This window comes from Gallinula chloropus (genome assembly GCF_964237585.1).
Source record: "Gallinula chloropus genome assembly, chromosome: 24".
NCBI classification, from domain to species: Eukaryota; Metazoa; Chordata; class Aves; order Gruiformes; family Rallidae; genus Gallinula; species Gallinula chloropus.
In genome coordinates this window covers 1,603,351-1,890,488 of record NC_140109.1, presented here as the reverse complement: position 1 = coordinate 1,890,488, position 287,138 = coordinate 1,603,351, and the positions used below count along the sequence as shown (strand labels likewise).

General features: G+C 46.4%; 2 long non-coding RNA genes across 2 annotated transcripts; both read left to right on the top strand.

The window, feature by feature from the left end:
- The first annotated feature begins 74,452 nt into the window (after nt 1–74,452).
- LOC311200772 lies at nt 74,453–77,083 on the top strand. Its single transcript, XR_014617844.1, has 3 exons — nt 74,453–74,469; nt 74,919–75,025; nt 77,057–77,083. It is a non-coding gene; the product is annotated as an uncharacterized lncRNA (long non-coding RNA).
- Nucleotides 77,084–77,091: 8 nt separating this feature from the next.
- LOC311200771 lies at nt 77,092–87,433 on the top strand. Its single transcript, XR_014617843.1, has 3 exons — nt 77,092–77,208; nt 79,023–79,123; nt 87,235–87,433. It is a non-coding gene; the product is annotated as an uncharacterized lncRNA (long non-coding RNA).
- The last annotated feature ends 199,705 nt before the right edge of the window (nt 87,434–287,138 follow it).

Sequence of the window (287,138 nt, the reverse complement as noted above, 5' to 3'; positions counted from 1 at the left end):
TGGTCCACCCAGACCCTCAGCAGCTCCCCCCCCAAAACCTGCAGGTAGTTGAACAACCATCCTCCCCTCACCTCCCCAGTAAACGGGGGTGTCCTGCTGCTTACAAAGAAAACTGCCATCATTTTCCCTTCTCCCTGGCCCTGGGAAGCACTGAATCTGTGTGGGTGCAGCACCTTTCTCATGCACAGCCAGAAACACCATTCTTGGGCACAAAGCACGGGAGGAGATGTTTTTACGAGGCAGGGTGAGGCTGCTGTGTGCTGAAGGGATCCCACCATGCTGCCACACGCTGATAAAAGGATAATTTCATGTGATGTAATTCCCAACAATGTCTGTGCTCCAGCGAAGCTCCAGGCAAAATCAGTGTGGTCAGCTTGAGGTTGGGGTGGCTGAGGGAGAGCTCAGAGGAGGAGGGCATCCCAGAGCAGGAATGTTTTTACAAGTAAAGGAACAAAAAAAACCCCCAACCCCACTAAAGCTCCCTCTCCCCTGACAGTCTGCCGGCAGTGCCTGGGTTATGTGTGCAATCTCTGCATGAGCCAGTCGCTTGTCCTACAAAAATGATTTGTTAGACAAGTATAGCCAGAGCTGAGAGCAGGGGGAGGTGGAAGGAGTCGGGGTGGAGGGGGAACCTTGGAATGGATTCAGGAATGAGTGATGGGCTTGACTGCAAATTTTATCCGACTGCTACCTTATGGAGGAGGGAGGGAGGGGTGGGGGGGTTGAGAAGTGGAAGGGGGAGAAGTGAGAAAAGGCAAATGGAGAAAGGCTGGGCTGTCTGCTCCAGCATCGTGCTATTTTATTTTTCACTGCTAAATGCAAAATTGATTTTTTTTTTTGATGCATAAAAAGAAAAAAAAAAAAAGGAGCCTCTACCTCTCTCTTATAATTCCCAGACAAAGGAAGCTGAAGCAGACACCCCAGACAATGGATTGTCCTTTCTCCCTTAAGCATTTGCCTTTCTCAGCAGTTAAGGTTAAAAGAAAAGAGAAGGAAAAAAAAAAACCCAACCAAAAAACAACCCACCAGAAAAACCTCATTGAAGGAATGAATTAAAAAGATGACCCCGGAAAATGTGGCAGCCTTTTTATTTGATGAGGAATCAAGTTCACAGAGTGTGTCAGCAGAGGTGCTGCGGTTTGGTCCTTTATTTGTTTCCTGGCAATAAGAACATTCCTTTTCAGTCTGATACCATCCTCTCATCTCCCCCCTCCCGCTTTCTAGCCGTCTCTCCCTCTTCTTGCACCCTTTTTCCTTCCTCCCTTTTCTCCCCTCTCACCCCCTCGCCCTTTTTCTCCCTCTTTGCCTGCCAGTTCAGGCATTCTCACATACATTACCCCTTCCTTTCATCTCCGGAATGACCTGAAATGACCTTTTGCCTGGCACTAGACGTGACTTAACTGATAATAGCAGAGACTTGGGGCCTCAAGCGGTGGCTTGTCTGAGCATGGAGAGGGAAGGAGGGGGGATACACATCCACATCCCCCCCCTTTTTTTCCCTCCTCCATACGGGTTTCTCTTTGTAGCAGCATTTCCCGCAAGGTGGCAATTAATGACGCTTCGTGCTGCTTATCGCCGGGGAGATGAAACCCTCCCAAAGCTTCCCTTAGCCTGTCCACCCCAAAGCTGTTATGCAGGGTGGGGGGGCCGGGGATGGGGAGGGTGGGGAGAGAAATCTGCCCGCGAGTGGTTAGAAACTCCCCACCACGGTTCTCATGCCAGTGCCGACCAGCCCTCTGCATTGCGGCTTCTGCTCCGTCTTTGTGCTCCCGGTTCAGCCCAGTACTTGCTGGAACAGCACAAACGTCCTTCTGTCTCCCGAACCCCAGGCTTCTGGGTGCCTGATCTGGGCGAAAAAGGTTATTATTCTGCTCCTTAACGTCCCTCGGAGCCGTCAGGGTGCAGATAAGATTGCAGGCAGGCAGCCCCACTGGGGTTCTGATTTTATTTTTCAATTTTAACTATTTATTTGGATACTCGGTGAGGCTGGGCGAGTTACCACAGCAACCACGCCGAGTCTCCGACATGAAAGGGCTCTTATTGTGCCATGTGGTGCCTCAGAGATACAGAGAAAGGAGGAGGCGGGGAGGAGAATTCCTCTTTAAAGAAACAATAGCGAGACATTATGTGAACTTTTGGGGCTTTATTATAAAGTTGGAAGGGGGGGGGGAAGGGGCTACGACCGTCTGCGGTGAGAAAATGTGCTGACTTAACAGAACTTTGGGAAAGGAGGTGTAGATGTTTATAGAAATATTAATCAATCAACTCTTAAGTAGAACCTTTATATATATATACACACAGACATACACGTGTTTAGTGCTTTTCTCTGACAGATCATTTCACCAGTCGGGCTGTCGGGCTGCCCAAGCAGATCAGAGCTGGGGGTCAGAACCCAAGATGTGGTTTTTATTTAATTTTTATTTTTTTGAACTTTGTTCTGCCTTCTCTTTCAAGAGAAAGGAAAAGGGGTGGGTGTTAAAATGTCAAGGAAGGTGCCACAGTGTGGTCTGTTTTCCATTGTCCGAAATAATGGGGTGACTGGAACTCCAGACAATGGCAAAATGTGGATAATAGGGTTTTTCCCAAAGGATGCAGAGCAGACATACGTGAATGGCTGCATGTGGCAGCAGGTTAGGTGCAGGGGAGCTTCCCAGTCCCAATTTTCTGATCCCTTGACCAGCTCCAGTCTGGGACTGACCATGGTGCCACCTGAGTGTCCCTGTGTTGCAGAAGGGTTTGTCTGCTCCAGAACAGGGCTGGCCCCAGCCCTGTGCTTGGCTTTACCCTGCTAGTGCTGTGCTGGTATGGGGCAGCTCGAGGTGCCTCTGCCCCACAGCACGCTCAGGTGACCCTGTGTAAAACCAGGAGTGACTTGTGTACAAAATGTATCCCTAAATACTTAGGTGTTAATTTGATTTCTTGGGCCAAGGAGGAGTTTCCCTCAAAGAGCAGAGAGCCCTGTTCTGTTAGGTACAGCCATAGCTGGAACCAGCAGCTGCTCTGTAGAGCTTACCATTGCCACACCTGTCATTAAAGGAACCCTTCCCAGTTGTGCTGCGTGGGGAAAATGAATGTCAGGATCTGTAGTCTTCCACTGAAGAGTCCTTGTAGCCGTAGCCCCAGGTAGCAGGGTGGCAGCACTCTGCTTGGGTTAACATCCTCTCTCTTCTCTTCCTCAGATGGTTTGAGTGTGTATTGCAGAACTGGCACCTTGTCACCTACTGTAACAGAGATAATGCATTTCCTTTTTGAAGACCCATCTGCAAGTCAGTTCACATTTCCCTCCCACGTATTCGCTTCAGCTCCGGGCTTCATCAGTAGTTGGGCCAAGGGCAGGGATGTAGGAACAGGAGGGCAGGGATGGACCCACTAAAGGTGACATCTCAGCAGCTTCCTCTGCTGTTTCAGGGCACGAGGCTTGTTTTGCTTGGCACGGGTCGGCAGGGAAATGTCAGCCACAGGCACTGGGCAAACCCCTGAGCTCCATGCAGAACCTGTCTGTATGTCCCAGGCTTTGAGATAATTCAGCTGGAGTCATGGTACAGCCTGCCCTGGGTTTTCCGTGGTTTCCACGCTTCACTCATGGCAACTGAACAAAGTTCTCGGGGTTCCCCTGAAATTTTAGAGAAATATCCCCTTTTGACAATGGAAAAAATGGAGCTGGGGACTTCACAGAGAGTTAACGTTATCCTCCCAGTTCTCTGCCAGCCACGGGCTGTTTGTACAGTGCTTCCCATCCCCTTTGCCCTGCCAGATGCAGACTTCAGTGCATTAATCTGAGAAACGTTAGCGTCAGACATAAAGGTACAAAAATACAGGTGAGTGAATACTGTGGGAGTAAGCATCTCTTTCTGCAGTCCCTGACTGGAATGCTTAATCTTACGATCTTGTTACACCTCTGTATGCATGCTGTGTACTTACAGAACCTTCGGTGTCCTGGAACATTTCTGTAACCAGATGCTTTGTCCCCAGCAGCGCAGTGCTGGTAGTTTAGAAACTTGAACTTTGGAGTAATACTGTATAACTCCTTAGGATTGCTTTCCCTCTCTGGTACAAGTTCAAATGCTATTCTTAATTAATTACCTGGGTTTCCAGCTCTTCTTTTTAGAGGACCGCTGCTAAATTGAGTGAAGTGGATTAAATTACTGTTGCAGGTGAAGGACAAGGCAAATGATGGTTTATTGCCTGAAAAGCATGACTGCCTGAAGTGATGATGATTGTATATTCCTAAGGATGTTAAAGTGTCAGCTGTCTAAATGTCTCCGGTTGTGGTATCATAAAGATTTCTGGTTTCTTTCACGTATAGGATGTCTGGAAGTTAGGCTGAGATCTGTCAGGATAATATTGGCACAAAACCTTCCTCTTAATTCTCAAAGTGCACGTGAATGTGAGCTGAAGAGAAGCCGCTGGGTTAGAGCTCTAATCTCTTCATCAATAAGAAAAAACGATGCAGGGAAGAAGTGAAGTGTATTTGCCTTTGGTGGCTGGTCAGGTTAAAGGAACAATGGCATATTATGGGTTAGCAGCCAATGGAGTGATGCCTGTGGCTCAAGAGGCAGTGGCCTCTGCTGAGTGTGTTGGGTTCAAAGGCTTTTAATGGTGCAAGAAGGAGCCACAGTACAGGAACACCTGTGCTTGCAGTCTGTGGTGACAGCCCTGTGCAGGACAGGTCAGAGCCTGTGTCTCACCGCTGCCTGTTGCAGGGACACGGCGCAGCCTCTGACCAAGTGTGCAACCCTGTGCTGCTGGCACTTTGCTAAATATGCTGTTGGCATCTTTGTCTTCCCCGCTCTTCTAGTTGTGGTTAGAGTCATTTGGAAGGGACCCTTTAAATCAAGTCCAACCATCACCTCAACCTGCTAGCTGCTACTAAACCACGTCCCTCAGCATCACTTCTGACTTTTAAATGGCTCCAGGGCTGGAGACTCCACCACTTCCCTGGGCAGCCCGTTTCAAACCTTCTCTGGGAAGAAGTTCTCCCTATTAGGAAAGGCTAAAGGCCATACCTAGTCACCAAAGCCCCCAAGGCTAGTGTCATCTTCTGTTGGCACAGGTTCCTCTGAACACCTGAAGCCAGCCAAGAGGTGGCATTAAACAGAAAGGGGAATATGAGGCCACGTGAATAGGTCCGATAGTCTTTGCTCCAAAAACTTCCAGTCTGTTTCTAATTCTGCGTTTGCAGAGCATGTCTCTCAGGCCTGAGGCCATGGGAACAGCAGCAGCAGACAGTGAATCTCAGAAGTGGCTCTAAGACACAGACTGCTCTGTAAACTCCATTCTATTAAATACTGGCTTGTGCCACTCACCTGGTGACTCTTCAGGCACGGAGCTTTATAAACAGAGCTGTTCTCTAGTGGCAGAAGATAAAGGGAAAGGAGCAGAGTGTCCCAGCAAGCTGGCAAGAGCCCAGTACTTAGTACCCTGTCTACCCAAACCACGGCCCCTCTCTGGAGGCCACAGAAAACCTGGTGCTCGCTCCTCTGACAGGGCCAGGCACTCGCTCGACATGCTGAGACTTGGAAGCTCGTTTCGTATCAGACACCAAACAGTTGTTTCCTCTTTAATCAGTTGCTTAACTTCTGCATGTTAACACCACCGACAATAAGTGATTTAGATAAGTTTGGGTTATTAGGAAATCTTCTTAGAAGCTGTGGAGTACATCAGGCACGTGGAAATGGCTGTTAAAAGCATTCCTATTACTTAGTAATTTGAAAATAGAGAAACATAAAAAGGAAATGATGTCTGCAGCGAGCTGGATGGTGGTTGTGCATCTCGGGAGACACGAGCTGGAAACTGGAGCGTTACTTAAGAGTTTTGACCCCTGAAACTTGTGTCTCCTTCCAACTGGCAAGCGAACAGTGCTCACCATATAACAGCGCTGGGTCTGCCTTGCCAAGTTCTACAGCAGTGCTCCGTGTTGTATAGAGAAGGGAGAGAGGGAGCATCAGGCCCCTCTGCCTCATCCCCTCCCTGGTGTTCTGACTGTGTGCTGCACACAGGGCGCAGTGCAGAGTCTGTGGGACCGGCTGGCGTTGGAGATTGGCACTCCTGGGTTTATGGTCTCACCTGTTCCATTAATTTTGGTGTGTAACCTTGGGTGCATAACTGCACGCTCCCATTTGTGAGTGGAGTGGAAGCAGTTGGGCTGTCTTGAAGTGAAGGCTCCCAGCTGTCCATGTACTCCTCTACCCCACCCCTCCGGTACACGTGAAGTCCCTGCTGAACCACTGCAGTTAGCAGTGAGGTGCTGGAGGATGCTGGTGCTTGGCCATGCTGCAAGCAGTGACATTCCCACTCCTGGTGCTCCAGGGGCTGGCAGCCAGTCTGAGCATCTCCAGGAATCGGAGCGTTCAGTTGACACGTGCTTTAATTAAACAACCCCACCGGTGTGTAAGCCAGGGTACTTGGTAAGTCCTCCTTTCTTTCTCATGGATGCTAATTCTGAGGCACCCCAAGTGTTTTGGTGGGTCACTAGACTAGAAGAGAGTCTGCTACAGCATCCCCTCATACCGTGGAACAGGAATAGCACAGCACCATCCATTGATCTTGCTTTGTTGGGTTAAAATTGCATCTTAAGCAGTTGGGCTTTTTTCTTCTGATGTATAGGTTATATTCGTAGGCGAGTTTCATTAATGATTATAATTTAATTGCATAAATCTCTTGCATGCTGATAGGAGAATAGGCCCCCTGCGTAAGTGTCTGCAGCGCTCCGGAGTGCTTTTTCCTCTCCTGCTCTGAGTATTATGACTTGTTTCTCCAAATGTTGTTTTTATGTAATTATTTGTTTAAATGTCAAAAAAGCTACAAATCCCACAAACACTTACCACTAGGTGTAGCACTCAATGCCAGGAGTTTTAGTCCTGCTGACTTTTTTACAATGATGTATTTATGGCAGAAGTACATTTTAGAGTGGTTTCCAAGTAAACAGAAGACAGAATTCTGCTCGTGTGAAAGCTTTACTGAGCTGTGTATGTATTTACTGCGTTTACCTCTGTAACAAATGAAAGGCTTTCACTTCCCTAGCAGTTACTGAGGTAGTTACTTCAAGGTCTGTGGTGATGTGGAGAGATGCGAATTCACCTGGATGTGTTAAACTTCTAAATCACTGGGGAGGCTGACCAAAAGGAAAGGAACTACGTGCAGGAGTGTAGTGCAGGGTTAAAACAGGGGTGATAGCCACATAAAGAAACAACAGCATTCACAGGACGGGGTATTTTTTAAGTTCATGGGACACAAGAGAAACATTCCGTGGCACTCGCTGTGACCCTGCAAACTGCTTGAACAGGATAAGCTATGAGAAGGCACCAACAGCCAAAGAAAGGACAGGGGAGATATTAAGGAGAAGGGAGAGTGCTTGGAATAGATCAGCTATCAGGCCGTGGCCTGAAAAGGCTGGGAATGTGTATTTGATGGAGAAAAAAAGGCCAGCAGATGTTTTCAGGTGGCAGTCAGAAATCAGTTGGTGCAGGCTGAAGCTGTTTGTGAATTTCTGGATGAAAAAAATTTGGATACTGAAGTGTCAGTACATCCGCTATTGGTGTTTTCACAGTGCTGGTTTGTGAGGTTTTCCATGAGCTCTTTCAGATGAGGTGATAAAGAATCACACCCTTTCACAATCTTGTCAAATAAAATACTGTTACATTATACCAAAGTTCCTCAAATCAAGGTGGTCACACTGGAAATCCTCCATCTGGGACCACCTTGCTCATGGGGATGCTGTGAGGCACTCAAGAGCTACAAGACTGAGGGACTCCCTAAATCACAGATGCTCCTTGGGGGAAGTCAGTTAACATTGTTCCATGCCTTTGCAAAGTGCTTGGGGAACCCTTAGCGAAGCAATGACATCCCCAGAGGCAAGTTGCTATAGTCGTAGGCGTGAAGAATTCAGCAAAATCTCATTAAAAAAGAGAAATCAAACATTGATACAGTTCTGCTACTGTAAATCTCAACAATGAAGTGCGAAAATTAAACTGTCGCCTTTCCCCCCCCTCTCTGCTGCAGACTGTGAGGGGTTAAATCACAGCACTGCACAAAGAAACACAATCTAAAAGCCAGAGGTAAAGCTCAGCAGTTCTCTCTGTGCTGCAAAATTCGCTTTCTAACTGACTTTCCACTCCTCTCACCCCACTCCCAATTGCAGAGCGCTGTGCGTGCTGGCAATGAAGAGCTGTTTTGTTGGAGTGCCAAAGTTGAACTCACCAGCGACTTGAAGTGGAAAAAATGAAATGGGGCCATTTGTTTCATGGGGATGATGCGTATCCTGTGAGAAGCACTTGGGGCTGAAATTTAAGGCAGACTGTACTGGCTTTTAGCTGAGGGTGATGATTAAGGAGGTGGATATTATTGCCTTAGGTTTTTCTCAGTGTCTCAGCTCTGCTGTCGTGCATACAGGCAGTTGTCTTTTTTTTTTTTCTCTGAGATGTTTATGGACAAAATACAGAACTTGATTTTGCTGGTAGCTCCTGGGAAGCGCTAAGTCTGGAGGTTTGCATGTGGGAACTGGTAGACTGAGGTGGTAATTCTGGCTAGCCGCATAGTAGGATGTTCAATTTATGTTGGAAGAGCCCATCAGAGGAACGTAGCAATTGCCTTTCAAAGAAATCTTCCATCATTGCTGAAGCTGTATGATCAAGCAGACCAGAGAAGCAAACCCCTGACCTCATCTGGGGTCTGTAGGAGCTATGGTTAGATTTAGGGTCTGGCCTCATTCCCATGTCACTCCAACGTCTGAAGAGTCCTGCCTTTTGACCTGTCTGTTGCAATGCTCCTGGTTGTTAGCATCTGCCCTTAACTTTCTTCTATTGGGATGCTGATATTACCAGCACCATGTTCTCCTCACCTGAGACATCTTTACCTGATGGCTTTGCTGGGGTTAGGTACTAGCAAACTCTTCAAGCCTGCAGGGATCAATGCTGGCAAAGAGGCGTCCAGCTCTTTGAGGAAGGTATAACAGCTCCCAGCTATACCTGATCAGATGCAAAACACTGAGCAGTTTTGCTTTATATCAGAAATTGCTACCAACTGTTAGTAACTCTAAGCATCGTGTCTTATTGAAGCATTGACATTAGCGACGTGCCACAACTGGTGGAGCTCAACCCCTTCAGAAGCACTGCACTTCACCAGCATCTCTCTAACAGTATTCATCATACGTACCTATGCACACAAAACGTTTAGCCTTGAGACAGCTCTCTCCTGTGAGAGGGGGGAAATTAAATTTCCCCAGCTCAGTGCTGTTGCTTGTGCAGTTTGTCTTTTCTTCTCCTTCAATCAACTTTATTTTGCCTGGAATAGAAAGCTGTAGGTTGTAATAGGAAATGCTTGCTGTCGTTTATTATCCCACAATAAGACCCTGAAAAATCATAGTTAATATAATTTGTGAAATGGAGAGGTATTATGGGTCAGGAGGAAACAAGCAGTCTGGGTTCCTGAGGAAAGCAGAAAGAAGAGTCAGCAAGCGAATGTGAACTCCAGCTCCTAATGCCTGTGAGATGGGAGCTGATGGAGCGCTGACCGAGGTTGGATCAGCTCATGCTGGTCCCTCTGCCCTGAGCAGAGCTTCACCCATCCGCAGGAGGCTGAGCCCCACGCATGGTGGGGTCTTCTGGCAGGTCGTGTTCTGCTCTGTGGGGAGACCGTCCTCTGAAGGTGTCGCTACCCTGACCTTTAGATTGAACCCCCACTCCTTCAAAGTGTTTCTGCTGCAAAAAGGCTCACAGGCGGTTCATCTGGAGTTTCAAACACAGCAGCCAAGCCTACCTGAGCATGCTCACTTCGCTCCCTTCTTCCTTCCCTCTGATGTGTACCTGCTTTGCATATTTAGGGAAAGCTGAGTTTGAATCCCCTGGGATTTTGTGGCTGTGGCTGGACCTTTCCTGCATTACCTGTAGCCTTTTGTCAGTGCTGTCTCAGATCTATCACCTTTGTAATAATTACATCCAGTTCCTTTTGCTTTTTAATCAGAGATGTGAAGTGTCTTGCCCAAGGTTGCTGGAAGACCAGCAGGATGGTAGTGCAGACTTGAAATTGGGCTGAGCTCCTGTCCAAGCAAAGTGACTCCTTTGCACTGTTGAACTTTGTTGTGGTTTAACCCTTAATATGCCCAGATTACCTGCTACATTCTGGAAAACAGGCCAGCTACTCATATTTAGTATTTCCTCACCTGGAAATGCAATAATGCCTGTATTTTAGTACATCTCAAAGTTGGAAGAGGTGTTCAGACAGGCTGGGCAATCTCTGTATACAATCAGTCAGTTTCACTCAGTTTCTTCCCTTTGAGTTTGTCCAAAGTGTATCTTTAGCAGGACATGTAGTCATAACAGCCCAATACTTTACAAACAGTAGCAGTCATTGCTTAGCATCTTGCCCAAATTTGAGTGAATTTGTCCAATTAGGTTTTTATTCCCCCCTGTCCTGAGGAGGAGTGAGAGACCAGCTGGGTGGGCACCTGGCAGCTGACCAAGGTCAGCGTGCTATGACAGGCTCTAGAAGCCACCCCTGTGTTATACCCTGGATGCCCATAGCCTCTCTCCGAGCAGGGAAGCATCACATGGAAAGGACTGGATGTGTCTCCGGACACTCACAGGCACAACAGGCTTTTCTGCAGTTCCAATAGGAACTGGGCTCCCACGGGCCCAACTCCTGCTGAAAACCAATAGATTTGAGGTTTTGGAGTCACTCAAGCCCTTTTGAAAAGCTTCTCTATAGCCAAAAGCAAACTCTATGGTTAAGAGAACCAGAAACAGAGCCCTGCCCTTTATGGTCTTCCTTTTAATCTGTCCTTTCCCACTCAGAACTGGAGGGTGGCTGCATCTGAACACCATGAACAATGAAGATGAGAGTCAGCAGACAGCATCCCTTGGGAATTCTCTTCTCTCTCACTGTAATGCTGTCAGTGGCCTCAAGGAAGCATCGACAGGTAGGGCTGAGCTCGCTGCATAGCAGTGCTGGCACATGCAGCAGTGCCTGCTGCTTGCATATGGTGGAAAAATCATGATGCGTCTCCAATTCCTCCGGGCAAAGAAGATGCTGTAAATAGCATGGCCGAGTTTCAAGCTCTCACAGTACAGTGGGAAGCGATCCAGGCTTTTCTGGTGTCAGGAAGGAGAGCAGAAACGCGTTTTATGCGTCCTAGGGGGAAAAGCGAAGCAAAGCTGCCCCAGCTGGAGTTGTTAGCTCTGGGAGGGGCAGGCATTTGGCTCTCGTTAAAAGTGGCAACATCTGAAGTAACAATAGTTCCCTATTGGATCTCGGTGGATGTGCGTTGGTGGGCTCTGTCCTTCACCCTGGGAAGGACTGATGCCATGCCAAAGTCTGCCTCAGGTCTGTGCCTCCGGGCACAGCTTGCTGGTTAGACAGAATATGTGGGCAGCATCCCAAACCCCAAGTCGTTTCTCTGTCCGGAGCTTGCACAGTTCCCTATAGGCTTCTCACTTACCCAGGCTTTCCCCAGTCCTTGTCCTGACTCGTGGATGCCTGAAGGAGACTGTGTTCTCCTCTCCATTGCTGGCAGTCCATCTGGGAGTCACTTAGTAGCTAATAGGCACAGGGCAGTCTCTCTTTTACTGCTCCTTTGCAATTCTGCCCAACTCTTTCCTCTTTAAAGGCCCTATTTACAAAGCCTAAAGGGTGTTTAAACACCTCCTTTTCACTTACATTCGGTTTGGGCTGTTACCCGGTAGGTCATCCTGCAGTCTCAGCTGAAGAGTCACAGGTAGGGCTGATCCCAGTTTCCCTTAAAGAGCCCAGCACTCCTGTGTCAGGACAGAACAGATGTAGCTGAGCTCCTCTTGAGGCACAAGGCAGTGCTGCTTTGGCATGCAGTGGTCCATTCAGTTCTCAAATGATTCACAGGAGAGAAGAGTTTTGTGGACCTGAATGCCCCTCCTGATCCTTCTTTCAAGAAGAAAACTGGAAGTAAGGGTGTTTTCCATTTGGACCCGGGACTTGTCTGAAAGCTAGGCCAACGCTGTGCTAAATAAATCATCGTGCCAACCGCTTATGGGTAATTAGGCATGAAGGGAATCAGCAGTCTGCTCCCTGCATTGTGGCTCACAGACAGCAGATCTGCACTGTGCCTTTAGCTTCCAGGGCTTTGGTGCTGTGGTACTTGCCAGGAAAAGGGATCTTGCATGTACAGCAGCCTTGAGGTACATGGCAGCTCTGTCACTGGTGTTACAGGGAGGAGGCATGTGGGGACAGTGCATGGTTACAACTAGCTTCTCTGAAGCAGGTCGTGCAGCGGTTCTTGCGTGAGTGCCAGTGAGGACCAGAGCATGTGTTCACTGGGCAGACAGCTGTGGGGTTCACATGTTGCCATCTCTCCTCCCAGAGCCACGCCATGGTGATGAAGCACACGTGTACCCCTGCGGTGCTGCGCCCAGTGGTCTAGCTCCTACTTCCATGGGCTCCCAGGTGCCATGCTGGAGAATGTGTGTGCCCTGTCCATCCAGCTGGGCTGCAGGGGTGGTAATGAACAACTGAGGAAGGCAAGGATGTCTAAAATCAACAACTGTCTGCTCAGCAAACGTATATTTAAGCTTCTGGTTCACCAGTTCAGAGCTTTGGGGCAATCCCTTTTAGTCACTATCCACCTGTTTCCAATGCCTCAGGCTCAACAAACATCTCATGGATTCAGGTTTTGGCACAGCCAAGAAAAAGGTGTTGGAGAGGTGGTCCAAAGGTAAAATTCCAGTTTAGCTGCCTGCTAGGCAAGGCCCTTCCTAAGGACTTTCCTGACTAGAGGAAAGCTTTGGGATACGAAGTGGACAATGTACCAAAGGGAGTGGACTTTTTGTTAGTGTGTTTAATTGCCCCTAACATGGCTGCTTTTCCAGATCTGCAAGAAGCCTTCTCTGGGGATTTCCAAAATCCCTTCAAATCCAGTACGCTGGAAGTACAGCACGGCCTGCTTTTGTCAAGCAGTCTGGGGACTATTTCCTTTTATCATCTGGAATGAAGCCGGGGTATGTGGCCAGTTAAACTGTTGGGAAAAAAACCCCAGAGCCACTTGGTTGCAAGTAGGAGCAAAGGACCCACAGAGGTTCTCCAGGACCATGCAGCTGTGTGAATACAGTCCCAATGTGCACTATGAAAATCTACTGTCTAAACTGGGCGAGCATAAGGTTCTGAGCCATCTGGATTGGAGAGATTTAACCTCTGCCACGGTCTGTCCTGTCCAAATCGGGACCCACAGCCTTGTGAAGTCCAGACTTACTCAGGCAGTGAGGTCATGATCAAGTTCCAACCCATTTTAAAACACAGAGTGATATTCATTATCTTAGAGGTCTCAGAGTGATAATGGACCATCCAGCTGTAATTCTGATTAGCCAGCTCCTTACTGGCTTTTGCTATTTCATTACAGTTCTGTGAAGGCTGTGTGTGACAGGGCCAGCACAGACTTCATCACAAAAAGGCTGAATCTCTAGTCCTGTTGTGGAGGAAAGTTGAGATGTGAGAGTGTGTAACTTCGAGGACAAACTGGAAAGCAACCAAAAAGCTTGAAATCTAAGGTAAAGCTCCAAAACTAACACATGCAGTTCTGTAAGAACTGCTTCCCTTCAGCAGCCCTCGTGAATTTTGTGAGGAGGGGGGGTTCCTGCTGCACACTCAGGCACAGCAGTAACGTAAACCTCCAAGTGAAGTGCCAAAACCCGTCTGTCCTGTACAGGTCACTGAAGCAGACGCAGCTTTTGCCTGAAAGCATTTGTAATCTAAAACCCCCAGCACCGTTCCCACTGAAGGCAATGACAAAACTGAGTGCAAACTGAACAGGATTAGGCCCTAACTAAAGAAAAGGTGCCCCCCCTTCCCTTCCCCCCCCCCCCCCGCCCCTTTGTTGTTGTTGTTGTTGTTACCGGATACTCCTTACCTATGACAGACTCAAGGAACTTTTGTTTGGGAATCAGACAAGCTAATTTTGTCTGAAAAACTTCCTTACCCGGCGTTCCTGCCTCACTTGAAAGCAGGTTTGGGGAGACAAGATTTGAAAGAGAATTCCCATCTGTTATTGAGGCATTTAATCATTCCTTAAAAGCCAGTGCAGTTTTATTTTCTCCTGGGAGCGCCCAGCGTTAGCTGAGGCATAAAGCAAACTACACCAAGTGCAGAAAAACCCCAGCCCGGTGTCCTGTTTGACAAACTGACCTGCAGGTCACAACCTGAGTTTATTGATCTGTGGGGCCTTGTCTGGGTGCCGGGCATGTTTTCTGGACTTTGGTTTCAGCTGCATTCCTGACTTCTGAAAGAGTAGGGGGTGTGGATTTCTACTCGGAGTAACCACTGGGAAGGAAGTAATGTTCATTAAGTGTGCAGGCAGTGCAGGACTAAGCATGCTCAGTGAAAAAAGCTTTTCTCCCTTGCCTGTCAAGCCCCGTGTTTGAACTCATTCCAGAACGCCGGATTTACTTTTCAGGAAGAAACACTACCTGGCTGGACTGCATTTTTCTTTCCCCGCGCAGCCAGCGGAAGATGGGGAGCCCCGTTCCGCGCCGCTCCGCGGAGCGCTGCGGTGACGCAGCGTGCCTGCGCGGACCCCGCAGCCGAGGAGGGAGCCAAACTTTGCTACCTGGGAAATGAAGACTTCTTAGGTCAGTAAGAGGGGTGCAGGCGAGGCGACTTCTTGACTTCTAACTGATGCTTTTGTTTCCTGCTTCAACCCCCCCCCCCCCCCCCCCCCCCACTCCCCCAGCCCCCTGTCCCTTCTCCTCTTTAACGGAGCAGAAACTTTTGGGAAAGTTCAGCTGCTTTCTGAGTGTTCAGCCGCTCAGGGGTGAACACCTTTGGAGAAGGTTTTGGTGGGAGCTGAGCCCGGTTTTTGAAACCTCGAGTTGCTGGGAGCAGGGGGGGGTTTGTTTGCTTTACTTTTTCGTCCTCCCTGTTAGCGGCTCCTATAAATGCGGCGCTCTGCTTCCAGCGGGTGTGTGCTATAAAAGCTGTTCCCCCCTTCTCTCCCCGCCCTCTCCCTCCGAGCTGAAAAGGAGAGTCCTTCTCGAATAATAAACCCTGTATGTTATCAGGCAAATCTTGCAGCTCCTTCACGTGATCGTTTCCAGCCTGAGCATCGGTGTTTTTTGCCTTTTAGTATCTTTCTGGACAATGAATTGTAAAACTGTTAGTGAGGGGCGAGGGGGGGCGATTTGACTTGATGGGTAACAACAGGCTTTGCCCTAACAGACTATTGCGCTTTTAAATTTTAAGTGCTCCCTACTGTTTGGTCTTAAAAACATATTTAGAACTCGTGTCTCTGGAGGATTTGAAATATTTTCAATCTTAGAGAGGGGCAGGGGAGTAGATTTTCCTGAGACTTTGTGCTGCCTAATGGAGATTTTTCTGAACTTAGGCCAAATGGTCAAGAAACAGAATGACCACTGAATAAGAAGTGAAATGGACTCAAAGAGTTAGAAACTGCCTGTAGTTAATGATTGTTTGAAGTAGGTCAGAAACATTTGGGAGTCTCTGGTGTTCAATTTTGTCCTCTGATGGTCTTCAGAAGGGTTATGCTGCTTATCAAAAGTTGGCATTTAATTTTAGAAGTGAGAGGAGCATACGCAGCCCTCAGCACTCGGATTAATTTCATAAACTTGAAAGAACTGAAGAAATAACTGTGTGTGCAGAGGTGAAATCCTTGCGTGTAAAAGTTGTGATGTATTTCTTCTTTGGGAACTTTCAACTGGAAGTCAGTTTCCCATGCAGAGGATCTCCATGAGAATAAAGGGTAGCAGGTCAGTCGTGATGCACAGCCCTAGTTACGGGGTTAGACGTGCGCAGTGACTCTGCAAACTGTGGTAGGTTACGCTGCTGCTCACTGCTAGGAGCTGAAAACCCTGCAGCAAAACCCCTGAGCCTCAGCATCCCTCCTTTGTGAAGGGTGAGAGCGGAGCAAAAGTAGAAGCTCCTGGGTTATACTGTGTCTCTTGGCTGATTCCCAGTGGGATTACCTGCCCCGTGTGCATGGAGGCACAGGGAGCAGCTAGGCCAAGGGATCTGCAAGTGACCAAGGTTGAAGCTCTCTGATCCCCTGAGATCCAAGGAAGTTTATGATGAGAGAAGGCTGGGAAGAGTTCTTTGTGCTTTTCTCCTTTGATTTAGCGACCCGCAGGGGATGATGGAGGCAGGTGGGGCTGCACTGCACATGGACATGGGCTTGGTGTGGCCACAGCCTGGGCTCTCCCCCTTTGTGTGCAATACCTCCATTTCCTTAGCTGTGACATGGGGGTGTAGGGAGTGTTTGACTGGGAAGGTACTTTGCATGGAGGAAAAATGCTTTGTGCTTGCAGAGGAGCGGTAAACCCAGGCTGCCAAAGTGCACATCCAGGTTTGAGTCCTGTAATGCTAACTTTTGGAGTTTGGGTCTGTAGGTTTATCTTAGAGCCTGTTAGTGACAGTGGAAAGGCAGAATATTGTCCTTATCCAGCCACAAACAACATGTTCTCTCTCATGCTGTTGTCCAAGTTCAGGTATCCTGATCCAGCAGCTTTGCATGAGCCTGCTTCACGTGCAAAATATAATTAGGGGCAGGAAATGTTTTTGTACTATTTCATTTCCCCTCTTGGTGTTGAGATTTAGCAACTTGCAGGCTTGCAGGAGTTACAAGTGGAAAACAACTATTAGGCCATGGAGACCGAATATGAACAAGCCTACCTGTGATGTGTAATAGTGAAGTCTGCTAAATGAGTATCAGTCAGATATTGGCTAATAAAACATTTAACCTCTTGCCCATCTTTGTTTTCATCCTTCATTTCCCCAGGTAAGACCGCTGCTCTTCATTGGTTGAATTTAAATCCTTTATTTTGAAAAGAAGGGAGGGGAATTCCAGAATTCCCTGGAAGGGCCCAGGTTTTTCTGAGGTTTGATTTATCTCTGGAGTGGAACAAGCTGTTGCAAATGTAGCGTCATTTTCCATCTGTCTTTCCTTTGTGTGCTGAACCCTGGACTTTTTTGACCAACTTAAGTGGGGTGAAGCTTCCAATGCATCTCTCCTCTCGGAGTTCCTCTGGTGATCTTGCTCTTTGAAATGAAGGTGTATCTTCTGTAAACAGCCATAATCAGTAGGCAGAGGTGAAATTGGAATAGAGAAAGCAGGAGGGGTGGGAATGGGTTGTATCATATGGCCTGGAGAGGTAGGTTACGTGGGCTGTGAGTCTGTTCTTGTCTCAAGACACACAGAGCAGAAGTGTGGTGGGTCTGGGTTTCTGAATTAGTTAATTGGCAGCTTCCTCATTTCAGCAGTTACACAGGGACATCCCAGGAAGGCCTTCTTTGAAGATGGCGATTGCTCAGAGCACGTGGAGTATCGAGGATGTCAAGACCCATCTGAAACACCCTGGCTAAGTGACTCAGGAAAGACAGCCAGCTGGTGTCCGGCGCTGCTGTAGGCAAACAGACCCCGAATGGGTGTATCTCTAATGGCTCATTCTTGAGCTACAGATGCTAAATGTGATCTGCTCAGATAACGTACCCTTGTGATTTTTGGAACGTTCTCCAAAACTGGGCAGGACTTCCCGTACTGCTGAGCACAGTGAAGCATAAAACAAATAGGGGGTGGCTTATTTTAGAGAAAGCTGTGCTAGATGACACCGCATCTCTGTGGAGGAAGCGCAGAGTTTGCACTGCATGCCAGAAGGAGCAACTGTATTTGTCCATGGCTAGGGCAGAAGTGCCGGGCAAAGGCTGACAATGTTACTTCAGGCAGGATTTGAGAGCACTGCAGGCAGTAATGTGGATTAACACCCTGTGGTTTTGTCCTTAAGAAGAACGGAGGAACAGCAGGCCAAGTCATTGTGGGCTGCTGGGTCTAACGTTTGCTTTGAGTCAGGTGATCTTGGGAAGATCTTGAAAGTGCTTTTCTTTCCCCACTTTCCCTGTCCCTGAGAGCAGTGTGTGAAAGTAGGGAATGAGTGTTTTGTATTTTGTTTTTGAAAGGTGTTTAACCTTCTTGCCAGTGGAGTTTTCCCAGCTCCACTGCTCGGAAGGAACCACATCTCAGCATGTCCCCACAGTCCCCTCTTGCTGAGCTCTGTTCCTGAGCCACACAGAGAGAGAGAGCATCCATGCCCAGGATTCCTGCAGAGCCAGCTGAAGAGCTGGGGCTCTGCTCTGCTGAAGTAGTGCCCCCTCCTCTCCCCTCTCCCCACTGACCAAAGCGAACCAATTCCTTGCTTTCCCTGTGTGCTGCTGGGCTCAAGGAGCCATCCAAAGATGCAGAGGCCTTCAGAGCAGAAGCAGCAATATGTGGATGATTGCTGAGGAACACTTTCCATCAAGGTTTCACAGTGATTCTTCCTCAGTGGCAGAGTGATGCCACAGGTATTGCTGCATCCTTGTTGCAGGATTGAGACACAGGACAGCAACTGTAAGCAACAGAGGATCCTGTGTGGCAGCACTGGCACTAACGGTGCATTCCTCCCTTTGTTTTTACAGGTAACAGTGGACATGAAAACAGTTCTATTTACAGTGCTTTTCACAGACTCCCCAAATGTAAGTACAAACACATCTCAGAAGCTCTGTGTTTCACCCTGGGTGAAAGTGTGAGTCCAAGGACCAAAGAACAATACACCTGTTAATGCTGTGTGGGCTTCACAACCAGCAAACAAACAAGGGGCAAGAGGGAAGTTACATATTTGACATTCCCTTGCTGGCTTTGCGCAAAATCTGGGTTCATTTGGATTTAGATCCTGCTGTATGTGGGCCAGAGTTGTCTCTGGAGAAGTCTGGGAGGGACAGAAGAGGAGAAAAGCTTTTAGCTCTGTCTATCGAGAAAGCCCCCGGGTAGCAATTTCAGAAACTCCTGTGGGACTGAGCAGTCCAAGCTTTATTTTTGGAAGTATTGTGGGAGCTTAAATCAGACTTTAAGGCTTTTAGGAACCTGAAAAAGCAGGTGGGAACCCTGTGGGATCTGTGAAGTGTCTGAACAGGTTATGTGCCTCGCTCGGAGAGTTAATACTTAACTCACCGGAGGGGCCTTAGTAAAATACACCAGGCTTCTGCATGAATCTCCATCTATCCCTTATCCTTACAAATCTTACGTCACTTCATTTTGGAGGAACTGTGATTCATGAATACTGAAGGCTGAGTTAAAGGTACTCAGTGGATGTGAGTGATTTTTTGAATAGATCATCTGTTGCTTTAGACTAGCAAGTGCAAATAATGAATGCAACACATGGTATTAGTGTCTGTGGTGCCTCCTGGATGTGTTTCTGTGTTCACTGAAGTTCAGGGGATTTTTTTTTTTTTTGTCTCAGGCTCCAACTTCTGCCACTTGAGAGGTTGGAGGGATGCTGCAAAATTAAAGCTGAAGTTCAGTCTCTCTCAAAGTTTGTGGCCAGAACTCAGCATCCAGAGCTCCTTCCCGGGCAGAGAAGCAAACAAGCAGAATTTTCTGCATCGATATGCAAATTCCCCAAAGAAATGGGGGCCTTTCTGAATCGCCTCTGTGTTACTCTTGGGGTTCAGGTGGTTGGAAAAATGAGCTTTGTGTTCACAAGGCAGCAGGGACTAGGGTTTCTCCAAAGTGCCTTTGTTTGGGTATATGTAAAGCTATCAATGCGTCATTCTTTCTGCTTCAGCTGTTAGAGACTCCCATCTTCTCTATTGATTTTACCCAGAATGCTTGCTGCCCTTGAAGGTGTGACCTGTACCTCAGGCTAATTTATTTCTGTCATGGCTGCAGCATTTTTTAGAGGGCAGCGGGGGTAGGAGAGGGAACAATGAATTCAACATGGAATATAAATCCCAAGTCTGTAGCCTTCAGACATTCCAGGACGTACCCTGCTCCATTCTCCTGTTTGGCATTCTTGCACGGTCTTGGATTAAAAGGGGGGGGAAAAAAGGGGGAGGAAAAAAAAGAGAGGCCAGCATTTGTCTAACTAATCAGGTGAGCTGTCTGGGAATAATCCCTTTGGTCACACACACTGGCACGGCTATCAGCGTCTTGCTAGGCTTCTAAACCAGCTACAGTGACATCCTCGTTTGTAAGCCTGAACCAGAAGTCTCACCTTGATGGCCCCAGAAGTGTCTTGGGTCTGAGCACTGTTGCTTTAATCTGTTGAAATCTATGTTGTGGAATGTGAATGGACAAAGACTGGTTTTGTGCTGAAACTTGTTTGAGGCCATAGTGGGGGGGCTGTGGGGGATTTTTTTTCTTTTTTTAAATTGTATTTTGTGTTTTCACATATTCTTTCCAGCATTTTAGAGCCAGTGATGTGAAACTGAAATGATGTGTAAGCACAGCAGTTCAAACTGTACAAATACTGAGCTTAAGCACCCAGCCCCTTCTGTTATTCTCTTGAAACAAGTGGGCTTTGCTCCTGTGGCCAGTCCATGTAGCTGAAGCCTTTTCTCCAGCCCCACGCTGTCCTGTCAGTATCATAGGATTTCTCCAGGGAAAACATGTCGCTCCCACGTTCCCCTGCTGAGCATCATGTGGAGAACTCTGTTGGAAAATTTTGTTGGCCTGATAATGGTGTCCATGGAAGGACTGGGATAGATTGTGTGGTGTTTTACAGACCCCCCTCCTCCCACCTTACATTGGTTTTTGATCAGTAGCCACTTGGTCCTCTGAAACTGGGAGGCACGAAGTGGTGAACCCTGGATCTCTGAGGAGATGATGATGATGATGTTGAATTATTTCCTGGGTTGACTGTTTGGCCTCTGGATTTCAGACCAAAGTTTGGTGTTTGGGTTTGAGTTCATGGGATGGAGGAGACGCAGCTTTGAGGAGCTCTATCAAAACACAGGCTCCCCATAAAGCAAAGTTACTGCCTGCCCTGGAAATTTAGGGCTCGTGCTTCAGAACAGTTGACCCAGGAGTACCTAGCCCAGGGTTACTGCTGTGGGTCAGGGCAGTGGGGCCAGCTGGGAAGGTCAAGCTTCAGAGGAATGCAGAGTGCTCTGGAGTTGAAGCGTATGAGATTTCCAGGTGATTTGCTGGGAGCCGCTGCCACAGAAAGCACTAAATTAGCCCAGGATAACTGAGTTGAGTGAAACTTCAACCGGTCTGGCCTGAATTCAAAGTTTATGGTTAAATCTTGTTACTTGCCATGTGATTTGGGTTCCAAGTGGGTCCGTGTCACACAGCAGTAAAGAGTTGTTTTTCTTCCCCCCCAACACTTTCCGCAGGGAATCGCTGTGAAGCTTTTCTGTAGCACCTGTATCAATTCAGAGGAGAAATGTGAATGAAAAGGAAGTTTATGATCTGTGGAAGGGGTGCTGTGCCATAGGAAGTGGGATGGTCTGTTGGTATAAAGCGTATCTTTTTGTACCTCCGCTTTCTGCACTGTGGCAAGCCTCTGTGTGTATGTATATTTTGTATATGACCTCCGCCAATATATTGGTTATTACTCATGGAACAAAGCAGCCAGGGCTGGGTATTCAAGCATGCAGTCTCCTTGTATCTTGGCATCTTTGTGTTTATAGGTCTCACTCTTTTTACTTTGCCCCTAATGGCAATAAAGTAAAACAAGATCCGGTCTTTTCATAGCGTTGCCACTCTCCTAAAACAGAGGGAGGGAGGAAAAGAAAGGCCTTTGCAGCACAGAAAGGACCCTGTGCTCCTGTAAATGGTTTCTTGGGCCTCCAAGGAAAACCTGAAAGAGGGAGGGAGAAATACAAGTGCTTTACTGCAACAGGGTCGCAGCCACCTCCATGATTTAGCACAACGCCTTGGGGTCCGATTTATCTTTCACTAGGAACAGATGCAGAGACTAACTCAGGCTAGAACCCGCCTCATGGGGTTTTTTGGTAGCAAATCATTGGAGAAGAGTTGCCTAAAATGTTATTTCCCCAGTTTTTCCATGAGGATTACATTTTTAATCGAACCAGGAAGCTACTGGATGGTTAACAGCTTGGAAGGAAGTGAGATTTCAGTGTTTCTTCCACCCTTGTTTTACCACCATCAAAGTGCTTTTGAGCTTTGGGTTGGAGTCCCAGTGTGCAGCTTGGTCACTGCTGTGCTCCTGTCCCTCCATGAATCCCCTCTTGTCTTGGCAGAGGTCTTTGGTTTTTACTGCAGGAAGCAGCGTGGGATTGGATGGAGGTTTCTGCTGGGGACAAGTTTGGCCTTCTGAGTCTCAGTTCCACCTCAGTGTTGTTATGGTCTTTCATTTGTATTTCCTCTCCTTTGGTTGTAGTAGTTTTGTGAGGAATTCTTCTCCTTTGGTTTTAGAAAGTCCTCAGAGCCATCAGCACTGAAAACACATCTGAATCCAGTTCACGTTTCCTTTGTGTCTTGTGATCTTTCATCCTTCACTGTCTGTCCTGGAGAGGTATCTGTGTGCCCAGTTCAACCCCAGAGGCAGCTTCGTGTCAGCAATGGGAGACAGGAGTCCCAGGGCTAATAGCAGAAGCAGAGAGTGCTAGTGTATTGAAGAAATACTGCAGATAAGATGTGTAAGGTGTAGTTGGAGAGATTTTTAGGAGCGAAAAGCATTCCAGTACTGCAACCAAGGGGTTGGTATTCAATATCTTATAAACCAAGAACATCAGTCAAATTTTCCAGTGTACAAATGAAGGAAAAATACCTAAGCCTGGGTCTGAGAGATGCTTAGCAGAATAATTTTACATGTGAGAAGGGCTCTCATATGCTTCCCAGATGTAGGATCTGCATGTCTGTTCTGTTGGGCTGATCATGGTGTACACGTGTTTATAGCTCAGAGCAAAGGGAGTGTTGATTTCTTCCTGGAGTGGGGCAGGTATCACTGTGTGCAAGATAACGAAGCATCAGGGCTGCAGGACACACACACAGGTCCACCCTGGTGTTTTGGCTGTGGGTGAAACTTCTGGGTGTGAGCAGTGCATACGTGGGAATGTGTTGCTTGTGATGCTGGACAGTTAATGAGGGTTTTCATTTGCTGTATCCAGCCCTGCAGGTACGTGTGCTCGTAACCTGACTCACAGGAGTAGCTGGGTTGGATGGAACTTTGGGCTGGTGGGGGGTGTCCTTGCCCATGGCAGGGGGGGCACTGGGGGCGGGGGGGTGAGGTCTATTCCCACCCAAACCAGCCTGGGGCTCTGTGAAAGTGCACTAGGTAAAGTGTGCTGGACCCCTTTGTTGTCACTCTTGTTATGGTGGGAGTGATTTCATTTCAGCTGGATTGGCTTCCGAAGTAAATTCAGTGAAAACCTACTTAAAGCCACTTTGTGAAGTAAAAAAGACTACACAGGGATTTTAAATGGTGATCAACAAACTCACCTCCAAAATTAATATGGTTTAATTTTTTTGGAGTGCTCTGGTGTAGACAGAGCATCTGGCATGAAAACTTTACACGCTTGGTCTGAAGTTTGCCTTGGATTTTACCCCTCACTTCTTGTAGTATTGGGAGTCTTTGCTGTTAAGACTCAAGCCCAGGATAATGAGCTAATTTCTGCTTTCAGAAAATAAAAAAGGTGCCATTTGTTGCAGAGAATGCCCTTGAGGATATTCATCCCAGTGGTGTCAGTATCTGAATCTAAGTCATTTTAGATGAATTCTAAAGGTGTACTTTTGAAAGTTCAGGTTTGTAAATGCTGAAGATGATTCAGTACCCTGGAGGGAGTGATGGATATTGAGCTCCAGTCAGGGTTATAACTGGGCATCTCATCTGTGTAAAATGGAGCTCATGGCTCAGCACTGAGTTGTTCCACAGGCAGAGGGAAAGCAGCTTGGCTGAGCAATACCCAAGGGTACGGTGTGGTTCGGGTTTGGACCTGTCCAACTCCACCTGAAGCTCCCAAATGTGAGCACGCACAGGGAACCGAGTCCAGAGCGTTTGGAAGCTCAGGCTGGGGGTAGAAAACCCAGAGCATGTTACATGGCTTGGTGTGTAGAGCAACTCTGTTCCCTGCAGTACACAGGACAGAGAAGGCAGGTCAGCTCTAGCCCCTTCCCACTGACATGTACCATGAGCTTCAGGAGCGGCAGGGACCCCTCTGGCCTGAGCTGCCAGGCAGCATGCAGGAGATGGCTGTGAGTGCTCCTTGGCTGCAGTTAAATCCCTGGAACATGTGAGTCTGTGATGGGTATCGGAAGTTTTGCTATTTCATGGGTGTATTCAGAAAAAGGAGGCATCTGACAGAGCTGTGATGGGTGGAACCTATATAATTTTATATAGGTTGGGACCAAGAAAAACAGAGAAGTCTGCTGGGTTTCATTTTCACTCGTGTCTGGCTTTCTCTGGAAGCTTGAGGGGCAAGTAATTTAAGAGATCTGTGTGTCTCAGTTTCTTCACCTGTCAGCTGGGGGAATTACTTCACAGGGGGATTGGAAGTATCATTATAATGATACTTGCAATATTCTTTCATATGCGAGGCAGGAGAGTGGGAGCGTTAACGTGTACAAGAGAAAAAGAAAAAAGTAGGTTAGCTTGTCTGAGCTTGTCACGCTTCTACTGTGTCAGCAAACTCAGGGAGACAAGAGAAAGGAGAGAAAGAGAGATCAAAAGAATACATTAAATTAAAAAGTAAACAGAGAAAGTTAAACTTAGAGTGGCAAGTAAGGCGTTGCATAGGACCCATTCTGTGCTTGGCTGCATTAACCTTGCTTTGCCATTAGAATCACAGAATCATAGAATGGTCTGGGTTGGAAGGGACCCCAAGGATCATAGAGCTCCAGCCCCCCTGCCACAGGCAGGGCCACCAACCTCAGACCTGGAGCTACACAAGGTTGCCCAAGGCCCCATCCAACCTGGCTTTGAACACCCCCAGGGACAGGGCATCCACTACTTCTCTGGGCAGCCTGTTCCAGCCCCTCACCACTCTTTCTGTAAAAAAAACATCCCCCTAACATCTAATCTAAACCTTCCTTCCTTTAGTTTTAATCCATCCCCCCTTGTCCTGCCATTGTATATCCTTTTGAAAAGTTGAATCCCCTCCTGCTTATAAGCTCCCTTCAGGTACTGGAAGGCTGTAATGAGGTCCCCCCACAGCCTTCTCTTCTCCAGGCTGAACAAGCCCAGCTTCCTCAGCCTCTCTTCGTAGGGCAGGTGCTCCAGCCCTCTAATCATCTTCGTGGCTCCTCTGAACTCTCTCCAACAGTGGTATGCCAGGCTCTCATCACCAACACACCACTGAAAATCACAAGGCAATCCCAGTGTCTGCCTTGTGGTCTTCAGCTCCTGTCGGCTCTGGTGAGCTGGCCGAGCTGAGGCTACTTTGCGTGCGGACAGAAGCCTTCAGAGGAGAGTGTTGGGGTCTTTTTCTATGGTGATGAAGAAGGCTGGGATCCCTCTCCCTGGGCTGGCGTGGGCAGCTTGGATGAGAGCAGCAGTTTTGGGCAGCGCTTTCAGCATCTGCAGGGGTCTTTTTTTCCCCTCCCTCTTTGTTGCAGCAGGAGCCCAAAGTCTCTGTGTGGGATAGCTGCTTCCTCTGAGCTTTGTCAGCATGTTCACACCAGGTTGGGCTTCTGCTCCGCAGGGTGGTACCACTGCACATCGTGTTGCGGTGGCTGGAGAAGCGGTGCCGTCTCCTCTCGGACGACAGAGCCGGCAGATTGATTTGCTGCCTCCCCGTTTGTGTTGCTGCAATATGGATTCACTTTTGGAAGTGGGGACGCTTCGGAGATGCTGCTGTTCGGCATCTTCTTGACAAATGGGCAGCTGAAACATTCTCTCAGCTGTTAGGATGCAAGGAAGAGATGCTTTCTTTCCTTTCTTGGCCTTCTCTCTCCCTGTTTGTGCTGAAGGCATGCTCTCCCAGGTAGCTAAAGTCACCAGACATAGTTTTGAACCATGGGTATGTTCTCCTTTGTTTAATCCGTTCTGTCCGATCGTGGAATGGGCTGTGGGGGTTTTCATATGCAGATCTGCAACACAGCAGATTTTCCATATGAAGTAGACTGAGAAGAACAAAAAAGCACATGGGGGGAGTCTTGTGACAGTCAATATAAGAAAGGATAGAACTTTCACTTTTGCAGAAAATGGGCTGCTGAAAGAAGTCACACCAGCTGTGATCATCTTTAACTGTCTCCAGTCAGAAAAGATGAAGAATTATTTTTTAGCCTTGAAGAATGGAAATATCTTTTTCCATATCCTCTTCTCCCTGTTTCACTGTAGCAGATTCTGGATCCACTCAGCTAATTCACAGTAAGCGGAATTTGATGGAAACAAATTGCACCATACAGCTTATCCTAAAACTCTGCCTTTTGCACCTTCAGCAGCTCTGGGTAGCTTTTTGAAGGAAAAGTGCTCCATTTGCATCCTAAGCCTCCTCAGGCCGCGTTATCTGTGGTGAAGCTGGGCTACTGGGAGCCATGGGCCGTGCGGTATAATCTTATTTTTACACATGGTCAGACTGTTTCAGTGTGTGGCCTCTGAAATGCACCCTTCCTCTCTGAAAACCACAAGTAACCACGAGCTTCCGCTGAAGAGCTGGAGAACAGAAAGCTTTCAAACGGACTGAGGAGTAAATAAAAGTGTGGCAGGAATGTAGCAGAAACCTCTTGGAAAACAAAGGGGAAGGTGGCATCTGTCAGAGATCTTGTTAACCTAAGTGCCTATTCCCCAGCTGACTGAGCTATAAACCACCTATGCTGAGATAACACAACCCAAAAGCAGGGAAGTCAGCCACTTTTAACTGTGGAGGGCAGGATTTGGAGCACATACGCTACTCAGATGTTAGGAAGAGAGCATGGGAAGTGCTGTTTGCTCTGTGATCAGCAGCATCTTGCAGTGTGGAGGAGAGGAGGAGGACAGCAGAAGCATCAAGCTTCTGTACGGCACTTTGTGTGTCACCATCAGAAAAATCACGGTATGGAAAGCTAGGCAACCCTCTGTTATTATGTTCTAGGGCAAATTGAGCCCCCCAAATTGAGCCACACACAAATTGAGCAACAGCAAGGATGTCTGGGACACATTTTAGCAGATTGTGGTGTTGCAGATCAGTGTAAGGTCTGTCTGCAGAGAGACAGGGTGGTGAAGCAGGGGATCTGTCTCTTTCCAGCCTAGCTGTCTGCAAAAGGAGGTTATTTCACCCAGGACAACTTTCTGGAGAGCGTGGAGCTTCAGAGTCATCCAAGTGCCTGAGGACTTTGCATACTATTTCTCTTCAATTAGAACCACAGGACCTGATCAAGCTGACTGGGATCCCAGATACCAGTGGAACAAGGAAGACACCCTTAAAATATTTCACCAGGGGCCGTTAGCAAGTGTCAGAACTGGCTCTAATGAATGAAGAGAATGATGTGTGCTGATGTGCATCAGGAGCACCAAGAGATGATGAAAATTTATGTCTGTCCAGGTAGCTTGATACTTTTTGATAGGAAACTGACTTGCAGGCAGCTTTAATTGCTGCCCTGAGGTGAGGGTAAAGAAGATGAATGTGCAAGATTCTGTTTTATTTGTAGAGTAGAGTAACCCAGGCTAACTGAGGGGTTCCTCAGCAAAATCCTGTGTTGCCAGTTCAAGGGTTTCTAGCTGCTCTGACCACGAGGAAGGGGCAAAGCATGGATGGGGAGTGGGCAAAAGGGGTGATGTGAAGCTGTGTAACTCCTGCAGCCTTGATTTTTCTGCCCACTCTGCATCATAGACTTTTCCTTCTGATACTCCTGTAGGTTGTTTTTCCTGTAGTAATGTAACAGCTCTGTTCCAGCATACTGTGAGTGTGCTATCAAGCATTTCTTGGGAGCCATGAAGCACCAATCCAGCTGGGCTCTTCTTGTTGGGAGGCTGGCTGGCTTGCTGCTAGCTGGGTGCTGCTATTCCTGGTCACACTGTACAGACACACGTGTGATGTTGTATAACAGAGCTTGTGTTCGTCCCCTGTACTTTTGTCCCAGTCATCATAAATAACGGCTTTAGAAGGGGAACTTGAGAAGAAGGTTATCCTGAGGAAAGGGCTCTAGGGAGATAAAGGTGACATATCACTTGATACAAAACAGATGATTAATGGTGAGGTTTGTAACTCCTGCTTTGAAATGTTAGCTTTTAATGCAAATGTGAGCCCTATCAGAGAAGATAGTAATTTGGCTTTTAATTCAGAGCTGCGTATCGCTACTCAGTACTATCTGCTGCATAAAAGAAGATTGGAGTTACTGAGACACCCTCCCAGCGTCTTCATTTTATGAATGCATTCATTATGGTGTGCTGAGCTGGTTGATTGTTAGTGATGCCGTAAAATAGAGGCTATCACTGGTGTTTACAGACTTCTGCTTGTTTTCATGGTTCCCCGATTATGCTGTGTATCTGCTTACCCTTCGTGCCATCTTGTCAGACCATCGTCACTTGAACAGCCTGGTTCTTGTTCCTCTTCAAAGACTTTTTTTTCTCTTCCGTGCTTTTGTGCAAGCCAAATAGCAGCCACTTTCCATTTTACTAGTGGTACCTAAACTGTAAGGAAGGCTGGCCAGTAGCCAATTCATTTAAGTCTCTAGAATAATAGTTTGCTCTCTAATGAATAGTCTGGCTTTAAATCTCTCCATTCAATTGTGGTGGCACTCCTGAAGTTGACAGGTACTTATAAGACACTGTGGAAAGGTCATTTGTTGGGTGTTAGTTTCATTGATTTGTCCAGAGAACCTTCTAGTTGTTCCTCTCTACTCTTTGAAGGCAAAAAAGAGACCAAACCAACAACAATGCAAAAAAGGCCAGGGAGAAAATTAATTAATTTTCTCATATTTGCTTTGGAAGTCACAAATAACCCATCCTAGGTAAGCAGTTCCCTTCTTTTCCACCTGTAAGTCTGGGTCTGCCCAGTATTACTTGTGTTGGTGGCCCGACAGTGCAGCACCTGCATCGGGGGCTCTGTCAGGTTGGTTTTGCAGGCATAACTGGAAGGAGCCCCTGAGGGACTGTGATGTCAGTACCCTGAGAGAAAGGAGCAAAAAAGGAGGAATGGTGTGGTGGGGATGGGGAGAGATTTGGTGATGTGCCCAGCCTCACACAGTAAAGGAAGAAGACTCCTCGAGGGCTAAGACAGGGCAGTAACTGTAGGACTATCCTAATGCTGGTGCTTTTCCATGTATCTCAGAGACACACTTTGTATAGAAGCATGTTGCTTGATAGCACTGTCTCCATGGATTTGCTTGTGAGTGCATGATTGTGTATTTTTATGGCTCTGCTGAACATAGCAGACTTCAGTTTCACGGTTAGCATCATCTTATTCTGAATAGGGAAACTGAGGCACGGAGCAAGGAGAGGATTTGCAGTGGACATGGGATATGCACTGATCTTGGGCTGCAGTCTGGGTGCTCCCTGGCTTGCAGTGAGCTGGAGTAACACTAGATTTACTGCTTGCTTGAGCCTTCTTCCCCTGTACCAGTAAATCAAATGCTACCATTTTCTTTCTGGAGCTGGAACTTAATGAACTTAAAAACAATCTGAGGAAGGAGTCCTCAAGCACAAAAACCAGCTGTGTTACTGCCCTGTTCTATCTAAAAGTGTTTAGATGTTGTAGGGTGAAAGACAAGGCTAAGGGAAGACAGAATAGGAAGCTAGGGGATAGGAGTAGGGGTGTGCCTGGATCTGCAGGTGAGGCTGGGAAGCTTGAACCTGGGGAATAATGCAGGAGAAAGCCAGTGAAGCAAGGAGTGCCGTGGCCAGAGCGGCCCATGAAATGAGCAGGAACCTTTCCCACTGTAGATAAGAGGGGGGAGCGTGCCCGAGGTGAAGAGTTCTCAGCCCAGGGAAGTTATTAAGTGTCTGGATTCCTGGCGGCTGGCCTGAGGACATTGTTAAGAGAGGAATGAAGTCAAGCGTGGACCCCCACTATGACTTGGCTGAATGATATTTAATATTTAAGCCTTCTAAAGTGGAGAGAACTGTGTAGGAGCACCTTTTAAAGAGGAAGGAGCACAATCCCTATGTGCACTCTCTGAGATTTTTGTTCAGAAGGGTAAGGGCAGTTGCTTAGCCTGAAAGGAGGCTTTGGAGCACTGATGCCTTCCACTTGATGCTGAAGTCAACTCCTGATTTATTTTTAGTCCTCTCTCCTCTTTTTTACCCAATATGTATTAGCTTTGGTTTGGTTGCAGCAGGGGATGTCAGAGCAAGCAGCTCTCAGGTGGTGCTGCGTGAAGCCGACAGAAAACAAAAGAATACTTCTGGGGGTTTTATTTCATAGCAGTTTTACTTCCTAGAGGGCAAGGCATTCAGTGTTATCCCTGCTTGGTAGAGGGAAGTGAAGGACTGGAGAAAGGAAGTGGCTTGTCACCCAGCAGAACGACAGACGAAAACGGAACCAAGGTCTCCTCTTGATGGGGAGGGATGGGTCAGATGACAGCGTTTTCTCCAGGGCACAGCGTGGAAAGGCAATTTTAGAAATTGGTCGTTTCAGAAGTCAGGCTGTACCGGAAACTGAAGGTTATTTTGTAAGGAAACAAAGCCCTGGTCCAGAGATGACTGAACTCACTGGAATTCTTTCCATTGCTTTCCATGGGAGCGAACCTCTATTTAACAGTGGTTGGTAACAGGCAAGGTAACAGCCGATGGACTGCGTCCCATCCCAGTCCTCAGGCTCTGCAGTAAATACCACTCTTTGCTTAGAGCCTGGTAGGCAGTTGGATTTCCATACAGCAAATGGTCAACTGTTGGAAGGAAGAGGGAAGAAGGAATGGAGGTGAGGGTAAATGGCAGCAACAGGCAGCACAAAAGTGAAAGAAAAAAGTGGCGTGTATTCACTTCTCACCTGCTACAGATTATCCTGCAGCACAATGGCTGCAAAGCACAGCGAGGAGGAGGAGGAGTGGGACAGGCGGCGGTGCAGCCAGCATGCTGGGAACAAAAGGCTTTTCTGTCTCGAAAGGCTGTGCACCAAGGTGGAAGCTCCATGCTCAGGCTGCAGCTCTGTATTTCTCAGGGCTCTGGTCTCACCAGATGGACACGTATGGTGGAGGGGTTTGGAAAGGCTGGCTCACAGGTCTGGGAGATCTTCCTGCTCCCTAATGACACTCAGGCTGTGTCCTGCTCTTGCTGGTCAGCGTTTTGCTCGCAGGCTAACGTTACAGTTGTACCAGAACTCATTCCATATTGGCGTTTGATCCTGGGAGAACGGGAAAAATCTGGTCAATACGGTTCTCATTAGCCAAAAAAGCTGTAACATGCTGGAGTCATTAGTAGTTTGTTGATTGAGTTAACCGTGCAAGGCGGGCTGCAATTGATCATCTGGATTCTCATTAAATATGCTGCAGTCTAGGAGAGTTTGTTATGAAACTATTTGGAGGATGTGAGGAATCTTGGTTTCAGCCAAGAGCACCGGTTTCAAAATATCTTTTGGCGTAAAGCTGAAGCGTAATTAACATCAGAGACAGGCTGAGGTGTAACATAAAAATAACCGTTCAGGAAAGTGTTACTACACAGGGTCTTGTTTCAGCCTGACATGGGGAGGGAGACCAGGGCTGAAACTTGAATCCGAATCTAAACTTTTTTATGTGCTGTGAGGGAAGTGGCGAGGGTCTGCGGCTGGAGGGTTTGCAGTGGGAGCTGTCTGGTGGGTACGTGGAGGAAGGAAGCGTTGCTGTGCTTCATTTAAAGATAATGAGGTATAGCAAACCCTAACCAAAAGTCAAATCCACTTCGTCTTTGCGCCGTTCGTAAGATAGGCAATAAGTTAAAAAGATAGATGTAGAGAGAGGTGATATAATTTCACTTTCAAGAAATGGGCGAGCAGGAGTTGCTGAAGAGTGTTACCTTGAAAATATATCACGATCGCTTTAAACCTTGTCTGTGTCTTTCAGCTTTTGAAATGCGGAAGATCACATCTTGAGGGAATTTGTTAGAGCCTTTGAAGTATTTTTATGTTAGGCCCCTATGGCAGAAGATTGTACAGATCAAGAAAGTACCGAGTAGATTTATTCACAAAAAATGCATTTAAATTACCCGGCTATATGGGCACACATTCTTCATTTATAGCCTGGTGTCTGGTCTCTGAAATCCTCCCAAGAATTGAGGTCATAGAATCTGAAAATGAGCTTCTGTACACCATACTTCTGGCCTTTCAGATGTAATGTAGCCTCTACTGTGTGGTAAATTGGACAGAATTCAGAGAAGAGCAACAAAAACGATTAAGGGAGTAGAGGAACTGACTTACATGGAAAGATTAAAGGAGTTACAAATTTGTGGCTTGGTGAGGCAAAGACTACTGCGAGTCGTTGGAAGTTTCTGGAGGCAGGAATGCAGCTTCAAAATCCCCGGTCTTGTCTAAACCCGTTTTTGTTTGTGTGTTTGTTTTAAAGGAAAATCTTTAGAGCAATATCCTCATCTGGTGTAACTTAACCACAGTTCCAGTGAAAACAATGGAGCTGAGGGACCTTTGCCAAATTATACTGTCTAAAAATGTGGCCCTTGTGCTTTTTTAAACTGGCAACAGCAGGGGTGGAAGCGGCAGTTTGGGGAGGCAACTGGTGTTTTAACTCCTGCAAGTTAATTCCTGCTGTATTCAGAATATGGGGTGCTTAAATGCAGAAGACACTTGGACATCTTCCTTCCATAGCAGCTCTGCCTTTGCTGATGCCTGTTCTGGGGCAGGACTGCTAGTGAGTGGAGCCACTACTGGAAAGCTTAGTTTGTTTTTCCGAATATTGGCAAAAGGATGGGCTGAAAGGAGCTTTTGTTACCTTTCTCTTCACCTGCTCTTGCAAAAATATAGAGGGCTTTTAAGCCAGAGAGGTCTCGCATGGTCCCAGAAAATGGGAGCCATGGGAAGTATGGAGATGCTTGGGCTGTGGTCCATTGCTGAACGTATGTGACATGTCTGCTCCTCCTGTGGAAGGCTTGCACAGAGGAGGAAGAGGAGGAGTGGCATATAGCAGCTCGTGTTTTCCGCCTTAGCCCAAGTTCCATCCTCGCTGAGCTGATCAAGATGGTGACCACTCTGCAGACACAAGGAATGAATTGTTCCTGACAGTCCACAGGGATTGGATTACAGTGAGACCCAGCAATTAAAAACGTGGGCTGACTCCTAGGAAAATGAAGTGTGAAGCCCATTGTACTGTGAGATAGTCTCAGAAGGGAATTGATGGAGGCCTGTTGCTTGGGATATGGTGCTTCTCATAAGGATGGAGTGTTAATTGAAGCATTAAGGGCAAATTTTAACCGAGAAGTTGATCCCTGGCTCCCTTGCACGCTCCTTGTTCCAGCTGGGTAGGGAGTTACGTGTCCCAGGGCTGAAGTACGACATGGCTTCACTGTGCACATCCTTCCAAAGCTGCCGCGTTTGGGATGGCTTTTATGAGGCAGGTGAAGCTGCCAGGAGCAGGGAAAGGAGGTGGGGGCGGGCAGCTTCTGAGTGGAATTTGCTACAGATGCTGGTCTCCACTGTGTCATGTGTGGTCTTCACTGACGGACTGGAAGCGACTGAACCTCTAAGACAAAACTAGGCCTAATCTTTGGTGTTGCCAGTTGAGCTAAAGAAGCAGAAGCGCTTAGAAAGACCTGTGGAGATTGTGCTGCCCTCTTGTCTTCATCCTGATTTTTCTGGGTCTGGAGCAGGGCACAGTGACCTGGTGGATAGCTCATCGTCCCTGTGCTGTCCAGCTCAAAGGATGAGTAGGAAGACAAGAAGCAAACATCACCCTCCTGAAACAAGTGCTTGGAAAAGGGGGATTTTGAGCGTGTGAGTGAGACGAACAGTCAGACAGGAATACCGAATGTGGACCGGAGATGCCAGGGGAATTGTTGCCATAGAAACACAGCCACGGAGGCTCACATGGCTCTCCCATCTCAGACTTACAAATTCATATGATTATCTTAATGGTCAGCATAATGGATTGAAAAGAGGTAGGTGATTAGTAAAATTTGATCCGAGTTTGTTGCAGATGTAGGGAGCATTGTGCTGAAGTCTCTGTCTGATTGCGACTTAGAATGGCTCATATGCCGAGCGCGTATCTCTCTGATTTGCTGCAGTAAATCAGGATTAACTCCCGAGCAGTGAATGGCATCCTACTGGTGTCAAACAAAGGGAATTGGACCTAGTTTCTTTTAATTAACTTGAAGGAAGAAAGGTCTGCGTTTGTTTCTTGATGCATTGTTCTTCCACCTTTGTCGTCCCGTCCTTCTGCGTGGCTGCAGACATAATCTTTTGCATGTAAATCAATACCATTCAGAAATGCCTCAGGAAATACTGTTCTGAAATGTACTCAATGGAAGCACATGCCTTTCTCTGCCAGAATTTCTGAGGGGCCCTGGGAGTCTGTTTTCTTCATTTCTTCATGGAAATAGTTCTCCTCAGAAAAATCCAAGATGTTTAGGACTAATTTACCTTGCTCCAGCCCCTTCAAAGACACTGAGATCTGAAGGTGGTGGTTTTGCATTGTACTGGTGAGATTTTTGATTGCAATATGGATAATGCTGTGTTTAAGTGAGTGTCAGAAACATCAACAGAGGGCACGTAACTGTCAACTTTTATGAAATGAGGCTGTTCCAGGCTTTTATGGGTGGCATTTCTAGGTTCTGTGTGTCATCTGTCTTCCAGTGTCACGGTGATCCCAGCTGGGGTCTTTGCGTGGAACTTTGCCAGTCCAGTGTGTGGAGTGGGGGAGAAGAGCGAGAAGTGGAGACAATTTTGTGTGTGATTTTCAGTAGCTGATGTTTGTGAGCAACTGTCCCATTGATCCAAGACAGCAGTGGCCCTACAGCCAGAAAAATAGGTGGTGTTACCTTTCTGAGTGCATGTCAGGGGAAAGCAAAGAGAAAGCTGAAGTTATCTGGCTCCCGTCTTTCCTCCTGGTTTCCCCAAGTCTCAGAACTGTCAAAAAGCTGCTGAAGACCCTTGAAGCACTGAGACCAGCCCAGCTCGAGGCTGCTCTCCTGATCAGCGTCTATAATGCTCCCACAGCTCCGTGAGGAAAACATCCACAGTTTGGAAAGGGTCAGCCAGAAATGACATAACTGAAAGTATGAAAGGAAGTCAAAGAGCTGCAGGGTTCCACCCAGGAGAGAGCGAGAGGCAGCCGGGCCAGCCAGCGCCGAAACAAGCTGAACAGGAAGAGATGCCCAGAGAGAAGTGTTTTTCCTTTCAAACATCATGTCCATGGATTCTGTACTTGGCCCATGCTTCCAGTTGTCTTGTTTTGTAATGCCCTCCCTGAGACTGCTCTTCCAGTGCTCCTAAGTTGCATGCTGTTCTGGTAAATGGAGTAATGTTTGGTATTTTTCCAAAGGACCTGGTTTGTGGAGTGACAGCGAGTGTGTCGGTAGCATCGAGGGTTCCTAATCTCTGTTGGAACCTCTGAATTATGCTAAAATGACAATAGCAGCACCATTTCTAAAGGCAAGGGGAAGTGTTTCTGCATTTCTGGACATTCCTTGATGGCATTCCTTCATTTCTCCCATTCTCTGAGTTTCTTTTCCACACTGTGGTCTTCTGGGACTCTCCTTTGCTGAGAGCAGTGTAACATTTACAAGAGCATGTAAATTACTTGAACTTCCAAGTCCTATTTTAAACAAACAAACAAAAAAAGTGCCCAAGGGCCAGAATTTGCAAGGTATCTGGTTGGTAATGACAGGGGTGGGTTGAGAGTGAGATCAAAGCAAAGACTTGGTGTCTAATATCTCTGGGAATAAACAGGAATGCAGTGTTTCAGTGTTGCAGAAGATCCAGTGCGGTTCCTACTGCTACCTTTGGGATGGTAAATGCCTTTAAAGAGTTGGTGGCTCGTAAACCTATGTAAGCATCTCCAAGGCAGAGGTAGTCAGCTTGTGTACCTCAACATGGATGTCAAAACACCGTATGTCCAGAGCGCTGTGCTGGTTGTGCAGGTAGTGCTGTGGTGCAGGCACCTGGAGCTTCCCTGAGCCTGTGTTTGGCATGAGGATGCCCAGCAATCCTGCCTCCTGTACCATCATTGCTTGGGGACATGTTATAGGGCGGGGAGGGGAGTGTGTTCTACCTGTATGTGTGTGGGTTGGGATATGGTGGGAACCACTTAAATAGCCCAAAACAAGGAGAGAAAGGGTGCAGCCTCTGCCCAAACCCTGTCTCTGAGCAAACACCCACGCTGTCCTGAAAACTCTGGGTAAGGAGAAAGTTGTTAGTTTACTGATGGGATTTTTTTCTTTTCCCCCTCAATTAGTGAGGGCTGTAGGGAGACTTTTTGTTGCTCAGCTGCCTCTGCATACAAAATGTAATTGGTTGCCAGCTCACACTTCCCCGGCCCATTTCCAAAGCTATTTCATTTGATTGTGTTGGGTGATCTTTCTGAAATTATTCCTTGATTTTTATCTGAAATCCATTGATAATGGTTATTTAAGCTCTTTCTGTGCTATCTGGTTGTTTTAATTTCAGGGAGTACATTGAGGAGTTTAAGTATGTATTAGTTATCATATTGATGGATCAGCCAAGCAAGGAACGTTTGGAAATTCACATATTCCTTTTCATTGACCTACGATATTTGAGAGATAAGCCTCTCGCATGCCATTAGCAGTGTGAACACCTAGAAACATTTCTCAGTATGTTTCTGTTTTGTTTTGGAATAGTTTGAGTATGTACATGTAGATTTCTCCTTTAATCCATCCAAGAATATTAGTGGCTAGCTTAGTTTTCTGTTTGCCATTTATTTAGTGTTTCTCCTTTAAAGTATTACTGGTTTTGTTTGTGCCCAGTCAGGTACCCTGGTGAAAGGTGGTAAGATGTAGTGGACTGGAAAGTCATCTGAAAACCCCGAACTGTTGTGCCTTTGCTTCTAAATGGCAGATACATATGCTCTGCTGCTCCCAGAACTGGCTTTCTATGGTCAGATGTACTCTCAGCTTAGTGTCTGATGATCCTCTGACAGGGACTGTGCTGCTGTTGGTACCTGTGATGTGGGGTTTTTTCACCCCATCACCTCATCTTTCAGATGTAACTCTCTTAAAATCATTTGCAACAGGTTAAAGCTCAGTAACGTGGTGATGTGTGGCAGTGTGTGGTCCAAGGAGGTATCTTCAGTCTTCAACTTGGGTGCTCCAGATGTGGCATGGATAGAACTCCACTTAACACCCTTTCCAGGAGCCTTGAGATGCTTAATGTACTCAAGCGTGCAAATCACTTTGTGATCCTCGGGTAAGAAAATGAAATGCAGGAGCCCAGAGCTGTAGGACTGGTAAAAAGTCTCCTTACTTTTAAAATTTCCCAAGCCTGTCAGGTCTCTCTTGCACCTCTCTAGATTCCAGTAACTGCACGAGGAGTTAGATCCTGTCCTTAGGCAGAGAATTAATCTGGATTCTTCCAACAAAACGCATCTCTCAAGTGAAACTTTTGGCTATATTTTTCCCAGAAGATTCTTCTCTTTCAGTCCAGAATTTTATCAGCAATTCTTATGCTAACAGGGGTCAGGAGATGAGATGTTTCTCACGTTACACTTGAGGCTTCTCATGAATAATGGCCTGTATCACCTCTATTGTCTGTCCAAAATATAAGCAACCAGACATAAGGCCAGAGGAGAAATTTAAAGACTGCTGAATAAGCCAGCGGGACAGACCAAGAACTAAGATGGTCGGAGAGTGAAACAAATACAAGGTAGAGCAGATGGTTATTTGGGGAAATATCTGAGCAGATTAGCTACTAGGCAGCTAGAGAATGAGTCACTCTCTAGTTAAAAAGTACCCTGAAATCTTCAGAGCGAGATTAACAGAAGCACAGATGAAGATCACTGTAGCCAAAATAAATTAGAGGACGTTATTCCCCAGTGAATTTCCTTAAGTGTTAAGCAGAGCACATCAGGCTTTTCACAGAAATCTGAGGGGATTGTTATTCTTAAGACTATTGCTTGCTCCTGTGTGAGGGCAATCTGCCCATTTTGAAGCAGTTTTCCCCATCAGTGTTGTCCTTCTCTTCTTTCTCAGCTTAATTTCCTTGGGTTTTTTTTGGTTTGGATTTCACGTGTACATAGATATATATATAATTTATCTGTGCATTGTGTATGGAAAAAAGGTAACTGCAGTTTGAGGAGGGTGATAACCTCAAAATAAGGTGGCATTGGAAATTGCCACCGTGGATATTCTAGTTCTTGCCCCACCCCAGCCCTTCAGTCTTTTTGTTTTTCTTCAGTCAGACTGCAGCTGCCATCTGATTTGTATTTATATATGCTCTTTATAGATATTAATGCAATAACAGATTAAACCTAAAGTAACTGTTACTGCACAGAGAAATCTCAGGGTCTGATCTTGCAAACACTAATGCCTCTGAATAACTTTAATCTCGTGCATTGTATATTTGAATTTAATGGGGACTCTTACATGCCAAAGTTTCTCACATATGTGAATGTTTGCTGCATCTTCAGACTCTCCCCATATGTTGATGTCAATTTGTTTTTGCAACCTCAATACGGTTTAGAAACCTAAGTCCCTGATCATGGTTTGTATATGTTTATTCAGTTCTTCAGGCTTCATTTTACCAGATTTCCCATTGAAAAAAGGGCCAAAACCTCACTTCTTTTAGGGAAAACACCTACTTACATCCATCTAAACTTGGCTTGTGAGGGGTTCCTCAGGTATTTGCTTTGAGGTCTGAGTAAGCTCACAGGCAACATGGGTTACGGAGTGGGAGCAGTATCATCTCCTTCTGATGTGTGCTAAAAAGTCTTAAAAGGAACTGGATTGGAGGCCCTGGTAAATCAGACAGTGGCCCAGTAACCAGTTTTAGTGCTGGCATAAATAGCTGGATGTGCCCAAGAATATGAGGGGTGTGTGTCAAACTTCTGTCGTGTGGTTGGCCTCTGATCTCTGTGTAAGGGCTCAAGGTAACCTGAAGAGTTCAGCCTTGCTGTGTCTGTGCTGTAGGGGTGTCTTTGCTGTGTAGGGGCTTAGATGCCAAGAACTGTTTAGAGGTTATTGGCTTTATCAGATTTCCACTTGAATAGAAAGGTGTGATAAATCCACTTCAGACCAAATGTGGTTGGTCTCAGAATACTTGGGAGAGGGGGAACCGAAGAAACTTTTTCTCTTGAACTCTTCAGATAGAAAGGTATTTAAACTAATTCCCATCCTCCAGCGAGCCACAGCAGCATATAAACCATGTATTCTGCCTTCGAAGGCCTGAGTCACGCTCACAGTGTGGTGAGCCTGCTGTATTCTGCTGCAGAAGGCTGCTGAGTCGAAACACCAGTGCTTGGCTTTGAGTTGAATAATAATGGGAGTTCTGCAGGCTGGCGTAAGGGTGATAAAGCCTTCCATAAGGCAGCAACTGTGTCCATCAGGAAAGTTTTATTTCTGCAGGTTCAACAGTTTACGTGTGAGTAATGTGCTCTTGGAGGGGAGGTGACTTCCCTTTAAAACATGCAGCAGCTGACTTACCAGAACACTGATACGTCTGTGTTTGCAGTTAAGGCTCACTTAGCATTGGCATAAATCTGATAAGCATCTGATAGTACCTCAAATTCTCTTGCTCCTCACCTTTTGAGTAAGACTTATTCCTTAGCCCATGAAATGTAAATAGGACTTTTTTTCCTCCCTTTCCTGTATCCTGGAATTATTTCAGAGTAAGCTCCTTTTTGTAAGAGTCGTCTCCATTATCTGTCAAGACCAAACATACGTGTTCATGTGTGTATGTATGTTTCTGTGTGTATACATGTGTGTCCATGTGCAAGTGTAACAGAGACAGGAGAATAAAAAGAAGCTGAGAACCAATGTAACGGGTGCAAGGAAATGATTAAGCACTTGAAATTAGGAAGGGTTTTGCTCCGGAAGCATAAACAGCATTGTCCATAACCTCTTTCTCACAAGTTTCCACTTCTCAGGTAGTAGAGGAGTGCGTGGCACATAACAGTTTGCATGTCACAAGCTCGTGTGGGACAGCTGAGATACTGTCTGGGGCTTTTGGAATGTGTTATTTTCAAATGACAGGGGATATTCAAGAGTTTTGTCGATGTTGGGCTTTTGTCCCTGTAGGGAATGGCAGTGTTAGTCATACAAGGGCTAGGTGCTTCAGAGAGGATTGGTTAATTTTAAGTGTCTGAAGATTTGTGTGCTGTTCAGGCCTGTGCTGGTCAGTCAGGATCTCCTCCTAACCAGTGGAAGGAAGGGGGCACATCCCCAGAGTGACCAATGCCAGCTGTATTAGGTCCTGTGCTGGGAGGAAGTGAACTGCCTGTCAGAAGTCCTGCTCTTCCCATTCCTTGCAGAGGGGGAGTACATCAGGAGTTTTGGCTATGAGGTTTTTTTGTCAGAAGTTATACCATACAGTGTCAGCCCTAAACACGTAAGGCTGATATTCTAAAAGCTGTTCGGTTGCTGAAGGATGCAGATAAAGGTGCAGAGGGATTTTGTCTCATTTCCAGGGGACCCCACTTGCTGGGTGTTTCTGAAAATTTTTATGGGATCTGTAGGCACTTACTGAGCTCTTGAAGGAAAAAAAAGCATGCTTGTCCTCCTTTATAATTCAGTGGTGCTGACTTGTTTTTAGTGTTAATTAAATGACTGTGAAACATGCCTGATGAGGAGAAAAAGGAGCCAATTGCTTCTGTCTGTGTGAGGATGGACTATGGACCACCCCTCTCAGAGCCCGGTGGGACTGATGGGAGAGTTGGGTGGTGGTTGAAGGACTCCATACCTCTGTCCTAGGAAGCGTGGAATTGTCCCAATACACATCCCTTCCTGTTTTGGAAATCCCCACCCTTATCTGAGAGCTTAAACCACGTCTGGCTCCTTCCAGCTGCATAATCCCATATGTATCCACAGTATATTTGAGCTCCTAGATGATCTTTAAGGGTCCCTCACAACCCAAACCATTCTTTGATTCCCTGTGATCTCAGTTAACTTCAGGACTTCCTTTAATTTTCCTACCTTCCTTTTAATGACATGGTGTTGCCAGGTTGTTGCTTGTAAAGTGCAGGTACTGAAATGCACCTGCTTTTACTTTGATGCAAAGGGGTGATTGCATACCCATGGTTTGAAGGGGGATTTGGAGAAAGCTAAGGATAGGATTTCTAGATAAGGAGACGCCAGAGAGTTTTTATGGGTGGTGGCTGACTAGTGGCGTCCTTGTTGAATTGATTGTTTTAATGCTGAAATTTAACTGTAGTATTAATCGTGCTGGAGCACCAGGAGCATTGTAAAGGTGTCTTTTTAGCTACTGTTTCAGTAGAAAGAAGGAAATGGAATGACAACAGTTTAGACGTTGTGATGGGTGGGAAATGAACCCGGGACCTCGGGAGCTGAAGCTCCGTGTTCCTGTAGCCGAGTGTCTGGAAGTGCATCCCGCCCCATCAGACAAAGTCCAGCTCCCAGAGCCTAGAGTTGGTCATGACTTTGAACAGCCCAGGTGGGCTTGTCATTTGCCCATCTGTGTGGCAACGAGACAGGTAGCCGGCTGCTTCTGTTGGCAGGGGCTAGCAGAGGCTCCACAGCCTCTGTAGATGGATGCACTACTGCAAGGCCAGATGCTGCCGCTGCCCCAGCCGCAGAACAAGACAGACAGTTATGGAAGCCTCCTCTTTATCAACTTCATTTGCTGTGGTTGCTCCCAAAGCTTCAGAGAGAGATGAGGAGAAGCCGCCTGAGAATACCTACTGGAAGCTCATCCAAACCCATTTAAAACAAAAACAGAGACAAAAAAAGAGAAAATATCAGTGTGTAAGCCTGTCTGCAGCTAGAGCAGAGGGAAGCAGATGCGAGCAAGCCTGCCTGAGCCTTCTGAAGCTCTGTTAGCTCCTGGAAGGCAGCCAGTGCTGAAATAATGGCTCGAGGCGGCACCCCTTTCTCCCCTCTCCCTGACCTGCTGGCAGACAGGACATTTGTACGTTATTAAGCTGTGGAGCACACACTGTGCTTTGCACCCGGGCAGTGCAGGGCACTGCTCCGAGCCATAAATCTCCAGCCAGTGTGAGCATCTTGTATAGTGTCAGAAAGATCCTCCCCAGCTCCCACAACCTGCCTGGGCTTACAGACACCTCCCAGTGTGTAGATGCTCACATACACACGCAAACTAAGCAGGGCTTGTTGGTGATACGCCGTGTTCTGTACATCAGGAGAGGTGATCTGGTTGTACCTTGGAGGTCACTGAGGTGTGTGTGCTGCAACTGCACTGTGAAACCTGTGCTCCAGGCAGAGAGGTGCCAGGATCCTCAGGCACCATGTGCCCTGCAGAGAGAGACAGGGCGAGCTACAGAGGCACGTGATAGAAATATTTTGCATCTGGCTTCCCACTTGAAGTCTCCTTTCAGATTTGCAGGTTTCTCATCCTGGATTTCCTTTTTTCCTGCTTCTTCAGCCCTCGTGTTTTGTTTGTAAATGAACCGTCTTTGCTTCTGCCTGATTTATTTATTTATTGTTCTTTGTCTGCCAGTGAGTGGGCATCTCTCACTGTGCTTCACTTGCAGTTATTCTGCAAGTCAGCTCGTGGGCATTCCCTCATTCCACGTAGGGCCGTGGTGTTTTCGGTCCCGTCCTCAGCCTGCAGGCTGATGGACTGTGTCTGACTCCACGTGTGCCATGGATGGGTACATTCAGGTGCAGCATTTACAGGGCTTTTAGGGTTGGTTTTTTTTGGAATTACTGAAATTTGATCTTAAAAAAAAGAAGAAAAGACTGAGAGGCAAATCCAGAAAGGATCCCACAAAAATGGCCTCTGATACTTAGAAGGATCAGTGAAGGGAACCTTAAGAACCTCCCTTGTTTTCGGTCCTTCCATTTCTCACTCTCTCCTGCCGACACTTCTCTTCCCTTTCTGAAGGCCTCCACAGTACACAGTACACAACCTCACCGCTCCCAGAAGGTCTTTTTGCAGGTTCTGACCTGGCTTCATCTCCTATCACAGCTTCAGCTTCTTCAGCCAAAGCTGCCAAAAGAAGCATCAGGGCTGGAGACCAGAGGCTTCATCTGTTCTGGAGGAAGGAGTTAACGTACCTTGATAGGGGCAGTTCACATCCAGTGTGCCATCCAAGGCAGCACGAGGAGGGTTGTTTCTGTAGGCAAAACGTGTCTTTCATCACCTGTGACCCACCCTAGTCTCTTGGGAGGTCCCACTAATCACTCCTTCCTTCTAAAGCTGCTCGTTGGCAGCACGGTGGCAAAACCTTGTGGTCTGAGCTCTCACTTCCCCGCCCGACCCAGAAACGGGGGATTGGGTAGCTGTTTAGGAAACGTGTGGCTGTGGGGTGTTCAAGGAGGGGGTGTGCTGTGAGTCAAGCAGTTTAAGGCCAGAAAGAGAAGACAATTCCAAATTAAATCCTTGCAATAATCGCCATGGTCCGATTAACTGCAGTTTTCTCTTCCCTGGACTGTTCAGCTTCTCCAAACAACACCCGCAACGTTTGCAGCAAGGGAGTTGAAAATGTGCTTGGCAGCTCCGTTCTGCAAAGCCTCGGTGATTTTTGTCATCGATCCAGAATCTTACGCCAGTTCACTGATGTGAGGTCACTCTAATTTCGTCCCATGGTTGCTGGCAGACTTTTTTTGTCCCGGCTGCCCTCAACCCCTCCCTTGCCCAGCTCTCTCCCCCATCTCATTTTGTTGGAGGTTAATCACTGCGTGAGGTAACTCCATCCTTGGCATGTTCTGTGATCTGGAAATTTTGTTGCTAATTGCTGCCTTTGCACCGGAGAACGAGCCTGCAAGAGTCCTGCCCCGTACGCGACCGTGCTTCACCATGGCTCTGATTGCGCAGAGGACATTTCTCTCAGAGAGAGGTCTGGTGGGGGTTGGCCAGTCTGAGCCTGGGAGAAAAATGGACTCCTCTTTATCATCTAGAGTGTCTACCTAGAAAACACTTAGTGCTGCACGTAAGGGGAAATACCTGTCTGGAAGGGCGACTCTCCTGCTTTTAAACAAACAAGCTTGTGTGATTTTTGCTTTGAGCGCTGAGAACTTGGAGTGAGACAGGAACGTAGGACCGAGGCTCGTACGGAGCGGCTTAAACATCCCCCAAAATCTTGCTAGGAGGATGAAATTTTCTTTTCTTTTCCCTTTCTGGTCACGTTTTACCACTGGAGTTACTCAGCGAATTAATAGGTATAGAAATGCAAAGCTCTTTTCTTATTACACGCCATCGATCTGATTGCAGTGTCATTAATTGAAAGACTCGGGAAATGTGATGGATGGTTCAGTTCAGGATTCCACATTCGTTTTGGCATAGCCCTGCAGGAGAAAAGCTGCATGAAGCTGATTGAAGGGCTCTTTTTGTCTGACATGAATTATTCTTTCATTGTCAAACCTTGTAACAGCATTCAGACATAGGGAGATTTACAATGTGAAATCCTAAATGGGGTCTATTCTTAAAATAAAATTAGAAAAAAAAAAAGAGGAGGAAAAAAAAAGAGGGAGCTTTATCTTGCAATGTTGAAAATAGCTACGGTTTAAAAAAAAACCCACAACTGTTTCCACAAATTAAATCTCTTCTGCAAAACCCAAGGGGCTGATGTTTCTCACTTAATTTTAAATTATTCCAATGGTAAGGCCTTAAATGAAAAAAAAAGAACCCAACCAATTGCTCTAATCACATAACCGCTGTCAACATTTTTATTACATTCAAATATATTTGTTTGTATGAGAGGGTTTGTTTGTTCTTTCCACTGCTGTCATTTACCTAGCAGACCGATTTTTCCACTAATACCTGAATCCTGCTTGTCCCATGAAACGAGACGAGGTTTTGTTTTCCTTTGGGGAAAACAGAGGTGTGGACGTTGTTTAAACCTCTGGCTTTAAGGAAACCATCCTGCATTTTAGAAAATGTAAAAAAATATATCTGTGTTGTGTGCTGACAAGATTTCATCCCTTTCCAGCGTGCGTCTCAGGGCAGGTCTCACCGAATAGCTCCGTGGTTTCCATTTTTTCCCTGGTGATCCCGGGCAGCTCCCACTGATCTTTTATCTCTTTAAAAATTTGTGCCATGCTCCAAGAATTGCCCCACCACGTTCTGAGCCGTGGCAATTAAAGTGTGGCAGGAAGGCGCAGATCGGCTTCGCTCTGCGCGCCGCCGTATCATTTGCAAAGTTGATGAAGAGCTGTGAATGCAAAGCAGCCACCCAAATTGAGGGCTCATTTAAGAACAAAATACCGAAATAAGGCTATACGAGATGTGAATCAATGTCATGCCGATTACCAACGCCGGAGCTGGTAGAATGGCTAGATTACACAGGGCAGGCAGAGAGATGAAGAGGAGCGTTCAACGTTACATCTGATTAGTGGTGTCTGTTCATCTGTTGGGGTTTGTTTTTTGTTTGTTTGTTTGTTTTTAAAGAAGGCTGACTTATTTTATCAGAGTGGGGTGTGTTTGGAGGAGCAGCGTTCCCAGGACTCTAGCTAGGGAGCTGGAAGAACCACGCGTACAATAGGGTAGTAGAAACACCCGGCTCTCTGGTTTGCCACCTTCCTCCCTTGGCTGCCTCGCTGTCTGATGGACCCGCGTGCCCAAGTGGCGTTAGTAGATAGCTAGCCACAGGAACGATCGCACTCTTTGCTCTTCTGTTTAGCTACTTTTCAACCCCAGATAAGTATTGAGCGATTAGTTTCTGTTTGAACCTCCTAAACAAATGCCCCTTTTCACCTGAGATGTACTTTTGCAGGCAGCAGACCGGCCCCGATAAAAGAGATGAGTAATTCACATTAAAGTGGGAAACAGCCTTTTCAGACGCGAAGAAATAAAACGCGTTGATGGGAAATGTTGTTCTGGTCCCCCCGCCCCTCCCCCTGCCTATTCTGCATGTAATACCCTCGCGTACGGATATTTTAAGGTCTCATTGTTGAGCGTGGGGCGAGATTATTTTGTAGTTGGGGTTTTTCTCTCCCCCCCCCCACTTTCTTTTCTTTTCTTTTTGTCCTTAACGCTTTTGTCTGCCTGGTGAGACCTCTGGCAGAGGGACCGCCGAGCGTGGTGGCTTCTGCTGGCGGAGATGCAAAGCCGGCCGCTGCTCCCGGTGTTGTGCTGGTCCTCCGTGCCGTGTCTGGTCTTTCAGGGAGCAAAGAGCCTGCGATAAACTCTGCGCTTGGCATATTGGAAATCCTCCGTCTCCATAGCGCCTGCAATTCCCAGCAGCTAAGTTTTGAAATGAGACTGCACGGCGGGTCAGCACAACACCCAGTTAGTGCCGTTTCTTTTCAAGCCCGCTCCGGCTGGTGTTTTTACGCTGTACAGTCAGCTCTGGGACGCTTGCGCTCAGGGCTTCTCTGGGCAAAGACATTGTTTTACTGCAGCTTTTCTCTAATCTTGCTTCATTGTGAGCAGCTTCTGTGTTGCTGGCTGTAATCTTCTAGCCACTAGCCTGCTCCTAAAAGGTGAGGGAGCTGGGGAGTTATTTCTTTAAGGAGGTATTTCTGTTCTTTTAAATTTAAGATTTTTATATATATTTATTTTTGGGTTGGGTTTCTTTTTTAATTTATGCTGTCTAAAGCTAAATAAACCCGACAGTTTCTTGGAGCCCAAAATTGGGAAGGATGTTTTTCCGTTGGTGTCACTAATTACCCTCCCATGGAAGCTGATACAAGTAGAAAGAGAGCTAAGGACAGAGGGTTGTGCAGCGTGCATCCTTGCAGGACTCTGCGAGCATATTGTATCTGAGGAGAAAAGGCTTCCTTCTCAAGCAGCAAACTCCTGTCAAACTGCTTGATTTTGGGTCTGCCATGTGCTTTGAAACGTGGGGCTGTTAATTTTATTAAAATAAATCGCTCTTCGGAGCCGTGGTTGCTCTTATCAAATCTGTGTAAATAACATTGTCCACAGACTGTGTTGTCACCTTTGAAAAGCTCTCCGCTCGTGGATAGCAGCCTAGCTCGGGCTTTTCTTGTGGTGGAGTCAGGGTGGTGCTGGGTGTTGTTGGAGCTCATGCATTGTACTGGTTTTGATTTTTGTTCAGGGTGGTTTATTTCGGTTACTCTTTTCTAGTCCGTTTTCACTCTGATGTTTTTTAAAGGTAAGGCTCTTTTTTTTTTTTTTTGAGGTTATGAAGAAGGGGAGAGTAAAAGGTACCGTATCTTTCTTCTTAATTGCTTGGCTTAAGTCTAAAACATCTGCAAAAGCACCCTTAAAATGCTCTTAAAGATATCAGTCGCTTAATTAAAAAAAAAATAGTAACAGATTTAGCTTACCCTCTTTATGGACTTGACTTCAGGAAATCAGGCATCCTCTCTGTCTCCTCTGGAATAATCAGTTTCTTATCTAATATATATGAAATGACCAAGTACATCTACATCGTCTGCATTTCTAACTCGGGAACAATTGATCAAAAAACGGAAGCACTGCTACAGACCAGAGAATCTTTTAGTTTAAAGCCTTTAAGTCACCATCTATTTCCATCTAGTTAAGCTTAATTTCCTTTTATTGTGTTGCTCAAATGAAAATATACAATGCCACGTCTAATTGTGGCACCGTTCACATTAATAACCTGCAACTTTACATAACAATGAGCAAGAAGCATCGAAAAGGCAGAAACAGACGCAATTATTTGTTGCTAGCTAAGTTACTGTACGTGACCCAGGTGCTGTAGTACTATTTGCATGTGTTTCTCACCTTTGTTCACCCAGACACATGGGGATCTCAAGCTATTGCTGACTAATTGATAGTTGTAGTAACTGCTATAGGCTCCTTAGATTAGAAATGCATGCAGACGTGTGTCTTGATTCAAACATTAAGGAACACACACTCTCACTTACTTACATGGGCAGAAAGTCTTCATACTATTAGAGGTGTGTGATGGAGATAGCAGGACATAAAACAGAAGAGAGAGAGGCACAGAGAGAGAGAGAGAGACAGAGACAGAGAGATGGCATGCAGCATATATACCCCTACAAATAGTTCTAAAATGCGTTTGCAAATGCAGAAGTCTTCAGAACCATCCAACAGTTCAGCACACCCTTTTTATCTCTTCTCTGCGGGACGTCTCCATCCAGATTACTCGAAAAAAGCGGAAAAGGTGAGAGCTCTGCCATCTTAGCTCTGAATTCATCTGATTTCCTTTTTTTTTTTTTTTTTTTTTATCCCCCCCCTCTCCCTTGTATTCTTCATGCCATTGTCCATTCTTATGATGGCAGCCGCCCTTGCTCTTGAATGCAAGTGTCACAGCGGGAGCAAAAAGGGTTCAGGGCTGCATTGTCAAAGCCATGGTTGCCTATTGTTTCTTAGCCTTTCACTGCTCTGCTTTTCCGAGCCTCTTTCCCTATCAGTGGCCCCTGTCAAGGGGAGGAGTAGGGAGAAAATTGCAAGAGTTAGTCGTCCTTTTTATTGCACACTGTTATGATAAACAGCCCAGCAATACATCCCACAAAATTAGGAATTATAACGACGGGACGGGGGGAAAAAAATTCTTTGTAGGTTTGCGTTTGTCGCTGCCCTTATGTCAAAAGCTTGGTTTTCTTAGGAAAGACTTTTGTGTTGGTGTTTTGCCCAGCAAAAAATAGAGGCAGCTGCAAAGTGAACAGTGAGCTATTTAGCCACAAGGTAAAAATTTCCTGTTGCTATTTGGATACTGATGCTTTTCAATTTTAAGGGGGGGTGTGTGTGTGTGTGGTGTGTGGGGTGGGTGTGTTGGGGGGGGAAGGAAGCATGACTGCGAGCATTTCTCTAGCTGTCCGTTCATATTCATCCATCCATCCGTCTGTATTTTAATGTTTTAAAGCAAATGAAAATGATTTTTAAAAAGGCCAGGGAGGCTGTTTGCAACTTGGGGCTTATTCGAAAATAATCTCAGCGCAGGACGAGGTTTGTGTTTCAGATGAATGAATCTTGTGCTGGGAGACGAAGGGGGAATGAGTGTCCTGCTCGTGCCAGAAAGTGCTGGCTTGCCAGGTCATCTAAAAGCAAAACCTTGTCACAATTTCTTCCTTTCTTGGGGGCAAAAATGTACACAGGGCTTTACGTGACATTTAAGCGTGTGTTTGATTGTCTTGTGTGAACAGGCCACCTTTTCCCGTGCTCAGAACTTCAGGGTGGTTACACAGTCACGGCCTCAAAAGTTTGGGGGGTTTTTCTTTTTGTTTTACTGCATTTGATATCGAGTGGTTTAGAAAAAGAAATTATTTCTAAAATATGGCTGCCAAGAAGAGTACAAACATACTTATATATTCAAGTTGGGGATAAGTCGTTTCACCTCCAGTTGGGGTTTTTTTTTTGTTGTCTTAAAAATCTAACACAGCAAAAGAGAGGCAAATGCAGTTCGGTTTATGCTTTAAACTGGTTTTATAAATACGAGCGTCTTTTCAACCCCCACATTTACACTTCCTCTCCTAACTATGCAGTATATTTAGCAGGTTCGGGGGATTTCATTTTTAAAAGTCTATTATTACATTATTTTGGCTGAGCTACTACATTATCCCAAATGCCAAACACACCGCAGACCGTTCAGATATGTGCTGCTTGAGTCTGAATATCTAAGTCGTTGCAAATGTCTAGTGCTATTTTATCGTGTCTAATAATAACAGGCAGAGTGCTTTCACAGATGTAAATACGGTTTGGGTCTGAAAGAAGCTTGCAGAGGAACACTGCTTAAACCACGAGCGGCTCCGCTCCCCTTTTGGGTTGTGTGTAAGGATATCTCACTGCCCACTTCTCCTGGATGATGAATGCTTGTTGTGAATTTGGGGGAAGCTCTTTCACCTGAATCCGCTTTTAACTCAGAAAACTGAGATATAAGTGGTTTGATGTCCGTCCTACAGACAACTTGCTTTGCCTTTTATTCTCCGTATCAGTCTTTATATATATATATATGTGTGTGTGTGTATAGTCTCGCATTGCCAAGTTCTAGGTCAAGCATGTGTCTGGAATATCTTTAGAATTGAAACTTTTTGAAGAAATGATGAAAGAGCTCCGGCCTTGTTTTAAACCAGGCTCTGAATGCAGTCGAGGGCCACCCTGGGAGCACAATGTTTAATTTCCATTCGACATCTGCCTTATATTTGCTGTTGCAGAGCAGGGGCTGTGTGGAAGGAGCACTTAGGCTTGATAAAAGTTTGGTGTCCCTTTTGTCAGAGGTTGTCATTTCTGCTCTCTCAATCTGGACTGTCATTTTCTAAAAATCTTTTGTCACTGGAGCTGAGTGGAAAACCTGGAATGTGTAAGAGAGTGAAGAAATGGGGAGGAGGATTCAGATCTGTAGAGCAATTTCTGTCGCTTGACTCTCCGAGGCAGATGGTGTCTAATCCTGATTTTCCTTACTCCAGTGGAAATGCCGAGCTGTCCCAGGGAAGCCACCGCTGAATACTGATGCAGCAGCAGCATCAGGCCTGGCTCTTTGCTTTGCTTTTTTGAGACCTTGGGCTTATCTCACCGTGCTTTATGCATGCAAAGCTCTCCTTTTACGCTTCTGATGATAGATGCCCACTGAGTGACTGGATGCTGATGACAAACACGAGGGTGTAAACCCCAAGTTTCAGTCATTAGTCTGGACTCACCCTTGTAGAACCGGTATCAGTCTGGCTTTCCGAGATCTAGGAATAAATACTTGAATGACTTGATGTGTTTTCTTTAGGTATGTCTGGGCAGGGACATACTATCCTCTCTAGAGAACGGGGGTCGAATTTGACATGTCAAATTTCAGTGTCAGTGGGAAGTGGTGTGTGGGGGGAATGAGGTGTTAGGTCTACCTGGGAGGAGAAGTAAGTTTGTTCTGGGCAAAGGCAGCAATGTTTGGCCCCATGGATGTATTTTGCTGCAAAAGGGGTGATTCAGGGGGACTAACTGGAGAACTGCTACAGCTTTGGGACTGAGAGAACTCTTTGGGTAGAGAAGGGAAAACTCCTCTCTGTGTTTAATTTTTAAAATGAATTTTGCCTCCTTATTTATCAGGACAACCTGTATTCACGTAGTGTTGAAAGAAAAAGAAAAAACTTTTCCCCCTGTCCAGATCCCATTCTGTAACCTGAGGTTGAAGAGCTCTGGGTACAGTGTCAGCTCAGGACCCAGGCACCTGTTTGACTTTTTCCTGTGAGATATCAGTGAACCACAACCTTGACAGTCCTGCTTTACATAAGAATAAATCTCTGTTTCCCACCCTCCATCCTATAGGACTAACTTCATGACTTCAGTGGGAATTGCTCCTGAACAAGAAAGGGTCATCTGGATTCTGCTGAAGGCAAGAGCCAGGGCCAGAAGTCTCCAAGAAAGAGCCTCCATCCCTCACGGAAGTTCAGGCAAGTATTGTTTTTCCCATGGTTGGAGCTTTACTGGTGAGTCTTCAGAAGGACTCTCGCTTCTCACCCATGTGTATTTCATCAGTAAAGTTTTGTAATGAGTTGCTCTAACTCCAGTTTGTTGTTTCACACCCTGCTGCTGGCCCATGTGACATTAAACCCACTGTGTCCACGAGTGTGTATACAGTCCAAAATGCAGGAAGGAGCTACCCTTCATGGGCTGTGTCTGGGAAAGCTGGGCTGTTGGGTTATTAACCCCTTACTAATGCCAGATCTGTGCCCTGTGTCCCCCTGGGATGCACAAAGGTAGAGCAATACTGCCTTAAATCACTGATTAGGTAACTGGCTGTGTTTACTGGCCTTTTGAGTTTTACAAACCAACAGAAAGAACCAAGCCATTGCAGTGAACTTTGCATCCAGGTAGACTTTGGTGTCACAGGCAGCATCTTCCCCGGGAATTGTCACTGGTTTCCATATGCTTGTTTATAGAATTAGGTATTACTTAACAGGAGCAAAGCGATTTCAGCTTGGCAGGTAGAAAATAGGATGGTTACAACCCTGTTACAAGAGGGAGCATCTGAAATAAGAGGTGGAAGAACATGTTACCTTCCACTGGGAGAAGCCTGCTTGGAGGGACTCATTTAGCTGTGGGAAGCTGGGAGAGAAGTGTGGAGTGAAAGACTAGCCAGGCAATTATTTTACTAATGGGTAAGATTATGTTGGTTTCAGTAAATCAGTGCAAATCTGTAGTTAACTATGTCTGTTGGAAAGGTTCTGAATGCAGAGAGTGTAAGGGGACAGAGCCACATCTGATGAAGACCCCTCCAGTGTTCAGCATGAACTGGAGACCTGCCTCAGCTGCAGGATGCGAGGCAGATAGAAGTTCCTCTGTGAAACTCTCTCCTGCCTTCCCTGAGCTGGAGTTGGTTTTGTGCTGGCAGATTTTATTCTTCCTTATTTAAGACACATGACACAGTTTAACAAAAACACAACTTGGAAAGCCATTGTTATGTTAGTGCTACAGAAGACTTCCAGGTGACAATATTGGCAAGAAAGGAACTTTGTGATAATTGGTGCTTTCTTTCTAACTCAGGGCAATTGCTGTATTTTGGTACTGCACTGGAAGTGCCTCCTGTGCTCAGGTATCCATCTGAATTCAGATTTCAGAGCAGCATTTCAGCTTGGCAGGATATCACTTTGCCACAAGGTGATTTCCATAGGGAAATGATTTGTGGTGTAACCTCAGTTCTGTTTATATGCTTGGAATCTGGTCAGCTGCTTTCTCCAAACTCCTATTGGTGTTCATATGTTTTTGGGAACCAGGGTGGTCGGGGTGGAAGTGTCATGTGTGTGCTGAACATCCTGGGCATTGTTTTGTTTCTTTACATTGGCACTGAGTGTGATGAAGGCCTTAACCTGGGTGTGAGCTGCAGGTCTAAAAAGGGGAATACACAGGTTGCATTTCCACACACCTCTCATTCCTTTGGTTTCTCAACATTTCGGTCTGTGGTTTGAGAAGGCACTGGAGCCCAGTGGAAGGCTCTTGTTCCTTGCAAGTCCTGCTCTATTTTCTCACTTGCACCAGAAGGTGCAGTCGTTTCTCTACCATCTGGAGGCCTGTTCAAGCTTTTACCAAAGTAAAAATCAAGTTCTGTGCTGTTCAGTTTTCCTGTCCTTCACAGGTTTGTGTTGTCTCGTCCCGCTTCATCCTGTGTTACGTGGCAGAACAATAAGGGGATAAGATTAAGGGAGCATGTAATATGCTGTGGAGAGGGAAGGTATAACCAGCTGGGAGGGCGCTGAATGCAGGTGTGATCTGGCCTCGAGTGCCTGAGTGTGTCAGCATTAGGTGTAAGTGCAGAGAGTGCCATACACCAGTTGCAAGACATGTTCTTTCTACAGAAGTTACGTCAGACTCCGTTTCTGGGTATAACTCCTATTCTGCTGCTGATTACCTACCTTGGTACCCATCTCTGATTCCTAATCCTGCCTGTGCATAGAAAATCCTCCCAGTCTTTGCCAAGTCATCACTTTCTCAAAGAGCAAATCCCTCCTGAAACTTCACTGCTTTGGTTTCCACTACACAGGATTATTTATTTCTCTAATGTGTCTGTTTGTTAAGGCTGTAGGTAGATCAGCTGGACAGCAGGCACACATCTGACTGAACTGTGTGGTGTTTCCCCTGTAGCCGTGGGCCTTTCCCCCTCATTTATTAACTTTCTCATTTTGCTCATTTTGTTGTGAAATAAGCTGATGAACTGCTTGAGGTAGGACATGATGTCAAGTGATTTCATTTATGCTTGGTACATGTTCTGATTCCTGTGTAAATAACAGGTAAGCGGTTAAGAAGAATTAATTCAGGTGCAGGCTGCAGCTCAGAGAAATGCCAGGTTGGTGTTAGGATTCAGCAGCACATGGTGGGCAAGGGAGATCTGAACAGTGGGGGTGATTGCCAGCGGGGTGGGGTATGTCTTACTGAAAGCAACAGGGTGGATGAAGGGATTGGGTGAAGCCCTGAGTAACTTGTTTTGATCTCAGAGCTGACCTGTGTTGAGCAGGAGGTTGGACTGCAGACCTCCTGAGGTCCCTTCCACCCTGAATTACCCTGTGATTTGGTGGGTGTGGGTGGCCTGATGCTGGGAAACATCTGAGCCCATTAACTCAGGCCAGTGGAAGGAGCAGGTTTCTGAAATGTGGCCTGTTAAAGAGGCAGATGGATTTTGCCAGTGAGCACCTTTTCTACTGGCAGCTGGTTCCTGCTGGGTGTGATGTTAGGTGGATCCATTGGAAGCAGACTCATCCCTGGTATGAGGCAGTGCTCCAGGTCAATACCAGCTGATGGTCCCTGCGGGCATTGGGCCTGGGTAGGGGGCATCTGTCCAGCTGCCCCTGCTGAAGTGGGGTGAAATTGATGCAGGGGCCGGACCTTCATTAAGCTGCAGGTTGATGGACAGGATAGGTGGCCCCTATCTGATAAATACGCATTTTTAGATTTGCATATTTTGTCTTACATTGGGATATTTTTTTTGCTTTATAGTTACTGTGCATGTTCCCTCTTTGAATTATCAGGCACTGTGTTAATATCTGCTAGAACAAACAGTCTACTGAGCATTAAACATCTCAGAGAACCCATTACAGATCCTGTAGGACAAGATCCTACAGCTCATGGCTCCTCCTCTGGGAAGAAACTTGCCCAGCCTTTCTCTTGTGTTGCCTGTTTTAGCCATACCTACTAAATTTCCCATAGCAGGAGCTGCAGAAGAGGCCTCCTGCCTGTCCTTCAGTGGCTGGTGGAGCTGCTACTTGTTTTCTACACATGCCTGGGGTGGGGAAGAAGAGGGATCTTGCATTAGGACTGCGCCTGGCAGGTTGGTTTTGCTGTTGTATAAATGGCTTCAATGGTTGGCCTGTGGTTCTGGAACAAAGTGTTTGGATTTAGCTTTCTGGCTGTCCAGGTCTCATGTCTCTGACATAAAGATGAGCTTTAGGAAATAGGTCTAGATCATGGGATGTTTCTTCATTCTAATAGTTGCCCTTATGATCTAGTTACAGGCTTTCTTTATTCACCCCCCTCCCCCCCCCCCCCCCCCCCCCTTTTATGTCTGAAGAAACTGTGTGGAAGGAGAAATTAATCCAGTGTGTGGTTCAATTCATCAGTTCATAAAATCACGCTGTAAATGCTGAGCAAATGAATACGCACAGAAAGGTAACACATCTCCTGGCATGTAGCCTCTTCCTGCGTGCTGGTGAATGGGTGTTTGTGTTGGTGTTGCATATATCAGCCTGTTAGTTTCAGACATGAAGACAGAGTTTTGTTCCTGAGGATGCAGATCCCTGTTTTGGAAATCTCCGCCCAGGAGGCGGTAGAGAAATCTAGACCCTGGTAAATGATGGCTGGGGCCATCTGCTTCATCCTTGTTTAGAAAGTTGCCTTCAGAGGAGTAGATCAGACGAGGGCCTGGATGACAAACCTTCATTGTTCTGAGGTTTAAAATAAACTTGTTGCGGCTGCAGCTGACAGTGCCGGGTTCCCAGAACGCGTGTTCCCGTTCCGGAGCAGTGTGCTTCATCGACCAAGCTGTGATTAATTGCAGCAGGGCCGCTTGCAATTTGAAACAGACATCGAATGCTGGTCTTCCCCTTCATGTAGGGCCCATGTGAAGCGGTTGGAGGCTGCACAGCCTTGGTCTGTAACCCTGCAGATGCTTCCACACACACGTGGCTGTGCTCATGTGGACGGCCCTGTTGAAGTCATTGCAATTAGGTGCAAGTCAAGTTCCTTGAACACGTGTTTGTGTAACCCACTGGTATGTGCCTGATGCACATCCCGTGTTACTGGCAGCTTAATAAGTGCTGCTGACCTGTGTCTTGCCCTTTCACGCACTTAAGCGGGCACACAGAAGTGCTAGTTTGTCTGGCCTGTTGATCAGCCAGCCTCCCCAGGGACCAGATTTTCTGCCTCGTGAACTGGATCTGGCCCCTGAACTCACCAGCTGGCTATTCCACTCGGTGGGTATATCTGTAATGTGCAGAGAACAAGCTGCAGACGGGTTAGTTCAGATGCTCAGAGCAGGGCTCAGAGCAGGACCAGCCTGGCTGACGTGGAGGCTCATTATGCTGGGTTGATGTGGCATTATATGTTTTGGGTCCTGAGCATCCTGGGATGCTCATGGAGACTTAACCTAAAGTCCTTCAACTCTAGGTCAGGCTATAATTACTTGTGTGTTCCGTCTAACACTGTGGTCATCATAATCAGTGGAAGCTCAGCAGAGATGCCCCAGGCCAGTCTCTACTGCTCCAAGAAGGGTAGAGTCTGTTGGCCCATCAGTGTGTCCCTTGAGTGCCCAAATCTTGGAGGAACTGAGTCTGCCTGGGCTCCTAGACTTTGACCCCATGAGTCAGGCTGTGAAGAGTGGCAGGTTTAACTTTGGACATCCTGATTGCAGTCCCAGGATAGCCAGAAAAGGTACCAGTAACAAGCTACTGAGCTAAAAAGCCTCCCAGGCTGCACCTTTGCAGGTAAAAAACTTACCAACTATTAATATAATTTTGTTCCTGTGACATTAGAGACTGCCTAGAGAAGAGGTGACTTTAGTTGTCTCAGTGAGCTAATCCACTGTATAGATGGGCGCTGATTATGATGATTACTGGTTTTATTCTGAGAGAAAGAGTAAAGCTAATTCTCCTCTCTCGCTGCATTGTCTCTCATTGTAATGTTGTTTCGATTCAGAGGGATTCTCCACTGTAGGCTCCAAACCACGGATACTAGAGCGGCTACAAAGGACTGTGTGATACCATAGAAGGTGGATCACAGTGACACTCAGCAATCTTTACCAAATAAACCCCAACAACTTCCCTCTTAAGAGCTTTAGCTGAGCAAGGTTTAATTTAGTGGAAGCTGATTCAGCCGCCAGTAAGCTGGGAGGGGTCTTTCAGGGAGCTGCAATGGATTTTGGATCAAACTCTTCCTGATGTGTGGATTATCCTATGTCTGCTTGTTTACAGCAGGGTTTTCCTCCCTCTAAACAACAAGCTGCTTGTGGAGATCAGCCACCAAATGGTACAGTGGACAAAAGTGAGCTCCCTGTGATAATCTCATTAATTTAAAGCACACTGGGCTCTTCGGAGTGCTTCTCGGCAACCTGGTGCTGCATTTCACATCACTGTTGTTCAGGCGCCTGTTTCAGCTACACCAGGAAAGTCATTGTCAGGTCAACAGCATTCATTTCCTCTTGGGTTTTCCTAGAGAGTTGAGCCACATTTCCCGTTAGTCCTCAAGACCATTCACAGGAAGAGAAAGTGGAAAACCTCAGCCTGTTCCCTGAGTTAGTCTGGTCCAGACAGATGGTGGCTAATTCACTTAACACTTAACTGAAATGGTGATGGGCTTTCTTATTATTGCATTCAGTTTACAGAGTGATCTCAGTGCAGATAATCCTCTGTGCTGACTTGAGCAGGAGCCCCCAAGCACCACAAATGTCTTTCCTTCCTCTTTACAGTTTCTTCTAATGCTCTTCTGGTCTCCTCTGACTCCGTCAGAATTAGGAATCAGCCCCTTTGATTTATCTCCCTGTTTCAGAAGCACCGAAGGCAGATTAGAGCAGCCTGTTTTAAAAGTCAGGGAAGGAACCCAACAGCAGAATCTGCCCTTCGTCCACTTGCATCTCTCCTTTCTCTCTGATGAGCAGGTCAGCTGCAACCATAACGGAAGATACGGGCACAACAGAATATTTACATATAATTTATATTCTCATTATAGTTCTTATTAAAAAATAAAGGTTTTGACAAAAGGCCCTAAGTGATGGATAATAACACTATTTTGCAATTATTTGGTAGCTTTAAATAGGATAGAAGTGTGGTCATTACTCCTTGTCCATGATGTCAGTCTTGGTCTAGGACTTTGGCTCTTGCTGCCAAGGCTTGGAAGTGAAACAGCTGAGATCTGGGTGTGGGAGAGCTGCAGGGGCTTTTCTGTGCAACCAGAGGGGAATCCCTGAAAGCAGCAACTGGAAAAAGCACTTTAGGACCCTGCTCTGTTCTTAACAGTAGCATATGCTTCAGCTCTGAAGATGGAATTAGTTTGAGGCAGTTAATTCTTGTTGCTTTCAGAGTTTCTGGGTTTGGTTTGGAGACACCAGCTTGGGCTTGAAAGCGGCATTGCTGTTTCAGTGGAGAACTCTGATTTGCTACATCCCACCTCTTTCCAGTGCTTTTTAATCAGCCTTGGGGTCCCTCCGGGTCATCTGTTTCCCTATCCATGGTGCACTAGGCTGGCAGTAGGCTGGAATTTAGTCCAGCCTAAACTGCCTGGTGTATGTGGGCTTGAAACTCTTGTGGACACCAGCCACCAACTGCACAACAAACTTACACCAGATCCATTGACCACTGCAGAGCATCCCAGAGGGTCGCTTTGACTTTGTGCCAAGAACAGAAATACCAGGAGAGGTTTTAAGGTCAGAAGGTCACAAAGCTTCCCCTGTGCAGGGAGTCTGGAAGAAGGGAAGGATCCATGTGCCCCTGGCACTGCTCGCTTCCCATTTTGCCAGTCAGGGCTCAGGTACTTTCAGCTGCAGGAGGTGGAAGGAGCTGAGAAGTCCTGAAATAATATTTCCTTCTGGTTAAAAGGCAGAGAGAGGTTATTCATTCTGATGTGCACCCAAGTTGTGTCTATTTCCACGTATTTGCCATGGCTGTTCCCTTCTGTCCATACTGGCTTCATATGTACAGAGGTAATTTCTGTGGATGGGAAGATGTAGCAGCATCTGTGGGAATGAGCAGATCCCAGCTCCTGCCGAGTGATAGCAGCCTAACCATTTGTAGCCCTGACTCCTGCCACATGAAGTGCTCTTACCAGCACTCCTGTGCATCTCACCCTTATTATATAGCGTATTAGCGATGGTGGAATTGGGCCCACAATATTATGTCACAAAATAGAAAACACACGACCCTACCCCAGCTGTAATGGCATAATAGGATAAGTGTGAGGGAGAAACAGCAGGATATAATAGGTACTCAGCTGCTTCAGAGATGGGGCCTCTGTATTTACCTAGATAGAAGAAAGCTGGAAAACTAGGGCAACATAAGAACAGAGTGACAGTGTAAGTGCTCTGGGAGGTGGTTGTGGGTGAATTGAAAATGCAGCAATATGGGATGTTATATAATAAATAATAACAATAATATCTGTGCTTAGTCCTGTTCATCCTGAAATACTTCACCCAGCTGCTTCGCAGAGCTCGGAGTAGTGTTGGGGCCTCTTTGGTATCAGCTTTCCTAATTCCTTCTCCTCTCCTGCTGTGTAAAAGCCTCAGTGCCCTGTTTTGTGCTTTCTGATGTCTGGAGCGTAGGGAAGCATTCACCTGCCTTTCTGTACCTGCAAGTCCCGAATTTCAGTTGCTTGTGGGGTAGGGAAAGGTGTGTGACAACCAAGGCCACCCACGCTTTGCGATGCTCAAGAGCAGAACTGATGGGGAAATGGGAAGTCAAATGGGAGAGATCTCCATCCACTCTTCCTGCCTTGTCCTCTTGGCAGCAGTACCCCAGCACACGCCCGCTGTCTGCCACGGGAGGGTTTGTTTTTGCTGTGGGTTGCACAAGTCTGTTCCTCTGTACATCGTTGCTGTGGTGGTAGCAGGCCTCTGTGTTGAACTGGATGCCCTTTCAGGCCACAGCATGACCTTCTGGCACTTGTTAGCGTATTTAGGGTGTGTTTTCTGTGCCAGTTTTTGATGCACACTCACCTTTGCTCATGGCATTCTGGCTTATCTAAGTTACTGATTTTAGTCTAAACTTCTTTGCTGACTTAGGTCAAGATCCTCCTGCCTGATGAGCCATTTTTACTTGCATAAAACATGATGTTTTCTTCCTTGGAGGCACTTAGGAATGGGTTAAATAAACCATTAGGGTGATTAAGAGAGAGAGATGCCAGGGAAAGTGGGAATGTGCTGTTATTTTGTCACCCTTTGATTCAGATTACTTCTATTCTGTCACTTTCTTAGGTGTGGATTGCAGAGTAGTGGCTCCCTCTGCATTCCCCCCCTCCTCTGTTTCTTGGTTTGAACTGGTTGGAATTAATTCCTGTGTTCTGGACTGTGGGATTCCCTGCAGTGCTGTGCCATCTAACAGGAAATTCACAGCGTGGCTCCTGGAATTGCTGAGGTGGACTGAACTGTTGGTCGTGTGTGGAGAGATACACGCAGCAGTAGTGGAACAAGAGGTGTTGCAAGTAGAAAAAGACCCTTCTGAAGGGTCTTTGCAATCTTTCTTAACTGGAGTGAGTGGCTTTAGGAGGTGTCCTGGTTGTGGCCAGGCCAGAGTCCAGCTCCCCAAGCAACCAGCCCAGGTGAGTTGAGTCAGCCCAGGTGAGCTGAGTTACCCCTGGCTGGTTCCTCACCACCTGGCATCACTCTCCTATAAAAGGGGCAGGTTGGGGAGGGGTGCTCCTGGGTGCCTCCAGGGCAGTTGGAGTTTAGTTGGGGAATCAGATGCATCCTGCAGCACTCTGCAATTGTCCAGTTGGTAAGTTACTCTGTGTTATCACTGGGTGTGGGTGTGTCAGTAAACTGTCCTTATCCCACCCCACAGAGGCTCCATCCCTTTCTGCTCTGGAGTGAGTGAGCAGCGTGTGGTGCTCAGCTGCTGGTTGGGGCTGAACCACCACAGAAAGAAAATCTAGTTAAAAAAAAATAAATCTGAAAGTATGAAGCATAATAAATTTAAGAATTTTTAGGATGTTTCTAAGGGGATGTGTAATCTTTCCCCAGCTTTGTGAGATTTATTAAGAGAAAAAAATCAATGCTCATCTTTTTCAATATACAGAGGTGGAAGGATTGTGCTGAATTACAGGCAGGCAGACAAATTACTGAGCGAGGAGCTGAGCCTGCTGCCCTGAGGGATGTGGTCTGAGTGTGAATCCAAAGTAAGGAGGGAATGTTGGTGGTTGGTGTTGTGTCTTTGAGGAAAATAGCTGGGATATCTCCTGCTGGTTCAGCATGAGAGATTGAAATAATGGAGTTGTTTTGTGGAATGATGATGCAAAATCATTGGCCTGCCCAGCTTGTGGTGGAGAAAGAGAAGGACCTGTTGATCTCTTAGCTAGCAGGAGTGTGGTACTTCCTTGAGTTTGCTTGAGGTGAAGGATTTGTTAATAATTGGGTTAAACCATATAATAATAACTCTTCTCACACAAATGTAGGTTCTTGCCTGGCCTGTATTACTCCAATGTCAGGGCGAGTCCTATTTTGCCAATGCTTTCTTCTCAAAGCATCCCAAAGGCAGAATGCAGCAGTGCTGTCCTGTCTTATAAATGGGAAACTGAGGCACACAGGGACCAAGTGACCCAGCCTGACGTTCAACACAGCACGGGTGGCATTTTAGGGACTTGAACAGGGACCCTTCCAGATGTTAGGCTCCAGCACAGTTGTTTCTGCTTGCAGCATCTATGTTGTTGGCTGGTTATTGATGGATGGTTTGGCTAGGTGTGTATTTCCTGTGTGAGTACGCCTGAGCATGCACACACACAGTGTTTAGAGAATGGAATAGATTTGAATGGTGAGGGGGTGGTTGGGAAGCGGGGCTTGTTATCAAACAGCCTCTCTGCGTGGGCAATATCTGAGTGTTTCTAAAAATCCAGTGTCTCCCTGCTCCCCTCCCCTTTTAGGCCTCTCCAAAAAAAGGCAGATGACAAACACCCCTATTCAGACCTGCTGCATGCACCAGGCTCCACAAGGCATCTGTGGGACCCTCTGCCTGCGATGCCGACGTGTCACATGATGGGCTTCAATCAGGTTTCGGGCTGCAGCACACAGGGCCCGTTTTAACTGCATTTGCACTGATTTGCTTGGTGCTGAAGACACCGGGTTGTTTAGCATTATTGATTCCTCTTGACTTATTGGGTGCATTAGTTGCCGTTGACCCTGGCATCTTGCTGGAGCAGACTGGCGCGTCATGTGATACTGTCTGGCTTTGTCCTTCTTTCTGAGTCAATTCCTGTTTTACTCAGCAGATGTCTTTTGTTCCTGACAAAGATTGCTCATCCGATTGTTCAGGGAAGTGGGAAGGGGGGGGGGAGATTAGTGGGTGTGCCCCATCCAGCCTGGGGTCCCGGGTCCCAGCCCTCCCAGGGCCAGACCAGCCCCCCTGCTCTGTGTTGTGGCTGCTACAGACACCAGAAGGAGCCTGGTTTACTTTTCCTTTTTCTCTCTACCTCTCCCCAGGGGTTTGGCTGGATTATTTCAGAAGCTGACTTCTTTCTTCTGTGAAAGTAAGCCATGGAAAAGAGATTCTGGGGGGTTTTTTTGGTCAGGGTTTTTGGAAAGCACCTGGGTTCCACCTTAAAGAAATCAGCATGCTTCCCTCCTTGGTTTTGATTTGCATCGGTAGAGAATCTGGCCCCTGATGTCTAAGGAGGCTTCCCAGCCCCCCCCCCCACCCCCCCCCCCAGTTACTGCAGGGCAGGGAAGTGCGTTGCTTCCACCTGCTACAAGGCATGGGGAGAAAGTTACACAGTACCACAGGGATTTATGTGGCAGCCAACAGGATTTGGGTGCCTGATCCACTTCTCTCTGGTGCCAGCATCCCCTAAATTTGGCATTCTTGGTCTTGAATCAGAGCAGTCGCTGTTAGCCGAAGTGAGAGCCCTCTCTGTAAATGAAGGTTGAGTCTTGGGGTGCCTTTGGGGCACTGGTGTACCTAGCAGGTACATGGCTGTAAGTGGGAGCTTTGGGATGTTGGAAAAAGCAGGCATCTGGCTACTGCCCAGTGTCCTGGTATGTCTGAGCTCAGAGAATGGGCCTAGGGCTGGATGGACAGCAGAGAGGGAGTGAGAACTCATTCCAGCCAGCACTACAACCTGGAGAACAGCTCAGGAGACTGCAACCTGGGGCAGGAAAAGCTGATCGATTCCTCATTGTCTACTAGTGGCTTTGGAGTTGAGGGTCTTTCCTTCAATGCTGAGGCTCCTCTTTGGCACCAATGGCATGTTTTAAGGCCTTTGCTGCTTGTGGGTATGTGAGGTCCGGGCCAGCTCAGGGATTGGTTTCCCTCTCTGCTTCAGGTAGTACTGGTAAAGTTTCTGTTCGAGTCCTCCTGTGTGCTGGATTGCTTTTTCACTCTAAAAAAAATGAGGAAAAAGACCAAGAGCTCTGACTTCTGCACCAGCTCACTGCAGCCAGGCTCTTGTCTGTCAGCATTGAACTGCTTCATTGCAACTTTATACATGGAACCTGAATCAGGGCCATAAAAGCTGCTCACAGGCACGTTATTTTCCATTATTACTAATTTTTATTCCATTATTGACTTGTCTCAGGAACTAATTATTTATATATATTTTTAATTGGTGTGCTTTAATCTAACCCCACACTTTTCCCACTAAAACCCTGACAAATCCCTACACTAACACCTTACCTCGGTGACTGCAGATTTGTTCACGTGGCACAGGGATTCTTGGGAAGGACTTTGTTGGGTTTGCTTGGTTTTGGGGGTTTTTTTCCTTACTCTTTTTTATGTCCCCAGTGGGAAAGGGCAAGATTAAATTAATAAAAAAATGTGTTCAAGGGAAAACCGACTCTGGTGGTGCTCTTGCCTGTCGGTCAGTACTGTATGTGATCCCCCTCTTCTGGAAGTCTGTGGAATTGGCCAGGCAGGACGGCGTTGCAGAGACAATGGGAGTTTGGCAGATCTGGTTGTGGGGGTGCCCTTTTCCTTAGCCTGGTGACAGACCTTTTTTTGGGACGATGCAGCAGACTAATTTTGCTCCGTACCAGAATCACCCTGGGGTAACTCATGTTGATTCACACGCTGTGTAAGGGAGCTGACTTGGGTCCATGTGCAGCCGGATGCAGCTCAGCTATATTTGGTGTGGCTCTATTTTTAGTGTGTCTCACAGGACTGACAATGGGGGAGACCAGTTCTCCCCTCTCTGGCACCGACGGGAAGTCAAGGTGTGAGATGCTGCCATTGTGATCTGGCAGAGCTTTAAATCTCATTTGTCTGGAGAAGAAACAATGATGGGTGGAAGGCTGTTTGGAGCCAAGGCTTGGAGCATCCTCAGGAGGGTTGTGTGAGGCATGAGGAGACAACAGGCAAAAAAGCCCAATAATCACATCAGGTGCCTGATCTGTCTGGCTTGCTAAGAGCAAATCCACCACGGTACGTGGGGGAGAGGAGATGATGAGGCTTGAAATCTCTGGGCTGGAAGTGTGGCAGCGTTTTTCTGAGTGTAGGTACTGAGATTTTGTCTGGCTTGGAGCAGAGGTAGGGGTAAGCAGCCAACTTCATACCCATATCCAAGCTTTGTCTTCCAGAACCTGAATCTGATCATAAAGGTCCTTGAGCTACAGACACGTTCCTGATTGATTGTCTACTATCTGCCATCTTGCTCCGTCGTGTTCCTCTTCCTTGTTGCTCAGGAATCTCATTGGAGTTCATAACCCCATCCCAGACATTTTAAAGGAGGCAGAAGAATATCCAGGGGAAGGCACTGGATTACAGGCTGGGCTTAAACTGAGAGAGCTAAAAGGGAAGAGACATTGCATAACGTGCACACACACAGAGCTTAAGGAAGTAGCACTCTCTTACATCCTTTCCAGGGAGAGTGATGAGATGAACAGTCTCCACTCTTCTTTCTTCCCTCCTGGGCTGAGTTTACTCTGAGTCCTGATTGGCCATTGCAAAAGAAATCAGACATGGATGTTGAAGCCACTGTTGCATGTAAAATGAGCCAGAGGATCTTCCTGGAGCCCAGACTTCCCTGGATGTTCCCTGTTCCCTTGGGCCCTAGAAATCCTGACCCTGAAAAGGACCTGGATGGTTTCTTCTGGCTTTTTGTGTGTGCTCCTGTCTGCACACGGAAGTGTCAGGCAGAAGTTAGTGTCACGGTTGTGTCAACCAGGGGAGACATCTTTTCCTCACTGTAGCAGGAGAGGATTTTTCAGGGATATAAATGCCAAAGCATCCAGAACACTGCAAGGTGTTCTTCCCACGTGTGCAAGAGAAGGGTCCACTTGGCCTTGGGCAGGAGGAATTGGCTACGGGCTGCAGATTGGGAGATGGTTTGGACTCAAGAGTGTCTTGGTTTTGGTGCTTGTGGTGTCATTAGTGTGTTTTAGGTCACCTCACCTCACTGTTTCTCGTTCTCCCTTTCTTCCTGCCGTGTCTCACCATCTAAATATCGAAATCCATGTGGGATAATGGGCTCCCCGTGTCAAGCAGCACCCTGGGAAATGCCATAATGCCAGTGACACTCATGTCACCCTTGATGTTGAACCTGCTGGTCTTAAATCAGGTGCCCTCTTACCTTGAGGGGCAGCACAGTGGGAAGGGATGAGTCAAAAACTGTGGGGGTGGGGGGCTTGCAGGAGATGTCTGATTGAAACCCTGGGCTCTGCCATAATGGATCCATCTCCCTTTCTGCTAGAAAGTTTCCGCGGAGTAATAAATTCACTCTGGCTCTGCACTGAATGCAGAATTGATCAGACTGCAGGAGCCACAGGGAATCAATTCTCTGTGTGTGTGTGTGTGTGTGTGTGTGCTTGTGTCGGCGCGTGCGCCGTCGGCAGCGCAGGCTGTGTGTGTGCTGCAGACCCATTTGCTCCCTTCCTCTGCCTCCTCCCGCCCTGGCCTGCGGATGCCACAGAAAATGGATTATTATTTTTTTTTTTTATGAAATAAAAAAGGTGAACCGTGGCAGGAGGCAGCTCTGAGCCATCTGTCTTGTCAGGGCGCTTGTTGCACCCAGGATGGGTTATTTAGAATTACTCATTAATGAAGAGCCACAGAAATTGCAGCTGAAGATGGATCCTTCTGTGGGGGAGAGGGAGGTTTTCTTTTGTTTCCCCTACATAACCCACCAGTAAGCACAGGTTTTCTTTCCCCTCAAGAAAACTTGTCATGCACAGCACATCCAGTTTTCATTTCCTGCCCCCAAAGGGCCTGATCCTGCCAAGGTGCTGAATCATTCCTGAAGAAAGCCAAGCACCTGCAGCATCCCTGCGTACAGGGTGAATTGCAGCATCCTAGAGCCACCCAGATGCAATCAGACAAGTCCTTTAAACTTAGCCGATAGAATAATCTACAGAAACAAAGCAACAGATGCTGAGTCACTACCCAGCACTCAGTACTCCTCCTTCACTTGGAGAATTCTGCTGGAAATTGCTTGGCTTGGCTTGGCTTGGCTGGGGAAGCAGGAGAGGCTAGGAGGGTGTCCGAAAACCCGGGGGGTAGAGCTAAGGTGGTTTTGGCAACCTCCACAGCATCTGTGTGGTTTTCAGCACTAGTGTGCCCTGGAGCAGAGATACTTTTGTTTATTTTTCACTTATCTTTTTCATCTTAAAAGCTGCTCAGTTACTGGGTTTTGCTTTTCTTGTCTTTATATTTCGGTGCAGCGGGGTTCTTGGGTAAGCCACTCTGAAGGTAAAAAGAAATGGGGGATGCTTACACTACCCCCCTCCTTTGTGTTCACCTAGAAAAAGCCTCAGTCTTGTGGTAAAACCATCGAGCCCAGCCCCTCAGCCACGCTGCAGGGCTTTCCAAAGGGCGAGCTGCACCTTCCTCTGCTTATTCCAATACCGCCCTGCGCCCGGGAGCCTGTGTGTGTTTTGAGATCATGTCAGAGATTACAAAGCCCCAGAACCCTCTTCTGTCCCCGAAGAATCAATCAGCCTCAACTAATACTTTAATGACTCCTTTCCCTACCAAGGAAACAAATTCAGGCACACACACACACACACTGAGAAGAGCAGGAAAAAAAATATATGATTTTTTTTTTTTTTAAAGAAGCTGGGGCTGAGGAGGACCTCGTCTGGTCAATGAAAGAAAGAGACGGATGTCTGGTGCCATGGCAATGGAACAGGGATTACTTTGCACTGGAAAATAGGTTCCTTTTTTTTTCTTTCTTTCTTTTTTTTTCTTCTCTCTCTCTTTTTTTTTTATTCCAGTGTTTTTTCTCAGGCAGCTAAGAGTTGTCACCGAGTCTGAGAGGCCCATTTAGAGGAAAACGAGCCTCCTGAGTAGAATTGAATGCTTGCTTTTCACCGGCCCCTGCCTGAACAGCCTGCCCTGCGCTCTGGGCAAGGCAGGGTGCAAACACCCAATATTTGTGTAGAGCACCCTCCCGCTCCCAGGAGTGGGTGTATATGTGTAAATGTGTACATCTCTGTGTGAAATAAGGGTGCCCACATCCAGGCACGGGCTGGTGGGAATGTGCAGAGATAACACAGCCCTGTGAGTGTTTGAGTGCGAAAAATCCCTGGCACGGTCGGATGGATGGGGTGTGATTCCCCAGGTCGCTTGGTCGCTGCGGGTATAGTGCCTGATGTGGGGAGTATATAACACTTTTCCTTAGATTTTTGACAGGGATTAATGAATTAATCCTGTTTGGGGTGGGTCAGGACAGTGTTTTCCAATGGCAGGTATTTGTTGTGGAAAACACCACTTTCCGGGTACTTCTCTGGAGAAGCGCTTTGGTTCTGTGGTGCTTCCTCCCTGCCCCCAGCTGTACTTGTGTTTGGCTGGAAACAAGCTACAAAGTTTCGAGCTGAGGAAAATATTTTGGTCAAGGCAACTTTGTTTGGAAAATTCCCTCTTATTACTGTAAACATTTCGCGGAGAAATTGGCAAATGGCAGTGGCTGATGTGAGGCTTTTTTAAAGAGGTTTTTGTGGGGCTTTTGGGTTTTTTTGGTTTTTTTAAACCCATGTTTTGGGTTTCTGAAGGTTTTAGAGATCTTGGCTTTGTTCTTGTCACCTTCTTAGCTGAAGGGAAGGCTTGCTAGCAACGGTGTGCCCACCAAGAGGTGGAGGTGCTCTCTGACGTGTTTCTTCCCACCCTGCAGAACAGGTATAACCCAGGAGTGAATTCCTCTGGTGGCCTCAGTGCTTTGGGCCTTCCCAAACTCTGGACTTTGAGGGAACTGGGTTAATTTCTGCCATTTTAAGGACTAGGCAGCGTATTGACTTTGTGGTCACGACGGCTGAGTTATCAAGACCCACATGTCACTGGCGTGAACAGTGCCACGAGGTGCAAAATATTTACTCCCTGATGGTCTTCTGAGATGTTGCTTTTTAACAAAGTGAAATTGCCTTCACCTGTAAGCCAAAATACAGTTGTGAGCTATGTTAATCTCATTCTACATGTGCTGTGCTTTCTCCATAGCAGGGCTGCATTAGGGGCTTTGAAATCCTACTGACCACAATATTTTGCACTCTCTGTCCTTTCTGGGCTGAGTAGATGTTGTTATAAGTGGTTGGTGTAGCTCTTCTCTCCTGTCTGGAATGAAAAATAGCTTCTCTCTTCACTCTTCCCTCATTTTCTAAAAAGTAACTGAAAATAATTCCTTTTTATTTAATAGTTTTTTCTTTCTCTTGGGGGTAGGTGGCGAAATGTGCCAGGATTAAAAAGAAACCCCCAAAATGTGACCTTCCTTTTTCCCTGATTGCTAACTGTGAAACATAAAATCTCTGTCCAGGTAAAAAATTTGAGTTGTCATAGCAACAGCAGGATAGCTATTTATTTTTGGATTTCCATTTTCACTGATTTATTTAACACATTGGCAATCCATTTATAATGAAGAGGAATTCGAGAGGGGTTTTGTTTCTGGCTAGGTTTATTCTAAAGCAAGGTTGGGTTATTTTTCTTCCTAGAAAATAAGCAAAGATAAAAGAGGTAAATAAAAATGAAACCTGGTGGCTTTCAGGGGCTTTTCTCCTGGACAAATACAGGTGCCAAGTGGTGCATGGGAGAGTGAAAACACAACTTATTTGTTTTAAGGCGTCCAGGAGAACCTTAGTGTTACAAAATGGAACAAAGATTTAAGTCCAGAGCAGCTGTGAGGCACAAGAACCATAGACACTCCCCTCCTCAACCTGGCTTTGGTTCCCTGCATGCACTTGCTGCTGAGTAGAGGTCATCAGTGCCCTGGCAAGTGATTCCTGCTGCTCTGTCTCCGTGCAGACAGCAGGGAGTGATCCCAGGCCATGACCAAAAGCCCCCTTTTGCATTTTGGTTGCCCCCTCTCCAGCTACGCTCAGTGCACTTCCAGGCTCAGCCTCTCAGGATCTTGTTTGCTGGCTCTCCCCAGGGTTTATGTGCAAGTGGGGGCCTGGTCTGGGGCTTGGAAGGAGCAGCCTGGACTTTGGGGAGCCCAAAGATGCTCCATGCCTCAGCATGGGTTGGGTAAAGATGGCCTTGTCTCCTTTGGGGGTGTTGGTGTTACAGTGGGCTCTGCTGTGCTGGTCGTTTGCGAGTCTGAGTGAGGCCAGTTGCCCTTCAGAGGGGGGATGTGTCTGAAGGGCTTTGGGTTTGGTGGTTTCAGCCATCCATGGATGCAGTCAGCTTTGGATCTAAGCAGAGAGGCGCCCAAACCAGGCTTCAGTGTTTGGTGGCTTTTGAAAGCCTGGGAAAATTGGGGAGCTTGAGGGAGGTTTAGTGGAAGCGAGCAGTGAGATTGGAGCAGAATAACACAGCAACCCCAGCAGATCTCTGCCTGCAGAGAGTGTCTGAGTGTGCAGAGACGAAGCAGGTTTCTGCATGGGTTTTCTCACAGCCTGTCTATCTGCTCTGCAGATTGGTTCTTCTCTGGGATTTGTTTCCTGTGATGGCTTTGGGTGACTGAGATTGATGGCTTAAAAAGAACTCGTATTGATGACACGTTTGTAAGGCTCAATATAAATTGTCAGCCTGGCAGATACCAGGGAAGTCTTCAATCCTTTTCCTTCGTTACCTGTGGCCTGAACCTGGACTGTTTTCAAGACAGGTGTGCCAGGAGCTGACCAGACTGGGTGTTGCACTTTCAGTCCAAACCTTGGACCAGTCTCTTCAGGAGAAGGTGAGCTTTAGCTCAAGGACGATTCCTGGGTATATAGAGAGAAGAGTGCTGTCCACCAGTTGCTGGTGCTTCCCCAGTTTATCCCCGTGGAGGATGCTGCTTGCAAATTGTCTTAGGGGCTGAGAGTGGGGGAAGGGTGGGAAAACGCAAGAAATCAACTTCCAGACATAAATACAATATGGACAAGTCATAAACATTATTAAAGCAAGTCTGTCCCTGCAGGGCAGGTTTTTCTTCATAATGCTTTCCTGATAACGCTTCCGCAGAGCTGGGGAAGTGAATAGCAGGCTGATTATCCATGGACCGTGATCTACATCAGTGTAAAACTGTTTCCATTGTATGTGAGGAGAGAACTTTGCATATTTACTGGAAGGGAATACCCATCCTGCTTCTTGTTCTGTCTTCAGATTCACAGTGGGCCTGATCTAAAACACAGCTATGTCAATGGGGTTCTTTGTCTGGGCTCTTCTTACGTCCTGCATTACTGCTGCAAAACCTGCCCTGTTTGTCATCTTAAATATACGTGCCATAGATGGGACCAATGTTGGCACGGCACGTGGTCAAACCCCAGACTGGTTTGTACCTTTGGAGAGAGAGTAGATGGGTGGATAGGCAGCAAGGAGCTATTTCTGCAAAGGTTGAGTATAAGGGGAGACAAATGAAAGAACCTCACGCCTGGCTCTGTGACCTGCTAGCAGAATTGTCTCTTAATTGGTTTTTCCTCATGAAAACCCCAAAACCCTTGAGAGAAGTCCAGGTCCTTTTGCATACTGCTTTCTTGGAGCCAGACTCTGGTTGTCTAACTAGCTCATCTGTGGGACTGCTGATGTCGTTAGGATCTCCCACACGGCGTGGCACTGCTTGCTGGGAGAGTCCCACTCTGAGCTCTGGTCAGCACTTAGAAAGGACCAGACTTTGTGTAAGGATTTGTGTGGACGAGTATATCACATGAAAGGCCACTTACCATGGTACCATCAGAGTAGCAGAGACTTCTTAAACAGATGCACAAGGTGTGTTAGTTTCGCTGTTCGGTTATGACAGAATTTTTCCCAACACCTTAATTAACATTCACTCACCAAGTATTAAACCTTTTTTTTTTCTCCTGTTAAATGTAAAGATGTGCTAGGAGCTATATGTTCAGAAAGGTAATTGTACCATGTAATTCTGGTGCTTCAGCAATTTATACTGAAATATTGATGGATATGTTCCAACATTCTTTTTTTTTCCCTTCCACACAAGCATATTTTATGATCTTTTAAATATCTCACTCCTGAAAACTTTAGTATGGAGTACAAATCCTCTTATGTACTGGGAGTTTAATGCATCTGGATACTGCTAACCAAACAAAAGCATTTCAGACCAATTTCTATTTTCAGAAGGAAAAGTAAGTTGTTAACAGAAAGTATTGTAAGCAGGGGGGATGTGCAGTAGCAGAAGGGCATGACTGAGGAGTCCCAGAAAGTTAATGGCTCCACTTTAACATTAGAAATACAAAGTATCATTTCTCATTTTCATTAGCATGGCTAAGAATGAGGAACTTCTATTTTCAAATGGGAACGGAATGCTAAGTGACACTTTGCATAATCTCCTTAGGGGAGTCACTGTAGTCATCCTGCCTGTGCTGTGGTTCTAGGATTGACCAAGGAATCACATAATGAAGTAGAAATGCAGCGTGGTTGTACAGAGACACGAAGGAGCATCTTGGAGGAGGAAGCCTTGCCCAGCAGCAGTGGCTGGGACTAGCCTTAGCTCAGGTGGTTTGTACATTTGTTGTGAAAGTAAACCTTCAGTGCAGCAACTAGCCATTAATAAGTGGTGAGGAGAAAGCATTTGGCTGTGAGTATCTACAAACCACGCAGAAAGCTCTTGGGTTTGCTACAGGAGGAGACTCCTGGAAGACTCCAGAGTGCTAAGAGCTCTGCCTCAGGCCCTTGGATTAATTAACATGGAAAGGTTGAGGGGTTTAACCCTGCTGCTGGTTCCCAGACTGCAAACAAAAGGTAAATTGCAGAGGAAAACCTGGGAAATGTGGTCACCATCCCTTGAGTTTGCTACAGCGTCCTGCTTAGCTGTGTACTTTGAGTGCCGCTTCTGTTTGGGATGGTCTGGGTGTGTTGTTCAGCTGTAGCCTGTCCTGCCATCGTGGTTTTGTCCTACCCTTGCCTGGCTGGGTTCTCTTTCTCGCTCTCTCACACCATCTTTCTTGCACTGTATCTTCTCTTTCTGCATCCTGCCCCATCTGGTAAGGAACTGAGTAGGACTTGTGCAGGCGGCGATGCTGAGCCCAGCTCGCCCGCCCCAGCTCTGTCCCAGAAAGTCCCCTCTGCTGACAATGAGACACAGATCAGCCTTTCTTCCCACCCAGTGCTTGGTAAGGCCGCGAAGACGGATGCTTCCTGTGATAATGGTGCTGACATTTGCTCACCAGGGATTGGAGTGAGACCATCATTTCATGTCATATAGGTCTCCAGTAACAATCAGATGCTAATGAGTGCCAGGCCATTAGAGGCTTGGCGTGCACTCCAGCTAGTGTCCCAAACTCTGCGTCCTTAGCCCATTATCCATTGTATCTGCTAGGTATTGCTACAGTTTGCCCCGTCAGCAGAGATGTTGCACAACCCACTAGTGACCACCCAGGGCCATTCTGTTTAGGCTGGATGCCATCTTTTCTGGGCAAGTGTACAGATCGTGTCATGAACTGTGCCAGACACAGTTTGTGGTTCATTTTCTGCTATAAGCCTGGCTGAACAAAAAAGGAGAGAGATATATATACATTTTTCAAATATATATATATGTGTACCAGTAGTGTTCACATTAAATACAATCTGACACCCAGTAGATGGTCCTTGGGGATGATAATGAGGCACCCACTGCTATACAGCATGTTTTGGCAACCAGAAGCACTGGTGAATCCCATGCCTGTCTGTCTTCTGCAAGTCTTTGAGTTTTCTTTTTTGGCACATACATGCAGTGAAGCACAAGATGCAAATACTGCCAGAGCTTCTTGTAGAATAGATGACATTTATATTGTTATGCAGTTTGCTGATCTAAACATACCATAGCCTTGCCTTGATAGCCCAGGGCAAGTGCTAATCAGCTTGTTTCGTGGGCACCATGCCATCTGAAAGGGTGAACACAAATAGAGACAGTATGTGCATCATCTAGGAGTGTTGCAAGTACATGGTTCCCAGCTGAGAGAATCCAAATGTGTCTGTCTCCTGAGCTTGCATGTTGGCATGAAAAGATAAGTGACAGCGTTAAATATAATGTATTTGGAATAAAGCAAGGTTCCTTAACTGCTTCAAGCAAGTTTTCATTATATAGGTCACATCATCAACCGATATAAATTGGCATAGCTGCACGGAAAGCAGCAGAGTTCACCAGTTTTGATCTGCTGAGCACCCAGCCCCATGTGACTGTCCTCCATGAGAAGCTTTCCCTCTCATTTTGCCTTCTAGGGCACCATCAAAGGCTGTTTAGCCTCAGAGGTGATGTGTGAGATGAGGGATGTGTTGTCCCCAGAGCTCTGTCACTAACACATGATGCTGGGCAGTTTGACCTCAGTGTCTGAGAACAGGCTGAACAAAGCCTCTTTAAACAACTGGGGGGAAAAAAAAACCTTCTCTCAAGGGGAAAATTCTTATTGGGTGCAAGGGGGGGAACCCAAACCTGGGAGGGTGGTGCAGCGCTGAATCAGATGCACAGTGAGGCCCTGGGGTCTCCGTTCTTGGGGATTTTCAGAGCTCAGGTGGACGATTTTGAGGCTCCATGGGTTTGAGTAGAAGGATGGCTTAGGTGACTTCCATCAGTCTCCTTACAACCTCCATGTGAAATGCTATTTTTCCACAAATCTCTGTGACACTCATGAGTTTGCTTGAGATTAGTGGACAAATGAGGTGTGGCCCTTCTGTCCTTGTCCTTGCTTTCAGTAGTATCTGAAGTACCCTCAGTGCCACCTCCTGCCTGCATTTGGCTGTTTCATGCCCCATCCCTTCCCTCTTCCTGGGGCTTTCTCTGCAGCTGTTCCCCATTTGTTTGTTTGTTCCTCAGACTGGGTTTTTCTGGCTGTATTTTCAGGAGAACACGGGCTGGGGGTATTACATATCAACAGTCACATATGATGATTTGCTGTAAGGGGGAACTTGCATGGACGGGGGACTTGGGTTGTATGAGTGGATAGCTAATAGCTGGCTTGAATTCATTTTGGCAGTCTGGCCCTTATCCCAGCCTTTTTGAAAGATACTCATCGTTCAAAGAGAGGTTTTCATTCACTTGAGCACACACTTTATGTCTCACTGTGCACCGTAACCTTCCACACACTCGAGGAAAACAGTTTATAGAACTAATGGCTGAACTCTGCAGATACAACACTTCAGATGGGCTTTGTTAGATGAGAGTTTATATTAAAGAAGAAGAAATGTTCTGGAGGAAAAGTATTGTTTAGGGAATATTGATTTGCACGAATTAATGTTTTCACTTCAGTTGAGAGTTAAAAATGGATACTTAAGCTAAGCATAGCTGAAGTCCATCGGTTTGTTGGTTGGCTGGTTGGTTTTTTGAAGTCTTCAAACATCATTTGGCATTGGGTCAAACTGTGCCAAACATGATACAGCCCTCCTTGGTCTCAGGGATGGGAGGATGCGTTGGCGTTCTCATGGTTGCGTTCTTACTCACTTTAGACAATCCTTCCCAACCTTCTGTCTCAGCCTACTTATTGGTAAAATGAGGGATGGTGTTAATGATCCTACCTGACACAGTTATTGTAGAAATTGGGTGATGAATATTTGTATGATACAGTATTTGTGCAAGGGTGGTGTTCTACTAGTGCTTCAGGAGCAGCCATCTGTCACACACACACACACCTCTCAGATTTAAAGACCACAACAAACATTCTGGGCTTGAGAAGCTAAGTGACTTTTGCAGAACTCCAATTTTAGTTGTTGTTGCAATTTTTATTACTGGTTTCTCATTTTTAATTCAGAATATAACTGTAACTGGTGTCAGTTGTAGCTTTATTTGCCCCATAGTTTCAGGGTCTAGCACAAAGTGCCCAAATAAAAGGCTCAGCACCATTCAGAAGGTGTTAGTAATGAACTAGAGATAATGTTTGAGTTTAAATTAAACTTGTTTTCTTCCATGCAGCCGAGTGTTGGTGACAGATTGAGAGGGAAGGAATAAAGTACAGCATTGTGTTTTAAAGCAACCCAGTGGAACAAAAGGGTATGTATATTTATTTTCCATAATTCTCTTTAATTATCTTGTCATTTCTGTGTCATGCTTCCCTTGATTGTGTTGGAAGATCCAGGTATCTAAAGACGAGGAAAAGACTTAAGGGTGATGTTTGTGGGAGTCCAGTCTTATCTCATGGAAGCAGGAATGTGAATGTGGAGCTGTCTGTAGTCAGTGGGGCATCAGGAGAGTGGGTCAGGGCTCTGGCTCTTGATTAACTGGTACTGACAGGCATGTCCACTGCAGTCAGCTGGACTCTTAGACATTTACATGTGAGCTGAGATCCCTGAATTCTCCAGACCTAGACTTGCTCTCGTTTTAGGCATGTGTCAGACTTCCAGCATGTTAGCAGAGCTGGGCTCTCCAGCCCTCAGTGGCTCAGTAAAATGCAAAGATCCCGCCTAATTCCACTACTGAGCATGAATTTCCTTCTCTTTCAGGATTTACTGATGCTGGCAAAGTCCCTTCTGAGAAGCCCACAACTTCGGTCCTAGTTTGAGCCTGCCCCTTCCTGCTGGCAAACCGCCTAAGGAGGTGCTGCTCATAGGTGAGACACTTGCTCAGCATCCCAGCAACTGAGGGGATAAGCTTTTTGGTCTTTTGTCTTCAAAGAGCTTTACCAATTGTGCTGAGAGCTGATAATTCAGAGTTCAGGAGCTGTATTTGTACGGTAGTTGTGCAAAGGCTTTGTGAGGCCATGGTCTGTCACCCAAGTCCAGTGTGGATGTGGCTATCTCTCTTTCTCCTTCTTCCTCTCTTTCTCCTTTGCAAACTTTTATTCTTTGAATTACCCCCCACTGTATCTTGTGATTTTTCACAGCTAAAATCGATCTCACCTGCAAATTTAACTCTGTGAAGGCATCACTGTGTCTCTGAGTGAGTACGAGTTGGTTGATTGAAAGAGAGTAAAGAAGGGCAGGGTGGGCTCAGTGCTGGATAACTGCATGGATACCTGGAGGGGATTCAAAGAACTAATCAGAGGCAGACATAAAAATAAGTTATCTTCTGGAACGCAGAAGGTCGGGCAGAATGAAAAGCACACCTGAAAGCAGTGAGTCTGCTTTACATCAGCAAAGGCAGAGGGTCTCCCTGGGGATTAGTTTGGCCATTGTCAGTGTGTGGTGCTGCACATAACACGAGTTCCATAGCAACCAATTTTTAACTTGAAATTCCTGGGTGCAAGGGTGCACGTTAACTAGAGAATGGGCTTGGGTTTCACTGAGATCATTAAAAACCGGCTTTATTTGGTTTTCCACCCACCATCCCGCTCAGAAAATGGACTTATTTTTGAAGTCCTTAATTAAGGATGAAAAATCTAGTGTTAGGAAAATGCTGTCATTTTCTTCCTACCCCTCCAGCGAAAACCCACGTGTGATGTGCTGCACTGGGCTCTCAGGCTGTGGGATGGGTTGGCAGTGATAAGCATCTGCCAAACCTGCAGCACATGCCCAGGGACTTGTAGTCAGATGAGTCATACGTTGCACGGGCCAAATTTAATCCCAGAGAGAATGTTACAACACAGGAAGAAACCCCTGAAAATAACAGGAATTGGTACAGTATTTGGGCCGTAAACACAGGTTAGAACAGTCTGGATATTTGCTTTAATCCTCTCTGATTCTATTTTGAATTGCAATGTTCCTACTTGCTAAACCACTTTCCGTTTTCGCTCTGTTTTACCATGACATAAGGAGGAGGGATATTTTGGAAGCTGGAGAACTGCCACTTGCACCAGAATGGCACGCCACTAATTCTTGCAGCTTTTTTGAACTGAGCATCACCAATCTGAAAGCTCTGTCAGCCTCTTCTTCTAGGATTCCCCACAGAGATCCCCACCCTCCCACAAGGCAGGACGCGCCCCAGGTTACGGGATTGCTTGTTCCTTTCTCTGCAGGCTGTGCTGCCTCACCTGCCTCAGCATTGGGCACTTGGAGGTGATGAATGGAGTATTTGGAAGATGGGGTGGTTTGGCTTTATGAGCTCTTCCTCCCTCTGGACAGATTCAGTGGGGCCAAAAGTTGCCTGAAGAGCAGGACCATGAGCGCATCCTTTAGTGCAGGCAGGATGAGAAGCTGCTCCTCAACGTGCGTTGCTGTAGTTTAGCATCATTTCCAGCAAAGGCCAAGCAAAAGAAGTCCAGTGTGCCACAAGGCTGACCTTCACAAAGGGTTTGGCTTCGTGGCAGTGAGGTGGTCAGGGAACCATCCACGCGGCACGTGGGCTGGGTTGGGAGCGATGTGCTTCTGACAGTCCTGGCCAGGAACATGCATGACGATGGGCTTGTGGTGAAGCAGCCTGAATGACAGGTAGGAGTTGGAAATTAGGCTTGATTTTCTTTTTTCTTGTTTTAACTCTTTTTGCCCCCAGTATAATGAAGTATCATGAGAGTCTCTCCTTGCACCTTTGCTTGCTTACACTCTGCCGTATGTTTGGGTGCAGTTTAGCAGGCGTGACAGGTAGCCAGGCTGAGGGAGCATCTCAAAACATGTCCAGTGGCACAGTGAAGCCTCTTTTATTAGTGGGGTAAACAAGTCTCACTTGTCTACTTTTTTATTTTATTTTTTTCTCTTCCCTTGAGCAGAAATTTGGGAAAGTCATTTAATGTCACCTAGTGAGTTTTTGATGGAGGCTTGGAAGAAGAAGAAGAAAAAAAATACCCCTCCTGTGTCCGCTTGTTGCTTAAGCACACCACATTACCCACAGCTCGTCTCACCACTCCCAAAGACAGTTTGTGTAAGTCCTAAAATAATTTCATTCCACCGGCCCACAAATATTCCCATTTGGTCAGCCTTATATAGAGTAATTACTGTTTGACATGGCACCGCGGCTGGGTCAGGGCTTATTTTGGGTCAGGAGTTATAAAAAGCTGTTTGTAAAAAATAAAAAAACTCGGTGTTTGTCAATCTGTCGTTCTAAACAAATGAGTCTGGAAACCTGTGAGTTGGCTTACTCCTTTTTTTTTTTTTGCTTGTTTTGCCCTAAGCACTGGCCATCATGGGAGTGCTGGCGTTAGCGCCCCAGGCATCCCACCGCCATGGGAGCACTGGTGTTAGCACCAAAGGCATCCCACCTTCATGGGAGCGCTGGCATTGGGGCCAGAGGCATCCCATCCTGGTGTGGTTAGGCATGTCTGCTCTTTGGTGACCGAACTGTTGGGTAGGCAGGTGTTGCTGTGATGCCAAGTGAGTACGGTGGGGTGGCACATGCTTGGGAAGTGGGGTCAACGATTAACTAATGGAGATGTGTGTGTGGGGGGGGGATTTAATTTTCGTGAGCAGGTGATTGGTGTGGTGAGTGGGATGAAGTGCCTTGGCTCCGTGCTCTCCTCCAAATTGGTCTTTGTGCTTGGCATGCCTGCAGTGGAGCAGGCAGATTGTTCCCACTCAATCCCACTGCAATTTAAGATGTTTTCAGACTGTGCCAAGTTCAACATGGAAGTTCCTTCTAATTCTGATAGCTTTGATCCATACATATATATCCGTGTATTTTATGTCTGTGCTCTCATGGATAGATGTGTGTGTGCAGCTAGGGAAAAAATATGGCTGCATATCTACACATGTCATTTCTTATCTGATACTAAAATACAGGTGTGTCTGTGGGAAACTAGTTGTTCAGCTGTTTATTGTGCAAGAGGGCAGGAAGTTGAGTGTCTTCTGTCCACTTGTACAATTTCCCATGCTGGGTTGGTCGTTTCACCTCAAAAATTAGCATCCCAGTCTGTTTCACAGAAGACCCCAATATTTTTAGTAATCATAGGAAAGAATGTTCTCCACTGGGACAGAGCAAGAGGCTGTGCATCAGGACTTAGGGGTCGGTTGTCTTTTTCTGCTTATTTTACTGCCTGGGACAGTTGTTAGCTCTCTTCTGTGCCTCTGTTTAATAGCAAAATGGGACTAGTAACATTGAGTTACCTTGCACAGAACTATTTAAAGACAAAATTGAAGTTTGGAGCCCTTTGCATTGGACAAATAGAACAGTCATGTGAAGTATTCCTGTGGTTTGGCTTTATTAATGACACGAACTTCTTGAGAAATTGTATTAATGAAATTAAGCTGGGAAACAAACCAGAAGCAGAGAGACAGAAATGATGTCCCTGCATGGACAGTTGTACAACGTGCTAAGGAAGGATGGCTTACTGAAATGCATGTGGAAAGTAATTTCCTCTCTGTAACAAAAATGACAGGAAGGTTGACATCTCAGTACTTCTTAAGGCAAGACAAGTCTGAGAAGAAATACACTGGGAATCGTGAAAACTTTTCAAACTGGAAATCTGAAACTAACGTTGAATTTGGGAATTCAGAAATGGCTCTTGGGTTTCCTGGGTCCTTGTTCTCTACTAGCTCTGCCAGGCAGGTGGTGAGTGGCTGCCTGGAAGTCCCGAGGTCCAAGCCTTGGACCAGAAAAAGCCACATCATGATAAGCAGAATCAGGGTGGGAAAGCAGAGCTGGGAACAGAATTTTCTCCTCTACTCAGGCCTGGGTTGTCCTGCAGGTCAGCCATCCCTTAATTCCTTATATTCATGGGGTTTTTATTCCTGTTACCCCAGGTGTTGCCTGCGAAGCGTTGTTGAAGTGTGTGCCCATCCCCTGTGTGTTTCTGGCTGAGGACGGGTACAATGTGGTCACTGAGGACTGAACGTGCTGCCAGGTAAGGGAGCTCACCTTCCTCCCTCTGTGGTGGACCAGTCACAAGTGAATTTGCCACTGTGATGGTTGTGACAGTGCAGGTTATAATGCACCAGCTCTGCCACTGTGATGGGTATTTCCTATGTGTTCATGGTAAGAATCCAGTTATTTTTTCCCCACCTACAGCAAATCTAATAGGTCCAGATATAAGCTGTGTAGGCACTAGCAGTGAGGGGAAGCCAAGTCTGATCCCAGGCTAGCAGGGACCGAATCTTTTCCATTGTGGGTTGCTGCTTGAATTAGTCTGAAAGAGCTTTCATTTTATTTAAAAGGCTTTTATTGATCAAAAATACTTTGTTCATGGGCTCTATCTTCTTGAGTGGCTGAAGGAGGCTTAACTCATGATAGGAGTTCTTATTTGAGTTCATTTTATCATCTCAGCTGTTGCTAAATTTCATGCTTTTCTTCTCTCTAAAGGTAACTGGAAAAGAGGCACATGGTTTAGAGATAAAAAAATAAAACTAAATCCAAACAGAAAACTATGGGTTTCCTTCCAGTCCATTAATTTTCTTTCATGGAGCTCTGTACCAGTTTGAGTGCACAATTGGGAGGAATCAAAACACAGACATCTAGACTATTACGTAAGATGAAAAAGAGAAGAGATTTGTTATGAAGCTGGGTATAATGCATTTGTCCAGAGCCATGAACGATCTTGAGATCTCAGAACATTCTTCCTGTTCTGCTGCAGGATGAAGTGTAGATCATACGAACCTGAGAGAGATCCCAAAATACTTGAAGCTGTCCAAATAACTGTAGGCCTAGTTCAGAGTCCTTACTGAGTGAGGCTAAGCAGGGATTTCAACCTCTTCTCTTTTCTTTCCTGCTTTTAACTTGAAGTTCCTTCTTATATTGAAGAAGCCATGCCCATGGATTTCATACAGATGGATTTGTTCAGGTCAGGCACTTAGGACTTTTATTTAACTGACCCGATGTGTTGTGTCCAGCTGCCTGCACCCCTGAAGTAAACAAGTAGATTGGTCCTGGAAGTTTCCATAGAAAGTTTTCCTGTGTCTTGCCTCGTAATTGTATTGTTTTACAACAGCTGAAGTTACAGCTCTTCCCAACTCAACCTCCATACAACATAAAGGACAGAGGGTGAGTGCACTGTCCAGGCTACAGAGTATTTAGGGAACAGCGTGCATCCTCTGTCAGTGCATCCAGCCACAGTGGATGCCTTTGCCGGGTTCATTGACCTTCTGTAGTCACACACCCAGTCTGTTAGGAGGAGGTGAGAAACTGGACTGAGCTCCTGCTGCTGCCAGACACTTGCAGTCCCCAACAGAAAAGGAAACTCCAGTTTTTCTTCCGTTGGCCGGATGCTGACTCACCTGCGTGGTGAGGAAAATAGCCAAAGGGTTGCTGTTTCACCAGCGTCCCAACGTGCCTGGGGATATTTCATCAGCTGCTTGACTTGGGCACATTAAGCTGCAAAGCTTTAAGGCCTGAGGCCAGTTCAGTTGTCCATTGCCCCTGCCTTGGCCGTGTGCTCAGTGCCCTGGTATCCACAGCCAAGCCACCGATCAGTAAGCTCTATTTTGCAGTTGGTTTCAAAGCCAGTGGCAACATCTACGTGTTTTGAATCGGGGTTTCATTGATGCACGGGGTCAATTCAAGCCCATTTTGCTTGTAGTTGGAAACCTGTTCCAACTCAACTGCCTCTTCTCTGAACCTGCCTTGACCTGCTCTGCACTAGGACCGGGGAGCTGTCCCACTGCTGCTGCTGCCCAGTAATGTGGAAGGTGATAGGATGAGGGGGAACAGCCCCAAGCTGTGCCAGGGCGGGTTCTGATTAGACATTAGGAAGGAGTTCTGCTCTGAAAGGGTTATCGGGCACTGGAACAGGCTGCCCAGGGAGGGGATTGAGTCACTGACTCATCTACTCAGGTAGATGAGGTGCTCAGGGATGTGGTTTAGTATGGTTGGACTTGATGATCTCAAAGGTCTTTTCCAACCTAGCAATTCTGTGACTCTGTGAAGACAAAGGAACTGCTATTCCTAAATTTCTGAAGGCTGGCGGTGACGAAGCAGCACTCATTGGCCATCCTGGTTGAAGCCAGGGAAACATCCATGGAGTACGTTCATGCTCTCTGCCTGCCCTAGGCGGCTTCCTGGTGCCTTCAGAACTAGCAGCTTGCTTAAAGCTTGCTGGAGCAGGTATCACTGGTTGGTACTGCAGGGAAGATTTCTCCTCTGCTATACAGTTTTAACTTATTTTCTGAGCTGGCTGCATTGCTGAACAGCCAGGCTGGGGACACCAGCTCAGACAGGCTGCCAGGAGGAGGTTTGCTCTGTATATGTAGGCCAGTGCTCAGGCAGGATGCTGCTGGTCCTTGAACTGCACTGCATCGCCTGCAAGGTCTGGACCTGAGCTTCTCATCAGGTAGAGCCTGGCTTGAAGTCCAGGACTGGAGCGTGCAGCAGCTGCCTTTCACCACCAGCACACTGCTTTGCTATCAGCCTGCCATCTACGCTCCCCTCTGTGAGCGTGGCCAGCGTGGCTACCCCGTGCTTATCTGAGCACAGAGGCAAAAGCAGCCAGGGATGTAATGCAAATGTGGCACCGCACAGCCCTGTTCCTCCTCCAGAACTATTGATTACGTGTCTGATTTGCACTCCCCTGATAATAGGCCATAGGCAGAAACCAATAGGGCGAGGAGGAGGAAAACCTGTCATGATCATTCGATGCAGCTGAGGAGCCAATGAGAGGAGAAAGCCCGTGGATTGGGCTGGGAGAGAGCAAGGGTGGGGAACGGTCTTAGCAACAGCAGAAAACAACTCTTTCCCCCTCCCACCATGCACCCGTGCTAGAAAGTTCCTGATGATGATCCTTAATGTACTTGTCTCATGCCAAGTTTGTAGGTGATTTGTGTGACCTTGCCACATGCCTGGGTTTGCCTGTGATCCTTTGGGAAGGGTTGACTAAAACCGGTGAGCTCAAGGTAAAGGGAGCTGCTGCTGGATTCGTTTTTGTGCAAGCCCTGAGAACAAGAGCTTTGTGTTGTCCTTTTTTTGTGGTTGGTGTCTTCCTCTTGACACCTCTCCAAGTCTGTTGTTGAAAGAGTCAGTGTCTTGCCAGTTTGTTAGGACAGTGGGAGCTGAACACCTTCACTATATTCCCGTCTCTGCTGAAGAGTCCCAGTAGGAAGCTAAGTGAATCCCTATCTTTGAAAACCCAGGTCACATTGTCAGGTTGCTGGGCTTTCTGGTCTGGGACTTAGAAGACAAGCTTTCTCAGTTGAGCCCTCCCTGTGATCTGTGAGCTGAGAAAAGTCAGTTCAAGGCACCATACTGCTTCGCCTCATGTAATTTATCTGCCTTGCAGAGGGAAATGTTCTTTCTGTCTGTCTGCCTCTCTCATGGTCAATCTATCATTGGTTTAACCAACCGAAAGTGAGAACGGCAGTTAAATTTGTCCAAACCTTTTGAATGCTCCTTGGAACCAAACGTTGGCACTTTCAGCACTCCCTTGAAAGTGACCTTCCTCATCCTCCTCTCACCTGCTCCCTCCTCTGCTCATAAGCATTCACACGTTTATCTCACTATTTGCATGCTGATAATAGCCATAGATTTTTGTCAGTCCTGCATCTGTCGAGACGGCGGCGGGGACAATAATAGCAGCACCGTCGGGACCAATATATATTGGTCTTAGGAGTGTGTCCAATAATGTCTGGGTCAGGGAGCCTTTAACTGCAGTGTCAGGGAATTTAGTCAGCTGTCATCGCTTCTTAATTAAAAATAGCTGAGACTCACTTACATTCCATTGCTGTGTGTTAGCTCATTTGTCATCTTGTCCTCTGCTCTCCCACAACCCCCTTAAACACCTTCAATGGATAGAAATGCTTGCAGCAGGTAAGAAGATGGGAGCAGGGAGCGGATCACCCCTGCCACAAGCTGGCCTTTGGGTCAAGGTTTTGCAGGTGTTTAGCGGGATGTGGAGGGGACGAGGATACGTAACAGTGCAGGGTGACGTGCACCGGGTGTGTTTTCCATACAGAAAGCTATCCTCTGTGTGCTGGGGAATAAATCAAGCAGTAACCATCCTGGGGTTATAAGAAACTTCCCTTGTGGACAAGCTGACTTACAATTTTTCCATCTTGAGTTTCCAGCATCTTCCTCTGGTCCAGTGCTCTCGAAGACAGAATGTTTTCTCAGCACGGGCCAGTCAGACCTTTCCTATGTCCATAAGTGGTTGGATTCCTCACTGAGTGGAACTCAGTGGTGGCTGTGATTGCTATCACCTTCCGGCAGGTCTCACTAATTTATTGCTGATACTCCTGAGGGGACAGGGAGATGGGAGGTTACGCAGAGGTTCAGGAGCTGCAGAGGGAAATAAACAGCATGCTGTAATATCATTACTGAAAGAAAATGTGTCCCACTCCCCTTGCCAAAAAAGGGGGATTTATTGTGAATGTAGCTAATGCTTGGAGTCAAGGGACAGTTTTGGCATAGGGAGAACTTTTCTGGCTTCCTTTCTACGAGTAAATCAAAGGTGGAAGGGCATTAGACCGACTGACTTCCTGAAGTGGAAGTTGCATCCGGATTACCATATTTAATTGTCTGTGATTGACCTGTCTTCCATGAATTTTTCTCTAATCCATTTTTTAACCTGTTTATGTACTTCGCCTCTGCAGCGTTGGGTGGTGACGAGTCCCACCATTAAATCACATAGTGTATGAAAAAGTTCATCCAGGATGTCCTGTACAATGCTATCAATCTGTCCAGTGAGTAAATGGATGGCTGTTGCCAGGGCTTCAGTTCAGATTCCCTCAGCCAGATCGATGGTAATTCCCCTTGAGACCACATCCATCCCCTGCACTCGAGCAGGGAAGCAGCACCAGACCTCTTGTGCTTCACCACCCAGCTTGGGCTGCAGGGGACCAGTGCTGGCTTCCACATAGGGCAGCTATGAGCTACTCTGAAAGGGACAGGAAATCGGGAGCGACAGGTAAAAGCCCAGCTGAACAGCGGAACATAAAGCTCAGGACAGACCTTCGTGGTAGTAAGAGACATTTTCAGACTGCAGATTTTTTTAAAAAAAGCTAATTAAGCTCTGATGACTTCAGCTGTATTTTCAGCCTCTGATTAAGGCCATGATACTAATTAAACTCTTGAATTATTAAAAATGCAAATAGTCAGACCTGTGTGCCACAGCAGCCTTGCGTTTCCGTGCTCCAGGACAGCGGTGGGAATATGTGGCAGAGTCTCTTGTGGTGCCAAGTTTTTAGTTTCCATTTTTTTTTAAAAAAATAAATGGCTGTGCTCCACTTGGTGCAGAACTGAAGCCGTCAGCTGCTGGGGTAAATGTCGCAACTGCCTTGGAGCTAGACAAGGAAGTTTGATTAAACACAGCAAAGTTTTTGGAAGGAGCTCTGGGTCTCTTGACATCCCAACTGTGGCATTTTCACAGCATGGGCTGTTGGGATTGAAATACCATCTAGTCCTTAGAGAGCGAGTCTGCTTTCAGTAGCAAAATTCTTGGAACTGCATTTTAGCAGCCTACTTTGTTGTCACAGCCCAAGAGCATGATAAATTATTTAGACCTCTAGCTGTCCTCCCAGCTCCTCTCTCCCTGGCATCCCCTACAACGATACGTATGCCTTCGGTGAGACATGTGCACCAGGAGGTCTGACTGTGGCCTTTCCTTCAGTCCAGGTGTGTTTTGGTTGTGGTGCTACTAAACAGTTGGGGATCTGAAGGGCCTCTTGATCTCTTTGCTGTCAACATCTTAGCAGGCACCAGGCACCTCTTCTGCATAATAGCCAACCCTGTGTCCAAAATTCTTCTGAAGTGGGATTTTGTAATCCCAAATCAGACTTGCTGGTACATGGATAGCCCTGCAAAAGTGCAGTTAGCTGGTCTTTGAGGTAAGATGGAGCTCTGTAGGCTGGCAGTTGGGAAAGCAACTCTTGCCTCTCGCTGGCTCCCCAGTGCTGCCGTGTACTGAGGTCATGTGTGTAGTAGAAAAGATTTTGCACAGCTCCAGTGGCACCCTGAGTTCCACTTTTGCATCCCCATCTATATACCCTGGGTGGTCTTTGGGATGTGCAGCCCTTCTTGTGGTTGAGGCGGTGGCCTGTGGGACTCAAAGTGTCTGCACAATCCTGTAGCACTTCTGCCTTGCTGGGTTTGGCAGCGTTTGCAGCTGGTGCTGGCTGGGATATTACAGGGATATGGCAGTAGGCAGCCGAGTTATAACCTGCCCAGAGGGAGGTGTCTTCCTAGTGCCTGTTCAGTTCATAACAGAGACATAAATTTAAAAACAAAAAGGGTGCACAAGGTGCCATTCAAATGCAGCAAGTGTGTGTTACACTGAATAAACCACAGCCCTCGCTGGGGTGAAGCAGCAACAATTCACTGGAGTCACTTACCAGACAGAAGTAAGACCCAGTGCCTGCAGTTGAGTCCAGCCAATGGCAGGTGTGATGGTAAAGCTGAGCAGTTTTCCCCTTCCCCTCTTGCTTGTCCTTTCAGCATGTTGAAGGAAAGAAACAAGTGCTTGTTACTTTACCTATGACAACTGCTTTTTTTTTCCATCCTCCGGCTATAATGGGCTGCAGGTGTTCCCCAGCCAGCCCAAGCTAACAAGGACTGAAGCTCTGGCCACAGGCCAGAATTGCAGAACTGGGAGAGAAGAAAAGGAGGGGTGGGTGGGGAGGGGAGGGAAGGGGAAGGGAAAGAAAGCACAGGAGTCACTCCATGCTGGGATTTTGTACTGTTGTGTCTCCTGAGGCGAATACACCAGTCAGGAATCAAAGGTTTGAAAAGTCATTCAGCCCCCTCCAAATTAGAAGGCAAAGCATCTGCACGACAGGACGGAGCCCTCCGCAGAGGCTGTGGGCCAGGGCTGATCTCGGTGACACCAGGGTGAGCCTGGAGTATCTCCACCAGAGTTACAACCGGCTCACCCGGGATCTCGCCTTCTGGCCCAGCCCGTGTGTCTTCCTGCCAGGAAAACGTTTTGGACCCAGCCCTTGAATGTTGTATCACCATAGCGACGGGCTCCTCTGCTCCAGAGCTGATGAGGAATTGCTGTGGGGTTGTCCAATGTTAATTAATCCCTTTTAGGCAAAATTTGAGCTCAGTGGAAACTGCGAAGACAAGGCAGCCCATTCAGAGCCCCGCAGCCTCCCACCCTCCTTGGTTTTAGCAATATGTCTTGCCCTCCAGTCCCACATGCCACAGCAAACCCCTTCTGTTCCCTGCATGACAGAGCAGTGACGGGGAGGCAGTGGGGAAGGAAGATGTGCTGTATGAGAAGGGAAGATGTGCACACATCCTCACAGCTTTGCAGATCGTGCTGTCTGCAAAGCCTGGCTTGTGATGCTGGCTTCCCAAGGCGCTGCGTTTTTGGGTGTGAGCCAAAGAGCAGCCGGGATAACTGAGCACAAAGGAAGAGCTGGACCTGAGGGGCTGGCAGGCTTAGACCATTAGGCTTAGATTGCAGTAAGGGATTGTAGCTAATGGTGGGGGATCGACATCTCCAGAGGTACCGCTCTCACTGCGTGGGTGCCTTGGGGATGTCCCTCACCTGAGGTGCCTCAGGCAGGTCCCTGAAGGTAAGTGAGCTGTGTCAGGGCCTAAGGGCATGTCCGTGGGGAGAAAGAGATCCCAAGGCCAGTTCTGACTTCAGCTAGCTGTAGCACAGGGTCACAGAAATGTTTGGATCCAGAGAGCTCAACTGCTCCTGTGAAACCAACCTGAGCACATCATCTTCTGCAGCTCAGTGTTTCTGGGTCTGGATTAGTGTGCTCAGACACAGCTGGAGTGTCCCTGACGCCAGAGTGCAGACATAGCTCTGGGCTGCATCCCCAAAGATGCCAAAAGACACTACCAAACCCACCGAATGCTTTGGGGTCCTGATATCATAGTAATGGACACATCTGAAACAAATCTACATCACTGGATTTAATATGACAGATCCCAACCACAGATTTCTTATCCAGGATTTGGTTCAGGCCAAGTGTTTTGTGGTGTTTGTTTATCTATGATGTGTTTTTGGAAGCTTAGCAGGGGGGAAGTAAAAAAAAAAAAAAAAAAGCCATAACTGATGGATATTAATTATGCTCATTTCAGATCTCCTTTTGGCAGCTGGATGGGAAGGGAATGCCACCATGAAGGAAGGAAGGATTACTGAGGCGAGGTTCAAGGTGTATTTGGAGGGAATACGAGTGCTGTGCGTTACACGTACCATCCCCATGAGAGGTCAGTACCTTTCCCTCTGTGAGCAAGGTCTCTGGTAACTCAGACTCTAAGTACGGCTCTGAAGGTGGTACAAAGGACACAATTGGAATTCACTTGTGTTGGAAAGGAGCAGCACGGTCGTGAGGCTTAAATGATTAAGAAAAATTGTCCTAGATCACGTGTTTTGTAGTAAGCAAATGGCTGATGAAGGGAGGCTTCAGAAAGCGCTTTGTAATGTGAGGCAGACTGAGTCAGCTTTGAATCTTCTGCTTTTTTGGATGGCCTTTGGGGTTTTGTATTAACCCGACTAGGTGGTTTGCTTGGAAGAGTCTGAGTTCTGGCTCGTTGTTTGCAGCGTGCTGAGAACACTGTGACATCTCTGCAAATACAAATGGTAATAGTGGTAATGAACGGCGGCTTGTCAAAGTCTTTTATGGTGGCTTAGGAATCCATGAATCCTTTTGCTCTCAGATTTACCCCTTGAAATACCCTGTGCTTTGATTTATCTCTTTGGATGCCAGTAATGTGCAGCTAAGAGCTGGGACAGTTCCTAAGAAACTGAGTGCAATTTGCTTTCTTTGCAAGGGTTTCAGACAGGGCTGGATCTGCAGCTAGTGCAACCTTGTGGCTTGGGTAGCTCTGGGAGAAGTTATTCCCTTATGTGGCAGTCGGGATTTGATTTGCCTGCTTAGAGGTTTAAGCTCCTTGCAGTTCCCATAACCAGAACACGGTTTTAGGATGGCATCCTGGTGCTTTGATCACTCCTTTAGTTAACTTCAGTGTGGTTCACACATATTCTGCGCCTGAGGGGACCGGGTGCCAGTGTAAACCGTTCATGCTTCCCATTTTTGGCTTACTTTGGGACCGAAAACTTTTTAGATGGAGAGCAATTTATAGCTTAAGTGCACTGGGGTGGTTCTCATGCCCTCGTACTGTGTGTGCAAACCCCCTTAGCCCAAGAGCAATTCTTAGACAGATGGAACGTGTGGCAGGGCTGCCCGGGTCACTGTCCTGTGCTGCCCGGTGTGCCTTTGGGTGAGAGGAGAGAGATAAACGGGTGCAGAAGGCAGCTCAGGCTTCAGGCAGATTGCAAAGCATCCCTTGCTCCTGCTGATCATGGGGAGAGTCGAGGACGTAGCAGAAAGGGGACAGATTCAGGGCACCACCATGCAGGCTTTTAGATGCACTGCTGAGAAAGAAGCCAGATCTCTGTGTGGGGTGTCCTGGTTTGGGAGCTGTTCTGGGGATGGGGTGCAGAACCAGATGCTTACTGGGTAGCAGGGACGTTACTTCATTTTCTTTTCTTCTTAAGCTTATCTGAGGGGAGGAAACTGTAGACCTTATCTTGTTCTGACTGGAAAAACTGATTTCAAGTACATATGTTTGAAGCGAGCAGCAGCACGAGCCAGGCTGACTTGACTAAATAGGCGTACGAGGCCGCAAAATCTGACTGAGCCTAATTAGAAGCCAGGATGCCTCCCAGCACTTAAAGGTTTCTTTTAAGATCGTGATGAGCTGACAAAACACATTAGTGAGAGGTGGAATTGGTATGAGCCATGTTCAGTGTTTTACTGCCTGGTGGCAGCAGCAAGAGGCCCCACGTACAGATCAGCACCGTGCGTGCACAAGCCAAGTTTAGCACCAAGTCATTTGGACGAAGCTCTGGGAGTTGATGGGGTGGCCTGAATTGCCTTTGGAGAGGCTGCTGCTGTGCTGTGGAGCCCGGCAAGACTGTGCTCTTAAGGAGGGGTCTCAGTGAACTGCCTGCCCCTCATTGGGGTGAACACAAGCCAAGAAGTGGTGTCCACTCCTCATAGTGAGACAACACAGGGCCCGTGTAAACTGAAAAGGAGGGTGCTGGGTTCCTGTGCAGTGGTTCATAGCGAAGAGGCTTTGCGGTCCGCTGGCTGTTGAATGCTGCTGGGTGTAGTCTGCACGCAAGGGTGAGGATTTAAAGAGCTGAAGGAGGGAATGGAAGTAGTTTTCTGTGTTTCTTTCCAAGGGTTAATTCTGCTTTGAGGCATTGCTCTCATTCCCACTTGCCTGGATTCCTCTGCTCTCCGTCTTGCTCGTCGCATTGACGCAGGCAGCGCACTGCCCTGGTTTGTGGGGTCAAACTGTCAGCGCTGGAGCGTGGGGGCCGTGGAACGGCTGTGCCTGAGCATGGCCAGGCTGCCAGCAAGAAGCAGGGCTGAGTTACGCTGGCTGGCGATGGGACCCGTTGCTGGCTGCTGCCATCCTCCCCACTCTATGCCAGCAGGTGCTTCTTTGCCTGTCTGGGCACTGCCAAACATCCTCCCGCTGTTCTCCCGAGTCTTTTGTCTTCGGTGCTGCTGTTTTCAAGCACCCCCCCCCCTCGTCCCCTGCGCTCGGTGTCTGCTCAGACTCTCGGTCTCATTTGCTGTTGTCCTGGTGCCAGAGTTTTAGGTCCGAGGCGATGGAGCTGCCTCTGCGTGGGGAGGAGTGATGCTCGCTGGCTCCACCGTCTGGACCTGGCCCCGAGCACCGAGCTCCGCAGCCCCTAACAGGTCCCCTTGCTTTCTCTCCAAGAGCACGATTAGAGGTTTGAAACTGAGCAGGCAGCTGGTATACTCTCCCAGGGCAGCCTCTGTGTCTGCGCCTCCATTGTTTTTTGTCCGAATCGTATCTCATTCCTCTCCAAAAGTGTTTCAGTCTGTAAAACCAGACCAGGTGCCTTTGGCTGTACTCATTCCTGAAATACCAGCTATGAACAGAAGCGTTTCGGATTGGTCTTAGCAGGGGTACAAAATTAATTTCAAACTAGGATTTTTTTTTTTTTCTTTCTTTAACCCTCTTTCAGCATTTGAATCTCTCCTTAAGCTTTCCAGATAGAGAACTGACCTTGTTCAAACTAGTCCTTGGCCTTGTACCTGATTTACTGCATCCCCTTTTACTAGATGTTCAAAATTGCTTCATGCCATGTTGCAGCCTCTGAAACCTGACCTCTCTATAGGTTCTTTGCACCCTGACCTCTGGGGTTTTTTGCACACAGTAGAACTACCAGCAAGGCAGATGATAGGTTTTGCTGCAATGTGCTTTCCCATCCTGCTCAGTAATTTGTCAGAACAGCAGAAAAAGCAAAGGGAACCTTTACCAGCCAGAACTGGTGGAAGCGTTTAAAAGCTCCAGTGGCCTCTGAGCCTTGGGTTGGTTCTGCATCCCTGTTAACTGCCAAGCTAAGCGGTTTGTCCTCCAGACTGTCCTTCGTCTCCGCTGGCACCGGGGCCACGGAAGGGATCCCGATGCTGCCAAGGAGATGGGCCCTAGTTACAGAGTGGGGATCTGCCAACCTTCTGTGTCAGGGAGTTTGCAAACTTCCACAGCATGTCTGTTTTATTTCACATCATGGATTGCACTGAATAGTCCTTTTGTGTGCTCTGTCTCCCACCACTAAAACTGGCTCTGAAGACGCCAGAGATAAATATGACAGCTACTGTTATAGAGTATCCCCTGGATGCTACGGCCTGACCTGCACCCACCGTCTATCTTAACGATGTCAGAAATTATGTTTATGTTGCCACATCAACTTCATGTCTTATCGTGTGTAACCAGAGATGGGCCAGATGAACGTGGAAAGCTTTTCTGTCCCTCTGCGGTCAGGGTCAGCTGGAGGTCCACAGGTGGGAAGTGTTTGCCCCCACGAATGCTGTGATGTTCTGTGTATCATTCCAGGGGAAAACAACCCTGCTGGGAGTGACTGGAGAGCATCACAAAGGTAGGCTGAATAGCACGACTTCGCCTTACAGCAGGTTTTGCAGAGGCAGGCTCTGTCTGGGACATTACCTTCCACGCTGCCACAGAGCAGTGACGTGTTGGCAGCTCTCCGCACCATTCCTGAGCGTTGTCACATGGGCTTCGTTGAGCATCGTAGAAATTCTTGTGCTTCAATGGCAGGGGAGATGGTTCTGTGCATGAAACACTGGATAAAGGTGTGTTTGTGCTTGACAGTGTCAATAGCAAGGGACTAAGGCCATTCCTGTACCTGGCATAGTGTTTGTCATCACGTGCCTGGGAGCGCCCGGTCCTGGCAGCGTGCTGGAGGGATGTCCTATCCCTCTGAGCAGCAGGTCTTTGATGCCTGAACTGGGGTTTCCATTGGTCGATTGTATCTCCAACGAGTGGCTATTTTGGAACATTGACCCATTTCATCCATCTTTAAGCACAGGCACCAGAAAGCAGTGCTTATGCCTCTAGCACTCACAGTTCTGTTGCTGGTGTGTCACCAGTTCAAGGCATCACCCAGTCAGAGCCATCAGGAGCCCAGGGAGAGCTGGGCTGTCTCTGGACAGTGTTCGACTAGACTGCTTTTATCTCTCTAGCCTGTCTGTGGGAGTTGAATCTTTGTGCAGAGACTGCATTGCTTGGCATCTAATCTGCACAAGTTGACTCAGTCAGCCTCAGAAGGCAAGGGGGGGGAGGGAGATAAGTAGGAGGAAGAAAGGTGGGAGTGGAAAATAACATATTTGAGGGGACAGCAGGAAGCCTAGGCTCATTCGCATCTTGGGAATTGCTCAGGACATGACCAAGTGAGTGTTTCCTGATCCCTCTTTTTTTTTTTTCCCCTCTTTGGTTTTTTTTTTTTTTTTAATCCTGTGGGCCAGGAAGGAAGGATGCCTGGTGGGACATGACTAGGGGAATCCAAACATGGGTGATGCCCTCAGCAAGTCTCCCTAGAAATCCAGGTGTCGCAGGTGGGTGGTAACCTTGACCTGCCAAGATAGCTCAGTCACGAGGATTTTCTTTATATTCTTTTCTGAGGTACCTGGATTTCTGTTGAATATGACTTTCCCAGTCCCATCCCTGCTCTTGCCTTGAGACTTCTCTGCATTGAGGATATTTTAATTATCTGCTTGTTATTGTTTGCTTTTTCTGTGGGGGGGTGGTTCAAAACAGAGACGAGATGGGGTTCCGTGGTGAGGGAAGCAAAGTAGGAAAGATTATTGGAAGATAAAAACACAACTGGTTTTGGATAAAAGGGATGAGGGTTGTTTCAACCTGCAGGTTATTTGAGAAGAGAGGCCATCGTGGAGGTGGGGCTGTGAAGTAGGACAGGAAGGAGAGGTGTACAACTGCTGTGGCTTTTCAAGTACTCCAGGACACTCCGATCCGAAAGTTGCCATGTGGATGTCAGAGACTGCTATCTATTATTGTTATTAAAGTTGGGGGCCTGCTCATACTTTTGAAGATCAATAATCCCATGTTCTCTAAACAGGCAGAGCTGGGATCACAGGATGCTCATTGCGCGTTCCAGGTACTGCAGGGATTGATCGCCTCTTTTCTTTGTCTGCCCTAATTAAATCAATAACTGGCCTTGGTAGTCGCCTGTGTAGCAGGTGACAAGTTGAGCTGCCTGAGGTCACAGAAGAGGGCATCCCAGCAGCCTTTGAAAAAGAAAAGGATTTTGATCCAGAATAGTCATGATGTCCTAGTTTCTTAGTCCCTTGGGCCAGCTTGTTCCTAGAATGGGGCTCTGAAAGCAAATAGGAAAGAACAGAAGAGAATTGTCTTCTCTCAGGGATGATCTAAGGAAGCTGGTATTTCTGTTGTCTCCTGTCTTTCACTGTTTGCTCCAGTTGTCACCTGTTCTGATTCTTCTCTCACATTAGCAGTGCTGTGATGGTAAGGTGAGCAGATGATGTGTCGGCACAGCACTTTGGTGTGCTTGCTGGCTGTTCTGGGTGCTCAGGCACTGGTGGGAACCGTACTCTGTAGGCTGCTGTAGAAACCCAGAGCTTATTTATCAAGGTGAGATTGTTTCAAGTGGGTGAAAAGTAATTTTGGTTCAGATTCCTATGGGTGGTTGTTCAAAATCCAGATCAACTCTGAACGGGCCCTGCCATTACCAGGTTTTTCCAGCTTCCTGGGCTAAGGATGTGGGTACAGAACCCTGACCATCACAAACACGTGTCCTTCCTTCCCAGGGACTCCCTGAGGAGATTGGTCATTCCCAGAACCTCATGCCTTGTTCTAGCACCTGAGGATTATCAATACAAAATAAAGCAGCACTAGGAAGTTGGGATGTGGGGGTTTTTCCCCCTTTTCTTTCTTTTTTGCTCAGGGGTATAAAAACGGTATCTTTTAACCTGTCAGTATGCATTTACAACCCATCTGAGGATTGAAAGAGGCTGTCCAAAAAGAAACCCAAGAGTAATAAGAGTGTGTTAGTAGAGCCAGTAGGCATTGAATAGTCTCTGTGGTGGTAGAAAAGCCTTAGGCTTCAACTGATTGCTAATTATGTGGCTCTATTCCTTTTTTAAGAAAATAGCATGTGAGTTTGTGAAGGAGGTAAAGTGTGTTAATCTGCAGAGAGTTACCAGGTTTGGGGTTGGTGGATTTTTTTCTCATCCCCCCCCTTTTCCTTTTTTTCCCATGCCTCAATTTGGTGTTAGAGACCAGGCTCTGGTTTGAAAATGAATCTTCAGTTCCCAAGTTCTGCCATCCGTTTCTTAGAGCCACTGAGTAAAGGGCACAAGTTATTCCACCTTAAAAAAGAAAAGGAAAAAAGGAAAAAAAGGGGAAAAAAAAGCAAAACCCACGCTGTGCAGAGAGGGAGAGAGTTACAGAGAGTGGGCCCCCTGCTTTTTTCAGAGGGGGAATGTAAGCAGATCCTTGCTGAAACTGCTTCACTCAGCAGTTTTCAGCTTGTTTTAATTGGCCTGGCCTGAAAGAATTCTGAATGCTGTACCTGTGCCAAGGAAAATGCAAATGTTTCCCCGAGACGAGGCACTCGGAGCGCGTGTGCCCCAGCCCTGATAGCAGCAGCAGGGCACGGAGACACGGATGGGCTGGGAAGTGGCGAGGCCTCCATCTAGCTCAGCTTAGAAAACAAAGGGCTTTGGAAAACCAAGTGTGAGTTAAGGCAGACCAGGGCACAGCGAAGGGTACCTGCTGGGGCTCCTGCAGAGCCCGGAGCTTTCCAGCAGTGATGCCTGTTACCCTCTCGCCTGGCACCAGACTGTTGGGCCCTTCACTGATTTACAGGGGACTCTGATGGCTGGCTCTGTTTGTCCCTATTTGTTCTAGTTGTTATTTACTGTGGGAGGTTTGCTGTTGGAAGGGAGGCTGTTCCTTCAAGCACAGAGGTGCTGTCATCAAGCGTGGCCTTCCAGCCAGTGGCTGTGATGGCGTTAGGTACCACTGTGTTACTGGAGACCGCGGGCGAACTGAGGTGACAACTTTCTGAGGCTTTTTATTATGATGGGCTGGCTTCCAGGGTGGGAAAAACCTGAAACCAAACGGTTTCCATTTCACTTAAATTTGGTAGTTACCCCCACCGGGTGCATGGTCACTAAGTTCCGGTGTGTTTGTAGTAGCGTGGGGCTGGAACCTCCCTGGGTAGTCCCATACCTGCCTTTTCCCTTATCCCATTCTTAAGCCATTCATTCCCTTGAGATGCTGGCCCTACACACAGTTGTCTTCCCAGAACCTACTTCCTTGCGTGCGTGTCCATCTCCCTGAAGTAGCTACGTGAAAGTAGAAAAACCCCAACCAAACCACCACAACCAAAAACCCTGTGAAGATGTTGACTAAAGATATTCCCCACATGGGCCTGGGTACCAATGTTCCTCATACACTGAGATTCCCCAGGTGCTGGGCATCCCTCACTGTGACCGTTCCCAATGCAGGTAGCTCTGCAAGACGTGCATCACAAATTATTGCCACACAAGTGTCTGTTCTCAGGCATCCATAAAACACACCTCCTTGCAAAGGACATATACTGAAGTCCTGGAATGAATGAATAAGAAATATTGCCAGCCTCAGCTTATTTTTCTGCCTCATGTCGAATTACAGCCTGGTTGTGAAGTGGGGAAAGAACTAATTTTCAATAAATGGTTGATCGATTCTTTTTGGTCTTTGTAACTCCCCATACAGTAATGAATATGCATTCTTTGCATTTTCCAGATAAATATCCACCATCTTAGGGTATTTAAAATTAGATCTGTATACATTTACAGAGCAATGATTATTCTGAATTTCATCTGAGGCAATTAGAAGGCAACATGATGACATTTAAGGTGATATTTTTCTCCCCTATGTTAAATAATTATAAATAATAATAATGATTAAACAAATTATTCTGTTCCTCCCTGTCTGGATCAACCTTTAGGTTAATAATCTAAATCATTAAAATTCATCTGTCTCTCAAAGGATTGAGCAGTTAAAAAAAATTGGAGGAACCTTTCTGCATAAGGGTGATTGATAATTACCAAAGCAAAGATGTTTTGTGGGTAAAAATTGTGAAGGCTCAGCAGATTGATTGAGTCGTGTGCTGGTCAGGTTGAGGTGGTATTTTCAACAATTAAACTCAGCACAGTTTTATCAACGGACATCCTCTTTGTAGGACGATGCAGAGGTCAAGTCCAAGGCTGCTTCTCTATGGAGGGGCTCTCAGGAATTTGTGGTTCATGGCTGCAAACTCATTGTGTGACCTTAGGTCGCCGATGGCCAGTTTTTCAGATTATTGTTTAATTACAGTGGGAGTATATCTGTATTATTTTCTTTGTCATTAAACTGCCTCTGAGAGTGAGATTTCTCCTGACTTTGAGTTCAGTCATCTAAAATCCAGCTGTCTAGACCAAGCTGCCGCTCTGGGGAGTGACCGAGAGTGTGTATGTGCCTTGGGTTGGGCTGATTTCTGTCTAGCATCTCAGCCTGCAGGTTGGTTGTCTTACTTCCCAGAGGTGCCTGTATCACTTTATTTGTGATAGGAAGCGCCCAAACAATTAGATGAGAATTGAAACCAAACTTGTAGAGGGAAAGGTGCCTATGTCTCAAGCCGCCTCTGGGTAACCAGGGGCACTCTTCTCCATTGTGAAGTAATGTGGTAACAACTCTGAAATACCAGCAGCTTCTCTATTGACAAGAGCAATCTGCAATGACTACCTGAAAGGCATATGGGCTCTTTCGGACTTTACGCCTCTCTGGATAATTAGAGATTTGCCTGGCTGCAAAGAGCCAGGGAGGAATGGATTTCCAATGCAGGGAGGAAAGATAAGGCTTTCCCTGGGGGGTTTATTGGATTGTGAATTGCTCCACCTATTTGCAGAGTTTCTCAGAAGCAGTCTTGTGTTCATCCATCTTTCTCCCCCCCTCTCCCTCCAGGCTATTAAATCTCTTCCCACTCTGCTAAAACGAAGCCTTTATGTTGTCTTAATAAATTGCTTTTCTTGCTGAACGTGGCTGTGCTTTGCAGGGTAACGCCCCCTGCAAAGTGCCAGCACCAAATAGGTACCCTACATACAGAACACAGAGTGAGGAGACTCTTGAAAACGTGGGGGGTTATGGAACAACTTGATTTCACCGAGCTCAGTCTCTGGTTGTTGATAACACCCTCCTCTGTCTTTCTCATCTTTCTTTTTTTTTTTTTTTCCTTTTTTTCCCCTTATTTTTCCTCCCTAAGCACAATTTTTAATTCCCATCTTGTTTGGCTGCTGACATCTCCTCCCACTTCCCCTCCCTCCCAGGTCACTTTCTCTTCCCAGGTGTCCCTCTCTGAGTCCGAGTGCTGCAGTGCTGCTATTCCAGCCCAGATTTCAAACCCACCGAGGCGCCTCAGCCCAGCCCCAGCATCCAGCGGCTGCCTGCTGCAGACGGGCTGGCGTTCCCTGGAGAACAGCCTTGCTCAGGAAATGTAGTTATTTCCGGTCTGGCTGCAGCCAGGAAATGAGGAGGCAGCAGTGAAGATATTTTTTTTTTTCTTTAATTCAACAGGATTTTTTTTTTTCCCCTTACTTTGTAGCTCAGGCTGGTCCCTGCACTGAGGGGTTTATCAAAACCCCAGGCCCAGGGGCGCCCAGTCTGAACTGGACCTTGTTTTAGACCCAGGCTCAGCTTGAGGTTTGGGAATTGAAAGCAATGAAATGTGATTTCAAGATTTGAAGCCCAAAATTGTTAATGTAACTTCATAACTTGTCTCTGCTTCCCATTGCTGGTGTTCTCCTTTGCCTGGGAAAAGAGGGCTGAGGCTAACAGAGGCAAATCCAATTTTTGTTTGATTTTTGGTTCACTTGGTTAAAAAGATTCAGTGGTGATACTGATTTTTTTTTTCTTCAGCACATGAAAACATAATAGTAAAGCTGTAAGTGTAAAAGCCAAAAGCTACTTCTGGTGAGGAACAAATCAGGTTTGGAGCAGGTAGTTCTATGGAGTGTAAAGGTTTTTCCTAGCCTGATTCTTCCCATGCTGTTTCCTCCAGCATGGTTCCCTGGAAGCTTCTGTGAGTAGGATAAAATATGAGCTATGTTTGCTAGTGCGTTGTGCTTCGTTAGTGCTTCAGGACCCGAGTGACCAACCGTGGGCCAAAATCCTGCCATCACCTTATGGAGACAAACAAGGGCTGGCCCCTGCCCTGAGTCGGCATATTGCAGGAGTGCCCAAAGCAGCTGTTTCCCAACAGACAGGTACATGACAGCGGCTGTGTATGAACCCCAGAGGGGATGAGCATCCCTGTGTAGCCCCTGATGCCAGAGCCAGAGGCAGATGGGGCGCCTAGGGATAGCAATGTATGGTTTGAAAGGATCCAAGCTGGATCGGTGCCTGTGTGTGCTGGGGGTGGTACAGATGCTTGGGATTTTTACTGGATCCCTGGGAGTTTGCTTTAAATTGGACTTGCTTTCTGTAGGTAGGTCTGTGTTGAGGTTGGTGAAATGAGTTGGGTGTCCTCCTGGTGCAGGAGGTGAAGCCTGCAGACTGCAGGTCTGAGCAGACAAAAGGGAGAGAGAGAAGAGGGGGGAGTGACTTGCTTGTAGTCATCCAGAAGGAAAACATAAATCTTCTGACCTGCGATGCAGTGCTTGTTCCCTTAGCACCCAGTGCCTGGTGAGCGATGTCCCAGATCCTTACGCATGCGATACTCCCGCTGAGTCCAATTGTGGCTAAGGAAACACAAATATTGTTACTCGCGTGTGGAGAGTTGCTCATGTACTAATCAGATGAGGAACGGAGATATCCATCTCAGCCCCATTAACTTCATCACACAATTCATCACTGAAGTGGATAACTGGAGGCTCGATTAGGCACTTGTGATTTTGGCTAGTGCCTGCAGAATAGTGTCCCGTTGTATAATTTTGTTTGGTTTTGGTTTTATATAGTAAAGCACAAATAACATTTACTCATGAGACAGGCTAGGGACACACTGCCAGAAATAGAGGCTCCCGACAATTATACAGGATGTTGCTGTGGTGTTATCATATGATTCATCCACTATGAGTATGAACAATCGTTAACCTCAAGACACTCTCACTTTCACGCCCTCTGACACACATACCACTGAGGACAAATATCCTCAAGATGAGCAAAATGTTAGGACTGGGTTTTAACTTATAAAGGTCAGTTCATGTCAGGTTCGTGTGTTAAGCCTTAACTTTGCTGTCCAGGCCTCGAGCATGGGGATTATAAAGAGGATTTTCTCTAAGCAATGTGACGTGCACGCTTAGGAAATCCTTCTTGGAGACTGACTGACCATCGTAATGGCTGTGGATAGAGGCTATTGAAGTGGTCCATGGTGGAAACCACTGAAATCAATTACAAAAGAGAACAAATTTGGCCCAGATGGTCTGATACAACTGAGCTGAACGCAGGAGGGAACTATACTGAGGCCTGTATCCAGTAAAGCTGGAGGAAACACAGCCAAAGACCTTCAGGCGCTTGTGAGAGTGTCAGTCTTGTGAATAACTCCTGTGCACACTTTGCTGGGGCGTAAGCTTGGCAGTTATAAATCAGTAGAGTGATAGCAGCTTGTATCGCTGAGCAGCTGGACTTTGTGACTGGTAGTTGCAAACCTGCAACTTGTCCTGAATGTCCCCTCCCATGGCTATAACAGCTGGGTGATGGACGAGCGTCTATGCAACCCCTTCCACTGGAAGCATTTTGTTATCTTGTGTGCTGTGATGCTTATCTTTCCCGTAAATGGTTGAGGGCCAGCACTGGGTGTGCTTTTTGCAGTTCCTTTCTGTTTAATTGGCTTGAATTTATTTCTGGACCCTCCTTTCAGAACTTGACTCGGGCACTTGCAGTTGGTCATCCATCTCTTGCCAGCTGTTTTGCCTTGCGAGCCTGCATCACTAGATGGCAGTGTGATGGCAAAAACCTGCCCTGCCTGTGCCGCCGGGCAGAAACGTCAAATTCCACCCAAAAAACCTGGAGGAAATTTAAAATTTGAATGCAGAACAACCAGACCTTAAAATGCCTCTTCAACCTACTTAAATTCCCACCGTACTCTCTATGGAGACCTAGGACAAAGTCTTATGACCCAACGGCACAGGAGCGGCAGCAATTCACGCCACCCCCCGGTTTGGCCCACAGAGCTCACGTGAGTATCTCAGCCATCCTTGTGATTTGCATGTGTACGACACTAGGTCAGGAAATTTGGGTGAAGTTTGCAGTGCAGAAGTGGTGAAGCAAACAAACACGGGGTTTCTCTTCAACATGAAGCTTTCCTTCACTCTTCGGCTTTTGCCCGCGCTTCCCTCCAGGATAATCCCCCCCAGGATAACGGTTTGAGTTGCTTTGCAGGTTCCAGACTTTGTGGTGCAGTAAATTAAGCTACAGGTCATCTCATTTCAGTCCTCTTGAAATGAAAAGGCTCCTCAGCATTCAGTCCCTCTTCTTTTTTTGTGGCCCAGAGGGGAATTTCAGTGGTGCACAGGTATTGGTTTGCTTTCCCACAGGAAGAATCACGTGTAACTGAAGTGTATGGAATACCTGCAGGCGTGTATGTTTTCCGAGGTCTGGATTAGCACCCTAGTTTATGACCAAGATTTTAACAAGGAGGAAAATGTCACAGTATAGAAAAATAAACAGGGTAAAAATAAATGGCAGAGAGAGAGAGTCTTCACCATGTGAAGCGTCGTCCCTTTTGGACGTCACGAAGACAGCTGTTGGCTGAGAGTGAGATCTGAAGGTCTTTGTTAGGAAACGTTATTGCTGAGATTTTCACTGTTTGGATTTCCTGTTTTCCTCACTTCTGAACCCTTTAGCTTTTGTAATCTAAGCAGGGTCAGGTCTGGTCATCCGTGGGGAAACAGGCTGACTGGGAACAACAAGGCTGTGTGCTGCAAGAACAGTGCTAGTAGGTGAACGGCTGGGTAGGTTATGGGGGCAGCCGGGATCCTCATCAGAGTCTGCTGTGACCTTCTGTGCAGTGCTGGCTGTAAGACTTCCCTGTCTGGATTGCATCTGTCTAGATAAAAAAAAAAAAGATATCTGTCCTTGATTTTAAAGTGTTGAGTGATGGAAAACCACTCGGTGTCCTTCAGAAGCACTTCCAGGGGTTAAATTGCTTTTGGCTGTTAAAAATGAGTGTCTTATTTTTGGTCAAAATCTACTTAGCTTTAATTTCCTTGTGGCTGCATTTGGTTATACCTCTGTCTGTAGCCAGAAGAGTACTTGTGAATTTTTTTTTTTTTGTGTATGAGTCTTTGATGACCAGATATGATATTCCCCAAGAGATGCTCCAAGAGCTGTCATCTTCCAGATAAGATTTGAAAGCCAGATTGGAATGGTTTGATCTCCCTCAAAACCCGCACTTTTAAAAGAACGTGTCAAAATCCATCCAGGTTTGACTATCCACACACTCATCCTTCAGCTTTTAATGGTCCTGGTCCGAAGCGGTGATCTCCCTGCACATGGGAGCCTTTGAGTCTCTGCTGGCTGAACACCCTGATATTTTTTTCCCTGCAATAGCTAAAGCAAAGTTTGACCCAGAAGGGATGAAATGAAACCAATGTAAAGGTGCGTGATTGAAAAATATATAGAGGCTGAAAAGTCCCACCCACTGTGTCCACAGCCGGTGGCAGGTCGTGTAACCCTACCAGCATAGTTGAAGTGATATAATCCTATTGTGGTAGGGGCTATTAATGTTATTGTGTAATATTATTTGTCAACGTGTGGTACTTAACAGTTACTCTAAGTAAAGGGATTAAGCAGCGTTCGAGGCGGCTGTGCATCACGTGAGCCCGTGGAGTAAATTAGTGCTGTGTGTCAGGCCAGTTCTTTGTATAGAATCTGAAGGAACGACCACCGTGGTACACTGAGCTCATTTTGACTTCCTGCACGTGTATTCAGTGTGAGCTGAGCTTGGTCCTGTCTCACCGTCCCAAGAGTACAACCAGTTCTGCTCAGTGTACCGGCTCTGGCAGCATCCCTCTTTCCCTCACCACTCTTCGTCGCCAAAAGGGTTGGCAATCATTGGAACAGGCTGCCCAGGGAAGTGGTTGTGTCACCATCCCTGGAGGCCTTTACAAGATGAGTATACCTGATGCTGAGGGACATGGTTTAATGGTGGACTTGGCAGTTAAGGCAGTTTAGGGTTGGACTTGATGATCTTAAAGGTCTTTTCCAACAAAAACAATTCTGTGGTTCAGTTTTGTGCTCCAAACAATGATTTTTTTTTTTTTTTTTTTACAAGCAAATAGGTTAGATCTGCACCTGGAAGGGTGCCTTCATAAGGCTAAGGCACTTCCTTCCCTTCCTAATTATGCCTGGCCCATTTTCTCACAGTTACATGTTGGCTTTTCTCAGGGGTAGCGTGGCACAGCTCACCCATGTTTCTGAGTTATTTTCTGATAGTGAAATCCTTCTAACCACAACTGTAATGAAGTTCCACTTCTTTGAATGACAGCTGGGAAGCCATCCTCAGGGTAGTGGCTAATGATTGGATTTGTCCTTGAACCTCCACCAAGCATCTCTGTTTTCATCTCGAAATTCATAGGTGCAGGGGATGCCACGCAGACATTCAGGACTTGATTCTCTTCTCTCTTGAAAAGAAGGCTGTCCTGAAGAAAAGCAGAGATTACCTGGATTGTCAGAGTAATGGACATATTTGTAAGAGGACAGTTGGGTTCCTGTGGGGCTGGATGGGTAGTATGCAATTTTGGTCAAGTTATTGGGCATCTGAAGGTGTCAGGGCTGTTCTACAAATGCAGCAAGGGGACCCGGGGTCCTGCCGTGGTGTTTCTCTGCCATCTTTCCCCTGTACGTGCCTGAGTGGGGCAATGGCCCCCATCTCTCCTTCTCCAGAGCAGGTGGACTGGGCAGCGGCTTCAGTCCTCCCACTCACTGACCCTCCCAGCAGCGTTGCTGCAACAGGACGTTGTGATTTACAAGGACAGGCCAGCAGGAAATTCCTACCTCCGCCCCCCCGGAGAAAGGAGGAAGCAGGAGAAGCGCCGTGACTCAGAGTCATGCCTGAGTCACTGCATACGCGGTTCCTGGGGTGGTGCTCGGCTCCCACTAGCCACTACCCTGACCCTGTGACAGTCCCGGTCACCATCCCTTAAAGCCAGCTGCAATTCACTCACACTCCTGTGCTGATGCCTGGAGCGGTTTGAGGGGGGGTGGGAAGTGAGAAGCTGCGTGTAGGAAAAGACCTGATGCAGTTGATGCTGTTCTTTAATACACAACTTATGGCAGGTGCCTGGCAGCTTATGATAATCAGCGGGGTATTTATTTGGGCTGGGAAGATCTATGGAGTTGAACAAGTCTCTCTCCTGTCTTGGCTTACCACTGACTCACTGAGGTTGGATGGGGTCATTTGTTGTCTATAATAAATGAAAGGGCTGAGGGAACTGCAGGAGAATGGGCATGAACCCACGAAACATTTGGCTCATTGTAGCAAGTGTCAGCCCAGCCAAAGTGAAACTTTCCCAGCAAGTTTTCACTTATCTCAAACCCAGTTATTCCCTGTGGGCAGCTGAGTTGTCTGAGTAAATAGAGGTCACTTTACCTTGACTAAACAATGACTTCGCTATACTCGGTGCCAGCTATGTAGCAGTTACAAAATGTACTTTAAAGGCTTGCTGGTAGCAGGCTGCCAGGGTGAATGAACCAGTCAGTCTGGTCTACTTTGGGCAGGATTTAGGATGCTTAGTTAGATGAAGCTGTGGTCGGATCAGCTGATCCTGGGGGTTTTTCTGAGCGGGGATATGGTATGCAAACGAACGGACGTGTGTAAGGAGGAAGCGGACAGGAGCTGGGGGAGTGGAGAAAGGATGACTTTCCTCTGATGTCAAAAATCCCATCATTCAGTGCTCGCAGTGGAAAAGACAAGAGGAGAAGAATGTGGAGAGAGAGAGAGAGAAGAAATGAAGGGAAAGGACACACTCATTTTTCTCCCTAATTCTGTAGGCTAAGCATTGCCCACCCTAATAGGATGGAGAAAAGAGCCTGATCCTGAGTGCCGAGCTCTGCACAGCCTTCCAAGCCCCAGGGATTGTTCACAACCCCATCCCGATCTGGACTTGGTTAGTACTGTCTTGATATGAATAATCAGGTAGATAAAAATCGTCAAGAAACTTACTGCAGCTTCCTCAGGGCTCTCTTTGTGTTATCTTTTATTTCTGGCAGTTTTAATTTTCCGAGCATTGTCTGTGTTTGTCAGAGGTGTTAGATACCCAGCTCTCCCAGGATTTCTGCAGCGTTGTGAGAGAGGACCAGAGCTGCCTGTAAGTGAATTAGATCGAGCACCAGACGCAGGAGAGCTGGAGTTGCCTGGAGCTCTGTCCAGGTTGCTAATTCTTCCTTCCGAGGGGCTGATTTAAAAAGGTGCCAGATTTGTCCTCCGTGCATTTCGCTGTGTGCCGTTGCCTGTAATTAGTTTCTCAACTGAAAAAGCTTTCTCAACTGGAGAGAAAAAAAAAAAAAAGGCAAAAAAAAAAAAAGCAGCAAGGAAGAAAAAGCCAACAACCAACCCCACACATTTTTGGCAAGGGGTTGTTTTTCTAAGCAATTAATTAAGCGCTGATTTTAAAAGAATTTGAATCCTCCTTCCACTCTGTGTCAAGCATGGATTTTGTATTAATCACTTCACTACTCTCTGACTGAATAAGGACTGAAAAAGATGCATAGAGTAAAAATTTCCTCAGGAAATGAATCAGACGAGGAACCTATGCCTCATCTCGCCTCCTACAAATGAAGAAAGAGGATTTTGTCAATGGTGGGTCAGTTTACAAATGTGTCCTTTGCAGCGTGAGTCATAAGCAGTGATACATTTCACAGCAATGCAACCGCAGATGCAGTTTAAATCCAGGAGTGAATGCCAGCTAAAGATAAATAGAAATGAATCCTCCTGCCCGTAATAGTAATGAGAATGGAAGTGCAACCTGTCAGACCTGCCTGGGTGTCAGCCGGCTCTTGCTGCTTTCTAAACCGGTGTCAGAATTCTCGCTGGCATTAACGGGAGCAGAATAATCCCTCGGGACATGGTCTTGTGATTTCCATTTGCTGGCAAGCAAGGAAAAGATGTGGCTTTTTCTTTTTTTTTTTACATGATGGAGCTGGTGGATTACCTGCTCTGCTGTGGGCACCTCGAGGTCCCCGGCTCCGGAGTCCTGCGGGAAGGGGGCAGCGTTCTGATACAGTACAGTCTCCTGCCAAAAGTTAGTTCTCCTGGGTGGGTATCAGAGGAAAGTGGGAGCAGGTGGGAAGCAGTGCTGTCCCTGGAGCTGACTGCAACGTGCTGCTAGTTTTTGAGACTTGGAGAATGCTGGACAAATATTTATTCCTTTTCCAAGAGCGCCAGCCTTTGTTAGTGTTAGAGCTGTGGAGAGATGTGTAAAAACTGTTGTCGTGAAGCTACCATCGAGATTTGTTGTTGTTGTTGGGATCATGGGTGAGATAATGACATTTAGCAGAAAATCTGAGCTGAAATACAAAAACTGTAGTTTTCACTGGTGCCACTTTCCCCAGTGTTCCCCGCAGGACTAACCCTTGGAAGTGTGTTGGTAGTTACGTTCTTGGGTTGGTTTGTTGGGTTGGGGTTTTTTCACTGTTTCCTGCAGTCATCTCCAGCTTGCCAGGCTTTAAAAACGTTAGGTGGGAATCAGACATGGATCAGGTATTTAGTGGGTCTGCCAAAGTCAGTGGCACTATCATGACTTATGACTATCCAAGATCCCTCCATCGGTGTCCTAAAGTGTGCTGAGATGAATAGCTGAGATGCTGCAGGTCTTCTCTGGCCATCCTTAAGTCCATAGACACAGACTGTAGTATATTTGTTTATTATCCTGTGTGCAGCCTTTCAGTCTCTAGAAGCTGAAAGACCATCACAGTTGGCGAAGATGAAGCATGTTCCTTTGTAAAAGGGACAACGCTGGGGTAGTGACCAGAAGGTTTGAAATGGGATGGAGACTGCCAGTCCTGGAGTCAAATTTAAATTTTCTAAGTCACTGGCCAGCACTTTAACCGTAAGATCAGTCCTCTTCTCTTCAGAGTTAAATGTCTCCTCTTACAAAAAAGGGCCAGAGGCTCTTGATTATCCATGCAAAACAGGCCAGGGCTTTGATTCTGTCTGACACACTTTTCAATGGATGGAGCTCAATTTAGATTCCAAAAGAAAATCTAAATTTGATGGTGGAGACATCTACCCACTTTTCTCACTTATCCTGAGGCACCATTCTCCACCCTTCCCCTTTCCTCCTCCAAAAATGATACCGCCTAATGCTTTGAACCAAGAAAGCATATTTCAGGATCAGTGTGGAACAATTAAACCAATGATCTGTACGCTTCAAGGAGAAAACCGAGCTGCAGTAGCTCTGCTTTGACAGGTCTTTGGAGGATTTCAAGGAAGTTACACCCACTTCATTCATGATAATCGGCTGTTTAACGCGGAGCGGCTCAGTGTTATGAATGAAAGGGAGCATGTTTTGGCTTGCAGAACAACTCACAAATCTAATGCTTCACTTGTCAAATAACCAGCCACATTTAAAAAAAAAAAAAATCTGACTTCATTCTTGAAATGAAATTAATGAGTAGGAGATTCAGTGAAAAAAAAAAACCAACAACCTGACACCTAAAACTGCATCCTCTCTTTAGAGATCCAGAAGCTTTTTACTTCTTGCTGTTGATTTGTGAGTCACTGTGGCTGGATAATTTGGGGCAAAAAAAATGCAGCCTCTGAATGGACTTTGGTGCAGCCAAGACTGGGCCTTGATGGGGTTTGTGCATTCAGTCAGAATGTCCTGAATTACTGGGTTTCCTGACATTTTGCTGGAAAAGGGGAAAGAGAAGATAAAATGTGCTGTATGGATCTATGGAAATAATAGGTATTTATTTGGGTGGGGTAGTAGGGGCTCTAAGAAGCTGCAGGCTCTGTGTGGGCCCAAGTAGCCGTGCTGGTCAGAAATCCATTGTTGTGTTTGCTTAGTGAACCCTGCTTTGTAGAATGCCTCAGTTTCCCCAGGTGGTGTGAGGCTGCTGGAGCTGCCCTGCGTCAGGTGCCATCGGGCAGCACTGGGGTTATAGGCTTAGAGAATCTTGGGTGATAGTAGGAATCCTGGGAGGGTGTTGTAAGCAAATGTAGTTTAGGATAACCTTGAATTAAAGGCAGGAGCAGAGGCAGTTTAAGGCTGTCTTTCTGCCCTCCCTTCCTTGCAGTTCATTTGTTTCACAGAACAGCTTTCTGGAGGAGCAAAAACCATGTCCATCCTACAGTCTCCTTCAGTGATTGCCTGTGCCTGGGGAGGACTGATCAAATAAATGCTCAGAGGTAGTTGCAAAATTTGTTTGACGTGGGACTGAACTGGATGTTTATTAATTGCTGTTTTGGAAGAAATGTGGGTAAACACGTCCCGTGCTCCTTCACGTCTGGATTTGGGGTAGAAGTGCCAGCTGTAATGTTTTTCCTGTAGGCAGCATTTCACCAAGTGTTAATGGTTTTCACCATTTTTTTTTCTTGTGGAGGGAACACATTGTCAGGGTTATCTGAGAAATCCGTGGTGATGTAAGGTGACTAAATGGTTTTACCAAGAATGGGTCAGTAGTCAAGACTAGGGATAACTGTCAAATCCCAAAAACCCCATTACAGCAGATCTGTATTTTGAGCTTAAAACCATCAAAGCTTATCCCTCCATCTTAACACCTAGGTAACTTCCAGGTTGTAGTTTTTGAAGACCACCACTGTCAGCTGGAGCAGTGCTTTCTGCCTTCCCTTAATAGATGGGGACGGATGCACCAGTGGAGTATGTGACTTGCCCCAGAACTCAGAGAAATACTGGCAGCAGGAGGAGTTTGGCTTGGAGGGTCTTTGGATCCCTTTGACTCAAGGCTGCTGGTTTATGGTGCATTGTAGTACTAATAATTAGTAAGACTATCAAAAATCAGCGACAGGAGAACACAATGGGAAAGCCCTGGAGCAGCTTAAAAATTAAGGCCTGGGTTTCCCACACTTGAATGTCAATTAGGAGAATAAGTGGTTTTTCAGGGGATATAGGAGAGTGTAATGTCTCTTTTAGAGTCTTCTGCTCTGCCATAGCTGTATCATATAGACAGAGATGTTGAGACCTCCTTTGATTCTGCAAAAATCCCAGAAAATCACTAACAGGACAGACAAGAACTGAACTGACTTTCCATTGCGTGTTCCAAGCCAGAGGCAGAGAAAGGGCAGCTCAGCTGTCAGTAGGGGAATCATGGGAGAACCTGCATCCCTTAATACTCAAATTGATGCATGCATTGAACGTTGTGCATGTGTTTCTGGAACTGACCCCTCTCTCAAAGAACGAGTTTCACTCAAAAGGATGCTGAACAAAATCAATTGGGGAAAAGTCAATTCCATGGGAGGATCTTTCATCTTTGTTCAGCAGCTGAGAGCCTCTGAGGGAAGGTGGGAAAACAATTTTTCTCATCCTTCCTACACTAAAATAATTCCCAGAACAATACCCAGCTAAAGCCAGGATCTTACTAGAGCCCTTTCCACTTAGGGGTGTGAAAACGGGGTGGGTTGGCTATAATCCCCCTCCTCGTGCCGTGCAGGGGAGAGCAACTGAGGGCAGAGCTGGGTGGTGGGATGGTGCCTAGGAGGGGAAGGAGTGTGGGGGATCCCTTCTTCGTCTGCTGCATAATGTAAACCCATGTCCTCCTTTCTTTCTCCACCCCACAGGGCTGCGTTTGGGGAAATCAAGAACTGAGCAGACCTGGTTTTATTTCCGCTCATTTTCAGGGTGAGTGAATTCTCTTGTCTTCACCACTGCTGCCTTGTCCTGTGCAGCTCAGAAATGTGACTTAAGGTTCAGAGGAAAACCTCTCCTTTTTTAATCTTTGCTCTGATAACACTGAGCTTAATTTAGCAGCACTGAGGCAGAACAGTTGGATTTTGTCATCCATTTCCAAAACTATTGTTGGCTGCTTCTTTCTTTGTTCCCCCCCCTCCCTGCCCTGCTCTTTTTAGATTTACATTTTATTGTAGGTGCCAAAAGATAAGTTAATGCCAACTTGATGATTAATTAACTAATACTTTCCTCTGCCCTAAGATGGAAAGCCTTTATCCAAGTAACCTATGAATTGTTATTTTATTTATTAGTGTATGGGTACTTCTAAATGGATTTGAATTCTGGCCTCCTGAGAAATTTGGTCAAGAATTTATAGTAACAGGATGAAAGGACGCCAAAGGAACCTTAAACTTGTTACCAGAAAGCGTGTCTTAATGTTGGGATAATGTTTATCCATACTCTGCAAGCCCCAAGCAGTATCACAGTCTCATTGTCCAAAGTGGCTGCTGATACACAGTTCTGAGGCCTTCTGTCATGCTCAGAAATGCAAAAATCAATAGAAAGCTTGATTTTCAAGAGGCTGTGAGAGTTGCTCAGGCATTCTTAAGGCATCTCAGCCTAGCTGCCAGAGTGTAGAAAGACGTTGTGGAAAAAAATACACCCAGCCTACCTGACCTGTGCCATGAAGGTGCCTTTGCAGCTCTGCAGAGCTTACCACGAGCCTCTGCACTGGTAGTAGTGGTACATGTCCCTTCTTCCCTGAGGTGGTAGTTGCCTGCAGACAGCTCACCTCAAGTTAGAGCCTTTCCAGCAGGAGATTTGGAATTTGAGATGATGCTCAGAGCTGTCTCCTGCAATGGGGATCATTACTCTGAGTGCTGTTTAGTGCATGGCAGTAATGCAGGACTGTAGATGTGAACAGGTTTAACTGAGGAAATGAAAAGAAAGGAGGAAAATTGTGTTGAACAATGAGAATACATTTATTGGGGGTGAGATGGGTTACCTCATTCCCTTGCAGTTACAATTAGACAAGTTGGAGTGAGGTAACTGTGTGCTTCACGGTGCTGCTGAGAGTCTTGCCTGTGGGCACAAATGGGTGCTGTGGAAGTGAGAGATGTTGTGCATACCAGGTGAAGTTCCCACCATGAAGAAATGGTAGGACACCATGTAACTACTGGTGCTTAAGACTGACTGCACACAAAGGTGAATTGACCCAGCCAATCCATTCGTAAAGGCCCCCACCTTTGGCAGCTTTGTATACCTCTCCTGCATGGGAGATTCATCTCTTCTCCCTCCTTCTCCACTTATGCATGTTCTAAAAGATTTAACACATGTCTAATTGATGTCCCCAAGTGCTGTTGCAGATTAAATATTGAATGCACATATGTCTACTGTGTAACATAGTGAATAACACATATGGGTGTAGATAGGATGATAATACAGCCTGTGAACTGATGAAAAACGTGTGTGCACGTGTATGTAATAACCAGACCAGCTTTGTTCTGGATTCTGGGTCCAAATGCCTTTTGCTTTTATTAAGCCCTGTGCATGAATATGTTGACACCTGTTAATCTGCTGGTTTCACTGGTGCCTAAATTAGAAGCGTACCAAGTTTTCAGGAGTCTTACAACTTCCCTTGACCTCAGTGGGATTAATGTGGTCCTGGACTGTGTGAATAATGGGCTGTTTTTAGGAGGGAAGGGAGAGCAGGGGCAGGATCAGGAAGTGAAGGGAGAAAAGCCTACATTTTTTCCTCCCCCAAAAGGGGATCTCTTACCCACACACCATTTTTGCCTGGAGCTTCCACAAAGCCAAACACAGACCTTTTAAAGGCTGGCTTCGACAAGAGGAAGGAGGAGTGGTAGCATCTTCCTTTTCATCAGGCGTCTCAGGAACTAGTGAGGTCACCCCAGATGTGGGACACCCCGTTTCAATTACCATTCCCTACCTTTAGGAAATCTGAGCCCCATCCAGCTCCCAGGAATGTGTGCTCCGTTAGTGCCGTCCCACTTCGAATGAATAACTAAGTATTGACAGAGGCTTAATGTGGGTTTTCACCTTCCTACCTCCTCCAGTGATTGTACCAACGATTTGACTAGGGAATTGTTTTATTTCCATGACTATTTATGTTGAGATTACAGCTTTGGGGACTGTTTGTGCATTTCAATTGCTGAGTGTTTAATGCAGGGCGTATATGTGGTCCTAGAAGCAGGAATTGGAGCCCAGGTTCCCCCTTTGCCAGGTCAGGGAGCTGTGCTCCCTCTTTCAGTGCACTGACTCTTCTCTTCCGCAACTTTCTCAGGAAGGGCAGTGAGTCCTGACACTAGAGAGCAGCTGACAGCCAGCTGGATAAGGCACTGACATCTGAGGTTTGGAGAGATGGGTGATGTGGCTTTTCACTGCTGGTCTTCTGCAGAGATGTGGGGGCTTTGCATGTCCTTGGCCAGGGTGACTGCATTTTATGCAGAGGCCAGAGTGGGACATGCGTGGCAGCAAGCTGGGTAGCTGAGGCTCGAGTCTAATACTTTGGGAGTTGCTCTCCTGGGCTGCTCAGGTCCGTGGATTTCTGCACAAGGAATCTGAGTTGTGTTGTCGAATGAGTGCTGGGGCAGATGTCTCACTGGGTGAACTCTACCTGTGAGAGCTGCAGCCCCTGTGAAGTTATCCCAGGCCTCTTTGCAAGCTGCCAAAATGGTGAGGGCAGTATTCTACTGGGAGCAGCTATTCCCTCACCTCCAAATCCAAAGGGAATTCCCGGTAGATGCAAATTTAGAGCAGTTGTTGAGTGTTTAAAAGTTATGCCAGAGGACCCATGTTCAGCTCTAAATTTGGGGGGTATTAAGCTGTACCCCTGGGCTGTGCAGCCGGATGGCTTTGTGTATAGGGGTCCTTTCCATGGGCTATTGAGCAGCTGGCAAAAGCAGGGAGATTTTGCAGCTCAGAGCTAGTGGGGGTAACACAAAGCAAATGTCTTGTGAGGCTGAAGCCGAGGGGAAGTCGTACCGATGTGTTGGACGAGCCTGTTTCTCGTGTAATGCTCTCTGCTTGGGAATGTTCAGATAACCGCGGAAAGCAGCGCAAACAAAGTTGAGGCTCCACTGTACTGCAGAGAGGAAATGGGAACAAGGTGTCCAGAGACGTCAGGACCATCTGTTTTAGGATGATGAATTCACTGTATCTTGCGTTAATGTAGTTGCTCTGCTTGAAGTCCCGTCACCCGTAAAATGCTGTGACTGTACTTTTCTCTCTTCAGAAGTTGAATGTTCTTAATACTGTGTATGAAATACTTAGTCTGCTGGAGAGGGGCTGTTCACACGGGCATGGGATGATGGGCCGAGGGGGAACTGGTTTAAACTGAAAGAGGCTGGATTTCGATGAGATGTTAGGCAGAAACCCTTCCTGGGGAGGGGAGAGGCCCTGGCATAGGGTGCCTGGAGAAGCTGGGACTGCCCTGGATCCCTGGCAGGGCTGAAGGCCGGGTTGGATGGGGCTTTGGGCACCCTGGGCTGGTTCAGGGGTGGCACTGGGGGATGGGGGGGATTATTGGATGTTTCTAACTCACAGTGACTTGAGGTGTGCTTTTGGTGGGGTTAATCAAGGAAGGAAAGTCTTGAGGGAGAAGGAATGTGTTTGCTCAAAGCATCCTCGGGGTCCCATGAGCCTCACTGCATGAGGTGCGTGTTAAGGCAGCCTGTGTAGCCTGTTCCCGAGTGAGACACCTGGCAGATGGATGGGGCTTGGTACATGCAGTCCTCCCCAGAGAGGCTTTTCTTTTTCAGAAGAGTCTTTGACCAGGGGGAGGAGGTAGAGATGGTAGCTTTGGGTTCTGCTGATGTCTGTGCTACACTCTTTGCTAGGGACTGGGCTCTCTTGCTGGGACCTGCTCTCTTTCCCTGGGTCTAGGCTCTTTCCTAGGCATCAATCCTGCTGCCTGTGCTCTTTCTCTAGGCATTGTGCTTTTGCTGAGGATCAGCTGAGCAGGCTACAGCAGTACTGAGCCTTGTTATTATTACCATCCATCCAGCATCAGAGCAAGCAGAGTTCTGTGCTGCACTAGCTAGCAGGGCACACGATTATTAACACATTTGCAGTGTCGGAGAGAGGAGGCCTCTGGATGGAGGAGCTGGACAAGACCCACAATTATTAGCATCTTAATAATACCAGTGAGGAGGTTTTGAGGCCAGAATAGCAATGGAAGCTCACGATTACTGACACGTTTGCAGTACAAGCAAGGGAAGGCTCATGGTGTTTATTATACTGCCCATCAGTCTGTGTCCTAATACTGCTCAGTCATGCATGCTAGGAACAGCTTATCCATAGTGCTCAGAGGATGGTATGCCAAAATGCTCTTGCGGCCCATCAGCAAGGCAGTTGGAGGACCTCACAAGGCTATAAAAGGAGCAAAACTCTATTAGTATCTGTCTCTCCTTCTCCCCCCACCCCGCCCCAAGCAGGGATATCCACCGTGATTAAATTGTTGGAGCCTTGTAGCAGGTTAAGAACTTAACAAAGGGGCTTTGTCACACAAGAAGGGCTGTCAGGAGAGATTCTCCAGAGAAGTTCTTCCTCTGTGACGTTTGCATAACCTGTATTCAGGGTGTCACAAGCCAAACACAGTGCAGTACTGTGCAACAGGCCACAGAACAGCACTTCAATGTTTTCAGCAAGTAGTATGTGGTTTGGTGTGTGTTTTTTTTAAAATCTCCTTCCTTGCCTGTGCCTCTGGCAGAGGAAACAGGAGTGCCACGTGTGTGTCACCCTCCAGGTTTCTAGCGAAAGAGTCTCTGAGCCATAGTTGTGACCTGCTCGCGTGCAGCGGGTGATGCATTAAACTTTGTGCCTTGCTTGTTTGCCAGTGAGTTTTCCAGTATCCCTAAACTGAGAAGGGTATTGAGAGGATAAGCATGTTTATGAGGGCAGGTATGGGTGTGGAACAGCAGATACCTTCACCGACAGCGATTCCCCGAGCCTCCAAGGCTTCTACATGAAACACAGATGTTCTCAGTTCCATCTTATGCCCGAGCCACAAGACTAAGGGGAGGGGAGACTATAGTTTATTTGAGCCCCTTGTTATATGGCTGGCACTGTATCGCTGGTTTCCATTCCTATTTTGTGTTCTCTTAGCAATCCATTTGCTATTGCCCTTTTCTTCCTCACCCTGCCAGTAATCAACACACTCCAAAACACAATGGGTTTCTTCTTGCGGTGAATCCCCTACTTGATGCAAACATTTGCTGGCCCCGTTTCTTTGGGATACGTTTCAGTGGGAAGAAGAGGGGAAAGTATTCCTTGTTCCTAGTGAAAAATGGCACTGGCAGCCTGGGTTATTTTGTCGGACGTGTGGCTTTAAGTGACGCCTTTGCCATCTGTTCTGTCTGCTAATTATGAATGCAAAACAAACGTAGCCCACAATTGCTTCATTTAGAATAAGGGAGATGGCAGTGACCAAAATAGTTTTATTTTGGTGTCAGATGCTCTTTTTATTTCTTCTGTCTCTTCCTAATCTAAAGTGGGTCTGAAGCACTCCCCCCTCATCCCCCCCCCACCTTCCAGTTTGCAGCAGCAGACATTGCTGTGACCAACGAGACCGTCGTCTACGTGATCATCCTTTAGGCCTCTGAATGGCTGATCCCACGTGAGCAAGGAAAGGGAAGAGGCTGCATTTCTTGAACTCCAAGGGCTGGTTCCAGATCTTATTTTTAACTTCAATTATGCTAGTCTTAGATCTGTGGCTATCTCCAGAATGTTGGACCAGCAGCAGGTGAACTGCTTTCTCACTCTGTTCCATCCCTGTTCCCTCTTACCAGAGGCAAGTCTTGTAGCAATGCTGGAATGGCATAGTGGCTATGGATGATGTGCTCTCCCATCACTGTGTCCAGCAGCCCAAGAGGTGAATTTTCATGGCTTTTGGTTGTGGGCTTGAAGGCTTTTCTCCTCCAGTGAGCCACTGCTGAAGGTAGGTGGTCTGTTTCCTTCAGCAACGGTGCAGAAGCAGCCCCCTCATTTTGCTAGTTAGGTGCTGCCTGCCTTTTAGTGTCTCCTAAGATGCTGCTGACTTACTTCCAGCCAGGGCTGTGGCAAAATCGTAGAGGTATCACTAGCAGCTAGAGGTGACCTAGATTTAAAAAAGGAAGATGAGATAAAATGCTCGCTGCACTCTGTTCTAAGGGGACACGCAGCCAAAAAGCTGCAGTGGTGGAACAGTTCCCCTTTGAATCATTTGAAATCGAGAGGTGGGTTTTTTTCCCCCTGTTAGGTGGCTTTGTGTTGCATGCTAAGCTGTGACACCATTCATTTCACTTGTCCTTCCCCTAGTCTCAGAGAGGGGTAAGTGGCCGTGAGGGTTCCCACCTCCCCTGGTAAGACAGGCTGGTTTCAGATATGCATCTGCTGCACTCCAACCCTCCTTGCTTTGGTATTGAGCATGTAGACACACGTAGACTCTTACTCCTCCTTCTTTCCCTCCCTAGCCATCATCCTCTTGCTATGATAATCACCACGTTTCACTCTATTTTCTGGCTGGTTCTGTGTTGGAGGGAGAGGGGCTTAGGGTATTTTTAAACCTGCAGAAAGTGATGTATGGGACAGTACAAGACCTTCCTTCTTATTCCTCAAAAATGTCCAAGAAGATTTGTTGGTTTGTGCCCAAGTATTTGCTTTCCAAAAAAAGGGCAGCAAGACTGGGAAGTGAAAGTAGGGTACGTTTTTCTCCGAGTTTGGTTAGATGCCCATTCACAGGGTGAATGTCCATGAGCAATGCTAAACGGCTGGTCAGGAAGCATCAATTCTGAATGCTGACCTTAGAGGGGTTTTAATAAGTTTCAAATGCAGCAGTTCTGATTATTGGAATGAGCTTATTTGGAGAAGGGCTTTGGAGATGGCAGTCATGATCTGATGGAGAAGACCGGGATGAAGGTTCCTGGTACCTGGTACAGACACTTGCCAGCTTCATGTTAGGAGGGAAAGGAAGAGGGAAAGACAGTTGTTGGAGACTTCTATCAGGTGTATAAGCATTGAATTAATTTGTACCTACTTGTAGGTCTGTGTGTCTACAGTACTGCAGTTTCATCCTGTTTTGTGGGGCAGTGTTTCTGGTTTGAAGGCTGGGAATCATACCATCACAGCAGCAGCATTTAGTGAAGCGTCCTTCTCACGTGGCTTCGGTCTGATTTTTGAATCTGATGAGGTGCCAGTCGAGCTCTTTGTCTTTACGCTGACTGTTGGAGGGCTGCTTTGCTTGGAGCTCAGTGAATCGGTGGCCAAAGCCACGAGCCTTCCATGGAATAATGCAGAAGGAATGCGTAGGTGTGTGCACACGTTCTCCCTGGGGCACACATGGCAGGCAGTGGCAGCTCCGGGCAGAGCTGGGCAGCCTGGCTGAGCTGCGTGTGCGCCCGCTGCGGTCTCCAGCACCCTGCTTGCTGCTTCCCCCCTGTTGCAGTGACATCCCATTACTGGTGCCCTGCAGCCTTCCAGAACTGGTGAGGTGGTACCCGGTCTGTGGAGTAACGAGAGGGTGCGTTGTGCCTGCTGTAGGGAGAGACTGGAATAGATCTCCTTTCCTTGCCTGAGACGTGGGGAGAGCGGTGATGAGGCAATTAAAAAATTGCCACAGCCATTAGCAGCAGCAAGGTAGATCAGTTACAGAAACAGCAAAACTAAGGTGGCCTCCTAAATGAAATGACCTGAGTTGCATTTACATCGCATTAAATGAACCCTTAAGTGGTCCAAAACTACTACTCCATCAGGTCTGTTGTAATTGTGACTCCATGTAGCTCATTAAGTAAGACACGCTGCCTTCTGTCTTACCCTCCGACCACAGAACAGTTTGATACATCCCCATCTTTCTACTCTTTGCAAGGAGCAGAGCTCCCTGTGAACACACTGAAGGAAAACGATGTTCATGTGGATTCTGCTAGATGGCTGTGCCTTGACTCCAAGCTAGGAACAAGCCAGGTATTCTCCCTCTCTGCTGGGGACTGGCTCTACTCTTTGGATGCTTCCAAACAGTTTCTTTCTCTAGGTGACTTTAAAGTGTGACCTGTGAAAGGATCGCTTCTCCATTCACTGGGGAAACGCTAGCTTGTGCCAAATGGTAGGTATTATCCCAAAATATTTCCTCCAGGGGAAGTAACTCCCAGACCCCCTGTGAGGATTTTTATCTCCTCATCTTCAAATTACACGGTTCAGACTCAGGGATAATGACACACGTAACGATGATGAAATGTGAGTGTGACTGCAGAGAGCAACATTTAAAAATAATGATCTACCTCTAACTAGGTCTCATAGAAGGAAACCTGAAATAGGCAGAGAGAAACAGATGCTTTGGGGGAATTGTGGATAAAAATAGTGGCTTCCAATTTGCAACCAAAACAAACACGTACCCCACTCAGTGAACCGCAGCACTAGACATTCCCCTGGAAACCTTCAGGCCCAGAGCTGGCGAAGTGAGTGGAGTACCTGGTGTGGCATCTGTGGTGGGTTTTGCCTCCTCTGCCTTCTCCATTTTCTGTCTGTACTGCTGCCTTGTGAGTGCTCTGTGTTACTGGGCCTGATGGTTTATTCCTTTCTCTTGAATGAGTAGTTTTAACTTGTTCGTTTGGTGTTTTTGTTTCAGGTGGTTCTTCCCAAAGAAAGATAAGCAGTCAGGTGAGTCAAATGTTCCACTTTCTGGCAGGTACATGGAAGAGGAATGAGACATGATGAGTGGGGGCAATGCTGGACACCTCTGAGGGTGGCTGGGAGGGAGGTTCAGGGTGGCTCTGTAGCAGCTTGAGCACTAGCCCACTGAGAGATGTTTTAGGAATGCATTATCTTTTGGTCTCTGGCTCCTGTGCAGTGCCACAGATTCACTTGCTTGGGAGCCCCGATTTAGTGATTGGGACTTTATACCTTCCTCCTCTGTTAGTAATGCCCTCACACCATCATTTGGAGCTGTGAGGAAGGTGTGCTGCCAGGATTGGCCTCGCTGGGTGCCATGATAATAGTCTGATGAGTGAGACTGTCATTAGATTGAGTGGCAGACCTTGGCAGAGTTGCTCTTGACCAGCCTCTCCTTCCTCCGTGTGATGCTTTGAGTCCAACTATACTTTTCCTTCCAGATTTTCATTGTCCCTCCTTTGTGCCTCGTCCAGGGCATTGGCCACAGTTACCCATTTGCATCTTGCATTGCGGCTGAGACAAAGCCCCCGGGACATTCGGCTGCTCAGCACCCTCACCCCCACTGCAGCTTGGGGTTGAATTCCCTCACGTGAATAGCAAGTGCTGGGGCAGGCTCTGGTGTGGAAACCCTTGGAGGCTGAGCAAATGGACTCCCCTCTCCTGGGCTTTTGCTGGCCAGTGTATAAAGTGGAGATGATGCTCACTAGGGCGGTTTGGGTTCCCCTTCTCCAATATACTGCCCTCAGTAAAAGCCCTCAGCTGGACCTGAGGGCAGGGTAAGGCTCTAGGACTAGCTTTGAGGCACAGCCCATGAAATTGGCTTTGCCTGTATGTGCTGCCATTGAATTTGTAGATGACCGGATTCCTCGTGTGAGGATTGGAACCCCTTGTCTTGTGAAATGCAGCACACAAAGCGAGCAGAAGGCTGGATGATTGTACCGAGCTGCCCATCAGTGGGAGAGCATTTGAGATTGTGAGAGATGGAAGGAGGGCTTAAAGAGAGAGAGGTGCATTTCCCGCACCCAAACAAGAAGAAACCGGGGGGGGGGGGGGGAAAAACCCCAAATCCCAAACCACAAGTTTAATTTTGTCCCAGCTGAGGGCTGGTGCATTGCTGGTTACTGAGGATCATGCTGTGCAGCCACGGTCACCTTCCGTGAACGCTTCAGGCTTCCATTTAATCCGCCCCTTCCTAAAAGGAGAAGGCAGAAATATCGCCTGCAAATGTATGGTTCAGGAACATGCGCATCAGGGGCTGGGGGAGGAAAAAAAACCCAACAAAAAATGGTTGTTTAATATGTATATATGACCCCACTGTGCTGAGAGAATGAGGTAGTCTGCGGCCCCGAACGTCTGGTGGCAGAGAGTGGGTCCGACATTGTTAGATCTGGCAGGGATTCAGACATCTGCCAGGGGACGGGATTTTGTTAGGAGAAGTGTGAGAGAGAGAGGAGCGAGAGAGACGCAGGAAGGCTCGGGAGGCTTGCAGCTTTATTTTTATATATATATATGTGTGTGTGTGTGTGCCTGGATAACACTTCCTCTTTAAAATTCCCTTACTAAGCTCGGCTCCTATATTTTATATTCAGCACGAAGGTTCCCGCCCCCCACCCCCCCCACCCCTCAGCCCTCCCCACCCACCGCCACCCTCTCTCCCTTTAACTTGTTAAGTTTGAAAGATGATATATACACACAGTTTGCTTTGCCAGTCAGCCCGTTTAAGGCCAAGATTAATGCAGTGCATTGGTGCAATCGTGCCGCAGTGGTGCGTGATCAGAATACGAGATGGAATATAGGGGGAAAGGCCAGAAATGTGCCTGTATTCTGAGTTTACACAAGTCTCCTTAGCAACTTGTCTGATTTTTTTTTTATTTTTAATTTATTTTAATTTTTTTCCATGGGAGGGGGTGGTGTGTGCACACACATGGGAGCGTTGTCCGAAATCGCCAGTGAATAAAACGCTCCCCGAGTTTTTAAATAGCTTCAATTCACAGTCTTGTTGTTGTTTTTCCTTCTCCTTTTCCTTTTGTTAAATTAGTGGCTTAATTTTTTTTTCTTTTTTCTTCTTCCCCCCCCCCCCCCCCCCCCCCACCCCCCGAGGGAGGAGGGTGCAGGGGGAGACTCCGAAAGGGGTGACAGCGTGGCTGGGGGTGGCGGCACCGTAATGGTTTTCATTGTGACTTCTAGAGAGTTGGTTTCTTTCCAGTTGTTCACATCTCAGCATGTGGAATTATTGTGCTTTCTCCTGGTTTGCCACAGAATTGGCAGCAGACTGACATTGTTAGTCACTTGAATTGTATTTGGATCCGGGCTGATTTTTTTATCCCCCCCCCCCATATTTATTTATTTAAAACCAGTTTCTTTTATTTTCAAAATATGCACGATGTATTTCAAAGTCTGTAAAATGGAGAAAAGAAAGGATGGAAGGAGGGAAAGGAAAAAAAACAGAGGGTGAGAGGGTTGTGGCAAGACTGTCCCCCCGAACCATCCCATCATTCCCCTCCCTGTGCAATCTTTTTTGTAGTTGCCTACTGAAGAATCCCCCTCCTTCCCTCCCCGTAGGAGGGAGTGGCCTTTTAGGGATCAAGGTACGTTGGATTATTATTTTTTTCTTTTTTTTTTTTCCTTCTTTTCCCAGTTTGTGTGATGCTTTATTAATAGCGTGGGGCAAGAGAGAAGGATGTAGGGTGGGGAGAGCAGGGGAGGAGGTGACGGCGGCGGGTGGCGAGAGAGGAAAGAGTTATCCTCGAAGTACTGTACCTTGAAATAACTCAAGGGAAAATAGTTGCTGCCTCACTTGAGTTGCTTTCAAAATCTCTCTGTGTGCTTTTACTTTTACTTCTATTTTTTATTTTTTTTTAAAAAAAACCTTTCTGGGGGGAGGGTGTTGGGGGAAGGGGGGTGGGGAAGGAAAGAAAAGGGGAAAAAAAAAAAAGAAATTGAGCCAAAAAAATTTTTGAAGGCTCGATCTTGGCTGCTATACAAACAGATGTTGCCTGTCATTCCGTTGTTAAGCAGGCAGCAGATTGGAGCAAGCAGCAGCATTTTAGGGGGAACTGCAGCAGAGCTGGGAAGTGGGAGATACATAGATATAGAAATACCTCTTTTTTTTTTCTGTTTTTCTTTTTTTTTTCCTTCTACACATACATAAATATTTTTCCCCTGGAATTATCTCTAATTACAACATGTCTATTTTTAATTTTTTTAATTAGTTTGGGGTTTGGTTTTGGTTTGGTGTTTGTGTTTTTTTTTAAAGTGGGCAAAACAAATCCAAACCCAAATGGAAAAGCGCTAGGAACTCTCACCCAAATTTTACCTAAGCAGTTATCTTTTGGGTTGGTTTTGAGAGCTTTTCAGTTTGCTTTTTTGCTGCTCTTTTTCGCATAGGAAAAGCATGTGTAGGACAGGGGGTTCTATTGGAAATGCTTAAGGCGTTCTCGGTGAGTGAACGTTTGCAATGAACTAGGTCAGGGATTCTGTTGTTTTTCTTGCTGCTAGCCCTGTTTCTGTTGGGTTTGCCCCGGAGTTCTTGCTGTACGTGGAATTGGGAAGGTTGAAGGCCTTTCTGTCTCCTTTCCAAGTTTTAGCGACGTCGTTGGAACAAGAATCATGTTGTTTGTACAGTAGAAGTTCTAACGAAGCACCGAGCCACTCCATGCCGGGTCTCTGTCTGCATTCTGCATGCGCTCGCAGGTTTCATTCCCCTGTCCACCCCTTTTATACCACTTGGGATTTTTTTATTACCCACTTCTTTGCTTTTTAATTCCTGCTTTCTGATTTAATTTTACCATGCTTGGCAGAGAGAGAGAGGGAACAGTGAAACGTAGGGAGTTGTGAGCCGAAAGAGTTAAAAGTTTCTTGGCACAGGAGCAGCAGTTTAGCAACAGATCAATTCATTTAAATGAAAGAAATCACAGACCGAGCCATCTGATTTTGAAATTTCGCATCTTATGCTTCCACTTTAGAACAAAGCTTCTGGTTTTCTCTTCCCCCCCTCCCCTTATTAATTCACGCTGCTTTTGTTTAAGACTGCCGGTTTTCATAGGAACTTCTAAGTTGTCTGCAGCCCTTTTCTTTTTCCCTTAAAATACGGAGTATGGGGCTGAATTCATCTTCTACTCGCCGCAGTTAGTTCTGCTGCAAAGTCAGCCGCAAACCCCTGCGCCTGTAACAGCTGGTGCCAGAGCTGTTTGCACCCTGGGTTATTGTATGTTTGAAACAGCTTCCATTTTCTGGCTCGCAGGCTGCGTAAACAGTCACCTATGTGCAGTGGAAAATAGTCTTCTCTGGCCGTTCTGCCTCTGCCGTGCACCTTCCGCACGCGTGCCGGGCTGCCTGCACGGGGAGCACAAGGAACCGTGCCCGGGCGGGAGTTTTCCTCGTGCAGAGATGAAGTGTGTTCTCCAGGCTCCAGCATCTAGAGGTAGTTGTTCCGACTGACTCTGCGTCTGCCTGACAGAAGAGTTACATCCTTCTGTACCGTAACCTTAGCGTGTGTCACAAGCACGAGCCACCGTGAAGCTTTTGGTGGCTAGTTAAAGTCCCAGAAGGATCACAGGCAACTTTTTGTTGCTGTTTGTTCATCTAAATGCGTTTGAACCTTGGTACTGCTCCTGGTAATTTTGCCGCTGCGTTGAGTAAAATACAATAACCTAACTCATATACAGAGAAATTGGGGAGTTAAACCCCCACCCCCCCAAAATTGATGCCCGCCTTCTTTTGCACCATCTCTTTAAAAAGCAAAGCAAAACCGAAACAAATTGCTTACGATCAGTGAACGTGTTTTGATGAAAGACTTCGCAGCCCCGTACTGAATTGTGATGGAAGCTTTTGCGCCGTGGTGCCGAGTCTCTTCACGGTGGCATTGCGTCAAAAGAAGGGCCGTGATGTTTGGGCATGGGTGAACTCCTATCAGAGGGAAGCAGCAAAAGGGTGGGGTGAGAGTCCGTGTGTGTGTGGGGAATCCTTTTGTTAGGCTGCTCCTCAAGCTCTGCTTCCCTGCACCCCCGGGGAAGAAAACCTCACTGAGAAAGAACAGTCTTAAGCTGCAGAAAGTGGATTTAAATAAAAAAAAAAAAAATAGGGGGAGAAAGGGAGGGGGAAGAAGTACCAACCTCCACCTCTAACGTGACTACGGTTGATCGTAGGTCTGGCTGTTTTTATTATTCCCTTCTCTCACACTAGATCCCAACCGTGTTGTGGAAAAGCGCCGGGATTCTGAGCGTGAGTCCGTGTCCCGTCCACCCCCCTCCCCGTCTGCCGTCCCGTCCGTCCCAGTCCCCCCCCAATATCGGAAATATTTCTGTGGGTGTCGTTGTGGTTACATCACAGCGCGCTCCTTCCTCATCTCCATTCTTGTGCAAAATTCAAATAATTCCCCCCCTCCCCGATAGCAGCTGTGCATGGGTTTTTAAGTCGGTCTTTAACGTTGCGAAAGGAACAATAAAATGAAAGGCAAAACCGGCATCTTAAAACTTGGCAAGTGAAAGCAGCTTGGACTGGCAGCCAAGAATCCTGCTGTGGTGCAAAAAGAATAGCATCCACGAAGCCACCACAATCCGGGGTTTCTCTTCTTTTAACAATCGCATCGGCAGAGAGAAATAATTATTCCTTGTATCAGTGTTAAAAGAGTCAAAAAGCTTAAAATGCTTGCTTGGTGAACCTTCTCAAAAGCAGGTAATGATCCTCCTATTTGATTCTGTTTTATCAAACTTTAATTGGATAAGGATCTGTAGATGATAACTAACCAGTTTAAGAAGTTGATGCGTGCTACTAACTAGCACGGGATGCGTTTGCCGTCGCAACCTCCACGTTGCTTGATTTTCCTTAATCGCTTTGGTGGGAATAGAATTGGCAAACTTCTTAAATGTTTGTGTTACCAGAAACGTTTTATTTCCACAGATTTAACTCATTGTGTGGGGGAGGGCAGGAGCGAGGCGGTCCAAGGAATATGTAATATGGCAAACAATCTCCCAAACAAAAAAATTAAAATCGGGATATCGAGGGGGAGAGTGGGGTGGGGGAGAGAAGGGGGGTTGTAATTTCTCTCTTCGAAGCTTGTCTGCTCCTTTTGCTTCCACAGCTGTAGCCTCTGGGTTTGTAAAGGTGGAATCTGTTTCTTGAAAATATGCCATGAAAATACCCATAAATATTTTGTCTTCCAGAGTACCTTCCTTGAAGAGTTGGGCCTAGCAATATGGCAGCGCACGTTCAATAAGGAACCTTCTTAAAATGCTGAGACTGAGGTAATTTGGTTTCTTGTACGTTCTGCAGGCAGCACCTCGCTTTTCCTTAAAATTTCTTAAAATTATTTGAAGTTACAGCAATCTGTTGATAAAGGTCTTTAAACTTAAGATATAGAACGTATGTATGTGTGTGTGCATGCGTGTGTAAGTATATAATCTATATAAAATATATATAGGTGTGTGTATATGTGTATTTATTGGCCTGCATAGATCGGGGTTAAAGCTGGGGGAAAGGGGTGAGGGAAAAGAATGGGAATTATTTAGTGGTCGTGCTTCTCACTTGCCTTATTTTCATGGCAGAAGTATGAAATGGCTGCAAACTGCCTTTTGCTCAGGCACACAATGCATTCCATAATGATCGATTTTCCTGGATGGGGCATTTAGGGCTTTGTGGTTTGCAAGGATACCACCCACAGACCGAACCCAGCATTAGGGCTTCAGAGACTTTATTTCTACGGCTCTCCTTCTCCGTTCCTTCAGCTGTAAACCTGCACAATGCCAGTCTTACAGGGGGTTAGTGCTAAGGGAAGCGCACGACTTCATCTGTCCCAGGTTCTAGTACCAAACCCTTGTTGATCCTGTGGATGGGGGCGTATTATAAAGCTAACAGTGAAGCGAAGCATCCTGAGTCGAAGGATATCACAATCCTTAGTGTAAATAACATGATCTTTAATGGACAGGTTGGAACTTTTTATTTGCCATCTCAGCGCTCTGGACAAATGCAGAGTGAAGGTGATTGATTTGTTTGCCTGTCGTGGATTTCCTGCCACGGTGTGTGTGTGGAAGGTTTTCGGAAGGTGCCACGGCTGTGTGCTTAATCAGTGTGGGGAAACGTTTCAAAACCCGGATCTTGCATGATCTCTGGCTCTCAGTTGATCTCCCCAAATGAGTTTGAGACAGGTGAAATTCATCTCAGAAAAGGCAGCGCTCGTTAAGAAAAAATAAGAAATAAAATCCATATCTTTGGATAACCAATCCCACCTTCATTTGCTGCTGCTTTTGTCAGTTCAGTGTCTCAAAAAAAAATTGTCCAGGAGTTTGTTTTTCTGAAATGCACGGGAAGGAGGAGGTTGGCTGCTGGGTACTCGTAATTTACAGCATGCAGGTGCCACTAAAAGAAATCTCCGTGCCACCGAGCTGCCTTTCTCTGGGGCTCACAGGAATGCAGAAGCAGCCGGGCAGATTTATAGTGGGGACCTGCTTGAGTGATTTATTTGGCACACATAGGTGCTTTCCCAGAGATAGCTATTGCCTCTCTCTCTCTCTCTCTCTCTCTCTCGCTTTCTCTCTTTCCTTTTTTAACTGAAGCTATGGCGATGGATCCTAACGCTCCTTCTTCCCTTTTGTCTCCTAAAAGCCAATCAGGTAGCGAGGGAGTAGGAGATGGTTGGCCAGGATTGCAGCAGAGATCAGCCCTCGTTTAGGCAACTGAATAAAGGGCGTATTTTCTGTGTGGGTCAACACCGAACAGCTGCCCATACAAGCATGTGATGGGCTCTTGGAAGGTCTGGCTCGGTTCTGTCTCTGCGAGGAGCTGCAATAACTCAGTAGTAAAGAGCAGTTGCCGAGGTGCATTGGGTGCCTGCAGCTCCCATTCAGACCACTCAGAACTGAGGACACAAGTCCTGTACCACGGGGAGGTATGTACAGGCCGTCCAAACCCTGCACCTTCATTTCCTCCAAGGATTTGAACTATCCCAGTGGTTATAAAATGAGATTGTGAGCTATTAGGGAAAGTGTGGGGGGGTGGATTAGGAGATTTATTTAAATTAGGAATATCTAGTAAAAACACTAACCTCCAGATAGTTTGTGTACTTTGCTTTTTTCCTATCTCATATGAAAAAATAAAGCATTTCTCTGCCAGCAGAGTGACGTGCCTTCATACACATGCATTAATGTAAAGAATATTCAGGTCAAAATATATCTACTTATAAAGAAAATACTCCTGTCTTATGTAGTATTGCATAATAGCAGGAGAGACAGAGACATTCCCTGGTACTCGCAGCAGCAGTGTTACTGACTCTCTAATATTGTGCCTGTTGGGCCCGATTGGAAGGGTCAAAAGACAACCTGAATTTTAATCTTGGGTCCCCTGAAATAAAAGAGCTCTGTAGTCAGAGGGCTGGGGTTATTTTTGGTAGGGTAACATTTGTTATATCCCGTTGGCAGCCCGGTTCCAGAGCAGCGCACAATACGTGTATTTGTGCATGATGTGACTCTGTTCTGTCTGCAGGACCACGTGCTCCCTGACCCACTGCCTTGACCGCTGCACAACCACTGCAGGGCTGGAGCTGTCTCGATTCTGGGTGCTCAGAAATTGCCTTCAGGATCCAACATAAAAGTTGTCCCCATTTCTCAAAGCTGCTGAACCCCCGCAGCTCCTGTTTCCTGTGTGAGTTACGGGTGCTGAAAACTTTGGAAGAGCTGGATGCTTTTAAGGTAGGTATCAGGGTAAAAACATAGGAAACCTAAATTTAGCTTATCAATTTAGATAACCTTTGGACAGATGGCGAAAGTTTAACATCTCTGTTGCTGGGTGGAACAGGAGTTTCTTGTAACCCAGCCCGAGGAGTAATTCCAATAAAGGAAAACTGTGTTTTAATTGCATGCTTACCAGGCTGGAAAGGTTGAAGCCATTTATTTTAAGAACTTACACAAGAAGCAGGAGAACTTTTCTGAAAGCATCCAAACAGCAAAATTATTTTCCAAATGTTGACTGTTTTGTTTTATAGAGAATAATATTGGCTCATGTTACGTTAGTCTATGTTCTGAAGAAAGAGAAGAGGTTAAAAGTGAAGATTTGGTGATGCTTCAGGCAACAGGGGTTTTTTTTGACACCGGTTCTGTCCACCAGCCCTGTGTGGAGCTTACAGCCAGATTGCTTTGCAGCCTCAGTCTCCATCAGTTGCCCACCCAATAAAAATTTCACTAATGGGAAATGTTAGTTATGTGGGAAGGAAAGCTTGGGAACTTGGGGGGAAGGAGAGGATGCTCCCGTGTCTGTTTTGCAAGACCGAATAGGAAAATCCTAACGAAGTTCTCTGTTTGTCTCCAGTCATTTTAAGCAGGAGTGTGGTGAGACAGCAGAGAGCTGGAGTGAGGGGAAACTTCTAAATTGGTTAGCAAACTGAAAGCTTTTTTTTTCCTCCCCCTTTAAAAATAGAATTAAAATAGAAGGCCAGACCAGCAGGGACTCCTCTGAAAGTTAAAACTGCCCGTACACCGATGTTGCTTCTGTCTGTTTTAACCAGGCTGCCAGAGGGAAACAAGACAACTTTTTTTCTGGGTGGGGGGGGGAGAGGGGGTGTGTGTGTGCATCGCCACAGGTCTGCCCACATACAAAAACTTTGCTGTCTGATAATTTGCTACTCCGATGTTGGCTGTTAATTCTTCAGCGCCGCGTAATCATCGGTAACGCTGTCCAGCAAAGTCCTTGCAGAGAAAGAAAACACAGATCTGCTTTATTTTGTTTATTTTAGAATTCATTTTATTTTGCTGATTTTTTTTTCCAGAGGGGTTACAGGGGAGCGAAGGAAACTGCAGCAGAGCTAATGTTCTAGCCAAGTCAGTAAGCGACTGTCCTCCGAAGGAGGGGGCTTAAGGTGCTGAGGAGAGTGAAGGCTGCGACGTACTAACAGCTCCGAAATTTCATTTGCAGAAATGCTTTTTCCTCTTCACAAACAAACCCAAAGCCCAAACCTAGCAAATTACAGAAGAGATCCCTGCCTGTTGCCACAAACCCGTAGATCCGAACTTGTGGTCATATTCCACACAAGCTTGTATCTATAGGTATGTGTCTGTCTGGCAAGAGCACAGAGCCTTGTGTTTTCCCATTTGAACTGAGTTCCGCTTTGCTGCCTGTATCTCCCGTCTAATGCCTTCTTCCCTCCTCCCTCCGTTTGTTTTAAGACCGAATTGGAGCTGCAGAGCTGCTTCTGCAGTTGTTACACCAGTTTTCAGCTTCAGTCGGCGTTAAAACACATTCGTGGCAAACCAGTGACCCATTTGTGCCTGGGCAGAATGGGACATGGGGGGTTAACGTGCCATCAGGCTGAAGAGATTAAATCTCAGATGAGTTATGGATAGGTCTGGCTGTGGGACAGGGCAGGGAGCCTTCTGAGCTTGTTGGGAAGCAGGTGAAATGGTTTAGTTTATCAGGTAACGCGGATCCAGGTTTGCTTTGCTTGGAGGTGGCAGCTTGCTTGTGAGAGCAAGACCCTGCCAAGGGCCTGTGAAGGGCTGGGTGTATGTACTGGGGGCTCACAGCCCTGGGAGAGGGGAGGGCATTGGCCTGCCTGCTCCTATTCTCTCTGAAAAATTAGTTTACTGTAGAATCCCATTCCTTCCAATTTCATGGTATTTATGTCTTTTAAAAATAGTTTTCTAAGGGAAAATAGATGCCAAATAGCTTGTGGAAAAGGGGAAAAAAAACCCACCCCAAACCCCACCATGTAAGCAGGCAGTGTAGAACCTGCTGGGTAAAGCAAACATGTTTGAGCTGTTGGGGTGGAATGATGATTTCTGAAGAAGTTGGGTGGTTTTTTTTTTTTAAACCCTAATGTACAGATTCTATATGAAAATAATTAGGCTGTAAACTCAAAATAAAGTCTGACTGTTTCTTTCCAGCAGCTTTCAGTGTTAATTCTACCAAAGATTTGGTCTGCATTTCCACTTCTAAATTTCTCTGGTTTTGAACTTGGCTCAGTCACTGCACGCTGCTGCAGTCCAAAACACAAAAAAAAGTTGGGTTTTTTTCTCCTTTGCTGAACTTCCAGGGTTTTCGATGTGTTTTCTGTTTACTGTAGGAGCAGAAAACGATTTCAAAGAGGGCTTCTGCTAATAAAATGTCAGTCTAACTGCTCTTCTTTCTCCCCGTGAACTGAAACCAGCAGTTAAGAAAGAAAACAAAATGCTCAGTTGGGTATTTTATGTGTCCCCACTTTTGGGTACGGGCACCAGTGACCAGCATTCCCCTTCCCTATCTACTGGAAACGAAGGTGTAAGGGCTGCACTGCTGTAGATGTGTGGCTGAAGGAGGAACTTCTGCTGCTGGGCTGTCTGCTGTGCAACACAGCTGTTTCCCAGGTCTGCGCTTACCTTGGCTGCTGCAGAGGATGAACGTTGGGATGATGTCCCCTTTGCTAGTGGACATCGTTTCATCCCGTAGCAGAATGAGTTGGGTTTCAGCATGGGCTGTGATTGCAGCAGGTCTCCTTGTCTTGGCTGATTTGGTCTAACCTCCAAAGAGAAATGATCTGGGCAAGCCCAGTCCCCAGTCTCATACGTACTTGTGCATGGTGATCTCTGCTCTGCAAAGCCATTTGGAGACGTCAGGCTCCAGGCAGAACGTTCTGAGAACACCCTGGAGTTTGTCACAGATAATTCTAGAGGCTGGCACTTCAGGTGACAGTCCTTTGAGAGTGCCAGAAAGCCTGTGCCAGGGAGCTTGGGCAGATGTGTTGCAAAAAGGAGATACCACGGTTGGGTTTGAAAGCGTATTGCTGGATTAGCAAACCAATGTCTCAATCAAGGAAGAGGGAAGAGGAAACAGATCTTTTGGTAAAATATTTTAGTATGGTTTCTCACTGACTCTGCTGGACCTGCTAATCAATACCCAACATGGGGTTTTTAATTTATTTAATTATTTCCTTTTTGGTGGGAGACTTGACCTGACCATGGCCAGATGCTTGGAAAGCAAACTTCAGCCATGCACCATCAGAAATGGGGCTCAGGCACAGGCCCCACGCTGCTGGGAGGAGGGCTGCTGCATTACCTTTTGAGGCTAGGCATGTTTTGTGGTTGCTCTTGGCTTTCTGGTGCTTGGCAGAGAAAAAGGGCGGCTGTGCCATTGCGTGGGCACACATCGGCTCAGCCTGGCGCGAGCCGGGAGACTCTGCGGCCTCTGCTTTACAGGACAGGGTGAACGTGCCTGAAGAAGCCTCTTGATTGAACGCTGTTGTTTCTGCAGCAAGAGGCACAGTGGTGTACCCATGGCAGTGTGGGTGCTGGCACCTTTGCCAGCGTAGCTTCTCCCAGCGTGGCTTTTCTGCCATGACCGACACACGGTTTGGGCCTCTGTTGTGATGCTCTGGCTCTACCTGTTCACTTGGTGTTGCCACAGCTGAGCGCTCTGAGCCAAAGTTACTACTCATGGTGGCCTGGCTCCAACTCCTGCCCCCCTGCCATAAGCTCATGTGGCTTTTCCCCTTCTCCTCCTCTCATGTTTTACTGAATTTTAAAGTTTATTTCAGTTCAATTCTTGTTGAACTCCTACCTGTTCTTCTTAGCTGTGGCTTCCCAGACTCTCCCCCAGCTCAGCCCTTTGAAAAGAACCACGTTGTGTTTTCAGCGTTAATTTACATTTGGTTTCTGCTGGTTGTACAGCACTGCACTCCATTAGGTTTTAGAGAGAAACTGGAGCCTGACAAAGTGACGTGAAGAACCTTGAAATGTGTCTTCCCTTTAGGATGGGGAAAACTAATTGGAGTCTGTGGAGCTTCTACCTGTACGCTGCTTCTGAATTTTTTTGCCTCGCTTTGTTGGTGAGGAGTTTGCATTCATGCAGCAGCTTTGATCCAAGTGCTGCGCAGCGTGCACAGAGATCTCTTCATCTGTCACCGAGGCGCAGCGACTGCATAAGGGTGCACAGACACGCTGCAGCATCGCTGAGGGCAGGAAGCACTGAGCACTTCACCCAGTTTGATGTTGCAGGGGAACTGGAAGGAATGGAAGGTAGTTACCATAGCTAGAAACAGACCAGAGCACCTGCACGTAGAAAGTACTGGGAAGGCCTTGGGGACATGAAGAAGTCCCAATATCCTCTCCAAAAATTGGTACCTTAATTAACATAATCCCTTTCTGTAGCAGGGGGCAGAGTTGCTGCCTTAGTACCTCCCCAGAGCCAAAAAACAAAATGACACCTGTGGAACTAGGTGGCTGTAATGGCATCAGGGGAGGCTTTGCTATGGTGTGTTGGCCTGGATTTTGAACCAGCAGCAGTAGCTCTCATCTAAAGAAGCAAACCAAAGCCTTTCCAAGCTCACTCCTCTTTTTTTTGTTCTCTCTTTTTTTATTTTTCCTGGATTCAAGAAGTCATGCTTTTCTCCCTCAAAATAACAAGACCATTTCTCATTTCCATTACTGCCATCCTCTGCTGAGAGCACCTGGAAGGTCCCTTGCAGACACGCCTGCCTGTTGCACAGCGTGCACCAGGGCATGAGAGTCATCTCCCCCTTTCCCAGTCTCGTCTGGCGGGGAGCACGGCGAGCCCTTGTCAGCAGAGGAGCCCACAATAGCATTTGGGTAATTAGGATAACCATATGCAGTGTCAAATGGGATTCATGGTAAGCAGAATGTAATTGTGTACCCTGGAATTTGAACCATATCCAAATACTCTTATTCAGATAATCAAATCTGGTTAAATTCTTAAAAGGCAGATAAATAACTATTTCAGTAATCTGATTCCCCCCACACACCTCCCCTTTGTTTATTTGCTTTTAATCAGCGAGGGAGAAAATCGGGAGAGGATGTTCTTAGGGGAGGAATCTGGGACTGAGAGACACCTGCCCCTCAGCCAGGAAGTATCCATGACTTAGGAGCATGACTTAAGTAGCAATCTGAAGGGTGGGAGCTGTGCTCCAGCTGGGCGGCTGAGCCCTTGGTGGCATCATGTGATACAGCCTTGCCATGCCACCCTGGAAGCAGCACCCAAGTTTTGTAGCAGCTCCCTGGCAGCCCCCTGTGAATTCTTTTACTGTTCAGTATGTGTGTGAAACCAGCTTTGGGTGTGGGTCCGTGCTGTGCCCTGCAGAGCCTCGAGCAGGAGCATTCAGCGTGGGCTCACTGAGTTGCATGCCAAAAGCGTGCCCTGCTCAAGCACCAGCCTGGCCTAACCAAAAAAAACCCCTAGGTTTTGGTGTCATTTAGAGTCATCAGCCTTGCATCCCTGGCTAGCATGTACCCAGCAGCATCTCTGATCCACCCTTAGCTCCAACACGGAGCTTCTGCCATGTGTTGTCTAGCCCAGAGCTGGTGCTGCTATAAATGGTTCAGGAGTGAGAGTGTGGCTACCCTTCCCCTAGAAAGTACCAGATACTGAAATCTAATATTGAGTAAATCCTCAGATTGCTGTAACTCTTGCTAAAAGCTGAGGCAGAGACCATTTTTGTAATGTGCTGAAAAATTTTGGATAGCTTTCAAAATATTTACTTGCTCTGGATTTCAGCTGAGCCCAGATGAGGCTTCTCTCCTCCTTTTTGCAGGCTCTTGAAGTTCCAACCCTGTTCAGCGTCTCTGCCAGACTTCTAGGAGAGCTAGAGTAAACCTTTGAACCTCTTGAGGTTCCTCATCACAACCAAGCCCTAATTAGAAAGTTTCAGCAAGTAAAGCCGAATGGGTGAACTGACCAAGTAGGAATCATGTCAACGTTTCCATTGTAAAATCTCTTCTGCCTGAAGTTTATGAAAGTCAGCTGTAAAAAAGATCACTGCAGGCTGAAATTTAGCAAACAAGACTTCAGACCTCAAATTGGAACAATGTCGTTAGTGGGTTTTGGTATTTATTTTTTTCTCAATGACTTAAGGAAGTATGTTGGCTTCATGAGTATTTTCTGCTTTCCACCCCCTCCTTGGCTAGCCCTGCGGTAGCCTGAAACTGAAGGTGGGTTCTTCCTTCTTCTACATCCTTCACAGCCATAAAGATTCAGAGCCAAATCTCAGCTCGTCACTTTGCTGATGATAATAACAAAACAGAATTGAGCTTGCTTGAACACATGGGTACTGAACTTCCATGGCTGGTATCCCCTTGCTGTTTTGCAGAGTCAGTAGGAGTGGTCTGTGAAGGCACACAAAGCATCGCATCGCTGCAGGGTACCGGTACCAGATGTGCTGATCTCTGTGTTGTTACCTGGGGATATTCTGGCCTCTGAAACCTGGCTTTTTTTCCTGTGGGTCATGGCTAAGATGCCACCTTGAATCAAGGAGTGTTTTAAAAGAATGGAATATTGCAGCTGCTCCATTCTGGGTTTGAATTCTCCCCTCATTTTTGGAGAAATTAAATACAAAGTGCGGCTTCATGTAGCACAGAGTAGGGCAAGCAGGACTACTGAACTCTTCTTTCACCTGAAGTTCATGAAGGGAGCGGGCAGTAAAATGATCGATGCTTCTGCCTAACTTCCTAGTCCTGCTTAACGCTTGCACCGTGATGTGATGTCCTCTGGGGTTAGTGGCTGGGGCTCCTGTTAACTTGCAAGTTTAACCCTGTGTCTGTCTGGAGAGAACTGCTGCAATAACGTCTCCTCTCCATATGAAAATAAGTGTTTGCTGAATCCCATCTTCTCTGTGCTGAGACAGTCGTCTTCACCCCTACATCAGCTCCTCCCTGTATCTCTGGAATCCGAGGGTTTCACTAGGTAAAAAGGACACAGACTTCTGATTACACTGTTGCTTTAAAACTTTTAAAACTGGCTGGGCTGGGACAGAGATTTCCTTTTGTCCACAGCAGTGTGTGAAATCATTTCTGTGATTCTGAAAACCAAGAGGCCTAAAAGGGTTCACAAACAATAGGCGCCGGCGCACGCGAGCTTGCGTAGGAGCACACAGCTCCACGTGTAAGGCAGCTCTCCCCACTGCAGCATTTAATAGGAGCGCCTCTGACATTGATACGTATCGTAATTGAACATTGCCATTAGGTTGTGTATTTACCCTAATTACATAATTAGGTATGATTGTGCTAATTGGTTAAGGACATAATGGGCTGAAACCACCAGAAAACAAAAACGGAGGGTCGTGCCTCCCAAAGAAGTGTCTTGCTCGCCTCTGGTGCTGTGTCCTCCCTGAAGAAGGTAGGAACCAGAGAGACAGGCGCTGATGGATGTTGTGAGGGTGCAGAAGTAATGGTGATTAGATGACTTCTGTTTTAATACTTGATCCTAAACTCGGTACTTCATGTCAGCAGTAGCAGCAGATATGTAAGCTGACGGAGTGACTGGATGTGTGATGCTTCTTTCCACTTGAAGTCTTGGTTCCTCTGGGGTGCAAATGCACTTTCATCTCTCCAGGCTTAAAGCGGTGGGAACAAAATATCTGTGACTCTGAGGGCAAGCTCTCAGAAATGGGGGAAACTTGGCAGGAGGCTGTGGAGGTGTCCAAAATTGCCCAGAGGGTGTGATAGGTATATCACTTCAGCATTTAGAAAATGCTCTTTGTATTACTCTGTAACAGGGGTGTATGTTGCACAGAGGTCTGTGGAAAGTCTTATTACAATCACATTGTGCAGAGAAGTGTTGGCATAGGCAGGAGTTGGGACAAGAATGGTTTCTCAGTGAGGACCTTCTCTGGGCAGTTTGAGCTTGGACACTGCCATGGCACCTTGGAGTAGGGCTTGGCACCTGCAGCAGAAGCACGTGCACTGAGCAGGGCACAGCTCCCTGGCTTAAGATAGTGTCGGGGGAGGGAGCGAGAATGCTCTTTGAATAAGTGCCAGCACGGAGCTGACAGCTCAAGGATTCTTCGTCAGGGTGGTGATGAAGAGGAAGTTGCGATGGAAGAGCAGTGAGGAGAGGTGGCGAGTCATGAACAGTCATGCCACAACCTGAGGAAAATTTAGGTTATTTAGGCGTGAGTTGGGAATAGGGAATTTTTTTCATAGGGAATTTTCTATCATGATACAGAAGGACCATCACTGAGTTGAGGATGCAAATGAAACAAGACTGCTTTTTCTCCACCTTTTCTTTCAGAGGAAATAATCAGAGGTTTTTTTACTCAGCTCTAACTGACTGGTCTGCAAAGCATCTCAATGCAATGGTGATGTTAACAGTACTTTCCTTATTTAAACCAATCTGTTATTATCTATAACTTTAAAATGTTTTGAATTATGTGATATCTAAGAGGCACGATGAGATTGAGATACCAGAAAATACTTGCAAGGATAAGTTGTAGAAAAAACCAAAGGAGTAACCTAGCTGTGCAATACTAAAATGATCCAATTTATACCTGCAGAATATGAACTGGGATGGTTTTGAAAGCCCAGAGAGGAGTGATGTCTCACGTGTCACACAGATGCTGGGTGGGGTTTGGGATCTTCCGTCACCCTAAATGAGCACACGGGCTCGCTGGCCTCAATCGAGCCGCTTCAGTGACATCATGGGATTTCATGTCAGAGGACATATGTCCAGTATACAAAAATGATGATGGTGCACAGAGGAATCAGGATGGTTTCAGGACGCTTACAGAGCAATGAAGCTCCTGGTCCGAGCACACGGCCAGAGAGCTGTGGTTTCCTTATCCAGGTTTGCGGCTGGACCGCTGTTCTCACTGATAAAAAGCTCACAGTGGTTTCTGTTAGGGCACTGTGCCGTGCTCTTAACTAGAATAATTTGTTGCATTTCCACAGAGTCTATCAGGTGAAAGTAAACTTTACTGAATTGGGAGTCGTTAGGAATTCCAACGGTACCATCAACATCACGTACATTTAAACCTTGCAGAAGGTTAAAATACATTCCCCCCGCCCCCTCCCAGTAATTCTCTGCTGTCGCAAGCTGATTCAGAAGAGCAGTATTATTTCTCACCTTCCTCCTTTATTTCCAGTCAGGCTCTGAAAGTAAAGGTAGGGCGCTGGCTTTCTCGCAATCAGCAATGCTGCTTTATCCTAAGGAAACAGAAACAACCAAGGTGCCGTCTGTTCAGCGCAGCTCAGTGTTCATTCACAGTGTTTGATTCCCTTGTAATCACCTTCCAGTGCAGAGCTGTTGTGCCTGAGGATGCATTCACCTGAGAGGCAGGGTCTCAGGGCTGATTTCAGTTCCACTGTCTGCGCTGGCATATTTTAAGATGCTAATCCCTGTTCGCAAGCCATAATAAATAGGCAGCATACTGCTTTAAGTAATACCTTGGTGGGTAATGGGAATGAGTCACAAGGATAACATCCTGGTTGTTTGACTGTGAACTAATGCAAGTTAAAAATGTAACGTGTTCCTTGTTAAGGGAACACTGTCTTTTCCTGGCTGCTGAGAGAGGCTCAGCGTTGCGTTTCTGAAATCGTTAATCTTAGCAAGGGAGTGGAGCAAGGGTAAAATTTACTTCAAACTTTCTACCCTTTTTGCAGTTCTCCTCCTAATCCCGCTTCTGCAGTCATCCTTTAAGCATTCAGGAGCCCAGGTGCACGTTCCAAGATCAGCATTATGTGTGTTCAAAAAGGAGAAGGCACGTTAGGAGCCTAAGCCTCATCCTCAGCCTTCTTTAAGTGCTTTATAAATTGTGTGTATGTGTTCCTGTGCTGCAGTGCAGATGCATCTGCTGCAAAGGGGGGAAGTATTTCTTTGGACAGGGACAGAACTCCTTGTGTGAAAAGTGACCAGTGATCGTGTCTATACCTAGGGGTAATAACCATGGCTTACTGTGTTTTACCTATTACCATGTGCGGTGTGGGGAGCTGCCTTTGGTGTTGGTGTCTTTCTGCCAGCAAAGTGTTTATTCCTTCTCAATTAGCACACTGAGAATTTGGAGGACTTTTCTTAACTAGAAACCCCTGACAATTGTGTTGGCTGTGAAGTGGTGGGTAGCTGTCAGCGTTTTTGACTGCATGCATCCAGGTTGAGGTAGTAGGTTGTATAGTTTAGAATTACACCAAGGGAGATAACTGTACAACCTCCTAGCTTTCCTTGGGTCTTGCACAGAACGGCGTGATGAGCGACCATAATTCCTCAGCAGTGTTTGCTCTGGACACACGGAACAGGAAAGAGCAGGTAAGATGAGCTGGAAAGCTTTTTCTTTTCTTCTGCCTCTCTAGAACTTCAGAATTGTTCATTCTCTTGGCATTTTTTGCTGCTGTATTACTGAGCTTTTAGCAAATTCAGCGGACTGGTGATGCTTGTCTTCCTTTATTAGCATTCGAGCGGCACGATGTGTAACATTCCTAAAAAGCACCATGGCAACATATCAGTGTTACTGCCTTCGCGGTCAGCAATCAGAAGTCTCCAAAGGTAGCATGAAAAACATCCTGTATTCCGTCTGTTCCTGGGAAGTGTAAGCAGGTTTCCCTTTCCATTAGTCCTTGGCTGGTTTGGCCAGTTCTACACTAGGAGCTGAGCAAGGTTGGGCCCTGTAGCTCTGTGAGACCTGGCCCACTTGTTGTTTCTCTGCATGCGTGGGAGGCTGGTGCTGATTCTTCCTGATAAAGCCCATGTGGACTTTTGTGAAAGTACCTAAATCTGTGCAGCCCTCGGGAGAGCTGCTCTTGGGGAATGTCTGCTAGTGATGACAGGCAGCCTAAATGGTGATTTAAAAGTGGTTTTTTTTTTTTAACTGAGGCGTGTACAGTTGCACAAGGTGTTTCAAAGGCTTCTGGACACGTCTAGTCAAGGTGGCTTGCCTCTTCCGTGGAGCGGTTCAGGTTGAGGAGCTGCAGAGCCACCCCAAGTTTTGTAGAGGAGCCCTGTGGAGAATGGGCACATGGTGAGGCTGCTTCAGTGTTTCCTGAAGGCACATGCATCAAACACATGCAGGTAGTTAAGAAAGAGGAATCATTTTGGCATGTTTTAGGCACCTTATTCCCCCCACCCAAACCTTTTTGCAGGTGGAAATGCAAACTTTCAGCTGTAAATCCACAAGCTGTGTTGACTTACACCCAATGTAGAGCTGTTCCATGAGGGTTAATGGGTTTTATTTTTACCTGTTTGGTACTTCTCTAGGAATAGCTTTACAAATGGGAGATGATAACTCCCCAGTAAGAACGGTCTCTCTGCTTTGTTTTGGTGGTAGCATTTTAGACCTGCTTTGCACAGGTATAAGGGAATTTCAGAAGGTTAAAGAGTAGTGGCTCTTTATACTAACACGCCAATTTGTGGCTATCAAACTTAACTTTATATTAAGTGTGTTAATCACAAGATATGTAAACCAGAGAAGAAGGAATAATAATTAAAAAGGAGACTGGCCAGTGGTAAGTTGAAGTTGACAATAAACATCATGCAATGTGTATATTTTTCTTCTGAACAAAATAGCATTCCAGCTCTCCCTCTGATGAGAGGGATGTATTGTCAATTAATTAGACTTCCATCATATGTCCTCGGATGCCCTTCTATCATATGCCTTCCATATGTCCTTATGTCATATGCCTTCCATATGCCCTCTATGTAATTAAGCTTCTATCATATGGCTTCTATCATATGCCATTTAAATAGATTTCCAGGAGAATATGGCAGTGTTACAATTATGGACCTTTTGCGATGAGTAAAGGAACAACTCATGAGCTGTAGATTAAAAGAAGAGGAAGCAAAAGGAAGGTGGCTCGCCCCGAACAGTTGATTGCCAGTTTAGTTTCTCTCATCTTGGGCAATGAACGGACAAAAGTATCTTATTTTCCTTGTTTTCCATTACTATTCCATTCCCAGATTTGATTGAGTTAAGGCTGTGAATAGCAGGGAGAGATAGCAACTGTTTTTCACAGAGTATTTCCACTGGAATGTAAAAGGAGAAAGAAACAATCCACCTTCCAGGAAGTTACTTATCCCATGATAACGAAATGTAAACTTTGATCTTGTTTTTCATCCCTTTAAGTCTGTAACATGAAGTGAAGCACTAGAAGTGCCATGGAGAGAGAAGCAAGGGAGGTGAGATGGTGTACTTTACTTCAGCGCACATCCCTCCTCTCCCTTATGGATGATGGGTGCAGATAGTGTTGTGCTTTTCTTGGCACGGTGATTGCTTGATAGATAGTGTCCTAATGTGCAAGAATATGTAGTGAAATGGATTCCAAATTTACTGTGACTTATTAAGGATAAGGAACAAAAATAGGCACCGATGCTTATATATGTAATGACGAAATCCACAAGCATCCGAGGAATGACGAGATCTTGGAATGGTTTCCAATGAAAAGACAGCTAGTGCACTCGTTTGTGTCTGTGCCTTCTTCCTCCCCAATCTGTGGGATTGGTTTCTAATCCTGATCAGATTCGATAGAGGAGCATTCCTCCATGGCTTATTTTGCTTTACAGAACTTGCAGAAGTCACGGTGGTATATCCAGCACAGTTGGGAAGAAGGTTGAAAGGACAGTGAGAAGGTGAGAGTGATACGCACTGAGGTGTCCAAACTCCAGAATGGAGAGTGGTTTGTAGCACGTCTCAGTTTACCTGGATTAACTGCACTGAATGAAGTAATGAGAACAGTTCAAACAGATTCCTACCAGCTAGGAACCAGCATAGCCCTGAAGACTTTGTACTCTAGTTGCTAGAGCGTGCTAAAACCCATACCATCATGACTTCACTGCCATTTTTGTGTGCTCTGCCCAGATTAAGATAGAATTTACCAAACAATAGTCCGTATTTTGCTGTGTAGGCAATACTGCTAGCCACTGTGTGTGATACAGATGTGTTCCTCAAAGATAGGTAACAGGTTTTATTTGGGTTTAATCTTTTTATTTTTGGCTCAGTTCTTGTTTAAGACACGCAGGCTTACTGAGAAAACAGAACCAATCTGTGCAAAAAACTTTAGTTTACTAGGGGAATTATTTTGCAAATTCACGTTGTGATCCTGCCCCATCATTAGTTTGCTGGCGCCACTGTCACAAGCTGCATAGGAAGGGAAGCCTTCAAGCCTCTTGTAGTGCAGCACTGGAATGATCAGTCAGGAAAAGCTGCCAGAGTGCTGTGCTCAGATTTAAGGGTTTCTGGTTCACCAGGCAGCAAGGGAATACTTGTAGTCCTGCACCCTTGTCAGTTTCTTTTGCTTCTGGATATTTCATGTGGCTCTGACACTTGTGAAAGGTGGCAGCCTAAGAGTCCTGGAGAAGGAGGAACTCTGCTTACCCACAGAAGCGGTACCTGGTCACTTGGGACCCTGTAAGCATTTCCCAACTGTTCTGTTGTGCTGCCTCATGGCTGTCCTGGGAAAGGGCCAGCCTCTGCTGGTGAGAAAGCTGAGGCAAGAGCTGTTTCCTGGGACCTGAATGCTGTTCCTCCAGAAAAGACCCGGAAACTCAGGAACTTGCACCATTACAGAGGGGGTTATTTTTTTTTAAACAGTGCCTTTCATCTGTTTCCACACCCAGTTGAAACCATGCTGCAACACTTCTGCTGCTAAATCAGATGCCTTAAGTACAGTCAAATTTGTACATAAAAGTTTTGTAAGAACTGGGATGAAATAGAACGGAATGCCAGAATGACTCATTGTTTAATGAATAAGGCCCTAAGTGTTCTATTGATGCCATTTATAAATCTGTATAAAATGTATAGAATTCGTGTCATAACTGGAATTCCAAGCACAGCAACCTTGTGAGCTAAATTGTGATGATGATAGGGTACTGCACAAATTAATATGAATTCTAACACGCTTCTGCTTGAAAGCTGCTCAGACAGTTAAAAATAAGACAATTTCATTACATAGATTCAAAGCCCGGACCTCAGAAAGGCTGCTACGCTCTCCTTTTGAAATTGGAAATTACTGAAGGAGTTCTTTTTCGTGCCTCTTAGTGTCAGAAGCAGAACCTGTAAGGGAAAAAGATGTCCTTTCAATTAGATGTAGCTGTTGATCACAATGCATGGTGCAGCCAGAACGTAAAAGAATTAGTGGGTAGAGACCAGCTCAGTGTTTGGAGCACCTCTGTCGGACAAGAACAATCTGAGGCCAGAGCAGAGATCTCTTTCTGACTGACCTTTCCCTTCTCGGTCTTACTTTTCACTTCTCTTAGCTTGGCAGTTTAGATATGAAGCCAGGTGAAGCTCAACATTTCCAGCATGAGTTTTTTGCCATAAGTTCCATATCCAGTCAAACTTCAGTCAGACACAAACTCGTGTGTGTGTGGTGTTGCACTACCAGGATTTAACCTTGGGATAAAAGGTTCCAGTCTAAACTGGAACAGAAAGAAAATCTGACATTTGGAAATTTCCCATAGTGGAGGAAGATCCAAAATGTTTTATCAGGGGGAAAAAACAAGCCCGCTTCTTTTTTTTTTTCTTTCTTTCTTTTTTAAACAAGACAAAGCTTGTAGTTGCCCTGACTCCACTGATGCTCCAGGCAGTCCCAGTTACATATATTTCGATTTATACATTCAAAATATAAAATGTATTCTCCCAGAGCAAATTTTTTTTCCATGCAACAGGGTGAAATCAGCCTCTTTGTGCAATGTCATGGCCCTGTTTCTTGGTTAAATGAGTTCAAGATTCAGGTTTCTGGGGCAGATACGGAAAGACATTGAAGTTCTGCATCCCATGTTATATGCGGTGGCTCCTCCTTACCACCTCCTCTTCCCTGCTACCTTCTCAAATTCATGGAAAACAGCTTCTTCTCCAGTTAGGTGATCCAAGGTTGTGCGGGGTGTACAGCAAATGAAATACCACTGCCCAGAAGTTTACCAAGCAACTCTTTTCTTAAAAGCAGGAGGGAGCAGCTACTGCAGCTAAGGGTGAAGTCACTTACCTCTGGGGAAGGAGCCCGCAGGTGGGGGCTTGCCAGTGCCTGCAGGACACCTGGCTCCTGCCAGCCACCTCTTAATCTGCAAATGCCTCTTCTTTATACAAGAAAAAAGCCCGAGACATTCCAGACCACTTTTAAGAGGCATGTTTGAGAGCAGCATAGGCCTAGCCAACACAGAGGCCTTGATTTCTATTTTCCTTCTGCATTCTTGTAGGTTCCTCCATCCAGGTAGCCAGACTACTGCCTCGTGCCATGGCAGAGCAAAGCTGTGGTGCAGGGTTCTCCCTTGCTCTTCTCGGGTCACCGAGGATGTCTGCTCCAAGCATGAGTCACCCTGCTGCCATTTTTCCTTCCACCTTTGGCCAGGGTCTGGTGCCAAGGCTGTGATTTCTCTAAGCGTCCCTTTGTTACAGGTGTGACACGCAGCTCGTAGGGTTTCATAATGTATTAACAAAATGTCAGGATCAAGTCATTTACAATTAACTGTGACGTGTAAATGTCAGTCGTAGGGTAAGGATGGGTTTTGTGAATGGGCTGGTTTTTTACACGTGTGACTGTCACTGTCTGCAGGAGCTGTAACCAGTCAGGCAAATTGTTGGTGAAGACAGATTTGGGTTTTCTTAGTTTTCTCCTCAATTAGTTCTTGATAGGCAATTAGATCTTGTTGCCCGTTGTTCCTAGATGCAGTACAGGTATAAAGCTCAAGCCATGAATGGAAGCTTTTGTGAACATCTTAGGGCTTGGTCCTATTAAAAACGTGGCATGGATAAAACCCTGATGTAAAATCTCTGAGAGTGCTGTCTGGTTTTGGGACCAAAGATGGTAAAGCAGGTGGCATTGGAGCTGTACTGCCAAATCTGAGGAAGAGTGGCTCAGAAAAGGGCCAGCAAGAATGATGCCAAACATGGAGATATCCCAAATTGATATATGGAACCATTCCTAAGGAATAGAAAAAGGAAGAGGGAAAGGAAAAGGAAAGAAAAAGGGAAAAGAAAGGAAAAGAGGTGGAATGAAAAATTCTTAGTTTCACAAAGTGAAGGATAAGGAGACATGGCAGTGAAATTAAATGATGACAAATGGAAAAACGTTTTAAAAACCAATTCTTTTCCACCAGTACTTAATTAAAAAAAATGAACCTAATTGCTTTTAGAAGTTAATGGGAAGTTTGCAAGTCTAGAGCTGATTAGATACTTGGGTTTTAATAACCATATGTAGAATGATGATGATCCATTGTAATAACTTTAGGACTGAGTTTAGGCTTAATGTTTCAATGTTTAGGATGATGTGCAGCATCTTGAGAACGGGGAAGAACCAGTGGGAAGGACAGCTCCTGGCTGTCCAAAGCTGCTGATACTTGCCACTATTGGAGAAGGTATGTTAGAGAAGTCACCACGTGTGAAGGATTAAGCACGTGGTTTGCCACTGGCAAATAAAAGCGAAGGGTTGATGGATGCTTGGCCTTCACCTGGGCATGTGCTATCGAGTATCTGCCATACAGCAGTATCAATAATAATCATCCAACAGCATGGACCACCTCTGGTTCCTGACAGTCACTGCGCACACTGGCAAAGGATCGCACGGCCACTGGTCAGAAAGGAAAGCAGAGGAAGCTGAATGACTTATCCAAGGCCACGCAGCACGTCATTGGGAGGGCTGTGTACAAAAGCCAGGTCAGTTGGATTGCAGATCTGCCTCTAAACATAAGTTGTGACCTTCCCCTTGCACATTTAATATGTTTCTTGGAACCGTGGTATTGCCAGAAGTAGTAGAAGTTTCAGAAGTGGTGAGGAGGGTTACACCTGGCTCTGCTTCCACATCTGCTTTTCAGTGGGTGGTTAGGGCTCATCTTCACCGTGCTGGAGCCTGACATACAGAGATATGCTCAGGCTGTCAGTGGCTGCTGTGGGATGTGATGATCAACGGCCCTGCTGCCTTGCCCAGGGGCTTGAGCTGGCACTTCCAGATGCTGCTGGCTGGAGATCTGTGTTTGCAGCATCTGGGGCTGGTGCTGGAGTTGAGGGTCGCTGCAGTCAGTCCCCTGAAGAGTGTAGGCAGACACTTTGTATTCCTTGGCTTAAGTGAGATTTAAGGAACTGTTGTAAACAGCAGGTCAAACTCATTCCCGGATTAATGCCGCTGATGGGGGTTTATTTTAAAGTTTGTTTTTCTTGTGTTTGGAGTGGCCTCTCATCTCTTCTGACAGGCAGTAGCAGTTGTGGCATCAGAGAGTGGTTTGCAGTAGTGGTGTCTGCAGTCTGTCAGATGCCACAGCTTCCCTTTGGCTTTCCATTCCCTTTCATAAGCGAGGTGGTGAGATTTGGAGGATGGATTTAAAAAAAAAAAAAAGAAAGAAAAAGAATGAGGAAGGAAATGGGAAGGGAGGAAGGCAGGACATGATTGCTCCCAAATTGACCTTCTAGTAGCTTTTGAGATGGGAAAGGATGGCTTGTTTTATAAGAGCCCTAAGGTAGTTCAGTCATGTGTTTCCCTTCATTTGCATGTGAGAATAGTTATTGAATGAGAAGTTAAATATTGCAGGTCTTAGCAGAAAGCACTGCATCAGCGTCCACCTCGTAGTGTGCTAGTAACGGTGTAGTCAGATGGATGAATCCTGCCTGTTTGTAGGGTTCTAGGACAGAAGTCACTGGCCAGCGATCTATGAGCATGGTGCTGTCACAAATCCATGAGGTCCCAGGGCTGGGCGCTGCATTCCATACAGTGACTACTTGGGGCTTTGTGTCAGAATGAGAAAGCTGTAGTCTCCCTCTTCTTCAGTAAGTGAAGGTGCCCACCCTCTGCTTGTGGAATTGCTCGTGTGAGGGGTTCTGGGATTGTCTGTGTTGGTTACATGCCAACAGAAGGGCAGCTTTTAGTTGCAGAAATCCGCAATCTCGTTACAAGGCGCACGCAGCCTCTCAGGAGGTTACTCTTGGTTAGTAACAACTTAGTTCATGCCAGTGACAGCAGGATTTTTCTCTTTTTCCTGCCCATGGCTTTAGAGGAGTTAGATTCTGGTTTAGGTTGCAAAGAAAAGGCTTCCACAGTTGTCATTTCTGTGAATCCTGCTCTGAATCCTGGTTATAGAATCATGGAGCAGTAGGATGAGGGGTGACAGTTTGAAACTTGAAAAGGGGAGATTTAGGTGGGGTATTAGGAATAAGTTCTTCACTCTGAGGGTAGTGGATCACCAGAACAGGTCGCCCAGAGAGGTGGTGGAGGCCCCATCCCTGGAGACATTCAAGGTCAGGCCTGATGGAGCTCTGAGCGACCCGATCTAGTGAAGATGCCCCCACTCGCTATAGGGGGTTGGCCTGGATGGCCTTTGAAGGTCTCTTCCAACCTAACACACACCCCACATAGGACAGTTCAAAGTTTGTAAAGTGGCTCCTGTACTTGTTGTGAAGCCCTCAGCCTGCCTCACGCTACATGGCATTACATATTAACACAGGCATTGCATTATATATTAACACAGATTTGTCCTCAGATTCCCTGCTGCAGAGAAGGCCGTTTTTAAATCTTTAATAGGGCATTAGAGCAATTTGCCTGTGATTTAGTTTTAAGTGGGCAAAGAGAGTGGTGACAAACGAAGCCGGGAGGCCCTAAAATTCTTTGAATATTCCATGTTTTCCTGGAACTGTTGGGAAAAGGCTGCCAGAAAGGTCTTGGCAGGTTTTCTAGGTGGCTGGCCAAGTCTGAAGCAAATGTGGATAGTTAATAGGCTAATGTGGCTCTAGTTCCAAGCCCATACGTATATAACATACGTTTTTATTTAAGAAATCCCACCGCGTGGAGGAGCAAACGCAGTGCTAATACATCTTCCTGAAAGAAGACAGCAAGGGGAAAAAACACGGTCATCTTGTAAGGATAAAATAAGGGATCTTTTGCCCTTATTTTTTAGGGACTTGAATCGTCAGTTGAGGAAGAGAAGACGTCGGAGATGATAGCAGTGGACAGGCAGTGGCTTTCCCCCGAGGGCCCCGTATTAATCAGGAATAGCTTATACAGCAGTAGTTGGCATCTAAGAAAAAAGGCAGAAGTTGTTCAAATAATGGATTTCCATTGCTAGATTGGCTTTTTGTTGTTGCCACGTGAGTAATTAAAAATGGCAAGTAAGCAGGAAGGTGATCAAATAATGACTGGGGACCTGCTGCTTGCTGCAGCTGTTTCCTTGTGGACTGCTGGACCTAGCAGGAAGCATGAGGCTACTGGTGTGGGCCATGTTGTAAGAGTTAAGTGCCACTACTGAACCATCTCAGGTGTGGGCTTGGGGAAGGGTTTCTTTCTGCACCAGGGTCACAACTGTGGTTCTCCGTGGTCACCGGCACCCAGGGAGAAGGTGTCTCCTGTTGTGACTGGCAGAGGTTGTTCCTGGGAAGCCAGAGTTTGGATTTCTCCAAGGCTCCGGGCGAATTAGCTTTGTAATTTTAAAATTGTCTCCACTGTGAGGGATTCTTGTTTGTGTTCAGCTCGTGGGACCTGTCTTCGTTTATTATTAACGGGGCACAGAGCGTGTGCAGCCTCTCCTGTTATAGTGGGACAGTTTATTGGTTTTCTGATGAAGCTGTTGGTGCAGACCCTGCTACAGGCTCCCTGTGGGATCTCGGATGAGCTGCTCAGTGTTCTTTGGATTTATTCACAGTCTATAGAGTAGGGGTCCTCATAAGGAGTATTGTAAAGGCAGAGGAACTGATCATGTGGGAATCATTCAGGAACAGTCCTATGTTGCATGTTGTGTTCTAAACCGCATGGGAAGCGTACTATGTATCTCTGTGAAAGGAGTGATTTGCATGGTCTGCCTCCATGCTGACATGTACATTCCCTGATGATACTGTCTAATAGTACTTTCATACAAACAAACTCCACTGGAAAAGTTTATTATTGTGCTTTAAAAATCCTAATTAAAGACCATTGTTTATTATCATAATAAGTAATCTAATATTCAGATTGTTCTGTTCATTGTCTTCATTTTGTGTCTCAAAAATGTCTTTTTGCATTATAAAACCAACTGAATTCAAGTTCAGGGTGTACCAGAGCCTGCCCTGCGACGTTAAGTGATGCAGAAGTATGGACTGGCACCAGGAGCGGGGAGAGTGGCGGCTGCGCCTGCGTCCTGCTGCTATTTCTGGCATGCAGAGACTGAGCAGCGTCTGATGGGCCAAACGTAAGTCCTCAGAGGTTGCTGTGTCTTCCTCACATGCTGACATTCATTCTGTCTGTTACGTGCCTCTCAAAACATGGCTTTTGAATTTTTAATATGCTCTCAACACCGATAAAGCAACCAAAACCAAGTTACTGTATGTGAAGACCTCTGTGCCTGGTTTCGCAGGAGGTGAGGACTAGATCTGCCTTCAGACTGCCCCTCTGTTAAAGTGCCTAAGCCTGTTATTTCTTTGACAGCAAGACCTAAATAGCTTGGCATCACGTAGATACCCTGTGAGAAGAGACTCCCTGTCCCTGGGAGCTCGCAGTCTGAAGAAATAAGGCAGGCAGAAAAGCAAATGCACAGAGATGGAGAGACTTGCCCAAGCCCAGGTCGAGCGGCAGGACGTGAGCAGCGCTGCCTTGTGTCGCTTTTGGCTTGCTTTGTTCACCTTGGGATACAATTATTTTAGGGCTTTCCCACCTTGCTACTTCAATTGTTCTCCATTACCCAGGGATTGATTTGGCTGGAGCTCTGAGATCTTTCAGAAACCTGTTAGCAGAACTGGAGGATGGAGAGAAAAATGCGACAACCTCCTTTTAAGCTGTGCTGCTGTCAGGATAGTGCTTGGGTGAGGTCATTGTTGGGTTTAGAGGTGAAAGTTGGTGGGTGAGTCAACGTTAAAACAGAATTGGTGGTGATGAAAGGGCATTTACATGACCTGCAACCACACTCCATCCTCTCTGTCAACTAACAGGGTATTGGACGAGGATAACAAAAGTAATCTGGACATGGCAGCTTTCTTCTGAGGACCTCAGAACCCTTCAAGGACACAGGTAAGCATTGTCATGATGGTTCTATATATGGGGAAGCAAGGTTGGAAGCAGGCAAGCAGTTTTATTACCGGCTCGTTGTTGAATTAGACGATGGTATATGAAACAGAGAGGTTCAGATTGGTACCTTTTGGTTGACAAAGTCCTTGCTTGATAGAGCCTGGTTGTGCTCAGGTCGTGACACCTCTGCCTAACTTTGCTTCCCCATGGATGTGCCCCACACTGTGAATTTGTACCTTTCCTCGCATCGTTGGGAGTTCTTCATTTACATTAATGAATTTTTTTCTACACCAAAGACATTTTATTCACTTGAAAACTATTCTTACGTATTCTCATATGTGCTGTCCATGTAGCTGGCGTGGAACTACTATGTTAAAGACCTGTCCTAAAATGGTCTCTTAATTTGACTAGAGTGTGGTTACTGACTCGTCACAAAAAGACCTTAAGGTGCTGCAGTTAACGCTTGAGTCCCTAAAGCATCCTCTCCAGCTGAGCATCCCTCCTCCTGCATGTCTCCTCCTTTGAATGGTTAATTGCAGTTGGTCTCAGAAAAAAAAAAAAAAAATAGTAGTAGTTTGTCCTCACTCTGCTTTCTGCTGTAACTGTGCACCAGCCAAGGTCTCCTCTTCCTTTGAATCTGTCTCCAGGACTAAACTCATTCTTCCTTTCTCTTTTCCAGCTTCTCTCTGCAAATTTAGCTCTCACTTCATTTCTACAAGAACCTTTTCCTGCAAACCATGCCCCTAAGAGGATTAGCGAAGGGGATACCAACTTATTTATACCCACCTCAGCATGGTAGCAGCCAAACATTGTAAGTTGCTGGGTTGTTAAATGACCTGTAGCACATGAAAGAAGCTTCAGTCTTCTGGTGCAGCTTGGAGTGGACAAGCGTCTCCCTCACTGCTGCTCTGAACTCACCCCAGTTCGGGTGTTTCTTTGGGGGTGTGTGTGTGCTTATTTTTCCTTAGTGTGTTCACACTGGTCATATAAATGATTGAGGACTGAATGGTCTGTGGAGACTTGGTACCTTTTAAAATTATCTAACAGTTTTCAAGCCTCTTTTAGCAGTTGCAAAAACAGAATGAAAGAGAAACACAAGGAGCTAAAGACACCCCTCAAACTTTTCTCTGTTAAAACTTCAGGTTCCTGGTGGTCACAGGGCTGGGTGATGTGGCTTGAATGACTCCAGAGCAGCAAGCTAAGCTAAATACATGACCATGAGCAAAAGAGAATGACGCCCCTACATTTTTTGTGCCAGCCTGGAGGCCCTTAAGTTTTGGAATCCAAGGCTTTGAAAAACAAGGTTACTGGGCTCTAGTAAATGAAGTGTCCGGATGTTAGTGGTGATTCATGAAAGCAATTAAAAGAGGAAAGTGTTTTTCCTCCAAGTGTACCGCCTTGGTTTGAAGACATCCTGAAGTGTGTGTCTAACACTGCAAATAGTGGGCAGAGGATAGTGACCGCTGTGTTCAGGATTATGGATCTGCTTCCAGCACAAAGCTCCTTTGCCCACGGTTCTGATGATCAAACGTACTTTTTTGGTAGCCAAATCCTTCTCCTTTAGTTTCTGGTTCAAAGGAGTTCCCATCCCTTCTTTCTTCCTAAATTTGTGGGGGGAAAACCTACTGAGGATTTGGTATTTTCCATGGGAGAAATGTGGGTTTTGCAACTTAAATATTGGAGATTGCAGACAGTTGAAGTTCATCAAATACGATTTCTTCCCCTCTCCCAGGTTCTCCCCTCTTGCATTTCAGCCCTGACCTCACACAAACAGAAAATGCCTCATTTGAACAGGTTTCAAAGCGATTTTCAGTAAGCAAGAAGACTGAAGTTGGTTAAAACATGATTAGGGTTATTGTCATATAGAAACATCCATCAGCTCAGCTACATGACCCGGTCAAGAATTAGATAGACCCCGAGGCACGCTGCTCAGGCTCCGTCCTACGTGGCTTTTGGAGTGACCAGTGCTGGCTGTTGGGCTCTGCTGCTGCTGTTCTAGAGCAGGCACTTCTTACTGCCTCCTCCAAAGCGGACACCCCTCACTTCTCCCCAGGCCTGTGTGTATTCCAGAGCTGGGGCTTCAGCTTGCTTTGCCTTCGCATCCTGCCTTTGGTTAGACCGCACACACGCGCTAGGGAAGGGCGGCAAAAGAGTTTACTGATTTATCACGGATCATTAGATGGAGTAACTGTTCTTAAAACATCACCAGTATAGATACAATAAATAGAGATGTGCTTTTGTTAACACTGCCAGCCTCTACCCTCTTGTACAGTACCCTTGGGTGCTAAATAATTACCCACTTTGTGTGGTTATCTAGCTCACTAATTACCCACAAAAATTGGGGTCAGGTGTTAACTGCTTGAAATAAGTATCCTCCAAAGACTTGGTTAAATCGTATAAAGAAATTACGTGTTTGCAGAAAAACTTTTTTAAAAAAAAAAAGCAACCCAAACATCATTTTTTTTTTCCTCAAGGAAGATAAGGGAACCTGAAAAAGACCACGGATGTAAATTGTTCTGTGTGATGGCAAGGGCTTGCACATTGCCGTGGCGGTGAGGGAACCTGTAAGGGGATGGCAGATACTGTCTCTTCAATCCAGTCTACTTTTCCCAACGATTAGATCCTTCAGTGCGCAGGGTTTGATTCTTCCCCTATATCTAGGCTGATGTCAGTCAGGATTATGGCAGTATAAATAGGAAAATTTGTATCCATGGGTTCTTGGACTGACTTGACTGTGTAATCCCACCTCTTGTGTCACCCAGGGACTTCTGCATTGCACCCAGTAATTTAATTATGTATTGTGTATTTATTTCCATGCGTTTGTTCTAGTTGTTCCAAACTCTCTGTGCCTGCAGAATTTCATTCTAAGGCTGCTGCTCATAAAATGTAGCTTGCTTTGAGTAATAATTTAATTCCTGTGTTCAGGGAGTTACCCCAGTGAGTCAAAGATTTCTAGATAGCCCCACCCTCCCCAACTTCCCGAACACTTACACTGCCGTCACTTTCTCTTTGCCAGACCCACACAAGATGTCTAACTAGCCAAAACCCCAAGAGGCAGCTTCTCCTGACTCCCCCCTGTTTCAGCCCCAGCAAACTGGGAAATAAAGCCACAGAAGCCCTAAAGCCGAAGCCCTTGAAATACCCGGCACGTGTAGCAGAGGAATATCTAATAGCCTGTCTTGCTAACCTGGTTTCTTGCATAGGTGCTCTGCATCTGTGATACAAAGGGAACAGATTTTGGTGGGAGCTAGGAAGGTGCTTCTGAAAATCCCACTGTGTGCCCATCAGCATCTCCGGGCACCCAGATACTCTGATGCCCTAAGCACCCGTGCAGCAGCAGCCTAACAAAGAAACTTCCTTCTTTCTTTCTTTTTCTTTCTGTATTCTTCATTAAGCTCTCCTTTAGAGCACCTTCTGCTCCCACTGGCAACCTTTCGGAGCCTCTGTGGAGCCAGGCAGTGGGCATTAACAGCCTCACCTCCCAGCCCCATTGCTGGGGCAGGCGTGGGGTCCCAGGTGAGGCTGCACATGGCTAGGTGTGCGTGCCCCATCTTCGGGGTGTACCTGTGCTCCGCATTGTGCAGCGCATCTCCGGAAAACGCAGGGATCAGCCTCATAAAGCACAATGCAGATTTAGTCGTCATCTTTGTCTCTCTCCCCCCCCTTCCCTGCTTCGCTCCCCGCTGATGTTAACTGTCTGTATTATTATTTATTGTTATCAAGGGATTTGGTTTGATCAATGAAGTGTATATGCGTCTGACGGACATTCGGAGAGGAAATGCTTGGCGAATGAGTAACATGTCTGCAGTGGAGGGTGTGTGTGAGGGAGAGAGAGGGAGCATCGGTACTAGAAACGTTGACTGATGAGTTCATTTTAAAATCCAAGGGCATATAGCTGGTAAATTAGCACATATTGCAAATATAGTCTGGTGCGAGAGGCAGCAGCGCTGCCATTGAGCAGAGGGGTGGGTGTGGAAGGTGGGGAGGGTGGGTGGGGGGGTCGAGGAGAGGAGATTGTCAGCTCTAAAGTCATCACGGGCATGAGCCAGGCAGTCTGCCTGCCTCAATGCAGACGTGGGGCGTGCGATTTCCACGGGCGGCTGCGGGCTGCAGTGTGGCGGGGAGGGGGCGGGGGGGGGGGGGGGGGGGGGGAGAGAAATGGGGGGGGAAACCGAGGTAGCAGCGGCGGATTTTATTGTTTTAAAATCCAGATCCAGTCAGAGGGATGCTAGGCGAAGGGCTGCGGTCCCACCACTTCCCCCCCCAAGCTTCCCCCCACCCCTCTGCAGCCCCTTAGGAAGGCGGCGTGGGGCGGGAGCGGGTGCCCGGCTGCCCGGGAGGGTCCCGGGGCTGGTGCCGCGGGCAGGGGCTGCCCGGCGGCGGCGGCGGGGATGCGGAGACGGGTTTCTCCCGGGAGCTTAAGAGATTATTGGGGAGGGGTGAGTGGGGCTGGGGTGGGTGTGTGTGTGTGTGTGTGTGTGTGTGTGTGTGCAAGGCTGGCGGCGGCGAGGGGAGCCGAGTCCTTATTCTGTTAAAGATTTAAGTAGGCATGCAAGGAATCTCTAGGATAGTTGGCAAAGGGCGAGGGTGGGGAGGGGGGGGGGGAAGGATCCGAAAGAGTCTGTAACCAGACACTGAAGCTTTCCAGGAGTGAGAGTGTGTGAGAGAGACGGAGACAGAGCGAGAGGAAGAGAGGGGGCAGTGTGGTCTAGTACATTTTCATCTGGTCGTTGATTTGAGCCTGATGCTTGCTGTCCCTCAACAGCCTCCCTTGCCTGTATTTTTTCTTTCCCCCTCTCCTCTCCTTTCCCTTCTACTTCATCGAAGCCTAGGGGAGCCAGTAAAGATTAAATGTGCTTTCTAAAAGGCAGCCACTTCATGCAGCTATGTCTACCTCCCCCCCCCCCCCCCAGCTGCCCCCCCACTCCCCCTTTTTGAAATAAAAAAAAAAAGAGAGAGAGGGGGAGACAGAGAGGGGGAGAAGGAAGGAGGAGGAAGAGGAGGACTATAGTTTAATGATGTCGGGACTGGCTGATCCAGAAGGAGGAAAGAGAGAGAGGAAAAAAAAAAAAAAAAAAGAAAGAAAGATTTGAGATCCTGGACGAGGAAGGACTTTGGTGAATGAGCTCAGGCTCCCGAGGTGAGAAAAGGACGGTGTGAGTGATGATGATTCCGTAATGGTGCCTGTTACCGCTGCCCCCGGCCGTGCGGTGGCGGGGCGCGGAGCCGGGCTGGCCCGGGGCCGGGGCCGGGGCCGGGGCCGGGGGGGGACCAGCTTTCGGCGGCGCCGGGCGAGGAGCGGCGGATATTTCGCATTTTTAAACTCGGGCCCTCCGGTAGGTTTCGGCTTCTCCCCGCTTGTGCCGCTGGGCCTAAAGCGGTTCCAGAGATGGGTGGAGGGTGCAGATCCATATTATTTATTTGGGGGGGTGGGGGTGGGGGGGACGGGGGGGGGGGGGCGTGGGGGGAGGAAGAGGGAGGAAAGGGAGGGAGGGAAAGGGAGAAGAGCGGAGAAGGAGGTGGCAAGCTGGGGACGAAATCCTGCTCTCGGTTATGGCCGGCGTAAATTTCCATTGGCTGGGGTTGCACAAGGTGCTTGGAGAGGAGTCGGTGCAGGATGGAGTCCCTTTTGTGTGTGTGTGTGTACGTGTGAGTGTGAGGAGCGTGTGTGTGTGCGCGCACGGTGCTGGGGGACCCTCCTCTCCCGGGGAAGCGGGTTTTTCTCCAGGTTTTCCTTTGAAAGCCCGGCCCGCGGCTGGCAGGGGCGGGTGGCCGGGGCTGCGGCGGCGCTGCCCGCGCCCTCCCTCCCCGCTGACAGTCTGGGGCTTGCGCTGGCATCGGGCTGGCCCTGCTGGCTCCAGCCGCCCCCAGCTGATGCCGGAGTTAGGAGCGGGCCGCAGCTCGCGGACCCCCCAGCCCCGTCTCTTTAATAATAATCATCATCATCATCATCATCATCGTAACAACAGCGGCAGCATTGGTGGGAGCGCGGAGGGAGGAGGGCGGCAGGCGAGGAGCTGCGGAGGAATTCGGTTCCTTTTCCTTTTTTCCCCCCTTTTCTTTTCCTTGATATATTCCCTTTTTTAAAAAAAAAAAAAAAAAGATGTTTTAAAAATGCAAGCGGCTTGCCCAGCTGCACACACCCACCCTGCCTCCCTCCCCCGGCTTGCGCACACCGCACGCTCGCACTCGCTCGCTCGCCCGCGCTCGCTCGGGTGTCAAAACCCGCCGGGCACCCAGCCTGGTCCGGGCACTGCCCCTGCCCCAGCCCCTGCCCCGAGCCCGCCCGGGGGTCCCGCCCGCCCCCCGCTCCACACCCGCCCGCCTTCCCCCCCCCCCCCGCCCCCCCTCCTTCCCTTCGCTTCCCCACCGCCGGGCTTTTCCCCCCTGCTCTTGGCGCTGAAGATCGGAGCCTCCCCCGCTTCCAAATGGTGAGTTTCTACCTGATTTTCTCGCAACTCGGGGTTTTTCTCCATCCCCGCCGGCCGCGGGGCTGGCGGAGGGGGCGGGGAGGCAGCGCCTTTATGCTGCTGCATGCTTTGTGCCAGGCGGCTGGAGGGGAGAGCCTGCATATTCCTGCTCTTATTTCTGCATTCCTTTTCGTTGAAACAATGAAAATAATTCCGTCACTGCCCCAAACTTCCCTTTCTTTCTTTCCTTCCTTTTTTTTTTTTCCCCTTCCCTCCTTTCCCCTTCCTCCTCGGTCTCTGAACCCGGAGCCTTTCCGCGCGTTTGTCGCCAGCGACCTTGTTGGGAGCTGGAAGGAACCTGCCGCGCCTTGTCATTTTTGTATAAACGATTAAAACCGGAATGTATTCTCTCAACAGAGGGTCCTTAGAGAAGCTCTTTTCCTTCCACCTGTGTGTCCTGTTTAGTAATCTTGAGCCATGAATTGAACTTGCCTGCTACTCTCTTCCCTCTTCTCCTTTTTCTCCTTTTTCTTTCTTAATTTTTTTAATCCCTCTTTTTTGGTTGGTTTTTTTTTTTTTTCTTTTTTGCAAGAAATAGTTTGTTGCGCCCCTCTCAATCCCTGAGACCCTAACTTGTGATGTTTAGCTTTTAAATCCACGGGTTAGGCTCTTGGGAGCTGTGAGTTGTGCTTTGACATCTTTATTTTATTTTATAAATATACCCCCCTCCTCTCTTTATATATATATTTCTCTATGTATATGTGTGCACGCGCGCGTGTGTATATATTTAGCCATATACACACACATACAATAGTGTTTTAGTAGACCTTTTAAGGGAGAAAAGTGTGTATCTCCTCCTCGGGGTCGCTCGGCTAATGGTAGGGCGGTGGTTTTTGGCCATTTACTGTAAAAATCATCTCGAATCCAGCCTAGCGTTCGTCTGACAGAGAGATTTTCCTCCCGTGTGTCCATGCAAGAGATAATCCCACAGCTGATGCAGCCGTGGGGGTGTCTGTGTGTACACATACGGTGATGCTGATTATTATTTTTTATATATATATATTTATGTGCGTGTAGATAAGATCCACGCGATACGGACGCATGTAAATAGAGCTATTGAGGTGTGTGTATAGATACACAGGCGGGCGATACGTGTGTATGAATATGTATGTAGGTAAATAAAACCCTAGATATGTATATATATTTACAGATGTAGGTATATTGATATACGTGCCTGTGTTTTCATACTGAGACAGAGATTTGCCTTGCTGCAGGCCAGTGCATATAGCATCTCTCTCTCTCTTCCCCCCCCCACCCCCCTCCCAATTCCCCCCCCTCCTTCTTGAGAGCAACACAGAGTACCCTGAGAGCGTAACAGTAACAGCTCGGTACATTGGTGCTTGACCTCAGCTGAAATCCCAGCATGCCTCATGCTTCCAAGTTTAAAACCGAACGATTAATCTTAGAAATGTGCTCTATGGACACACACCAAAGGGGAGAAAAAATATATAAAAGGGGAGAAAAAAAAAAAAAAAAAGCAACCCCACAACAAAAGGGGGGTGGGGGGGGGAAGGGGAAAAAGCCAAGAGATGGGTTGGCTCTTACGGATGGTGAAGGCAAAAATAAATTAAAGAATAAAATGGTTGCGTGTGCTAATGGTTGGAAACTACTTTAAAAAAAAAAAAAAAGGAAATTCTGAGCAAATGCTGAAGTTTTTTGGTTTTTTTTTTCTGGAACTCAAAACTTTCCTGCTTTTCCGGTCAAAATGATATGTATGTGACAAACCAGAAATGTTAAAACATTTTTTTTAACATCCTGCTGCTGTTTATTAGCTTTTTATACCGCTGTAAAACGAACCGTGGTTGGAACTGTATTTCCTTCTCTCTCTTCTGCGAGGCGATTCCTAACGAAGTTCCTGTACCTTGTTACGGCACCGAATGACTCTGTGATGTTTGAAACGCGAATGCTCCAGCGTAAAACACAATGCACCAAAAATTACTTGCCGCTGTAACGCTTGGTATTTAATAGCGCAGGGGATGTTGGATGGTTCCCGTTGTTTAATAGCTATTGAATTGGAAAAAGGTTGCTTGATTTTCTATTTAATTTATATATATATATATATATTTAGCTGCTTTTTCTTGACGCTGTAATTTCACTGACTCTTTTACCTCCATGGAAAGAAAGAAAGGAAGAAAAAAAAAATGCCGGTAGAGCCTTTTCCTCCTGAATTTTGTATCTTAAGTCAGTAATTTCCGAGCAGGGATCTTACTAACCCCGAGCGGGGTTTGCTCTCTGTTACCTGTGCGGCACGATAGTCGGGGTCGCGATACGCCCGAGCCCAGCCACCTTTGCCCGGCCACCCTCTGCCCCCCGGGGACGGGCAAAAAGTACTTTGGGGGCTTTGCGTTTGGTTTTTTCCTTTTCTTTCCGAAGCCGCTTTTAATCGCTGTGGTGTGTGTGCCCCCCACCCTCCCCCCCCCCACCTCCGCCCCCCGAGAAGGGCTGGGGCGACTGCTTTTGTCTGCGAGGGGCTTGCCGCACGCTATACCCCCCCCCCCCCCAAAAAAAATCTCCCCCGCATCCGTGTCGGCTGGATTTCCTCTCCCCCCCCCCTACACACACCCCGCGCTGCAGAACCGCTATTGTCTGCGCGCTGCCCCCGCCTCGGCTGCGCGGTGCGGTGCGGAGCGGTGCGGAGAGGGGTGGGGGGGGAGAGGGGAAGAGTTGCGCGGGGCTGCGGCAAAACAATGGCCGGGGGGGGTTGGGGGGGAGGTGAAGCGGGGAGGGGGGGGCGGCTGGGGGCAGGGCCCGCTCCCCTCCCCGCCGGGCGCGCAGCGCTGAGCTCCGGCGCAGCGAAGAACATAATTGGGAGCTGGTTCAATCACTACCAGTCTAGACTCGCCCAGACACATCAATTAGAGGGGCTGTCGCTTTAAAGGGGCAGCGCGGCTGGAAGGAAGGAGCCGGGGCCTGGCCGAGAGCTCGGCGAGCGAGTGAAATACAATGAAAAGCCGGGAGAATAATTACAAAATTAAACCGAAAAAAAGAAAAAAAAAATATATATATTTTAAAATCCCCCCCAAACCGATTGTCAGGAGTTAAAAATCAGGAGGAACGCCATGAGCCGGCATCCCCACGCCTTCCCCTTCGAGTGGGAAAGGCAAGGAGAAAAAGAGGGGAATAACGACTGAAATACAATGCGATTTCTCTCCCCCTACACCTTAAATTCCACCCCCCCAGCCCACCAGCATGAACTCGGTAATTCAGTGCCCAGGGCAGGCAGGTTCACCGGGGCTCCTCAGCCAGATCTGTGCCTGTGATCTGAAGAAATGTCAGCGGTGCTGGGACTTAATTGTGTTATAAATATCCAGCCGGAATGATTTCTTTGTGAGCGAATGGAAATCAATCCAGAACTACTCCTGCAACGGGGTGGGTTTTTTTTTTATTTTGGGAATTTTTTTAAATTATTATTTTATTTTAACCTCTTCCAGACAATAGAAGGGGGTTTGCATCTTGCTTTTATTTTGGCTGTGCCCGTGCAGCTGTAAGGCTTTCCTGTCTCAGTGTTAGCGCAGCTCCTTCAGCGATCATTGCAGCAGCCTGTGTGGTTGAACGTTTTCACCTGGATAAAGGGAAGGCAGTTTTTCATCCTAAGAGGAAAGCGGCAGAGAGGATAAACGTTGGGTGTTAGTTTAGTTAACAAACAGCGCAAGTCAGGCTTAGTGTGGGCTGAAGATCTTATTCAGCACCATTAAAAAAAAAATTAGAAATACCAGGCTGGGACTAGTTTCAATTAAAAGTATATCTAATATGCTGTCATGACATTTAATATAACACATTCCCAAGTATTCCGTGCAGTGTGTGACACTAATAATTAATAAGGGGAAAGATAAGCGAAGTGAGGCTGGTTTTTATATATTTTTTTTAATTAAATATTGCTCTTTAAGAAAACAAATAACGCAGATTTCACACAGCTCGGGTGCCCAGGAGCTTCATCTTGAGCAGCAGCTCTAGCATTCAGCTCTGCGACTTTGACCTGGGTTGTAGCTTAGCGTGGAACTCGCTTTCCCAAGTTGGAAGGCGTGGGGTTTGGTGCTGGTGGAAGGTAGGGGAGGTCCAGGGCGTTCTGCGGTTTTCTACTGCTGCTCTTTTATTTCAAAGGGTTTAACAGTACCTCAAGTTGCGTAGCCCAAAAAGGGAGAATGCTTTTCAGTGTCTTTTCTCTCCTCGGTCCTTTCCGAAGTAGCTAAGGATTTATTGGGCCAGGTACCGAGTTACAGTTGAGGGACTGTGAGGTGGATAGTGCCGATTAGACGATCGATTAATTTCTAATTGATTCCTAATTCAGAACTTCATCCCTGTTATAAATCCTTGATATTAAAGTGCAGCCTAGGGTGAGATCTGATTGCAGTCTCTTTGCAGACAAAAGTCATATCACCCCAGTCGAGAAAGGCTCCCTGGAAATGGCACAGTGCACCGCGCTCTCCGTGAACTTGTTAACTCTTTACTTTCTCTGAGATGAAGTCTTTGGCCACATTTCAGTCCCTAATAGCAACGAAATGGATTATTCACAGCACATTTGTGCGTGGCCCCTGGTAGCAGTGGGAGACACTGTACTACCCAGAGCATAAGGTAAAATTCATCCGCGTCTCCCAACAACTGCGGGATGATTTCTGTGTTAACTGGCCGCTTTCCTTTCATGCTGCCCTAGATTTGTTCACTTCTCTGCGAGTAAGGTGGAACACAGACCTAAGTCAAGGAGTTCAGAAACGTGGGCTTGCCAAAGGTCCGCGTCTGCCGGTGTCTCTGCGCAGCTCTGCACAAGGCTGGCGCTCGCGATGCTTGGAAGAAGAGCCTCTTTGCCAACCGTGCCGCATTCTTGCTGCCCTGCCTTTTTTCCCAGGGCTCAGAAGGAAAGAGCATCCCAGTTCTTCTTCACTCCTGGGAACACACACATTGTTTCAATAATCCAGGCAATAAATGCTAATTAGCAATGCTTAAGGACCCTACCAGTCAGAGTAATTATCATAATTTACCTCTTCCTCGTTAAAAAACATTCCTTGCTGATTTGAAATTTTTCAAAGGGATATTTTCTTTCCTCTTGCCCTGGAAAGCATTCCTTGATGCCTTAGCAGGAAGGGTATGGGGCTGCTGTAGCCTTGAAACACGTTCCGTGTATCGCTTTGGGAACCGGAGCTAAACTTGGCCTGTTAAGATTTTCCCACATGTAAAAATTTATTTCAAAATGGGTATTTTTCCTTCTTCGCCTTCCTGCCTTGCTCTCCCCCCTGTCCCCAGCCCCCCAGCTTCTCCAGCACCACCAAAAAACCACTTACGGAGAGAGAACAAAGGAAATCGCGAACTCTAAAGGCATCATTAAGTATGAACAGCAACAGCAAGATAGAGCGTGTGATATGACAACATATTTTATTGCACAAAAGTACAGATAATTAAATAATTCAGTGGTATTCTTCGCTAATTAGCACAGAGATCTTTCAGAAGCCATCAGGAAAATGGATCTCATCAAATCTAGTAATACGCTGCATTTCCCAAAGATCCCCGTGTTTTCCAGTGCTGCTCCTGCTGCACCACCTGATCCGGTAACACAAAAGGTTACCAGTAGTTGCACATTTAATTGGGCTGTTTCTCAAGACGGCCTTTTCCATGTGAGGGCTAGTTAGAGGAAGCGAATATGTTTGTCTGGAATTTTAGTTGGTAGCAGAGGAAAAGCTCCTTGCCTTGGAAAAGCCAGGTCTGGCTGTAAGCGATCTATCAGAGAGATTGAATTATCAGCTCGGAGCCATTCTTGGGTTGATGGCAATGGGACTGACTCACTTGGATTCAGAGTTGGTGAACGAATGCTGGAGTCCCAGATCTTTTTCTAGAGCTAACTGGGGACCTGGATTGCCTGTTCTCCACTTGCTTGACGCCGAGAAGCAGTCGAGGCAGAGTCTAGGGGATGCCCAGGAGCTTTGCTTTAACACAGGCTCTAATTTCAAGGCTGGACCCTTGTCTCAGTTGCCAGTGGTACGAACCAGGAAGAGCTCCATTCTCATCGGTGGAGCTGTTTTAGGTCCTCGGTGGGATGACCATCACTGTCATACCACACAGACGCTTTTTCTCCTGGATGCATGAGTTTTTTTCCTCTGGAGTTAGTGATGCTCACCAGCACAAATCCAGGTTGGTGATCTACAGATCCTATACAGGGGGAACAGGCTGTATGGACGAATACCTGCAGGGCATGGCTACTGCTGCTGGAAAACTCGGTTAGGCACGTTCTCAGTAATTAGGCACATCCAGCATTACTCAGAATATCTCATTGTATTATTCAGAATATCTCATTATGCTCCTTTGATCTAAATGTATCCGCAAGTTCACGTGATGCATTTACAGACTGTAATTTACTGCCTTTATATTTGATACATCCAAGGTTGCTTTTTCCTCTGCCAAACAAAGGAATGTCTGAAAATTCGGCTTTGCTGGTCAGCTGAGCATCTCCTGTTTTGAGAAGGGTGTCAGCATGCTGCTCATCCGTTGAGGAATGGGAAGGGATGTGCATCAGTCTTTTGGATCCAGCACTAGTTCTTGCTTTGATGCTGGGCCCAAGCTGAACTTGACTTCTGTGTTACAGTCACGGTGCCTCTTGGCTCTGTGGGCTACCCATCCAGGCGAGTGACACTGTGGGGTAAGATGCTACAGCTTGTAATTGTTTTGTTACGCCTGCAAGGTAGAACTTGGAGGCTCACCCCAAAATCACACAGTGCCTGAGGTAGCAGCATCCCTGGCACATGGGAAGGAGACCTCTCCCTGCTCCGAAGAGGCGGTGATTGATTCATACAAGGTAGATGGAGGGAATCTGAGGGGCAACAGGCACCTAAAAGCGATCTGCCCAGGGAAGCACAGCACACCGTTAGCAAAGCAATAATTCATGTCTCCTTGTTTACAGGGCTGCTGTACTTAATAGTGTATACATTCTCCCTCCGTGAAACTTTCCAGGTTGCAGAGAAGGTTACTCATGTGCCAGGGGACCCTCTCCTGTACCCCCAGATGTAATTATGAAAGAATATGTTGTTTCTGTGAGCAAGTCATGTAGTTTTTCTCTCTTGTTTTGGTGTCATCCACCCAATGCTGTATTTGATATCCAGGGGCATTGCAGCCAGTTAAATAATGATATTTTTTTCAAGCTGAAAGGCGAGGCTCTGATTTACATGGTGGTCAAGGTGACTGTGGATGGATGAGACTGCTGAAATTGGGGGTCTTTTTTTTTTTCTTTTAACAGCTCTTCCCACACTGCAGTCAATGAATCTCTCATCTCCTGGGCCCAAATGTCTGACACTTACGGAATCATTTGTTTGCTGGCCCTTGTATCCATGACCCACTGTGTCATGGCTCACAGAGCTCCACCTACCGCAGTGTCCTAACAGCAGGCAGATGGTGCACTGGAGATATATATATATATATATATGGCTATATATATATATATATACACACACACACACACTGTGTGTTCTTTAAGGAGTGGAGTGGAGGGGGCATGAAAGGATGGGCGTAGGCTTTGCAGCGCGGTGCAATACATGCTTCTGATGCTGTCCTTTAAGCAAGGGGTACTCCCCGGCAGCAACTGTTGAAGGATGGCATGGGCCACTGAGGCACTGAGAGTAGATGGGCTCTGGCAGGATTCCTTCCTTGCTGCTGACCCTCAGGTGTCTGATGGCTGCATGCTGACCAAGACTTGGTGCTGTTTGCTGTTTGTACCTCGAGAAGACGGGACAGAAGGGGCACCCTTTGGTGTCCTGTGTGGCAAAGAGGAGGAACAAGCTTAAGTCAGCTCCTGGGAGAAGTCTCCAAACAGCTCCCTCTGGCTACTGCAAGAAGCTGAACGGCTGGCTTCTGGCCCCTGGAAGCTCTGCCTGATGGCAGGCCGCTGCACACTTCCCACTTGACTACCCTGCTGCTAACTCCACTTTTAAGATGAATTATGCAAGAAACACTGGGAAGCGTCAGACGTTCCGGAGCTGAGGACTGGGGGAAGAGTCCTCTCTCGGCCTGTGGACTCATTTCTGGATAAAGTCGGAGGCTCACCTGGATTCCAGCTTCTCCAGAAAGGACAAAAACTGGAAAGGATAAAAAGTAACCGCTGGACTTTTGGGTTTTTTGGGTTTTTTTTCCTGTGCACGTTGTGCTTGTATCATGTCTGAACTTGCAAAGAGAATACACGTGGTTATTCACATGGAATCCAGTAAATGCTGAATCTGTAAATCAGTTACTGAAAGTGTGTTTGTCTCATTTGATCTCTCCCCTTTCCCCCCTTGCTTTCAGAGCAGCACCCAGTTCTCCTTGAGGAGAGGATGGAGTGGTTGGGACTGGGTTCCTGGGGCTGGAATGAGGTGGAGGGGAAGAATACCACCTTGGGAAGAGGGTTGGTGGGGCTCAGGGAGCACCTCACACACAGATTGATCGAGAATTTGCCTTCCAGTTTTCTGTTTAGTTGTGTTCTCCCCTCAGGGATACCTGACAGGGTAAGGTGATTTAAAGGATGTGTTGCATCTCACTGTGGAGGGCCCAAATATACTGCAACCTCCACGAAATCTGTATCTCTCTCTCCTGTGTTTCAGAAGCAATTCAGAAAGAACAGAGCTTTTGGCATAATTCCTGTTCTCCTTCGTCCTGCTTTGATCTTTTTTTCATGTGACCTAACATCCTGTGTGTAGTTTTGGGGTATAATGTGGATTTTCAGAGATGCTGAAGCATAATTGGAGGAGGAGGAGGAGGGGGAAGCCCTGGTTATGAATTAGCAGTATTCTGCTTGCTGTCTTTATGGCAGCATTCAGATCCTCTTGGAATAGGTGAGTAGAGGAGTTAAAAGTAGTGATCAAACCCAGTAAAAACATGACATTTCACTACAATTGCCAGAAGTATTCCATAAGAATCTAAAGTCCCTGTATTCCTGGGGCAGTCAAGTGCTGCTGCTTTTTTGTTTGGGGTTTTGTTTTTTTACAGTCATGGCACACAAACTGGAGACTCCAGTGGCAGAGCCAAAGCTTTTAAGTTCGTATTTATCCCCAGGGATGTCTCCACATCCACACATGAAACTGCAGTGGGACAGCAGGGGAGGTGTGTTTCCACACTTATCTTTTCAGCTGAGATACAAAACCCAAGGTCTCCTCTCTTGGTCAGGGACAGATGTCCAGGGAGAAGTTAGGGAGTGTGTGAAACCTTCCCTTCTTTTTCTCCCTCCTCCCCCCTTTAAAAAAAATAAAATCAGGTAAATATCCTGCTTTGGTTTCAGTACCCAGAAAGAGACAACGGGGAGCTCTGTCCTCACCTCAGAAATAAAGAGACAAAATACTCTGGGCTGTGTTTGATCCTCTCCAGGTTGGAATGTATGTTGGAAAACAACACAGGGCTCAATGTTAAAAAAACATATGGAGCAATATACGAGTGTGTTTTGTTCACATATGAGCGTACCTGGTTATTTAGCCATGCATCACTTCTACAGCAAGTTCCATCTGTGGATCTCAAGGCACTTTCTGCAGAGGGCTGAGTTAACTCTCCCAAGCCCCTTTTGTGAGGTGGGTATGGATGTGTTCCTTATTCATGTGAGGGGAAACCATGGGCAAACAAGCCCCTTATTTGCAATGTTTTTAAACTTTATTTGTCCTGATAACATGGGGTAAGGCTATTCATTTTCAACCCAACTATCAAAAAAAAATAAAGTGAGGGAACATATGATCTGATTTTTTTTAATTATTATTTTTTAGTAAGGAAGAATGCCTTTCAATAGGGAGGGTTTGCTTTTCAGAAGGATGGAGTTCTGCTTCACGCAGAGCTTGTGGGGTGGGATGGTGCTCAGCACCTCTGAAAACCAACCAAAAAGCACTGATGATAGAAGTTTGGCTTCAGCGTTTTGCCTGAGATGGCAGAGCTGGTAATTGGGTTTCAGCTCTCTGAGATCCGGTCCATTAGTACAGCGATAAATCACAGTGCCTGCAGTCAGTTCTCTAATGCACCCTTAGTTTTAAAATGTTTCCTTTACAGCCTCTTCTGCCTCTGCCTGTGAAGACACCTCAAATATAGGTAACCCAGCAGCGGGGGGATGAAGCCTCCGGTAGCTCCTAATGCAGCGTGCTGCAGCTTGCTGACTCCCGCCGAGCGTTCCCTCTCTCCATAGAGCAGTTTGGGATGCTCAGAGCTGAGTGTGCTACATTTGGCAGCTGGAAGAGCTTGTACACCTGTAAGGGTTGTGCATCCTTGTCAGGGAAGCTGCTTTCTTACCTTTGCTGGGTCACGTTAGGCTACTTTCAACACAAATTCCCTGATCAGCTGCCCCATTTGCTTGTCTTGGGACAAAGAAACTGGCTCGGGCACAGGAGGGAGACCTGTGGCCCTGAGACCACCCCATTGCCTCCCATCACATGGGTATATCTGAGGTTAGATTCTGGGAAAAACATAAAGGAAAAGTTCCCCTGTTAACTCCCACTGGATCATGGGGCTGAATAGGACAAGCCACATGGAAAAGGTGCCCAGAGAAATCTTTGCTAAGTCAGGACTTGAACTGCTTCAGATGCTAAGTTGCTTTTGTCCTCAAGACTAAACAGCTGCTGTCTGCAGCAGGGGATGTCCTGCCACCACTGCTGCTTTTTTTGTTTAATAGATCATGGCAAAACCCTTGCTGACCCTGTGCACATCCTCTTCTATCATTAAAGTTTGCCTTACAGGCTAGATTGATAGCCAGGCCCCTTTCTAGATAACAACAGCTAGGTAACTCTGGCAGGGAATAAATACCCTAGCTGAGATGTAGCTGAAGAATGAAGCAAGGTTTTTGCCCCATGAAGCAGTGACTTGGGTTGGACACTAGGATAGCTTGCACTTCCTTAGCTCCAGTTGAACTATGGTGCAGTCAGAGGGGTGAGGGCAGAGTTACAGCCATGTCACTCTCACCATGTGGTCCAAATTAGCCTTGCCCAGAGAGCTCAGGAGCTGTGATTGGGGAAGTAAGTGGGAGGGGTTTTCCAAGAGGGAACACACCTCTTGGGTTTGGTAGCAACCTGCTACATCACCTGGGCCATGGTATCTTTTCTTCCTTCCTGTACAGAAGACACAGGTAAATACCCTGTCTAGTGATCCTATCTCTAGGCAATTAGTTCTTGGTATCTTCAGCATTGTTGATGCACCTGTGTTTCTTCTGTAAAGCCAAATGTTTTTACTGCCAGAGGAGGTGCAAAAGTAGGGATGCTTGAAAGAATGAGTACTTAAAAAGGCTCATTCCCCCCCCCCCCCCCTTTTTTTTAATGAGTTTATTCCTTAGTTTTAGTCTCTTCTCTCTATATCTGCTGTGTTCAGGTCCCTGCCCCTTTTCCTATGAGCTGGACTTCACTTGATACAAAAAACACACATGATGGGACACATTATTCCTTAAGCTGACTTTAATGTTATTGTCAGAATTACACCAGGAATAATTTTGACCCAGAGACAGGAAGATCAGATGTTAAAACACTGAACCAAGAGCTCATCAGCAGGAGGTCTTGTTCCTGCTGAGAGTAGTCAAGCCCATCCTCCTAGACATTTTTTATCCATATCAAGAGGAAGTTTGGAACTAGAATTAATCTGTTTCCCAGAAGTTGCTGATGCTTTCATGTAAAATGAGGAGTTTGTTGTTAAGGCAGGAACAAATTTTTGGAGCCACCATGAGACTTTCACTGGTCGGTGCATCAAAGAGGTGGACTAACTTGATATATGATGGCCATAATAGTTATTACTGTCTCTCCAAACACACACATCAGATTCCTTTCCTACCTCCGCATGCCCACAGCTCCTGTCCCATACTTAGGAATACAAAAAATGGAGAAGTAGGCCCCACCTTACCATTCAGTGTCCTTAAAGAGATCCAGCTGAGTAAACCAAGGAGATTGGAACCAGCCTTTCATCTACTAATGGTCTAATGGGATCCCTTTGTGTTGACTTTAGCACTTTCTCTTCTTGGCTGAATTAAAGAATCCACCGCAGTAATGCCCAACCTTTTATTGTTGTGCCATGTTATTCATGAATATTATCCCAGTGTCATGGTTATTTTTGTTTTGGCATGTAGCCTGTTTGAAAATATTTGTAAAACAAAAGAAAGGAGCAGAGTTTTTCCAGTTCCTGTCTGTCTGTCTAGAGCTGTGGGTCCAAACGGTTTCCAGCTTTGAGAATTTAGTTGATAATTTATGAGAGCACAAGATAGTGTGAACTGAGAACTTGGTATCCACGTGTTCCAGGCAAGTTCTAGTCCCATTCCTGTTCCTCAGAAATGTAGCATAACCAGAACTCACGTCCCAAGTCTCTTTGAACTACAGGCAAAATTTGGACCTGGACTTGATTTATCCCACCAGCCAGCCTTTCTTTCCTTCAGAAGGAGACCCAGCAAAGTGTGTTGAGAGCCTGGTCCCACCGTTGATGAGTAAGATCCTGTCATATCCAGGTCTACCCAAAACGCTTAAAAATGATCAACCAGAGAGGTAACACTGAGCAGTACTGGAGCATGATCATGGAAATTCCCCTGCCCCTTCAGTAGCAATGGATCAGCCCATCTAATATTGCACAAACTGACATCTCTCTTCTAAAAATAGATGTCTGAACATTCAGTCAATGGAATAATCCAATTGCCTGAACATTCTTGGGTGCTTTATCATTGAAATCGTAATAAATCACAGTACGCCACAAGCCGTATTGAGCTGCATCAAGTTACATTCCCACCAATAACATGCGGTAACCAGATGAAATCAGTGTGACATGATGTAATTGAACTGAAAATTCAATGCATACACTGTTTTGTCTTAAAAGGTTGGCTTAAACGAGTCTCTTAAAAATTAGGGGGATTTTTGTTAAAATTGCTGCCCGTGTCACGTTTTGACTCACCATTTCTCCCCTTTATTGACTTTAAATAATGAGCATGTGGGGCCTGACCTTAAGTCCATTCAACTCCATTGAGACATTACTATTGATTCCAGATTTTGGACCTGGCCCACCAGGAATTTTGTCATGAAATGCAGAAGAATCACCATAGTGCATTTTTTAGGAGAGCTGGACCATTAATGCTCCCATGAGTTCCTCAGGAAGATGCTTCCACAAACTAATACCTACCATTCTTTGGAAAAAAAAAAAACCAAACCCTTACATTTGGGTTCCCAGCATCCCCTTTCTTAAGTAAAAGCAATGGGACAAAATAATTGGAACTCTCCTAGGCAGTCTTTTATTCCTCAGAGCACTACTCCCCTGGACCACCTTAATGGAATCCCTCCTCGCCTCAGTTTTATGCCTGTTGCAGATATTTATACAAGAAGTAGGAACATAAAAGGATTATTCATAACATTGTTGTTTCTGAACCAGGGGACTGGAGCTAAACATAATCTGTTTCAGTCCCCAGCTGATGTAAATCATTCTAGCTCTCCTGGAAGCTGCTGCTGAACTCTCTCTGTGCATCCAGTTACGGGTCGCTTTCCGCAGGAGCAGGAGAAGGGAGAGCCGCCTGTGACGATGTCGGTGGATGCCCAGCGTGCTGGAAATTCGTCACAGAGTTTGACTCTGCTGCCAGAGGTGAAGGTGTGATGAGACTATGGCTTGGGTTCCCAGAGCCAGTGTCACTGCTAACAGGTAACGGTGGGATGGAAATGCGACGACACAGAAGTTAGGCTGACCTAATTACCTGAACAGGTTCACAGAGCACTTGGCCGTGGTGAAGCGCATGCACCAGGCTTTGGCCTTGGTATGAAGGTTGGGTAGTTCAGGCCCAGCTGCCTGCCCTGCTCTCACCTACACCCCTGTCTTCTTCTGCCAAATTTACACAGGTGAAACCCCCGCCCACTGGGGGTGAGGTGGATGCAGGGGGTAGACCTGAAGTGTGAGAAGGGGGAACGCTGCATCTGGCTCATTTTCCCCAAAGTAAGAGAGATACAACAGGAGATCAAGCTGGGTGGTGGCTGAGTAAGACAGATGAGAATGAAATGGGAACACAGAGGAGAAAAAGGTGAGAAAGGGGGAGGAAATAAGCCAGCTGGGGCTATGCCTCTAATTGCCAACTCAGACCCCAACCATGAAAGGGAAGGTGCTGGACAGCATTAACCCATTGTGCGAGGGGCACACTCACAGCACAGGGTCACCGATGAGGCACTTGAAGCTCCTGCAGCGTGACACATCCCTGAGGATAGAAGTCACTGTAGTGCCACTATAATGGAGGGCAGAATTTACCAGCCTTGGCCACAGCTGACCAGCCCCAGCAGCGCTGACGCAGGGTGCAGCCACCCTTTCCCTTGGCCTGCTCAGAATGCTTCACAGCGTGTGAAACTGTCTTTTAAGAGAGAGGACTTGTAAACCCAGGTGAAGATGTGGAGGTGCAGGCAAGTGTTGCTGGCATTTCTGGTTGGAGGTGCCTGCCCTGTTCCACTGCTGACACCTGCAGTGAGCAGGAGCTGCTGGAAGCAGCCTTTGGGAAATGTCAGAACACCAGCACAGGCCCCCATCCCTGCTACTTACATACCTTACTTCCACCACCCTCACAGTTACAGTGTGGTAATGAGCAAGAGATTACCAGACGTTCAGATAAGATGGATTAGACGGCTAAATACAATAATTGTTAAATGTATTTTACAGGCATGGGAAACTTGAAGGATTTGCCCCAGATTTCAGGCCGAGTCACTCCCAGCAGGAGGGAAAGGGCTGAAGTAATAACAGGGCTATACTGACAGCATGGCTATATTAACTGCCAGGATTTTGTCAGGTAGCTGTAGGATCCAACAACCCAAGAGTGGGTGTGCTTCCATAGAGTATGAAACTCAGACAGGTGCACCTTTGAGGGGAAAGCACAGAAATATCACCTTGCTGCTGAAGGTATTTCCAGTACTTCTTGTGTCCTGTGAAGTCATAGAATCATCGAATGGCCTGGGTTGGGAGAGACCCTTTAGATCACTGAGTCCAACCACAGCCTGACCCTGACTAGTCCACCTCTAGATCATGTCCTTAAGAACTTCATCTAGTCCTGGCCAGTTGTCACATAGTGAAGCAGCAGAGACAAGAATCTTTAACAAATGGGGGCCAGGAAGGAAATGGGTTTAATTTTTGCCCAGAAAGACTCTCTGGTGAGCAGTGGTTTACATGACTACAAGCAGACAAAAGCCCTCTGGGCTTTTTTTTTCCAAGTCGTGTGGTCTTCATATTTACATGAAGAAGGAGAAAAATGCCAAGAAGTATGAAAGCTGAATCTTGTCTTAGTTTGTTAGCACAATTGCCCAGCCTGCAAAGTTGACTCTTTATACTGGACCTGAACAAACCCTGCTTTTCCACTCTGTGTTCAGCGAGGGCTCTCAAAGCTTGGCACGAAGAACCTCCAGCAGCTTTCAGTGAGGTCTTCAGCCTCTGGCCTTGAAGCTGAAAGTTGCCATGGCCCTTTCATGCTTAATTCCTAGTAGGAAGTTTGGTTTTTCATGCTTCACTATGGTTTTCCTACAAACTTTGATCTTCACTCTTGGGAGTCTCATTTACACTCAGCTGCATCCGCATCTCTGGCCTTAATCTTTCATAACTGAGTGGCCCACTTATCAAAGTGTGACAGCTATCTTAACCCCCCGCCCACTTACCAATGTAGATGTAGGAGACTCTCCAACTGTTAGGAAAACAGATAAATTAATTCACTAGGCTGCTTCTTGTCATCCTCACAATATTTGGCTTCCTTTGTCACTACAACTCGAGTCTCTCAATTCTCTAGTCCCTGTCTCTGTAGCATTGAAGAGATACTTTTTTTCAGACCAGTGTGTTTCTGTGAACAACTGACTCATTTGTGCTGGACACTGCTTTGTTCTCAACGGGCCACCTCATCACGTGCAAAGACAGACCATTACTATATTCTGAACGTGCATATGTAGTACCAGCTGTCTCAGCATGAGTCAGCAATGTCATCCTATCAGGATGCTGTGCATGAGTAATAAACGTGCCCCTCCACCAAGCAGAGCCTTGGGTGGAGGACAAGATCTTCTCTTGGGTCTGTGCTTTGGTAATGACATGGAGCATTTGCTCTGTAGGGAAAACAGAAAGAGCAGGTCGAGGCTTATGAGTAATGACTTTTGGGCTGTTTTGGGGATTTTTTTGGGGGGGCAGATCTGTGAGAGCTGGTGGGTTTTATTCAAGAGCAGAGAAGGCTGAAAGGGAACCTTGAACATTGCCTTCAAATACCAAGAAGGGAGTAGTACCTTGTTCTCCATGTCCATGGGAGATGAGACCTGTAAGACAGTTCTGTCATGCTTCTCAAAAAAGCCCAAACATTGTGCCAACCTGACAGAAAGAGCATCCACTGGACTGCAGAGTGTAACACTACATTTCACCTGCATTTGCTACTCTACTGTGGATCAACGATGGGGTTTTTTTTTCTCTTCCTTAGCTTCCTCCTTAGCAGTCCATTTAAAAGTAGCTCGTATTTTGTTATTACCTCTGATGGTCAGCAAATGACCATATCTGCGAGTTAACTCTCATTTATGATCTTCTCATAATGATAAAGTGGCCCTTTTAAGAGTCTTGTTGCTTGCCAAAAACCTCTTATTGCAAAAGTCTAAAGCCATTTCCAAATTAATTTATTGGACAACTGCACTCTGAATAAGAAGCACGAGGAAGGGCTCGCGTTTAATACCATCATTTAGATGCATTTTAATGTACTCATAACCCCAGCATCCCGATTCCATGTGTGTAAGGGTGGCATTGTGTCTCTCCAAAGGAACTGTTTTCATGCTTCCTTTTATAAATGCCACGTTTTCCCCTGCGATAGTTTTCAGAAAGGACTTTTGGAGAAGCTTGCTGGGGGCCTGCCTAGCCAAGGGATTATCTGAGCTGGTTGTCTGCAAACAGTGAGAAACAGAGCATCTGCATGGGCAGATGCAAAGAGACAGAGGCTTGCTTCTCTTGCCTGTGTCCAGAGCTGTCCAAACCAGACTGGAAGCCATGCAGCCACGTTAACGTATCAGGGTAGATAAGCTTGGGCTGGAGCTGGTTCATGACCACAGCGTAGGAATGCAGGACCATCAAGCTCAGTGGAAATCAAGGGAAGCTCTGCACCTTGCCAGAAGCAGGTAGTTCTCCTAGAGGTTGCCCATGAGGTCAAACCACGCAGGGCAGTTTGGAGTCTGGATACGAAATTCATTTAGCCTGTAAAGATGGGTTCTTGGTGTTATTTCAGGATATTTATACAGCATTCTCTCTCTGTTGAACACATGATTATTTGTGAAGGGGGAAACCTTCCCAACTGAATTATTTCCTTTTTTTTTTTTTTTTTTTTTGAACCTCTTATGCTAAGAATTAGCTGGGTTTGGTTGTGGGGTTTTTTTTATTCTTTTTCATTGTTTATTGGCGTTTTTTTGCTTTTTACATCACATGAGTTCCATGACTCCTGAGGGCTGTAGGTGGTATTATTTGTTTTGGTGTCTGGAAGCTCAACGTCAAACTTGTCTTTGTCAGGAGATTGATACAACTGTTGGTTTTGGCCAGGAGCAGGGTAGGAGAAAGGACGTCACTTAGCAGATACTTAAAATGTGGTCAGGCTCTGAAAAGTGACTCTTAGAAATGACATTGTGGTTTTCCATATTTATTTTCTCTCAACAACTTCCAGAAACAATCTGCTGAGTTCACAAATCTAAAGGTGATTTGTTGAGCTGTCACCTCTCCGCGCTCAATGGAGGGTTTTGAAAACCCTGCCCTTTTCCATGTGCCTCTTCCATCATCACTGCTAATAAGGATTCCACAACTGGAAACTAGCTGACATGTTGCTGATGGATGCACGAGGCTGAGTAAACTCCTGCTTGCTCTTCCACAGCTTATCAGGGATAAGAAGGACTGTAACTCAGCTTGAGTTAACACGGAGATGCATGGAAGGAAGGTTATAAAACAGCAGTAGGATGGCCTAATAGTTAAGCCACGGCTCTGAAGCGAAGGAGGTCTTAATTCAGTTCCCATCTTTAACATGATATATAGTCACAGTCGCTATTCTGGCTTGCCTGACTGTGGGCTTAGGCAGACCGAGCAAAAGCAGTTTATAATTAGTCAATATGACTAATTGTCTTTCAGCACGATTGTTTTCCAGTTTGCCCAAGGCAGGTATAAGGAGTGCCCAAGGCTTAAAGGAGCAGAAATCTAAAGAACCACTTTTTGCATGGGACAAAATCAATTCTGGAGTTACAAGATGACATTGTCAAGGGTGAGAGCACCGTGTTTTATAAATCCAGGTCACAGCAGAGATATTCTAATGGAGATTCCTGTTAGCCCCTTGGAAACTGAATGGAAACGATGTGCAGAAGGAATAAGGCAGCTTTCAAGTGAAGGGTTTGGAAAGTGACTTGCAATAAAGACAAACTTGTAATTGCCCTAGTGGCCTCCTGTTTGAACAGAGGCTGGACAATGAAGTAGCCAGGTTGCTCCTGCAGCCCTAAGGAGTGGTTGCTGTCTTCATGGTACCTGTGCAGGATGTCAGCCGAAGCTACGTGTAACATGTAGGTGATATGAATCTGGCTCCAAAACTTAGCATAACCCTATGTAATGCAGCATTGGCGCCTGGAAGCTGAAGCTGCTTAGCCCACGTGGAATGAAGCTGCTGATGCAACTGGACTGCTGCTGATGCCAGAGCTAGCAGGGGTTCCTCTCTTCAGTACCATGCAGACACTGTCAGAGTACACTAGCCAGGCAAAAATAAATCAGGGTAACTGAAAAGTGCAGGGCTTGTCATGGCAAAAGAAGTCAATCATGCAAGTGATGATATTGAGAAAAATAACTTCATCTTTCTATGGAAAATAGTCAAAGACAGTCAAGGTGCCAAAAAATTAAGTCATTCTTAACATAATGCTCCATTATACTGGCTGGCTGTGGAGAAACATCAGGGACGATCCACTTCCTTTAGATACCTTTAGATAAAAAATAAATAAATCAGGTAACTGATTTCCCCATGTAAGGACATGCATAGGTTACGAGCTTTTATTTGAAGAACATGTCATATTTACGACTGAGGTGCTCAGAGCATAATTTACCAGTGCAAAGGTGGAGTAATTTTGGCTAAGCAGCATTTATTGCTTTGCATTCTTATTTAATTGAATTAACTACATTTGAAATTGGTATGCTGGAGAGAAAGCTCGTTGGGAAGAACTTCAGCTTATCAAGACCTTGAAGCTGTGATCCAGGAGCACAAGGTCCTACGTTATGGTGGTGTGGGAGGCCGTTAAAGCTCAGTCCAAAACCAACAGGAGTTCAACGAGAGAGTCCTGTGGACTTCAAAGGGTCTGACTCAGGCAGCTTTTCTCTGCGTTGGTTTCCTCATCTTTAAAGTTGGCAGAGATGTCTCCTCCTTAGGTATGGGAGCCTAATGATTCACCCGTGCTGTGCAAGGATCACAGGGAGTTTTGCCTGAGGGACAGCAGAGGAAGTACAGAAGGCTTATTTTATCAATAGTTCTGCCACAAAATGCTAGGAGCAAGATGTTACCTGATAACCAAGAGCTTAGTCAGAGAAGATGTCCATAGAAATCTATGGAAGGGTATAGAAGGTGGTGGCTCAGAAGCATGAATATGGGGAGGTTTCAGGTTATGTCGCTGGGGGAATGTGCGACAGGTCTAGTTAATACAGCTTCAGCAAGCAGAGGGTTTGTCTCAGCTATGTTACTGTGCTTGTGAAAGCCAGTGGCTGTGTCACACCATGTGTCAGGGCTGTGGGCTTTCCAGACTGGTATGTTTTCCTAAACACGAGACTTGTTTGTATATTGGTTCAATATTATGCAAATTTGGGGAGAAGCTAAACTGATACAGTTTTAGCTCATCTCTGAAAGTTCCAAGCCCACACCCAGATGTCCTGGTGTTAAGGAGCTGCTCACAGGTTGGACTTGAACCTCAGCGTGACCTCAAACCCAGTTCCTGCGTGGCTGGGTCTGACCCAGGAGGACTGCACAGAGACCTTCCCAGCCCAAGGCAGAGGTGTTGAAACGATTCCTTAGGGAACCTTTGGGTCAAGGGGGTCATTTGGATGGTGAGGTCCCATGCCAGCTGGCCAGATAAAGCCCAGAAGTGAGTATTGGTTCCCCACCCTCAGCTTCAGCCTGTTAGGGGCTGAGTGGGGATTGGGAGGAACTGGGAAAGGTGCAGCTGGAAGCAGGGTGGGGAGCAGCATTGTGAAGACACCTATTGTAAAGGTGAGCATGCTGGAGAGACCTCTCTGAAAGGTACTTTTTAAAGCTTTCTATGTATTTCTGGAACAAAGGGAGTGGTGAGGCAGACAGGGATAAAAGCCTATTGACAAATGAGATCGGAAATTGCAACACAGACACACATACACTATGTATTACAGTAATTTTAATTGCTTGTAATGTAGCCCCCTCTTCTCTCCCCCCGTCCTCCCCACTTGCTCTCTCCTTCCTCCTCCTGCACTCCCCCCCCCGCCAGTCCCCCCCACGAGTTAATCTGTCGCTAGATTCTCAGCTTTTCTTTTGCTTCTGGTTTCATTTTCAGATGACAAAATTCAAGGCACACAGCTCTGCTGTCTGGTTGCCCTGGTAACGGCAGCCTATTATCGTACCTTGTCATTCATCAAGAAAGAATTGCACTTGACAGAGATAGACCAAAATGCCTGCAGTCTGCAGCATGGAAAAAAAAAAGAAAGAAAAAAAAAAAAAAGGAGGGGGAAAAAAACTGTTTTCTTTTCTTCCAAGTATGTAAAAGGCCTTTAGTGCCTATTTAGCTACATGTTTTATTTAACATTGCTTATTATCCACTAAAGTGATTGTCGATACTCATGGAAATAGATATTTCCCCCCTCAAAATATATATTTAAGTCAAATCTGTACTTCTGCCTTGCTTTCAAACCCTTCCACCCTGATGCAGGGTATAAAGGAAATGGTTAAATGATAAATGTTTTGCATGTTGAATTTGCCAAGTGACCACACAAGTGCTGCCTTTCTGCTTAATTATGTCTTGTGTTGGTTAGCTTTCCTGCTCTCTTTATAGAGCTTCAGAAATAATTAGCAGGGTATGTAATAAATAATTGAATTTTATCTTTGATTAATCCTTCCAGTGCAGAGTGTTAGAGGACATGGATACGTACATGCATGTAAAAATGTACATGTGTGGCATACGTGCAGATGTGTATATGTTGTATGTGTTCAAAAGGTAGAGGCTTGAGCATAAAAATCTGTAATCACTCTTTCTGAAGCTGGACCAGTCCCAAATTCATTGTTCTTCAAAGGCAGGAAAAGGTAATTGCTTGTTATTTTGCCTACCTCATCTCTGCCATTTGAATTAACCCAAATTAATTCCTGAAATCTGTGGCCTCATACCTTTTGGTTAGCCAGCACGTTTCTGCGGTGAAACTCTGAGTTTAAAAAAAAAAACCCAAACCCCAAACAGTATCCGAGTATTTTTCTGATAATTGTATGGCTGTTCAAATAGCTGTAATTAAAGGCTGCTTGGTTTTTTGGGGGGAGAGGTTTGGCTACTTTACGAACGGGTTTTGGGTCAGGTTTTGCTTACATTGGTCAATTTGCTTGTTAAAGGTGAGATATGCTGTAAAATAGGTTTTATTGGCCATGTGGTATTTTAAGTACATATCCTCCTTGCTTGGGGTTTGAATCTCTGATTGTCGAATCTTTTGTGCTGGAGATCAGAGAAAAAGGAAAGAGAGATAGCAGAGGAGAGAGATAGAGTGCACTTAAAAAGGAGTGGGGGGGGGGGGGGCGTGGAGGGTGTGCTGTGGTTAAAATATATATATATATGTCCTTGTGTAGTTTCTAATGCCAGCTCTGTTTATTTTGATTAAGTGTGTCATTGGCATTATACCCAGTCTGCAGGGCTGAGGAGCTCTGAACTTTGGAAGCTCACTTTGTGCTCCCCCCTCCACCCCACCCCCAAAAATAGAAATCCTGGTGCTGCTCCCTTTCCCTGTTTGAGCTTTCTGTCTACACAACCTCCCACGCGGGTAAGGGATACGTGTGGGGGAAAGAGGCGGCTGCGGTGGCACCGAATCAAACGCGGATCCCTTCTCCCTGCGTTACGGGGGTCCTGGGGCTGGGAAAGGCTCCCGAGGTCCCATCCTCACCCTGTTTCAGAGGCACAGACCCAGACAGAGCACTTTGCCATGTGGATTTTGGGTTTTATTTGTAGCACTGACCCAACAACAGAAAGAGCAGGGCAGGAGGGAGATGGCACTTAAACCCCGTCCTGAATACGCCGGTTCCTAGAGCCGCTTCTGAACTTTTCCCTTTAATAACGCCGCAACACCAGTGTTCATTTCCTGTCCAACCCCGGCCCTACCTTTTGATTTTTCAAATCTCCCTTAGGCTAGTGGTTTCGGCGGACAAAGAAATGAACAGGCAGAAACAATTAAACCAGCAGATACAGTGAAAACCAACACCCCGGCGCTTTCGCAGACGTCGCGGTGCATGAACGAGCCCTGTCGTGCATTTGATGTTTCGATGGTCGGTCTTATTCTTGCAGTTCCTCCCAGCCTTCTTCTCAGCTAAAGGAATTCTGCCATCCCTCAGGACCTCATAAATACATGGAGGCCCTGGAAATATATATATATTTTTTTCCCTGTGTATTAATATTACATGATAATCTCATTGAAGAAAAATAAAATGCTAGATCTAGATCTTCTTAACTGCAAAATGGCTCTTTAAATCCCTTTTAAATGTTCGCATGTGTCTCTATGAAAAATTGGAATTTGGAATGTTTATACAGCCCTGAATAGTGCAAGTGAATATCCTTAAATTAGCTTTTCAAGTTGATTTACAGCCTGAAAATTCTGTAACAAGACACAAGTGTTATCTGTTAAGAAAGGAATAGGTTTTTCTGTTATTGTCTGTCTGCGTCTTTGCTGTGAAACAAAATGGGAGCCAAAATGCCAGCTATAAAATGAACTTTCAGGAGGAGAACAGGCTATGTGGGAATTAGCAAAGAAGGAATTAACGGACTCAAAATTTAAAATGCTGCTTGATTTTTTTTTTTTAAACAGCATTTTAACCAGTATTTATTGATCAAATCTTACAGTACAAGGAAAAAAACTAAACCACCCAAGTCCCTGGGAGTTGATACTTGTTTTACTTGAGAAAGGACTAAACATCTATCAAATCTATCTAATTAATTGGTCCAGTCCATTGATGTGTGTGTCATTTATCTCGCCGTCTTTCGAGGCTCTTGTTTTGTGCTTGTAGTCCTGATACCTGAGTACATGCGGGATGTGAGAATAAGGGCATCAGGACAGAGCTTTATGTATTCCTGAGCATTTTTAACCCTGTGTTCTGACTCAGCCGCAGAAGAAGTTTTGGTTGGGTGGATGAAAATGTGTTTGTAGACAGTAAGAGACCCTCGTAAACAACTTGCTTGGCCCCCTCTGTAAGCGAAGGCAGGGAACCTCGTGCAGTAAGCTCTGTGTGCAGCATCTCACCAGCTACTTCAGCTTTACTTGTACTCTGGCGCATAGGGAATAGCTGTTCCTCTGAAGCCAAGTTTTCAAAGCACAGTTGGCACATCCTCTGGGTTTGAAGTCACCCTCGGTCTCCAAAATATGTGGAAGGCAGAGAGATGGTTTCTAGGGGACCGACTCAATAAAAAGTCCTGTCCTGCTGTGGCAGGAGGGAAGCCTGTCCAAATGCTCTTGAGCCTCCAAAAATTTACTCTGGAGGTGAGGAGGGCTGCTGCGAGGTCTTAGAGGAGGTTGCTCTGTGTGAGAGCCAGATGGAAGTTTTATTGAATCCAGCCTTTGGGTATCAACACAATAAAACACCTCCTGTAAAACAAACTCTTTCTCCCTTCCCTTTGCTTTCTCTTTTTCTCCCCCTCTCTCTTTCTCTCTTTCCTCCTACCGCAGTGAAAATTTGAGGAATGTGGTGAGTAGACCAAAAAACCATGGCACAGTGTGTGCTTATCTAAAGTTCAGTCAGAACAGAACGACTCTCCTACCTTTGAATATGTCTGGAACTAAAATGTCATGGCTCAGATTCCCGCTTTTGCTCATGATGAGTTATATCCTGTGCTACAAATCTTTCCTTTCAGTGACCGCCCCTGTTCTGAAAGTGGGATGCAGTTGTGGGCCAGCCAGGGGAAGGCTCGTGCTATTTGTCTCCTTGCTCCAGAAGTATATAGAGTATACATGGCTTTACTATTTTTGCATGTAGAATTGCAAAGTGTTTTTTTAAAAATAAATTAGTTAAAATGGAGTGAAAGATGCAGTTGGGGAGCTGTGGGACATATCTGCAGGACAATATGGTGATGGTGGCCTTTTCTGTTGAATGCTATGAAAATATCCCATTGGAGCAGTGCAGGTTGTTGGCATTTTTTGCATCAAGCAAGAAATCTTAATTTTTATTTCTTTTTATCTATTGTCACTATTTCTCTCTGATGTGCAAATTCCTAATTTTAGCCTCTGACTTTCTGATGTCCAGACTTCAAGTCCGATTTTCATCTGCTTCCACAGGATGGGTATGGCCCAGAGCTACGAGGAATTCATGTCTAGTACAGAATACAGTTTTCTGTTAGTGGAAGGGGGCATTGCATAAAGACTACACTGGCATCTACTCGCTCCCCACCAACACATCAACTCTGGATCCCACTTTCCATAGGCCTCTGTGGCTTCAAGTTGTACTTCTTGGGTGCCATCGTGGTGGCTGAGGTTAGTGGGGAGGTTTTTCCTGGTGGCTCCTATATTAGAGCAAAATAGGGTAGAGGTGTCACAGGAATTCCCTTTCTGCCCAGTAGATATGCCATCGGGCATGAAACCCAGGTTACAGACCATAATTAAAGATTTTTGGACTTGAGTGATCCATTATAAACCATGAATGGCAAATGTGAAGTTCTGAAGCTCTGCAGATACCTTTTTGCTGTCAGAAGCAGCCAAAAAAGCTGAAATAAATCTTTAAATAATTTTCCTGTATCACATCAGAACCAATGAAGGATCATCTCTGTCCACGTGGTGGACAGTATCTTCTTTTTGTTGTTGTTGTTTTTCCCTCTGCTTAAAACACATGGATAAGAAGACAGGTTTTCTTTTGTTTATTTCCTTTTTTTCTTTGTATTCCTCCCAGGGAGGTTTTCAAGCTTAACTGAAATAATGCAAGTAGTACAGGTAGGAACTCATTTCTTATAGCAGGACAAACCAAGCAGCCCCATTCAAATATCTGCTTCCTTCTTTATGAAATATGCTTCACAGTTTAGATGAAGATTAAAATTTTTCTGAGTGGGGAATTGATTTATTCATTAGGTGCCACGTATTGCCAGACTGAATATCTGCAGTGGTTTAGTGAGGCATCGGTGTGTCTTTGTGGTCTCTTTTCTCAGTTTAATCTGTAAAATACTAAATGCTGCTTTGTTTTGCTATCACTGAAGTGTTTTGGCAAGGTCTTCAGACAGATTTTACAGCCCTTCCACCTCTTCTCTCTCAAATTCCTATAATCAGGCTATTTTAAAAGCTGGTATCTGATTATTTGTCTATTAGTTTCCCCCAAAGCTATCTCCTCAGAAGCAAAAGGTGATTAGAACCACCAATGCTGCTGAATCACCACACCCAGAACTGTCGCCTTTAAAAAGCTCCTGTTCAGAAAATGAGGCAGAAGTCCAGAACTGGGTGAGGATTTCAGCTGTGGGGAAACCTAAAAGAATAAAACTGCCTTTAACATTCTTCTGTTCTTCCAATTTATTCCAACTAGATGGTTTTAGACATGGTAACATGGATGAGTATGGGATAGATACTTCACACCGGCAATGAACCGGATGCGGGAGCTTAGAGGAGTTAGAGCAGGGTTTTCCCACCCAGCTGCTGGCTGCTAAATGTTTCTTAAGTTGTGCTTTGCCGATACAGATTTGCATGGAAAAAAGGGATGGAGGAAGGAAAAATGCCAAATATTTCATGTGTTTGAGGATACTGTTGATATGAAGAAGTATTTCGCCACGCACCACAAAGGGCGAGCGTGGCTGTTCCTGTCGGTATTTTAGCATTACTCTTTCATATCAGCCAGGCTGCTGGCTCCTTTTCTTCCTTGCCAAGCACTCTATTTTTGTGATTCGCAGCAATGAGGTGTTGGCATAGTATTGCCAACTGAAGCATTCAAGACTCCCCTGTCAGGACTCTTAAAATGATGAGATCAGGAAATTAACAGGTGGGACCTGTTCTTGTTGCCTTCTAGCTCTTTGGGCTATGTTTTGCAAGGTCTTCCTCCTGCATCTTCAGCTTTAAAGGCATCTTCCTTTTCCCAGCCCCCTTGTAAGGAAAATCAATATTGCCAGAAGTTTCCATGATTGCAGGAACTGTGTGTGATGGCTTGCAGAGCAAAGACCTTATTAGACTTGCAGGAAGAACATGGTGGCAGGAAAACTCTGGTATGAGGGAGTTGGGTGTCTCTGAGCTTTAAAAGATGTTTACGGAGGGTCAAATATTGCAGGCCTTATCTGCACTTAGCCCAGTCCCTACTGACTTCAGTGGGAGCTCAGCTGGAGTGAAGAGTTGAAGATGTGTCCTACTTAGAAGTTGAGACCCTGCCTCGTTCGCAGGGGGGGTGTTTTGTTTAGCTGTTTTGATCTGGGAAGCGACAGGAGATAAACATTGCTCAGCGAAACAAAGGGAGCTGTAACCAGGCCGTGCTCATTACAAAAGCATCATATTTAATGATGGGCATTAAACAGAGCAGAAAATACATTTTTTTCCTGGTAGTTCAGGTGCTCTTTCCCCGCTTCCTCTGCTGCACACGAGTCTGTGAGAAGCACTGGGGTGCATTCAATTCAAGCCATGGTTTTAGGGCAGGATGATTTCTCATCCAGCTTTAGAAAAGAAAGAAACCAATCTTGTGTGGCGGGAGGTGGGTTTACCCAAGTGAGTTTGTGATCTCAGTATTTCAGTGGATGTAAGGCGTTGTCTCAAGCGTTTCTGTCAGGACCCCCTTGGGGAAAACGTGGGGAAGATGGCAAAAAAGAAAAAGATATGAGGGCAATTTTAAAAATTACGTTTTAAAATACCTTCTAATGAGCAACTCTGCTAAAAGCACCTGTCATTTGCTTCCAAATATGTTGTCTTGAAGGTTTGGTGGATGGTTTACAATGGTTATTTGTGGTAGACCAAATTGCCTACCGTTCTGAACACGCCGAGTTTACAACAGGAATCCTGTTGAAGCCCCTTGTGTAAGTACAGGTTCCTCCCAGGAGAAGTGGCTTTGGCCATCAATTCTGCATGGGTGCAAATTGTATGATCCAAAACCTTCTCCTGCTCGCTGCAGGGACTGAGCCAGGTCCCAGTTTGGCTCAGCCAGAGCTGCTCTGGCAGCAGACCCTTTGACCAGCCAGACGTTTGCAGTTGGCTACCAGTGATAAGAGCTTCTGAAAAATCAGACCTTGCAGCTTCTTTGTCAGCTGGAGAAACTGGTGACTTCCATGCGAAGCAATAGAAAAGGGCAGGCTCCCATCGTCAATATCTTGGTGTAACTCTGTAGCTGCAGACCTGCTGTTACTCCCAGGACAGTGAATGCTGGGGAAGATACACAAAATCTCAGTTTTTCTAAGCAATTTGATCTATGGTGTAGGGAAGGGCATTGAATACACTGAGAGAATTACTGAGAAGAGTTATAGGAAACATCCCTCTCCTTCCCCATGTAAGTTTTGTCTCTAATAATCCCACTCTGAGGTTACCACCGTGGGGTAGATGCATTCTGAGCAGTTGAAGTGCAGTGGAAAAACTCAGAGGAGCTGGATTTTTGCCCTTGTTTGAGCATACCCAGGGAAAAATAAATATGCTTTTCCTCTGTCTTTGTAGCATCTTAATTTAAAGCGAACTGCCTCAAAACCTCGATGAGGTAAAACAAAGGAAGAAGAAAAGTTCTTAAAAGAAATGCTCTTAAACATAAGGATATGAGATAATGAAACAGGCTACTGGGATAAGCATATTTATTGGGTTTGTTATGTATCAAATGTAACAAAAGTAAAGTGTCTGAAGAACTCCATGTGTGGTTCTTTCACACTCTTTGATCACACAATTCCCCCTTTAATTCAGATGCAGTAGAGCTTAAGTGGCTTCATTGATGTGTTAAGTGCGGAATGATTTTTGTATAAAATAAAAAAAAAAGGGGGGGGGGGGGAGAAAAAAGGGACCCCATTATGTGTCCAGAAAAGCCTTGTGTGCACTTGTTTATTGAGACAGGAAGTCGGTTTCCCACACCGAACAACGGTGCCGAAACACTGAAAAATTGTGTAGGGAAGAAAAGTAAAGGAAACTTAATTTTCTACCTGGCAGAAATCGGCCTCCGGAGGAAGAAGTAGACAATGAGATTGGGCTTAAACTGAATAATAGAGCCTGATTGATTTTAGGAAAATGCTCCACACCATTTATACGGGGAGGGGGGGTGGTTGGTGGTTCATGTGCTGCTTTTGTTAGTAAAATGCAAGGCTTTGGTATGGGCGTCTTTGTAGTCAGCCTGCTGCTTAAGTATTGCTTCCACTGTTGCATTGCCCAGAGGAGAAAACACCCAGAAGAACGGCTGTCAGGTAGAAACGCAGCATTTAAATATATATTAAAAATAAAAGAACAGCAGACTCCTCTCAGGTCATTTCTTACCAGTTTATCGCTGGCAGAAATCTATGAGAGGCTCTTTTGAACAAAGCCTTGGATGCTGCAGCGGTGTAAATCAGGAGAGTTTCTTTTATCCCAGACAAAGGAGCCGCTCGCCACTCCCGCACCTGACGCCCTGGGCCAGCCTCCTCACACAGCAGCTCCACAAAAAAAACAGCCTGCCTATAAGACCAGAATTTTAATATTGAAAACAAGACCAAAAACCCTGCACAGGGAGGTTTTTAGCCTGGTAGTTGTAATGGCTTTGCTAATACCTAGGAATTTTAAGATGATTAATTACAGGCTCTGGTATTTAGATGTATCTCGTCCTCCTACTTGGGCCTTGAGTGTTCTGGGCTGAAAGTGAATTACCCGGTGCGAACCTTTATCGGTGTTTTCAGAAGCATCTCTAAGTCCCCAGGAAGGTCAGGAGCGCAGCAGGCCCAGCACTGTGGGCTTGGAGCCCAGAGTTTTAGTCGGTCTGAGGGGCAAGAACGGCACAAAGAACCCCAGTCCCTTGCCAAAGGTCACGTAATTCGGTCATAGCAGTGACCAGAATAAAAATCAGAATTTGAGGGCCTGTAATTTGCCACATTTTCATATTTCCTGACTTCTGTCTGGTTTTATTCATCAAACAGTGATGTCTTCAGCCCCTGCTACGGTAGCGTGCTTTTGTGCTCGGCACTAAGGTCTCTTTCGCTTTGGAAGCCTGTAAAAACGTTTGGTTTCCTAGGCTGTGATGCCAAAGCCAAGGCTCTCTGAAACAAACACACACAAAGCCCCTTCCAAAATGTTGACTGAGCCCTCATAAATAGCACCCTGGGTGGATTTCTGCAAAACACTCCCAGGGAAAAGACACCCCTTTCCTTTGCCCCAAACCGGGAGGTTCAAAGGACCTTGGGGACAGCCACCGTAGGAGGTTCTCCCTGGCTGGGTCCCTCCCGGTGTGAGAAGCTCTGCGAAGCACTTGTTCCTTTCACCTGAATGCCAACGCTCCCTTACAAGCGTGTGTCCATCTACATCATCTGAACCTCAGTGTTTTCACCAGCCTCTTGTGAATCCTCATAAGGCAGGACTCAGAGGGAAAGCATGTTTTCCCAACATGCATGTGTTTTCCTGCTGACACGTGAGGCTCCCCCTTCTGCAACCGGGCTCTTCCCTGAGCCTTTTCCAGCCCATGCAGAACTCTTCTTCCTTTCAGCACCGTCTCCCCACACCCAGCACATTCCTTTCATGTGCAGGGACCGATGGCCTTATCTCCTGCTCTCACCCTCATCATGAAATGTGTGGTATGTTGCTGCTCCATGAGAACAGAGGGCTGCAACTGGGCAGAAGTTAAAGGACTCTTCTTACTGCTCTCCAGGCAGGCTAGGTTCAGGATAAACTGGCAGTCTTTGGTTATTTATATATATATATATATATATATATTTTTTTTTTTTTTCCTTGAGGGGAAAAAAAATTAAAAAATTGAAATGATTGCTGAACCCCTAAGGTGCATCTTGCTTATGAGGATGGCTTAAGGCAGCTTGTTTGCACTGAGCTAACCTTTCCACAGCACCAAACACCAGTCTGAAGCATCCGTGCGTTTGCTTGTCACACCCCACAGATGCTGAGACAGCACAGAGGATTTGGATGCTGAGCTCAACCTGGGGCTCTGGCTGTTTGGGTCTTGTTGCATCTTGCTGTCAGCATAGGTCGGCACAGATAATTCTCTGTGTTCTTGAGAGCTGTGGGGCCTTAGTATGTAGCAGGAGCCCTTCTGTGTCTGGCAGGCGTGTGGTCCTTAAAATGCAACTGCCAGACGCTCTGCAGTGGGATTTTTCAAAGCAGATGACTACTGGCTCCTGTCTGCTTCCACCAAAATTGTCTGTAGCAGGAAGACAGCTCGGCTGAGGTACGAGCACCTTCAAAAATCCCACTTAGAAATTCTGTCTGTCTGAGCACCACACCTGGATGGTGCAGAGCCACCTTCGTCCCCAATCTTTTTACAAACATAAGCTGTGCAGCAGTAGCCTGGTCACCCATTCAAAGAGAGGAACCTCTTCGTGACCTGCCGTCAATTCCTGACCTTCTCCCTGTCCCCACTTTGTCAGCCCTTCGTGAACCAAAAACTGGCTTTTCCCATTTGAATCGTGATTCGGCCTGACACGGTTTGCAGTGCCCGAGTTCTTAACCCCCTGCATGATGGGATTGTGTCTAATGGAAATGCCAGCAGCCTTTAAGTCAGGCACGGCAGCGTCTTGCCAGCCGCTATACCCAGGATGCTAAATAAATGATAAATATTGTCGCACATATGTTACATCTGTCAAAAGTCTCAGCATCACGCAATCGTCACGTGGCCTTTCTAAAGTGATGAAAGGAGCAAAATCAACAACCAACCTCGATGCAAACAGTAGATATGCATTAGACTTCCTCTGCCAGCGCAAATAAAACATCCTGTTAGGGAAATAGGCTTGTAAGGAAGGGTGGGGGTGTGGGTGTGTGTGTGTGTCTTAGGTAAGGTAAGGAGCTGAGAAGAGTGGACACACTGTGGATTCAGGGTCTTTCCATCAGGCCAAGTAGCCCCCAGCTCCCCTGTGTCCTTATTCTATGGTGGGCACGGTGCTGGTACTATTTTAACTGACGAGGTCTCATGCTCTGCTTTTAAACACCAGGCTCAGGTGTGGGAGGAGGAGGGAAGGTAAGTAAAGAAACCTCTTAAAGATCTTAGGTATCTCTCCCTCTAGAAGGGGCTTCTGGCCAGTCACAGAGAGCATGAAGCCAAGCCTGTGACCAGTCTTAATGCTGCTGTTCGAGAACAAGCAAATTCCTTGCCCGTCTGAGGTTTGTCAGGGTTACCTCGAAGGGCACCCTGCTTCTGCAAAGGCCTTGTGCTGCCTGCGGGAAGGAGAAAGCAGGGAGAGGGTGAGCAGAGGGAGGAGAAGGCTGTCAGTATGCTGAGCCATGGCTCTGCTCCTCTGCACCAGCTGGATGCTGGGGAGGAAGGATGCTGAAGTGCTAATGCATCTTCCTTCCCTCCAGCAGAAATGAGTCGCTGTGGAGGAGCGGATCCTCAGAGGAGCATTTCAGAGGCAAGGTCCCTCCTGAGGGGAGGAGCAGAGGGGACGTGTAGCTGCTCCACCTCTTGCCCAAGGCTCTGCCTAAGGGCAAAATCTCAGCCCGAGAAATATATTCCTCTCTCTCCCTCCCTCCTTAAAAATAAGGGTCACGGTGGCATTTACCTTGAAGTCTATTAAAAAACATTGAACTCCCAGAGTGTGGCATGTGTGTTTCCTATTAAGAAAGCAGTTCCAGACTAATAACCATTTTTAATGGCTGTTGTGCTTTGCCCTAAATGATATCAGGTATTATTACTTGAGAAAGGCTGGAAAATTAAATGAAAGCCTTCTGTGGAAATTTCAAAGGGGATCAAAGATGGTGCCCAGCTTTTGCCTGAGCCCAGGCAGAGTATTTTCCTAGTTCCAGTGTGAGGCAGGGAACCTCTGGAGAAGCATTTCTGCAGAAAGCAGGGATATTTTTCCCTTTCCTTCTTTGTCTTTAATCGAGCAACTGCTGGATGTCAGGTAACTCATGTAGTACAACTGACTTAGGAATGAAGGTGCTACACGGGCAGTGGCAGAGGGCAGGAGGACTGGTGCTTGGACAATCCCTTGCACACAAGTGAAAGCCCCAGCCACCCTGACCAGCTTGGAGTATCCTTCTAACAGCGGATATGACATGTTCCTCATTGTCCCTTATCGATAGAGGATGCTGTGTTTGTTCCTCCATGCTAGTTGTGTAGGTGTTTGTGGGAGTGAGTGGATGCAGCAGGCCTTGTAACCCATTGCTGTGACATCCAGGTGCTCTCCCTTAGTGTGGAGCAGCCAAGTGGCTGTTTCCCAGCTGAGCCTGGGGTCAAATGTCAAGCCAAGGTCCCTGTTGACGACATTTCTGTCACTCAGAGGTAGCCCAGCATTAAAGACCAGGACAGAACGTGAACTCACAGGCTCTGCTGGGCATGTCTGCACCCAAGCTAACTGTTTGGGCTCACTGGTGTTCCGCAGAGGAATTAAATGCTCCTTGTTGGACATGATTCCTCTTAACCTGATGTGCATGTACAAAACAGGTAAGATGGGTTGTACCCTAAATGTGGCTGTTTCTCTCCTTTGGCTGATAGTAGGAACTAAAGATGGCTAGGTCTGAGAGTAAAGAACTTACCTTGAGAAACGACAAGAGGGAGAGGTGGGGACAGGTTTCTTGACCTCCACAATGTGTTTCAAATTAGTTGTAGGCTATGACTTCAAGTGGAGAAAAATTCAAACCAGCCTGATGGTATTGAAGCAAGTCAAATTTGGTTGAGGCTAAATGGTTTGTAATTTAGTTTAAGACCATGACTGCAAGTCTTAAAAAATCCCAAACAGCAGGTCTTGCTGGCAAGTCAAGCATCTACTAATGGCATGGCAGCAAAAACAGAGGGGTTTATCCAGAGGGCTCAGTCCTGCCAGGCTTTGAGCTCCCCAATCCTCCCAGTACTTCTGTGGGAAGCAAAGATGCCCAGCGCTTTGCAGGATCTGACTCTGAGGTTAGGCTGCAGCCTTGCAGGACTAAATCATCTTCGTCCCATTTACTTCAGCGGCATTGACTCCGTTTAGAACTAGATGCAGAAATACTCCTGGTATCTACAGAGAAACTCTGTGGTGATCCATTCTGATTATCCTATTAAAAGGATGCAGCCTGTTTTCCAAATGCACAGAAATCTAACTAACTTAGTTGCTCTAATTAGCCCCTGCTGCAATTTCCACCATGGTATTAAAATACGTTATTCTCAAATGCAATGAAATGCTTGTAAATCAAGCGAGATTAAAAATCCCTTTGGCTGCAGAGATGTGTTTATCATAAAGACTTTAACATCCTGAATTTTAAAAACTGCTGTACGCTGCTAAGGGAGTCAGGGTTCACAGGGAGGAGCAGTCTCTGTTGTTGCATCCTCTTGTGGAGTTGAAGAACGAAACGGTGTAAAAATGAGCAATTTTTCAGCCACCAAACCCTTTCTCTGCACCAACTCAGGAGTGAACGCACATGAATCACAGAATTGCTTGAGATCATTGAGTCCAACCATTAAAAAAAAGTCTTTACTCATTGCTTATTAAGCTTACGTATGGTTACTGAATTCCCAATGTTTATTTTCCCGTTTCTTTCAGATCTGTTTGTTTAGATCCCATTTTTTCCCCTCACTTATACTCCCCTGTCTCCTCCCATTCTGTGTTAAAGGACGTGGAGAAAACGGGGCCAGTATGTCTCAGATGTGCGAGGAGGTGCTAAGATTTATCCTCGGTCCAGATTCAGAGAGGTTAACAGCCTCGCAGAGAATCAGGGAAGGCTGTGGCTAATCTTCAACCAAGTTTCCCTTCCCGACATCACGGGAGAGCAAACTGGTTATTTTAAGTTGTTGTTCCTTCTGTTTGTTCTAGCCGAATATTTACATCCCTACCCTCTGCCTGTGCCGCGGCGGCCGCGAGCGTTGCTATGCTGCTGGAGAAGCCTTCCCTCTTTTACAGCAGTTGTGCAGAAACCGCTTTCCTCTGTCATTCCTTCTCGGCAGCAGCGATTTGTTATTCGCCAGAAATAGCTGCAGCTTAGCACCTGTTGTGCAGCCCGAGAGGCTATCATCTGGCGCTACACAAACAGAACTTATGTTCGCAGGACTGGACCAGGATCCTCTCGGTTTTTCGATAGAATTCTCCTTCTGTTTTACCAGACAAATAATCTGTTGCGACTCTTATTGCTTCTTATCTTTTGCAGCTTGGACCGGTTCCATGCACCATTTTGTTCTCAAAGATGCCTAAGCTGATTCTTCAGCGCTAGCCAAAACAAATGAGAGTCTTGGCTGCCGGCGTGGTAGCAGCAGCTGGTTTCACTGTGGCTCCCTACACCTAACACTGGGGCAGCTTTGACTTGGATAAAGATCCTTTTCCCTCATTAGGGGACTGGGAAGCGCTGGGGAGCGGGCAGGAGGGAAATGGAGTCCTGTGAAGCCGTTCAGCCGATCTCAGTTTTTAGTGGCGCAGTGGAAGCCTTTATTGGAGGTGTTTGTTTATTGTGCCTTGTCCCGAGGCGTCCGCCACCACGGCCTCTCAAAAAAGAGCAGAGCTGAATGGATAGGGCACAGGACTGGGAACGGAGACACCCAGGATCTGTCCCAGACACTCACCTGCTGTGTGACTTTGAGTTTTCCCTGCCTCGCCTTGCTGTCCCCATTCAGGCTGCCAGAACCTCACAGCTGGAGCTGGCTTCTGCTGCGCGTCTGTACAAACCAACATAAAAGGCGCCTGGTCCCAGCTGGGCCCTATAAGCATCGGTGCAATGCAAATAGTAATATATATTGTCCAATTTATCAGTCCTGGTGGATACAGTAGATAGTATGGCATCCCCGGGAGGTTTTTAATGCCTCCAGTGAACACAATTTGAATTAGAAAAACAAAGGGAAGGTGTAGGAGAGAGATGATGGTTAACAAATAAACAATGCAACAAAAGACAAGGTTCAGAACTTCCAAAAAGTGCAGATCTAGACTCAGTCTGGACCTGAGCTTTCTGATTCTCCGTTACCAGTCACTGCTAGGTAGGTGCATATCAATGATGGGAGCTGACTGGGTTCTCAACTTCTGTTTTGTGGATTGAAACACTTTTTTTTTCCATCCCATGTGTCCCTTCTCCTGGATTGGAATGGTTAGGACAAAGCAGGGGGGGCTGTAATTGGGAGGCTCACAGTAAACCACTGCTGGGACTGCTGATGACTTCAGGCAAGTTCTCTGGTCTCTCACTGATTCCCTTTGATGTCCCACCTGTAATAACAGCGTTTTCCTACAGCTTCTGTAGGCTTGCTGTGGGATAAAGACACTAGAACTAGCCAGGAGTGGGATGGATGGAGGGATGGAGGGATGGAGGGATGTGATCCCTTTGCAATAGGGAAAGGCCAAGCCAGTAGAAAACTTCTAGACACACTGTCTCTTCTGAGCTGAGAGAACATTATGTCACCGTGAAAATGCCACACATTTTATTTTAAAAGGACATTATGGCAGGGCTATAATCAGATTTCTTAGTGCCTTAGACAGCTTCAGAACCTGATTCGATAAAAACATGGCTGGACTCCAGCATTATGAGGAGAAGCAGGGTATCTGTGGGGACCTATCTCTGCTTGTAAAGCCTCTGTTTCAGAGCGGTTCAAGCACTTGAGCCCAGGCTTCTCTCATTCGTTGCCATTGAACAGGGAGTTTGTGAGGGGGACACCAAAAAATACAGCAACGTGATATGATGTTTGGGTGGGGAAAGCTAATTGATTTGACAGTTAATCAAAAACTACTAAGGGAAAATCAATATAGAGTAAAACAATCTAGTCTTCTGTTCTATATTGTATTCCCAGTGGCATTGTTGATTGTATAGCATCAATGTCATCTATTTTAGATGGAAATGTTACCAACTATAATGCCACTGTTGATGTTTCAAAACGATTCTAATCTCATTTCAATAATAGCTTCTGTCTCTCCTAGTGACACACATGCCATAACATTCTTGGCTAAATTGACAGCGCTAATAACACGCTGGGTTTTTATGCTCTTCGGACCACTGTCGGTGGTTTTGAGCTCTTGCAGCATTGTGTGGTACAAGGGGTCTGCATCTCCCTCAAAAGCTTCAGGTAAACGCATGCCTTTAGCACACCCACTGCCCTCCTGGACATTGCCAAGCTGATGCTTGGAGAGCCAGCTCTTTGGTGAATAGGGCTCTGGGGGCCAAGTGGACACCCCCAAGACTGAGAGGTCTGACTGGAGGCGGTTTGCTCAAGGTCATTGGGACTAACTCAGGAAGGGCAAGGTTACGACCAAGACCAGTGGTGGCCAGTTCTGTGGTTTAACTGCTGGGTTATGTACTTCCTCCCGAGGTCCTGAGTCTCTCAAAAGGGGACTAAAAAAAAATCCCACAGGGAAATTCCTTGCTGGTTTTCTGGAAACTCTTCCTTTGCATCAAAGCCTGACATACCAAACTCAAAGCTTCTTGTGTGGTTTTATGGCACTGTGAAAAATAAATGTGCCAACAGCCCAGATGCTGCAATGATGGGCAAAGGGTAAGATGGACACATCATGATGAATCAGGTTCTCCAGACAAAGTGGGGAGTTTTCAGTTCCTGGATGTCTCATTCAGATGAAATTTGAGAGTACAGCTCATAGTCCCTTCTTGGATGTGTGTAGTGATGATTTGACTTCAGAATTTAAGGAGGTCTCTAGAACGTTCTTTGGGGAAAATTCAGGACTTTCAGCACATTTACTGTCTTCATACAGCCTTCTCCTGTGCTGGATCGGGCAATAAACACACTGACCAGGCAAAGAACTTAAGCAGATGTTTAGCTACAAGTTTAATTTCAACTCTTGCTGAGTGTGGATCAGGTTTAAGTTTTAGCAAATAGAAAAGACTCTTTGGAGTCAATCGATCTTAAGCCTGTGCTGAATTTTAAGCGTGGACTTTGCCGGATCCCTGCACTTGAACCTGTTTCTAGAATCTACACTATGTAACTGGGAACAAGGAAGCAAAATCTTTCAAATATGTCCTTCATTTAAAACAGCTTTCCTCTTCAGTTATCAGCTGTGGGCTTAAATGGGATGAAAAATCAGTCTTTTCTTTCCGATTCTATCTTTTCTCCTTTCACAGGGGAATTTTCCCTTTATTAGCTTCTGGAGCATAAAATGCAGAAAATAAATGAACAAACGAATCCTGGAGCAAAAAGTGAGGGGTTTTTTAACTAATTCAGCAGTCGTTATTACTGACATCAGGAGAAAGAAATGCAAGAACACAAATCTATTACTTTAAGCTGGGATTTTCAGAAGAGCCTGTTGGAGTTTGGCACTCAAATCCCATGAAATCCCCTTTAGACTTTTCGCTTCTCTTTCTTTTCCTTTAATTTATTTTTCTTTGACATGGGAAAGGCCTGGTGCATTTTGTTAGGGTGTGTTACTACGCAGTGTTTAGGATCAGCACCTAGGATTAAAGGCAGTTCAGAGCCCTTGTAGTACACAAAGTACCTTCGCCGAGGATGTGCTGTCTGCAGATGGATGTGTGGCTGTGGAGACAGGTACAGTGCTTTAATGCACCAGCTTCCCAAGCTGCTTCATTAACTCTCAATGGCTCGTGATTATTTTGTTTTAAAGCAGGTTGGGTTTTTTTTTCCTTCTACCCTGTCTGAATTGGTACTGAAGCAGGTCAGGAGTGTTCCCTCAGCACTTCTGCTCTGGGACAGAGGTGCTGGAGGGAGGAAAGGACAAATGGGATGATCTCCCAGCTCCGCCTATGCCATTGCTAGAATGATAAGGAGGAGGGAAACAGGACACAGAGGTGTGATGCTTTGCAAATGAAAGGTGAGAGGATGGGGAGGAGGTATCCAGGCACAGGGAAATGAGAAAGGCAGGGGTATAACAGCAGCATTATAGGCACACGTTCCAGTGACACCAGTGTTCTCCAGCCTAAGGGCTTAGCTGTGTCCAGGTTGCTCCTTCTTGCTTTTCAGATGGATGCATCAGGCCTGGAGGTGCTGAACAGGGAATGGCTGGTTACTGCCAGCCCCAGTAGCTGGCATGCCTTTGAAGATGAGTGTGTTTACCTTAAGAAACATTTGTGATACTGCTTCCTTGTTGTGCCTGGTGTTGGGTCCCGCAAATCCCACGCTATGGCTCCTCATGACAGCAGATTGCCATATCCCACTGTCCTGGACACAGCTTGCAGGGGTTGTGGTGGGGGGAATGTTTTCTTATTTCCCAACAGTGGAGCAACTTGTGCTTATATTACAGTAATAACCTTGTCATTTGTGCAATGAACCTATCCTGTTGGGACAAGCCAGCCCTCAGCTCTCTTTTTTTCCTCCTTTTCCTGACAGAGAGAAGCCTGTGCTCAGCTTCAGGTTGCTAAAGGCAAGCCTAAAGCCCACTTTGCTTGGGTTTGCCTCTCATTTTATTACGGAGGAACGACATCCTCAGCACATGCCAGGGGTAGGAACTAGATTCTCTGCCCTGGTGATCAAAGCTCCAAAAGATTTCAGGACTGCAGCACACCTTGGATTCTTGGTTTCCTGTGCCAGCTTTTCCTTCGGTCTGGCAACCACTGCGCTGATTCCTGACCTCGTTACAGCATCTCTTTATAAAGATGAGGTACCAAGTTTTAATGCCTGATGGAGCCTCTGAAATACGGTTGTATGCTATACTGGTCTGACCTTTTCATTATTCTGCAGTTTGACTGACTGGCTATCCCAGCCCTTTCCCACAAGTGGAGGAGCCTGTAATCACCAGAGGAATGGAGCTGCTAGATAATCAGCATACAGAATGCCGAAAAGGTCAGGGCAATCCGGTGTACATAACAGATGGATGCACAGATAGGTAATACACAAGCAGAACTTGAGGACTAGATACGTGTTTTCTAACCTTCAAAGAAAGTTGTGTTTTTCTCCTATTCCCTCCCTGCCCACAGACACCACAGACATATCATTTAAAAAAAACATGCATATAGTCTTTATAATTTTTCATATACCACAGGCAAAATGTGTTGCCTGCCTGGCTGTCTGCAGGTCAGAAGTGATGAGGTTCAGGGGAAAATACTAGAAACCTTTTAGCATTTTCTTCCTTTTTAAAAAAAAAGAATTTCAAACATCTTATCTCTGTGCAGTTTTCTTTACTCTTTTCCCTTTTAAAAAGAGAATATGAAAAAAGGTATTAAAATGGCTGGTTCAAGAGGAAGGTTGTTAAAAATTGCAAATAGAGTAGTGAGGCGTTCTCCTTTTTCTCCACTGGTGAAATAGTATCAACAGGAGTTAAGAAGGGAAAATGGGAGAGATTTTTAAAAGCAGTGTTTTGTTCTGTTCTCTGAATGATGGGACTGAGATCTGAAACAATGAGAAATTGCTGGTTTCCTTGTGAAAATATATCTAATATTTTTTATTATTGCCTCTCCTTCGGAGAGGTACAAATTGATTTAGCTACAAGGAGTTGCTAAGGTGCAGTAGTAGTAGCAGTAGTAGCTGAGACACCGGAAGTTGCCACAGGACTTGGATAAATGCACTAGTTCAATTTATATTCTAACAGCACTGGAGGGATGTAATTGAAGAATAAAACCTTGGAATCTTCCAAGTTCCACAAACCCTTCAGTTGCCTTCATTAATCAAGCTAGAAATCAGTCCTCTCCTATCTTGGAGGTTTCTTTCATGGGATTCTGTGTAACCCAAGGGGGAGAAAATAATGACCTACAATTAAAGAATATGCAGGACAAGGCAAGGTCAAGGTGACACTCTGGGGATCTTTCATTAGCCACTTTAAGGCAGGCTGTGAGGGTAGGCTGATAACAATTCTGACCCGTGTTTTGTTGTCTAAGAGAGACTGAAGCTTGCTCAGCAAAGGAGAAGGGTATGTTCCTCTTGTCATTCCTCATGCGGGGAGAGTCCCAGGAATGGTTTTTAGTCACAGCAAAGTCTGGTGAACAAACTGTTTGCTTCAAATACCTGGCTGAGCAGGGTGTGACCCCCAAGAACAAGGTCCGGTGGTGGGTGCTGGTTCATTCCTAACTTCTTTGCTGTGATATTGGCTGTCTCTGTCCTGTTTCTGCTACTGGAAGCTACCTTGGGATCTGGCATCATTGTTTCTTTTCTTATCTAAGAACTAATCCCTCCCTCCTAGTCCTGTCAACATCATTTGCCTTGCTCGGGTCTTCATCGCTTCCCTGTATTGATTGCTCCAGTTTGCTTTATGAGGTAGTCCTTCAGATGTTCTGTGCACAGCTCCTTTGTGAGAGCTGTGCAAGGTCAGGAGTCTGTGTGCTGGTCTGCCCAGTGGCAAATCTCTTCCTATTTCCTGCATGGTGTCTGAGGCCAGATCCTCTGTTATCCGGTTTGATCCTTTTTTTGCCTTCTAAGCCAGCCTGCACCTTGTGATGCTCAGGTACCAGTTTACTAATTATCCTTACCATAGGCTCAGGAGAGAGGGTAGAAGGGTCTGTGTTAATTGTGCCCCCAGGCTGTGACATCCCCTCCCCAGCTCAGGTTCTGAAGGTTCTGAAGCAGGATGCAGGCGTTTGCTGCCCACTTGGGCACTGAGGAAAAAAAAATCAGCTGCCTTTGACTGGCATCTAAAGATGTTTTGCTTCAGGCCGGAATAGTTCATGACAAAACAGCCAAAGACTTGGTAATTCCACAGTCATTGTCCAGCGCTCCTGCTTAACCCATTCTGTGCCATAAGGAGACGGGGCCATTGCTTCGTGGGAACCACTGGGTGTTTGGTAATTGCATCTCCATGGATGGGACCAGTCATTTCCAGATGATTGCTTCAGGCTGGATCCATACTGCAGTCTTGCATTTAGCCAACTGTTAGGAAGGTTGGCTGGGTTGGTTTGAGAGCTCGCTAGCCAGCTACAGAGAATTGCTTTTATTCCTTTGGCTTTCGATACAGCACTGTGTATGGCTTCCCTTTCTGCACTGCCATTCCAATGGATCCTGAACCTCCTCCTCCTGCAGCATTTCTTTCCATGAGGGTAGCAAGGATTGAAATATTCAGGGTTTTGTCTCTTTCCCCACAGCCAGCTGTACCATCTTAGCCTCCTGCAGTAGGGAAGGGCAGACGTCACCTCCTGCCACCTTGCTCATGAAGATCGATGCCTGTTCACTTCTGTCTCTCTGTGTAACTAAATATCCACTAAACATTTAGCAGATGTTAAGGTGCCCGAAGAGAGGGAGGCTTCAGGAGGTGCTGCCAGCACACAATGGGATGGTGTCAGGCAGAGCAGGGTAAATCTCAGAGGCCTGTCTACCTAGCAGCCCTGCACCTAGCCTCAGTGACCCACCTGGTCAGCACTGAACTGTCTGCTCAGTGCAGAGGTGGGAGCACTTCCAGGGGATGATTTAGCCTGTCCTAATAGGAGTGCTTAAGAGCAGCGGGATGAATTGGGGTTTGGTACCATCTTTTCCTTCATCGTGGATGATAAAAGACTCTAGGTCAATATACATGTATTGGTACCATCTTCTGCTGGCTGGGGTGATGTGTGTGTGTGAGAACACTGAGCAGAGAGGGGCTAGTCCTGCTTTGTTTCATTTCTTTTCTGCTACGTTCTCTCTCCCGCATCTCCTCTGACTTCAGGAGACAACACAGGGGAGATTTATTACTAAGACAAGATGTCAAATTGCTGTGATTAGATCCAGATTAAGTCTACAGTTTCTCTCAGTTCCACTGGCTCTTCCTACCTAAGGAGAGTAGCTGATGAGCTCGAGACTCAAAGGAAAATGAAGCAGCTTTAGGGAGTGAGAACTCTGAGATGGGACCTGAATTAATCCCTGCTGCATATCCATCATAGTCCTGCACAGATTGGGCTGAGAGCCATGCAGGTGACGAACAGTAGACAAAGGCACAGTACGGTCTGACTGGTTTCTCTCCAAACCCAAGCTCCTATCCTGGTCATTGCTGGTCATGCTACACAGCCCCTACATTTAACAACTTTACTGCTTCTTACTCTTCAAGGTACCCCTTAGATCTTAGAGGTTTCTCCACACACCCACCTTTGAATGTTATCCTGTGGCCATTATTATTTTTCCCCCTCTTCCAGAGCAATAATCTGATTCAAAGCAGAGCAGGTATGGTGCACTGATTACTAATATCATAAATATGGCAGCTAATTAAACAAACCATTTGAATTTAGCCTCTGCTGCCATTTACCTGTAACTGAAGTCACAATACGGTCCTTGAAGCACCCGAAATGAACATGCAGCTTATTTTCTGTGACTTTTCTCATTGTCTGGAAACAATGGAGGCTCAGGAAGTGATTGCAATGCACCAAACTGCTCCTGTAAGAGCCAGGTAAGGGAATGTTCAGGTTACAGTGGGCTACTTTCATGTGATAAAGCAGAGTGTGCAGGTTATTCATCTCAACTGAGCAAAGCTTGCTTTCTTAATTCATCCTCACCATCCAGACTAGGGTTGAAGCATTCTAAATGAACAAACAGATAGAAGATGCTCTCCCTGCTCCTGGACAGTCTGCCAGTGAGGAGTGTGTACTGACTCAGGAAAGGAAACAAACAATGATTTGAGAGAAGTGATTTGTGACGGGTAGAAGAGGTCTGCTGAACTGCTGATTTCACCTCAGTGCCCTGTTGCTCCTTTGCCGCTTTGCTGGGAAGGAAATAAGGAAGCTCAAGCCCTGGCTGTGCTCACCCCATCTCGTGGGACAATCAAAGCAATATTTAATCCCTTGCTTTTTTGGGACTTGGTTGGAATTTAGGTTGTAGAGGGTCAAGCCAGGTCCAGTGCACACCAGACCTAGTTCCACAGTTTCTTTTTTTATTATCTGATCCATCCTATAAAGACCATTCCAGCAGCCTGAAACCACCAGAGAGTATTATATTCCAGTCTGTCCTGTTTCCCTCTCCCACTGCTGCTGCTACCTATTAACACTTAACAGACCACAAAGCACCATGTTTTCTTCAGGCAGCCCATGCTGGTCCCATGCAGAGAGACCAGGGTGATGACAGCACTGCTGGCTCTCCAGACTCTTCCCAATCCCGCTCTTCAGGAATGAGGAGGATATTCCTGTGGGAATAGGTCCCACGGTTTCCTTTTTCAAACCTTCCTTAAAAGAAACCCCTTGTGTCTAACATCCTTCCTGAAGATATTATTGGCTGTTGTTGTTGTTCTCAGTTTACGTGGCTGCAGTACAATTAAAAAGAAAATGAACGTTTCTCCCCCAGGCAGATGAATTCACCCCCGTTGCAAATCCCAGGCGGTGTGTACCTTTTTGGGGCTTCATTTATGCTCTTTGGCATCCCTGCATGAACTCATCTTTGGGTTACCCATTTGCAGGATGAACTTGATATATAGTGGCGTGGATAATCGTGTTACCGAATCCAGGGCCATCTACAGGGGAGGACCATTAATAGCTGCCCAGGACGAGACAACATGGCTCCATCCTCTTGCCATGAGTCATTCCAGCTGCTTGAAAACGCTATCTTTGTAGATTCCCCTTTGGTCAGGAAGAGGAGTATGGAGATTGCTCTGGTTCAGCAATGAAAACATCTCCCTGGTTTGTAGACAAGAGAGCTCTTTCAGAGACATTCTTGAGTGAAATACCTAACAGTGCTGCGCATGGCACAAACACACTCCAGTTCCCGAGGCCAGCGGATAAAAGACACATATGCTGTCACAGATTAGATAGGAAACAAGCATATGTTTCTGCACTGAATCAACTGCAGAATCAAGTTTGCTGGTATATCTGGTCGCAGGACGGGTCCCTGGCATATGTACAGGGAGGGGAGTGTGTAGGTACACAGAGTCAAAGATTACCCAGCTTCGGAGCACGGAGTCGCAGCCGGGGCGGAATGACAGCAATTAGAGATGGAGATTAACGCTGCTAGGGCTGAGAACACAATTTCACTGGAGTCATTTCTGATTTACAAGAGAAAATGCAGGTCCAGCAGCTCCAAAACCTTGCTGAGGTCTGCTTCGTATTTCGTCTCCTGCCATAACTAGAAGAATACAACATACGTACACGCACACGTACACACAGGCACATGAGATCTCAGCACAGCATCTCAACAAGAGGGTGTGGGTTATGTTTCATAGAAGTCCACGCAACCCACCAGCTTTTGTTTATCTTGCAGTAGCAGTTAAGTATTTTCTAGGCAGTCAAGTATTTATTTATGTATTTATTTTTCAAATAACAAGCTAAAATGAAGTGAGGGGGATTTTTTTTTCATGATATCAGTTGTTACTGCCAGTTTGCAGGCTCAGGTCATTTTTTCAGTGGCCTTGGGATTCAGTTATTCTCACTTTCTGTTTCCACTGCTGACACCTGACAAACTCAGTTCAGAGATGCTGATCATTCTGTGGGCAAAAGCTTCAGCGTTTCATAACCTGGTACCTGAAAGTAACCCTGGCTGGACTAGCCCTGTCCTGTCCACCGCTTGCTTTCTCTGCTCCAGTTGCTGCTAAGCAACTAAGGTACTTCTGGCTGTCTAGTCACGTAATGCTTTTATTTCTCCTTAATTTCAAGGAACTGTTTGCAGTTAAATGCACCTCAAGGTTTGACTGTAAGCTCATTAGAAACAAGAGAAAGACCAAGGGGAAAAACTGGTCCCCTGTGCAGTGGATGGAGAGCGATGATGTTGTGTGATGGTGAAAAATCTGAACATAGTGCCTCTCTTTGTTTGGTTTTGGGTGGTGCTGGAAAATGAGATGTCTGAAGTTGCAGTTGTCCTGATGAACGTGCTCCACTATGAGTTGCAGACTGTGTGATGCCATCCCTGTACTGTTAATAGCTATCTCTGAGAGCATGTGGAGGATGAGGAAAGAAATGACTACGAAAGGACACGCGTGATGCTCAGCTCCAAAAAAAGCTGTGAAGGGGAGGTGTGAAGTCCAGGAAGTGGAGAATCACAGACTAGTCATTTCAGTGCCAGCCCCTGGAAAATTATTGGGATAAATAATCAAACCAAGTCTTTGTCCACATTTAAAGAATAACAAGGAGGAGGAGAAGACAACATCGACTTGTCGAGCAAAATGTGCCCAAGCAGGCTGAGCTCCTCTCCTGGGATATCCAAAACTAAATCCAAATGAAATCGGGAATCACGGATAAGGGCACAGGCAGCTGGTGTAGGACACTCTGTACTCTTTATGGCTGAGAGCAAAGATGGGAGCAATATCTGCTTCCAAAAACATGCTGTCCTGTGCTTGATTGCATTTCGCTATCAGGACAATACAAGGACCTTGTTCTGCAAGGCCTTCTGTGAGTCTGGGACGCTGTATCAGAATCACCTCCGAGTCACTGGAACAGCACCGCTCCTCCCAGGCAATGTGTTTGACAGTGCCCAGGAATAAGCTGCTCAAGAGCCAGAGAGCTAAAAAAAAATCCCCACACAAATCCAAAAAAACCCCAACAAACCAACCAAAAAAACCCTTAGAAGAACGAGAAAAATATATATATAAATTGGCTAAAAGAGTGAGTTTATTCTGAAGTCTTTCCAAATGGCCACATATCTTTGTTTCGGTGGTGAAAATCCCTTTTAAAAATTATTTTATTTGATCAATTAAATGCTACCAATTTTTGGATGCACTAACCACAAATTTGCTAAATTCCTGAGCTAATGAAAGGCTGGCTTGCTTTGACATGAATGGGAGTTTTGTTTGAGTAACAATCGAATAAGGACTTGGCCCAAAGACAGCAAGGAAAACATTTAGATGTTAAATATGTATTCAGAAGACCTTTCTTCAAATCTTTTCTATTACAGCAACAGGATAATAATTGTGTTCTCTAGGAGGGGACAGTTCAGTAAGACATCCAGCACCTCTCAAGATTTAGCAGAGTGAGCAAGAAACTATGCAAATATTTTAGTTTAGACATACTTGTAGCTCCTTTTCAAACAATGAAAGCCTCAATTAAAGCCAGATCTCCGTTATTTAAAAACTCCAGGCAGCAAATGAGAGAGAAAGAGACCGAGTTTCTTCTTTTTTTTTCCTTCCTCCTCTCCCCACTTGCAAACATAAAGTCCAAGGTATTTGAGAGTCAGGAAAATTGTGTCTAATATTAAAACTGAGAGAGCTGAGAAGTTTGAAGCTGTGATTCTTATCTTCTAAAGAGTTTTGCAGTCATCAATACCTAAAGTAAGCTGAAGTACAAGAAATAGGTGACCTTAATAGATATAACTCTGTATGGGTTCATTGTACCATGAAATTAAATTTTTAATCTGAACTGATGAACAAAAATGCTGGTTTGATCCTCCCCACACACAATAGTTTAAAGAGTTTGGTAACTATTTCACTTCCAGAGCGAAGCTGTACAAACAAGATCAGCAACAGAGTAATTCATTTCATGGCCCATGGGTTGGGAAGATCCAGAAACAAAAGGGCCTTGGACACTTTGTGTTTTGTTTTGTTAAATTTTTGCAAGCAAGGTTTAGGATTATTGGTCAGGGAAAATGATATTCTTTTGCTCTTGGTAATTTGCAAACAGAGGGGTTAATCCCCAAGCCACTCAAACCAGTGGTTACTGAGGCTTTTGATAGACTTCAGCTGGCTTTGGATGCAGTTCCAGGCTTCTGCCTTTTGCCAGTGGAAGCTGATGGTTTTGTGTATCATCGTGTTCAGTGACACCTTCTCCTCAGAGTTCATCTCCTTTTGTCAAGCTCCCCTTCAGAGTGATGTGTTTCCTCCAAGTGTGCCTTTAAAGTGCCCACTGCCAGGCTGCAGTCAAGGCAGATAGGTTGTTTAGGAGGGACTCGCTGACTCTTTGGTTTATGACCACATGATCTCAAGAATCCTAATGGAAGTTGTGGAAGTTGAAATGAAGCTATTAATAGAGCCCCCCACACCCCCCACCAGAAACAATCAGGAAAATAAACCCTTTATCTTTATTATTTCATATTTTGATGCCAGCTTCTTCTCCCTTTTTTAAGTTCATCAATATTGAACATGCCCCTCGGTCCATGATCTCACTGATGGCTTCTTTTTTCCCTTAAAAATTGCTAACAGAGATCTGACAAAAACACAGCACAAAAAATGCTCTCTGGGCTCATGCAGGAACCTGAACGTGAATAGGTTGGTCAGCCGGAGCTGTCGGAACGGCTGGAGGAATTATCTGCTATTATCTGCCGAGCAAACACCATCCCCAAGTGCAAACTGATGCCATAGCATTTTTCCTAATGCGAGAGGCAGGGCCCTCACTGGTGACTATTGGAGCCAAATGTTCTGCAGTGGCCCTATACAATAGCACCCTTTGACAATAGCTCAGTATTTAGCTTGTTATGAAACCCAGTCTATTTTGGGAGGGCCCTATTGTTTCCATTTTATATGTGCTGCAGACTTGTGTCTCGGAAAACACGGAACTAATTGCAGAAGTTGTCACCAGTGCTGAAAAAGCTGGGGGGTTTCTCTCCCTCTGAAAGGGGAGAAGGGTCCTGCTGCCAACCAGAGCCTTGGAGACAGCTTGGTCCTGGCTGGACTGCAGGAGTGTTTGTCGATGCCTGTGCACAGGATCAGCAGTGACAGCTACCCAGCAAAGCTGGTGTTCAGCTTGGCACCTGCTTGTAATCATTTCTAGAAATACCAGTGTCTATCCTGGAGGTATCTTGGCTTTGATGCTTTTCAGAGAAGCACCTCAGTTTAGTGCCAGTCCCTGAAGGAGGCCATAAAGCAGTAAATAAACGTACATATATCCAGCTCTTAGAACCTAATTTCCTGAAATAAGGTGGTTTTGTCCCCATCGTGGTGCTGACTCGCTGCCGACGTTAAATATGAGGGGCTGCTCCATCTGCTCTGCTCTCTAATGGCCCAGTTCTGCTCCTCTTCCTGTCTTCCTCGTGTGCACTGGTTCACTTCTGCTGTTACATTCACTATGGGAAGTAAGAGCCTCAGAGAGAAGCGATGGCAGCACCAAGTTGAACACTGTCGCAAAAGTAGTTCTGTGGGCGGTTCCCATGGGATGCCTCATTGCTGCAAGAGGCCCCGTCCTTGAGCATGTCCCTGCCCCTACTCATGCCCCAAAATACCCGTGCCTCTCATCGTGCTTTCCCCATTGCCTGAGTCCACAGCTTGGCTGGAGAGACACATCAGCTCCGCTTTGGTTTTTCCCTTTCCACAGCACTGCCTGTCACTGTGGCATTGTTTAATAACTTCAGGTAAATCACTCACCTAACGATGGACTCAGCTGTGTGCTTGCTCATTGGTGGCAATCCTATCCCAGGCCTTTTTTAGAGAGAAAACAAAGTAGATGGGGGATTTTGTGGGGTTGTGAGAAGCAGAGGGCATAAAGAGGGAAAATGGTATTTTCCCTGCCTGGTTTTATTCCAGCCAGTGATGCCCCGTGGGTGATGAAGGGGACCAATGTTAATATTTCAGGCATTCATTAATGTTCTGATTCATGATAAGGCTCCTCTGGGCTAGTCACTTCTGCCATTTTGTGCCTTTATTTCTAAGACTGTAAAAGAGACATTAATTTTTAACTCAAGAAGATCATCAGCAGAAACCAGAGATTTATTTGAGCCCATAAAGATGACTAAAAGAAAAGAAAAAAAAAAGTCTCGTTGACTCCTTTCTCTAGCTTTATTTTGATTCCAGCTTGGGTTTTATATTTCTAAATAATTACTGGTTTTTGAAAATTCTCCGTGTGCTTACGCAGATTTGCTTTCTAAAGCTGCAGACTCAGATTGACAAGTTGACTGAGGCTGGTAGAAAGACTCATGAGGCCTTTTAATCTTAGTCCTAGTTCTACAGCAGAAAAGGTTTCCATTATTTTAGACTGGGAGTTTTGTTTACGGTTCCAGAAGGGCACAAGCAGAGCTGGGAGCAGTCTGAGCCTTTCCTGGTCCACAGAAACTGTATTTGTGCATCTTATACGAGCTACTGTATGTTTGAACAGTCAGCCTTTCTCTGCTGAGATCAATCTGAGCAAATTTAGAGCTATTGAACCTCATTAAATATGTATTGCTCTTTGCTGTATGTATATTTTCCCCCCTCTTTCCCCCTATTTAAAGCAGCTCCAAGTTTGCTCACTGACTGTAGATCAGCAAATGAGAGCTGCTGTGGAGTTTGCAGACAAATACTGTCAGTCCGCTGGTTCGTGGTACCTGCTTCATCCTTCCATTTTAGAAGGTAAAATAAGAGATGGATAGCACAGAAATGGTTTCCTCTCATGGTGACATTGTCTTCTGAAGGACTGTGCCCTCCCCAGAAGCACCCTATGAGCATTAATGGAAATCAGGGCCACATACTGAGGAGACTGGAGGCGAGGCACACAGAAAAAGTATTCTCTATAAATTTTTATGTCTAGGTTTGGTACAGGTGAAAGGAGCTGGACTGACAGCTCATGGGAAGCACAATATGTTCCCACAGATGACCCAGCGTGAGAGAAGCAGAATACATGAGCAAACTTCTCCTGGCTCATCTGCTGACTTCCAGCCCTGACTGTTGGGCGTGATGAGTTTCACAGTCTGTGTTTTAGCTTGCTCATGGGCTGTGAGCATGACTGCGAAGTGATTTCAGGGATGACAGCAGTATGTTGACATGTATGTGTTCGCACACGTGGTCTGCGTTTGCTCACCAGCAGTCTTTAAACGAGACTGTTAGCACAAGTAGTTCAGACACATTGTGGGCCAGATGCTTGCCTGGTATGGATGAGGGCAGTTCTGCTGGAGTCAAACTGAGCTGTGCCAGTTTGTGCTTGCTGAGGATCAGGCCCGGAGGAATACACACATGTGTGTTACCTGTTTTGTAAAATCGTAGGAGAAATGGCTTGCTTTGGAAGCTGATCACCCTTCCTGTTCTAAATTTGGATTGCTTACACACACCAATACATTTCTTGATGAAGAACCATGCAGTCATCTTCCAGGCGATGTTCGTGTCCTCTACTGACTAGGGATGGCGTAGCCCCAGCTATTTAAAATATAGCTGCAATCTGCAACATCAGGGCATTTTATGTCCAGTGTGAGTGCTTTTACTCTAAAGTCTTTTTCCTTTCTCCCTCAGGCCCCCCAACACAGCATGTAAAACCCAAGACGACATAGCCTGAAGGGCCCCCACTTTATATCTAATCATGGGAACTATCGCTTGGTATTGATATTGCCTTATTAAAGCAATTAGCCAAGCATTTCAGAAGCTTGTTAATGTTTCTAGAGTGACTTCTAATGAGGGATAATGATAACAAGCATGGAAGGTCTCTGGTGAACTTTAGATAATGATGTAAATCTGAGAAAGGTCAATGGTATGTGTGGATTCAATGATGGCCATTCCATTTCCGTTCATTACCTAGTTCAGCTTTTATTTTCTCTTCCCAGGCCATTTACATCTGCAAGACCACGTTCCTTATCCAATCTGGAGCCCTACCACTTGGTTCACAGATTGACTTAGCTACAAAGTGAATGATGCCGAGCCTTAGCGCTCCTTGTAATGAGGTCAAGTCTAGACAACAACGAATCAATTAACAGAAGGAAAGCAGATACAGCAGGAGGCACTACAACAATGACAATGCTTTGCATTTACATGGCAAAACGCTTCCTCAGAAGATCCCAAAACAAGGGTGTCTGGACATCACAAGGAGCATTGTGTGGCTGTGGAAATGCCAATGCCAGGGGGAGGGAGATCAAACAGAAACACGTTGAAGGGTCTGACAGGAAAGTGGGAAATGCCACTGGAGTGGGTAGCTCAGGTATGACAGCAAGGTCTAGTGCTGTAGGAACTATTTATATTGATATTAAATAAGCATTTGCTGGCATAGAGGTATTACTAATGTGTCTGTGCTGACAGATTTCTAGTTTGTCCCTGTCCCTGGGCAGGAACTGTGGGCCTAATCCCCAGCCCACAGTTGTCAGTGCAACACTGACTTTGCATCCCTGTGAAAGAAGGGGTGCAGTGCTCTGGATAGGAGCATGAGAAGGCTGCAGGGGTCAGGCTAGACATGGCCTCAGTGCAGGCTGGCACGTGAGGCTCTGGGCAGAGTCCTTCAAGGTGGCAGATGTGAAGGGTGTAGCAAGAGGAAGGGTATTTCCACCCTGATGCAGAGTCATTACAGGAATCGGTGCTGTACATAGTTCTGATAGGAACGCTGTTTTTAGAGCCACAGAAGTAGCTTGAGGGGGTAAAGGAAGAGTCTCTCAGCGATAGACTGAAGGAGCTGGCCAGTTAGGAAAAAGAACAGAGATGATTTGATTTCTCCATGCTGGCACTCCACTGGTACTTTCATGAGAAGCAAATGCTAGATACCAAAAGGCCATTTAATCTACTGGAGATAAGCACAAAGCCTTGTTACCAGGCCAGGCAAATTCAAAATGGAAACACAACAAAAGAAGGTAGGTGGTGCATCCAGGGAAGAAGCTCACTATTAAGTGCCTCTTGCAATTGGTCAGGGACTTGAGAGCACCTGCAGATGTTTATGGCCATGCCCAGCCTCACCTGCAGCCTCCACCCACATAGCTTGCTGCTCATTCCCGCCCCCTCCCCCCCCCCCCCCCCCAGCTCTATTTAAGCTCATATGTGGGTCCTGCAGCTTCACCTAAGCTTTGCCATGGGCTGCTGTCATCAGTGGGTAAGCTGGTCTTTTCCACTCAGTTGTGGGCCTTTTGCATCACCTTGTCTTTGCTAGATGATCATTGGTGGGTGAGCTGCATCCTTGCTGGTGAGGCTGCCTTTCCTCCTCTCCGTGCCTTAGTTTACCTGTCTCTTCAGCAGCCCCAGTTATGCTGGTGCTACTGAGCTGATAGGTGCTGTTATGAGGCTTAATAATTAACAGTGGGATTTGGAAACCTGGGCTGACTCTGCAGAGTGGGGGAGAGCTGTTCCAGGCTTGTGCAGAAATCAAAGGAGGCAGAAGGTAATTGTAAATCATTTTCAGGAAGTAGTTTTATGCCTTTGGTGGAAAGAAATGTAAGGCACTAAAGGGAATGCCTTCCATTCACACGCTCTTTACTAATATTTTGAGTCTGTAGATCACCTTTTGATTATTAGTGCAAATATTTGCTCTTTGTTTATTATTCTGCGTCTCTCTAAGATGGAAAAGGAAGGGAACCAGGAATGGCTGGTGAGAGGGGCTGCTGGGAGCTATTAAATAAATAAATATAAAGGCCAGCCATCACATTAATCACCCTAGTCCCTGCTCCATAAAGATCCCAGTGCTGATGAACCAGTCTCCAGAAGCACAAAGGGCCTGGATGTGTTTGGGCTCTGGCAGGAGCTCCTGCAGGACTGGGCTCTTCATCTCACCTTGTACTTCTGCATCTGTGCCTGCTTCCAGGGCTTCAAGGTCCCATGTGCTTGGGTAGCACTGAGCATAGCAGGCAGCTGGCTTGGCTTTGTAACACCTGATAATGGTTGTGAGAGAGGGAGAATGTTGTTTTGGGAAATAATTGGTACTACTGCTTGCTGGAGCTGAGAGAAGCCAAGCCATCAGGGCTGGCTGGAGGTAATGAGAAAGCTCAGGTGCTTAAGAGAGGAGAAAGGTTTGAAGGGAACATGCAGGAATTAAATGACTTGTCCAAGGCTACATGTTTGGCCAAGGCTGGATAAACCACTGGATCAAGCCCCACTCCTTGGGCTACCGTGCTCTTCCAGGTATCTGATTTTCCCCCAGTTCAGCCTCAGTTTTCAGGTTCTTTCTGGGCCCATTAATTTGAATCTGTCACAGCCAGGGTTTGCCTGAGTATCTGCTCTGTCTGTCCTCTGCTGCTTCCATACTTCAGAAGTTGGTATTTAAAAGAAAAGCAGCACAGAAAAATCCAAAATAGCCCACAGCAAACACTTCTTTGCCGTGGAGCATCCCTTGTCTTCCCCCCGAGCTTCTCTCTGCAGAATGTGTGAGGAATAAGGGTCGCTTCATGGTTTGGATGAAATTATGTATCTTTATTAGGTTCCTGTTCTCAGGAAACAATTTATTAGACACAAGAATGTTGTGTTATACTACCTCCTCCTTTTTGTCTGGGAATTTACAGTTCACACACTGCACCAGCACATAAATCCAGTTTTATTTCTCAATTTATTCACCTGGAACTAAGTGGATTAAATCTTTTTTTTTTTTTTTAAAGGAGACCAGCACTGCATTTTCAAATAGAAGCACTGCAAATAATCACGACTGTTAGGCAGACAAATTAGAGGTGGCTGTGGACATGCAGTTGCTTTCTATGCAAACTTTTATGCTTGCCGAGTTTAAATGGTGATTATTTTTTTTTCCTCCATGCAAAATTTACCTTTAATGACCCTCTTTCCCCTTAATAAACCAGGATTGATTAGAATTTGGCTTTAAGAGATGAAAGGACTCTGCAATTATCTACTTGTATATGCCCTTCAGTAAACTACCTTGTCTCCCCCTTTCTACCTCCCCTTCTTAAGAAGACTTTCCCAGGTCCCTCTTGGCTGCGGTTGAACGATGTTGGCTCATGTCCATGCTGCAACAAAGACCTGGCATTCCAGCTGTCTGCTTCTAATCTCCAGTGTCAGCTCTTGTTAATGTTTCAGCATGAAATCAGAGGGGGCAAAGCTGCATGGAATATTAAAACCATGATCAGAATTCCACTGAAATGCTGATAGTCTGCAAGCACCATTAGGAGGGCCGTCAAATCACTGTCTCACATTAAATAGAAAGAAAAGATTTCTATCGCCGGGGCGCACGGGAAGTACAATCAGTGAATCACTGAGCTAAATTAGCATTTTTTCAATTGGAGATCGAAGTTGATTTATTGTTCTACACAACATTAATGTAACTGTGTGCTTGACCTGTTAAGGCAGCTAATTTTTCATTTAAATGGGTTCTTTCTGTATGCAAAAAGGTTGTAATCATATTTCAACTTTGCAAAGTGATCGGGGGAAGTACTGGACTGTTTCAAAATTGTCTTAAGGAGTCTCTCTTCCCTCCTTCCCTTACCCACCCCCCCATCCCTGTGCCTGGTGGTCAAGGGCAAGCGGTTTAAAAAAAAAAAAAGGCTGTCTCAAGTAATAAGCTTAATTGTCATTTGACTTGAGCTGTTTTACACCACTTTGACCATGCAGAAAAGCACTGGAGTGGGTGTAAATTTCACACCCCCAAGCCCTGCAAAGTGAGCTTAGTGTATGAGCAGGATCTGTCCTGTTATTAATTTCAGGTTTTGCAAGAAAGAAGGGGGATGTGGGGGGGGGTTATTCTTCCACCTTTATTTCTCTCACTTTCCTGAGTAAACAGATGCTGGGTACAACGATGGGCAGCTCATGTTTTTTGTGGTTTTTTTAAAAAAAAAAAAAGAAGAAAAAGCTCTGACTTCAGTGGCAGCAGAGTGATTAAAAACAGAGAAATGTGGGCTGATACAAAGCCTGGTACAGAATGAGCCATGCAGAAGTTCCCGCTGGGTTTAGTAGACTTTGCAAGGTACTACTACATGTGTAGAGTAAGAGTTGTAGTTTTCCAGTGAAGTTTGCTTTGCAGATGGAAATGATGGCTTGCTGGAAGTGGAGCTGCCTGTGAGAAAATAATGGTGAGGACTCTGAAAAAAGCATGGCTGTCCAGGAGGAAGGCTGCTTTTCTGGCCTGCAAATATAATTTCTAGTTTGAAGAGAGAGGAGCATTTGCTTTAAAAGGCAGCAATCCAGCCTGCCCGTGAAACCTGCTGAGGTTGTCCCTTTCTTCTTGGCTCAGGAATGTGGGGAGGTAGAGATTTGCAACCTCCATGGCTGGTGTGATGGGAACCCATTTCCCATCTGACCCTGGTGTGTTTCCTGTTAAATCTGTCTCCTTTAAACCTGGGCATTTCCAACTGTTGCTGCCTGGCATGTAGTCCAGCATCCCAACCTGGGAAAAACTTCTGTACAAATTGACATTCTGCAGATGACAACGCAGAGCACCCCAGCACCTCCTCCCTAACACGGTGAAGATAATATACATTTCCAATTAGGGGTACACATTCTAGTCATGTTCTCTTTTTACTCCCTAACTATCTTTGTTTTGCTAAAAAGCTGTTCGGTCATTAATGAAATCCTGCAGTTCTGCTAATCCTAGATACAATGCAGCTTTTCTCCAGCAAGCTATCCCTGACATAAAACTACAGTTACCCAAGCTCCCCACCACATTAAGATTCGTTGTCATTTGCCTTTCATTACATACCTGATGTAGCACAGTAGCAGTCAAATGTCCTTGGCAGGCAAAGCAAAGTATTTAATTGTATTAGTTTCCGCTTGCTCCGCCTTAGGAACAGGGGTTGGGTTTTTTTTCCTTGGGAGGGGGGAAAAAATAATTAAAAAAATAAATACTGTACGGTGGAAACTTATACTTTCTGTTTGGATGTAAATGTAACTATCGTTAAATTCTCTAAGCCATTTTTAACCCCCCCACCCCCCCTGCTTCCTCCCCAGCAGCACTGTATTGCCAGTGCCATATGAAATGCCTCTCCGTAGAGGCGAACAATGAGGCATTCATCAAAGGGAACTAGTGATTAGATGTTTTTCATTTTCAGAACTTTAAGAGATAAATAGGGGCCCTGTTCCTTCATTTGATGTACAGTGCTGTTGGGATTCAATTAATCTCTTCTGATAAATACCGAATTTCTGTAATATTATTTCAGAAGAAAGAGTGTCACACAGAATGTTGACTTCAATTCCTCAGAATACGGGTGCTGGCTTTTAATAAAGAAATATATTCTAGAAGGCTTGGATGACCACGGAGGGCTGTGAAACCGTGCTGCTTCTCCGCTGAACGGGCTTGTTTTTAACCCGTGTTTCCCTTGAAAAAAAGGACATGATTAGGTGGGATAAGGGGCAAAACATTAAAACCCTAGACCACGTTTTTAGGGGGTCTGAATTGTGACCCTGGCTCTCCTGGGGAATTGAGTCTCTTGGTATGTTTGAGCCCAATTCTGTTAAAGGAAGTTAATCATCTTTGTCATGAGGAAAGTTGGTTTGTTGCTTGTGGTTTGTTTAGGTTTTCTACTTTTAAACTCTTTTGAAATGCTCAAGTGCTCCAGGTTTAAGCTGTGCAGGTATCTCTATAGGTAAACACAGTTACTAGGTTTAATTATTGCAGGCTTCATTTGACTATGCAGAACTGGAACCGAAGGGAGCTATCACTGGCTGGCTGCTCTATGGCCTATGAAAAATGAGTTGCTGCTCTCAGCCCTGGAAACACGGGCTAGGCTGTGTGTCTGTGTTACAAAAGCTGTCTTTGCAATTGATAATAATTTACCCATCTATTCCCATTGACAATTTTATTAATAAGATCAATGACTGAACAGGCTTCAAACACTGAACACGCATCTTGTCATTGCTGGAGCAAATAAGGGATATTGATGGAGCAGGGAGGATGAGGCTTGTGCTGCTGCTGCTGCTTTCTGCGTGGTACGTTATCGGTGGGTGGACCAAGAAACTAGGTCAGGTTTGATCAATAGGCCTGCTTTAGGGAGTACTGAATCTACTTATATAAATGGACCAGCTCAATTAAAAAAATAAATGAATGAGGTAACTATCAGGCCCAGACTGAACTCAATCTGAAGAAGGGATAACTATGCTCCTGGCAGCAATGCTGGAGTTGTGTGAGTGCTGTGAGGAAGCTCTGTGAAGGTGATGTCCATCAGAGCATCCCGCAGGATGCCGTTGTGTGCATGGGTGGATATTCTGAACTCTGCCTGTAGCTCAGTGAGAGGCTGAGGTGCTCAGCTGGGGTGATGTACACAGCTAGAGCCCAGCTCATCACAATCCCAAAATCGTGATATTGTGAATGAATTTTAATGAATCGGGCTTAAATTGCCCCAACTCCTTTTGGGTCCATTTGTGTGGTTTTTATCACGATAGCATCTCCCATTCAGAATTTATCATCTGTCTTTCCTTGTGACTGTTCTGCACTGAAATGACTTTGTAGGTTTTGTTACAGAGCATGGCACGTGCTGCGTCGCTAAGTCGAGAGATGTTCGTTAAGGGTTTAATCCTCCTCCCATTTACCTCCTTGGCAAATCTGCCACTGGTTTTACTGGAGCAGGATCAGATACCAGTTAAAAACATTAACCGCCAAGGACGAGATAGGGATTTATGGTCAAATGAGGCAGCCAGTTTCCAGAGCACCACAGGAATATCAAGGGACAAGTGGCAGCTGTACCTATGAAATGAGAAACGTTTTTTTGGCACGCATCTTCATCTTTGTGTTTTAAAGATGCAACAGCCCCTTTGTAGTCTCTGGGATTGATGTTGGGCTCAATTCAGGTCAATAGGAATCTTTCGAATGATGTCAAGGGCTTTGGATCAAGTCTCAAGCCAAACTGCTCATAAAAAGCTGAGAACTAGACACAGATTTGGGAAGGGACAGGGAGGTCATTCGGTTAAAAAAGTGGATTTTCTGAATTTCTGCTGGTTTTATCAGGTGCTTTCTGAATGCAGCTCGGTTTGTGTTATCCACAAGATTTGATGTCACTGCAGTATCTCAAGCTGCACCGATAACGGGATCTCACAGTGTATTCTTAACACAAAACATGTAGAGAGAGTTTTGGAAGGTTTAGTCTCTGGATTAACTGAGTGGAAAATGTCTTTCATTGTAGCTACAGATGGCCTGCAACACAGGGGAGAAATCGGGAGGGGAAAAAATCAGAACCTCCTTGTCTTTGCAACTTCATTAGGCTTTTCTAAAACTCTGAGCAAGATTGGTTGTAAAATGAGAGAAAGGGTGGAGAACAGTTATTTTTCATGTTTCTTTGTTCTTATTTCATTTTCTTACTGTTTTTCAAAATGAAATAAACAACAAAAAAAGCAGTTCTTGTTTAAAAATATGAGTGTAGGGGAAAAAATTGAAAACGTATTTTTTACGCTGTAGGAGAAGATAATACTTGAAGGAAATCTAGCAAATCACATAGCAAGTAACACGAAAATGGTATAAACCCAGTTCTGAATTTCAAGCAATTTGATGACATTTGATTTCTGATTTGTTCTGATTTTCTCCCTGAGGTTCCTCCCCAGGAAGAGTTTGATTCCTGATGTGCTGTAGTGAGATGGCTGGATATCTGGTGTCGTGGGAATTCACGCTCCCCTCTGACGAGTCATGCTTCATTATGACTATCATCAAAATCAAAACAGCAGCGTTTTTGCTGACTGTATTGCTAATCCGATGGAGACTGGGGGGAGAGAGAGAGGTGGGTGGGCAGAGAGGACGTGTAGCAGCGATAATGTCACTTAGTTGGGAACAGGATATCTTCCTGTATAAGATTAAGTTATCAAATAAAAGCCTAGTATTGTGATCAAGAAACTCAGTTCTCTGTATGATATAATTGCTGGTCTGGGCCATATTTATCCTTGATAGAAAGCTGCCTGTGTACATCACTCTGTCCAGGTTGAAGTGGGACCCTTGATGCTATCATGGCCACTGCTAAGATGTCTGTCTGTAAATGCCATTCTTGGCACATACCAATGTGCCTAGGGTGACTTTCATTTAACTTCTCAGACCTTTATGGTGAAAGCACTGTGGTTCCGTGACAGGATACTTAGAGCTGAGAAGACAGCTCTGCTTTGTGGCAAAAGGAAAAGCTAGACCAGCCAGTAGCCGTGAAGGAAATCTGTAGCACATTAATAACAGGACTAGTGACCTTTCTGAAGACAAGAAACGTGTAGAATTGATTGTCCTATCCAGGAGTTGTGCAGAACTATAGATCGGTTATTTTCAGACGTGATCTTTGTTGTGGTCACGTCCTTGGCCAGCACAAACTCAGTGTGGGTATAGTTTAGCCTGGTCAAATCCAAATGCAGCTGAGTAACTAGAACAATGCCTTGGTCTGGCTGCCAAAGGTACAGCTGTTGGTGTCCTTGCTGAGCTTGTACACTGCAGAGCTTCTCCTAAAGGCAAGGTAAAGGTGTCTTTTTCTTAAACTGGCAGAATCTGACTTTTCTGAGCTATATATACACATATACACACACTTGTTTGGTTTTTTTTTTTTATTGTGATCTGAGAGGAGGATGATAAATGCAGGTCCCCAGGAGTTCTTAGTATTTTGATAATTTCATATTTTGTGAGGGAAAAAAAGCCTCCAAGTCTAGAGTCCACCCTTACTTGGAGTTAATCCCAGGGCCAGCCCCACGGTTTACTGCTTCAAAGACCTGGAGATCTCAGGGCTAAGGCAATCTGCTGGGCCAGCTTTACTGGTGGGCTTCTCCAGCCCAAGAGCCAGATTTGTTTGCTGTTCTCGAGGGTTATACTGGGAAATCAGAAAGGGTTCCCTGAGTTGTGCCACACCTGCAGAAAAAGCAAGCTCTCCTTGGAAGATGCTGTGCTTCTCACAAGCGAGCAGTTGTCACACAACTCTGTGTTTCTTGACAATCTCTCTTTCCCAGGAAATACCTGCGTCTCCTGTGACTTGCAGCTCCCTGAAGACAAAAGGGACAGAGGGAGCTGAAGTGATTTGCTGCAGGGCGAGGAAGTGATGGAGGAAGTGTAATACTTCTGATTTGCATGTCTCAAAACTGCACCGGTGTCCTTCTGCAAATACTAAGGTAGTGACAGATTGGGCAGACCCCTGTCAGGCCTGTCTGTCTGTGTGTCTCTCTTCTGGAGAATCCAACCAGACGGCAGCGTACGTGGGGTCCTCTTAACACCAGAGATTTGGCAGTGTCGCTTGCTCTAAATTTCCCTTAAAATATTGCTTTATCTGCCTGCTACTATAAACTTCCATTGCAGCAGGATAACCAAGGAGGTTAATTTAGGGAGCAAAGAACCAGCCCAAAACCTAGCAGTTAATTTGTAAGTTGGGCTTCCTGCATGAGGGGCAGGTAATTGTCGGTGCCCAGGAGTGGGGTGGATGGTCTGTTTCCTGCGTGTATCCAGGAGTAATATGCGGAATCCATTAGAGAGATGCCTAATCATCTTAGCCTGTCAGATCCAAACCACCCTCTTTTAAGAGCCAATTTGTTTTCCTGCCAGATCGATGTTCTTATCTGTAATTGCACAGGCCATGAATGGCACCCAATAACCAGTTAATATTCAGTTCCATTCCGTGGCAGGGTGGGGAGCAGGGAAATGTCTTAATTTAAACATTTATTGTACAACTGTGAAAATGTCCTAAGTGAAATTAATTGAAGCTCGGGGAGAATAACTTATAAATCACCTTGTCTGGCTCGCATAAAATGATGCAAGGATATGCTGGAGCCTTATCGTGGTGCTCTCTAGATCTGGAGAAAGCTTTAACCCCGAGGTTACTGCTGCTACGCTGGCTCCAAGGTGAAAGCAATCTGACTCCTACAGGTTATGTGATAAAGGGATGGCTGATCTAATTAATAATAATAATCCGTAGGGTTTTTTTAACAGTTACTTTGCGCTTTCCCAGCGTCGCTCTGCAGTGGATTGTGGTCGACAGGTTGAAAGGAGTGTTAATACCATCAGCCAGCCATCCCTTATACTTCAGCAGCACTTTAAAGAGGGGTAATAATCCCGTCAGACTGTGCTTTTCACAGTACGAATATCACCAGAAAATGGGAAAACAGCCCCAGTGACGCTCGCAGAATAGGATATGAACAATACTGGCTAAAATACAAGATGGAAATTAGGCAGCTTAATGGGGAATTTGAAGAGCACATAAAAGCGCAAACAACTTGCGGAGAATTTATTGATTTGCCTGGAACAGTGGGACTGTGGAGGAAAGACTTGTTACATTTGAGGAAGGGTAGAAAAACACTGAAGGAGAATAACAATATTGCAGGCGAGTAAAAGCCATCATACCTATTAACTCTTACAGCAGTGGGGAAGATGCAATGCAGTGACAGGGAAGGAAGGGCTGGGTCGGGGATGAAGGTTCAAGATGGACAGTACCTTTTCAGGTTGCTTCTCTGCAGCGTTCAACACTGGAGGCCTGGTTTGTGGCTCCTGCTCTAACACAGACAGTAAAAGAGCAAGAAGTTGCAAGGACCTAGAGAAGCACATACACACCTGGGATTTGGGAAAGATGTGCCTGAGCTATTGGGGGAAAAAAAAACCAACCCAAACCTGATAATCCCGCTCGGATCAGCCGCTCTATAGGAAGCACGCAAAGGCTGCCCCTTTGGAAGCGTTCATCCTGCATACTGCAAATCAGCAAGGCTTAATTAAGCGCTGGGCATGCTGAATGAAGAGATTATTTAAAATACAATTCTGTAACAGCTACTTGATATGATACAGATGAGCCGGCGCGGCTCCTGTAAAGGAAATTCACATCTCTATAACAGAGGCTTGGGAGCAGGTCAACAAACTAGTGAATAAAGGAGGACTGGCTGACATAATTTATATAGACATGCAGAAAGTCTTTGGACAAAGTCCCTAACAAGAGGCTACCAGGGAAGCCAAGTACCCCAGGGCTGTGACTGGTAAAGCACTGCTGTGGATTAGGTGTGAGTAAAGAGCACCCCAACCCCCCCCAATATGTGTACCCCAAGAAGGGAAGCAAACAGTCTCTATTTAAAGCACAAAAATAATCAGTGCTGTATTTCAGGGTTTGTCACTGCTTAAATGTCTTTAGTCATGGGTTGGAAAAGGGGGTGAGTAAGGCAGGAAAAGCTGATCTGGGCTAAGCTGGAGGTGGCTGAGTGGTTTTAATGGAACCCCACATAGCAAAAGGGAAACCTGAGGGGCAGGGTGGAAATTCCTGGCTGACAACTCCAAGGGACTCTTCAAAAGAGCATTTTGACAGCCCGTATCTATCCAAGTTATCACTGGAGGGGGAAAAAAAAGAGTCTGTAACCGAACAGTTCAATGGTATCACTGTTCAGGCTAAGAAAAACACCAGTGAGGTGGTAGGAAAAAACCCCAACCAGTATGGAACATGATATTGAAAATATAAAGATATTATATTGGTGTCCTGTGACATTGGTCGTTCCCGCGCAAGGAGGATGCAGAGCAAATAGGAACAACTGGGAGATGGACAACAGGCATAATTAGATGCCTGCAAAGGTTCTCAAAAGAATAATTTCTTGAAAGAGATTGTTCAGATGAGAGAACACAGAAGTAAATAACAAAAAGGAGCAGAGAGAAGGTGAATTGCAGTACATTCAAAATGGCTAAAAAGAACCGGGTTTTGTACAGTTTACAAAAACCTGTGGAGCTCTTTGTCTCTTGACGTGTCTGAGGCCAGGAATCTGGTGGGACTGAAAAATTCATTGAGCGCTTGTACAGTGAATGGAAACATCTGCAGTGAAATGGGTGGGATGCTATTCTTAGGAAAGAACCAGCACCAACCCTTCTACTTCAGGGCACGGTTTAAATAGCGACTGAGGAAAAGAATCAGGAAAAAACTTCCCTGTGAGGGTTTTCTGTTGTGATCCAGGGGTAAATTGGTCTAAAACTTTTATCACCAGTGTCAGACCGCTGCAGCAGGTTAGCCATTGGTCTAAATAAATATGGCAACACATAGTTTTTATTATAAGTTATTGTCCCATCGTCCCAGTGTTTGTGAAAGGCAGGGTAGCTTAAAGGGAATTGAAATTTCTCCTCCTTGCAATATGGCATCATCAATGCCCATCTGTATACAAATGCTTAAGGCAGTAATTGAACAAGTTTATAACACTCAATTAAAAGTTATTGCACAGGTATATTTAAGTGCTTAGCAATAAATGACAGAGCAAAGGGGATTATTTCTGGTTATTCCTGGTAGGAGGGATGAGTCGGATGTGCTATTCTCAAATTATTTGCCCAGTTGGGGAGGGACTGAAGGCAGTAATGATGAGTTTTGATTTATGATTGATTTTTTGGAATGAAGCAGATGAGTCCAGCTCGAGACATCCCATCCTGTCCCATCCTTAGCTGGGATGGAGGGCAGGGTGAGAGAGGAGGTGCCCTGGGGACGCAGGGGGATACCCATGCAGTGCTGGGGGTCTCAGTGCAGGGAGCGGGGGCTGCCTGCCGTGCTTGCTCCAGCCACCTCCCTGGCAGCCCCTCGACCCCGCCGGGTGCCTCTTCTCAGGGCAGGGGCCCAGCCCAGATTTGCTTAGCACCCCTGGATCACCGCACAAAAGCGTCAAAGAAACCTGGGGAGTCCAAAATTCAAGAGCCAAAAATTCATTCCCGGGAAAGAAAAGAAACCAGAACAAAACAGCAAAAGCCCCAACCCAGGATTTTAAGACGAGCTGGAACTTGGTGACACGGGCAGTAAATCTGACAGCTGCTTGCCGTCTCCTCCTGGCAGGATTTATGTAGAACTTTTCAATATAATCAGTGCTAAAACTGTCCTCAGGTAGGGCTTTTACAGCCAAAGTTTGCAACTTGCCTGGGGATTGCAGAACAGGATGGTCCCATCCACCTTTCCCTGCTGAGAAACTGTTACTGACTCGCTGACATGCAGGGAAGCAGGGTCAGCTCTCTAAATAAAAAGCAGAAAGAGCACAGAAAAAGAAAGAAAGAAAAGCATCGTCTTAGGCCAGAAACTGTATCAGGGAAACTAGTTAGCTCTGTTCTTCCACGTGAGTAAAAAGCATTGGGATAAAATATGCCTGTGTGTATATATGGACCCGCACAGGGAAATTATTTTTTTTCCCTGTGGTGAATTCCAGATGAGCACAACAGGAAAATAAAGTGCTGAGCCACCATGCAAACCTCTTGTCTGCCTTTTCTGTGTCAACTCTTACTTGCAGGGAACAGCGTTTCATTTCCTACTGTTGAGGCAGCAGCAACTAAAGCGAACGTTCATATGTGTGGTGAGGCATTTGTCCCTGGAAAAATAACATCTCTCCTTCTATTAACGTTTTAATTAATCCCTTTTAGTTATGAAATGTAACTTTACATTACATAAAAAAAAAAATTACATGCAGTCTCTTAATCTGCTAATCCTTTCTCCAGACAAGCTGGTTCTTTTTAAATCAACTGCCATTTTATCAACCCAATGGAGCAGAGATCCGGACTCAACTCTATTCAACAATACATTCTTTTCATGAGAGACTGGCCTAGCTAATATGACACCACAAAGGGCTTGAGGAATTCCAAATACCCAGCTCTTTGGATTAAAAGCATAATAATCCCATGCAGTTTTTTGTTCGGAATTGATAGAATGGTTGTATAGTGAGTCACACTTGTTTGAACTTATCAAAGTAACAATATATCAAGCATTTCGTAGGATGATATTTTATTTTCTCAGGTTGATTCAACTTCTTTCAAGTCTTTTTTTTTTTTCTTTCTTTTTTTTTTTTTTTTAATGTGTATTTATGGCTGCCAAACACCCCGGCAGTTAAACAATTAAAACACATAATTAAGCACAGAATCTGATAGCTGTTGTTTTATGGCTAGGTTTCTAGATGTGTTTTTTTTATAGAGACACAGGCATTGGGTTTTACCACAACGGCAGCAGCGACGCAGCAGAGGGCACGGTGTGTACTGGTGTAAAAGTAATTTACACCCCTGTGCCTCTTCCCGCCCTGCCCATAGGCACGCCTTTACTCCACTTCCAGGCTACATCCCAAAAGCAGGATGGCTTTTGTGTGTCGACAAGCCCGCCGGGAGGCAGAAAAGAGGCTGCTGGAATTAGCAGGCCCGGTAGCCTTAATAAAACCGTGTGTGGAGCTAAAGCTGTGGGAAGAAGGGGGATACAGGAGGAGCAGCTGCAGTGGGAACCCCACATCCACCCACAGGAAGGGACCAGGCTCCTGCCTCAGTTGCTTGCTGCCAGGCACGGTGTGGTTTTCTCGCTGCTGGTTGATGCTGGGCTGAATTCACGTGATGCCAGCCTGGCCCTCGCGCTCTTCCCTCCCACCTTGGATAGGATTAAGTGAGATGAGACTGAGGCCCAACGTTTGCTGTCAGATAGCTTTTTTTTTTTTTTTAATAAGCTTATAGAACCTATCAGTGGCAATTACAGAACAGAGAGCCTCTTAAAAGTGAACGGAGACACCCGTTACCATGTTGTGGCTCTTGTTGGAGGCGTGGGTGCTTTTATTACTGACGTGGCTTTCTGCTGGTGGCAGTAGGCCTGTAAGCAAATTTCATGCCTGTGAGCTGGGGGTTGATGGGCTGGAGTAAGGACCTGTGCTCCAGCTAGCACAGGAAGAACACATTGTGGCTGGAAATCCATGATGGGCTCCAACAGAGCAGCCTTATGAGGGGGCTGCTTGGCCATTCCTGTCTCTGCAGGCTTCCAGAGGAGTGAGAAACGGGTCTTCCCTTTACACTGAGTGTGGCAGGATGCCCTGTGATAGCTTTTCAGTCTAGGTGTGGCCTCATGCACGAACCAGTATCCCTGATTCAACATCTGTCCAAAGAGGGAATGAGGGAGAACATCTTACTCTTGTCACAGGGCAGCCACAATTCCCCATTACGAATAAAAACATACAGAACTCGTCTGGCCAGTGGGGCTGAGCTGCTGAAATGCTGACTGGAGCATGGCAAAACCAGCCGGAGGGCCTCTGGGGATGCTCATTCACTTGCTGGCCTCCACGTTGTCCATAAAAACTCAGGACTGAAAGCTCCCTCCCATGCTGTTGCCGTCTCATCCCTGTGCTGCTCAAGGAGCAGCAATTTCTTGTGGCTGGACTGGTAAGTCCTTAGTCATGTCCCTGCAGAGAACACAGAACTTCCTTTATTTTATTTATGTTTTTGTTTTCATTGTCATAACTCTTCCCTTGAGTTCCCACCCCTCCTACTCCATATGGCATCTCGCAGGGGAACAATAGGGAGCTCTTCAGGGGTTTGTACTATAACTCTTCAGAAGCAGAGTCTTCTCTAAGGAGCGGGTTGAATTTTTCATCCCAATCGTTTCAATATTTCTACTGAATTTCCAAACCAAATGCATTCACAGAAGAATGTGTTCGAGTGAATATTCTTCATTTTTACTTTTGACCAACTGCAGAGCTAAACCAGAACGTTTTGAAATCTGAGTCCCTTGCCGATGTCCGCTGTAAAGAAGGGGAAATTTGGGCAGGGAGCGGTTGAAATGTTTGCTAATTCCCCTGTTTCTTCTCTGTTCAGTTTGGGGGCCAACCCCAAAACCAGCAAGCCGCCTCCTCAGGCTGGAGGAATAAAAGTGTCAAGGAGGAAGCAAAAGCAGTTTAAAACTTCCATTCTTACTGACACGAGGGGGAAAAAAACACACCAAAAAAAGCCAGAATAGCCACAATTTTCCAGGCCAGGTTAGTATGCCTTTCTTTTACCAACTTAATATTGTTTGCATGGCTCCTTGAAGGAGGGCCAGGTCCTTCCGAGCTCTGCCAGTGCCCCTTTAAACAAACACCTCGTAACACTATAGCTATAAATAGCGCCGAGGTGGAAATGGCTGGGTATGTTTCTATGCCCTCCTTTGTATTCACATTTTTCAAGCAGGCCAGCCTTCTCCCCCTCTCCCCCCTTCCCCCGCCATACGTGGTTATATATAGAATATTTATAATAGCCCCATTTCTAAGCAATTTTCGCCACTGCCACACAGCAGGAAGAAATTGAGAAATTGCTGGTTGTTTGTTTGTTTATTTATTTATTTATTTTCCCCAGGGGAAACGTGCACTTCATCCCTCACGGTGTGGAACTGCACGCTGCATGCCTGGCGCACGTTGAAACGCGGCGTGCGCGCACGGCTCAGGGGTGGATGCGTGTTCATTTCAAATGCAGACCATATTGGTTCCAATGTGGAACTTATAAAGATGGGAGATACTCTTATCTCTGCAGGAAATAAAGTGTTTTGGGTAGTATTTACAGGCAAGATGGTGACCAGCTTATACATCCTTCACAGAGCTGCTTATTTAAGTCAGGGGAAGTACAGGGAGGGGGTAACTGCTTGCTAGTGAGAAAGGAAATTACAGTCCAAGTACGAAGCTGGACCCCTGTCCCAAAGTCTCTACAAACTGTTGGAAACCAGAGGAGGAGATAGGGAAGACACCGGTGTATGCTTGCCCTCCTCTCCCACCATTCACCAGGCATCTGCCATTGGCAACTGTTAATGGGATATCAGGCTTAATGGCTAATTGCTGCGTAGCCCTATTAGCACTGGCTTCTCCGTGTCACAGGAGAAGGGAAGAGCTTTAAGGGGATCATGGCTCAGCCTGACACTGTGGCGGAGGCTGGTGAGGATTTCTGGGTCTGGTGGGGAGCCAGCTGCTGCTTGGATGGTGTCAGGGCATGATGCAGACACAGATGATGCTGTGCAGCGTACCTGGGCTCAAGAAATTCCTATTGTGGAGCTTGGCTTGTGTAGCACAAAGGTGTGCTTGCTTAAGGATCACTTCTCATTCAGGATCCATCCTGCCTCCCCCCCCCCCCAAAAAAATCCAAACAACCAGAGGATCCAGATGTTTCTGTTTTTTAAGTGAAGCCTGGTGGCGCAGAAGAAGGGGAGGAGAAAGGGGAAGGGCAAACCTAAAGTGGTAGTTAAGGCAGTTGTGGGTGCTGGGTTTATCTCAGGGTTGCTGTCCTAAGCGGTACGAGTGCTGTGTGAAAAGCCTTACAGGTTTCAGCACGATACGATGCTGGTGCAGAGCTCGTCTGTGAGACCAGCTGCATGGGGCTTGGTCCAGGGTCCTTCTCAGCCAGCCTCTGGCTGCAGCCGGTACCCGATGCTCAGAGTTCAAGATCACTGCCAGTCATGATTTCATAGATGGTGCTGTTAACTTCTGGCAACCTATAGCTTTTGCATTTACTAGCTATTTACTAGTAGTCTAGTACAATATGCCCTTAAAATCCCTTTTTGCCAATGGACTTTGTAACATCCCTCAGCAGTGAGTTCCCTGAGCTCGTCGTGTGCCGCATGAGGACCAAGTGTGGCTTTTGTATGAACCTTTTTCTCTAATTCTTTAGGACTGGGACTTCCCCACTACAGGGAGAACATGAAATATGGAATAGAATAGTAGCAGGTTTCGAGCTATTTTTTCCTGACTGCGTTTGACAAGTCCTGTCTATCAGCTTAGGGAAATGAAAAAGAGCAAGCATCTCTCTCAGCCCTTTTCTCGTCGGTATCAGGCAGCATCTGAAGGAAAGCACTATTATCTGAAAGGATTAGACCCTGAAGAATGTGCATGGGACATGAGAAGTATTGAAGCACAGTGGGTGATACCAGGAGCATCTGTGATCTAAGAAGCCCTCAGAAAGGCGAGGAAGAATGTGTGGCTGTTGCAATGGGTTCCCTGGAATGTCAAATGAACATGTGGGTGCCACCGGGTGCTGCTGAGAATGCAAAACTGTCTAGGTGGGCGCCAAGATATGCACTAAACAATATGAAACATGCCATGTGAAGCCGCTGCGACAAAGGAGAGGGGTGGGGGCGGGGAGCAGGGTGCTGGAATTAAAACATAGATTAAGCTCCCAGTATGTTTTGCTCTCACTTCTGAAGTATCTGTCTCATGCTGTTCTCCTCTTAATCTGTCAGTTACAGTTAATAGCTGATCAGAGCAGTACTTTAATGAGTCAGCCAGATTGTTTGCATAAACAGTTGCTAGGCTGATGTAACCAACAGCAGTTTGATACTGAATTCTCCCTGTATCACCTACACCTGCACTTTCCCCTTTCTCCCACCCTCTGGGATGCTTTCTCTCAGGGGGCAGCTGAAAAGCCATGGCTGAGCAATGGGCTGTTTTCTCAAGCACAGTCACATCCCTGCAGCATCTCCATCCTTACCCACATCCTCCTCTCCTACCATCAAGACAAGGTTTTTGTGGCCAATGTGCTGCAGGGTGTGACTTCAGGTGTGGCTGTTCACAGCTGAAGCTTTGCCTGAGTCTGGGTGTGAATTCTCCAGCTCTGTTTCTCACCTCAGAGCACCTTTATCAAGACTCTAATAATAATAAAAGCTGTACAAGAAGAGCTAAGTGTGAAGCACAACTCAGGAGATTAAATTTGGATACTTTTCAGCAAGCTCTGACATATTTACAACCTAAATATTTTGCTTTGAGTTTATTTCAGGCGTTTCATATCAAGGTAATAGCTCTGTCTGAAAAACAAGTGTTTGCAGACTCATCCATTAATTACTGTTATGGGAGATTCAAGCGACCCAAGGCTCAGAGCTGTGCAGGTTCTGATCCAAATCGGATTTCCTTGGCCCCATCTCAGCACTATTAAAAATGGTTTTCCATCTAGGCAGTGCCTTTCTTTCTGGGACATTCTGAAAGCCCTTGGCAAAAAATTAATTAACCCATAACACAAATCTGTCAAAGCTGGGAAAAAAAAACAACCCCTGACTCTTGAAAGGCATTGCTTTGCATGAGTGTCTGGGCAGAATGAGTCCCGGGGTGAAACTGCTGGTGATGCTGCCATGCGTCCTGATGTAGCTCCGAATAGAGGTTTGAGGTAATGCTGTGTGGGTAAAGTGAGCATTTGATGTCATTCCCTTCCACAGATGGGGAAAACAGTCACTGAGCAGCTAAATAATGTGCTTGTAGTCACAGAGAAGCAGCACGCAGTGTTCCTCACCCAAGCCACGTGCCTTTCTTACTTCTCTCCTGTGCCATCAGCACAGTACGGGGCATCCAAAGGTTCAGATCCCTGGATTTTGCACGAGGTATAAGGTACAGGTCTGGACCTACAGAGCTCACACCCCCACGTGCTCTTCCCTTTCACCAAGGTGTGCTCGTGCCCTGGCCAAATTTCAGTTTCCCAAGTTGTTTTTTGATTTTCCTAAAATCATGCTCTTCTTTTGGACTAAATATTCCTTCCTGCTAAGCTTGAGTTAACCTTAAATACTGTGCATTTTAACAGGCTGTGGCACACCATCACTGAAACGTTTGCTATGAAGAAGTTAAGATTTCCCTTTTAAATCACGGGGGGAGAGACTTTGAGATCCTCCAGCAGACACAGAGCCACCGAAGTGTCATCAGGCTGCTGCTGCTGCTGCTAACGAACAGAGAGGATTTCTTGCAGCTCCTTGGAGGACGTTTGGATGTTGCTCAAGCAGACCTGAAGAGTCAAAACCCAGGGAGGTCGCTGGACGTGGCTGCCTGCCCAAGAACATGGGCATGGGGACACTGGTACCATCAGGGTAGAAAATGGACAGGGATTCACTGGACCTGTACAGGGGGAGAGAACATGATCAATACCATCTGCAAGCTGCTTTCAGAGAAAGCTGTGTAAGGAATATAGCATAATGAACCTACAGAAATAGAGTATTGAAGTGTTGGGGGTTTAAATTAAAAAAAAATCCCTTACACACCAGTGAATGGTATTGTAATGTGGCTCTAAGTCATGTTCCCTTCATGTTTCTGGTCCTGTGTGCTGCTCAGCATGACACCAACTGGGCTTTTTGTGGCTGAGATGTCAGGTATGTGCCAACACATCTGCAAAAATTCTCTCTGCAGTGCTGCTTCTACTTGCATTTTGCGACCTCCCAGGCCTGTTTTGGTGAGGTGCTATGGATTTAAAGAGGCAATTAAGGTGGATCTGTGGACTTGGTATCTCAGTTGTTTCAGAACATTAGTTGAAGTTTCTTGGTCTTCATTTCCACCAGACAGACCTGCTTGCCTTTGGCCAGCGTTGGGGAGAGTTGAGGGTACTTGAAGGCTGTACAAATCAAATTAATTCTTATGTATTTCAGGTTTCTTTAAATCTTAGAATCTGAATTGCACCATGACCAAGATGACCCTCTCGGGAGCTATCAGGCAGCACATGCATGTTGGCCAGGGGATCAGGCCTAATCAACATGGGTTTACAAAAGGTAGATCCTGTCAAACTAACCTGATCACCTTCTCAGTTTCTTTGGAATCATCCAGAAAGCTTAAAACTTGGGAAGGTCTAGGAGAACACAAACATGTATTGCTTTGCTGAGAAACCAGGCTGAAAAATTGTTGCTTTTTTTTTCCCCTGTTTGTGCTTTGATTTGTTTTAACGCTTCTATCTGTAAAGTGTTTTGCCTTTATTTTCAATGTTTGTTAACAAAAGGAATGTAAAATGACAAATAATGTACGCTGTGTCTCGGCTGTGTCAATTTTATTATTGTTATTCTTGGCAACAGTGAGGTATCTGTGCTGGCTGTATGTGTAACAGCATCTCCCAAACCTGTGGCTCCTGACAGAGATTTCTTTTTGTTGTTTTTTTTAATGCAGCCCCTAATTGAAATAACAGTAAAAATCCAGGTACTTGCATAAATTTAAGATGAAGTTGTATTTTGTCTGTGTTGTTGATTTTTGTTTAAATTATTATTATTTGGGGGGGGGAGGGTGTATAAGATCTACTTGTCTGTACGCAGCAGCTACGATAATTTCCCCACTCCCTCTGGCTATATTTTTGATCAATACATAAGGGGAACAGGTCTCTACTGAAGTACTTATAGTCAGAATAAACAAGGCGTGGAAAGGGAAACTGAGGCAATTAGTGGCTGGCCTTAAAGAATGATGTGGAATTCACGATGCCTCTGGTGTAGGCTGCCCACCCTGTAGGTAGCCTGTAGGTTCTTCCTCACCTTCATCCCTGCCTCTGTCACACTCCCTCCTGCTCTTTCCTCTGCACGCAGGCGCCTGCTAAAATATTCACTGGGAGCGTGAAAGCAGCTGCTCTTGTGAAGAGCCGACCTTGCATCTTATTAAGGAAGTGTTCCCAGTAGTTCAGGCTTCTGTATGATGTTGGGAGTAGCCACTGGTATTTTCCATGAAGAAATGCCCGGAGGGAATTGTGTATCTGGCCTTGTCTGTACTCTCCTGTGGGGTGGAGCCAGCCTGCGAAGGGTTAAAGATTAATGGGGGGGAGCTGAATATGACAGGCTGATGTGCTTTCCAGGTAATCGGGATAAACCGCAGCTCGTTATAAAAGGGATGAGCTTGAGCCATCTGTAAAACACAAGCACCTTAGAGGAGGGTGGGGCCGCTTTCTTCGAGAGCGAGCGGAGGCGGCTTCGCTGCTGCCGGCCGGTAGCTCTGAGGATGGCTGGTTGCTCACTTAGCATCTCCTTAGCGCGGCTGGGTAATCGATACGCTGCGGAGAAGGCTCTGAGAGCGCTCCTGCAGCCTGGGTGTGGTGTATGGGCTGCTCCGAAGCCGCAGTGGTTTTCTCCCGAGCTGCCACAGCTCATCCCTACAAGTGGCTGCTGCCGCTTTGCTTTTTTTTCCCTATTTTTTTTTCCCTTCTTCCTTCTCCTTCTTCCCGTGAGGCGGCCATTTCCCACCGCCTGCCTCGGGAGGAAGAGTCTCCGCAAAGCCTCGTGTTTTCACATCTATTGGGGGGGTTTATTTATCTCCCCCCCCCCCCCCGCAGTCCCCCCGCAGCCCATTCAAACACACGAGATTCTAGAAAGGGGCGCCAGAGCTGCGCTGTGGAGAGGCTGCGCGTTTCCTCCCGCGCCCCGGACGCAGGAAGGCACCAGACCTCTGCGCTGTGTATCTGCCCTGCCAAGCACCGGCCTCCTCGGCGCCCCCCTCGACATGTCAAGTTTAAACCTTTGAAGCACATTATTTTCATGCTCTGCGGGGACTTTACAAGAGGATTAAGATGCTTCTCTGGTGTATTATAGGGAGAGAAACATTATTCCGTTTAAAATAAAAGTATTGGGGGGGGTGGGGAAGGGAAAAACCCCAGCCTGCTCACAAGAGCACTACAACTAAGTATCGTGTTTCCTAGCATGGCATAAGTGCTCTTGCAGGCAGGCTCCTGTTCTTTATAGTGCTCTCGAACCCGCGCTGAGTCCTGCTGAATTCAATCAGAATTGGGTATTCAGGTGAAGATAGGGTCTGGCTGATGATGCGGCTTCCAGTTAGGCAGCAAACGCTGCTGCAACATGGGTCTTCTCCTCCACTCTTGTCTCGTTAAGAGCTTCATGGGGAATAGCTGGTGCTGGGAAGCACAGCTGGGGGTCATGAGATGCTTTTTCTGATATGCTAGGTGCAGCCTTGGGATCACAGCTGCTGTGGCCTTAAGATGCCTCTGTAGACCCTCCCTTTTCTCTTAGGGTCTTCTGCAGCTTGGTTCTAGCTGCATGGAGCTCTGGTCTCACCCATCTGTGAGGCATCATCCAGGGCCTCAGTTTCCCAGAGATGGTGTGGGGGAAGTAAGACGGCTGGAGTTCTCCAGGGAGCTTGGAGCCTGTGCAAAGGTAAAGTGGAATTTATTATTACAGCATATTAGATCTTTGCCAGCCTGTAAAACAGGATGAGGAGTTTGGCTTAATAGAAGATTTCCCATGATCAGAAATGTAACTTCTTATGATGTTGAGGTTTTTATTTAAAATTGAAAAATATTCCTTGTGAAACAGGTACTGTAAATGGTTTCCAATACCTAGAATTCATTTTCTCCTACAGGTTGTACAGTGTAAGGATATCCAAAGTAGCTCTGCTCTCAGGAACATGGATGGTTTACTCAGTGTTGGCTTTCTTTTGTCTTTTTGGGTACCCCCAGATACCTGTGTGAAGAAAATGCCATTTGTTGGTTACAGAACTGAAATACTAGGAATGTCCCACTTTTTAAGAAAAAAACAAAGAAAAATCTCTTCAACATTTCCTCTTAGATTTTTTCCAACCTCTTGGCCACCTCTTTCTCCTTGCTTGACTTTGCCCTAGTTAATATTTCAACAGGTGTTTCCTTTTTCAGTGGAATTTTTTAGGCTGATATCTCAAGAGGGTTTCTGCATAATAATGCTGTATTCATTATGTGGCAGCGTTACTGGGAGAGAACTTTATTTTCTTAACCCCACCATTTCCCCTTCTTTCAGTGAGTGTGGGGAGGGGGGGATGGAGGAGGGAGTGAGTTGTGACTTTTTTTCAGTGTACTCTGCTACTTTGCCTTTTGCTGAGCCCACCGCACGGTACCGTTTCAGATAAGCCTTGAGGGTGACAAGGATTAAGAGATGTGAGGCAGAAACTCTCTCACACAGTTTGTGAAGCTCCTCAGAGCCTGATTCCTGCTTCAGTTTCCAGTTAAGAGACCCTTGGAAGCGACAGAGTTAAAAATAATGAAATTAGAGCTCGTAGGCAAAAGAGACTCATCCCTTTGTGCCCCCTGGTGTGTTCTGATATTGCTAGAAATTTACTGCGGTGACACTTTGGTTTGGGGGTTAACAGGAGCCGCTCGTTAATTCCTGCAGTGATTTGAGAGATGCGTTGAGGTGACTTCTCTGCCCCTTGTGAAATTTGCCCCTTTCTACCTCTGGATGATGCTGAGCCACCACTGCCAGAGCATGGCCATGTTTTATGTGTGACTATAAAACAAAGGAGCAAATATTTCATTTCAAGGTTTTACTGAGTCGGGTGCCTTTTTTGAAAGAAGGATGGAGGTGTTTAAGAACTATCCTAAAGCTTCCCCTTGCTTGGGTTTCCTCATCTGTGAAATGCTGGTCTGTAGTAGTTTCTCACTCTGTGCAATGATAAGTGTGAGTCTGGCTCATCTCTGATATGAACTCATGAGTGAAGAACAACAGTGACTGTGTGATGCTGTAAGATGCTCACATTTCATTTAAGGATTAGCAGGTTGTGGTTTGTCCCAACTGACCAAAGTGAATGATATTCCCACCAGGCCAGACCAGTGGAACTCATTGCCACGTGGCATCACAGGTGACTTTAGATGGTTTCAAGAGAAAAATGTGTCATTTGGAAGGATACCCAGAGATGCACCAATAAATGAGCACGTGTGCTCAGATTTGGAGATGGTTGTGTTCCTTCATGCTACAGGACATGAACTTGACCTAGGAGGTTGTTTCATGACAATTGTGTATGCCAATGTTTTCCTGTATACAATATCACATAATTATGCATTATGTATGGCACAGAGGGTAAGGGGAGAGAGATGTGAGTGCTGAAGAAATATAGACTATGAATAGATTAGGTTCTTCTGTTATAACTCCATTAAAAATTGAGTGTGCAGTAATGCTGTGCTAATCTTAGTACAGATAACTTTTGAAAAGGTTAAGGCCAATAAATCTGCTTGCTGTTTCAGAGCTCCTAATTCCAGTGTGCAGTGGGGCAGGTGACCTCAATAGGATGCTACAAATTATTGGAAATAAGACAATTGTGATTCTTGGAACCTTTATTATTGATTGCTTAAGTAAATCATCTGTTAAATGGCAATCTAATTTGAAAGGTATACATTGAACTGAATTAATAAGTGAACTGATCAGATTCAGATGTTAAAAAAGCCTCTGCAAGGCTGCTCAGTTTGGTTGATTAGGTGCTTATAAACAAACGAGGAAGTGAGAGATGAGATTACCATATGTACTTAAGGCTTTTTTTATATATACTGTGTCAGTCAGACATTAAAGGGAGGGTCCTCTGAGACACTGTAGCAATTATTGTGGCTACAATTTTTTTTTTTACAGTTGGCAATATTTTCACAGCAGAACTTTCTTACCCAGGTTACTGATTCATGAAATTTTAAATCCAAAAGAATCATTAAAGCAGATGAGATTTATTCTACTTGTTTCCTTGGACAATGGAAGTTCTAATTTATGTCCTTGCCAAGCTCATTGTGAATTCCCAGACTGCTAATAATGTTGTTTTGGTGTTTGTATCTCTGGCTCTTCACAGAGATGCTTTTTGCTTGGTCATCCTTGTAAATATGCACGTGGAAACCTTGATACAAGTGAATAGCCATCTGAATTCTTTGGACCTGCTGATGTATGCATTCAGAGGATCCAAAATGCAGACTGTTGGATACTCAGGATCCTGGCTGCAACTTATCCTATTTGATATGTCTAAGTTCTTCTCTGTTTATGTGGCTCATACATACAGTTAACACTAAAGAAATTAATCACAAGTATAAATATTTTAGTGTTTAAAATTGACCGAGTAAAGCATCTCCATTGCATAATCTTCATCTGGAGAGTAATTGCATAATCTTAATTTGGGGAGTCGGATGTTCCTGTTCCCTTAACGTGGGCTTTGTGCTGTGCAGCTATTACAAATATTTTTCAATACTTCAAATTATGAATAAATATAATTACTCACTGATTTTATCCTTTATGTTTACATTGCATAATTACTAGCCACTCCTGATGCTTCATAATAATTGACTTTATATTGATAAATAGATTAGCTAATATGGTAAATGATTATTCCCCAGTAAATGAATCAGTATGCTTTTGACTTCAAGTGCCATTAACAATAAATGCATGGATTCAGGACAGCTTATGCATTTTACATTAAGCAGCCCCTGAATAAACACCCAGGAAGCAGGGACCAGTGCCCGGGGTTGCTCCTCCTTTCCTGTTATGCTCACTAACCACTTGCTCTGCTCCTACTGATCTTGTTCTTGTGTTCCTCAGTTCCTAAAATCGTGTGGACAGGCTTCCCTGCAAGGGCCTGGACTTGCTTAAACACTCTTAAGGCTGAGGACTGATCAGAATGGGCTGTAGCTGCTGTGTGGGTGTCACTACCCATCTCTCTGGGAGCTGTTTTTTTTCCCAAAAGAGAGTAGCAATTACCTTTTCTTTTGTGAGCAGCCTTACCAGTTACTGTAAAACTGGTACAGTCTGAGCATATCCAGGGAAATTAGCATCAATGCATGTATTTTTGTGGATCTTCTAACAGATCTTGAGCTTGTTTGGCTGGTTTGAGTCAGTTATGGACACTGGTTTGCTGCAGAACTGAAACACAGGAACCTTCAGATAGAAAAAGGGGGATTGAGGCTCCTCCCCAGGAGTAGCTGGCCACTACTCATGGAAATTCTGGATCCCCATTAGAGACTTTGGTACCTGAGGATCCCTGAAGTGTTTTCTGGGTCTGGCCCAATCTGCTGAAGGAGTTGACAGTCAAAATGATTTATGGGAGTAAATTCTAGACCATATGTTGAGTGAAATCTTGGCTCCATTGAAGTGAGTTGTGGGGGAGGCGGGGACACTGGCCTGGATTTCATGGCATCAGGTTTACAGCTGCTGTCTGCATGTGGGAAGGGCAATGGGATATAGAACAAATAACTTTTCTTGCTGCCAAGGAGAAGGGAGCGAGCTCTGAGCTTTAATTCCACCATTTGTTATGTCAATAGTAAAATCACTGTTTTAAGGGAACTGGGGATTGAACCTAGTGATGACAATACGATTTCTGGTGTCTGTGGCGTGATGGGGGTTTGTTTTACTCATTTGGTCCCATCTCTTTCCTTCCTTTCCTCCTTTGCTCTATTAACTCTAGTGCTGTCTCTAGATGATGCGTGGGACCTCAACTATCAATACACGTTATATAATACATAAACATGCTATTCCAGTCTGGTTACAGCACTGGGATTTGGGGGAGGAAGGGAAGGCAAAGAAAAAAAAAAGCTAAAATTAATGCAACAAAATTGGAACCAGCCCTTAAATGGATCAGAATTGTAACCTGACGTTACGGTTCCACAGCATCACATCCAGTTTGCTGCCTGCCTGCAGTTGCTTTATATTAAGGTCTCAAATCCTGGAAATGTTTTAGGATCTGCTTAAATTTAAGTAAGATAAATCATTCCCATGGCTACTCTTCCTGGCCTGTGACTCTGTTATGGTGAACTTGGAATTCCCTAGACTTCTGCTGCTGTGCAAGCCATTTCAACTCTTCCCGCTCCCAAAATTAGTATTTAGGTGCACGTGTAAAGCAATAATGATTCTTACTGGTACTGGGGGGAGAGAGAACTCTGATCAGCTTCAGAGGATGGAAAAAGTCCTTGTTCTTTAAGAGGCCGAGTTATTTCCTGGATTGGGTGCATCTTGAATCTTGAGATATTTCACTGGCAACCGTGGTGTTGGAAATTTTTTTCCCTTTGTAGAGAAGCAGGATGTGTAAGTCAAACTTCTAGAGGCACTATGGAACTTACATGCCAAGAAGGAATTTCACTTGATCCTAACACTGGAGAATTTTTATTACAAAATGTTCTGGTAGCTAGCTCAGTTTTTGTGTTTAACCAGGCTGATGGTTGTTTTGTCTAAAGCAAACAGTGTTTAGTTTGTTTCTTTTTCCTTGAAACAGACATTGCTATTTTCTTGCCATATTTGATTGTTTCACTTTCTTCATGCATTAGGTTAGCAATGTCTTTCTGTATTCAGCACTGATCAGTCAAAGAAATGTGAGCCAGGAGTTGATTGCCATGATCCTTGTGGGTCCCTTCCAACTCGCTATGTTCTATGATTTTATGATGCCTTGGTGTGACATCACAATGTTATCATTCAGCTGTTGTCCTTGGTGACTCCTCTCTGTGTGTTTAAGTGAAAATGCAATTGAAGATGATTTCTGGGCACGAAAGATGAATACAAATTTGAACACTGGTGAAGCAGGCAGATAATTCGGTAAGAACATTGAGCTTTTGTGTCTGTGGCAGCCTATTAAGTTCACCTTGGTGATTAGATTCGAGGGACTTGAGCATCCCAGACTGCAAAAGCCTGGCTGTGGTCAGGTGGAGGAGGATTGCAGGAAGTAGGACGCATCTAGAAACTTTTGGGTATTGGGGTAAGAGGTGGTGTGCACAGGCAGAGCCAGGAACGGCTCTGTCCTCCCAAGGTAACTGTACTGCATATGCTAATGTACCCTGGCTTCGTCTGAGAGGGGTGTTTTTTTTTTTAAAGCACAGCATGAGAGAGTAAAGCAATCCAGGATGGGCAGATGGTATGGAGGAAATAGTTGCCTACAGCTGCTGGGAGCAGCAAATAACAAAGCAAGAGCAGCCAAAACATAAGCACATCCAACTACAGGACAAGGAAAGCAGAGTCCTGGAGTTTGGGCAAAGGAGTGAGAGGTGGGAACGAGTTCCCTTTTTCCACGCTGGTCAATGATGGGTCTGTCTGAGCTGAAATATCATCTGGGGCTTTTTTATGACCCCTTTGTGCTGCGTCTCTCAGAAAAATCAGTACAGAATCAGAAGCTGTGATCTGTTTTGTTCTAAATGGTGACAGAGTAAGTTGACTTAGACCTTATTTCTCTTAGCAGCTAAACAAGATTGATTCCCAAGACATGTTTCTGTGACTCCAGGATTTAGTATGAGCTGTTGACTCTCATCCAGAGCAGAACAACTCTGTTCTTTGCTATCAACAGAGCTGTTGTCAAGAAAGATTTAGAAACAAATGAGCTCAAACCTTAATCCTTCTGCAGAGGTACAGTAGAAAGCACACGTGCTCACAATTCTGCAGTGCCCACCTATTGTGGAGTCCTTGAGCAAATTAATCTTAGAAAACAAAGCCCGTGGTTATGATATAATCAATGTTTTCTGGGTGTAGAGACACATGAAATCAAGACCCCTATAGAATGGTTCCATGAAATTTAACATAAATAAAGCCAGCAATGGAAAAGTGTATTGGTGACCCTAGAGTGATTACTAGACAATAAGGTTATTTCTCTTCTTAGGTTTTTTAGCTGTATTCTAGAAATCTATAGCAAGACATTGGTGTTAAATGAAATAAAAAGGGTAGTTCCTTGTACAAGTAATCATTCCTCATAAAAGTCATAACTCCTCTGTAATTTGGGGGAAAGAGGAGAATATATAGAATTCTTCTTATATCATAGAAGCCATTCGAAAGGCTTTTAATTTGTGTTTATAAAGATGAAAAGCCCACCACGTGGGAAAACTTAATGCACAGGTGAGATATGTTGCCTTTTTCAGTACTGCCCTGAACCCTGATTCAGTGGTAACTAAGCAGGCATATTTAAATTTGCTCATCGGTAATTAAAAGAACCCCAAACACATGATGCCTTTCTAAGGAGAAAATGTTTATTTTGTGAACTGAAACAAAAAGGGGGAGGTGTATGACGAGGCTTTGTCTCATACTTGTAGCTCATACCATATCTGGCTTCCTCAAAAGTACTCTTGGGGACTGGGTCCCCTTCTCACCTATTAAGGGAATGATGGATATTTGTATCTCCTTGCCTCTTTATCTGGAAAAGAAGTTATTTGTTTTTCCTTGCAAGCTTTGAGTGCTTTTGGGGAGACAATGGGCTTGTGTAAGTATTGTTAGCCCCAGCAATTGTGAAACAGCTCCATTCTAAATTTACAAGGGTCTGTCTTGTTTAGCCTGGAGGGGTCCTGTTTTTCTCAATTATGTTTTGGAGGTGTGCATTTGTTGTCTTACTATTTTGAGAGTCTAGAGAGCATCCTCTGTGATGGGATGGTGATAATGTCTTAGCTCAGGGCAACCAGAACCTGGAAGACTTCAAATCTGAGAACATTTAAGAACTACAGCCATATATGTTGGTTACTTCTCTTTTTACAGCCAGGGAGCTGATAGAGAGGAATTAACAGGAATGAGATGTCTATGGCAATCAGAAAAACCTATTTTATAATGTCATTATTCTACACATTCCCCATTACATGATGTTGATCCCAACCTATCGGTCCCAAATGTGGTCTCAAGATAGTTCCCAGTGTAGGACTCAGCTTGAAAAGAGGCTTGATGCTCTTACATCAAAGAGCAGGGTTTTCCAAAAAGAATTCTCCCTCCTTTGCATTGTCTAAAAAAATAGTGTTTTGTAATCAGTAAGCAGTGGATTTATGATGTGAGAGTCTAAACAATCTGTACCTCTCCTTTATCACTAGCATCACACTCTTCCTGCATTCCTTCTCTGCTCCTCTCACTGTGATCATCCTGGCCACTCTTAATCACAGCACACGTGCAGTATCATGGGGGCAATGTGACTCATCAGGCAGTAGACCTGGCAAACTGGACTATATAACTGTTCTGGCTTTACGACCACTGCAACTCCAAAACAATTAATTAAAAAAATGAGTTGCTGCTCTGATAAGGTTCATTTAACATGAACTAAAACTCAGGAAGAGTTTTGAAAACCAAGGTATTTCTGTTTGCTTTCATAGAAAATGGGCAGTTTATTTTAAAATACTTCTAATTTGAAGACAACCAGTCTTTAAGATATTGAACATCCTACTTCTAAAACATTCCTCTATGGCTTTACAAGTGCTGGGGAGGGGGGAAGACCCTCTGGCTCACTAAGAAACCGAGTAGACGGCTGTATTTTGTTGATTGAGTCTCTGCATGTATTCTCTTCCATGGTGTGTGGTTTTGTTGGTTTCAAGAGCTCCTAAATAAGCCAGTGAAATTGGGTGTGCTATGTAGTGCTGATCAGTGCTAGCCAGACTACCAGACAATAAAAAAAGGATCTGTCTTAAACCCGAGGTAGCTCTCTGAGTGGAATGTTTGGGGATCACCCTTGCTGCTGCTATTCCATCCCTCTGCTCCGCGGTGTCGTAAACCACCTTCCGAAAGGCTTCTTTTATGAGATCATTTTTGCACAGTATGGCAACAGTAAGGTATCAACACCTGTGGTTTTAGTTTGTAGGATATATTGGTGCCAGGTGGGAAAAGAGTAGGAGATGGAGTCCTTGCAACAACCTCTGCAACTGGATCTTTACAGCAAGTGAGGGAGACAGGGAAAAATAGTCAACATTATTTCAGCACAGTGGGGAAGGAGGGATGAAAGCTCTGCAAATGAATTCATTGTGACAACCTTTGTGAAGAATCTGAGTGTTTGATCTTTTAAAAGATTTAATAATTCTTTTGATAGATTAAAGAATAAACTGGGTGGGAGGAGGAGAGGAAGTTAACTTTCTTTCCCTGATTCTGTCAAAATAGTAAATAAAAAGGAAATCCCTAAATTTAGTAAGCTTCTCTCCACACCACCTTTTTTTTTCTTCCCCCTGTTGGATGTGTGACATGTTAAAGCCTGAGCATTAGATAAACACTTGGTAATATGACCCTTTAGATAACGATTGTGGACGATGATCTAATATGCTTATATCCAGTGAAATTGATCTAAAAAGCAAAGTAATTGAATGCTTGTAGCAGTTGATGAAGTCCTGTGAGTCTCCGAAAAGCCAGATATTGAATGGCAGTATTGGTGGGTTTGCAGTCTCCTTTCCCCTGTTTGTTTCCCACCTTCCCCCTCCCTCTTTGCCCGTATATTCTGTCACTTGCTGAGGCCTTTAGGTATCTGAGTGGTGCAGGATTTTCCCCAGGCAAACATCTTCAAATGGTGTTCAACTGATGAAGCTAAACTCTGAAGGTCTTAGCACTGATGTTGCTAGGAGTTAATTTTTGGTAGCTTTCAGCTTAAAAAAACAATTGTGTATCTCAGACCCTATTCTTAAAGCTAACAAGCTGATTAATTTTGCTGTGATGAAAAAAGTGAATTCCTGTTAAAATTTGTTGAGGTGTTGCATTTAAAGAAACTCTAAAACCATCTAAACAACAAACCCACAAACCCTGGGCATTTAAAATGGGTAGACTTTTCTATTAAGGCACCTGGTCACATTGTCCTTATGATAAGGAAATTATCTCTTCTGCAGGAAAAAAAATGCTTTTGGGGAATCGAACCTCTCTCCTTTGAAGAAATGTCCCAAGAACTAACGGTGGGGGTTTGGTTTAGGCTGCCTGTTAAGCTACCTTCAGCTAAAAAACAAACAAAAGACAGTTTTGACTGGGAACAGCTGTCATGTGTAAGTAGAAAAGGGTAGGAAGACTGTATAATCATTTCCTCATCGAATGCTGAACAGCTTTTCGTAGGATAAGACCCCAGGGTCCTACAGAGCGAGACAGAAACTCATCTGGACCAGAGCTAAACAGGAAGGGCACTCAATATAGGCATCTATTTCAAAAGACTCCACATAATGAAGATTAATTAGACCTTCTCTACCTATCCAAAGTTAAACACACATATACAGGGCCTCGGGCTTCCTCATGCTACCAGAGTTTCCATGGAAAGGCAAGAAAATTGAAAAGTGCTAAGACAGGGGAAAAGGGGATGAAGTCCCCTGTAAAGTTACTCTGAAAATACACTGAGGTTAACTTACCTGCAATTATGGAACGCTGTAACATGTACTTCCATCACAAAGAAATACAGCAATAAGGCTATACTTCTGTTTGCACTAATGCAGTTGGCGTCTCCAACCACGTTCTCCATATTTTCAGTGGCTGAAGGTATTTCTCCTTCACATCATCTACACCATATTAAGACATGTGCAATATTCTTCCCTTTCCTAACAAAAGGACAAATTCACGTAGATACTTAATCTTTTTAAATCTTTTTTTTTCCCAACTGAAGTGTGTTGTGAGCTGGGTTCTAATGGGACTGCAGAGTTTAGCAATCTCCTTTCAAATGGCACCAACAGGGAGTAAGATGCCAGTGCAGCATGTGCTCAAACTAAGGATGGTTGGAAGGGGATAGGAATGACTTGCTTGCGTTTTTCCAGCCAAATGATGTGTTCAAGTAGTTGGCAGAGTGAGGGGCTACGTCCAGTGCAGTCAATAGTGTAGGTCATTGCAGTGGCAGAGCAGGGGGCTGACTTTGTAAAACACTAATCAGGTACAAACTGTCCCTAGCTGCTACTTTAGAAACAACAGGTGGTTGCTACTGGCACAAAGAAAGCTTAGGCCAGGAATGGAAAAGGAGCCCAGTCCTGGCTCCTCACAGAGTGTCTCCAGCACCTTTGGGCACACAAGATCCTCGCGGTGTCTTACTGTCAAGGCTGCTGACTGCTTTCATTAACTTCGAGTGGAATCGAGTGCTCGGCACAATGGAAAACCAAGCCCTTCACTTCTTTAAAGTGATCTTTTGGGTTTCATATTTATTTGCAAAACAGAGCAACGTATCCTGAAACCCCCCACCCCACCCCCACGTTGTGCTCCTTGCGCAGAGTTGTAGGTAGACGCATCGAGGAAACGCATGTTCCTCTAGCACAATAGCGACTTATGAATAAGATCATACTTGTATTTGCATTAACACGGCTGGCTTCTCCAACCAGTTTTACATAATCTCCTTTTCAATGGGTAAGGGTGTCATTTCCCCTTCATTTCATACAACTGTGCTTTGAAAATGTAGGGAGGAAGTATTTAAAGAAAGTCCGCATTTTATGAAAGGGAAAATTGCCGGCGTTCCTTTGTGTGTCTCAGTAGGATTTGGATAGATTACTCATACTTAAAAAGGAAGGGAGCTTTTTCTTTCTCTTCTCCTTTTTTAAAAACTTGCATTAACATGATGTATTGACATATTACAAAATCCAAGGAATGCTGGAGAGCAAACCAGCCACGAATTTGTCCACAAGTTGCAACAAATTCTTAAAACATCGTCACCTCCTGAAATAAAATTGTCACATTTTGCATACAGGCAACTTTTATAAGGACTAAAGCTTCGCGTATTAGATAAGGACAACAGCATGTTCTCTCTCACTTTCTTTCTGATTAAAAATTGATTCTCTCTCTTTTTATTCCCCCCTTTCTTCTTTTTGATCCAATAAGCTTGGTACGAATGCGGCACACTTTAACAATTTTCATAAATCAAGCAACTGGAATAGATTTTAATATTGAATTGTATTACTGCAAGAATGCAAGGCATGCAGGCTCTAAGCACTAACATTTCTATTAGTTGAACGTAAGCCAACGCTTTAGCTGTAAGCATGTTAAAGGAAAGTAATTCTCCGCTACATTTCTGGGGTCTCTGATGTCAAATACCCTCCCTGTAAGTAACTCGCAACTTTTTTCAAAGTTGTCCTTGTCTCATGGGTGTTACGAGTGGTCAATCACAGTTTGAAGAGTATGTTTTATTCTTTGTGGTCAGATATGAAAGTCTATTGAACTATTGTTCTCTCTCTGATGTTCCTTGGTTAAAGAAGTCTTGTAGGATTGGAATATCAAGCTTTGTTGCTGTAAAGAATTATTAGTTTAGAGGTACCTTTTCATAAAAGCTGTCTGTAGAGGATGTATATTTATATTTGCTGATCCCTGCTTGTTAGTTTGACACTTGTTAATCAACCTTTGGTAATTGTCACTCCTGTGAAGGACGCCTCATCCTGTGAGGTCATAAAGACACTTTACATGTTTGGATGCACTGTGTGCCTATGTGTCTATGAATCTGTGCTTATGTTTATATTTACAAGAAGATGTCTATGCTAACAGTACTCTTCTGGGGGGTTATTTTTGTTTTCTTAGTTGTCTGGTATCTTCATTTCATTCATCAAATGCTGCTCACTGTTAAATCAGTAACAAAGTCTTAAAGGTAGGGGTGATTCTGCTGCTGAAAACCAAGGGGGAAAATGGAAGGACATTAAAAAGGTGCATTTGTGAAAAACTGAAACGTTTAACCATCTTCCTCATAATTTTTCTTAAAAAGAGAAGGTTTCTTTGTGAAATTAGTTGATGATATTTTCATCTGAATCCATTTATTACCTCATATTTGGGAAGCTTTTAGCAAAACGGAGCTCTCTACCTTCCCTGGTATTTCTAGGTACCATTATAACAAGTATCCTAATTTAATCATGGACAGGCTGTTGGTGTCTCTCAAAATAGAAGACAAGGAAAGGTGTATTTGACACTGCAGGTGTTGGCCATCAAGTAATGTGAAGACATTTCAGTTTGTATTTTGGCACCAAATTTGACATTCCACAGGTTTTTGGTATCTTAGTGAATTTGAAAGGATGCTAGCCATAACTTGCATCTCTGACAATTAAACAGATCTTGTATTGTCTCTTAGGGCACCAGGTTTGCTAAGGAATGCTACTTGAACGTGTGGGTTCCTGAACTGGTAGTGTTGGTTCCCAACATCAGGCATTCGATTTCAGAAACCAGAGGACCCAAACAATTTATTTCCATTTCCGTGTATTGCTCTTTGGAGAACAGTCCTTTTTCTAAATATAGCAATTGTATGTGTTGTCATAGGGCAAAAAGATAGCTTGGGCATTGCAGATTGCTTTTCTGCTGGAGGGGAATACTGGTACATTCTCAGTTTAATTGCCCTATTTAGACTGGCGTACCAGACTTGGAGCAGGAGTGGTCAAATAATATGCAGGATAATCCCTTCTTATAGGAATCTCAACCTAACCTCAGTGACTGGTACCCAGAGACTGATTCTGGCTCAAGAACTGACCTCAATCAGAGAGCAGGGCAAATGCAGAAAGCAAATTATCTCAGCGCTTCCACAGTTTGCTCCCGAAGGACTAGAGAACCTTGCATAAACAAAACTAATTATAACACACACACAAAAATCATAAACCTAAACCTTTGCTTGCAGGCTAACAAAAAAGAGCCGGGAAGAGTGTGTGTCACAGTGCCATCTACTGACAGCAGCCACAACAATACGTGAAGAATACCAATTACCGTAGTAAAATAAATAAGGCTTGGGAGACTTGGAAGGATTATAGTCTTATGCTTAAAGGAAGGAGATGACTGCTAATTAATCTGACAAAAGAGAAAGCCTCACCTACTGACAGGTTATTCATCCCACAAATGTTGGATTTCTCTTCAGCACCGTGTGTCTGTTCTTGTAATTCTTGGGAAGCGACTGTGGCACCGGAGGAACGGCTGCCCGTAACTCCCAGTGCCACCTCCCAGGTCTCTAGCTTGTCTTGATGAGCGCTTTAAACTGTAGGAGAATTACAGCCTACCATGGCGAGCAATTTGAAAGCAGAAAGGAATTCCATAAAGGAATGTGATTTGCAGAATAAAATCTGTGGGGTAACTATCTGACACTGAAAATAAGCAGGAACTCGGAGGCAGGTAGGAGCAACGTGTAATCCAGTTGACATAAATGAAAAGATGAAACTGGCAGAGGATTGGGCTGTGTATGAGTATAAAGGCTGTTGAATAACAGGGAGTGGGAAATGATGTGCTTAGCAGTAAGGTAAAGAAGAAAGAAGTTCAGAAAACCCTTGTATGGGGGAAGCCAAGTGCGACTCAAAGGCTGAAATTCTTTCCTCCTAGAAGTAAAGTTGGAGGCTGAAGCCTGCAGCCCTAGCTGGGTCATGGGTTGCCAAATTGCAGTGTTAAACCAGTTAAAATTTATTCTCTGGTTGCTAATGTGCAAACTGAAGTGGTGGCTGAGATAGTCACACAAGCATTACGAAGCAAGGCGATGTATCGGCTCCTGTATCGCTTTCAGTACTTCGAGGTAAGAATGAAATGAAGAAGGGAAAGAGAGTGTGTTTGGAATTGAGATGTGAACATGCAAAATAAGTCAAGAGGTGAGGAGACTGAAGAATGCCAACTGAAAAAAACAATTATAGATATTCTTAAGCCTGATGTCAAGCATAAGAATTCAAAAGGAGGGTAAAAGCAAACACCTGAACTGTGCTTGTGAAGGTTCACTCTGATATATTGTGGCAGATGGAGCTGACATCCTGAGGGAGGCTGAGAGGGGAAAGTAATAATGAACAATCTTCCCAAAGTAAAAGGAGATGAAATATTAGAGCTGCTAGAAGAGAGTGAGCAGGAGATGTTTAGGTTTGTGAGTTCTTCTGGATTGCAGCCACGGTTTGTCTCCATTTCCTAGTAACTGGTTCTTGGTTGGAGCTTCGTCAGGTCATCAGATTAGGGCCACAAGATCTAGAAGGTTTTCAGTCCTTTCTTTGGATCATCTAGCAGACAAGGAATCAGTGTGCAGAGTGCAAACATGATATGCTTTTGGGGAGGCTGTCTTGATAAGTAAAAGCAGTAGAAATAAGTAAGAATAGAGGGGGGATTTTATTATGGCACCATCTGTCTCCTTGTTAATATTCTTCTCAACTTGCAATAACTTGGAGAACTGGGCTTGAGGATGGGTGTTGCAGTTGAGAATTTGGCTGCTGTCGAGGGATAGTTTCAGAAGGGAGACTTAGGCCGTGATAGTTGGTGTCCACAGGCTACAGCAGAAGGCAGATGTTTCACTGAAGCTGAGTGGATGGAGCTGATCTCTGAGGTAACACACACCTTTGCTTGGATCGGGACCACCAGGTGAATTCTAACTTACTGCTCTACCTGGGTCTTGGTGTAAACCTCAGGCAAGACATTTTTCCTGATACTTACAGATTTCCTCTTCTTCCTTGCATTACTTCATTTAAAAATATGTTATTGAGTGTACAGGGTGGTGCTGGAGCATCTGCATTTACGCAGCACCCAGCACTGTGGAGCATTCAGCTGGGACAAACACCTACCCAGTGTCAGTGAGCCCTGGCAAGTGCTTTGCTATCACATTGCAAGCTATTTTTCAGCTGGTCCAGAGATTTCAAGCAGCAGTTTCATAACTTTTTTTCTCTCTTTTTAATTAAAGAAAGTAAAGGAAGTTTCTGAATTTTACTGGTGAATTCTGATGAGGACTGAAGCAGTTCAAACTCAACAAGCTTAACCGTGCAGGTCACCCTTCTAGAACTTTTGTTTACCTCCTGTTGAGCTGCTGAAGAGAGGAGGAGGGGGTGGGAAAAAAGAGGCAGCTTTCAGTTACTAAACCCCCCTTGTGGTATTGAATTCTAACCAAGTACATCCAGCCCTGCCAGCCAGAAATGCCAAAAGGAGGAAAGCTGCTGAATCAAAAGAAAATCAGGATTGGGAGGATGGTAGGGAATATGAGAGTAGCACTAGGTGAGTTTATTTCACAGTCTTATTGCTGTTTTGTATTTGCAGATCATCTGGGAGTAGACTCAGGGGCTTGGGGTTTTTTAATTATTCCTGGGTTTTGTTCCTAAATTATTTAGCAAATGTTTTGAGAGCAACTTCCAGCATATAGATTAGTTATCATCGGCTATGTGGTGTTCCTGAATAAGTTTTGCTGCTCTGAGCTGAAAGCCAAAAGCTTGTGAACACACTGTCTCTGGCCCAAGTAAATGGGAGTTCATGGATCAAATCCTGCTTGCGTGGTGTGGAGTGGCCACTTAAATCACGTGGCTCTCTGTCTGGCACCAGAGTGACTTCCAAGGGCCTTTCAAATAGTTCATGTGTGCTCCTGCCACAAGTGCTCGGGCAAATAAGGCAGCCCTTGCACTGCTTCCCTGCATGCAAACCCAGCTGTACAGCCTCGTGGGCTGGTAGCACGTGCTGTGGCAGTGGGAGGTGATGAACAAGAAGGTGACAACTTGTAGTCTCTCTCCCTGGTCTGAACTACTACATGTCTGTGATGCAGAGTTTCTGTGCCTCTCTGGTACAGACCATCAGTTGGTCACTGCTGGAGGGCTCAGGAAAGCCAACCTCAAATACTAGTTTGCCATTTCCCCACCCAGACCCTTTGCAGGTATGCTGTGAGGAAGCATCTCCTTACCATGGGGTGGTGACAGAATTGCCCACCAGATTTACCATGCAATCATTTAACTTTAATTTTTCAAGCATAGACAATCTCTGACCTGAGTGTAATAATGTAAATGGGAGTGGGGAGTGCTCTGAGCAGGTGCTTGTTTCACTGTAGACTTTGTATGTATTGGGGTACCAACCCAAACCTGACCTATCTGCATCTTTGAGATAATGAGCATCTCCTGTGGCTCATTCTCAGCTGGTATTTGGGTGTATTTGGTTGGTGGGGTTTGGGGGCTTTGTTTGGTTGTTGGTTGGTTGGTTTTTTGCAGGATGGCTTCATTAGGTAATGTAGGAGATCTGCCTCCCTATCCTTGTGCAGGAGTGTGGTTTGCTACAGCATGGTCATCATTTACTTAGAAATATAGTCTAGCCGTGACTCTGCTCTTCCAAAAGCTCCTGTGTGTGTCCCTTCTCCACCACACTCAATGCAGTATGTTTGCTGAAGTCGCTGCTGTGTATACTTAAGCAATAGGCCACTTAAGCTATCTCAGAAATTGTTGCAAGTAGGCAATTTTCCTCGTTAATTTTACCATTGTGGGTGGGATTGTGTGAGGTGTGAAGGCACGTGGGGTCACACCTTATACTATCCCTGATCCTGCTTGTAATGCCTGCCTTTAAGGACAAAAGCTTTGAAGTGAGCAAGGGATATTTTAGCGAGACGAAGCAAGGAGCTTGGCCTGTGGGGAAAACAGTGACTCCTCTGCAGCTCCACATCCAGCAGTGTGGTGACTCTTGCCCTGTGTTGTTACATTGATTGCTTTGTGTCAATCCTCCAGTTAGGAGGTGTAATCTGCCAGTCTACTTGCAGACACTTTAAGGGGTGTATTATCATTAAAATACACTTACTTTGGAATGAAGAGTCCTGACTTGACAGGTGGTGTAACTGCCCCTGACAGAACATGCAGAAGGGCTGTTCTCCCACCGACAGGTGGAAACACAAGCTCTTATCTACCAGTACCTCTCGGAGCAAGTAGAATTCTATAAACTTATCACCCAGCAGCTTGGAAGGTTGTTTGCTTGAATTTCACTTCTCCAATTGCATAATCTTCCTCCTTTGCTCTGCCCTATGGAACTGTTATTTAGCTCTGTTGATGTACTTTTACAGGGTTACCAGCTTGCACCGAGGGGAGTAGGGATGCTAGGGCACTTGTTGCTTCCTCCTACCCAAGACTATAGAGACTTTAACTATTGGGACTTTAACGTACCTTCACGAAGCTGCAGGAAGAAATGGGGTGTAGAAATATAGCAATAATGGCTTCTTTCTAGTACCTTCAACTAAGGAATCTCTAGGCGTGTTTCAAATATCAAAGAGCAAGAAACCCATTGTAGTATTGTCCCCTGGGTATCGGTGGGAAACGGAGGCCCTAGAGATGGAAAGGGTTCTACAAGGCTAAATGTAAAAACAGCAGCAGATCAGGAGACGGAACCCAAACCTGGCTGTCAGATCTGACCCTTGCTGCTGCAGTTATCCCTCTCCTTGCCTTCTGCATTAGGATAATTCTTCTCATAAAATATGTATATACGTGCTTAATGCCTGGTAAATATTTTGATACTTCTGTCTTGCAGAATGAAGGCTTTGCTTCCATTTCAGAAAAGCTAAGGCAATGCCTACACGTCTGCAAACTAGGATATAACAAACTACCACACTGTAATAAATTACAGGCAGCTCTGCTCCATCCTATCAGTCACAGGGCTGTATCTCTGCTTGACTCTCCTGTGAATATTAAGACCCATGATAGATAGTGGTAGGTCAAAGCAGAGAAGATCTGGAATTATTCTTTTAATATTCCAAAGGAACAAGCCTTTGTTATTTCTCACACTTCCGTATTTGCCCCAATTTATGGGTTAGGTAAGGCTTGAGTTTTGAAGAGCGTTGCTAAGAATTGCTTTCCTTATTGATCTAGCTTTTAATGTGCAAACAATGAAAACAATAAAACTTGCATTTAAAAACAAACATTTCTAACACAGGAGCTGCATTGAAATGACACAAATTGCTTTTGTGGGCTGAATTTAACAGAACACCCATGAGGTTCCACTTAAAAACAACAAGCCAACAAAAATCAAATTGCATTGTTTTACTAGCAAACAAAATGGTGAACATGCCTTGGGCTACGTTTTCAGCATGTTTTCTTGGAAGATCAAAGCTTAAATCCCATTAACCCTTCAAACATCAGTCTAGTGAATTCATTTCTCTACCTCTGGGTGTCTAACACTCCCCCTAACGTGAACCGAACTCTTTGCCTAGATCTGACTCTTTCCCTCCTCCTCCCAGTGCAGTCAGTGCTTTGCTTGTCTCCCCCACCAGCATCTCTACGGAAGCACCACCTTGTAAGTGGGTAGAGTTCAAACAGACGGTTACCCATCCCACATTGGTTTCCAGTTTTACTAACTTGGAGATCTGGATGGAAGCCAGAACTAAAATAATTTCTTTTATTTAACTGTTTGCTGTGGCACCACGTACCCTGCCAGCAGTGAGCTCAGTAGGACTCACTTTGTTGGTCTGTCGGCCAGCAGATATGTTTTTAGAGCAAGGAGGTCTTGGTTTGATGTGGTGGGGGGGGGTCTCCTCCCGAATATCAGGTACATTGGCACTCCCAAGCATCAGGCAGCTGGTTGCCTGTAGCAGAGGAAAAGTGGTTTGTGCTGATGCTGGCCACAACTACTGCCACCTGTCCCAACAACCACTGGTCATCCTGTATGCCTCCTCACACACACAAGCATGCAGAGGATGCTCCTCCCCAGGGTTAGCTGCCTTCTCAGGGATGAGAAGCTAACACACAAGCGTGCCTGTTTTGACACGGCGGCTGGATCCTAATCTGACTTCACCTTCATTTCACTGCCCTACTGGGACCCTGTTTTGTGCTTAAATAGAGAACTCTCCAAATAGTTACTAATTCCAAATATCTGTGTGCCTGTGTGTAATGTCGGAAGATTATGAAGACAGAACAGATGCACCCTTCTGGTATTGGTTTGTCCTTGCTGGGAAGCGTGGAAAGATTTAGATGGGCTGAAGAGCAGCAAGCAGCCTATTCCCCCAGAGTGCTGGGGAGCTGTAGCCTTATCCATCCCAGCCTTGGGTGATGCTGACAGCCCAGTCGGGTCCTTGAAAGCTGGTGGGAAGGCCAAACGGGAGGGTGTTCCTGTGCATCCAGAATTAAGTTTCTTAAAAATAAATAAAAACCCAATAAATAGAGAGAGGAGCAGCCTGTGTGAGTTGGGTTCCCCCCAGCTCTGCGTTTTGTTAACCGGAGCTGTGCGAGAAAGGTGAGTGTGTCCCGGCTCGCACAGAGCCCAAGTGTACTTTCCGGCTGCGCTACCCTGCTCGGGCCTCCCGCCGACATGCCAGAGTTCACTCTTAAAATGATTCAGTTACAGTACCAGCCCCACAGCTGTCTGCAGCTGTATGCCTCCCAGCTCCACACAACTGGCTTTTCACACAGAAACGGCCCCTGTTAAAAGGGTTCACTCGAACAGATTGCTGCGGCCTAACAATGTGTAAAACACGGTACTTCAGACAGGCTCTCCTTTTTATTGTGTGGTCTTTTTCTGGAGTCTTTTATACCCCCAGATGAGAAGAGCTATTGCCAAATAACTTGGCAGCATTGCTTTATTTTTTTTTTTCACCTGAGTGCCTCGTGAGGGGGGATTCTGCCTCCCCCACACCCCCTTCCCCTTGAGAAATGCTTCATCCTCTCTAAGGGAGGAATAAAAAAATGAAGGCGAACCTCTCTGTCCTTTCTCTAGGGATGAATGTGCTGTAAAGCTCCAAAGGCTGAGTATACAAACTGGACTATAGCCCCAAGGAGCGTCCCCTCTAAAGCACCTGTATGGAAACTCTTGTTTGTCACTGCACGGCACCGTCGTGACTGTGGACGAGTCCCTAGATCTGTGATACAATAAATCCTCCCTTTTCCCCTGGATGGTGTAGACACTCTGCAAGAATACTCATTGAAAGCAGTCATTTTGGAGCATGCCACAAGTTTGCTCAGTGCTGCTTGGGATAAAGGATAAAGTCCCTTGCTCAGGAGCGGTTGCAGTCAGGGCAGGAGGTGCAGAACTGTCACTTTCTGTCCTCCTGTTACTTGACTATCCATGTGTGAGGAGGAGAAATATAGTTCATGATGGTGGGCAAAAATAAAGGGCATTTTCCAGTGTCCTTATTCCTGTTAGTTTGGGAATATCTGGAGTGGTGGGAGGGTGGTTGTTGCATATAGGATGGCTGTTACTGCTTTCCCTTTGGTACAACAAACCGGGTTGTGCTCTGCCCTCAATTTCCCCTGATTCTGCTGGCATGAGAAAATGAAGAGAAGGAAGGGAAATAAATAAAAATCAAAGCAGCAGCCCTGGTTTCCCTTTGCCTGTCACCCAGAACTTGTGTGTGTGTTTTGGGGGAGAAGGGGGGAAAAATGAAAATTTACCTCTAGGCAGTTGATTATCCCTTATCTGACACCACTTGAGGGGAGCTGTGAAACGAATTGCCTTTGCCACCCTCTGCCAATAGCTCTCCCTCTCCAGTTCAGCTGGTCTTGCCGAGACTTGTTCGGAAACACACGTGTACCACGGCGATGCCTGCTGGGAGGTTGCCTTTTCTGTTGGGCTGCAATTTTTCTGGGGATTTGGTGAACGTGGGGAGCTGGAGTAATGCTGTGCTGGAAACCCAGATTCCAGGGAGAGTTTCTCTGCACAATGGGCTGCATTTAAAGAGGCTTGCTCTCCAGGCAGGGTGCAGCGGCCGAGTCCAATTTCCAATGTGAAGCGAGGTGTGATTTTTAATTTACTTTTTTACGAATTCTCTTTTCCTAATCCCATCACTGTTACCCTGTTCTTTGCCAAGCGCTGGCACTCGGTATCGATTTGAAAGACAGCGAACTCTTTTGGTGCCAGCTTGCATGACTTAAAGGCTGACCTGGGTACTGGGTAACTGTGGCCAGAGCCGGTATTACAGTGACAGGGCTTTTGCTGGTCCCTAGATCCTTTACATCTGCTCCCTCCCCCAAACCGGGCTGCTTTTTGATTAGCTGGAAATACACCCGGTTTCATACTAGCTGTAGAGGTGATGGATGTAGTTTCCACAGTGGAGAATTTAGATGAGTTTCGTTTCCATCTGATGGCAATGGGGTCACGGTGCGATGTAGGGAAGCAGCATCACCTCCTTGCCGGGTGCTGGCAGTGCTGTCAGGGGGAGGGGGGGGGCTGGCGGGGGGTGCAGGATTCCCACCCCTCTGGTGCTCCCATGAGGTCAGGGCTGAAGCACGCCAGACTCCTCTCTCTGCAGCATGGCAAAGACGCTGAGGTTGGTCAAGCTGGAACTTTTCACTGGTCCGGCATTCTCACAAGCCCTTTTTGTAAAGGAAAACTAATATCTTGGCTCTCTTCTTTGGGAAGTGTGCTGGGATACCCAGGAAGCGGAGGCATCCAATGAGCAGGACCTTCTGGGATCAGAAGGCATCCTGGAGGCATTAGATATGGATGGCATTTGATACAAGAACTGAGGTTTTTCTGTTTTATTGATTTAACCTACTTGTGGTTGTACACGCACAATGGGCTACATTATGAGTGCCATGTGGATCTGTGCTGCTGCCAATAAACCCAGAAACCCCCTGTGAGTGAGCTGAAGGGCAGATGTTTCCCACCCGCACGCTCATTCCTCGAAGGGTGAGGGAGGGAGAGGCTGCTCCCCGTGACCTCTGCAGCAGAAGGCACAGAGGTGTGTGTTTCCAAGGACTTGTTTCCATTTGCCCCTTCAGTAGCAGCAGATAACTGTGCCGTTCCCTCATGTTCCCAGAAGAAATAATGCTGGGGGGGCTGAGGGATGCTGGAGGAGAATGGCTGCTCTCAGCTGGACTGTGGAGGGGTCTGTACCATGAGCACACTTGTACTTTAAGATCCTTTCCCCCACTCCCAGCGTATCAGTAATTTACTGATTGCTTATGCTTTTGTGTCTTTGCTAAAACCTCTTGGATCTTACACCCAAGATGTTAAAAGGGGATGTGTAGCTTTTGGGCTGGTACCCAGATTGGGAACACTGTAAAGGGGGAAGGGAACATGATGAGCAGAGGATTTGAAAACTGAGAGCTCTCTGTCCCTAGCTGAGCTCCTCAGAAGTGAAGCCAAATGATGGAGAGAGGTTTAACTCCAAACCAGCAAGTGCTGCTGCAGAAGATGGGGTGATGTGGTTTGTATTTCCACACAAATCTCAGCTCATCCAGGAGCATCTTCCAGGAAGATAAGAGAACTGTAGAAAATCTAGGCACACGTAGGTCACTTGCTGTATAAATGAGGCACAACCTCGCTGTGCTGAGGTTGGTAGCAGGTGTTTAACTTGAAAAGCCAGAGCAGTGGCAACACTAATAGTTGTTTCCTTAGGTGCTGGAGGGACACATGTTGGGCAAAAAGTACAGGCTGATATTTTCTCTGCTCAAATGGAGACCTGTGCTCTGTTCAGACAGCAAGCCTAGGTGTGAGAGATGGGATTGTGCTCTTCCATAAGGCTGCAGCCAAGCATCTCCTTCTCTGCATCCACACAGGGTGAAGATGACTCCATCTCTAAACTTTAAGACACTGAAACTTCGATGGTGGGATGCTTTTTAAGCTGTTACCTTCCTGAGAAAACTCACTGTTTTGAAAAACATAGTTATTTACTCTGCTTCAAATCAAGATGGAGCAGTCCAGAAGAGAGCTGAGACGTGCTTCCCATCCTCTCACAATTAAACACTTTGATTTTCCTTTTGGAAATTACTTTCCAGTTCCATTTTTGTATAATACAAATAACTTAAATTGTAATGAAGCGCTCTGGGAGAAGCCATTTTGAGCTGTGAAGGAAACAATTTATGCTGGGAATAGAGAGGATCTTGAGGCATTCTCAACACTTGAGTCGTCCTCCTGATTTATTTTTAAAAAACCCCAAAACACTAACATCTACAAAATGTGGAAAAATCAGAATTACCCATAGAAGAGTTTCCAGATTACAGCCAGCCCCACCAGCAGCTCAGTGCTAAGGATTAGCTGTGTAGGCTCTTGCACAGTGTGTACCAGAATATTTTGCAGTTGGGGACTGAAAGTAGCAGTAATTTACACAAAGAATTGACAGGTTGGAATGCACCTGGTTCAGGCTGCTTGCTGCTAACACTGTTCCAGGCTTGCTCTGGTGAAAGCCAGCTAGGATGCTTTATGGGGGATGTACACTCATACCTTGGGTTGCTTCCAGGGCAAAGTCTCAGAGGGACAGCTGGGTTTAGGACGCTCCCAACACGAAGATGCAGAGGGCTCTGTGTCTGACATGCATCACAAGCTGGTCCCTTTAAGGGAATTTCAAGCGGGACCCAGAAAATCAGAACCACCCCAAATCACCAGTTGCTTTTGAAAGCTGAGGCCAAGCTACTTAGCTGCACTGCCGGCAATATTGTTTAAAAACAATGGGGCTCAATTAGATGAGAATTATTTTAACACTTCGGAAGGCTGCCAAGTCATTTCCTTCTCCTTTATTGATTTTTTCCGTTGCCAGTAAATATATATGCGGCGGCAGAGTGAAAGAAGTGGCATTGGGGAAGAGGGGGGAAAAGTTAGTGTTAAAAAGGAGACTGTAACAAGATATGTCCCTCCAGCCTCTGGGAAGTAGGAGGACATTTTAAGACAGAAGGAAGCGAGGGATTCAGGGGGGCATTTCACAGGGTTAGATGTGGCAGCAGACAGCCCAATATTATTTTCCTTCCAGTGCTTGCCTGATCCTTTACTTAGATTGGCTCCTGTTTCTTCCCCTTATTGTGCAGTCCCTGCGTGAGCTGGTCTCTATGTAAAGGCATTCCACCTACATTCCTTTGCCACAGGGTGAGGGGAGGGGGGAGCGCAATTATGTGGGCTACTGAGACACAAAAGGCCCTGCTCCAGAGCTGAAGCTTATAAACTTGAGTTAACTTTTTTCTCCTTTAATTTTTATTAAAATCTTTTTTAATGGGTGAGAAGTTTGCTGATAAGGGTCTGGTTCCCCACACACCACCCCTTCCTACCAATCTATGAGCTGTAACTATCCCACCTATGAATATTTCCCTGCCCAGCACTCTAGATCACCACAGAATAAATGTTACTTGAGGTTTGTTGGCAATATCAGTGTTTTGTTTCAATATGTGTGTCTTCTCTGTACTAATGGGTAAGGTGGGGACAGATCTGAATGGGCTTGGGATAAAAGGGGCGATTAATTCTGCAGGGGTGCTTGTGCCACAAATATGCTGGGGGTCTAATGGGAGCCATTATAGCATCTGTCCAACTAGTTTCCAGGCTTCAGGTGTGACCCTGCCTTTGTCGGTCTGTCTTCAGCACCCTCAAGAGTCATGTCAATACACTGTTTATAAACACAGGACGTGTTCCTCTACACACACCACTGGAAGGAAACTCACTCTAGAAGAAGTTGTCTATGAGAGCAAAGTCAGAGTGGATCAGATTCTCCAGCTGATTAAGCTGGAGCATGGAATACATTGTTCAGAAGCTCACACAAACTGGACCTTTTCCAGGTGAGCATCTTCAAGGATGTTACCAGCGGAGGATTTGTTATCGGTGCTCTTACACTTCTCAGCAGTGAAGTTCATTAGCTATGCTTTCCTCTGTGCACGGTGCTTTCTAAACGTTACTGTCCTGCTTACCATATTGATTTCTGTGCCCCTGCACTCTTTCTTCCCATTTTGTCTAATAAGCAAATTTCATTACCTGACTTCACAATTTTTCCTCTGGGCCATTAGAATTGCTTGACTGTATTCCTGGCAGAGCCCTTAATTAGAGATGGATCAGAACTGATGCCATTAAACTGATCCATTAACCACATTCTTCCTGTGACTCCAAATGCGGGTGGTTCAGATTAAAAAAAAAAATGCAACCTGGATCCAAATCACCGCTGAACTCATTGTGCAAAGCCCCAAACCTCCTTCGGTTGCCAAAGATAAAGAATAAGAGTTAAATGAAGCCAGCCACCCCCACGGACCTTTTGCATGCTCTGCCTTAAGTGGTCCTGACACAGGAAACATCCCTGGGTTCATTCTGCAACCAAAGCATTTCTGATGTATAAATGACTTCATTTCTTACTGCACTTTTTGGAAGGCTTACTTGGGCAGAAAGGAAAGGTTATCGCTTCCCTCTCCTTGCATTAGAAAAAATAAATCTTCTGAGCTGCAGACTTTCTTCTTTTAGCACAGACGAACTGAGAGTGAACACCCCCACCCCGAGCTGTGTATTCTTCCCACATCCCCAGCTGTCTCTGAGGAAGGGTCAGTCACTGTGCATGCTCTGGCACACTGCTCAGAAGAAAGCAGGCAAGCCTGTGTCCTGCTGTGTTACACTTCCAACCCAGTGTCCCAGACTTTCCAGGCCCCACTTGCCCAGACGTGGTAACCTGTGACTCCTCCGAACTCCAGGGACTCTCGTCTCTCAGATAGTAGACAGTAAAACCAGGGATCCAGGTTTGCTACCTGGAATCTCCTGACTATTTGCTTTGCTTTTAACAAAATACCCCTCAGAGCTCTCTGAAAGCTTGAGTGATTTTTTTTAAATCTTGCTATAAAACCCAATTAGGTGGGGTTAGGCTAAGGTAGATGCTTGGCTATTCTGTAACCTCTTCAGGTGCTGCCTTGTCCAGCTGCCTGGATGCTTCCTTAAAGCATTCATTTCTTTTTAAGATTTGTGTTGCTCTGTGCATTTTGTTTGGGTTTCAAACGCCTCTGTTGCTGACTAACACGTGCTGAGATGGTTGGTGAGAGCTGCTGCCTCTTGCATGGCCAGCAGTCTCTTTTTGGAGCTAGACATAGCTCGAGGTGGACACAGAGAAGCCAAACACCTCAGAAATGCTCTGAATTAAACAAGGAGGTTGCTATGCTGTAAGAGTGCTGTTCTGTCTAAGAAAAATGTGCAGCGTTGTCTAGAGAGACAAAACCCTTAGCTGGCTATGGTTGTAAGAACAAGCGAACAGACCCCAGAAAACCTTGTGTTCATCTAGGATTTCATCTCATGCCTCTTGCTGCCACCCCACCAAGCAGCCTCCCTGCCCCCAAATCCCTGAGTGTGCAGAACTGAACTTGGTCTTGTTCAGGTGCCTGTATCTATTGGCATAGATATTACAATGTGAGTAACACTGGATTCTCCCCTTTCTTCCTTGCAATGGCTGTCCCAGGGTTCCCCCAAGGATGGCTCAGCGCGTGTGTCGGATCATCCATCTTTCCAGGAAGTTGTTCCCACCCCTCCTGCAGCCAGGGAGGGTTAACTTGGCCTGTCCCCAGGCCTAGCAGGGGTAGCACCTGCTAGTAGGGTGGGGTGTTCCCTCATGCAGCTTCTTGGTGACAGATTATTGTTGTTGTTTAAAATAACACGTTTCTTTGTCTGCGCCCTGCCCTGCAGCCTCCGATAGAGCATCGCTGGGCTCAGCCCTCGCTGCCAATTTTGCTGCTTTCCCTGTTTGCAGAAACCTTAATGCTCTGTTTGAATTGGCCCACAGAATAACTGTTAGAGAAGGGTGAGAGGACCGAACAAAACCGGGAGGCTTCCCCTGGCTCCCCCCTCTCATCCCCCCCCACCCCCAAAAAAAGAAGTGTAATTTGCCTTTAAAGGCTCTTAAACAGCAAACACATTCTGTCTGATCCTCCTTAATAAAGTATCCCAGCAGTGCTACAGTGCCTTATTTGAGGTCTGTGCAGTCTCATTAAATTTGATGTGTCACAGAGGGCTTGGACATGTGAAAGGGAGGCTGCAGGAACCAGGATTGAAGTTTGCCAGATTTGCCGAGGAAAAATGATTCATTATGGCTTTTCAAAATGGACGCCCTTCAGGCTTCCTGCTCCAGTGATTGTGTGTGAGCGGGCGAGGGAGAGCGGGCAGAGGGGCCATCGCAGCCTGCGGATTTAACCCTTATTAATAGCCGGTTAAATTAAGGATTCGGTTTGATCTCTTAAGATGTGCGCCCGTACTTCTGTGCTCTGAGTAAAGAAAAGAAAGGTTATTAAAGATTTAAGGGCTGGATGTTTCAGCTGAGAACTTGGAGCTTTGCTCTTTTTTCTTCCCCTTGTCGCTGCGCTGCTGTAGCACAGGGAGGAGGGCAGCGGCTCCAGGGTTTGCCTTCTGATGCTCAGGCTGTGTGAAGTCCTCTGTGAAGCCCACCTGCAGCCAGGATGGCCTCTGAGCTGCTCATACCAGGGTTCTGCCTCCCCATGTTCCTTGGGAAGGGCAGTGTAGGGGCCAAGGAGCATGTTTGGCTCATCCCTTCAACGTGGATGGTATTAGACCATCTCAAACCTGCTGCATAGCTGCAAGGGCTGTTGCATACAGATCACTTTGGGGCTGCCCCATCCTTCTCTCTGTGCAGGGGGTCCAGCTTCGTAGGCTCCTGCCTTGATAGGGGCTGGTAGGAGGGTGACTGTCATGCGTGCTGTGGTCTGGGTCAGAACATGTCGACACCTCCTTGTCTTCTGTTTGCCACAGCTTGAAGCCTGGTCAGTTCTTGCGTGGGTGCAGCTGAGGGTCTCTGCCTGAAACCCCCCAAGTCTCTGCCCGCAGCACTGCTGGGAGCAGGGGTGGTGCAGCCCTGATTGGGTGTCTGGGGCTGAGTAGGGGGGGGTGGGTTTCGTCTCCTGTGGTTGCTTAAGCTGTGCTGCTGGTGGGTGAGGAGGAGGGAGGTGGCTCAGGAAAGTGCCACAGGAAGGGTACTGGGGCAGAGTGATGCCATTTCCCTGCCAGGCTGCAGCTCCTTGGAAGATACCAGCTGAGGCAGGTTGAGCCAGGCACTGAGAAGAGATGGCAGTGAGCATGTCACGAGGCTGTAGCCTGGGTCGATGGTTCCAGGCAGCAGCAGGAGTCAGTAAAGTGAAAGGTGTCTTTCAGAGTTCGCTCATGCTGCCCTCGTGATGAGGCCAGTAATACAAGCATCTGGCTCACACATCATGTTTGCCTCCTCTTTCTTCTCTCTCTGTCCATGAGCTTACAGCATAAAGTTCACAATACAGCCCAACTTCAAGACAATGGCAGTGGGGGGGGGGGGAATGTCCAGAAAACTGATCCAGGGAATCCATGTCCCTTTCTTTGGTTAGCAACAAAGGGATGGGAGAAAATCAGCAAGGGAGATTTCCTGACATTGCAAAGATTTCTCCTGGTTTGCAGCATCTGAGTTGGGGGTGTGTGAAAATAAAAAGCATTTGTACTTTTAAAAAGGTTGTAAATCGTGCTCTGAATGCTCAGCAGTTACATCTTAAGTGAAATAGGATGTCAAACCATTTTGCTTTATGTTTATTTTCAAATACTGTACGCTTTACTGTCTGCTTTCTCTAGTGCCTGTGCCATTTAAATCATATTGTATATAGCTGAAGATGCAGGGAATATAAATCTCACGTAGGGTACGTGTACACCAGCTATTCCTGGGGAAGTGCAGCCAGCTAGAATTCACACTACCTGAGAAACATGTGTACAGCAGGCTGGGTGCCACTTCTGCAAAGCTCTGGGCCTGATCCTTACCCAGCATAGGTTTCAAGAGTGAATCCACTGAGTTCAGTGGTGTGACGCAGGTATAAAATGCATGTAAACACGATCTTTTAATTTTAGAGAGCAAATTTCAGTCGTAGACTTGTACAGATGCTGTGTGATAAATACAGTCTCTTGACTGCATGTTTAAACAAAGCATTAAAGCATTCATGCTTCCTGTTGGAGAAGTATTTTATTTCTTTTCCTTTATTTATACAGCGTGGCAGAAAGAGCAGAAATAAATTTCATCAGCTTCTTACTGCCTCATCACCAGCAGAGACACAGAGAAACAAGACGAAACGTTGCTCAAATAAAATGTAAATTGAACTTGCGTGCCTCGTCCAGTAAAACGCTGTGAGACTTGGCGAGGAGTAGCAGAGGGCAATATGGAGAGCTAGACGGGGCCGCAGGAGGGATGGACCTGGTTGTGGTCCAGAGCTAAATGAACTGAAGTAGTGGGGGTATCAGTGCACAGGCTTTGGGCTCGGCTCCATCCCTAACGCCCGTGCAGGGAGCTTGTGTACCCAGTCCCTGAGTCCTGGTGCTAATGAAGTTGTGTTTGTTGGAGTCGTGCCTCATTTTTACTTTGCTCAGTCTTTACAAAGAGTTTACTAAGGCTGTCACAGTGGCGGTGCTATTTACATGGTTGCTCTGCTGCAGGTTCTCTGGCCTTCCCTAAGGGGTATCTTTTCAGCCCTTTCACACACTGAAGGGTTTGCCTCTCCAGCCTATGGTTGGGAGGATGATGGGGATGGAATTCCTGTTGAGCCGTCCCTGCCCTTGGTGAAAGCGTCTGGCAGGTGAGAAACGTGTTAGGGATGGAGATGTGGTCAGCGTGCCCACCCGAGCCCCTCTTCTGCAGGAACCTGCACCAAACCCAGCAAGGCTGAGGGTGCAGATGGGGCAGGCTCGGTGCTGAGTTTGTGCTTTCTGGGCAGAGGAACTCCTTGTGTTCCTAGGAAAGCTATTTCTCTACCAGCAGCATAACAAGAGGCTTGGATTGCTTTGCCTTGGGAACAAGAGACCCATCTCCCCCTGCCTGTAAATAGCACTGCTTGCCTGATCCCAGTGAAACTGCTTGGATTTGCATCCCCTGATCATTGGGCTCAAGGGAGGGCAGAGCAAGGTGCCAGCAATCATCCCAGCTACCATCCCAGCCTGGTTAAACCACGCAAGAGGAATCGAGTCAACGGGAATTTGATTTGCAATTATTGCTCTACCTTAATTTGTATACATTTTTCTCACAACGAAGCTGGAAACTCAGCTAAGACACAGTGCTACATCTTCCCTGAGCTGCCCTCTCGGTTAATTAAAAGATATTCTCCCCTATAGCTTCTAGCACAAATCCCATTTACCAGGCTTTCTCATGGGCAAAGAAAGGCTGAAATTCAAGCTATAAGGCTAAATAGATCCACATTGTGCTCTGAAATAAAAAAAAAAAGACAAGAAAAAAATACAGAAAAACCCCAAACCACATCACAATTCGGTTAGCTGCTTAAAAAGCTGCCTTGCTTATTGCCATTGTTATAAAACCTAATAAATCATGAGATTACTTTCTCAGGGTCCTAGAAGCTATCCTGCGGGTAGAAAGATTGAGATAGCAGATGAAATCGGGATGTTGGCTCAGCACAAGTTCAAATTGGTGGGTGTGAGTAAAGACCCCCCTTCCCCAGAGCCCCCCACCCCAAGTGCTGTGGCTTGTGCAGGAGGGATTTGCATGGGCAGGGGGTTTCTGGTGGGAAGGAAGCCTCATGAAGCCTCTGAAGCATTTAGGTGGCTTGCAGGGCTTTGCTGCTTTGTACCTTTAGCTTACATCCTCTGATGCTGAAGAGGCTTTGCTTTGCCTCCTGAAATCTGAATGTAGGCACTCATACAGCGTTCTCCAGCATTGTTTGAGTAGGATATTCCTCAGCTCCTTAGTATCAGTAGGTCTGGGATGGAGTAGCAGCAATGATTGTTGTCCTGTTTCTGTGTGGGACTCATTGTGTGTCCCCTGTGCTCCCAAATTCCCTGTGACTGAGGGCCTGGTACTGAACCAGCACAGGTGCTCGTGACTGAAGGTATTGTGGGTGCAACTCCATCTGAATTTGTGTTTATGTGAGAGATGATCTTCAGGTGAACAGTGGATGGCACAAAGCTGAACGTGTGTGTGATGCCAGGGCAATTCATGGAGCCCCTATTACTAAATAATAAATAAACCTTGTTCTTCATGAAAACTAGCAAGTTTTGTTGTAGGAGCCTGAAGACTCCTCTTGACTTAATCTGCTACATTCTGCAGGCACTTAATTCAACCCAGTGCCCATGTTCTGTCTATAGAAACAAGCTGTACTAAACTGCAGCTCAACCTGCCCTTTCCCAGCAGTAAAACATCATTGTTGAGCAGGTTTCTGCTGGAGACAGCATGGCCAGGACACCAGTGTGACAGACAAAGTGTGGTGGCTCTTCTCAGCTCTGCCATTGACCTGTTGGGTGGCTGGGGTGAGTCTTTAATCTATTTCTCCCTGCTTTCATCTATTCAGATGGCAAGGGCTTTGAGGATGAAACGGGCTGTGTGTGCGTGGTGCTGAGCTCCACAGGGCCCTGCTCCACGCTGGGACCAGTGCGCTGAGCCCCATGGTGAGAGAGGCAATCCCAGGATGAATTCACACGGCTCCCTTTCTGTCAGCAGAGCTGCACCTGCTGACACCAGCCCAGCACCTGGTCCTAAATTTAGCTTAAGACCTGACACGCTCTTCAAGTCAAACTGGGACAGCCCCGTTCCTGGGTGAGCAGATAGGAGCAATTCAGAGATAACATATTCCAGGGCTTTCTCATTACAATTCTTCTCATGCAAGATTATCTTTGATTTTTCCATAGCTCCTCCACTCTGGCAGCCAGAGGCTTTGTTTAAAGCACATCCATCATTATCACTGTAATGTATTATTATTATTATTATTATAACTTATTCATATAGCATTTTTCCACAACAACCTAGGAATCAAAGTGTTTTATACTTTGCAGCCTGAAAGCAATCTGAAAGAAGAAATCAAGGGTGTGGGAGGGTTAAAAATACCTAAGTCAATCTGTGAAACTGATGTAGAGGTTCACAGAGAAAAGGTCTAAGTAGAAAGCTAAATGATGGTGAGGAGCTGTGGGTAGCCGAGAAGGAAACTATTATGTTGTGTAACATGAGATCAAAGAGAATTTAGAAGAGACTTGGCCTCATCTCTGCCTTGAAGGATGTTCTCCAGGTAGCTTTGTGATACAGAATACCTCACCTCTAAAACGGGAATCCGGACCTTGCTTCAGCATGTGGGCATCTGGGAGCTAAGGTATAGATTTATCTAGACATAATTAATGAGGATCAAGGGTGATGCCTTAGCAGAACACCAGTGGCACTAACATGTGAAGTTCTCCAGATCTCTGCTTTTCTCTGCAGCTATCTAAAGAAACACAACCCCCACAAAAAGGGAAAAAACTCCCCCCCCCCCCCCCCCCCCCCCCCCCGCCAAAACAACCAACCAGACCTCTCAACTCCAAAACAGAAACAAAGAATGAAACAAACAAAAAGTAGGGACTTGGAGCTGCGTGAGGTCGGTGTAAACAGCTGTTAAAGGGGGGATGTGAAACCCTAATTGTGCCCCAGTCCTTTCTCAAAGTAAAATGCTCTCACATCTGCACCACTCTGATCAAAGACAGCCAGAGACCCCAAAAGATACTGCAGTGACATCTTGATTTTAGATGTATCCCGACCAGAGAACCCTGAAGCCTTCAATAATTCATCGCTTTCTCCTCTTGATTTCCTTCCCTGCTACAAACATGCACTGTGCCGTGTGCTTCATGCTCAAGGTTTTGCTGAAGGTGATTCTGTTTGTGCAGCTCTTAGGTGCAGGCTCTTCCCTTTTTCATTTGAATGCAGCATTTTGAGGATGTGTCCTGAAACCCTTGATGTCTGCTTTATGGAGTGTCGGGAAGGCATGAAAAGATATGACTAAGGAAGATTATGATATCATTCTGGTTAAGTGCAAATGCATTTTAGAAAATGCCTTGGCTTTTTACCAAAGAGGAAGTGACAGATCATCTTTGGCAATTTTATTAATGCATCTTTTCTGTATTGTTCTATACATCCTTATTATCTTCCACAAATGGGCACAGGCTAGCATTATTTTTCCAACTCATTTTCCCGTCTCTTCTCAAAGTATCTTCTGTGGATTTGGAGAATTGTATCAGGGATTCAAATGATCTTTTTCCTTTATATATCCGAGATCCATATCCGAATGCCCACCTGCTGGTTATTTTATATTGTCGCTTGCATAGTTCAGCTTCAGCCTGACTCCTCTGTGAGATGTGCCCCCATCTTGGTGTGTATGGGCAGCACTGTTACCTGTCTAGAAGCTCAGATGTGGGCTGCCGTGTTTGCAGCTAGAAAGCTGGGAAGGTGGTCACAGAGGCATGGAATTTCTTGGATGCCTTCTTAACTGATGTTTGTGACAGCCAAGATCTAGTTTCTCCATCCCCAGTGCCTCCCTGATGCATTGCTGCCCCTTAGGGCCACCTCCAAGGTGTAAATAGGGATGGTGGGCTTGTGAAGTCCATCTCTGGATTCTTGCTCACATGGGTTTCAGCATTCTTCTCTGCCCTGACTTCCATCATTCAGTGTCTTTTTCTGGTGAGACAGGAAGCAGAGGAGTCTACGTCAGTCTAGTGGGAAAGGCATGCCTATAGAAGGGGGTGTCCATCTGTCCAGCAGTGCAGAATGAACTGAGGTGTCCTTACATTCTGAAGGCCACGTGGCAGGATTCTTGCCACTGGGGTAGGCGTAGGGCTAATTACAGTATCGGGGAAATGCTGAGAGACTAGTCAAATACAAAATATTCAATTCATTTAATATTCCTGATGAATAGGCAAATTACTCTAATCACATTAGTTATTCTATTCATTTATTAGCTAAGAGTGATTAGTAGTGAATAGCTGTAAGAGGATCTTCCAGGTGCAAAAATTAGGCATCTATAGTTTCATGATGTTTATTTTCAGCTGAAGATAATTGTCTCTTTAGTTCATCCCAGACATACATACACACTGACATGCAAAGATACGTTCCCTTTTGTGCAGGCGTGAGGAGAAAAGGTGGAAGGAAACCGGGCTGGCACGGAGGTGTGGGGAGATAAGGGGAATTCACTGCAGCACTTAACAGGATTTATTGAAAAACAGTTGGGAAGAGATTTCTCAAAGATTATGCCAAGTGTGAATGCGGAGGGATTTGGATCTCTGGTTCCCACCGAGCACGCTGATAATGCTGTTTTAAGCACTGGGCTCTGCTGTGTTCACGCTTGATTTGATTGCACCAGTGAGCTGCAGCGTGGCTGTACCCACAGCACAACCGCATCGCGGGTCCCTGGCGTGACAGTGGCACTGCCCGTGCAGCTCCGCTTTCACCCAGCCTTGCTGGCTGTCAGATGCTTTGTTGTGTCGTTCCTCCTGGGCTAAACTGTGCGTGCTGCGGATCGTGATGGCCAGCCTGGAAATAACACACCGCTCTGGAACTTCCCTCTCCCTGCCAGTGCGCAGGGGTGACTCCAGTACAGGAGGAGGAGCAGCTGAAATGGCTGGGAGGCTGCCTGAGACAGCTTTCTTTATATAAAGTCCAACAGGTTCCTAAGGAAAACCCATCCCTGTGCTGGTATGGCTCTTCCAGGGATGCGCAGTTAGGTGCTAGCAGGTGCATCCAACAGGGAGCAGGTCACAGGGTAGCTGAGGAAAGCCATGGGATCGGCTGTGGTGGTGCCAGAGCCAGGTGACGGGGGATTTCTGCACACTTAAACCTCAGCTCTCGTGCCACCCCATTGCCCTGGGACTGATCTTTTGGTCTGTACCTTGTGGCTCAGTGGATTTCACTCAAGCTCTGCACCAGTTTGTCTCCAGGCATTAAAGTGCAAGATCAGAGCCTGGATTTGCCAGCAAGGCATTTTGCTTGCTTCGAGTAGAAAAATCAATGGGCAATAGTATCTGGACAGCAAATTGACAATAGTGTTTACTTTTATATTGCACACAGCGTTACCAGGTTGTGTTAATTTAATGTTCTCCTGCACTTTCAGGATGTTATGCTGTGCAAAGGCTGAGCTGTCATTACATTTTTATGAAGTCAGCGCAGTTTTGAACAGCTTAGAAAAAAGAATTTTTTAAAAAAATTGATCAAATACCTCTTTTTTTCCTAAGAGAGAACCTGTTCCCCTGGATTTCCCTGAGCTGTCAGCTTTCATTGATATGATCTGATTGATGCTGTTTGCCACATTAAGAAACGTCGGAAGCTAATCTGTTTTAATCCCATTCTCTGTTTTTAATATAATACTCTTGAAGGGAACTGAAGGTTATTACTTATTTTAAATAGCTTAAATATTTGTGTCAAAACATTGTCCTGAAAGGTTCAAATCCAGCCTTTGCTACAAGGCTGGAGGAGAAAAAAAAGAAAGAAAACCCCCCAAACCACCAATGTTGAGACCATTTGGAATGATCTAATCCATGCTTCAAATCCCTTTGTTCTCCCGTTCCCTTGCAGTGTTGGAGAGTTGGAGCTGAATACTATTTATTGGATGGTTAGAGGGTGTGCTGGATGCTGAGTCTCAGTTTCTTTTGTAGGCTGTTTTGGGGAGGCTGAGTCTTTCAAACTCCCAATTTGCCCCTGGTTTGGATGAGAGCTGCTGTATCACAAAGTCATCTTCTACAACAGGGACTAAGAATCCACTGGGAACGCTCTGTTATGTTAAACTGGCCCTTTTTATTTCTGGGGGAGAATGCCATGGTTTCCTGGGATTTTAAGACCAGTGTTTGGGGGAGACTGGAAGAAAAGTCCTCTGGTAATGAGAGTTGTACATTATCTTAGAGGAATCATTTATCTCCATGCCAGTTGTTTAGCTGGGTTTGCCAAGCTTGAAAATTTAGATTTATTGGTGCCAGAAATAGGAATAGAAGCATTTAATGGGCTTGTGGTCTATGGAGGAACAAGGATAAAGCAAAGGAAAGTCAGGAGGTGGCTGGAACTCTGCATTCTTTTCAGAAGAAATTCCGATTGCTGAAAGAAAAGATGATTTTTTGTGAATAGGCAAGGTGTAAGGTGCTGGATAGGCAAAACTGGTCAGAATTCCAGAATTTCCTCAGGGAACTTATGTCATGACTTGAAATCCCCACCCTGTGTGGGAGTGAAATGCTGTGTCCCCTTCTTCCGAGGGAAGGGATGGGGGTTGGGAGGGCACCACCTCTGGTATGGGCAATATCCTATGCAGGTGGGAGCTAATGTCTGTGAGGGGGGATTTCTTTTTTTACCAGAGCAGGGGCACAGATCCAAGCTGTGTGTGCATGAAGGCTGGGGGTTGTGTGTGAGCACGATGCCGAGGTGCGCTGCCTTTGCTGGGGCTCGGTTTGGTTTAGCCCCTTGGTACCGTTCCACCTGCAGAACTGCTCCATAGCCTAGCACAGGAGGAGCTTTCCCCTCCCCTGCTGCTGTCGGACAAGGCACACCTCTGTTTCCAAAGGTGCCTGGCTCAAGATGGCCCCCATAGCATATGCACGTTTGCTTGTGCTTGTGTTTCACTAGTGATGCTGTTGTTTACACTACATGCTAAAACAGGGCTTGCACTGGCTTCGCGGGAGCAGATGTGAAGCATAATCTTGGACGCTTTCCCAGCTCTCGCTCAGAGCATCCAAGTGCTCAGTATTTCCTGCACGAAGCAAGTCTAGTCTGACACAATGCCAGCTGCACTAAATGTGCTCTGGGAGTGAATGCTCAGTGTCTGGGTGGCTGATAGCTCTCACACAAAACCCAGCGTTTCACTCGGTCCCGTTTCTAGCCCGGTTGCTTCCTGTGCTGCCGAGCATTGAGCGTTGGGGTGCTGCTTTTGCTGCCTCTGCAAATGTCAGCGTTGCTTCTGCAGGGAGTGTTGCTGAACTGGGATCATGATGGAGGAGGCAGCGGTGGTGGGAACGTGTCCGTTGAGCTCAATGCCTTCCCTGTGCACCTGCGGCTGCTGCACCTACCAAAGCAGCTGCCATGCTCTCCCAGGCCCGCATCGCTCCAGCGTGACCCCTCGTGCTGTGCCTGCCTGTATCTTTTGGGGCTGGAGGGGAAGGCATCTTTAGGCTGCAGTCTGAAGAAAGGGGTTTTCTCCTCCCCCCCATCACCTGCTTTTGATTGCACCTTCCATTTAGAGCTAACAAATACACGTGCATTTCTGGTTTATGTAGATCAAGCAGAGTGGTGAACATCTAGTTCCTTCCTGCCAAGTTTTTCACTTGCTGTAGTACATAGTCCACTTAAGAGCTACAATCTGGTCGCTTCATTTGCTTTCAGATTCGGTTCCCATTTGTTCCTCCAAGACATTTGGGTAAGTGGCAGCATCTGTCTTATGTTTGTGTTATTCACACTGAATTTCCAAATGGACATTTCGAATGGGTGCAAGATGCTACTCTGGCTTGAAAATCAGACTTCTCCAGGCTGCGCTTGACTTATTAGATGTTAAATAGGCTTGGCTTTGACGTGGGGCTAGGTGCAAGACCCTCTGGAGCAGCACAGGGGCCTCTGTAAGAGTTTCTCCTGTTGAATATCGGCATTGTTACAGCAAGGGCCAGGAGTGGAGCATGGAGGGGTCACTTGCTGATGGCAGTGCCACAGGACGGCTGGGGCTGAACCCTATGTCTTGACGCTCACCCAAACATCACCTGTTTGCCTCTGCAAAATGAATTTGAGGTGTTTGACCCTGAGTCCTTGGTGGGTCCTTGAGCCTGGGCTGGCCCAGGGGCCCTCTAGCCAGTGTGCCAGCCACACGTGCTCCACCTTCCCCTGGGATGCCACAACCCTGGTGCGATGGCCCTCACCCTGGGTGGAATGGTGGCCAGGCACTGGGCCGGAGGGTGGGATACCCCACGTCCCCCTGCATATCCCTGGGACCCTTCTGAGCCACAAAAGCCAGAGTGCAGTGTGAGGAAGGCTGAAGCACAGCAGGCCAGTGTTTCCTGGGTCTTTACATTCATTCTTCATCTTTTCTCTATCAGCACTTTCTCCAGTTCCTGGGACCTGTATTTCAGCCTGTTTGCAAATACATTTGCCACTGTCCACCCCCGTTTTCCTTAGATAATCAGGTTTTTTGAAGCTGCTGGAGAAAGTGTTTCAGATGTTTCCCCTAGCAAATAGAAGCTTCAAGTTGTTCCCTGGCCTTTTTACTTCTTATCCCTTTCATTTACAGTGGGGGGGAAGTACAGATAATTGCAGATCCTGTACATCTCAAACTGTTTGTGGTGATAGTTACAATTATCTAAAATAATTGGCAGAGAGATCTGTGGACTTAATGTGCTGGGCTAAATTAATACTTCAAATGCTAGCATTTTAACAGCCTGTGTTTGTGACATTGCCTGTGCTGGATCTTCGAAAATGGGCTAAATTGGCCGTGCTGGCCATAAGGAGGCATAAAAAGGTTTCTTGTGTCATTTCAGATTGAGGTTCATCTGAGCAGCTGTTAGGAAAGACAGGGAGGAATATCGTTTGCCCCCACAGGAATCTACTTTCTTCTCAATGTAACTGTGCAGCCCTCATCCCTCAAAGACTCTAAACTGAGACAAAAATCTTCATCTAGCAAAGCTGCTCACGGGCTGTCCAGCCTGTGCTCTGCAGAAAGTCAATGTTCATCAATGTTCCTCCTCCAGTTTGGGCTTCTGGGTGGTTCTGCCTCCACGTGAGGCCACGGCTTCGCATGCAAGATGGGCAGAAGCCCACTTCTGCCAGTTTAAGGGAGAGGAAAACACCTGTAATCACTGGGGATGTGTTCCCCTTCCTCAGGAGCAGAGCTGCCTGAGTGATGAACAGTGTCACTGTCCCCAACAAAAAAAAGCACCAAAGCATCTTTCAAATCCAACCTCAGCAGAGCAGGGTGGGAACTTTTACCGCTCCAGGTTCAGCCAGGGCTGAGCACTTGTGAAAACTTTGCACGTTTAAGGGTGGGCTTGGCCACTCTCTAGCTGCAGCCAGGCAAAAACCTCTAGGAAAGGCATGGGGGGGTGCGGGCAGAGATGGTGCTTTGCCTACAGCCATGGAGGCGGCTCTGAAAACAGACCTACAGCTCCGGCTTTTGCCAAGAGACCTCACCCCCCCTCCCCACCACCAGCCAGACTGTGGGGAGAAAGACATTGGGAGTGAAGGGCTGACAGAGACTGACAGAAGCTTAGCACCCTGCTGGATCCAGCATTTTAAAATCTGCGATGAAAGATAAAACGCTCTGCGCTGCGATGGCAGCAGAGTCCCTGGTTGCAGCCCTTTGTCTGAAAGATGCCAGCGAAGACTGTGCCAAGGTGCTTTTCCCTGACCATCTGCCTTATTGAGCCCACATGCCAGGGTTGATGCAATCCAAAGCCTGATAGCACACAGGCCTGCTGGTTTATGAGAATCCATTTCGCAATTAAAACAAATATTTAGGATTTCTTTTAAACGCAGTGGCCAAGCCCTCAGAAGGGAAAGTCTAGTGGATCTGAACAGGATAAAGAGGCTTTCCTTGCAGTCATGGCAGATGCAAATAGCACTAAGATTCAAGGAAGGTCATATAAGTCATTAAAAAACCCCCGACAAACACACTGGACCTAAATTAAAAGGGACTATAGAAACTCTAAAAAAACCCCACCAGCCTGTGAAAAAGACAGAGAGAAAGACTACAGGCTGTGCTCCTAGGTGAAAGGCACATCCTCTCCCTACGGCTTAGATTGGATAGTGATAACCTCTATCTTTTATGCCTTGCTTATCTGGAGATGCTGACTTTGACTTCATGTTTCTTTTACTACATGCCACAGGGCACCTACCCCACACCTGGGGAAAAACTCCATCCTGGCTCAGACTGGGTCATTTTCATACTTCTGCCTGAAGTTTGAAGGGCAGTATCTCCTGCAACGAGGCTTGATGTTTCCTGAGCTTCCTTCTAGTGCTACCACCATGTTAAACAAATGCATATGCTTCCTGCGGCTCCTTGGCAGTCCTTTGAATGTCTCCTACATGGTAATGATGAGGTCTGGCATGCCACTGTGCAATCCAATGGTCTCACACCCCAACAGAGCTCAGCTGCAGGTCATATGTTCCCCCCTGAACCATATTTTCTGATGAAAACCTTTTTGGCTGCAGTCTTGTAACCAGCTTGAGTTAAGTCAACAAGACAGTGGAAATGACTTGGCCAAGGCGAAATGGCAAGTTGGTAGTGGAGCTGGGACTGGGAACGGAGTCTCTTGACTCAAGGGTGGCTCTTTACTGCTGCAGTTGATGAGAACAGTCAGAGTGCCAACCCATCCCATTAATGCTATGGAACACCTTTGTGTGCTCATTTTTGTTCCTGATGGAAAAAGAGAAGGAAAATAAGCTAACTCCCCTATGATTATGGTGGTGTTGCATGTCAAAGAGAGAATCTTTAGACTCCCCTGTGGAAGCACCTCCCGGGTGTTGGACTTTCCCAGGGGCGCAGTCAGGCATCTAGCTGGTGTCTGAGGCTCATCAACAACAGTAAACCTTATCTATCTGTTGCTTCTCCTGGATCCAAAGAAGAAGGACTGGCTTTAAGTGGTGAATGCTCCTGAGACCCCCTGAGCAACACAGTTTTGGCTGCAGCTACCTCCTGTTAAGTACTGGTGCTGCCTACTGAATGGGGACCTGTGAATTGCACTACTCTCCCTCTTAAAAACTGCACATACAAGGGAGTGTGGGACCTCTCTTTTTCCTGCTGGCGGGGTTCTGGCTATCATTCTCTGTGGATGGTTTCTAGACACACATTCCTTTGTTTAGGAAGACCCTGTATTATGTTGACACAGCAGCATGTGGCACTGGAAAAGGAAATAGAAAAGGCTTTTGAACACGAACTGGACTAGCGTTAGAAGAACACAGGGGTCTGCAGACAGCCCTGCTCTCTTTCAGGAAGAAAGATAGTCCAATATTAGGGAGAAGTTCAGATCTGCATCTCTGCCTTCTGAGGAATGTGGGGCAGGAAGCCCCAGTGATTTATTCCACTCCTAGGGCAGAATTACCAAGGCAGCCTCTGTGTTAACACGGTGAGGTCCCTCGGGTAGAGTCCAGTGGGGTGCTGTGTGGAGACTGTGAGTGCCCAGAGCAAGGAAACACTGGGAGCATGTTGGGTTCTTTTTTTTTCCCTTCTTGGGTCGTGTCACTTCATGGTTCAGTAAGTCCCACTCCCTAAGCCTCAGTTTCTCCTCAGGGAATATTAATCCTTATTGGTAAAGTGCTTTCAGGGCTTGTCCATGAATTTTTAAAACACAATGGAATGGGCAAAAAAAAAAAAATATAATCTATGGTTTGGTTCCAAGTCAATAATTTCTCACCCCCTAAGGACCATGTCCTCAATCAAAACACATCTGTTGCAGTCAATGTAGCTCCATCAGTTTGCAACACCTATGTCAGAAGCTTATCTAAGCTGTTCCACTGATCTCTGCTTCCCAACTTGTTTCCTAATGGATATTCCACAAAATATACCTTTCACAACATCCAGGGCTCGTTCCCGGGACCCTCAAGCATTGGTTTCAGTCCTTATCTTGCTGAAAACTCCCCATAGGCCTGCACACAAATACAGATTTATGCTTTTACTCAGGACTCATACACACTATCTCCATATTTACGGGATGGATGTTGCTGAGACTCGGCTGAGGCACAGGGAATAACTGTACCAGCACTCGGGCTGCTGTGGTAACAGGGAAGTTTGTGCCCCAGGTCAAAGTAGCACGAAGGCACATTAAACTCCATGTTCAGAGTCCCTTTAGAAGAATGCCGAAGGGTAAAATAGCCTCATGGTGTACAAGGTTTAATATCTCTGTGCCTCAGCTCTGCGGCTGTGAAATGGGTGCGACTGGTGTTTCCCCCGTGGCATCACCAGTTTAGGTTACAAAGCCTTTCAGTGTAGGCAGCCAGCCTCTCTCCCTGGAAGCAGGGTGCCTGGTGGGACCGTGCCCCAGCTCTGCACGGAATGGTGCCCACAGCACAGGGAAGGGCTGCAGAGTTTGGCCGATGGCAGTGGGCTGCCCTGCAGCCCCCTGGGTCTTGCTGTGTCTGTGCTTCGCCTCCCGGTCCTGATTTGTTTATCTCTTGGGGGCCTTTCTGTTTTTAATTCCACTGTTCCTCACCTGGGAATTTCAGGCTATTATTTAATTTCCTTCCAGATTTCAGCCCTTCCCCCTCGCCTCCCAGGTCTCCCGCTCCATCGCCAGCCCCATCACCTCAGAGAAGCCGTTTTACTTCTCTGCCCCTCTGTGCAAGTCGGTTTTCGTTGGCTCTCGCAACATCTCCTCTTGTCAAGGCATTATCCGGTGGGGAGCCTGATTATTTAGATTCCTCCAGTTTCCCCTTTTAATATATCTCCTCTGTGTCCTGCAGCCTGACCCCTGCCAAAGGACCTGCCACGAGGGTTGTTTCTCCCAGCCTGAAGCCCTCCCCCAGCTTCCCTTTCATCTGTGTTTTCTAAGAGGTCTGTGCTTCAGGCAGCAAAGTCAGCGAAGGGTTTGGGGCCTCCGGGTCCCACTGCCGGATCCCTCCCCCATCACCTGAGAAAAGGCAAAAAACCACTTCCAGGGCCAGTCCTGATGGGGGGTGGGGAGCAGCTGAGCCCTGCAAGGGAAAAGAAATAATTTAATCCACCCCCCTGGTGTTTTTTTTTTTTATTTGTTTTGTTTTGATTTGCTGCATAATTCCCAGCAGACTGGGTGCTCTGGGCCAGATCCTGTGGTGTTCTCTGTAGCTTCCTTTTCAGGCAGCAGACCTGAGGGAAGTGAGGAGGGGGTCCCTACGAACCAGGAGGCAGGTGCAGCTGATGCAGTGCTGCCTGTGAGCCGGCCACCATGGAGGTCAGCACCCAGCTGGTCCTTCACCAGTCTGGCATGTCTAGTGGGACCCATCCGAAACCCTGTGTGGGGACCTCAGGGACCCCTCACTGGGATCAGTGGGAGATGTCAGGTAATGTGACATGATTCCTACTCTGCAGAGATATTACTTAGTGCTTCTCAGCCACTGATCTCCAGGGGATTTGCATAGCAAGGTATGGGCGGTGCTGGTGTAGTGCCAAGGTGGAAATGAAGGTAGGCTGTCCAAGGACTGCTGCTGAGTACCTGGACCCACAGTACAACTGTTGTCTCGCTGAATTCACTGCGTTGCCCTGTGTTTTCACATGCCACTCAGAGCTCCCACAGGGAGGCCTGGCACTGGCTGCAAGTGTCGAGGTACTCAGAGCAAATCCCTCTGTGATCTGTGTGATGGTGAGTGTGTGCATAGCCCAGGCTCTGCTTGAATTGCTGAAGGGAGTGATGTTCAGCTGAAGGGAAGGTTGGGGCTGATGTTGGGTATGTCACAGCTACAGGAGTTCCACGCCTCTGATAAAACGCAGCTCTATCGCCCCCGACACGTTAACATTTCGAAACACTTGGTTCCAGGAGTACAACAGCACTGTCATCTGGTTTCAAGTAAGCCCCACGCTTCTCCAGGCCAAAGACTACAGGAACCAATATTACAGGAAGCAGAGGTTTGACATCTGGATCAAAACTGCAGTGCAGTTACCTTCAGGTCTGAGAACTCGCCGAATGTTAACCTCACCCTTGACAGTCAGCATCTTGCCTCTCTCCTACCTGTCCGAACAGGGCTGTAAATACAACTTTCTGGCCCGATTAAATAATTCCTCTGGTGTTCTGCAGCACCCAAGGTGTCTAACTTCAGATCTGCATGGTGAAATCTGCAGAGTCATCTGCATCCCTTTTAATCTGACACTTTTCTTGTATATAGTGAGGTGGGGGAAAGCCCACAGGCCACATGATTCAGCAAGGGGAAGGGCAGGAGAGAACAAGATGATGGGCTTGAAGCCTCTGCTGCTGCAAAAGAAACCAGGCATCCCCAGTTTGGTGGGGAATTTGGCCTGGTGAACAGCACAGCAGAACTCCCACAGTAGCTGTGAGGCACCCAGCTTGTGGCTGTAGTCGACGGAGAGAGTAAAACTGCTCCAGAAGTCAGTTTGAAGCCAGGGTGCTGCTCTGTCCCTTTGGTAGAAGTGCTTTCTCTCTGGAGTTAGTGACTGTGGGACTCTGCTGTGGATTCAGCTGCAAATGCCAGGAGGGAAATGTGCTTTTCCTTAGTGCAGTGGTCCTCAAAATTTTTTGGGCTGGCCTGAGAAGAGTCATCTTAGTGGGGTGGGGATGAGGGCCTCTCTTTGCTGAGTCTGTGTTTGCGATGAGTGAGGGAGAGCTGGTCAGCTCTGTGTGACCATCAGTTACACAGGCTCTGATGGTCTTCTGAGCATCCCAGGGGAAACACAGATCTTCCTCCTTTATCCAAGCAAAAGAATGTGTCAAACCTTTAGCTGGCAAAAGACATTAGAGCTCCGTTGACTGAAATGAACCGAGCCCCTAACGAATACTCTTGTTGCTCCTCGTGAGCTGCAAGGGACGTGTGTTGGAAAACAAATTTGAGAAGAAATACAATCCTGAAAGGGTGTTTAGCAAAATGAGGGAAGGCAAAATATTTCTTGAGCTTAATCACTACATTGTGATTATTTTTTTTAATTTATTCCCTCCTCATCAGCATGTCACACATCCACCATCCCCTTGCACACGGGTACAGTCCACGCCGGGGCAACTGCTCTGAATTTTATGGCTTTGCATTCTTACCTTGATTTCAAGACCTCCTACAAGAAACAGGAAGGGTAAACATGAGAGATCTGTTTCCTTTAAATTGTGAGAGTGGGGGCAGTTTTCCTGTAGTGAAAGGACTGTTTTGAGAAGCCCTAAATGCTTTTGAATTGAATGCATGGAAGTAATGTACACACGGTTTGAATTTACAGTTCTGGGTCTCCTATCCTCCTCCATATGAATCCTATAAGTCAGACGTGTTGCTACAGTGATTCCCACCGGGAAAGTCTGGACCTAGACTAGGAACAGCTGTAGATCTACAATCCACCAAAGTCGGCTTCTGAAACAGATATGAATTATTGGTTCAGTCAGATAAATATGGCTTTGCCTTTCCCCCACAGGCAACCACATATGGCACTTGGAAAGAATTAAAACCTTTACCCTTGGCCAGGTCTGGTTAAATAATGGCTCTTTCTTATACTTTTCCCCCCTCTCTCCATTTCCTCTCATTCATTCTTCTTTTAATTTTCCTTTCATGATCTTTTTGGCACCGGTATCCGAAATGTCACCTCCTCAAAGTGACCCCCAATTTTCCAGTGTCACCTACAGGGCTGCAGGAGCTCAGGCAGGCGGGTGGATGGGAAAAAAAGTCGCTGTTCAGTGGGGATGGAGCTCTGAGGAGGGAAACAAGCCCACTTTTCTGCCTCTCAGAGTGGCAACACTGAGTCTACAAAAGCCTCTGAGGATGCAGCTACGCTACCAGCTGAACACAGGCCTGCCCCAGAGCCCGAATTTGCCTGCCATCCCCTGCACATGCATGCAGGGGGATGCTCCTGTGCCCTTCTAGGAGGGCAGAGCTTATGTCCTCTCCTCCACTGGCTGCACCAGTGTAGCTTCACAGGCTTCTTAGTCTTTCTGCATTGTGGCTCATGTTAAACTGCTCTAACAGTGAGGAGTGGTGGTCTGAGCCTGAAGTGTCATGGGGAGATGTGGGATTGTGAGGGTTTGGCTGCTGGATCTGCTCCCAGCCAGAGCCATGCATGGCCAGGCAGTGACCTGTCCCTGCTCTCCTGGCCTCTTCTCTTTTCCCAGGTCCTGGGGCTGCTGGTGCATGTGTGTCAGGATCTGCCCCTCCAAAACCAGGGCATGCAAGTGCAGATTCACATCCCTTAGACGAGGATTCAATCTCAAAGCTAAAATGTCCTTACCTGAGTCTCTTGGGGTCCCTGATCTTCCCCCCCTCCCCGACCCACTGCCCTTCCTTTCTACCCCTCTTCGTTCATTCAGCTGCACCAGCATCAGAAGGTCCCATCCCACGCCCCCCCAGGCCAAGCCCTCCCCAAGGTTTAACCCAGTTCTCTTCCTAAAGCTATTTCATGGTCTTTAAAAATCTGGAATTAAGAAACCTGTAACTTGCTGCTTTATCTCATTATCTCCTGTTTTGCATTTTAATGTGCCTGCTCTAAAAAAGACCTCATTGATATTCTGGTTCGGCATGTGTTTGTTTGTGTCTCTTGGGAAAATTGGCTACAGATATTACTAAGTCAAAAACACACACAGGAGAGTTTGCTGCATATTTTCCTTTCCTTTTTCCTTCTTTGAAAGAAGATGTTATTTTCCTTGCGTTCTTGAATGGCTAAGCGAATTGAAATGGCAGAATTCTCAGGCAGCTTGGGCTGCAGGATAGAATCTCTTGATCTTGGAGATGCCATCTCCAGCTCTGTGGTCATAGTGCCCAGATTCTTCCCCCCAGCTCTGCAAAAGGATCCCTGGGGATCCTGCTCTGAGATGCAGGTCACTGTGCCTGGCATCCTCCCACAGCTTCCTATTCATGTGGTGCCTCTTCCTGAAGCCCTAAAAGTCACGGTGCTAAAAAGGAACAGCCCAGATGGTGGAAAGCAGCCCTTGGGGCCCTCAGGACAGTGTCTGAGCCAAAGGTGACCCCAAAAGCTGGTGTTTCTTGCTGTGTAGCCAGCCCAGGAGGGTGGCAGCGGGTGGGAGCATGCCCCCAGAGCCCACAGGCTCCTAAACACAGAGCAGCAGCTTTGCATGGATGGGATGGTCCCGGATCATCCGTGGGTGGCCCATGAAGCTGCAGTGTGGGCAGCAGGCAGGCACGTTGCACAAGCAGCATCGTCCTGGCTCTGAGAGCAGCTGCTCAGTGGCTGTGCCTAGCACAGCACGGTGGCTCCTGGAAAGGTACAGGTGAGTGAATTTGGGTGGCTTGCTTTCTGCTACTTGCTGCTCCAGCAGTGCCAGAGCTTTTTTTTTTCCTTCCTTCTCCCTTTTGAGGTACAAAATTAGCTTTCTGCCCTTGTGCAGCCGTTACAGGTCCCTCTGGTGCTCCTCTTGAGTGGTCATTTAACTGCGGTGGTCCTGACTGTGTAGCTGTTTGCTGCTTCCTGCTGTAAACCTATGGTTAGGAGGTCTTAGGATGGAAGGAACAACCCTCTGAAGGCAGCGATGCCTCTCTGCTGACTGGAGAGATGGTTTAAATAGTGTATAGACTAGACATTGAATTTTTTACGTGAATAAAAATTGGATGAGGCGAACTCCAGCTTGGCTGCTTGAGAAATCAGCGTCAAACAAATCTTCAAACAGGGTGGGTTTGTTTTTTTTTTAAAGAGCAGTTGTTTTCAATGTGTCCCCAAGAATCATAAATGTTAAAATACCTACTGTCAGCCAGGAACTTGGCATGCAAGGACCTCTTGACTGTATCTCCCTAGCTTTTGGCGCTGTGATTCGTACAGGGGGTGTCTTTGTGGTGGGAGGGGAGGATAAATGTTCATAAATGAGGAGAGTACGTGCGAATTGGCCTCGGAACTATGGAAGCTTTAGGCTTACCTGGGCAGGGGGATGATTTAGTAAGCCCTGCCATCGTGTAGGCTTGATAACCCCATAAAGGTGCCTTCCCACCCAAAAGATGTTGTCACCTTTCTTTAGTCATCTTCTGTGGGTATTGCGCTGCAATGCTCCGGCGTAGGCAATGCCATTCCTCTTGCACAAGGCCCCTGGTCCATCCTACTGACTGCAGCAAGGCTTCAAGTGTCTCTGGCAGCCTGCTTCTGCTGCTCTTTTTGTACCTGGGAGGGTTGCCACACTCTCTCCTGGCAGCCTCCCTAGCTCCCTGGAGTTTGTTGTATGAAGAGTTTACCTCTCCATGTCTCCGTGTTTTTCCCCCTCGGAATCGGAGCGCTGAGCTGCTCCGTATTGCTAATGGTGAGGACTGCAGTGGAGTATTTTACTTCATTGCTCCTCGGGGGCCCAGCGAAGCAGGGACTTTTCATGCCAAGGACTGGGTGGTGTACACATGCTCAGTGCGTTCAGATCCTCATGTGGCAGACAAAAAGTGCCTTCACCTGCACTTACAGTGCTCGTGGCACTTCAGCTACCTCCCCAAACCTCTCCCAAGAGGTGACAGTACAGGACAGAAGCATGTCCCTGCGCTCAGGGTCCTTGCATTTATCTCAGATCTCCATGCCAGCAGGCATCTTCTCTTCCCCGTGTCTTACACCTGAAGACTTTTCAAAGGTTGGTGGTTTCGTTTCACTGCCCTGTCTTCCAGCCTCCCAAAGCTGAGGCACGGGGGAGGCTTGCTTTTATAAGAATGCTTGTCAGTTCCTCAAAATAGGGCTCTCTTATGGCATCTCAGCTATGGAAACAGAGGGCTCCCTCTCCCCATACCATTTCTATGTGGCAATAACTTTCCCCTTATGACCAGTGCATGGCATACCAATGTGTCTTGCGTAGTAGGGGCAGGTGGGGCACAGACCTGATGGAGGTGGCTCATAAGTACTTGGAAGTCTGGGCAGCATCTCTCCATCCCCAGCTCACCCCAGGTGCATGCTGAGCCTGTCTCTGCCAGCAGCCTACCCACAGCTGCTGCAGCCCATCTCAGCGTGCCCTTCCTCGAGCCGCTGATCTGTGTGAGGCACGGTTTTAATCTAACATTGCATTGCCAGTATCGCTGCCTCGTTAGGCGTGCGGTCACCTAAGCCTGGTAGGTGCTCTCATTTTTTTTAAATGATAGTTTTGCTGTCTTTGAGTTTTCTGCTGTTTCCCCTGTTTCCCGTGGGACTACTGAAGCTGGCGCCTTTCTCTCCCACCTTGCACCGCTGACCACCCCGACACAGTAGCCCCTGTCAGAAGAACAGCGTTCAGGGGCCGGCTGTGCGAGGGAAGGAATGGCACCGCTGCCAGATGCTCGAGCAGAGAGAGCGGTTTCAGAGCCCTGTGACTTCCCCCTGCTGTATAGCAGAGGCTGCTGCTGTACAGAGGGCTCCTGACAGCACCGCAGCCACGCACTTAACTGACTTTAGAAAGGGACCGAGGTGAAGTAACCCTTCTTTCTTTATTATTTTTTTTTTTTAAATACCCTGTGGTGCCGAACTGAAACTGCAGCCAGCTTCTATTTTCAGCGGCCTGGGTAAGAGAATGTTTTTATCTGGAGATACAATGACTGTCGCCCCGTAGCCTGCAGTTCCCATGCTGGTGCTGCCAGGGCCCATGAATGCGTGCTTTATGAGCGGCTCTCGCAGGTGTTCGGGGGGCATGTAATCACAAATGAATGGTGGGGAGACGCACAGGCGCGAGGCCGGCTCTGGCACCGGGAGCCAGGATGGGCTTTCTCACTCCCTGAGAAAAGGGGGAAGGAAAAGGAGTACAGTGCCTTTCCTGCTCTCCCTTTTGCACACTTGACCGCCAAGAGCTCTCCCGGCCTCCGCCTGGCTGGCTACGTACCGGCTCCGTTTATACCGATGCAGACGTGGCTATAGAATTCAAAGTGCTTTTTTTTCTTTCTTTCTTTCTTTCTTTCTTTCTCTTTCTTCTTTTTTTAACATAAAACCTAAGCCACTGGAGTGGGCAATGCCCCCATCAGTGTGGAGTTTGCAGGAGCTGCTCGATCCTTGTGCCAGGGCTCACGCATAAAATAAGTCAGGAACGGTGACTGCAGGACAAGTGCAGCCCTCGGTATAATTTGGAATGTGTGTGTTATGGATGGGGCCTATTATGATAATGATGATTAATTTGCCATTAAGCTTGTCTGATACTTCCCCTTCTGCAACCCTGTGACGACCGTAAAAGCTCGCGTGGTAATGCATAGGCACAAAGGGAGGTGGATTGAGTTGCACAGGCAGTTTGAGATTTGGCGTGCTGGGCTTTCAGATGCTTGACTTTGCAGCCAAATAACATGCTCTTAACAAAGTTCTGTCACATTAATAAAAAAAACCAAACCAATTAAAAACCCCAAACCAGTCTGAAGCAGGATGTATTTTAAAAGAGGGAAAGATCTCTAACTTTCTGAAGCTTCTAACCATTCTAACACAACAGCTCAGCGAATGAGGGGAAGTGAGTCCAGTTTATTTGCTGATTCTTGGACACAGAGTCTTTAGATCAAGTGATTTAAGCCCTCTTGACTTTAGGACAGCGCAGAGGGGCCATACACCCAGCAGTCACACCACATTTGCCCAGGGCTGGAGCCCTGCCAATCGATCTCTTGTGCCACAAATAAGCTACCCCTTGCTCAGTCTTTGGCCTTAGGAGGGAGCAGTGGCTCTCTGAGCTGGGACATACAGACTGTGCTGGCACAACAGACCTTGAGTCTTTTGGCTTGGAGAACCTGAGCTCCAACTCAGCTACGGCTACTTCAGGCAAGGTGGACATGGCTGCTGGCTCCCAAAGGCCAAGCTGAACCTGAATGCGAAGCCAACTGCCTGCTGGAGTGGTAGGGTTTCCCCTGGAAAAAAAACCCTGGTGATTTTTGTTCATCGTTGTTATAATTTAAACATTATCTGGAAGAGAATAGCCCCCAAGTTATGATTGCTTTTATCGCTGGGTGCCGGGTTAACAGTTATCTACAAAGCAATATATCCTCCAGCATAAATGGAAGGCTCTGTTTTTGAAAAAAATATTAATATTCAGGGTGTGCAGCCAAAGCCCGTGTTTTTATTTGTGCTCATATTTTTCACTGCCTTTCTTTTACGCCTCAAGGACACGTTTATGATCTCCTCATGGTATTTCACTTCTGAGGTGATGGCGATGCCTTGAGAAAAACCAGATCTCGCATTAATTTGGCCTCCAAAGCCATTAAAATGCTTGTGGAACAGGAAAACCTGAGTACAGTTCCTGGATATTTGGCTGTGTTTGTCAGGAATTTGCCATTTTGTGCTTCGTATCTGCTGTGCCAATATGTGGAAACACCCAATGTTGGGGTAGCACATGTTTTCTTTAAAGTGGAGGGAGAGCCAAGCACTCCCTGCCCTCCTGGAAGTCACAAGCCTGGAAGATTTGCCCATCACACTCATCTGGGATGCTGTCTGAACATGCCAGAGAAAATAAAACCTTCGTTGCTTTGTTTATGTTTGCAAGTAGGGTTTTACCCTCCAGAGGAGGAAGCAGAAATGCTGAGGTGATCTGCCGGTAAATGAGGGTAATTAACTGATGAAGAACAATCATGTTCTGTGCTTGCAGGATATGTTTCACGCGATGCTCTTCTAGTACTGGTCTGGTGGTGTTCTGGCTCCTCTGTGGCTGAGGCACACAGGCAGGGAAGATGCTTGAGATCATCTGTAGAGTCAGGGGCACCACAGGAAAGAAAATCACCAGCTCCCAAGTGCCAGAACATGATTTAACCATTAGGAAACGTGGCTTTTTGGCTTGGGGAGCACTCTCTGGTGGGTTTAGCTGTGCTCTTTGGGCACTCTGTGAGCAGTGATACAGCACCTGTAAAGTAAGAAGCGTCCCCAATTTACATGTGGGAAAATGAATCACCCAGGGAGGAGATCACCACGCCTAACTACAGCTCTCCAGAAGTTAGTGTGGGTTTGAGGCAGCAGCCTAGGCTCAGCACAGGAGCAAGGAGAACATACCCTTACAGGAGGCAAGTTATTCTGGGTGAGGGTTGGGTGGGTTTCATTGCCTCCCAGCAATGTGTGTCTCCTCAGAGGGCTGTGTTTGGAGGGAAGGTGTGGATGGCAGTGCTGGAAGCAGGGGGTGAAGTGCTGTTTGGGGGCACCTCTGGTGCATGACAGGCTCCAAGGCTCATTTCACACAACGTGTAGGTGACCTGGGGCCTTGAAATGGGAACTGCAGGAGGCACTTAAGGATCTATGATCAGGGTGCTGAAGTCAAGGTGAGGACACGGCTCCTGGATGCCTCAGCCTTGACATGGAAGTGGTATTGCTCTGTGGTTTGTTGCAGTCTTGGCTTTTCAGTGTCTCTCTTCTGGAGGGAAAAAAAGTCTCAGCCAGCCAGCCTTCGGTTCAGGGAAGAAGGAATGGCTTAGCAGCACCAAGCCTTCTCTGTAAGATTTGAATCTATTCCTTTGTGGTTTGTGTTTGAGAGATCTTGTGTTTGTCTGAAAAAGGTGATGCTGTATCCCTTCGCTCTCCCCTCTGTACCTCTGGCAGGTTAAAAAGCTGTCCCAATTACTTCTAGCTTTCCCTGTATGTAACTTTCCTGGGATGTGAGCATCCTTCCAAGCTCCTCCAGAGGGTTTCCACCTTTTCTGCAAGTGCCACACCTTATGCTAGATCTACCACTGAAGCTGAATCCTCACCAGCTAGGAGGAGGGCAGAGATACTCCTCTGTGTACCCAGCAGGCTCTGCCCCCCCTGGGCTTGTCCAGCCTGGCATTGTGTTATTGACCAGCGTTCAGCTTGTTCTCTGCCTGCTGGGTCCTCTTCTGCAGAACTCCTAATCAGCCTGGGGTTTATTTATGCTTTTGAATATTCTTCCCTGCCTCCAATATCTTGTACTTGTATCCCTATTGGATTTCATCCAGCTATTTCAGACAATTTCTCAATTTACCCAGATCATTTTGAAGGCTAATTCTGCCCTCAACATACTGGTGGTCTCTCACAGCTCTGTGTCACCCACGAATTTAATAAACATACTCTCCAGCAAGGTAATTATGGAAAATGTTGACTAAAAACAGGAGCATGGCAACTGCTTAAGTCTGACACCCACCATGCAAAAATTTCCCCAAATCATGCTGGTTTAAGCAGCGAGGTCTGGAAGATCACAAGCTTAGAAACTATACCAAATCCCTCCAGTCCTGCTGTGTTGTCATATCTGTGTTTCACCTTAAAAAAAAAAAAAAAATTATAAAACCCCCAAACCAAACCCACAAGCCTCTTCCCCATATATATGACTGAAGCATTTTGTGATATTTTAAGTAGCACCTTCCTGCTTGCAAGCAATGGGGCTGCCTGTGTACTTAGGATGACATTTTCATTCATAAAGACTTTCAGGATCCACCACAACTCTCCCTGGCGTATTTTACTACCTCCAGAATGGGTATGGCAGCCATTTTAATGATGCTCAATTTAAATTTGCACATGATTCACTCAAGTCGTGGGTTTATAATTCTGTGGAGTTACAAAGTTCTTGTTCTGTAATCAGTTGCTTCCTAACTTGAAGTCATCTCAAATTACACATTGCATCTCTAACCAATGCAAAACACGGCAGCATAATGTCATGATTGATGCTATAGAGAAAACTCGGGTACAGTCTGCGTGCTATCAAATATAATCCTGGTGCAGGTGGGTGACTGAAGCCCGGGGTAAATGCAGTTGATTAGATATTTTGTCTCATTCAGGATCCTTTTCTGTGAGCACTATATGACTAAATGCATATTGCATGAGGGGCCGGTTCCAAAGTCCATTGAAATGAAGTGAAAGGCTCCCGTTTCCCTCGGCGTGCTTTGGATCGGGGCGAAGCCGCTGTCAGGCAGGCAACAGAGATGTTGCCTTTCGGCTTGCAGGGGCTGCCTCTCCTAATGACAAAAACAAATGTTTTGTCCGTGATGTATGGAGCTATTAATGACAGTAATTCCTGGGAGAGCCCGGTCATTTGCAAATATTGAGTATATTTCCACTTTACAGGGGAGTGGCAGAAACTGGAGTATGGAGAATTAAACGAGGTGGCCAGGTCCTCAGAGGAGAGCCAAAGCTTTGACCTCTGCTGTAGCCAGAAGGTGTGGGGCTACTTGTCCTAGCAGTGCTGTGGGGAGAATATGGCTGCAAACAGTGTTCCTCACTCCTAGCATCGTTCGTGCTAGGGCAATGGGGGCTCTTGTCTTCCTGCACCCAGCGTGTGAGTCCGGCCAGGTTGCTGTAGGCCCAGCAAAGGCCATGGTAGGGAAGGCTCGGGTCATGCCAAAGGGCAGCTTGCTCCAGGAGGAGAGCAGGAAAAACAAAGTGTTGACGATCTCCCAGTCTCTTCAGTATTCAATGTGCCATGGCAGGGACAGTCCCAGCCTGCAGCTGACCTCCAGCAGAAGGCTCGTCCCCTGCTCGTGTCCCACCATGGCTGCATCTGCAGCTGGCAACCAGGAATTTCCTCCTGGAGCCCGGATTGGAGGTGGGAGGGCAAGGAATTGCAAAGCTGAGTGAGTTTGTGTGTGTGTCTTCCAACTGCATCTGAGGGTTTTTCTGTTTTCCTTAGAAAAATTGCTTTACCTCACGTGTGTTTGTGCTGCCAGCGATGGGGAAAGCGGTGCTGCCTGAACTAGGCTGCGTGCTGCTGCAGCTCCCACTCTGCAGAGGCTGCACCAAGGTAGCAGAGCCATGGGCAGCCAGGGAGGAAGGGGACAGACACCATCCCCATCCAGGAAGAGAGTCCTTACCCCCACAGCCATCTCATCTCACTTGTAGTACCCCAGGACCAAGGGAGGCCAGCTGAACAGGGAGGAGGGGGCTGCACTCCTGGGACCCAGCGTCTTGGTGGGGACATGGAAAGTGCCAGCATCACGTGGGGACCCTGCGACAGGCTGACAGCCAGGTCTGGGACCCCAGACAGCCACCCCAACCGCCTGCAGCAAACCAGATTTAGGTGGGTTTCCTACCTCTGCTAAACGCTCGAGTTTATATGGGCAACATTTCTCCTTCTCATGCCCCTTCTTCTTCCTCCTCCTGCCTTATATAGTCATGCAAGGCATGGCTTCAAGGAGCAGGGGCAGCCTGCCAGAGCCTCTGACCTCCCCTGCCAACACCGACCGCTCACAAGGGCTGAAAATCGAGTCAGAGCCTGGGCTCTACTGTAACTATTTGCTGCATCCCTGAGATGTTGAGTGTGTAAATGCCTGGGAAAGATCAATAAAAAGTGGTGGACACCCCTGGGCACAATGTGAATCTGTCCCCTGAGGCACAGCCACCCCCTTTGCAGCCCTCACCGGTGAGCCACAGATGAAACTTTGTTCCCCAAAAGGCGTATGGGTTTGGTTGTTGGTTGGTTGTGGGTTTTTTTTTTCCTCTCCCCATTTTCTAGTGGTGCTAGAGACCTCCAAGAGGTCTGGGCGCAGATTGCAGTGACTTCCAACCCCGGCTCCAGCTCTTTGTGCCAGTGGGGCATTATCTGCGGCTTTTCTTCTTTTTTTTCTTCTCCTGCTTTCTTTAAAAAGCCATAAACCAGCAAGTACTATTCAGTGATTAACATTATTTGGGTTCACTGCAGTCCTGGCATGGTGCTAATAAAAAAAAAACCCACAAAAAACCCCTAAATGTTAAAGGGTTTGTTCTCTCATTTGCAGAAGAAACCGTCTCACTAAGGGAATGAACAATTAACAACATTTAAATGAGCTGAACTTGGTCCTTTTCTTCCATTGTCTTTGTGCCTTTTGAATCATCTGGAATTGGATTTTCCCTGCTGTACATTTTCCGGTGCACTAAAATGTTTTACATAAATTGTAGACCGACCCTGAGCTGTAACCCCCTCATCCCCGGGGCCCACAGCACCCCGAAACACTGCAAAATGCTGCAGTTAATCACCTGGCTCTGTCGTGCAGTTGCAATCCTTGCTGATCGTGATGCTTTTTTATCATCACACTCCCCCCCTAAGCCATTCCCCCCCCCCCAAAGGCAACACAGTACAAAGATGGGGAGGACATTCTCTCCCATCCCCTATCTGCAGGCATTTCTGCCTTCATTAATTAAAAATGATAGCAGGGAAGGCAAGCAAAAGGTGTTTTGATCTTTGCATCACCAGAACAGCGTGCGGCCGGTGCTGAGAACCTTTCAGGGACAGATTTGAGCGCTCCTTTCACGCCCCGTGCCCGCGGTGGGCTGTTGGTGTCGCAGAGCGCTGCCTCTTGTCCCCAGGAGCGGGGTGGGCACCACGATGCGTTTGATCAGGCGCGGGGGTAAAGCGATGGTACAAACCCCTTCACCGGGCAGCTTTCTGCGTGTTCTCGTGGGTGTTGCCGCAGGTATCCCCACCGGGCTGTGTTACCTTCAGTGCTTAAGCAGTCGCAGGGGGGTGTGGGAGGGGTATTTTTGGCTGGGTGGATTCGGGTCCATCCCTCGATTGCCGCACACGGCGGGGAACGGCGACTCGATGGCGTTGTGCTTGGCTGGAGTGGGAGGGGGTTGTACGCCGGGGAGAGGATTTAGAGGGATTTTCTGCAAACTATTAACCCACATATGGGGCTGGGAGCCGGGGGAAAAGCGCAGCCGACGTGCGGCGTGGTGTGGCTTTAAGAATCGAGACTGAAACACCTTAAATGAACTCTGCAGCAGACAGCTGAAAAAAGCGCCCTGGCCCTGCTGCCGCCCCGCTTCTTCATGATGTCATTTTTCAGGTGTCAGTTTGCTGGAGCAAGATTGGAACGGGCCTTGTTGCTAGGACGTGAATGGAAAAGCGCCTGACGATTGGCTGGTGGGGATTTCCCGGCCAGCCAATCGGCGTGGAGCAGTCGGCATAGAAATGAGAAGCAGAAAAGCTGCTGGCTGGGACAATTAATGTGTTTGCAGTGTCGGAGCAAATTGTGGCGCAAAGTACTGTGTGGGTACAATTAAACCAAAAATCTTCCCCCTGTGTAGGCTGGTGATGCTGCCCTAATGGACCAGCCTTGGGTCCGAGGCAATTAGCAGCCATGCTGCCTTCTGTTTGAGTTGGCAGCTCGGAGCGGCTAGCACAGACAGGGGATGTTTTCCACTTGCACGGTGCAGAAGATTATATAATGCTTTTATTACCTTTAGCCTGCAGAAAGAGAATAGGTAGAATTAATTTCCTCTAATTTTTGTAATTATTGTCATTTAAGCTTCTTGTGGTGGTGGTGGTGGAAGCACCAGTATGCTGCAGCAGCTCCATGCAGGAGGAAGGGGAGAGGGGAAAGCAGCCGGTGGGAAAGGTTGGTTTCCTGCCCTGCGCCGTTCTGGATTAAACGCTGCAGCAGCCGCAGCACAAAGCCAGCAGGAGCCTGCTCCCTGCAAAGGTCTTTGAGTAAGAGGTATCCCTTTAGAAAGCATAATTGAGTGTGATTCTGTTATTTCAGACCCCGGCTATAAAAACCATTCCTATTTAAGTTGTTGGTAGTGCCTGCCTGACAGAGGAATAGCTAAGTAAGCAGATTTGCCTGCCTGTCATCCTTAACTGTTTGCGATCGCCGCGCTCCTGCGATGCTGCTGTAGCAGAGGCGCTTTCCTTACATAACCGCCCGGCTTTTCCGCAGCCATCCCCTTCCCGTGGGAGCGGGAGGCATCTCCTGGGTCATCAAATCCGCTCCCTCACTTGCCGGCAGCCACCGTGAGCAGTCCATCTCGGAGGTGGATGGAGCTCCCTCTCTGACCTCAGTGGGGCTGGTGTCTCTTTTCTTTTCCTCCTGCCAGTCACTTTTCCTGGAGAACCATTCCAGCCTGTCCCCTCTCTGTAAGGAGCTGGGACCTGCTGCTGGGATGTACCTACTGCGTCCCATGACTCCGCAGTGGCATGTGGCCCCCCTCTGTGCCCACCGCCAAGATGCTTCTGCAGAGCTGTTCGTGCCCTGGGGTGGCTGGGGAAGGGAGGTCAGCGGTCCCATTAATCACGTTACAAGGGGGCTGAATTGGGGTGCTATTGGGGGCTGAATGTCAATGGATGCTTTTGTGAACCCCCGATGGGGTACAGCGTTGGAGCAGGAACCCCCAATGGGGTGCAGAGTTGGAGTGGTGACTCCCAATGGGGTACAGCATCAGAGCAGTGATCCCCGGGGCCATGTGCTCTGCTCTCACCCACCACAATGGCAGCAGGTGCCATGCAGGCTGGTGCTGGCTGCAGCTATAAGCCTGTAAGCTGCTGAGAAGGCCTCGGGGGTGTCAGGTGGAAGGAGTACGTCCCACAACCTGCCCCTCTCCCCGGCTCATCGCCTGGGCTTGCAGTGCAGTGACGCTGATGGGAGGCCGGCTGGCTCTGCAGCCTGGCAGAAACCCCACTGCTCCCTGTACCACTTCTAAAACCAGCCACTTTATTTATACCACCAGACCAAAAGCGCTGGGGCTGCCCCACACCAGTTCTCTTTTCAGAGCATTTGCGTTTGTGGCCCATGTCCAAAATGTAGGAAAGAAGAAAAAAAAATAAATAAAACTCTGTAACCAGAGCTCATCCTGAAAGCAGACAGTTAACCATCTCCCTTCCTCCCCCTTCCCAGCCCAGAAGCTACCGCAGATGGGTTTCCCCAGAGGATAAGGGGTACTGGGCACCCTGTGCCCAGGTGCCCACGTATGGGCAGGTGCAGGCTAGCTCTGCCTGGCTTTCCTGAGCTGATCCACACGGAGCTGAGCCATCTCATCACATCCCTGTCTGTCACCTGCAGCCTGTCTATCTCTGAGCAGAGCCTGCAGCGCTGCGTGGCTCGAGGAAACTTTTGTCTTCAAGTTCACCACTTTAAAATAAATGAACTTCCATGTAAGAGGCTTTGGGAGGGGGGAGCGGGGAGGAGAGGGAATGCAGACACAGGAGGCAGAGCGCAGAATTAGGGCAAAAGTCTGGCCTTGTTTATTCTCATGTAAATCAAGAGTAAACCCAGGCAATTCTGTCATTCTCCGCGCTGACGCATTACTGTAAATCCTACTTTCGTAACTCTGTCATTATTTATGAGTATTACTGCAGTGCTGTGTGAGATCAGGGCAGAGTTATGCCTGGTCACGTGTGCGTATTAAGGACTACAGCTTGTACGTTTAAGTAAAGGAGACAAAGGCAGTTGATCATCTTCGCTTTACAAATAGGGGCGTAGGATTACACGATCTGCTGGAGAGCGCAGGAAGCTGCTGTCTGGTCTGGACAGGAAACGCTTTTCCTGTCCTGAAAAACTTTTTCATACTTGGGGAGTGTGTGTGTATGTGGGGGGGGGGATAAATAAATAAAAATTCCTGTTTGACATTTGGGTGAAGAGTTTGGAGGGCAGGAAAACGCCATCAGGAACTACTCGATGGGAGTTCCAGATTTGAGCCCCTGGTCCGCAGGGGGCAGACAAAGGATGTGCGCTTGTAAATCCCTCCTCATTCGATGGCCTTTCGCTGGCTGGGGCTGGAGGGAGGGGGGCTTGTAGATCCTTCAGGCTCTCTGAGTCAGGGTTTTCTGTTTTCAGTGATGATTGCTTGAGCAGAATTGATTCGCTCTCAGTACTTGGTTCTGCCTGCTCCATCACATCCAGAGCATGGTGGGAAAGGTTTTAAAAGCATGTAATTTTGGGTAGACCAACCCTTCCTTGGGCAACGGCATTTCAAAGGAAAATCAAGGCTCAGGGTGAAAGGGTTTACACTGTGCACCCACTGTATATATGCTATGTGTGTACCACCTATTTAATTGTTTTCTGAATAGGAAGGTGGCTTGGTTGCATCTTTCCATCATCTACCCCGGCTCTGGTTGGTGCTGCCCGTAGTCTTCCCTCACAAGCTGAGCTCCTGGGAAGGATTGCCCTTGTGTCTGTACCAGCTTTCCCATTTCAAACTGCCCCTCAAAGACTGGTGGTTCGGTTGGTGGTTGTGTGCTGGGGTGCCCGCTGGCGGTGTTGGAGGACTCCCTCCTGGTTTGTCTTGCCATGCTATTTCTCTATATTTAGCTGGAGGGCTTAAATCATAGAGGACAAATGTAAATGCCATGTCGTGGCCTGCCTTTCACCGATGAGGTCACGCATGCAGCACGCTCACAAGCGCTATGTCTCAGTAATCTCATCTTTCTGCATAACTCCACACCCCACACCCCCACTCCCCACCTGACTTTTCCATCTCAAACCACAGTATCTGCTAAAACCAGACCAGGTAAATGTAACACCTCAGTATTGACCTGTTGGGGGGTGGGGGAAATGCCTTTCTAATCTGTTGATGATGGTGTTTTATTCTCAAATCAGCCCTCATCCCCTCCCTCCTACCATCATGCAGTGCAAGTAGCTGGGAAGGATGAGGTCTCAGCCCAGGTATTGCAGAGGAGCAGTCTTTGTTAGACATGAGGTGTGGATACTGCAGAAATACCTGGGAGAGCTGAGCAGGTATCATTTAAAGGGAGAAGGGAAAAAAAAAAAAGGCAATTAATTAGCCTAAATAAACATATATTAGGGTTGAAAATATGCACAGCCAAAATGAAAGCCACATTCTGGTTCATTAAATCTGAAAAGACTTCACACGTTTTAAGCCTGTAATCATATTCACAGATGCATACCCCCCTTCCCAACCTTCCTCCCCCCCTCCCCGCAGATTTCACACCTTGGTAATGGCTATTGTAAAAAAGGAGCTGCCGGTCTCAGGCAGAGGAAGGTCTGTGGCGCAGGCAGCCTGCTGCAGGGGACGGGCTGCGGGGAGTGGATGCGCAGGCTGCAGGAAAATGACTGTTTACGGTGGCATCTCTGTCGGGTCCCCGCCGCAGAGCCTCTCCTTAGGAGGACGCAGGCTGGAGCGGTTCAGGTGCACAGGGAGGAGGAAGAGGAGGAGGAAGGATGAAACCTGGGCTTGAGCTCTCCTTTCCCCACCCTGCTCCCACATCCTGGCGACCCAGGGCTGCTCGCCGGACCCCCTGCTCCAGCATCCTTCCCTCCCTCCCCTGAAGGGTGGTACCTTAGCAGGGAGCTAAACTAAAGAACATATGGAAACGTCATGCATGTGTGTGTATATATATATAGGAGTGAAAATGGATGCTCCTGGGGACAATAAACATTAGGCTATCTATGGGGGTGGGGTGGGGGGGAACTTCAGCTATCTGTGCTGCGTTGATGGGGTTTCATCAGGGGGTGTCACTACTGTTTGTGAAAACAAAATACATCCATGCATGGAAAGCCTCTTTGAATCAGTAAGGCTGGGAAACCCGGGAGTCAGTCTGTACATGAAACTTCTGGTTGGGTCTGGGTGGGGTTTTTTTCCCAAAATGGCACGGTTCTTGAACACCTTAGTGATTCAATGCTTTCTTCTGGTTTTAGGTAAAATGAGATCAAAATTAGAATGTTTTGGGTATATAAAATCTCCTGAGCATCTTTGCTTGGCTGTTTATTTCTTTTAGGGGTTTGGGGTTTTTTTTCTGATAAAAAATAAATAAGTAATAATAATTTAGTGAGGACTTAGCTCTGCCATAGCGTGTTTGTGCTGTTCAGTGAGGAGCCAGCTCCCTGGTCTGCAGCTCGCTGTATTCTCCATTCTCAGGAAAGCGATCCTGAGGAATTTGATGGAGTTACTCAGGAAAGTAAGAGTGCTCAGCACAAGGTGTCTTCCACAGGAACCTGGATATCGTGGTTTCTGTATCTTGGTCAGTTTAAGCTGATTAGAAGAGCTCCTCGGTTCATTCTTGGGCAAGCTGGAAAATGATCCCTGCTTTGTATGACAAAGTATGTTATCTATTCTGCCCTATAATAAATCGAGATCGGGGTTGGAGGGGGGTTGTCATCTGGTCTAAATTAGCATCGCTCTGCTGATGTTGATGGTGCCTTGACAGTGCTCACCGGGTGAGGATGTGGCCCGTTCCAGGAGTCCCTGTGGGATTTCAAAGCAGCATTGAGAACCACAATTCCAGAGAAGGAAAGAAGCCAAGAAAGGAGCAGGACAGCTTGCAGGGAATCTTAAATGACATTAATTGAAATCTTATCACTTCCTTCATCTTAAGGTGAACCTGGGGCAAACTAAAGAGCAATTATCTGCCATCTTCCTTCATCTGTCCCAAGTGCAGGGAGGGGAAGACTATATCCATCATTCTTTCTGCTCTACCTTTTTTTTTTATTGGTAGACAATGAGATATATTTACAGGCCTGTCACCCCTTCAAACCACCCCTCCTGTCACAGGAGAGCCGAACAAAAGCAGGTGAAAGCAATGGAGATGGGAAAAGAGAAGGGAGTCTGGAAACTGGAACCAACGAGAAACGGGGGCTTCAGCTGCTGGAGGAGCTGTTAAAGGGACCTGAGTTACC